Raw genomic sequence first — 288358 nt, 5'->3', positions numbered from 1 at the left:
GAAAGAAACTTTGTGTTCCCAACAAGCTAGGTGAAGGACGGCTTTCACACACAATATCTCTCAGAACTGAGCATGTGTAGAGACGTTCGTTCATCTAGCAAAAAGGGAACGGTTTGCAGGAGAAACTTTTACTCTGGATTCTCAGTCTTTTTCCTAGTGCCGGTTTGAAGTTCCTGCAGTTTTCACTGTAAAACCGAGTTGGAGCTAGTACCTCCCCATATATAAGTATGGAGTGAAGTTTGCAACTAAAAAGAAACTTTGTGTTCATAACAAGCTAGGTGAAGGACGGCTTTCACACACACTTAACTCTCAGAACTGAGCATGTGGAGAGACGTTCGTTCATCTATCACAAAGGGAACGGGTTGCAGGAGAAACATTTACTCTGGTTTCTCAGTCTGTTTCCTAGTGCCGGTTTGAAGTTCCTGCAGTTTTCACTGTAAAACCGAGTTGGAGCTCGTACCTCCCCATATATATGTATGGAGTGGAGTTTGCAAGTGAAAAGAAACTTTGTGTTCCCAACAAGCTAGGTGAAGGACGGCTTTCACACACACTTAACTCTCAGAACTGAGCATGTGGAGAGACGTTCGTTCATCTAGCACAAACGGAACTGTTTGCAGGAGAAACTTTTACTCTGGTTTCTCAGTATGTTTCCTAGTGCCGGATTGATTTTCCTGCACTTTTCACTGTAAAATCGAGTTGGAGTTCGAACCTCTCCATATAAATGAATGGAGTGGAGTTTGCTACTGAAAAGAAACATTGTTTTCCCAACAAGCTATGTGAAGGACGGCTTTCACACACACTTATCTCTCAAAACTGAGCATGTGGAGAGACGTTCGTTCATCTAGCACAAATGGAACTGGTTGCAGGAGAAACTTTTACTCTGGTTTCTCAGTATGTTTCCTAGTGCCGGTTTGAAGTTCCTGCAGTTTTCTCTGTAAAACCGATTTGGAGCTCGTTCCTCCCCATATATATATATGGATTGGAGTTTGCAACTGAAAAGAAACTTTGTGTTCCCAACAAGCTTAGTGAAGGAAGGCTTTCACACACAAATATCTCTCAGAATTGTGCATGTGGAGAGACTTTCGTTCATCTAGCACAAAGGGAACGGGTTGCAGGAGAAACTTTTACTCTGGTTTCTCAGTCTGTTTCCTAGTGCCGGTTTGAAGTTCCTGCAGTTTTCACTGTAAAACCGAGTTGGAGCTAGTACCTACCCATATATATGTAAGGAGTGGAGTTTGCAACTAAAAAGAAACTTTGTGTTCATAACAAGATAGGTGAAGGACGGCTTTCAAACACACTTATCTCTCAGAACTGAGCATGTGTAGAGACGTTCGTTCATCTAGCACAAAGGGAACGGGTTGCAGGAGAAACTTTTACTGTGGTTTCTCAGTCTGTTTCCTAGTGCCGGTTTGAAGTTCCTGCACTTTTCACTGTAAAACCGAGTTGAAGCTAGTACCTCCCCATATATATGTATGGAGTGGAGTTTGCAACTAAAAAGAAACTTTGTGTTCATAACAATCTAGGTGAAGGACGGCTTTCATACACACTTATCTCTCATAACTGAGCATGTGGAGAGACGTTCGTACATCTAGCACAATAAGAACGGGTTGCAGGGAAACTATTACTCTGGTTTCTCAGGCTGTTTCCTAGTGCCGGTTTGATGTTCCTGCTGTTTTCACTGTAAAACCGTGTTGGAGCTCGTACCTCCCCATATTTATGTATGGAGTGGAGTTTGCAAGTGAAAAGAAAGTTTGTGTTCCCAACAAGCTAGGTGAAGGACAGCTTTCACGCACACATATCTCTCAGAATTGAGCATGTGGAGAGACGTTCGTTCATCTAGCACAAACGGAACTGTTTGCAGGAGAAACTTTTACTCTGGTTTCTCAGTATGTTTCCTAGTGCCGGATTGAAGTTCTTGCACTTTTCACTGTAAAACCTAGTTGGAGTTCGAACTTCCCCATATAAATGTATGGAGTGGATTTTGCTACAGAAAAGAAACATTGTGTTCCCAACAAGCTAGGTGAAGGAAGGCTTTCACACACACTTATCTCTCAAAACTGAGCATGTGGAGAGACGTTCGTTCATCTAGCACAAAGGGAACGTGTTACAGGAGAAACTTTTACTCTGGTTTCACAGTATGTTTCTTAGTGCAGGTTTGAAGTTCCTAGAGTTTTCACTGTAAAACAGATTTGGAGCTCGTACAACCCCATATATATGTATGGAGTGGACTTTGCAACTGAAAAGAAAATTTGTGTTCCCAACAAGCTAGTTGAAGGACGGCTTTCACACACACTTATCTCTCAGAACTGAAAATGTGGAGAGACGTTCGTTCATATAGCACAAAGGGAATGGGTTGCAGGAGAAAATTTTACTCTGGTTTCTCAGTCTGTTTCCTAGTGCTGTTTTGATGTTACTGCAGTTTTCACTGTAAAACCGAGTTGGAGCTCGTACCTCCCCATATATATTTATGGAGTGGAAATTGCAACTGAAAAGAAACTTTGTGTTCCCAACAAGCTAGGTGAAGGAAGGCTTTCACACACACTTATCTCTCAGAACTGCGCATGTGGAGAGACGATCGTTCATCTAGCACAAAGGGAACGGGTTTCAGGAGAAACTTTTACTCTGGTTTCTCATTCTGTTTCCTAGTGCCGGTTTGAAGTTCCTGCACTTTTCACTGTAAAACCGAGTTGGAGCTAGTACCTCCCCATATATATGTATGGAGAGGAGTTTGCAAGTGAAAAGAAACTTTGTGTTCCCAACAAGCTAGGTGAAGTACGGCTTTCACACACACTTATCTCTCAGAAATGAGCATGTGGAGAAACGTTCATTTATCTAGCACAAAGGGAAGTGGTTGAAGGAGAAACTTTTACTCTGTTTTCTCAGTCTGTTTCCTAGTGCCGGTTTGAAGTTCCTGCAGTTTTCACTGTAAAACCATGTTCGAGCTCATTCCTCCCCATATATATGTATGGATTGGAGTTTGCAACTGAAAACAAACTTTGTGTTCCCAAGAAGCTAGGTGAACGACGGCTTTCACACACAATCATCTCTCAGAACTTAGCATGTGGAGAAACGATCGTTCATCTAGCACAACGGGAACGAGTTTCAGGAGAAACTTTTACTTTGGTTTCTCAGTCTGTTTCCTAGTGCCGGTTTGAAGTTCCTGCCGTTTTCACTGTAAAACAGAGTTGGAGCTCGTACTTCCCCATATATATGAATGGAGTGGAATTTGCAACTGAAAAGAAACTTTGTGTTCCCAACAAGCTAGGTGAAGGACGGCTTTCACACACACTAATCTCTCAGAACTCAGCATGTAGAGAGACGTTCGTTCATCTAGCACAAATGGAACTGGTTGAAGGAGAAACTTTTACTTTGGTTTCTCAGTCTGTTCCCTAGTGCCGGTAAGAATTTAATGCAGTTTTCACTGTAAAACCGAGTTGGAGCTCATACCTACCCATATATATGTATGGAGTGGAGTTTGCAACTGAAAAGAAACTTTGTGTTCCCAACAAGCTAGGTGAAGGACGGCTTTCACACACACATATCACTCAGAACTGAGCATGTGGAGACACGTTCGTTCATCTAGCACAAAGGGAAATGGTTGCAGGAGAAACTTTTAATCTGGTATCTCAGTCTGTTTCCTAGTGCCGGTTTGAAGTTCCTGCAGTTTTCAGTGTAAAAGAGTGTTGGAGCTCGTACCTCCCCATATATATATATGGAGTGGATTTTGCAACTGAAAAGAAACTTTGTGTTCCCAACAAGCTAGGTGAAGGAAGGCTTTAACACACACTTATCACTCAGAACTGAGCATGTGGATAGACGTTCGTTCATCTAGCACAAAGGGAACGGGTTGCAGGAGAAACTTTTACTCTGGTTTCTCAGTCTGTTTCCTAGAGCAGGTTTGAAGTTCCTGCAGTTTTCACTGTAAAACAGAGGTGGAGCTCGTACAACCCCATATATATGTATGGAGTGGACTTGGCAACTGAAAAGAAAATTTGTGTTCTAAACAAGCTAGGTGAAGCGTGGCTTTCACACACACTTATCTCTCAGAACTGAAAATGTGGAGAGACGTTCGTTCATCTAGCACAAAGGGAACGGGTTGCAGGGAAACTTTTACTCTGGTTTCTCAGTCTGTTTCCTAGTGCCGTTTTGATGTTACTGCAGTTTTCACTGTAAAACCGAGTTGGAGCTCGTACCTCCCCATATATATTTATGGATTGGAAATTGCAACTGAAAAGAAACTTTGTGTTCCCAACAAGCTAGGTGAAGGAAGGCTTTCACACACACTTATCTCTCAGAAATGCGCATGTGGAGAGACTTTCGCTCATCTAGCACAAAGGGAACGGGTTACAGGAGGAACTTTTACTCTGGTTTCTCAGTCTGTTTCCTAGTGCCGGTTTGAAATTCCTGCAGTTTTCACTGTAAAACCGAGTTGTAGCTCGTACCTCCCCATATATATGAATGGAGTGGAGTTTGCAACTGAAAAGAAACTTTGTGTTCCCAACAAGCTAGGTGAAGGAAGGCTTTCACACACACTTATCTCTCAGAACTGAGCATGTGGAGAAACGATCGTTCATTTAGCACAATGGGAACGGGTTTCAAGAGAAACTTTTACTTTGGTTTCTCAGTCTGTTTTATAGTGCCGGATTGAAGTTCCTGCAGTTTTCACGGTAAAACAGAGTTGGAGCTCGTACTTCCCCATATATATGAATGGAGTGGAATTTGCAACTGAAAAGAAACTTTGTGTTCCCAACAAGCTAGGTGAAGGACGGCTTTCACACACACTAATCTCTCACAACTCAGCATGTAGAGAGACGTTCGTTCATCTAGCACAAATGGAACTGGTTGAAGGAGAAACTTTTACTTTGGTTTCTCAGTCTGTTCACTAGTGCCGGTTAGAAGTTAATGCAGTTTTCACTGTAAAACCGAGTTGGAGCTCATACCTCCCCATATATATGTATGGAGTGGAGTTTGCAACTGAAAAGAAACTTTGTGTTCCCATCAAGCTAGGTGAAGGACAGCTTTCACACACACATATCACTCAGAACTGAGCATGTGGAGACACGTTCGTTCATCTAGCACAAAGGGAACGGGTTGCAGGAGAAATTTTACTCTGGTATCTCAGTCTGTTTCCTAGTGCCTGTTTGAATTTCCTGCAGTTTTCACTGTAAAACCATGTTCGAGCTCGTTTCTCCCCATATATATGTATGGATTGGAGTTTGCAACTGAAAAGAAACTTTGTGTTCCCAACAAGCTAGGTGAAGGACGGCTTTCACACACACTAATCTCTCAGAACTGAGCATGTGGAGAGACGTTCGTTCATCTAGCACAAAGGGAACGGTTTGCAGGAGAAACTTTAACTCTGCTTTCTCAGTCTGTTTCTTAATGCCGGTTTGAAGTTCCTGCAGTTTTCACTGTAAAACCGAGTTGGAGCTAGTACCTCCCCATATATATGTATGGAGGGGATTTTGCAACTGAAAAGAAACTTTGTGTTCATAACAAGCTAGGTGAAGGACGGCTTTCACACACACTTATCTCTCAGAACTGAGCATGTGGAGAGACGTTCGTTCATCTAGCACAAAGGGAACGCGTTGCAGGGGAAACATTTACTCTGGTTTCTCAGTCTGTTTCCTAGTGCCGGTTTGAAGTTCCTCCAGTTTTCACTGTAAAACCGAGTTGGAGTTCGTACCTCCCCATATAAATGTATGGAGTGGGGTATGCTACTTAAAAGAAACTTTGTGTTCCCAACAAACTATGTGAAGAACGGCTTTCACACACACATATCTCTCAAAACTAAGCATGTGGAGAGACGTTCGTTCATCTAGCACAAATGAAACTGGTTGCAGGAGAATCTTTTACTCTGGTTTCTCAGTATGTTTCCTAGTGCCAGTTTGAAGTTCCTGCAGTTTTCACTGTAAAACCGAGTTGGAGCTCGTACCTACCCATATATATGAATGGAGTGGAGTTTGCAACTGAAAAGAAAATTTCTGTTCCCAACAACTAATTGAAGGACAGCTTTCACACACACTTATCTCTCAGAAATGAGCATGTGGAGAGACGTTCGTTCATCTAGCACAAAAGGAACGGGTTGCAGGGGAAACTTTACTCTGGTATCTCAGTCTGTTTCCTACTGCCGGTTTAAAGTTCCTGCAGTATTCAGTGTAGAACAGAGTTGGAGCTCGTACCTCCCCATTTATAAGTATGGAGTGGAGTTTGCAAGTGAAAAGAATCTTTGTGTTCCCAACAAGCTATGTGAAGGAAGGCTTTAACACACATTTATCTCTCAGAACTGAGCATGTGGATAGACGTTCGTTCATCTAGGAAAAAGTGAACGGGTTGCAGGAGAAACTTTTACTCTGGTTTCTCAGTCTGTTTCCTAGTGCCGGTATGAAGTTCCTGCAGTTTTCACTGTAAAACCGTGTTGGAGCTCGTACCTCCCCATATATATGTATGGAGTGGAGTTTGCAACTGAAAAGAAACTTTGTGTTCATAACAAGCTAGGTGAAGGACGGCTTTCACACACACTTATCTCTCAGAACTGAGCATGTGGAGAGACGTTCGTTCATCTAGCACAAAGTGAACGCGTTGCAGGGGAAACATTTACTGTGGTTTCTCAGTCTGTTTCCTAGTGCCGGTTTGAAGTTCCTCCAGTTTTCACTGTAAAACCGAGTTGGAGTTCGTACCTCCCCATATAAATGTATGGAGTGGGGTATGCTACTTAAAAGAAACTTTGTGTTCCCAACAAACTATGTGAAGAACGGCTTTCACACACACATATCTCTCAAAACTAAGCATGTGGAGAGACGTTCGTTCATCTAGCACAAATGAAACTGGTTGCAGGAGAATCTTTTACTCTGGTTTCTCAGTATGTTTCCTAGTGCCAGTTTGAAGTTCCTGCAGTTTTCACTGTAAAACCGAGTTGGAGCTCGTACCTACCCATATATATGAATGGAGTGGAGTTTGCAACTGAAAAGAAAATTTCTGTTCCCAACAACTAGGTGAAGGACAGCTTTCACACACACTTATCTCTCAGAAATGAGCATGTGGAGAGACGTTCGTTCATCTAGCACAAAAGGAACGGGTTGCAGGGGAAACTTTACTCTGGTATCTCAGTCTGTTTCCTACTGCCGGTTTAAAGTTCCTGCAGTATTCAGTGTAGAACAGAGTTGGAGCTCGTACCTCCCCATTTATAAGTATGGAGTGGAGTTTGCAAGTGAAAAGAATCTTTGTGTTCCCAACAAGCTATGTGAAGGAAGGCTTTAACACACATTTATCTCTCAGAACTGAGCATGTGGATAGACGTTCGTTCATCTAGGAAAAAGTGAACGGGTTGCAGGAGAAACTTTTACTCTGGTTTCTCAGTCTGTTTCCTAGTGCCGGTATGAAGTTCCTGCAGTTTTCACTGTAAAACCGTGTTGGAGCTCGTACCTCCCCATATATATGTATGGAGTGGAGTTTGCTACTGAAAAGAAACTTTGTGTTCATAACAAGCTAGGTGAAGGACGGCTTTCACACACACTTATCTCTTAGAACTGAGCATGTGGAGAGACGTTCGTTCATCTAGCACAAAGGGAACGGGTTGCAGGGGAAACTTTTACTCTGGTTTCTCAGTCTGTTTCCTAGTGCCGGTTTGAAGTTCCTCCAGTTTTCACTGTAAAACCGAGTTAGTGCTAGTACCTCCCCATATATATGTAAGGAGTGGAGTTGGCAACTGAAAAGAAACATTGTGTTCCCAAGAGCTTGGTGAAGGACGGCATTCACACACACATAGCTCTAAGAACAGATCATAATGAGAGACGTTCGTTTATCTAGCACAAAGGGAACGGGTTGCATGGGAAACATTTACTCTGGTTTCTCAGTCTGTTTCCTACTACCTGTTGGATGTTCCTGCAGTTTTCACTGTAAACCCGAGTTGGAGCTCGTACCTCCCCATATATATGTATGGAGTGGAGTTTGCAACTGAAAAGAATCTTTGTGTTCCCAACAAGCTAGTTGAAGGACGGCTTTCACACAAACTTATTTCTCAGAACAGAGCATGTGGAGAGACGTTCGTTCATCTAGCACAAAGGGAACGGATTGCAGGGGAAACTATTACTCTGGTTTCTCAGTCTGTTTCCTAGTGCCGGTTTGAAGTTCCTCCAGTTTTCACTGTAAAACCGAGTTGGAGTTCGTACCTCCCCATATAAATGTATGGAGTGGGGTTTGCTACTTAAAAGAAACTTTGTGTTCCCAACAAACTATGTGAAGAACGGCTTTCACACACACATATCTCTCAAAACTAAGCATGTGGAGAGACGTTCGTTCATCTAGCACAAATGAAACTGCTTGCAGGAGAATCTTTTACTCTGGTTTCTCAGTATGTTTCCTAGTGCCGGTTTGAAGTTCCTGCAGTTTTCACTGTAAAACCGAGTTGGAGCTCGTACCTACCCATATATATGAATGGAGTGGAGTTTGCAACTGAAAAGAAAATTTCTGTTCCCAACAACTAGGTGAAGGACAGCTTTCACACACACTTATCTCTCAGAAATGAGCATGTGGAGAGACGTTCGTTCATCTAGCACAAAAGGAACGGGTTGCAGGGGAAACTTTACTCTGGTATCTCAGTCTGTTTCCTACTGCCGGTTTAAAGTTCCTGCAGTATTCAGTGTAGAACAGAGTTGGAGCTCGTACCTCCCCATTTATAAGTATGGAGTGGAGTTTGCAAGTGAAAAGAATCTTTGTGTTCCCAACAAGCTATGTGAAGGAAGGCTTTAACACACATTTATCTCTCAGAACTGAGCATGTGGATAGACGTTCGTTCATCTAGGAAAAAGTGAACGGGTTGCAGGAGAAATTTTACTCTGGTTTCTCAGTCTGTTTCCTAGTGCCGGTATGAAGTTCCTGCAGTTTTCACTGTAAAACCGTGTTGGAGCTCGTACCTCCCCATATATAGGTATGGAGTGGAGTTTGCTACTGAAAAGAGACTTTGTGTTCCCAACAAGCTAGGTGAAGAACGGCTTTCACACACACTAATCTCTCAGAATTTAGCATGTGGAGAGACGTTCGTTCATCTAGCACAAAGGGAACGGGTTTCAGGAGAAACTTTTACTCTGGTTTCTCAGTCTGTTTCCTAGTGCCGGTTTGAAGTTCCTGCAGTTTTCACTGTAAAACCGAGTTGGAGCTCGTACCTCCCCATATATATGTATGGAGTGGATTTTGCAACTGAAAAGAAACTTTGTGTTCATAACAAGCTAGGTGAAGGACGGCTTTCACACACACTTATCTCTCAGAACTGAGCATGTGGAGAGACGTTCGTTCATCTAGCACAAAGGGAACGGGTTGCAGGGGAAACTTTTACTCTGGTTTCTCAGTCTGTTTCCTAGTGCCGGTTTGAAGTTCCTCCAGTTTTCACTGTAAAACCGAGTTAGTGCTAGTACCTCCCCATATATATGTAAGGAGTGGAGTTGGCAACTGAAAAGAAACTTTGTGTTCCCAAGAGTTTGGTGAAGGATGGCATTCACACACACATATCTCTAAGAACAGATCATAATGAGAGACGTTCGTTTATCTAGCACAAAGGGAACGGGTTGCAGGGGAAACATGTACTCTGGTTTCTCAGTCTGTTCCCTAGTGCCGGTTTGAAGTTAATGCAGTTTTCACTGTAAAACCGAGTTGGAGCTCATACCTCCCCATATATATGTATGGAGTGGAGTTTGCAACTGAAAAGAAACTTTGTGTTCCCAACAAGCTAGGTGAAGGACGGCTTTCACACACACATATCACTCAGAACTTAGCATGTGGAGACACGTTCGTTCATCTAGCACAAAGGGAACGGGTTTCAGGAGAAACTTTTACTCTGGTTTCTCAGTCTGTTTCCTAGTGCCGGTTTGAAGTTCCTGCAGTTTTCACTGTAAAACCGAGTTGGAGCTCGTACCTCCCCATATATATGTATGGAGTGGATTTTGCAACTGAAAAGAAACTTTGTGTTCATAACAAGCTAGGTGAAGGACGGCTTTCACACACACTTATCTCTCAGAACTGAGCATGTGGAGAGACGTTCGTTCATCTAGCACAAAGGGAACGGGTTGCAGGGGAAACTTTTACTCTGGTTTCTCAGTCTGTTTCCTAGTGCCGGTTTGAAGTTCCTCCAGTTTTCACTGTAAAACCGAGTTAGTGCTAGTACCTCCCCATATATATGTAAGGAGTAGAGTTGGCAACTGAAAAGAAACTTTGTGTTCCCAAGAGCTTGGTGAAGGACGGCATTCACACACACATATCTCTAAGAACAGATCATAATGAGAGACGTTCGTTTATCTAGCACAAATGGAACGGGTTGCAGGGGAAACATTTACTCTGGTTTCTCAGTCTGTTCCCTAGTGCCGGTTTGAAGTTAATGCAGTTTTCACTGTAAAACCGAGTTGGAGCTCATACCTCCCCATATATATGTATGGAGTGGAGTTTGCAACTGAAAAGAAACTTTGTGTTCCCAACAAGCTAGGTGAAGGACGGCTTTCACACACACATATCACTCAGAACTTAGCATGTGGAGACACGTTCGTTCATCTAGAACAAAGGGAACGGGTTGCAGGAGAAACTTTTACTCTGTTATCTCAGTCTGTTTCCTAGTACCGGTTTGAAGTTCCTGCAGTTTTCAGTGTAAAAGAGTGTTGGAGCTCGTACCTCCCCATATATATGTATGGAGTGGAGTTTGCAACTGAAAAGAAACCTTGTGTTCCCAACAAGCTAGGTGAAGGAAGGCTTTAACACACACTTATCACTCAGAACTGAGCATGTGGATAGACGTTCGTTCATCTAGCACAAAGGGAACGGGTTGCAGGAGAAACTTTTACTGTGGTTTCTCAGTCTGTTTCCTAGTGCCGGTTTGAAGTTCCTGCAGTTTTCACTGTAAAACCGAGTTGGAGCCTGTACCTCCCCATATATATGTATGGAGTGTAGTTTGCAAGTGAAAAGAAATTTTGTGTTCCCAACAAGCTAGGTGAAGTACGGCTTTCACACACACTTATCTCTCAGAACTGAGCATGTGGAGAAACGTTCGTTCATCTAGCACAAAGGGAACTTTTGAAGGAGAAAATTTTACTCTGGTTTCTCAGACTGTTTCCTACTGCCGGTTTGTAGTTCCTGCAGATTTCACTGTAAAACCGAGTTGGAGCTTGTACCTCCCCATATATATGTATGGATTGGAGTTTTCAACTGAAAAGAAACTTAGTTTTCCCAACAAGCTCGGTGAAGGACGGCTTTCACACACACATATCTCTCAGAACTGAGCATGTGGAGAGACGTTCGTTCATCTAGCACAAAGGGAATGGGTTGCAGGAGAAACAATTACTCTGGTATCTCAGTCTGTTTACTACTGCCGGTTTGAAGTTCCTGCAGTTTTTAGTGTAGAACAGAGTTGGAGCTCGGACCTCCCCATTTATATGTATGGAGTGGAGTTTGTAAGTGAAAAGAAACTTTGTGTTCCCAACAAGCTATGTGAAGGAAGGCTCTAACACACACATATCTCTCAGAACTGAGCATGTGGATAGACGTTCGTTCATCTAGCAAAAAGCGAACGGGTTGCAGGAGAAACTTTTACTCTGGTTTCTCAGTCTGTTTCCTAGTGCCGGTTTGAAGATCCTGCAGTTTTCACTGTAAAAACGAGTTGCAGCTAGTACCTCCCCATATATATGTATGGAGAGGAGTTGACAAGTGAAAAGAAACTTTGTGTTCCCAACAAGCTAGGTGAAGTACGGCTTTCACACACACTAATCTCTCAGAAATGAGCATGTGGAGAAACGTTTGTTCATCTAGCACAAAGGGAACTGGTTGAAGGAGAAACTTTTACTCTGTTTTCTTAGTCTGTTTCCTAGTGCCGGTTTGAAGTTCCTGCAGTTTTCACTGTAAAACCATGTACGAGCTCGTTTCTCCCCATATATATGTATGGATTGGAGTTTGCAACTGAAAAGAAACTTTGTGTTCCCAACAAGCTAGGTGAAGGACGGCTTTCACACACACTAATCTCTCAGAACTGAGCATGTGGAGAGACGTTCGTTCATCTAGCACAAAGGGAACGGTTTGCAGGAGAAACTTTAACTCTGCTTTCTCAGTCTGTTTCCTAATGCCGGTTTGAAGTTCCTGCAGTTTTCACTGTAAAACCGAGTTGGAGCTAGTACCTCCCCATATATATGTATGGAGTGGATTTTGCAACTGAAAAGAAACTTTGTGTTCATAACAAGCTAGGTGAAGGACGGCTTTCACACACACTTATCTCTCAGAACTGAGCATGTGGAGAGACGTTCGTTCATCTAGCACAAAGTGAACGGGTTGCAGGGGAAACATTTACTCTGGTTTCTCAGTCTGTTTCCTAGTGCCGGTTTGAAGTTCCTCCAGTTTTCACTGTAAAACCGAGTTGGAGTTCGTACCTCCCCATATAAATGTATGGAGTGGGGTTTGCTACTTAAAAGAAACTTTGTGTTCCCAACAAACTATGTGAAGAACGGCTTTCACACACACTTATCTCTCAAAACTAAGCATGTGGAGAGACGATCGTTCATCTAGCACAAATGGAACTGGTTGCAGGAGAATCTTTTACTCTGGTTTCTCAGTATGTTTCCTAGTGCCGGTTTGAAGTTCCTGCAGTTTTCACTGTAAAACCGAGTTGGAGCTCGTACCACCCCATATATATGTATGGAGTGGATTTTGCAACTGAAAAGAAACTTTGTGTTCATAACAAGCTAGGTGAAGGACGGCTTTCACACACACTTATCTCTCAGAACTGAGCATGTGGAGAGACGTTCGTTCATCTAGCACAAAGGGAACGGGTTGCAGGGGAAACTTTTACTCTGGTTTCTCAGTCTGTTTCCTAGTGCCGGTTAGAAGTTCCTCCAGTTTTCACTGTAAAACCGAGTTAGTGCCAGTACCTCCCCATATATATGTAAGGAGTGGAGTTGGCAACTGAAAAGAAACTTTGTGTTCCCAAGAGCTTGGTGAAGGACGGCATTCACACACACATATCTCTAAGAACAGATCATAATGAGAGACGTTCTTTTATCTAGCACAAAGGGAACGGGTTGCAGGGGAAACATTTACTCTGGTTTCTCAGTCTGTTTCCTACTGCCTGTTGGATGTTCCTGCAGTTTTCACTGTAAACCCGAGTTGGAGCTCGTACCTCCCCATATATATGTATGGAGTGGAGTTTGCAACTGAAAAGAATCTTTGTGTTCCCAACAAGCTAGTTGAAGGACGGCTTTCACACAAACTTATTTCTCAGAACAGAGCATGTGGAAAGACTTTCGTTCATCTAGCACAAAGGGAACGGATTGCAGGGGAAACTATTACTCTGGTTTCTCAGTATGTTTCCTAGTGCCGGTTTGAAGTTCCTCCAGTTTTCACTGTAAAACCGAGTTGGAGTTCGTACCTCCCCATATAAATGTATGGAGTGGGGTTTGCTACTTAAAAGAAACTTTGTGTTCCCAACAAACTATGTGAAGAACGGCTTTCACACACACATATCTCTCAAAACTAAGCATGTGGAGAGACGTTCGTTCATCTAGCACAAATGAAACTGGTTGCAGGAGAATCTTTTACTCTGGTTTCTCAGTATGTTTCCTAGTGCCGGTTTGAAGTTCCTGCAGTTTTCACTGTAAAACCGAGTTGGAGCTCGTACCTACCCATATATATGAATGGAGTGGAGTTTGCAACTGAAAAGAAAATTTCTGTTCCTAACAACTAGGTGAAGGACAGCTTTCACACACACTTATCTCTCAGAAATGAGCATGTGGAGAGACGTTCGTTCATCTAGCACAAAAGGAACGGGTTGCAGGGGAAACTTTACTCTGGTATCTCAGTCTGTTTCCTACTGCCGGTTTAAAGTTCCTGCAGTATTCAGTGTAGAACAGAGTTGGAGCTCGTACCTCCCCATTTATAAGTATGGAGTGGAGTTTGCAAGTGAAAAGAATCTTTGTGTTCCCAACAAGCTATGTGAAGGAAGGCTTTAACACACATTTATCTCTCAGAACTGAGCATGTGGATAGACGTTCGTTCATCTAGGAAAAAGTGAACGGGTTGCAGGAGAAACTTTTACTCTGGTTTCTCAGTCTGTTTCCTAGTGCCGGTATGAAGTTCCTGCAGTTTTCACTGTAAAACCGTGTTGGAGCTCGTACCTCCCCATATATATGTATGGAGTGGAGTTTGCAACTGAAAAGAGACTTTGTGTTCCCAACAAGCTAGGTGAAGGACGGCTTTCACACACACTAATCTCTCAGAATTTAGCATGTGGAGAGACGTTCGTTCATCTAGCACAAAGGGAACGGGTTTCAGGAGAAACTTTTACTCTGGTTTCTCAGTCTGTTTCCTAGTGCCGGTTTGAAGTTCCTGCAGTTTTCACTGTAAAACCGAGTTGGAGCTCGTACTTCCCCATATATATGAATGGAGTGGAGTTTGCAACTGAAAATAAACTTTGTGTTCCCAACAAGCTAGGTGAAGGACGGCTTTCACACACACATATCACTAAGAAGTTAGCATGTGGAGACACGTTCGTTCATCTAGAACAAAGGGAACGGGTTGCAGGAGAAACTTATACTCTGTTATCTCAGTCTGTTTCCTAGTGCCGGTTTGAAGTTCCTGCAGTTTTCAGTGTAAAAGAGTGTTGGAGCTCGTACCTCCCCATATATATGTATGGAGTGGAGTTTGCAACTGAAAAGAAACTTTGTGTTCCCAACAAGCTAGGTGAAGGAAGGCTTTAACACAAACTTATCACTCAGAACTGAGCATGTGGATAGACGTTCGTTCATCTAGCACAAATGGAACGGGTTGCAGGAGAAACTTTTACTGTGGTTTCTCAGTCTGTTTCCTAGTGCCGGTTTGAAGTTCCTGCAGTTTTCACTGTAAAACCGAGTTGGAGCCTGTACCTCCCCATATATATGTATGGAGTGTAGTTTGCAAGTGAAAAGAAATTTTGTGTTCCCAACAAGCTAGGTGAAGTACGGCTTTCACACACACTTATCTCTCAGAACTGAGCATGTGGAGAAACGTTCGTTCATCTAGCACAAAGGGAACTGTTTGAAGGAGAAAATTTTACTCTGGTTTCTCAGACTGTTTCCTACTGCCGGTTTGTTGTTCCTGCAGATTTCACTAGAAAAACCGAGTTGGAGCTTGTACCTCCCCATATATATGTATGGATTGGAGTTTTCAACTGAAAAGAAACTTAGTTTTCCCAACAAGCTGGGTGAAGGACGGCTTTCACACACACATATCTCTCAGAACTGAGCATGTGGAGAGACGTTCGTTCATCTAGCACAAAGGGAATGGGTTGCAGGAGAAACAATTACTCTGGTATCTCAGTCTGTTTACTACTGCCGGTTTGAAGTTCCTGCAGTTTTTAGTGTAGAACAGAGTTGGAGCTCGGACCTCCCCATTTATATGTATGGAGTGGAGTTTGTAAGTGAAAAGAAACTTTGTGTTCCCAACAAGCTATGTGAAGGAAGGCTCTAACACACACATATCTCTCAGAACTGAGCATGTGGATAGACGTTCGTTCATCTAGCAAAAAGCGAACGGGTTGCAGGAGAAACTTTTACTCTGGTTTCTCAGTCGGTTTCCTAGTGTCGGTTTGAAGATCCTGCAGATTTCACTGTAAAAACGAGTTGCAGCTAGTACCTCCCCATATATATGTATGGAGAGGAGTTGGCAAGTGAAAAGAAACTTTGTGTTCCCAACAAGCTAGGTGAAGTATGGCTTTCACACACACTTATCTCTCAGAAATGAGCATGTGGAGAAACTTTCGTTCATCTAGCACAAAGGGAACTGGTTGAAGGAGAAACTTTTACTCTGTTTTCTCAGTCTGTATCCTAGTGCCGGTTTGAAGTTCCTGCAGTTTTCACTGTAAAACCATGTTCGAGCTCGTTCCTCCCCATATATATGTATGGATTGGAGTTTGCAACTGAAAAGAATCTTTGTGTTCCCAACAAGCTAGGTTAAGGACGGCTTTCACACACACTTAACTCTCAGAACTGAGCATGTGGAGAGACGTTCGTTCATCTAGCACAAAGGGAACGGTTTGCAGGAGAAACTTTAACTCTGCTTTCTCAGTCTGTTTCCTAGTGCCGGTTTGAAGTTCCTGCAGTTTTCACTGTAAAACCTAGTTGGAGCTAGTACCTCCCCATATATATGTATGGAGTGGATTTTGCAACTGAAAAGAAACTTTGTGTTCATAACAAGCTAGGTGAAGGACGGCTTTCACACACACTTATCTCTCAGAACTGAGCATGTGGAGAGACGTTCGTTCATCTAGCACAAAGGGAACGGGTTGCAGGGGAAACTTTTACTCTGGTTTCTCAGTCTGTTTCCTAGTGCCGGTTTGAAGTTCCTCCAGTTTTCACTGTAAAACCGAGTTGGAGCTCGTACCTCCCCATATATATGTGTGGAGTGGAGTTTGCAACTGAAAAGAAGTTTTGTGTTCAGAACAAGCTAGGTGAAGGATGGCTTTCACACTCACTTATCTCTCAGAACTGAGCATGTGGAGAGACGTTCATTCATCTAGCACAAAGGGAACAGTTTGCAGGAGAAACTTTTACTCTGGTTTCTCAGTCTGTTTCCTAGTGCCGGTTTGAAGTTCCTGCAGTTTACACTGTAAAACCGAGTTGGAGCTCGTACCTCCCCATATATATGTATGGAGTGGAGTTTGTAAATGAAAAGAAAATTTCTGTTCCCAACAAGCTAGGTGAAGGACAGCTTTCACACACACTTATCTCTCAGAAATGAGCATGTGGAGAGACGTTCGTTCATCTAGCACAAAAAGAACTGGTTGAAGGAGAAACTATTACTCTGTTTCCTCAGTCTGTTTCCTAGTGCCGGTTTGAAGTTCCTGCATTTTTCACCATTAAACCATGTTTGAGCTCGTTCCTCCCCATATATATATATGGACTGGAGTTTGCAACTGAAAAGAAACTTTGGGTTCCCAACAAGCTAGATGAAGTACGGCTTTCCCACACAATTATCTCTCAGAATTTAGCATGTGGAGAGACGTTCGTTCATCTAGCACAAAGGGAACAGTTTGCAGGAGAAACTTTTACTCTGGTTTCTCAGTCTGTTTCCTAGTGCCGGTTTGAAGTTCCGGCAGTTTTCACTGTAAAACCGAGTTGGAGCTAGTGCCTCCCCATATATATGTATGGAGTGGAGTTTGCAACTGAAAAGAAACTTTGTTTTCATAACAAGCTAGGTGAAGGACGGCTTCCACACGCACTTATCTCTCAGAACTGAGCATGTGGAGAGACGTTCGTTCATCTAGCACAAAAGGAACGGGTTGCAGGGGAAACTTTTACTCTGGTTTCTCAGTCTGTTTCCTAGTGCCGGTTTGAAGATCCTGCAGTTTTCACTGTAAAACCGAGTTGGAGCTCGTACCTCCCCATATATATGTATGGATTGGAGTTTGCAACTGAAAAGAAATTTTGTGTTCCCAACAAGCTAGGTGAAGGACGGCTTTCATACACACTTATCTCTCAGAACTGAGCATGTGGAGAGACGTTCATTCATCTAGCACAAAGGAACGGGTTGCAGGAGAAACTTTAACAATGGTTTCTCAGTTTGTTTCCTAGTGCCGGTTTGAAGTTCCTGCAGTTTTCACTGTAAAACCGAGTTGGAGCTCGTACCTACCCATATATATGTATGGATTGGAGTTTGCAACTGAAAAGAAACTTTCTGTTCCCAACAAGCTAGGTGAAGGACGGCTTTCACACACACTTATCTTTCAGAAGTGAGCATGTGGAGAGACGTTCGTTTATCTAGCAAAAAGGGAACGGGTGGCAGGGGAAACTATTACTCTGGTTTCTCAGTCTGTTTCCTAGTGCCGGTTTGAAGTTCCTGCAATTTTCACTGTAAAACCGAGTTGGAGCTAGTACCTCCCCATATATATGTAAGGAGTGGAGTTTGCAACTGAAAAGAAACTTTGTTTTCCCAACAAGCTAGATGAAGAACGGCATTCACACACACATATCTCTCAGAACTGATCATAATGAGAGACGTTCGTTTATCTAGCACAAAGGGAACGGGTTGCAGGAGAAACATTTACTCTGGTTTCTCAGTCTGTTTCCTAGTGCCTGTTTGATGTTCCTGCAGTTTTCACTGTAAACCCGAGTTGGAGCTCGTACCTCCCCATATATAAGTATGGAGTGGAGTTTGCAACTGAAAAGAAACTTTGTGTTCCCAACAAGCTATGTGAATGACGGCTTTCACAAACAATAATCTCTCAGAAATAAGCATGTACAGTGACGTTCATTCATCTAGCACAAATGGAACGGGTTGCAGGAGAACCTTTTACTGTGGTATCTCAGTCTGTTTCCTAGTGCCGGTTTGAAGTTCCTGCAGTTTACACTGTAAAACAGATTTGGAGCTCGTACCTCCCCATATATATGTATGGATTGTAGTTTCCAAGTGAAAACAATCTTTGTGTTCCCAACAAGTTAGTTGAAGGACGGCTTTCACACAAACTTATTTCTCAGAACAGAGCATGTGGAGAGACGTTCGTTCATCTAGCACAAAGGGAACGGGTTGCAGAGGAAACTATTACTCTGGTTTCTCAGTCTGTTTCCTAGTGCCGGTTTGAAGTTCCTCCAGTTTTCACTGTAAAACCGAGTTGGAGTTCGTACCTCCCCATATAAATGTATGGAGTGGAGTTTGCTACTTAAAAGGAATTTTGTGTTCCCAACAAGCTACGTGAAGAACGGCTTTCACACACACTTATCTCTCAAAACTGAACATGTGGAGAAACGTTCGTTCATCTAGCACAAATGGAACTGGTTGCAGGAGAAACTTTTACTCTGGTTTCTCAGTATGTTTCCTAGTGCCGATTTGAAGTTCCTGCATTTTTCACTGTAAAACCGAGTTGGAGCTCGTACCTCCCCATATATATGTATGGAGTGGAGTTTGCAAGTGAAAAGAAACTTTCTGTTCCCAACAAGCTAGGTGAATGTCAGATTTCACACACACTTATCTCTCAGAAATGAGCATGTGGATAGACGTTCGTTCATCTAGCAAAAAGGGAACGGGTTGCAGGAGAAACTTTTACTCTGGTTTCTCAATCTGTTTCCTAGTGCAGGTTTGAAGTTCCTGCAATTTTCACTGTAAAACCGAGTTGGAGCTAGTACCTCCCAATATATATGTATGGAGTGGAGTTTGCAACTGAAAGGAAACTTTGTTTTCATAACAAGCTAGGTGAAGGACGGCTTTCACACACACTTATCTCTCAGAAATGAGCATGTGGAGAGACGTACTTTCATCTAGCACAAATGGAACGTGTTGCAGGGGAAACTTTTACTCTGGTTTCTCAGTGTGTTTCCTAGTGCCGGTTTGAAGTTCCTGCAGTTTTCTCTGTAAAACCGAGTTGGAGCTCGTACCTCCCCATTTATATGTATGCAGTGGAGTTTGGAATTGAAAAGAAACTTTGTGTTCCCAACAAGCTATATGAAGGAAGGCTCTAACACACACTTATGTCTCCGAACTGAGCATGTGGAGAGACGTTCATTCATCTAGCACAAAGGGAACGGTTTGCAGGAGAAACTTTAACTCTGCTTTCTCAGTCTGTTTCCATGTGCCGGTTTGAAGTTCCTGCAGTTTTCTCTGTAAAACCGAGTTGGAGCTAGTACCTCCCCATATATATGTATGGAGTGGGGTTTGCAACTGAAAAGAAACTTTGTGTTCATAACAAGCTAGGTGAAGGACGGCTTTCACACACACTTATCTCTCAGAACTGAGCATGTGGAGAGACGTTCGTTCATCTAGCACAAAGGGAACGGGTTGCAGGGGAAACTTTTACTCTGGTTTCTCAGTCTGTTTCCTAGTGCCGGTTTGAAGTTCCTCCAGTTTTCACTGTAAAACCGAGTTGGAGCTCGTACCTCCCCATATATGTGTAAGGATTGGAGTTGGCAACTGAAAAGAAACTTTGTGTTCCTAACAAGCTAGGTGAACGACTGCATTCACACACACATATCTCTCAGAACTGATCATAATGAGAGACGTTGTTTTATCTAGCACAAAGGGAACGGGTTGCAGGGGAAACATTTACTCTGGTTTCTCAGTCTGTTTCCTAGTGCCTGTTTGATGTTCCTGCAGTTTTCACTGTAAACCCGAGTTGGAGCTCATACCTCCCCATATATATGTATGGAGTGGTGTGTGCAACTGAAAAGAAACTTTGTGTTCATAACAAGCTAAGTGAAGGACGGCTTTCACACAAACTTATTTCTCAGAACAGAGCATGTGGAGAGACGTTCGTTCATCTAGCACAAAGGGAACGGGTTGCAGGAGAAACTTTTACTCTGGTTTCTCAGTATGTTTCCTAGTGCCGGTTTGAACTTCCTGCAGTTTTCACTGTAAAACCGTGTTGGAGCTCGTACCTACCCATATATATGTATGGATTGGAGTTTGCTACTGAAAAGAAACTTTCTGTTCCCAACAAGCTAGGTGAAGGACGGCTTTCACACACACTTATCTTTCAGAAGTGAGCATGTGGAGAGACGTTCGTTTATCTAGCAAAAAGGGAACGGGTGGCACGGGAAACTATTACTCTGTTTTCTCAGTCTGTTTCCTAGTGCCGGTTTGAGGTTCCTGCAGTTTTCACTGTAAAACCGAGTTGGAGCTTGTACCTCCCCATATATATGTAAGGAGTGGAGTTTGCAACTGAAAAGAAACTTTGTTTTCCCAACAAGCTAGGTGAAGAACGGCATTCACACACACATATCTCTCAGAACTGATCATAATGAGAGACGTTCGTTTATCTAGCACAAGGGGAACGGGTTGCAGGAGAAACATTTACTCTGGTTTCTCAGTCTGTTTCCTAGTGCCTGTTTAATGTTCCTGCAGTTTTCACTGTAAACCCGAGTTGGAGCTAGTACCTCCCCATATATAAGTATGGAGTGGAGTTTGCAACTGAAAAGAAACTTTGTGTTCCCAACAAGCTATGTGAATGACGGTTTCACACACAATAATCTCTCAGAAATAAGAATATAGAGAGACGTTCATTCATCTAGCACAAATGGAACGGGTTGCAGGAGAAACTTTTACTCTGGTATCTCAGTCTGCTTCCTAGTGCCGGATTGAAGTTCTTGCAGTTTACACTGTAAAACAGATTTGGAGTTCGTACCTCCCCATATATATGTATGGATTGGAGTTTCCAAGTGAAAACAATCCTTGTGTTCCCAACAAGCTACGTGAAAGATGGCTTTAACACACACTTATCTCTCAGAACTGAGCATGTGGAGAGACGTTCGTTCATCAAGCACAAAGGGAACGGGTTGCAGGGGAAACTATTACTCTGGTTTCTCAGTCTGTTTCCTAGTGCCGGTTTGATGTTCCTCCAGTTTTCACTGTAAAACCGAGTTGGAGCTAGTACCTCCTCATATATATTTAAGGATTGGGGTTGGCAACTGAAAAGAAACTTTGTGTTCCTAACAAGCTAGGTGAAGGACGGCATTCACACACACATATCTCTCAGAACTGATCATAATGAGAGACGTTCGTTTATCTAGCACAAAGGGAACGGGTTGCAGGGGAAACATTTACTCTGGTTTCTCACTCTGTTTCCTAGTGCCTGTTTGATGTTCCTGCAGTTTTCACTGTAAACCCGAGTTGGAGCTCATACCTCCCCATATATATGTATGGAGTGGAGTGTGCAACTGAAAAAAATCTTTGTGTTCCCAACAAGCTAGTTGAAGGACGGCTTTCACACAAACTTATTTCTCAGAACAGAGCATGTGGAGAGACGTTCGTTCATCTAGCACAAAGGGAACGGGTTGCATGAGAAACTTTTACTCTGGTTTCTCAGTATGTTTCCTAGTGCCGGTTTGAAGTTCCTCCAGTTTTCACTGTAAAACCGAGTTAGAGCTCGTACCTACCCATATATATGTATGGATTGGAGTTTGCAACTGAAAAGAAAATTTCTGTTCCCAACAAGCTAGTTGAAGGACGGCTTTCATACACACTTATCTTTCAGAACTGAGCATGTGGAGAGACGTTCGTTTATCTTCAAAAAGGGAACGGGTGGCAGGGGAAACTATTACTCTGGTTTCTCAGTCTGTTTCCTAGTGCCGGTTTGAAGTTCCTGCAGTTTTCACTGTAAAACCGAGTTGGAGCTAGTACCTCCCCATATATATGTAAGGAGTGGAGTTTGCAACTGAAAAGAAACTTTGTTTTCCCAACAAGCTAGGTGAAGTACGGCATTCACACACACATATCTCTCAGAACTGATCATAATGAGAGACGTTCGTTTATCTAGCACAAAGGGAACGGGTTGCAGGAGAAACATATACTCTGGTTTCTCAGTCTGTTTCCTAGTGCCTGTTTGATGTTCCTGCAGTTTTCACTGTAAACCCGAGTTGGAGCTCGTACCTCCCCATATATAATTATGGAGTGGAGTTTGCAACTGAAAAGAAACTTTGTGTTCCCAACAAGATATGTGAATGACGGTTTCACACACAATAATCTCTCAGAAATAAGCATGTAGAGAGACGTTCATTCATCTAGCACAAATGGAACGGGTTGCAGGAGAAACTTTTACTCTGGTATCTCAGTCTGTTTCCTAGTGCCGGTTTGAAGTTCCTGCAATTTACACTGTAAAACAGATTTGGAGCTCGTACCTCCCCATATATATGTATGGATTGGATTTTCCAAGTGAAAACAATCTTTGGGTTCCCAACAAGCTACGTGAAAGACGGCTTTAACACACACTTATCTCTCAGAACTGAGCATGTGGATAGACGTTCGTTCATCTAGCACAAAGGGAACGGGTTGCAGGGGAAACTATTACTCTGGTTTCTCAGTCTGTTTCCTAGTGCCGGTTTGAAGTTCCTCCAGTTTTCACTGTAAAACCGAGTTGGAGCTAGTACCTCCCCATATATATGTAAGGATTGGAGTTGGCAACTGAAAAGAAACTTTGTGTTCCTAACAAGCTAGGTGAAGGACGGCATTCACACACACATATCTCTCAGAACTGATCATAATGAGAGACGTTCGTAAATCTAGCACAAAGGGAAGGGGTGCAGGGAAAACATTTACTCTGGTTTCTCACTCTGTTTCCTAGTGCCTGTTTGATGTTCCTGCAGTTTTCACTGTAAACCCGTGTTGGAGCTCATACCTCCCCATATATATGTATGGAGTGGAGTGTGCAACTGAAAAGAATCTTTGTGTTCCCAACAAGCTAGTTGAAGGACGGCTTTCACACAAACTTATTTCTCAGAACAGAGCATGTGGAGAGACGTTCGTTCATCTTGCACAAAGGGAACGGGTTGCAGGGGAAACTATTACTCTGGTTTCCCAGTCTGTTTCCTAGTGCCGGTTTGAAGTTCCTCCAGTTTTCACTGTAAAACCGAGTTGGAGTTCGTACCTCCCCATATAAATGTATGGAGTGGAGTTTGCTACTTAAAAGGAATTTTGTGTTCCCAACAAGCTATGTGAAGAACGGCTTTCACACACACTTATCTCTCAAAACTGAGCATGTGGAGAAACGTTCGTTCATCTAGCAAAAATGGAACTGGTTGCAGGAGAAACTTTTACTCTGGTTTCTCAGTATGTTTCCTAGTGCCGATTTGAAGTTCCTGCAGTTTTCACTGTAAAACCGAGTTGGAGCACGTACCTCCCCATATATATGTATGGAGTGGAGTTTGCAAGTGAAAAGTATCTTTGTGATCACAACAAGCTATGTGAAGGAAGGCTTTAACACACATTTATCTCTCAGAACTGAGCATGTGGATAGACGTTCGTTCATCTAGCAAAAAGCGAACGGGTTGCAGGAGAAACTTTTACTCTGGTTTCTCAATCTGTTTCCTAGTGCCGGTTTGAAATTCCTGCAGTTTTCACTGTAAAACCGAGTTGGAGCTCGTACCTCCCCATTTATATGTATGGAGTGGAGTTTGCAAGTGAAAAGAAACTTTGTGTTCCAAACAAGCTATGTGAAGGAAGGCTCTAACACACACTTATGTCTCAGAACTCAGGATGTGGGGAGACGTTCGTTCATCTAGCACAAAGGGAACGGTTTGCAGGAGAAACTTTAACTCTGTTTTCTCAGTCTGTTTCCTTGTGCCGCTTTGAAGTTCCTGCAGTTTTCACTGTAAAACCGAGTTGGAGCTAGTACCTCCCCATATATATGTATGAAGTGGAGTTTGCAACTGAAAAGAAACTTTGTGTTCATAACAAGCTAGGTCTAGGACGGCTTTCACACACACTTATCTCTCAGAACTGAGCATGTGGAGAGACGTTCGTTCATCTAGCACAAAGGGAACGGGTTGCATGAGAAACTTTTACTCTGGTTTCTCAGTCTGTTTCCTAGTGCTGGTTTGATGTTCCTGCAGTTTACACTGTAAAACCGAGTTGGAGCTCGTACCTCCCCATATATATTTATGGAGTGGAGTTTGCAAGTGAAAATAAACTTTGTGTTCCGAACAAGCTAGGTGAAGGACGGCTTTCACACACACTTATCTCTCAGAACTGAGCATGTGGAGAGACGTTCGTTCATCTAGCACAAACGGTACTGTCTGCAGGAGAAACTTTTACTCTGGGTTCTAAGTATGTTTCCTAGTGTCGGATTGAAGTTCCTGCACTTTTCACTGTAAAACAGAGTTGGAGTTCGTACCTTCCCATATAAATTTATGGAGTGGAGTTTGCTACTTAAAAGAAACTATGTGTTCCCAACAAGCTATGTGAAGAACGGCTTTCACACACACTTATCTCTCAAAACTGAGCATGTGGAGAGACGTTCGTTCATCTAGCACAAATGGAACTCGTTGCAGGAGAAACTTTTACTCTGGTTTCTCAGTATGTTTCCTAGTGCCTGTTTGAAGTTCCTGCAGTTTTCAGTGTAAAACCGAGTTGGAGCTCGTACCTCCCGATATATATGTATGGAGTGGAGTTTGAAACTGAAAAGAAACTTTCTTTTCCCAACAAGCTAGTTGAAGGACGACTTTCACACACACTTACCTCTCAGAACTGAGCATGTGGAGAGACGTTCGTTCATCTAGCACAAAGGGAATGGGTTGCAGGGGAAACTATTACTCTGGTTTCTCAGTCTGTTTCCTAGTGCCGGTTTGAAGTTCCTCCAGTTTTCACTGTAAAACCGAGTTGGAGCTAGTACATCCCCATATATATGTAAGGAGTGGAGTTTGCAACTGAAAAGAAACTTTGTTTTCCCAACAAGCTATGTGAATGACGGTTTCACACACAATAATCTCTCAGAAATAAGCATGTAGAGAGACGTTCATTCATCTAGCACAAATGGAACGGGTTGCAGGAGAAACTTTTACTCTGGTATCTCAGTCTGTTTCCTAGTGCCGGTTTGAAGTTCCTGCAATTTACACTGTAAAACAGATTTGGAGCTCGTACCTCCCCATATATATGTATGGATTGGATTTTCCAAGTGAAAACAATCTTTGGGTTCCCAACAAGCTACGTGAAAGACGGCTTTAACACACACTTATCTCTCAGAACTGAGCATGTGGATAGACGTTCGTTCATCTAGCACAAAGGGAACGGGTTGCAGGGGAAACTATTACTCTGGTTTCTCAGTCTGTTTCCTAGTGCCGGTTTGAAGTTCCTCCAGTTTTCACTGTAAAACCGAGTTGGAGCTAGTACCTCCCCATATATATGTAAGGATTGGAGTTGGCAACTGAAAAGAAACTTTGTGTTCCTAACAAGCTAGGTGAAGGACGGCATTCACACACACATATCTCTCAGAACTGATCATAATGAGAGACGTTCGTAAATCTAGCACAAAGGGAACGGGATGCAGGGAAAACATTTACTCTGGTTTCTCACTCTGTTTCCTAGTGCCTGTTTGATGTTCCTGCAGTTTTCACTGTAAACCCGTGTTGGAGCTCATACCTCCCCATATATATGTATGGAGTGGAGTGTGCAACTGAAAAGAATCTTTGTGTTCCCAACAAGCTAGTTGAAGGACGGCTTTCACACAAACTTATTTCTCAGAACAGAGCATGTGGAGAGACGTTCGTTCATCTAGCACAAAGGGAAAGGGTTGCAGGGGAAACTATTACTCTGGTTTCCCAGTCTGTTTCCTAGTGCCGGTTTGAAGTTCCTCCAGTTTTCACTGTAAAACCGAGTTGGAGTTCGTACCTCCCCATATAAATGTATGGAGTGGAGTTTGCTACTTAAAAGGAATTTTGTGTTCCCAACAAGCTATGTGAAGAACGGCTTTCACACACACTTATCTCTCAAAACTGAGCATGTGGAGAAACGTTCGTTCATCTAGCAAAAATGGAACTGGTTGCAGGAGAAACTTTTACTCTGGTTTCTCAGTATGTTTCCTAGTGCCGATTTGAAGTTCCTGCAGTTTTCACTGTAAAACCGAGTTGGAGCACGTACCTCCCCATATATATGTATGGAGTGGAGTTTGCAAGTGAAAAGTATCTTTGTGATCACAACAAGCTATGTGAAGGAAGGCTTTAACACACATTTATCTCTCAGAACTGAGCATGTGGATAGACGTTCGTTCATCTAGCAAAAAGCGAACGGGTTGCAGGAGAAACTTTTACTCTGGTTTCTCAATCTGTTTCCTAGTGCCGGTTTGAAATTCCTGCAGTTTTCACTGTAAAACCGAGTTGGAGCTCGTACCTCCCCATTTATATGTATGGAGTGGAGTTTGCAAGTGAAAAGAAACTTTGTGTTCCAAACAAGCTATGTGAAGGAAGGCTCTAACACACACTTATGTCTCAGAACTCAGCATGTGGGGAGACGTTCGTTCATCTAGCACAAAGGGAACGGTTTGCAGGAGAAACTTTAACTCTGTTTTCTCAGTCTGTTTCCTTGTGCCGGTTTGAAGTTCCTGCAGTTTTCACTGTAAAACCGAGTTGGAGCTAGTACCTCCCCATATATATGTATGAAGTGGAGTTTGCAACTGAAAAGAAACTTTGTGTTCATAACAAGCTAGGTCTAGGACGGCTTTCACACACACTTATCTCTCAGAACTGAGCATGTGGAGAGACGTTCGTTCATCTAGCACAAAGGGAACGGGTTGCATGAGAAACTTTTACTCTGGTTTCTCAGTCTGTTTCCTAGTGCTGGTTTGATGTTCCTGCAGTTTACACTGTAAAACCGAGTTGGAGCTCGTACCTCCCCATATATATTTATGGAGTGGAGTTTGCAAGTGAAAATAAACTTTGTGTTCCGAACAAGCTAGGTGAAGGACGGCTTTCACACACACTTATCTCTCAGAACTGAGCATGTGGAGAGACGTTCGTTCATCTAGCACAAACGGTACTGTCTGCAGGAGAAACTTTTACTCTGGGTTCTAAGTATGTTTCCTAGTGTCGGATTGAAGTTCCTGCACTTTTCACTGTAAAACAAAGTTGGAGTTCGTACCTTCCCATATAAATTTATGGAGTGGAGTTTGCTACTTAAAAGAAACTTTGTGTTCCCAACAAGCTATGTGAAGAACGGCTTTCACACACACTTATCTCTCAAAACTGAGCATGTGGAGAGACGTTCGTTCATCTAGCACAAATGGAACTCGTTGCAGGAGAAACTTTTACTCTGGTTTCTCAGTATGTTTCCTAGTGCCTGTTTGAAGTTCCTGCAGTTTTTAGTGTAAAACCGAGTTGGAGCTCGTACCTCCCAATATATATGTATGGAGTGGAGTTTGCAACTGAAAAGAAACTTTCTTTTCCCAACAAGCTAGTTGAAGGACGACTTTCACACACACTTACCTCTCAGAACTGAGCATGTGGAGAGACGTTCGTTCATCTAGCACAAAGGGAATGGGTTGCAGGGGAAACTATTACTCTGGTTTCTCAGTCTGTTTCCTAGTGCCGGTTTGAAGTTCCTGCATTTTTCACTGTAAAACCGAGTTGGAGCTCGTACCTCCCCATATATATGTATGGAGTGGAGTTTGCAAGTGAAAAGAAACTTTCTGTTCCCAACAAGCTAGGTGAATGTCAGATTTCACACACACTTATCTCTCAGAAATGAGCATGTGGATAGACGTTCGTTCATCTAGCAAAAAGGGAACGGGTTGCAGGAGAAACTTTTACTCTGGTTTCTCAATCTGTTTCCTAGTGCAGGTTTGAAGTTCCTGCAATTTTCACTGTAAAACCGAGTTGGAGCTAGTACCTCCCAATATATATGTATGGAGTGGAGTTTGCAACTGAAAGGAAACTTTGTTTTCATAACAAGCTAGGTGAAGGACGGCTTTCACACACACTTATCTCTCAGAAATGAGCATGTGGAGAGACGTACTTTCATCTAGCACAAATGGAACGTGTTGCAGGGGAAACTTTTACTCTGGTTTCTCAGTGTGTTTCCTAGTGCCGGTTTGAAGTTCCTGCAGTTTTCTCTGTAAAACCGAGTTGGAGCTCGTACCTCCCCATTTATATGTATGCAGTGGAGTTTGGAATTGAAAAGAAACTTTGTGTTCCCAACAAGCTATATGAAGGAAGGCTCTAACACACACTTATGTCTCCGAACTGAGCATGTGGAGAGACGTTCATTCATCTAGCACAAAGGGAACGGTTTGCAGGAGAAACTTTAACTCTGCTTTCTCAGTCTGTTTCCTTGTGCCGGTTTGAAGTTCCTGCAGTTTTCTCTGTAAAACCGAGTTGGAGCTAGTACCTCCCCATATATATGTATGGAGTGGGGTTTGCAACTGAAAAGAAACTTTGTGTTCATAACAAGCTAGGTGAAGGACGGCTTTCACACACACTTATCTCTCAGAACTGAGCATGTGGAGAGACGTTCGTTCATCTAGCACAAAGGGAACGGGTTGCAGGGGAAACTTTTACTCTGGTTTCTCAGTCTGTTTCCTAGTGCCGGTTTGAAGTTCCTCCAGTTTTCACTGTAAAACCGAGTTGGAGCTCGTACCTCCCCATATATGTGTAAGGATTGGAGTTGGCAACTGAAAAGAAACTTTGTGTTCCTAACAAGCTAGGTGAAGGACTGCATTCACACACACATATCTCTCAGAACTGATCATAATGAGAGACGTTGTTTTATCTAGCACAAAGGGAACGGGTTGCAGGGGAAACATTTACTCTGGTTTCTCAGTCTGTTTCCTAGTGCCTGTTTGATGTTCCTGCAGTTTTCACTGTAAACCCGAGTTGGAGCTCATACCTCCCCATATATATGTATGGAGTGGTGTGTGCAACTGAAAAGAAACTTTGTGTTCATAACAAGCTAAGTGAAGGACGGCTTTCACACAAACTTATTTCTCAGAACAGAGCATGTGGAGAGACGTTCGTTCATCTAGCACAAAGGGAACGGGTTGCAGGAGAAACTTTTACTCTGGTTTCTCAGTATGTTTCCTAGTGCCGGTTTGAACTTCCTGCAGTTTTCACTGTAAAACCGTGTTGGAGCTCGTACCTACCCATATATATGTATGGATTGGAGTTTGCTACTGAAAAGAAACTTTCTGTTCCCAACAAGCTAGGTGAAGGACGGCTTTCACACACACTTATCTTTCAGAAGTGAGCATGTGGAGAGACGTTCGTTTATCTAGCAAAAAGGGAACGGGTGGCACGGGAAACTATTACTCTGTTTTCTCAGTCTGTTTCCTAGTGCCGGTTTGAGGTTCCTGCAGTTTTCACTGTAAAACCGAGTTGGAGCTTGTACCTCCCCATATATATGTAAGGAGTGGAGTTTGCAACTGAAAAGAAACTTTGTTTTCCCAACAAGCTAGGTGAAGAACGGCATTCACACACACATATCTCTCAGAACTGATCATAATGAGAGACGTTCGTTTATCTAGCACAAGGGGAACGGGTTGCAGGAGAAACATTTACTCTGGTTTCTCAGTCTGTTTCCTAGTGCCTGTTTAATGTTCCTGCAGTTTTCACTGTAAACCCGAGTTGGAGCTAGTACCTCCCCATATATAAGTATGGAGTGGAGTTTGCAACTGAAAAGAAACTTTGTGTTCCCAACAAGCTATGTGAATGACGGTTTCACACACAATAATCTCTCAGAAATAAGAATATAGAGAGACGTTCATTCATCTAGCACAAATGGAACGGGTTGCAGGAGAAACTTTTACTCTGGTATCTCAGTCTGCTTCCTAGTGCCGGATTGAAGTTCTTGCAGTTTACACTGTAAAACAGATTTGGAGTTCGTACCTCCCCATATATATGTATGGATTGGAGTTTCCAAGTGAAAACAATCCTTGTGTTCCCAACAAGCTACGTGAAAGATGGCTTTAACACACACTTATCTCTCAGAACTGAGCATGTGGAGAGACGTTCGTTCATCAAGCACAAAGGGAACGGGTTGCAGGGGAAACTATTACTCTGGTTTCTCAGTCTGTTTCCTAGTGCCGGTTTGATGTTCCTCCAGTTTTCACTGTAAAACCGAGTTGGAGCTAGTACCTCCTCATATATATTTAAGGATTGGGGTTGGCAACTGAAAAGAAACTTTGTGTTCCTAACAAGCTAGGTGAAGGACGGCATTCACACACACATATCTCTCAGAACTGATCATAATGAGAGACGTTCGTTTATCTAGCACAAAGGGAACGGGTTGCAGGGGAAACATTTACTCTGGTTTCTCACTCTGTTTCCTAGTGCCTGTTTGATGTTCCTGCAGTTTTCACTGTAAACCCGAGTTGGAGCTCATACCTCCCCATATATATGTATGGAGTGGAGTGTGCAACTGAAAAAAATCTTTGTGTTCCCAACAAGCTAGTTGAAGGACGGCTTTCACACAAACTTATTTCTCAGAACAGAGCATGTGGAGAGACGTTCGTTCATCTAGCACAAAGGGAACGGGTTGCATGAGAAACTTTTACTCTGGTTTCTCAGTATGTTTCCTAGTGCCGGTTTGAAGTTCCTCCAGTTTTCACTGTAAAACCGAGTTAGAGCTCGTACCTACCCATATATATGTATGGATTGGAGTTTGCAACTGAAAAGAAAATTTCTGTTCCCAACAAGCTAGTTGAAGGACGGCTTTCATACACACTTATCTTTCAGAACTGAGCATGTGGAGAGACGTTCGTTTATCTTCAAAAAGGGAACGGGTGGCAGGGGAAACTATTACTCTGGTTTCTCAGTCTGTTTCCTAGTGCCGGTTTGAAGTTCCTGCAGTTTTCACTGTAAAACCGAGTTGGAGCTAGTACCTCCCCATATATATGTAAGGAGTGGAGTTTGCAACTGAAAAGAAACTTTGTTTTCCCAACAAGCTAGGTGAAGTACGGCATTCACACACACATATCTCTCAGAACTGATCATAATGAGAGACGTTCGTTTATCTAGCACAAAGGGAACGGGTTGCAGGAGAAACATATACTCTGGTTTCTCAGTCTGTTTCCTAGTGCCTGTTTGATGTTCCTGCAGTTTTCACTGTAAACCCGAGTTGGAGCTCGTACCTCCCCATATATAATTATGGAGTGGAGTTTGCAACTGAAAAGAAACTTTGTGTTCCCAACAAGATATGTGAATGACGGTTTCACACACAATAATCTCTCAGAAATAAGCATGTAGAGAGACGTTCATTCATCTAGCACAAATGGAACGGGTTGCAGGAGAAACTTTTACTCTGGTATCTCAGTCTGTTTCCTAGTGCCGGTTTGAAGTTCCTGCAATTTACACTGTAAAACAGATTTGGAGCTCGTACCTCCCCATATATATGTATGGATTGGATTTTCCAAGTGAAAACAATCTTTGGGTTCCCAACAAGCTACGTGAAAGACGGCTTTAACACACACTTATCTCTCAGAACTGAGCATGTGGATAGACGTTCGTTCATCTAGCACAAAGGGAACGGGTTGCAGGGGAAACTATTACTCTGGTTTCTCAGTCTGTTTCCTAGTGCCGGTTTGAAGTTCCTCCAGTTTTCACTGTAAAACCGAGTTGGAGCTAGTACCTCCCCATATATATGTAAGGATTGGAGTTGGCAACTGAAAAGAAACTTTGTGTTCCTAACAAGCTAGGTGAAGGACGGCATTCACACACACATATCTCTCAGAACTGATCATAATGAGAGACGTTCGTAAATCTAGCACAAAGGGAAGGGGTGCAGGGAAAACATTTACTCTGGTTTCTCACTCTGTTTCCTAGTGCCTGTTTGATGTTCCTGCAGTTTTCACTGTAAACCCGTGTTGGAGCTCATACCTCCCCATATATATGTATGGAGTGGAGTGTGCAACTGAAAAGAATCTTTGTGTTCCCAACAAGCTAGTTGAAGGACGGCTTTCACACAAACTTATTTCTCAGAACAGAGCATGTGGAGAGACGTTCGTTCATCTTGCACAAAGGGAACGGGTTGCAGGGGAAACTATTACTCTGGTTTCCCAGTCTGTTTCCTAGTGCCGGTTTGAAGTTCCTCCAGTTTTCACTGTAAAACCGAGTTGGAGTTCGTACCTCCCCATATAAATGTATGGAGTGGAGTTTGCTACTTAAAAGGAATTTTGTGTTCCCAACAAGCTATGTGAAGAACGGCTTTCACACACACTTATCTCTCAAAACTGAGCATGTGGAGAAACGTTCGTTCATCTAGCAAAAATGGAACTGGTTGCAGGAGAAACTTTTACTCTGGTTTCTCAGTATGTTTCCTAGTGCCGATTTGAAGTTCCTGCAGTTTTCACTGTAAAACCGAGTTGGAGCACGTACCTCCCCATATATATGTATGGAGTGGAGTTTGCAAGTGAAAAGTATCTTTGTGATCACAACAAGCTATGTGAAGGAAGGCTTTAACACACATTTATCTCTCAGAACTGAGCATGTGGATAGACGTTCGTTCATCTAGCAAAAAGCGAACGGGTTGCAGGAGAAACTTTTACTCTGGTTTCTCAATCTGTTTCCTAGTGCCGGTTTGAAATTCCTGCAGTTTTCACTGTAAAACCGAGTTGGAGCTCGTACCTCCCCATTTATATGTATGGAGTGGAGTTTGCAAGTGAAAAGAAACTTTGTGTTCCAAACAAGCTATGTGAAGGAAGGCTCTAACACACACTTATGTCTCAGAACTCAGGATGTGGGGAGACGTTCGTTCATCTAGCACAAAGGGAACGGTTTGCAGGAGAAACTTTAACTCTGTTTTCTCAGTCTGTTTCCTTGTGCCGCTTTGAAGTTCCTGCAGTTTTCACTGTAAAACCGAGTTGGAGCTAGTACCTCCCCATATATATGTATGAAGTGGAGTTTGCAACTGAAAAGAAACTTTGTGTTCATAACAAGCTAGGTCTAGGACGGCTTTCACACACACTTATCTCTCAGAACTGAGCATGTGGAGAGACGTTCGTTCATCTAGCACAAAGGGAACGGGTTGCATGAGAAACTTTTACTCTGGTTTCTCAGTCTGTTTCCTAGTGCTGGTTTGATGTTCCTGCAGTTTACACTGTAAAACCGAGTTGGAGCTCGTACCTCCCCATATATATTTATGGAGTGGAGTTTGCAAGTGAAAATAAACTTTGTGTTCCGAACAAGCTAGGTGAAGGACGGCTTTCACACACACTTATCTCTCAGAACTGAGCATGTGGAGAGACGTTCGTTCATCTAGCACAAACGGTACTGTCTGCAGGAGAAACTTTTACTCTGGGTTCTAAGTATGTTTCCTAGTGTCGGATTGAAGTTCCTGCACTTTTCACTGTAAAACAGAGTTGGAGTTCGTACCTTCCCATATAAATTTATGGAGTGGAGTTTGCTACTTAAAAGAAACTATGTGTTCCCAACAAGCTATGTGAAGAACGGCTTTCACACACACTTATCTCTCAAAACTGAGCATGTGGAGAGACGTTCGTTCATCTAGCACAAATGGAACTCGTTGCAGGAGAAACTTTTACTCTGGTTTCTCAGTATGTTTCCTAGTGCCTGTTTGAAGTTCCTGCAGTTTTCAGTGTAAAACCGAGTTGGAGCTCGTACCTCCCGATATATATGTATGGAGTGGAGTTTGAAACTGAAAAGAAACTTTCTTTTCCCAACAAGCTAGTTGAAGGACGACTTTCACACACACTTACCTCTCAGAACTGAGCATGTGGAGAGACGTTCGTTCATCTAGCACAAAGGGAATGGGTTGCAGGGGAAACTATTACTCTGGTTTCTCAGTCTGTTTCCTAGTGCCGGTTTGAAGTTCCTCCAGTTTTCACTGTAAAACCGAGTTGGAGCTAGTACATCCCCATATATATGTAAGGAGTGGAGTTTGCAACTGAAAAGAAACTTTGTGTTCCCAACAAGCTATGTGAATGACGGTTTCACACACAATAATCTCTCAGAAATAAGCATGTAGAGAGACGTTCATTCATCTAGCACAAATGGAACGGGTTGCAGGAGAAACTTTTACTCTGGTATCTCAGTCTGTTTCCTAGTGCCGGTTTGAAGTTCCTGCAATTTACACTGTAAAACAGATTTGGAGCTCGTACCTCCCCATATATATGTATGGATTGGATTTTCCAAGTGAAAACAATCTTTGGGTTCCCAACAAGCTACGTGAAAGACGGCTTTAACACACACTTATCTCTCAGAACTGAGCATGTGGATAGACGTTCGTTCATCTAGCACAAAGGGAACGGGTTGCAGGGGAAACTATTACTCTGGTTTCTCAGTCTGTTTCCTAGTGCCGGTTTGAAGTTCCTCCAGTTTTCACTGTAAAACCGAGTTGGAGCTAGTACCTCCCCATATATATGTAAGGATTGGAGTTGGCAACTGAAAAGAAACTTTGTGTTCCTAACAAGCTAGGTGAAGGACGGCATTCACACACACATATCTCTCAGAACTGATCATAATGAGAGACGTTCGTAAATCTAGCACAAAGGGAACGGGATGCAGGGAAAACATTTACTCTGGTTTCTCACTCTGTTTCCTAGTGCCTGTTTGATGTTCCTGCAGTTTTCACTGTAAACCCGTGTTGGAGCTCATACCTCCCCATATATATGTATGGAGTGGAGTGTGCAACTGAAAAGAATCTTTGTGTTCCCAACAAGCTAGTTGAAGGACGGCTTTCACACAAACTTATTTCTCAGAACAGAGCATGTGGAGAGACGTTCGTTCATCTAGCACAAAGGGAAAGGGTTGCAGGGGAAACTATTACTCTGGTTTCCCAGTCTGTTTCCTAGTGCCGGTTTGAAGTTCCTCCAGTTTTCACTGTAAAACCGAGTTGGAGTTCGTACCTCCCCATATAAATGTATGGAGTGGAGTTTGCTACTTAAAAGGAATTTTGTGTTCCCAACAAGCTATGTGAAGAACGGCTTTCACACACACTTATCTCTCAAAACTGAGCATGTGGAGAAACGTTCGTTCATCTAGCAAAAATGGAACTGGTTGCAGGAGAAACTTTTACTCTGGTTTCTCAGTATGTTTCCTAGTGCCGATTTGAAGTTCCTGCAGTTTTCACTGTAAAACCGAGTTGGAGCACGTACCTCCCCATATATATGTATGGAGTGGAGTTTGCAAGTGAAAAGTATCTTTGTGATCACAACAAGCTATGTGAAGGAAGGCTTTAACACACATTTATCTCTCAGAACTGAGCATGTGGATAGACGTTCGTTCATCTAGCAAAAAGCGAACGGGTTGCAGGAGAAACTTTTACTCTGGTTTCTCAATCTGTTTCCTAGTGCCGGTTTGAAATTCCTGCAGTTTTCACTGTAAAACCGAGTTGGAGCTCGTACCTCCCCATTTATATGTATGGAGTGGAGTTTGCAAGTGAAAAGAAACTTTGTGTTCCAAACAAGCTATGTGAAGGAAGGCTCTAACACACACTTATGTCTCAGAACTCAGCATGTGGGGAGACGTTCGTTCATCTAGCACAAAGGGAACGGTTTGCAGGAGAAACTTTAACTCTGTTTTCTCAGTCTGTTTCCTTGTGCCGGTTTGAAGTTCCTGCAGTTTTCACTGTAAAACCGAGTTGGAGCTAGTACCTCCCCATATATATGTATGAAGTGGAGTTTGCAACTGAAAAGAAACTTTGTGTTCATAACAAGCTAGGTCTAGGACGGCTTTCACACACACTTATCTCTCAGAACTGAGCATGTGGAGAGACGTTCGTTCATCTAGCACAAAGGGAACGGGTTGCATGAGAAACTTTTACTCTGGTTTCTCAGTCTGTTTCCTAGTGCTGGTTTGATGTTCCTGCAGTTTACACTGTAAAACCGAGTTGGAGCTCGTACCTCCCCATATATATTTATGGAGTGGAGTTTGCAAGTGAAAATAAACTTTGTGTTCCGAACAAGCTAGGTGAAGGACGGCTTTCACACACACTTATCTCTCAGAACTGAGCATGTGGAGAGACGTTCGTTCATCTAGCACAAACGGTACTGTCTGCAGGAGAAACTTTTACTCTGGGTTCTAAGTATGTTTCCTAGTGTCGGATTGAAGTTCCTGCACTTTTCACTGTAAAACAAAGTTGGAGTTCGTACCTTCCCATATAAATTTATGGAGTGGAGTTTGCTACTTAAAAGAAACTTTGTGTTCCCAACAAGCTATGTGAAGAACGGCTTTCACACACACTTATCTCTCAAAACTGAGCATGTGGAGAGACGTTCGTTCATCTAGCACAAATGGAACTCGTTGCAGGAGAAACTTTTACTCTGGTTTCTCAGTATGTTTCCTAGTGCCTGTTTGAAGTTCCTGCAGTTTTTAGTGTAAAACCGAGTTGGAGCTCGTACCTCCCAATATATATGTATGGAGTGGAGTTTGCAACTGAAAAGAAACTTTCTTTTCCCAACAAGCTAGTTGAAGGACGACTTTCACACACACTTACCTCTCAGAACTGAGCATGTGGAGAGACGTTCGTTCATCTAGCACAAAGGGAATGGGTTGCAGGGGAAACTATTACTCTGGTTTCTCAGTCTGTTTCCTAGTGCCGGTTTGAAGTTCCTCCAGTTTTCACTGTAAAACCGAGTTGGAGCTAGTACATCCCCATATATATGTAAGGAGTGGAGTTTGCAACTGAAAAGAAACTTTGTGTTCCCAACTAGATTGGTGAAGGACGGCATTCACACACACATATCTCTCAGAACATATCATAATGAGAGACTTTCGTTTATCTAGCACAAAGGGAACGGGTTGCAGAAGAAACATTTACTCTGGTTTCTTAGACTGTTTCCTAGTGCCTGTTTGATGTTCCTGCAGTTTTCACTGTAAAACCGAGTTGGAGCTCGTACCTCCCCATATATATGTATGGAGTGGAGTTTGCACCTTAAAAGAAACTTTGTGTTCCCAACAAGCTAGTTGAAGGACGGCTTTCACACAAACTTATTTCTCAGAACAGAGCATGTGGAGAGACGTTCGTTCATCTAGCACAAAGGGAACGGGTTGAAGGGAAACTATTACTCTGGTTTCTCAGTCTGTTTCCTAGTGCCGGTTTGAAGTTCCTCCAGTTATCACTGTAAAACCGATTTGGGGTTCGTACCTCCCCATATAAATGTAAGGAGTGGAGTTTGCTACTTAAAAGAAACTTTGTGTTCCCAACAAGCTATGTGAAGAACGGCTTTCACACACACTTATCTCTCAAAACTGAGCATGTGGAGAGACGTTCGTTCATCTAGCACAAATGGAATTGGTTGCAGGAGAAACTTTTACTCTGGTTTCTCAGTATGTTTCCTAGTGCCGGTTTGAAGTTCCTGCAGTTTTCACTGTAAAACAGAGTTGGAGCTCGTACCTCCCCATATATATGTATGGAGTGAAGTTTGCAAGTGAAAAGAAAATTTCTGTTCCCAACAAGCTAGGTGAAGGACAGCTTTCACACACACTTATCTCTCAGAAATGAGCATGTGGAGAGACGTTCGTTCATCTAGCAAAAAGGGAACGGGTTGCAGGGGAAACTTTTACTCTGGAATCTCAGTCTGTTTCCTACTGCCGGTTTGAAGTTCCTGCAGTTTTCAGTGTAGAACAGAGTTGGAGCTCGTACCTCCCCATTTATATGTATGGAGTGGAGTTTGCAAGTGAAAAGAAACTTTGTGTTCCCAACAAGTTATATGAAGGAAGGCTTTAACACACATTTACCTCTCAGAACTGAGCATGTGGATAGACGTTCGTTCATCTAGCAAAAAGCGAACGGGTTGAAGGAGAAACTTTTAATCTGGTTTCTAAGTCAGTTTCCTAGTGCCGGTTTGAAGTTCCTGCAGTTTTCACTGTAAAACCGAGATGGAGCTAGTACCTCCCTATATATATGTATGGAGAGGAGTTTGCAAGTGAAAAGAAACTTTGTGTTCCCAACAAGCTATGTGAATGAAGGCTTTAACACACATTTATCTCTGAGAACTGAGCATGTGGATAGACGTTCGTTCATTTAGAAAAAGCGAACGTGTTGCAGAGAAACTTTTACTCTGGTTTCTCAGTCTGTTTCCTAGTGCCGGTTTGAAGTTCCTGCAGTTTTCACTGTAAAACCATGTTGGAGCTCGTTCCTCCCCATATATATATATGCATTGGAATTTGCAACTGAAAAGAAACTTTGTGTTCCCAACAAGCTAGATGAAGTACGGCTTTCACACACAATTATCTCTCAGAACTGAGCATGTGGAGAGACGTTCGTTCATCTAGCACAAAGGGAATGGTTAGCCGGGGAAACTTTTACTCTGGTTTCTCTGTCTGTTTTCTAGTGCCGGTTTGAAATTCCTGCAGTTTTCAATGTAAAACCGAGTTGGAGCTCGTACCTCCCCATATATATGTAAGGATTGGAGTTTGCAACTGAAAAGAAATTTTGTGTTCCCAACAAGCTAGGTGAAGGACGGCTTTCATACACACTTATCTCTCAGAACTGAGCATGTGGAGAGACGTTCATTCATCTAGCACAAAGGGAACGGTTTGCAGAAGAAACTTTTACAATGGTATCTCAGTCTGTTTCCTAGTGCCGGTTTGAAGTTCCTGCAGTTTTCACTGTTAAACCGAGTTGGAGCTCGTACCTCCCCATATATATTTATGGAGTGGTGTTTGCAAGTGAAAAGAAAATTTGCGTTCCCAACAATCTAGGTGAAGGACGGCTTTCACACACACTTAACTTTCAAAACTGAGCATGTGGAGAGACGTTCGTTCATCTAGCACAATTGGAACTGGTTGCCGGAGAAACTTTTACTCTGGTTTCTCAGTATGTTTCCTAGTGCCGGTTTGAAGTTCCTGCACTTTTCACTGTAAAACCGAGTTGGAGCTCGTACCTACCCATATATATGTATGGAGTGGGGTTTGCATCTGAAAAGAAACTTTCTGTTCCAAACAAGCTAGGTGAAGGACGGCTTTCACACACACTTATCTTTCAGAAGTGAGCATGTGGAGAGACGTTCGTTCATCTAGCAAAAAGGAACGGGTTGCAGGGGAAACTATTACTCCGGTTTCTCAGTCTGTTCCCTAGAGCCGGTTTGAAGTTCCTCCAGTTTTCACTGTAAAACCGAGTTGGAGCTAGTACCTCCCCATATATATGTAAGGAGTGGAATTTGCAACTGAAAAGAAACTTTGTGTTCCCAACAAGCTAGGTGAATAACGGCATTCACACACACATATCTCTCAGAACTGATCATAATGAGAGACGTTCGTTTATCTAGCACAAAGGGAACGGGTTGCAGGGGAAACATTTACTCTGGTTTCTCAGTCTGTTTCCTACTGCCTGTATGATGCTCCTGCAGTTTTCACAGTAAACCCGAGTTGGAGCTCTTACCTCCCCATATATATGTATGGAGTGGAGTGTGCAACTGAAAAGAACCTTTGTGTTCCCAACAAGCTTGTTGAAGGACGGCTTTCACACAAACTTATTTCTCAGAACAGAGCATGTGGAGAGACGTTCGTTCATCAAGCACAAAGGGAACGGGTTGCAGGGGAAACTATTACTCTGGTTTCTCAGTCTGTTTCCTAGTGCCGGTTTGAAGTTCCTCCAGTTTTCAGTGTAAAACCGAGTTGGAGTTCGTACCTCCCCATATAAATGTATGGAGTGGAGTTTGCTACTTAAAAGAAACTTTGTGTTCCCAACAAGCTATGTGAAGAACGGCTTTCACACACACTTATCTCTCAAAACTGAGCATGTGGAGAGACGTTCGTTCATCTAGCACAAATGGAACTGGTTGCAGGAGAAACTTTTACTCTGGTTTCTCAGTATGTTTCCTAGTGCCTGTATGATGTTCCTGCAGTTTTCACTGTAAACCCGAGTTGGAGCTCGTACCTCCCCATATATATGTATGGAGTGGGGTTAGCAAGTGAAAAGAAAATTTCTGTTCCCAACAAGCTAGGTGAAGGACAGCTTTCACACACACTTATCTCTCAGAAATGAGCATGTGGAGAGACGTTCGTTCATCTAGCAAAAAGGGAACGGGTTGCAGGGGAAACTTTTACTCTGGAATCTCAGTCTGTTTCCTACTGCCGGTTTGAAGTTCCTGCAGTTTTCAGTGTAGAACAGAGTTGGAGCTCGTACCTCCCCATTTATATGTATGTAGTGGAGTTTGCAAGTGAAAAGAAACTTTGTGTTCCCAACAAGTTATATGAAGGAAGGCTTTAACACACATTTATCTCTCAGAACTGAGCATGTGGATAGACGTTCGTTCATCTAGCAAAAAGCGAACGGGTTGAAGGAGAAACTTTTAATCTGGTTTCTAAGTCAGTTTCCTAGTGCAGGTTTGAAGTTCCTGCAGTTTTCACTGTAAAACCGAGATGGAGCTAGTACCTCCCTATATATATGTATGGAGAGGAGTTTGCAAGTGAAAAGAAACTTTGTGTTCCCAACAAGCTATGTGAATGAAGGCTTTAACACACATTTATCTCTGAGAACTGAGCATGTGGATAGACGTTCGTTCATTTAGAAAAAGCGAACGTGTTGCAGAGAAACTTTTACTCTGGTTTCTCAGTCTGTTTCCTAGTGCCGGTTTGAAGTTCCTGCAGTTTTCACTGTAAAACCATGTTGGAGCTCGTTCCTCCCCATATATATATATGGATTGGAATTTGCAACTGAAAAGAAACTTTGTGTTCCCAACAAGCTAGATGAAGTACGGCTTTCACACACAATTATCTCTCAGAACTGAGCATGTGGAGAGACGTTCGTTCATCTAGCACAAAGGGAATGGGTAGCCGGGGAAACTTTTACTCTGGTTTCTCTGTCTGTTTTCTAGTGCCGGTTTGAAATTCCTGCAGTTTTCAATGTAAAACCGAGTTGGAGCTCGTACCTCCCCATATATATGTAAGGATTGGAGTTTGCAACTGAAAAGAAATTTTGTGTTCCCAACAAGCTAGGTGAAGGACGGCTTTCATACACACTTATCTCTCAGAACTGAGCATGTGGAGAGACGTTCATTCATCTAGCACAAAGGGAACGGTTTGCAGAAGAAACTTTTACAATGGTATCTCAGTCTGTTTCCTAGTGCCGGTTTGAAGTTCCTGCAGTTTTCACTGTTAAACCGAGTTGGAGCTCGTACCTCCCCATATATATTTATGGAGTGGTGTTTGCAAGTGAAAAGAAAATTTGCGTTCCCAACAATCTAGGTGAAGGACGGCTTTCACACACACTTAACTTTCAAAACTGAGCATGTGGAGAGACGTTCGTTCATCTAGCACAATTGGAACTGGTTGCCGGAGAAACTTTTACTCTGGTTTCTCAGTATGTTTCCTAGTGCCGGTTTGAAGTTCCTGCACTTTTCACTGTAAAACCGAGTTGGAGCTCGTACCTACCCATATATATGTATGGAGTGGGGTTTGCATCTGAAAAGAAACTTTCTGTTCCAAACAAGCTAGGTGAAGGACGGCTTTCACACACACTTATCTTTCAGAAGTGAGCATGTGGAGAGACGTTCGTTCATCTAGCAAAAAGGAACGGGTTGCAGGGGAAACTATTACTCCGGTTTCTCAGTCTGTTCCCTAGAGCCGGTTTGAAGTTCCTCCAGTTTTCACTGTAAAACCGAGTTGGAGCTAGTACCTCCCCATATATATGTAAGGAGTGGAATTTGCAACTGAAAAGAAACTTTGTGTTCCCAACAAGCTAGGTGAATAACGGCATTCACACACACATATCTCTCAGAACTGATCATAATGAGAGACGTTCGTTTATCTAGCACAAAGGGAACGGGTTGCAGGGGAAACATTTACTCTGGTTTCTCAGTCTGTTTCCTACTGCCTGTATGATGCTCCTGCAGTTTTCACAGTAAACCCGAGTTGGAGCTCTTACCTCCCCATATATATGTATGGAGTGGAGTGTGCAACTGAAAAGAACCTTTGTGTTCCCAACAAGCTTGTTGAAGGACGGCTTTCACACAAACTTATTTCTCAGAACAGAGCATGTGGAGAGACGTTCGTTCATCAAGCACAAAGGGAACGGGTTGCAGGGGAAACTATTACTCTGGTTTCTCAGTCTGTTTCCTAGTGCCGGTTTGAAGTTCCTCCAGTTTTCAGTGTAAAACCGAGTTGGAGTTCGTACCTCCCCATATAAATGTATGGAGTGGAGTTTGCTACTTAAAAGAAACTTTGTGTTCCCAACAAGCTATGTGAAGAACGGCTTTCACACACACTTATCTCTCAAAACTGAGCATGTGGAGAGACGTTCGTTCATCTAGCACAAATGGAACTGGTTGCAGGAGAAACTTTTACTCTGGTTTCTCAGTATGTTTCCTAGTGCCTGTATGATGTTCCTGCAGTTTTCACTGTAAACCCGAGTTGGAGCTCGTACCTCCCCATATATATGTATGGAGTGGGGTTAGCAAGTGAAAAGAAAATTTCTGTTCCCAACAAGCTAGGTGAAGGACAGCTTTCACACACACTTATCTCTCAGAAATGAGCATGTGGAGAGACGCTCGTTCATCTAGCACAAATTGAACGGGTTGCAGGGGAAACTTTTACTCTGGTATCTCAGTCTGTTTCCTACTGCTGGTTTGAAGTTCCTGCAGTTTTCAGTGTAGAACAGATTTGGAGCTCGTAACTCCCCATTTATATGTATGGAGTGGAGTTTGCAAGTGAAAAGAAACTTTGAGTTCCCAACAAGCTATGTGAAGGAAGGCTTTAACCCACATTTATCTCTCAGAACTGAGCATGTGGATAGACGTTCGTTCATCTAGCAAAAAGCGAACGATTTGCAGGAGAAACTTTTACTCTGGTTTCTCAGTCTGTTTCCAAGTGCCGGTTTGAAGTTCCTGCAGTTTTCACTGTAAAACCATGTTCGAGCTCTTTCCTCCCCATATATATGTATGGATTGGAGTTTGCAACTGAAAAGAAACTTTCTGTTCCCAAAAAGCTAGACGAATTACGGCTTTCACACACAATTATCTCTCAGAATTGAGCATGTGGAGAAACGTTCGTTCATCTAGCACAAAGGGAACGGGTTGCAGGAGAAACTTTTACTCTTGTTTCTCAGTCTGGTTCCTAGTGCCGGTTTGAAGTTCCTGCAGTTTTCACTGTAAAACCGAGTTGGAGCTCGTACCTCCCCATATATATATATGGAGTGGTGTTTGCAAGTGAAAAGAAACTTTGCGTTCCCAAAAAGCTAGGTGAAGGACGGCTTTCACACACACTTAACTCTCAGAACTGAGCATGTGGTGAGACGTTCGTTCATCTAGCACAAACGGAACTGTTTGCAGGAGAAACTTTTACTCTGGTTTCTCAGTATGTTTCCTAGTATCGGATTGAAGTTCCTGCAGTTTTCACTGTAAAACCGAGTTGGAGTTCTTACCTCCCCATATAAATGTATGGAATGGGGTTTGCTACTTAAAAGAAACTTTGTGTTCCCAACAAGCTATGTGAAGAACGGCTTTCACACACACTTATCTCTCAAAACTGAGCATGTGGAGAGACGTTCGTTCATCTAGCACAAATGGAATTGATTGCAGGAGAAACTTTTACTCTGGTTTCTCAGTATGTTTCCTAGAGCCGGTTTGAAGTTCCTGCAGTTTTCACTGTAAAACCGAGTTGGAGCTCGTACCTCCCCATATATATGTATAGAGTGGAATTTGCAACTGAAAAGAAACTTTCTGTTCCCAACAAGCTAGGTGAAGGATGGCTTTCACACACACTTATCTCTCAGAAGTGAGCATGTGGAGAGACGTTCGTTCATCTAGCACAAAGGGAACGGGTTGCAGGGGAAACTATTACTCTGGTTTCTCATTCTGTTTCCTAGTGCCGATTTGAAGTTCCTCCAGTTTTCACTGTAAAAGCGAGTTGGAGCTAGTACCTCCCCATATATATGTAAGGAGTGGATTTTGCAACTGAAAAGAAACTTTGTGTTCCCAACAAGCTAGGTGAAGGACGGCATTCACACACACATATCTCTCAGAACTGATCATAATGAGAGACGTTCGTTTATCTAGCACAAAGAACGGGTTGCAGGGGAAACATTTACTCTGGTTTCTCAGTCTGTTTCCTAGTGCCTGTTTGATGTTCCTGCATTTTTCACTGTAAACCCGAGTTGGAGCTCTTACCTCCCCATATATATGTATGGAGTGGAGTTTGCAACTGAAAAGAAACTATGTGTTCCCAACAAGCTAGGTGAAGGACGGCTTTCACACACACATATCACTCAGAACTGACCATGTGGAGACACGTTCGTTCATCTAGCACAAAGGGAACGGGTTGCAGGGGAAACTTTTACTCTGGTATCTCAGTCTGTCCCCTAGTGCCGGTTTGAAGTTAATGCAGTTTTCACGGTAAAACCGATTTGGAGCTCGTACCTCCCCATATATATGTATGGAGAGGAGTTTGCAAGTGAAAAGAAACTTTGTGTTCTCAACAAGCTAGTTGAAGTACGGCTTTCACACACACTTATCTCTCAGAACTCAGCATGTGGAGAGACGTTCGTTCATCTAGCACAAAGGGAACTGGTTGAAGGAGAAACTTTTACTCTGTTTTCTCAGTCTGTTTCCTAGTGCCAGTTTGAAGTTCCTGCAGTTTTCAATGTAAAATCATGTTCGAGCTCGTTCCTCCCCATATATATGTATGGATTGGAGTTTGCAACTGAAAAGAAACTTTGTGTTCCCAACAAGCTAGATGAAGTACGGCTTTCACACACAATTATCTCTCAGAATTGAGCATGTGGAGAGACGTTCGTTCATCTAGCACAAAGGGAACGGATTGCAGGGGAAACTATTACTCTGGTTTCACAGTCTGTTTCCTAGTGCCGGTTTGAAGTTCCTCCAGTTTTCACTGTAAAACCGAGTTGGAGTTCGAACCTCCCCATATAAATGTATGGAGTGTAGTTTGCTACTTAAAAGAAACTTTGTGTTCCAAACAAGCTATGTGAAGACGGCTTTCACACACACTTATCTCTCAAAACTGAGCATGTGGAGAGACGTTCGTTCATCTAGCACAAATGGAACTGGTTGCAGGAGAAACTTTTATTCTGGTTTCTCAGTATGTTTCCTAGTGCCAGTTTGAAGTTCCTGCAGTTTTCACTGTAAAACCGAGTTGGAGCTTGTACCTCCCCATATATATGTATGGAGTGGAGTTTGCAACTGAAAATAAACTTTCTGTTCCCAACAAGCTAGGTGAAGGACAGCTTTCACACACACTTATCTCCCAGAAATGAGCATGTGGAGAGACGTTCGTTCATCTAGCACAAAGGGATCGGGTTGCAGGGGAAACTTTTACTCTGGTATCTCAGTATGTTTCCTAGTGCCAGTTTGAAGTTCCTGCAGTTTTCAATGTAAAACCATGTTCGAGCTCGTTCCTCCCCATATATATGTATGGATTGGAGTTTGCAACTGAAAAGAAACTTTGTGTTCCCAACAAGCTAGATGAAGTACGGATTTCACACACAATTATCTCTCAGAATTGAGCATGTGGAGAGACGTTCGTTCATCTAGCACAAAGGGAACGGTTTGCAGGAGAAACTTTTACTCTGGTTTCTAAGTCTGTTTCCTAGTGCCGGTTTGAAGTTCCTGCAGTTTTCACTGTAAAACCGAGTTGGAGCTAGTACCTACCCATATATATGTATGGAGTGGAATTTGCAACTGAAAAGAAATTTTGTGTTCCCAACAAGCTAGGTGAAGGACGGCTTTCACATACTCTTATCTCTCAGAACTGAGCATGTGGAGAGACGTTCATTCATCTAGCACAAAGGGAACGGGTTGCAGGAGAAACTTTTACTCTGGTTTCTCAGTCTGTTTCCTAGTGCCGGTTTGAAGTTCCTGCAGTTTTCACTGTAAAACCGAGTTGGAGCTCGTACCACCCGATATATATTTATGGAGTGAAGTTTGCAACTGAAAAGAAACTTTGCGTTCCCAACAAGCTAGGTGAAGGACGGCTTTCACACACACTTATCTCTCAGAACTGAGCATGTGGAGAGACGTTCGTTCATCTAGCAGAAACGGAACTGTTTGCAGGAGAAACTTTTACTCTGGTTTCTCAGTATGTTTCCTAGTATCGGATTGAAGTTCCTGCACTTTTCACTGTAAAACCGAGTTGGAGTTCTTACCTCCCCATATAAATGTATGGAGTGGAGTTTGCTACTTAAAAGAAACTTTGTGTTCCCAACAAGCTATGTGAAGAACGGCTTTCACACACACTTATCTCTCAAAACTGAGCATGTGGAGAGACGTTCATTCATCTAGCACAAAGGGAACGGGTTGCAGGGGAAACTTTTACTCTGGTATCTCAGTCTGTACCATACTGCAGGTTTGAAGTTCCTTCAGTTTTCAGTGTAGAACAGAGTTGGAGCTCGTACCTCCCCATTTATATGTATGGAGTGGAGTTTGCAAGTGAAAAGAAACTTTGTGTTCCCAACAAGCTATGTGAAGGAAGGCTTTAACACACATTTATCTCTCAGAACTGAGCATGTGGATAGACGTTCGTTCATCTAGCAAAAAGCTAACGGGTTGAAGGAGAAAATTTTACTCTGGTTTGTCAGTCTGTTTCCTAGTGCCGGTTTGAAGTTCCTGCAGTTTTCACTGTAAAACCGAGTTGGAGCTAGTACCTCCCCATATATATGTATGGAGAGGAGTTTGCAAGTGAAAAGAATCTTTGTGTTCTCAACAAGCTAGTTGAAGTACGGCTTTCACACACACTTATCTCTCAGAACTCAGCATGTGGAGAGACGTTCGTTCATCTAGCACAAAGGGAACTGGTTGAAGGAGAAACTTGTACTCTGTTTTCTCAGTCTGTTTCCTAGTGCCAGTTTGAAGTTCCTGCAGTTTTCAATGTAAAACCATGTTCGAGCTCGTTCCTCCCCATATATATGTATGGATTGGAGTTTGCAACTGAAAAGAAACTTTGTGTTCCCAACAAGCTAGATGAAGTACGGCTTTCACACACAATTATCTCTCAGAATTGAGCATGTGGAGAGACGTTCGTTCATCTAGCAGAAAGGGAAAGGTTTGCAGGAGAAACTTTTACTCTGGTTTCTCAGTCTGTTTCCTAGTGCTGGTTTGAAGTTCCTGCAGTTTTCACTGTGAAACCGAGTTGGAGCTAGTACCTCCCCATATATATGTATGGAGTGGTGTTTGCAACTGAAAAGAAACTTTCTGATCCCAACAAGGTAGGTGAAGGACAGCTTTCACACACACTTTCTCTCAGAAATGAGCATGTGGAGAGACGTTCGTTCATCTAGCACAAAGGGAACAGGTTGCAAGGGAAACTTTTACTCTGGTATCTCAGTCTGTTTCCTACTGCCGGTTTGAAGTTTCTGCAGTTTTCAGTGTAGAACAGAGTTGGAGCTCGTACCTCCCCATTTATATGTATGGAGTGGAGTTTGCAAGTGAAAAGAAACTTTGTGTTCCCAACAAGCTTTGTGAAGGAAGGCTTTAACACACATTTAACTCTCAGAACTGAGCATGTGGATAGATGTTCGTTCTTCTAGCAAAAAGCGAACGGGTTGCAGGAGAAACTTATACTCTGGTTTCTCAGTCTGTTTCCTAGTGCCGGTTTGAAGTTCCTGCAATTTTCACTGTAAAACCGAGTTGGAGCTAGTACCTTCCCATATATATGTATGGAGAGGAGTTTGCAAGTGAAAAGAAACTTTGTGTTCCCAACAAGCTAGGTGAAGTACGGCTTTCACACACACTTATCTCTCAGAAATGAGCATGTGGAGAAACGTTCGTTCATCTAGCACAAAGGGAACTGGTTGAAGGGAAACTTTTACTCTGTATTCTCAGTCTGTTTCCTAGTGCCGGTTTGAAGTTCCTGCAGTTTTCACTGTAAAACCATATACGAGCTCGTTCCTCCCCATATATATGTATGGATTGGAGTTTGCAACTGAAAAGAAACTTTCTGTTCCCAACAAGCTAGATGAAGTACAGATTTCACACACAATTATCCCTCAGAATTGAGCATGTGGAGAGACGTTCGTTCATCTAGCACAAAGGGAACGGTTTGCAGGAGAAACTTTTACTCTGGTTTCTAAGTCTGTTTCCTAGTGCCGGTTTGAAGTTCTTGCAGTTTTCACTGTAAAACCGAGTTGGAGCTTGTACCTACCCATATATATGTATGGAGTGGAATTTGCAACTGAAAAGAAATTTTGTGTTCCCAACAAGCTAGGTGAAGGACGGCTTTCACATACTCTTATCTCTCAGAACTGAGCATGTGGAGAGAGGTTCATTCATCTAGCACAAAGGGAACGGGTTGCAGGAGAAACTTTTACTCTGGTTTCTCAGTCTGTTTCCTAGTGCCGGTTTTAAGTTCCTGCAGTTTTCACTGTAAAACCGAGTTGGAGCTTGTACCACCCCATATATATTTATGGAGTGAAGTTTGCAACTGAAAAGAAACTTTGCGTTCCCAACAAGCTAGGTGAAGGACGGCTTTCACACACACTTAACTCTCAGAACTGAGCATGTGGAGAGACGTTCGTTCATCTAGCAGAAACGGAACTGTTTGCAGGAGAAACTTTTACTCTGGTTTCTCAGTATGTTTCCTAGTATCGGATTGAAGTTCCTGCACTTTTCACTGTAAAACCGAGTTGGAGTTCTTACCTCCCCATATAAATGTATGGAGTGGAGTTTGCTACTTAAAAGAAACTTTGTGTTCCCAACAAGCTATGTGAAGAACGGCTTTCACACACACTTATCTCTCAAATCTGAGCATGTGGAGAGACGTTCGTTCATCTAGCACAAATGGAACTGATTGCAGGAGAAACTTTTACTCTGGTTTCTCAGTATGTTTCCTAGTGCCGGTTTGAAGTTCCTGCAGTTTTCACTGTAAAACCGAGTTGGAGCTCGTACCTACCCATATATATGTATGGAGTGGAGTTTGCAACTGAAAAGAAAATTTCGGTTCCCAACAAGCTAGGTTAAGGACGGCTTTCACACACAATTATCTCTCAGAAGTGAGCATGTGGAGAGACTTTCGTTCATCTAGCACAAACGGAACGAGTTGCAGGGGAAACTATTACTCTGGTTTCTCAGTCTGTTTCCTATTGCCGGTTTGAAGTTCCTCCAGTTTTCACTGTAAAACCTAGTTGGAGCTAGTACCTCCCCATATATATGTAAGGAGTGGAGTTTGCAACTGAAGAGAAACTATGTGTTCCCAACAAGCTATTTGAAGGACGGCTTTCACGCACACTTATCTCTCAGAAATGAGCATGTTGAGAAACATTCGTTCATCTAGCTCAAAGGGAACTGGTTGAAGGAGAAGCTTTTACTCTGTTTTCTCAGTCTGTTTCCTAGTGCCGGTTTGAAGTTCCTGCAGTTTTCAATGTAAAACCATGTTCGAGCTCGTTCCTCCCCATATATATGTATGGATTGGAGTTTGCAACTGAAAAGAAACTTTGTGTTCCCAACAAGCTAGATGAAGTACGGCTTTCACACACAATTATCTCTCAGAATTGAGCATGTGGAGAGACGATCGTTCATCTAGCACAAAGGGAACTTGTTGAAGGAGAAACTTTTACTCTGTTTTCTCAGTCTGTTTCCTAGTGCCGGTTTGAAGTTCCAGCAGTTTTCACTGTAAAACCGAGTTGGAACTAGTACCTACCCATATATATTTATGGAGTGGAGTTTGCAACTGAAAAGAAACTTTGTGTTCATAACAAGCTAGGTGAAGGACGGCTTTCACACACACTTATCTCTCAGAAATGAGCATGTGGAGAGACGTTCATTCATCTAGCACAAAGGGAACGGGTTGCAGGAGAACCTTTTACAATGGTTTCTCAGTCTGTTTCCTAGTGCCGGTTTGAAGTTCCTGCAGTTTTCACTGTAAAACCGAGTTGGAGCTCGTACCTCCCAATATATATTTATGGAGTGGAGTTTGCAAGTGAAAAGAAACTTTGCGTTCCCAACAAGCTAGGTGAAGGACGGCTTTCACACACACTTAACTCTCAGAACTGATCACAATGAGAGACGTTCGTTTATCTAGCACAAAAGGAACGGGTTGCAGGAGAAACATTTATTCTGGTTTCTCAGTCTGTTTCCTAGTGCCTGTTTGATGTTCCTGCAGTTTTCACTGTATACCCGAGTTGGAGCTCGTACCTCCCCATATATATGTATGGAGTGGAGTTTGCAACTGAAAAGAAACTTTGTGTTCCAAACAAGCTATTTGAAGGACGGCTTTCACACAAACTTATTTCTCAGAATAGAGCATGTGGAGAGTCGTTCGTTCATCTAGCACAAAGGGAACGGGTTGCAGGGGAAACTATTACTCTGGTTTCTCAGTCTGTTTCCTAGTGCCGGTTTGAAGTTCCTCCAGTTTTCACTGTAAAACCGAGCTGGAGTTCGAACCTCCCCATATAAATGTATGGAGTGTAGTTTGCTTCTTAAAAGAAACTTTGTGTTCCCAACAAGCTATGTGAAGAACGGCTTTCACACACACTTATCTCTCAAAACTGAGCATGTGGAGAGATGTTCGTTCATCTAGCACAAATGGAACTTGTTGCAGGAGAAACTTTTACTCTGGTTTCTCAGTATGTTTCCTAGTGCCGGTTTGAAGTTCCTGCAGTTTTCACTGTAAAACCGAGTTGGAGCTTGTACCTCCCCATATATATGTATGGAGTGGAGTTTGCAACTGAAAAGAAACTTTCTGTTCCCAACAAGCTAGGTGAAGGACAGCATTCACACACACTTATCTCTCAGAAATGAGCATGTGGAGAGACGTTCGTTCATCTAGCACAAAGGGAACGGGTTGCAGGGTAAACTTTTACTCTGGTATCTCAGTCTGTACCCTACTGCCGGTTTGAAGTTCCTGCAGTTTTCAGTGTAGAACAGAGTTGGAGCTCGTACCTCCCCATTTATATGTATGGAGTGGAGTTTGCAAGTGAAAAGAAACTTTGTGTTCTCAACAAGCTAGTTGAAGTACGGCTTTCACACACACTTATCTCTCAGAACTCAGCATGTGGAAAGACGTTCGTTCATCTAGCACAAAGGGAACTGGTTGAAGGAGAAACTTTTACTCTGTTTTCTCAGTCTGTTTCCTAGTGCCAGTTTGAAGTTCCTGCAGTTTTCAATGTAAAACCATGTTCGAGCTCGTTCTTCCCCATATATATGTATGGATTGGAGTTTGCAACTGAAAAGAAACTTTGTGTTCCCAACAAGCTAGATGAAGTACGGCTTTCACACACAATTATCTCTCAGAATTGAGCATGTGGAGAGATGTTCGTTCATCTAGCACAAAGCGAACGGGTTGCTGGAGAAACTTATACTCTGGTTTCTCAGTCTGTTTCCTAGTGCCGGTTTGAAGTTCCTGCAATTTTCACTGTAAAACCGAGTTGGAGCTAGTACCTTCCCATATATATGTATGGAGAGGAGTTTGCAAGTGAAAAGAAACTTTGTGTTCCCAACAAGCTAGGTGAAGTACGGCTTTCACACACACTTATCTCTCAGAAATGAGCATGTGGAGAAACGTTAGTTCATCTAGCACAAAGGGAACTGGTTGAAGGAGAAACATTTACTCTGTATTCTCAGTCTGTTTCCTAGTGCCTGTTTGAAGTTCCTGCAGTTTTCACTGTAAAACCATGTACGAGCTCGTTCCTCCCCATATATATGTATGGATTGGAGTTTGCAACTGAAAAGAAACTTTGTGTTCCCAACAAGCTACATGAAGTACGGATTTCACACACAATTATCTCTTAGAATTGAGCATGTGGAGAGACGTTCGTTCATCTAGCACAAAGGGAACGGTTTGCAGGAGAAACTTTTACTCTGGTTTCTAAGTCTGTTTCCTAGTGCAGGTTTGAAGTTCCTGCAGTTTTCACTGTAAAACCGAGTTGGAGCTAGTACCACCCCATAAATATGTATGGAGTGGAATTTGCAACTGAAAAGAAATTTTGTGTTCCCAACAAGCTAGGTGAAGGACGGCTTTCACACACACTTATCTCTCAGAACTGAGCATGTGGAGAGACGTTCGTTCATCTAGCACAAATGGAACTGATTGCAGGAGAAACTTTTACTCTGGTTTCTCAGTATGTTTCCTAGTGCCGGTTTGAAGTTCCTGCAGTTTTCACTGTAAAACCGAGTTGGAGCTCGTACCTACCCATATATATGTATGGAGTGGAGTTTGCAACTGAAAAGAAACTTTCGGTTCCCAACAAGCTAGGTGAAGGACGGCTTTAACACACAATTATCTCTCAGAAGTGAGCATGTGGAGAGACTTTCGTTCATCTAGCACAAAGGGAACGAGTTGCAGGGGAAACTATTACTCTGGTTTCTCAGTCTGTTTCCTATTGCCGGTTTGAAGTTCCTCCAGTTTTCACTGTAAAACCGAGTTGGAGCTAGTACCTCCCCATATATATGTAAGGAGTGGAGTTTGCAACTGAAGAGAAACTATGTGTTCCCAACAAGCTAGGTGAAGGACGGCTTTCACACACACTTATCTCTCAGAAATGAGCATGTTGAGAAACATTCGTTCATCTAGCACAAAGGGAACTGGTTGAAGGAGAAACTTTTATTCTGTTTTCTCAGTCTGTTTCCTAGTGCCGGTTTGAAGTTCCTGCAGTTTTCAATGTAAAACCATGTTCGAGCTCGTTCCTCCCCATATATATGTATGGATTGGAGTTTGCAACTGAAAAGAAACTTTGTGTTCCCAACAAGCTAGATGAAGTACGGCTTTCACACACAATTATCTCTCAGAATTGAGCATGTGGAGAGACGTTCGTTCATCTAGCACAAAGGGAACTGGTTGAAGGAGAAATTTTTACTCTGTTTTCTCAGTCTGTTTCCTAGTGCCGGTTTGAAGTTCCAGCAGTTTTCACTGTAAAACCGAGTTGGAACTAGTACCTCCCCATATATATTTATGGAGTGGAGTTTGCAACTGAAAAGAAACTTTGTGTTCATAACAAGCTAGGTGAAGGACGGCTTTCACACACACTTATCTCTCAGAAATGAGCATGTTGAGAGACGTTCATTCATCTAGCACAAAGGGAACGGTTTGCAGGAGAAACTTTTACAATGGTTTCTCAGTCTGTTTCCTAGTGCCGGTTTGAAGTTCCTGCAATTTTCACTGTAAAACCGAGTTGGAGCTCGTACCTCCCAATATATATTTATGGAGTGGAGTTTGCAAGTGAAAAGAAACTTTGCGTTCCCAACAAGCTAGGTGAAGGACGGCTTTCACACACACTTAACTCTCAGAACTGATCATAATGAGAGACGTTCGTTTATCTAGCACAAAGGGAACGAGTTGCAGGAGAAACATTTACTCTGGTTTCTCAGTCTGTTTCCTAGTGCCTGTTTGATGTTCCTGCAGTTTACACTGTATACCCGAGTTGGTGCTCGTACCTCCCCATATATATGTATGGAGTGGAGTTTGCAACTGAAAAGAAACTTTGTGTTCCCAACAAGCTATTTGAAGGACGGCTTTCACACAAACTTATTTCTCAGAATAGAGCATGTGGAGAGACGTTCGTTCATCTAGCACAAAGGGAACGGGTTGCAGGGGAAAGTATTACTCTGGTTTCTCAGTCTGTTTCCTAGTGCCGGTTTGAAGTTCCTCCAGTTTTCACTGTAAAACCAAGTTGGAGTTCGTACCTCCCCATATAAATGTGTGGATTGGAGTTTGCTAATTAAAAGAAACTTTGTGTTCCCAACAAGCTATATGAAGAACGGCTTTCACACACACTTATCTCTCAAAACTGAGCATGTGGAGATACGTTCGTTCATCTAGCACAAATGGAACTTGTTGCAGGAGAAAATTTTACTCTGGTTTCTCAGTATGTTTCCTAGTGCCGGTTTGAAGTTCCTGCAGTTTTCACTGTAAAACCGAGTTGGAGCTCTTACCTCCCCATATATATGTATGGAGTGGAGTTTGCAACTGAAAACAAACTTTCTGTTCCCAACAAGCTAGGTTAAGGACAGCTTTCACACACACTTATCTCTCAGAAATGAGCATGTGGAGAGACGTTCGTTCATCTAGCACAAAGGGAACGGGATGCAGGGGAAAGTTTTACTCTGGTATCTCAGTCTGTTTCCTACTGCCGGTTTGAAGTTCCTGCAGTTTTCCGTGTAGAACAGATTTGGAGCTCGTACCTCCCCATTTATATGTATGGAGTGGAGATTGCAAGTGAAAAGAAACTTTGTGTTCCCAACAAGCTATGTGAAGGAAGGCTTTAACACACATTTATCTCTCAGAACTGAGCATGTGGAAAGAAGTTCGTTCATTTACAATAAGCGAACGGGTTGCAGGAGAAACTTTTACTCTGGTTTCTCAGTCTGTTTCCTAGTGCCGGTTTGAAGTTCCTGCAATTTTCACTGTAAAACCGAGTTGGAGCTAGTACCTTCCCATATATATGTATGGAGAGGAGTTTGCAAGTGAAAAGAAACTTTGTGTTCCCAACAAGCTAGGTGAAGTACGGCTTTCACACACACTTATCTCTCAGAAATGGGCATGTGGAGAAACGTTCGTTCATCTAGCACAAAGGAAACTGGTTGAAGGAGAAACTTTTACTCTGTTTTCTCAGTCTGTTTCCTAGTGCCGGTTTGAAGTTCCTGCAGTTTTCACTCTAAAACCATTTTCAAGCTCGTTCCTCCCCATATATATGTATGGATTGGAGTTTGCAACTGAAAAGAAACTTTGTGTTCCCAACAAGCTAGATGAAGTACGGATATCACACACAATTATCTCTCAGAATTGAGCATGTGGAGAGACGTTCGTTCATCTAGCACAAAGGGAACGGTTTGCAGGAGAAACTTTTACTCTGGTTTCTCAGTCTGTTTCCGAGTGCCGGTTTGAAGTTCCAGCAGTTTTCACTGTAAAACCGAGTTGCAGCTAGTACCTCCCCATATATATGTTTGGAGTGGAGTTTGCAAATGAAAAGAAACTTTGTGTTCATAACAAGCTAGGTGAAGGACGGCTTTCACACACACTTATCTCTCAGATCTGAGCATGTGGAGAGACGTTCGTTCATCTAGCACAAAGGGAACGGGTTGCAGGGGAAACTTTTTCTCTGGTTTCTCAGTCTGTTTCCTAGTGCCGGTTTGAAGTTCCTGCAGTTTTCACTGTAAAACCGAGTTGGAGCTCGTACCTCCTCATATATATGTATGGATTGGAGTTTGCAACTGAAAAGAAATTTTGTGTTCCCAACAAGCTAGGTGAAGTACGGCTTTCACACACAATTATCTCTCAGAACTGAGCATGTGGAGAGACGTTCATTCATCTAGCACAAAGGGAACGGGTTGCAGGAGAAACTTTTACTCTGGTTTCTCAGTCTGTTTCCTAGTGCCGGTTTGAAGTTCCTGCAGTTTTCACTGTAAAACAGAGTTGGAGCTCGTAACTCCCGATATGTATTTATGGAGTGGAGTTTGCAAGTGAAAAGAAACTTTGCGTTCCCAACAAGCTAGGTGAAGTACGGCTTTCACACACACTTAACTCTCAGAACTGAGCATGTGGAGAGACTTTCGTTCATCTAGCACAAACGGAACTGTTTGCAGAAGAAACTTTTACTCTGGTTTCTCAGTATGTTTCCTAGTATCGGATTGAAATTCCTGCACTTTTCAGTGTAAAACCGATTTGGAGTTCTTACCTCCCCATATAAATATATGGATTGGAGTTTGCTACTTAAAAGAAACTTTGTGTTCCCAAAAAGCTATGTGAAGATCGGCTTTCACACACACTTATCTCTCAAAACTGAGCATGTGGAGAGACGTTCGTTCATCTAGCACAAGTGTAACTGATTGCAGGAGAAACTTTTACTCTGGTTTCTCAGTATGTTTCCTAGTGCCGGTTTGAAGTTCCTGCAGGTTTCACTGTAAAACATAGTTGGAGCTCGTACTTCCCCATATATATATATGGAGTGGAGTTTGCAACTGAAAAGAATCTTTCGGTTCCCAAAAAGCTAGGTGAAGGACGGCTTTCACACACACTTATCTCTCAGAAGTGAGCATGTGGAGAGACGTTCGTTCATCTAGCACAAAGGGAACGGGTTGCAGGGGAAACTATTACTCTGGTTTCTCAGTCTGTTTACTAGTGCCGGTTTCAAGTTCCTCAAGTTTTCACTGTAAAACCGTGTTGGAGCTCATACCTACCAATATATATGTATGGAGTGGAGTTTGCAAGTGAAAAAAACTTTGTGATCCCAAGAAGCTAGGTTAAGGACGGCTTTCACACACACTTATCTCCCAAAACTGAGCATGTGGAGAGACGTTCGTTCATCTAGCACAAAGGGAACTGGTTGCAGGACAACCTTCTACTCAGGTTTCTCAGTCTGTTTCCTAGTGCCAGTTTGAAGTTCCTGCAATTTTCGCTGTAAAACCGATTTGGAGCTCGTACCTCCCCATATATATATATGGAGTGGAGTTTGCAAATGAAAAGAAACTTTGTGTTCCCAACAAGCTTGTTGAAGAATGGCTTTCATACACACTTATCTCTCAGAACTGAGCATGTGGAGAGACGTTCGTTCATCTAACACAAAGGGAACGGGTTGCAGGAGAAACTTCTACTCTGGTTTCTCAGTCTGTTTCTTAGTGCCGGTTTGAAGTTCCTGCAGTTTTCACTGTAAAATGGAGTTGGAGCTCGTACCTCCCCATATATATGCATGTAATGGAGTTTGCAATTGAAAAGATACGTAGTGTTCCACCAAGCTAGGTGAAAGCGGCTATAGCACACAATTATCTGTCAGAACTGAGCATGGGGATAGACGTTCGTTCATTTAACACAATGGGAACGGTTTGCAGGAGAAAATTTTACTCTGGTTTCTCAGTCTGTGTCCTAGTGCAGGTTTTAAGTTCCTGCAGTTTTCACTGTTAAAAGTATTTGTTGCTACTTCCACCCCATATATATGTATGGAGTGGGGTTTGCAACTGAAAGAAACTTTGTGTTCCCAGAAAGTTGGTGAAGGACGGCATTCACACACAGTTATCTCTCAGAACTGAGCATGTGGAGAGACTTTCGTTCATCCAGCACAAAGAGAACTGTTTGTAGTAGAAACTTTTATTCTGGTTTCTTAGTCTATATCCTAGTGCCGGTTTAAATTTCCTGCAGTTTTCACTGTAAAACCGAGTTGGAGCTATTACCTCCCATATATATATAAGGAGTTGATTTTATAATTAAAAAATCTGTGTGTTCCCAACAAGATAGTTGAAGGACGGCTTTCACACACACTTATCTCTCAGAACTGAGCATGTGGAGAGACTTTCGTTTATCCAGCACAGAAGGAATGGTTTGCAGGAGAAACTTTTTATCTTGTGTCTCAGTCTGTTTCCTAGTGCCGGTTTGAAGTTCCTGCAGTTTTCACTGTAAAACGGATTTGGGGCTTGTACCCCCCAATATATATGTATGCATTGGGGTATGCAACGGAAAATCATATTTTTCCCAACAAGCTACTTGATGGATGTCTTTCACACCCACTTATCTCTCAGATCTGAGCATTTGTAGAGACTTAGTTAATCTAGAACAAAAGGAACGAGTTGCAGGAGAAACTTTTACTCTGGTTTCTCAGTCTGTTTCCTAGTGCCGGTTTGAAGTTCCTGCATGTTTCACTGTAAACCAGATTTGGAGCAATTAACCCTCAATATATATGTATGAATTGGAGTATGCAACGGAAAATCATCTTTTTTCCCAACAAGCTTCTTCAAGAATGGATTTCACACACACTTGTATCTCAGAACTGAGCATGTGGAGAGACTTTCTTACTTCTAGCACAAATGGAACGGGTTGCCAGAGAAACATTAACTCTGCATTCTCAGTCTGTTTCCTAGTGCCGGTTTTAAATTCCTGCAGTTTTCACTGTTAACCAGAGTTCGAGCTAGTTAGTACCCATATATATGTATGGATTTTAATTTTTAACTAAAAATAAATTTTGTGTTCCCATAAAGGAAAGTGAAAGACGGCTTTCACACTCATTTATCTCTCAGAACTTAGCATGTTGAGAGACGATCTTTCATCTAGCACAAATGGAACGGTTTGAAGTAGGAACTGTTACTCTTGTTTCTCTGTCTGTTTCCTAGTACCGGTTTGATGTTTCTGCAGTTTTCACTGTAAAACAGATTTGGAGCTAGTACTTCCCCTTATATATTTATGGATTGGTGTTTGCAACTGAAAAGAAACTTTGTGTTCACAACAAGCTAGGTGAAGGACGGCTTTCACACATAATTATCTCTCAGAACTGAGCATGTTGAGCGACGTTCTTTCATCTAGCACAAATGGAACGGGTTGCAGGAGAAACTTTTACTCTGGTTTCTCAGTTTTTTCCGAGTGCCGGTCTGAATTTCCTGCAGTTTTCACTGTAAAACCGATTTAGTGCTAGTACCTCCCCATATATATGTGTGGAGTGGAGATTGCAACTGAAAAGTAACTTTGTGTTCCCAACAAGCTAGGTGAAGGACGGCTTTCACACAAACTTATCTCTCACAAGTGAGCATGTTGAGAGACTTTCGTTCATCTAGCACGAAACGGAACGGGTTGCAGGAGAAACTTTTACTCTGGTTTCTCAGTCTGTTTCCTAGTGCCGGTTTCAAGTTCCTGCACTTTTCACTGTAAAAGAGTGTTGGAGCTTGTACCTCCCCATATATATGTATGGAGTGGAATTTGCAACTGAAAAGAAACTTTGTGTTCCCAACAAGCTAGGTGAAGGACGGCTTTCACACACAATTATCTCTCAGATCTGAGCATGTGGAGAGACGTTCGTTCATCTAGCACAAAGGGAACGGGTTGCAGGAGGAACTTTTACTCTGGTTTCTCAGTCTGTTTCCTAGTCCTGGTTTGAAGGTCCTACATTTTTCATTGTAAAACCGAGTTGGACTTTGTACCTTCCCATAATTATGTATGGAATGGAGTTTGCAACTAAAAAAAAACTTTGTGTTCCCAACAGGCAAGGTGACGGACAGCTTTCACACACACTTATCTTTCACAACTGAGCATGTGGAGAGACGTTCGTTCATCTAGCACAAAGGGAACAGTTTGCAGGAGAAACTATTACACTGTTTCTCATTCTGTTTCCTAGTGCCGGTTTGAAGTCCCACAGTTTTCACTGTATTCCATATTTGTTGTTATTACCTCCCCATATATATGTATGCAATGGAGTTTGCAATTGAAATGATACGTAGTGTTCCCACGAAGCTTGGTGAACGCGGCTATAGCACACAATTATCTCTCAGAACTGAGCATGTGGAGTGACGTTCGTTCATTTAACACAAAGGGAACTGTTTGCAGGAAAAAATTTTACACTGGTTTCTCAGCCTGTGTCCTATTGCAGGTTTGAAGTTCCAGCAGTTTTCAATGTAAACAGGATTTGTTGCTACTACCTCCCCATATATATGTATGGAGTAGAGTTTGCAACTGAAAAGTAACTTTGTGTTCCCAACAAGCTATGTGAAGGACGGCTTTCACACAAACTTATCTCTCACAACTGAGCATGTTGAGAGACTTTCGTTCACCTAGCACAAACGGAACGGGTTGCAGGAGAAACTTTTACTCTGGTTTCTCAGTCTGTTTCCTAGTGCCAGTTTGAAGTTCCTGCACTTTTCACTCTAAAACAGTTTTGGAGCTAGTACCTCCCCATATATATGTATGGAATGGTGTTTGCAACTGAAAACAAACTATGTGTTCCCAACAAGCTAGATGAAAGACGCTTTTCTCGCACACTTATCTCTCAGAAAAGAGCATGTGCAGAGACGTTCGTTCATCTAGCACAAAGGGAACGGGTTGTAGGAGAAACTATTACTCTGGTTTCTCAGTCTGTTTCCTAGTGCCGTTTTGATGGTTCTGCATTTTTCACTATAAAACGGAGTTGGAGCTTGTACCAACCCATATATATGTATGGAGTGAAGTTTGCAACTGAAAAGAAACTTTGTGTTCATAACAAGCTAGGTGAAGGAGGGCTTTCACAAACAATTAACTCTCAGATCTGAGCACGTGGAGAGACGTTCGTTCATCTAGCACAAAGGGAACGGGTTGCAGGAGAAACTATTGCTCTTGATTGTCAGTATGTTTCGTAGTCCCGGTTTGAGGGACCTGCAGTTATCACTGTAAATCCGAGTTGGATCTAGTACTTCCCCATATATATGTATGAAATGGGTTGGCAACTGAAAAGAAACTTTGTGTTCCCAACAAACTAGGTGAAGAAAGGCTTTTACACACACTTATCCCTCACAAACGAGCATGTGGAGAGACTTTCTTTCAACTAGCACAAAGGGAACGGTTTGCAGGAGGAACTATTACTCTTTTTTCTCAGTCTGTGTCCTAGTGCAGGTTTGAAGTCCCTGCAGTTTTCACTGTAAACAGGATTTGTTGCTACTTCCACCCCATATATATGTATGGAGTGGAGTTTGCAATTGAAAAGAAATTTTGTGTTCCCAACTAGCTATGTGAAGTATGGCTTTCACACACAATTATCTCTCACAACTGAGCTTGTGGAGAGACATTCGTTCATCTAGCACAAAGAGAACGGATTGCAGGAGAAACTTTTAATCTGGATTCTCTGTCTGTTTCCTAGTGCCGGTATGAAGTTCCTGCAGTTTTAACTGTAAAACCGTTTTGGAGCTTGTACCTCCCCACATATATGTATTGAGTGGATTTTGCAACTGAAAAGAAACATAGTGTTCCCAACAAGCTATGTGAAGTACGGCTTTCACACACACTTATCTCTCAGATCTGAGCATGAGGAGAGACTTTCGTACATCTAGACAAAGGGAAGATTTTGCAGGAGAAACTATTACTCTGTTTCTCATTCTGTTTCCTAGTGCCGATTTGAAGTTCCACAGTTTTCACTGTATCCCATATTTGTTGTTATTACCTCCCCTTATATATGTATGGAATGGAGTTTGCAATTGAAAAGATACGTAGTGTTCAAACGAAGCTAGTTTAAAGTGGCTATAGCACACAATTATCTCTCAGAACTGAGCATGTGGAGAGACTTTCGTTCAACTAGCACTAAGGGAACGGTTTGCAGGAGAAAATTTTACTCTGGTTTCTCAGCCTGTGTCCTAGTGCAGGTTTGAAGTTCCTGCAGTTTTCACTGTAAACAGGATTTCTTGCTACTTCCTCTCCATATATATGTATGGAGTGGAGTTTGCAACTTAAAAGAAACTTTGTGTTCCCTACAAGCTAGGTGAAGGACGCCTTTCACACACACTTATCTCTCAGATCTGAGCATGTGGAGAGACGTTCGTTCATCTAGCACAAAGGGAACGGGTTGCATGGGAAACTTTTACTCTGGTTTCTCAGGCTGTTTCCAAGTCCAGGTTTCAAGGTCCTGCAGATTTCCCTGTAAACCTGAGTTGGAGCTAGTACTTCCCCATACATATGTATGGAATGGAGATTGCAATTGAAAAGAAACTTTGTGTTCCCAACTAGCTAGGTGAAGGATAGCTTTAACACAAACTTAACTCTCACACTGAGCATGTGGAAAGACGTTTGTTCATCTAGTAAAAAGGGAACGGGTTGCACGAAAAACTTTTACTATGGTTTCTCAGTTTTTTTTCCTAGTGCCGGTTTGAAGGTCCTGCATTTTTCATTGTAAAACCGAGTTGGAGCTAGTACCTCCCCATAATTATGTAAGGAATGGAGTTTGCAACTGAAAAAAAACTTTGTGTTCCCAACAAGAAAGTTGAGGGATGGCTTTCTCACACACATATCTCTCACAACTGAGCATGTGGAGAGACTTCCGTACATCTAGCACAAAAGGAACTGTTTGCAGGAGAAACTATTAATCTGTTTCTCAGTCTGTTTCCTAGTGCCGTTTTGAAATTCCACAGTTTTCACTGTATCCCATATTTTTTGTTATTACCTCCACAAATATATGTATGGAATGGAGTTTGCAATTTAAAAGATACGTAGTTTTCCCACGAAGCTAGGTTAAAGTGGCTATAGCACACGATTATCTCTCAGAACTGAGCATGTGGAGAGACGTTCGTTCATCTAGCACAAAGGGAAAGGGTTGCAGGAGAAACTTTTACTCTGGTTTCTCAGTCTGTTTCCTAGTCCCGGTTTGAAGGTCCAGGATTTTTCATTTTAAAACCGAGTTGTAACTAGTACCTCCCCATTTATATGTACAGAATGGAGTTTGCTACTGTAAAAAAATTTGTGTTCCCAACAAGCAAGGTGACGGTCGGCTTTCACACACACTTATCTCTCAAAACTGATCATGTGGAGCGACTTTCGTTCATCTAGCACAAAGGGAAGGTTTTGCAGGAGAAACTAATAATTTGTTTCTCATTCTGTTTCCTAGTGCCAGTTTGAAGTTCCTGCAGTTTTCACTGTATCCCATATTTGTTGTTATTACCTCCCCATATATATATATGTAATGGAGTTTGCAATTGAAAAGATACGTAGTGTTCCACGAAGCTCGGTGAAAGCGTCTATAGCAAACAATTGTCTCTCAGAACTGAGCATGTGGAGAGACGTTCGTTCATTTATCACAAAGGGAACGGTTTGCAGGAGAAAATTTTACTCTGGTTTCTCAGTCTGTGTCCTAGTGCAGGTTATATGTTCCTGCAGTTTTCACTGTAAACAGGATTTGTTGCTACTTCTTCCCCATATATATGTATGGAGTGGGGTTTGCAACTGAAAGAAACTTTGTGTTCCGAGAAATTTGGTGAAGGACGGGTTTCACACACAGTTATCTCTCAGAACTGAGCATGTGGAGAGACTTTCGTTCATACAGCACAAAGAGAACTGTTTGCAGGAGAAACTTTTACTCTGGTTTCTTAGTCTATATCCTAGTGCCGGTTTGAAGTTCCTGCAGTTTTCACTGTAAAACGGATTTGGAGCTAGTACCTCCCAATATATATATAAGGAGTTGATTTTATAATTAAAAAAACTGTGTGTTCCCAACAAGCTAGTTGAAGGACGGCTTTCGCACACACTTATCTCTCAGAACTGAGCATGTGGAGAGACTTTCATTTATCCAGCACAGAGAGAATTGTTTGCAGGAGAAACTTTTTATCCGGTGTCTCAGTCTGTTTCCTAGTGCCGGTTTAAAGTTCCTGCAGTTTTCACTGTAAAACGGATTTGGAGCTAGTACCTCCCAATATATATGTATGAATTGGAGTATGCAACGGAAAATCATCTTTTTTCAAAACAAGCTACTTGAAGGATGTCTTTCACACACACTTATTTCTCAGATCTGAGCATTTGGGGAGACTTCATTAATCTAGAACAAAAGGAACGAGTTGCAGGAGAAACTTTTACTCTGGTTTCTCAGTCTGTTTCCTAGTGCCGGTTTGAAGTTCCTGCAGTTTTCACTGTAAACCGGATTTGGGGTTATTACCTCTCAATATATATGTATGAATTGGAGTATGCAACGGAAAATCATCTTTTTTCCCAACAAGCTACTTGAAAAATGGCTTTCACACACACTTATCTCTCAGATCTGAGCATTTGGAGAGACTTTCGTTCATCTAGAACAAAAGGAACGAGATGAAGGAGAAACTTTTACTCTGGTTTCAAAGTCTGTTGCCTTGTTCCGGTTTGAAATCCCTGCAGTTTTCACTGTAAACCGGATTTGGAGATAGTACCTCCCCATATATATGTATGAATTGGTGTTTTCAACGGAAAAGCATCTTTTTTTCCCAACAAGGTACTTGAAGGACGGCTTTCACACACACTTGTATCTCAGAACTGAGCATGTGGAGAGAATTTTTACATCTAGCACAAATGGAACGGGTTGCTAGAGGAACATTAACTCTGCTTTCTCAGTCTGTTTCCTAGTGCCGGATTTAAATTCCTGCAGTTTTCACTGTAAACTCGAGTTCAAGCTACTTAGTACCCATATATATGTATGGATTGGAATTTTTAACTGAAAAGGAATTTTGTGTTCCCAAAAAGGAAGGTGAAAGACGGCATTTACACTAATTAATCTCTCAGAACTGAGCATGTTGAGAGACGATCATTCATCTAGCACAAATGGAACGGGTTGAAGGAGGAACTGTTACTCTGGTTTCTCAGTCTGTTTCCTAGTACCGGTTTGATGTTTCTGCAGTTTTAACTGTAAAACAGATTTGGAGCTAGTACTTCCCCATATATATTTATGGAGTGGTGTTTGCAACTGAAAAGTAATTTTGTGTTCCCAACAAGCTAGGTGAAGGACGGCTTTCACACATACTTATCTCTCAGAACAGAGCATGTTGAGCGACTTTCGTTCATCTAGCACAAATGGAACGGGTTGCAGGAGAAACTTTTACTCTGGTTTCTCAGTCTGTTTCCTAGTGCCGGTGTGAAGTTCCTGCAGTTTTCACTATAAAACCGAGTTGGAGCTAGTACCTACCCATATATATGTATGGATTGGAGTTTGCAACTGAAAAGAATCTTTGTGTTCCCAACAAGCTAGTTGAAGGACGGCTTTCACACACAATTACCTCTCAAATCAGAGCATGTGGAGAGACGTTCGTTCCTCTAGCACAAATGGAACGGGTTGCAGGAGAAACTTTTACTCTGGTTTCTCAGTATGTTTCCTAGTCCCGGTTTGAGTGTCCTGCAGTCTTCACTGTAAAACCGATTTAGAGCTAGTACCTCCCCATATATATGTATGGAGTGGAGTTTGCAACTGAAAAGAAACTTTGTGTTCCCAACAAGCTAGGTGAAGTACGGCTTTCACACACACTTATCTCTCACCACTGAGCATGTGGAGAGACGTTCGTTCTTCTATCACAAAGGGAACATTTTGCCGGAGAAACTATTACACTGTTTCTCAGTCTGTTTCCTAGTGCCGGTTTGAAGTTCCACTGTTTTCACTCTATCCCATATTTGTTGTTATTACCTCCTCATATATATGTATGGAATGGAGTTTGCAATTGAAATGATACGTAGTGTTCCCACGAAGCTTGGTGAAAGCGGCTATAGCACACAATTATCTCTCAGAACTGAGCATGTGGATTGACGTTCGTTCATTTAACACAAAGGGAACTGTTTGCAGGAGAAAATTTTACACTGGTTTCTCAGCCTGTGTCCTATTGCAGGTTTGAAGTTCCAGCAGGTTTCACTGTAAACAGGATTTGTTGCTACTACCTCCCCATATATATGTATGGTGTGGAGTTTGCAACTGAAAAGTAACTTTGTGTTCCCAACAAGCTAGGTGAAGGATGGCTTTCACATACACTTATCTCTCACAACTGAGCATGTTGAGAGACTTTCGTTCATCTAGCACAAAGGGAACGGGTTGCAGGAGAAACTATTAGTCTGGATTGTCAGTATGTTTCCTAGTCCCGTTTTGAGGGACCTGCAGTTTTCACTGTAAATCCGAGTTGGGGCTAGTACCTCCCGATATATATGTACGGATGGAGTTGGCAACTGAAAAGAAACTTTGTGTTCCCAAAATGCTAGGTGAAGAAGGGCATTTACACACATTTATCTCTCACAAACGAGCATGTGGAGAGACTTTCCTTCAACTAGCACAAAGGGAACGCTTTGCAGGAGAAACTATTACTCTGGTTTCTCAGCCTGTGTCCTAGTGCAGGTTTGAAGTTCCTGCAGTTTTCACTGTAAACAGGATTTGTTGCTACTTCCTCCCCATATATATATATGGAGTGGAGTTTGCAACTGAAAACAAATATTGTGTTCCCAACATGCTAGGTGAAGGACGGCTTTCACACACAATTATCTCTCAAAATGAGCATGTGGAGAGAATTTCGTTCATCTAGCACAAAGAGAACGGGTTGCAGGAGAAACTTTTACTCTCGGTTCTCAGTCTGTTTCCTAGTGCCGGTTTGAAATTCCTGCAGTTTTCACTGTAAAATCGAGTTGGAGCTAGTACCTCCCCATATATATGTATGGAGTGGAGTTTGCAACTGAAAAGTAAATTTGTGTTCCCACAAGCAAGGTGAAGGACGGCTTTCACACACACTTATCTCTCACAAATGAGCATGTTGAGAGACGTTCGTTCATCTAGCACAAACGGAACGGGTTGCAGGAGAAACTTTTACTCTGGTTTCTCAGTCTGTTTCCTAGTGCCGGTTTGATGTTTCTGCATTTTTCACTGTAAAACCGAGTTGGAGCTTGTACCTCCCCATATATATGTATGGAATCGAGTTTGCAACTGAAAAAAATCATTGTGTTCCCAACAAGCAATTTGACGGTCGGATTTCACACACACTTATCACTCACAATTGATCATGTGGAGCGACTTTCGTTCATCTAGCACAAAGGGAAGGGTTTGCAGGAGAAACTAATAGTTTGTTTCTCAATCTGTTTCCTAGTGCCGGTTTTAAGATCCTGCAGTTTTCACTGTATCCCATATTTGTTGTTATTTCCTCCCCATATATTTGTATATAATGGAGTTTGCAATTGAAAAGATACGTAGTGTTCCACGAAGCTAGGTGAAAGCGGCTATAGCACACAATTATCTCTCAGAAATGTGCATGTGGAGAGACGTTCGTTCATTTAACAAAAAGGGAACGGTTTGCAGGGGAAAATTTTACTCTGGTTTCTCAGTCTGTGTCCTAGTGCAGGTTTTAAGTCCCTGCAGTTTTCACTGTAAACAGGATTTGTTGCTACTGCCTTCCCATATATATGTATGGAGTGGGGTTTGCAACTGAAAGAAACTTTGTGTTCCCAGAAAGTTGGTGAAGGACGGCTTTCATACACAGTTATCTCTCAGAAATGAGCATGTGGAGAGACTTTCGTTCATCTAGCACAAAGAGAACGAGTTGCAGGAGAAACTTTTACTCTGGGTTCTCAGTCTGTTTCCTAGTGCCGGTTTGAAGTTCCTGCTGTTTTCACTGTAAAACCGAGTTGGAGTTAGTACCTCCCATATATATATAAGGAGTTGATTTTATAATTAAAAAAACTGTGTGTTCCCAACAAGCTAGTTGAAGGACGGCTTTCACACACACTTATCTCTCAGAACTGAGCATGTGGAGAGACTTTCGTTTATCCAGCACAGATAGAATGGTTTGCAGGAGATACTTTTATCTGGTTTCTCAGTCTGTTTCCTAGTGCCGGTTTGAAGTTCCTGCATTTTTCACTGTAAAACCGATTTGGAGCTTGTACCTCCCCATATATATGTATGGAGTGGAATTTGCAACTGAAAATAACTTTGTGTTCCCAACAAGCTAGTTGAATTACGGCTTTCACACACACTTATCTCTCAGATCTGAGCATGAGGAGAGACTTTCGTACATCTACCACAAAGGGAACTGTTTGCAGGGGAAAGTATTACTCTGTTTCTCAGTCTGTTTCCTAGTGCCGATTTGAAGTTCCACAGTTTTCACTGTATCCCATATTTGTTGTTATTACCTCCCCATATATATGTATGGAATGGAGTTTGCAATTGAAAAGATACGTAGTGTTCCCACGAAGCTAGGTTAAAGTGGCTATAGCACACAATTATCTCTCAGAACTGAGCATGTGGAGAGACGTTCGTTCATTTAACACAAAGGGAACGGTTTGCAGGAGAAAATTTTACTCTGGTTTCTCAGCCTGTGTCCTAGAGCAGGTTTGAAGTTCCTGCAGTTTTCACTGTAAACAGGATTTCTTGCTACTTCCTCCCCATATATTTGTATGGAGTGGAGTTTGCAACTTAAAAGAAACTTTGTGTTCCCTACAAGCTAAGTGAAGGACGCCTTTCACACACACTTACCTCTCAGATCTGAGCATGTGGAGAGACTTTCTTACATCTAGCACAAATGGAACGGGTTGCAAGAGAAACATTAACTCTGCTTTCTCAGTCTGTTTCCTAGTGTCGGTTTTAAATTCCTGCAGTTTTCATTGTAAACCCGAGTTCGAGCTAGTTAGTACACATATATATGTATGGATTGGAATTTTTAACTGAAAAGAAATTTTGTGTTCCCAAAAAGGCAGGTGAAAGACAGATTTCACACTCATTTATCTCTCAGAATTGAGCATGTTGAGACACGATCGTTTATCTAGCACAAATTGAACGGGTTGAAGGAGAAACTGTTACTCTGGTTTCTCTGTCTGTTTCCTAGTACCGGTTTGATGTTTCTGCAGTTTACACTGTAAAACAGATTTGGAGCTAGTACTTCCCCATATATATATATGGAGTGGTGTTTGCAACTGAAAAGAAACTTTGTGTTTACAACAAGCTAGGTGAAGTACGGCTTTCACACATACATATCTCTCAGAACTGAGCATGTTGAGTGACTTTCGTTCATCTGGCACAAAGGGAACGGGTTGCAGGAGAAACTTTTACTCTGGATTCTCAGTCTGTTTCCTAGTGCCGGTTTGAAGTTCCTGCAGTTTTCACTGTAAAACCGAGTTGGAGCTAGTACCTCCCCATATATATGTATGGATTGGAGTTTGCAACTGTAAAGAATCATTGTGTTCCCAACAAGCTAGGTGAAGGACGGCTTTCACACACAATTACCTCTCAAATCTGAACATGTGGAGAGACGTTCGTTCCTCTAGCACAAATGGAACGTGTTTTAGGAGAAACTTTTACTCTGGTTTCTCAGTATGTTTCCTAGTCCCTGTTTGAGTGTCCTGCAGTCTTCACTGTAAAACCGATTTAGAGCTAGTACCTCCCCATATATATGTATGGAGTGGAGTTTGCAACTGAAAAGAAACTGTGTTCCCAACAAGCTAGGTGAAGGACGGCTTTCACACACAATTACCTCTCAGATCTGAGCATGTGGAGAGACGTTCGTTCATTTAGCACAAAGGGAACGGGTTGCAGGGGAAACTTTTACTCTGGTTTCTCAGTCTGTTTCCTAGTCCCGGTTTGAAGGTCCTGCATTTTTCATTGTAAAACCGAGTTGGAGCTAGTACCTTCCCATAAATATGAATGAAATGGAGTTTGCAACTGAAAAAAAACTTTGTGTTCCCAACAAGCAAGGTGACGGACGGCTTTTACACACACTTATCTCTCACAACTGATCATGTTGAGTGACTTTCGTTCATCTAGCACAAAGGGAAGGGTTTGCAGGGAAACTAATAATTTGTTTCTCAATCTGTTTCCTAGTGCAGGTTTGAAGTTCCTGCAGTTTTCACTGTATCCCATATTTGTTGTTATTACCTCTCCATATATTTGTATGTAATGGAGTTTGCAATTGAAAAGATACGTAGTGTTCCACGAAGCTAGGTGAAAGCGGCTATAGCACACAATTATCTCTCAGAACTGGGCATGTGGAGAGACGTTCTTTCATTTAACACAAAGGGAACGGTTTGCAGGAGAAAATTTTACTCTGGTTTCTCAGTCTGTGTCCTAGTGCAGGTTTTAAGTTCCTGCAGTTTTCACTGTAAACAGGATTTGTTGCTACTTCCTCCCCATATATATGTATGGAGTGGGGTTTGCAACTGAATGAAACTTTGTGTTCCCAGAAAGTTGTTGAAGGACGGCTTTCACACACAGTTATCTCTCAGAAATGAGCATGTGGAGAGAATTTCGTTCATCTAGCACAAAGAGAACGGGTTGCAGGAGAAACTTTTACTGTGGGTTCTCAGTCTGTTTCCTAGTGCCGGTTTGAAGTTCCTGCAGATTTCAGTGTAAAACCGAGTTGGAGCTAGTACCTCCCATATATATATAAGGAGTTGATATTATAATTAAAAAAACTGTGTGTTCCCAACAAGCTAGTTGAAGGACGGCTTTCACACACACTTATCTCTCAGAACTGAGCATGTGGAGAGACTTTCGTTTATCCAGCACAGAGAGAATGGTTTGCAGGAGAAACTTTTTATCTGGTTTCTCAGTCAGATTCCTAGTGCCGGTTTGAAGTTCCTGCAGTTTTCACTGTAAAACGGATTTGGAGCTAGTACCTCCCACTATACATGTATGAATTGGAGTATGCAATGAAAAATCATTTTTTTCCTAAGAAGCTACATGAAGAATTTCTTTCACACACACTTATCCCTCAGATCTGGGCATTTGGGGAGACTTCGTTAATCTAGAACAAAAGGAACGAGTTGCAGGAGAAATTTTACTCTGGTTTCTCAGTCTGTTTCCTAGTGCCGGTTTTAAGTTCCTGCAGTTTTCACTGTAAACCGGATTTGGAGATAGTACCACCCCATATATATGTATGGATTGATGTTTTCAACGGAAAAGCATCTTTTTTTCCCAACAAGCTACTTGAAAGACGGCTTTCACACACACTTGTATCTCAGAACTGACCATGTGGAGAGAGTTCCTTACATCTAGCACAAATGGAACGGGTTGCAAGAGAAACAATAACTCTGCTTTCTCAGTCTTTTTCCTAGTGCCAGTTTGAAGTTCCTGTAGTTTTCACTGTAAAACCGAGTTTTAGCTTGTACCTCCCCATATATATTTATGTAGTGGAAATTGCAACTGAAAAGATACCTTGTGTTCCCAAAAAGCTAGGTGAAGTGCGGCTTTCACACACACTTATCTCTCACAACTGAGCATGTGGAGAGAAGTTCGTTCACCTGGCAAAAATGGAAAGGTTTGCAGGAGAAATTTTTACTCTGGTTTCTCAGTCTGTTTCCTGTTCCCGGTTTGAAGGTCCAGCATTTTTCATTTTAAAACCGAGTTGGAGTTAGTACCTCCCCATATATATGTATGGAATGTAGTTTGCAACTGAAAAAAATCATTGTGTTCCCAACAAGCAATTTGACGGTCGGATTTCACACACACTTATCACTCACAATTGATCATGTGGAGCGACTTTCGTTCATCTAGCACAAAGGGAAGGGTTTGCAGGAGAAACTAATAGTTTGTTTCTCAATCTGTTTCCTAGTGCCGGTTTTAAGATCCTGCAGTTTTCACTGTATCCCATATTTGTTGTTATTACCTCCCCATATATATGTATATAATGGAGTTTGCAATTGAAAAGATACGTAGTGTTCCACGAAGCTAGGTGAAAGCGGCTATAGCACACAATTATCTCTCAGAAATGTGCATGTGGAGAGACGTTCGTTCATTTAACAAAAAGGGAACGGTTTGCAGGGGAAAATTTTACTCTGGTTTCTCAGTCTGTGTCCTAGTGCAGGTTTTAAGTCCCTGCAGTTTTCACTGTAAACAGGATTTGTTGCTACTGCCTTCCCATATATATGTATGGAGTGGGGTTTGCAACTGAAATAAACTTTGTGTTCCCAGAAAGTTGGTGAAGGACGGCTTTCATACACAGTTATCTCTCAGAAATGAGCATGTGGAGAGACTTTCGTTCATCTAGCACAAAGAGAACGAGTTGCAGGAGAAACTTTTACTCTGGGTTCTCAGTCTGTTTCCTAGTGCCGGTTTGAAGTTCCTGCTGTTTTCACTGTAAAACCGAGTTGGAGTTAGTACCTCCCATATATATATAAGGAGTTGATTTTATAATTAAAAAAACTGTGTGTTCCCAACAAGCTAGTTGAAGGACGGCTTTCACACACACTTATCTCTCAGAACTGAGCATGTGGAGAGACTTTCGTTTATCCAGCACAGATAGAATGGTTTGCAGGAGATACTTTTATCTGGTTTCTCAGTCTGTTTCCTAGTGCCGGTTTGAAGTTCCTGCATTTTTCACTGTAAAACCGATTTGGAGCTTGTACCTCCCCATATATATGTATGGAGTGGAATTTGCAACTGAAAATAACTTTGTGTTCCCAACAAGCTAGTTGAATTACGGCTTTCACACACACTTATCTCTCAGATCTGAGCATGAGGAGAGACTTTCGTACATCTACCACAAAGGGAACTGTTTGCAGGGGAAAGTATTACTCTGTTTCTCAGTCTGTTTCCTAGTGCCGATTTGAAGTTCCACAGTTTTCACTGTATCCCATATTTGTTGTTATTACCTCCCCATATATATGTATGGAATGGAGTTTGCAATTGAAAAGATACGTAGTGTTCCCACGAAGCTAGGTTAAAGTGGCTATAGCACACAATTATCTCTCAGAACTGAGCATGTGGAGAGACGTTCGTTCATTTAACACAAAGGGAACGGTTTGCAGGAGAAAATTTTACTCTGGTTTCTCAGCCTGTGTCCTAGAGCAGGTTTGAAGTTCCTGCAGTTTTCACTGTAAACAGGATTTCTTGCTACTTCCTCCCCATATATTTGTATGGAGTGGAGTTTGCAACTTAAAAGAAACTTTGTGTTCCCTACAAGCTAGGTGAAGGACGCCTTTCACACACACTTACCTCTCAGATCTGAGCATGTGGAGAGACTTTCTTACATCTAGCACAAATGGAACGGTTTGCAAGAGAAACATTAACTCTGCTTTCTCAGTCTGTTTCCTAGTGTCGGTTTTAAATTAATGCAGTTTTCATTGTAAACCCGAGTTCGAGCTAGTTAGTACACATATATATGTATGGATTGGAATTTTTAACTGAAAAGAAATTTTGTGTTCCCAAAAAGGCAGGTGAAAGACAGATTTCACACTCATTTATCTCTCAGAATTGAGCATGTTGAGACACGATCGTTTATCTAGCACAAATTGAACGGGTTGAAGGAGAAACTGTTACTCTGGTTTCTCTGTCTGTTTCCTAGTACCGGTTTGATGTTTCTGCAGTTTACACTGTAAAACAGATTTGGAGCTAGTACTTCCCCATATATATATATGGAGTGGTGTTTGCAACTGAAAAGAAACTTTGTGTTTACAACAAGCTAGGTGAAGGATGGCTTTCACACATACATATCTCTCAGAACTGAGCATGTTGAGTGACTTTCGTTCATCTGGCACAAAGGGAACGGGTTGCAGGAGAAACTTTTACTCTGGATTCTCAGTCTGTTTCCTAGTGCCGGTTTGAAGTTCCTGCAGTTTTCACTGTAAAACCGAGTTGGAGCTAGTACCTCCCCATATATATGTATGGATTGGAGTTTGCAACTGTAAAGAATCATTGTGTTCCCAACAAGCTAGGTGAAGGACGGCTTTCACACACAATTACCTCTCAAATCTGAACATGTGGAGAGACGTTCGTTCCTCTAGCACAAATGGAACGTGTTTTAGGAGAAACTTTTACTCTGGTTTCTCAGTATGTTTCCTAGTCCCTGTTTGAGTGTCCTGCAGTCTTCACTGTAAAACCGATTTAGAGCTAGTACCTCCCCATATATATGTATGGAGTGGAGTTTGCAACTGAAAAGAAACTGTGTTCCCAACAAGCTAGGTGAAGGACGGCTTTCACACACAATTACCTCTCAGATCTGAGCATGTGGAGAGACGTTCGTTCATTTAGCACAAAGGGAACGGGTTGCAGGGGAAACTTTTACTCTGGTTTCTCAGTCTGTTTCCTAGTCCCGGTTTGAAGGTCCTGCATTTTTCATTGTAAAACCGAGTTGGAGCTAGTACCTTCCCATAAATATGAATGAAATGGAGTTTGCAACTGAAAAAAAACTTTGTGTTCCCAACAAGCAAGGTGACGGACGGCTTTTACACACACTTATCTCTCACAACTGATCATGTTGAGTGACTTTCGTTCATCTAGCACAAAGGGAAGGGTTTGCAGGGAAACTAATAATTTGTTTCTCAATCTGTTTCCTAGTGCAGGTTTGAAGTTCCTGCAGTTTTCACTGTATCCCATATTTGTTGTTATTACCTCTCCATATATTTGTATGTAATGGAGTTTGCAATTGAAAAGATACGTAGTGTTCCACGAAGCTAGGTGAAAGCGGCTATAGCACACAATTATCTCTCAGAACTGGGCATGTGGAGAGACGTTCTTTCATTTAACACAAAGGGAACGGTTTGCAGGAGAAAATTTTACTCTGGTTTCTCAGTCTGTGTCCTAGTGCAGGTTTTAAGTTCCTGCAGTTTTCACTGTAAACAGGTTTTGTTGCTACTTCCTCCCCATATATATGTATGGAGTGGGGATTGCAACTGAATGAAACTTTGTGTTCCCAGAAAGTTGTTGAAGGACGGCTTTCACACACAGTTATCTCTCAGAAATGAGCATGTGGAGAGAATTTCGTTCATCTAGCACAAAGAGAACGGGTTGCAGGAGAAACTTTTACTGTGGGTTCTCAGTCTGTTTCCTAGTGCCGGTTTGAAGTTCCTGCAGATTTCAGTGTAAAACCGAGTTGGAGCTAGTACCTCCCATATATATATATAAGGAGTTGATATTATAATTAAAAAAACTGTGTGTTCCCAACAAGCTAGTTGAAGGACGGCTTTCACACACACTTATCTCTCAGAACTGAGCATGTGGAGAGAATTTCGTTTATCCAGCACAGAGAGAATGGTTTGCAGGAGAAACTTTTTATCTGGTTTCTCAGTCAGATTCCTAGTGCCGGTTTGAAGTTCCTGCAGTTTTCACTGTAAAACGGATTTGGAGCTAGTACCTCCCACTATACATGTATGAATTGGAGTATGCAATGAAAAATCATTTTTTTCCTAAGAAGCTACATGAAGGATTTCTTTCACACACACTTATCCCTCAGATCTGAGCATTTGGGGAGACTTCGTTAATCTAGAACAAAAGGAACGAGTTGCAGGAGAAATTTTACTCTGGTTTCTCAGTCTGTTTCCTAGTGCCGGTTTTAAGTTCCTGCAGTTTTCACTGTAAACCGGATTTGGAGATAGTACCACCCCATATATATGTATGGATTGATGTTTTCAACGGAAAACCATCCTTTTTTCCCAACAAGCTACTTGAAAGACGGCTTTCACACACACTTGTATCTCAGAACTGACCATGTGGAGAGAGTTCCTTACATCTAGCACAAATGGAACGGGTTGCAAGAGAAACAATAACTCTGCTTTCTCAGTCTTTTTCCTAGTGCCAGTTTGAAGTTCCTGTAGTTTTCACTGTAAAACCGAGTTTTAGGTTGTACCTCCCCATATATATTTATGTAGTGGAAATTGCAACTGAAAAGATACCTTGTGTTCCCAAAAAGCTAGGTGAAGTGCGGCTTTCACACACACTTATCTCTCACAACTGAGCATGTGGAGAGAAGTTCGTTCACCTGGCACAAATGGAAAGGTTTGCAGGAGAAATTTTTACTCTGGTTTCTCAGTCTGTTTCCTGTTCCCGGTTTGAAAGTCCAGCATTTTTCATTTTAAAACCGAGTTGGAGCTAGTACCTCCCCATATATATGTATGGAATGTAGTTTGCAACTGAAAAAAAACTTTGTGTCCCCAACAAGCAAGGTGACGTTCGGCATTCACACACACTTATCTCTCACAACTGATCATGTGGAGCGACTTTCGTTCATCTACCACAAAGGGAAGGGTTTGCAGGAGAAACTAATAATTTGTTTCTCAATCTGTTTCCTAGTGCCGGTTTGAAGTTCCTGCAGTATTCACTGTATCCCATATTTGTTGTTATTACCTCCCCATATATATGTATGTAATGGAGTTTGCAATTGAAAAGATACGTAGTGTTCCACGAAGCTAGGTGAAGCGGCTATAGCACACAATTATCTCTCAGAACTGAGCATGTGGAGAGACGTTCGTTCATTTAACACAAAGGGAACTGTTTGCAGGAGAAAATTTTACTCTGGTTTCTCAGTCTGTGTCCTAGTGCAGGTATTAAGTTCCTTCAGTTTTCACTGTAACAGGATTTGTTGCTACTCCCTCCCCATATATATGTATGGAGTGGGGTTTGCAACTGAAATAAACTTTGTGTTCCCAGAAAGTTGGTGAAGGACGGCTTTCACACAGAATTATCTCTCAGAACTGAGCATGTGAAGCGACGTTCCTTCATCTAGATCAAAGGGATCGGGTTGCAGGAGAAACTTTTACTCTGGTTTCTCAGCCTGTGTCCTAGTGCAGGTTTGAAGTTCCTGCAGTTTTCACTGTACACAGGATTTCTTGCTACTTCCTCCCCATGTATGGGTATGGAGTGGAGTTTGCAACTTAAAAGAAACTTTGTGTTCCCAACAAGCTAGGTGAAGGACGGCTTCACACACACTTATCTCTCAGATCTGAGCATGTGGAGAGACGTTCGTTCATCTATCACAAAGGGAACGGGTTGCAGGAGAAACTTTTACTCTGGTTTCTCAGTCTGTTTCCAAGTCCCGGTTTCAAGGTCCTGCAGATTTCACTGTAAACCTGAGTTGGAGCTAGTACCTCCCCATACATATGTATAGAGTGGAGTTTGCAATTGAAAAGAAACTTTGTGTTCCCAACAAGCTAGGTGAAGTTCGGCTTTCACACACACTTATCTCTCAGAACTGAGCATGTGGAGAGACGTTCGTTCATCTAGCACAAATGGAACGGGTTGCAGGAGAAACTTTTACTCTGGTTTCTCAGTCTGTTTCCTAGTACCGGTATGAAGTTCCTGCAGTTTTCACTGTATAACCGAGTTGGAGCTAATACCTCCCCATATATATGTATGCAGTGGAGTTTGCAACTGAAAAGTAACTTTGTGTTCCCAACAAGCTAGGTGAAGGACGGCTTTCACACACACTTATCTCTCACAACTGAGCATGTTGAGAGACTTTCGTTCATCTAGCACAAACCGAATGGGTTGCAGGAGAAACTTTTCTCTGGTTTCTCAGTCTGTTTCCTAGTGCCGGTTTGAAGTTCCTGCACTTTTCACTGTAAAACAGAGTTGGAGCTATTACCTCCCCATATATATGTATGGAGTGGTGTTTGCAACTGAAAAGAAACTTTGTGTTCCCAACAAGCTAGTTGAAGGACGGCTTTCACACACACTTATCTCTCAGAACTGAGCATGTGGAGAGACTTTCGTTTATCCAGCACAGAGAGAATTGTTTGCAGGAGAAGCTTTTTATCTGGTTTCTCAGTCTGTTTACTAGTGCCGGTTTGAAGTTCCTGCAGTTTTCACTGTAAAACGGTTTTGGAGCAACTACCTCCAAATATATATGTAAGAATTGGTGTATGCAATGGAAAATCATCATTTTTCCCAACAAGCTACTTGAAGGATGTCTTTCACACACACTAATCTCTCAGATCTGAGCATTTGGAGAGACTTCATTAATCTAGAACAAAAGGAAAGATTTGCAGGAGGAACTTTTTCTCTGGTTTCTCAGTCTGTTTCCTAGTGCCTGTTTAAAGTTCCTGGAGTTTTCACTGTAAACTGGATTTGGAGATAGTACCTCCACATATATATGTATGAATTGGTGTTTTCAACGGAAAAGCATCTTTTTTTCCCAACAAGCTACTTGAAGACGGCTTTCACACACAATTGTATCTCAGAACTGAGCATGTGGAGAGACATTCTTACATCTAGCAAAAATGGAATGGGTTGCAAGAGAAACATTAACTCTGCTTTCTCAGTCTCTTTCCTAGTGCCAGTTTTAAATTCCTGCAGTTTTCACTGTAAACCCGAGTTCGAGCTAGTTAGTACACATATATATGTATGGATTGGAATTTTTAACTGAAAAGAAATTTTGTGTTCCCAAAAAGGAAGGTGAAAGACGGCTTTCACACTCATTTATCTCTCAGAACTGAGCATGTTGAGAGACGATCGTTCATCTAGCACAAATGGAACGGGTTGAAGGAGAAACTTTTACTCTGGTTTCTCAGTCTGTTTCCTAGTGCCGGTTTGAAGTTCCTGCATTTTTCACTGTAAAACTGAGTTGGAGTTAGTACCTCCCCATATATATGTATGGAATGGAGTTTGCAACTGAAAAGAATCTTTGTTTTCCCAACAAGCAAGGTGATGGACGGCTTTCACAAACAATTATCTCTCAGATCTGAGCATGTGGAGAGACATTCGTTCATCTAGCAAAAAGGGAACGGTTTGCAGGAAAATTTTTACTCTGGTTTCTCAGTCTGTTTCCTAGTCCCTGTTTGAAGGTCCTGCAGTTTTCACTGTAAAACCGAGTTGGAGCAAGTACCTCCCAATATATATGTATGGAGTGGAGTTTGCAACTGAAAAGAACCATTGTGTTCCCAACAAGCTATGTGAAGGACGGCTTTCACACACACTTATCTCTCACAACTGAGCATGTGGAGAGATGTTCGTTCATCTAGCACCAAGGGAACGGTTTGCAGGAGAAACTTTTACTCTGGTTTCACAGTCTGTTTCCTAGTGCCAGTTTGAAGTTCCACAGTTTTCGCTGTATCCCATATTTGTTGTTACTACCTCCCCATATATATGTATGGAATGGAATTTGCAATTGAAAAGATACGTAGTGTTCCCACGAAGCTAGGTTTAAGTGGCTATAGCACACAATTATCTCTCAGAACTGAGCATGTGGAGAGACGTTCATTCATTTAACACAAAGGGAACGGTTTGCAGGAGAAACATTTACTCTGGTTTCTCAGTCTGTTTCCTAGTGCCAGTTTGAAGTTCGTGTAGTTTTCACTGTAAAACCGAGTTGGAGCTTGTACATCCCCATATATATTTATGGAGTGGAATTTGCAACTGAAAAGCAACTTTGTGTTCCCAACAATCTTGGTGAAGTGCGGCTTTCACACACAATTATCTCTCACAACTGAGCATGTGGAGAGACGTTCGTTCACCTAGCACAAAGGGAACGGGTTGCAGGAGAAACTTTTACTCTGGTTTCTCAGTCTGTTTCCTATTCCCGTTTTGAAGGTCCAGCATTTTTCATTTTAAAACCGAGTTGGAGCTAGTACCTCCCCATATATATGTATGGAATGGAGTTTGAAACTGAAATAAACTTTGTGTCCCCAACAAGCAAGGTGACGTTCGGCTTTCACACACACTTATCTCTCACAACTGATCATGTGGAGCGACTTTCGTTCATCTAGCACAAAGGGAAGGGTTTGCAGGAGAAACTAATAATTTGTTTCTCAATCTGTTTCATAGTGCCGGTTTGAAGTTCCTGCAGTTTTCACTGTATCCCATATTTGTGGGTATTACCTCCCCATATATATGTATGTAATGGAGTTTGCAATTGAAAAGATAAGTAGTGTTCCACAAAGCTAGGTGAAAGCGGCTATAGCACACAATTATCTCTCAGAACTGAGCAAGTGGAGAGACGTTTATTCATTTAACACAAAGGGAACGGTTTGCAGGAGAAAATTTTACTCTGGTTTCTCAGTCTGTGTCCTAGTGCAGGTTTTAAGTTCCTGCAGTTTTCACTGTAAACAGGATTTGTTGCTACATCCTCCCAATATATATGTATGGAGTGGGGTTTGCAACTGAAAGAAACTTTGTGTTCCCAGAAAGTTGGTGAAGGACGGCTTTCACACAAGCTTATCTCTCAGAACTGAGCATGTGGAGCGATGTTCCTTCATCTAGAACAAAGGGATCGGGTTGCAGGAGAAACTTTTACTCTGGTTTCTAAGTCTGTTTACAAGTCCCGGTTTCAAGGTCCTGCAGATTTCACTGTAAAACCGAGTTGGAGCTAGTACCTCCCCATACATATGTATGGAGTGGAGTTTGCAATTGAAAAGAAACTTTGTGTTCCCAACAAGCAAGGTGACGGACGGCTTTCTCACACACTTATCTCTCACAACTGAGCATGTGGAGAGACTTTCGTACATCTAGCACAAAGGGATCTGCTTGCAGGAGAAACTATTACTCTGTTTCTCAGTCTGTTTCCGAGTGCCGTTTTGAAGTTCCACAATTTTCACTGTATCCCATATTTGTTGTTATTACCTCCCCATATATATGTATGGAATGGAGTTTGCAATTGAAAAGATACATAGTTTTGCCACGAAGCTAGGTTAAATTGGCTATAGCACACAATTATCTCTCAGAACTGAGCATGTGGAGAGACGTTTGTTCATTTAACACAAAGGGAACGGTTTGCAGGAGAAAATTTTACTCTGGTTTCTCAGCCTGTGTCCTAGTGCAGGTTTGAAGTTCCTGCAGTTTTCACTGTACACAGGATTTCTTGCTACTTCCTCCCCATGTATGGGTATGGAGTGGAGTTTGCAACTTAAAAGAAACTTTGTGTTCCCAACAAGCTAGGTGAAGGACGGCTTCACACACACTTATCTCTCAGATCTGAGCATGTGGAGAGACGTTCGTTCATCTATCACAAAGGGAACGGATTGCAGGAGAAACTTTTACTCTGGTTTCTCAGTCTGTTTCCAAGTCCCGGTTTCAAGGTCCTGCAGATTTCACTGTAAACCTGAGTTGGAGCTAGTACCTCCCCATACATATGTATAGAGTGGAGTTTGCAATTGAAAAGAAACTTTGTGTTCCCAACAAGCTAGGTGAAGTTCGGCTTTCACACACACTTATCTCTCAGAACTGAGCATGTGGAGAGACGTTCGTTCATCTAGCACAAATGGAACGGGTTGCAGGAGAAACTTTTACTCTGGTTTCTCAGTCTCTTTCCTAGTGTCGGTTTGATGTTCCTGCAGTTTTCACTGTAAAACTGATATGGAGATAGTACCGCCCCATATATATGTATGGAGTGGAGTTTGCAACTGAAAACAATCTTTGTGTTCCCAACCAGCTAGGTGTAGGACGGCTTTCACACACAGTTATATCTCAGAACTGAGCATGTGGAGAGACGTTTGTTCATCTAGCACAAAGGGAACGGGTTGCAGGAGAAATTTTATTCTGGTTTCTCAGTCTGTTTCCAAGTGCCAGTTTGAAGTTCCTGTAGTTTTCACTGTAAAACCGAGTTGGAGATTGTACCTACCCATATGTATGTATGGAGTGGAATTTGCAACTGAAAAGAAACTTTGTGTTCCCAACAAGCTAGGTGAAGGACGGCTTTCACACACAATTATCTCTCACAACTGAGCATGTGGAGAGACTTTCGTTGATCTAGCAAAAAGAGAACGGGTTGCAGGGGAAACTTTTACTCTGGGATCTCAGTCTGTTTCCTAGTACCGGTATGAAGTTCCTGCAGTTTTCACTGTATAACCGAGTTGGAGCTAGTACCTCCCCATATATATGTATGCAGTGGAGTTTGCAACTGAAAAGTAACTTTGTGTTCCCAACAAGCTAGGTGAAGGACGGCTTTCACACACACTTATCTCTCACAACTGAGCATGTTGAGAGACTTTCGTTCATCTAGCACAAACCGAATGGGTTGCAGGAGAAACTTTTCTCTGGTTTCTCAGTCTGTTTCCTAGTGCCGGTTTGAAGTTCCTGCACTTTTCACTGTAAAACACAGTTGGAGCTATTACCTCCCCATATATATGTATGGAGTGGTGTTTGCAACTGAAAAGAAACTTTGTGTTCCCAACAAGCTAGGTGAAGGACGGCTTTCACACACACTTATCTCTCAGAACTGAGCATGTGGAGAGACTTTCGTTTATCCAGCACAGAGAGAATTGTTTGCAGGAGAAACTATTTATCTGGTTTCTCAGTCTGTTTACTAGTGCCGGTTTGAAGTTCCTGCAGTTTTCACTGTAAAACGGATTTGGAGCAACTACCTCCAAATATATATGTAAGAATTGGTGTATGCAATGGAAAATCATCATTTTTCCCAACAAGCTACTTGAAGGATGTCTTTCACACACACTAATCTCTCAGATCTGAGCATTTGGAGAGACTTCATTAATCTAGAACAAAAGGAAAGATTTGCAGGGGGAACTTTTTCTCTGGTTTCTCAGTCTGTTTCCTAGTGCCGGTTTAAAGTTCCTGGAGTTTTCACTGTAAACTGGATTTGGAGATAGTACCTCCACATATATATGTATGAATTGGTGTTTTCAACGGAAAAGCATCTTTTTTTCCCAACAAGCTACTTGAAGGACGGCTTTCACACACAATTGTATCTCAGAACTGAGCATGTGGAGAGACATTCTTACATCTAGCAAAAATGGAATGGGTTGCAAGAGAAACATTAACTCTGCTTTCTCAGTCTCTTTCCTAGTGCCAGTTTTAAATTCCTGCAGTTTTCACTGTAAACCCGAGTTCGAGCTAGTTAGTACACATATATATGTATGGATTGGAATTTTTAACTGAAAAGAAATTTTGTGTTCCCAAAAAGGAAGGTGAAAGACGGCTTTCACACTCATTTATCTCTCAGAACTGAGCATGTTGAGAGACGATCGTTCATCTAGCACAAATGGAACGGGTTGAAGGAGAAACTTTTACTCTGGTTTCTCAGTCTGTTTCCTAGTGCCGGTTTGAAGTTCCTGCATTTTTCACTGTAAAACTGAGTTGGAGTTAGTACCTCCCCATATATATGTATGGAATGGAGTTTGCAACTGAAAAGAATCTTTGTTTTCCCAACAAGCAAGGTGATGGACGGCTTTCACAAACAATTATCTCTCAGATCTGAGCATGTGGAGAGACATTCGTTCATCTAGCAAAAAGGGAACGGTTTGCAGGAAAATTTTTACTCTGGTTTCTCAGTCTGTTTCCTAGTCCCTGTTTGAAGGTCCTGCAGTTTTCACTGTAAAACCGAGTTGGAGCAAGTACCTCCCAATATATATGTATGGAGTGGAGTTTGCAACTGAAAAGAACCATTGTGTTCCCAACAAGCTATGTGAAGGACGGCTTTCACACACACTTATCTCTCACAACTGAGCATGTGGAGAGATGTTCGTTCATCTAGCACCAAGGGAACGGTTTGCAGGAGAAACTTTTACTCTGGTTTCACAGTCTGTTTCCTAGTGCCAGTTTGAAGTTCCACAGTTTTCGCTGTATCCCATATTTGTTGTTACTACCTCCCCATATATATGTATGGAATGGAATTTGCAATTGAAAAGATACGTAGTGTTCCCACGAAGCTAGGTTTAAGTGGCTATAGCACACAATTATCTCTCAGAACTGAGCATGTGGAGAGACGTTCATTCATTTAACACAAAGGGAACGGTTTGCAGGAGAAACATTTACTCTGGTTTCTCAGTCTGTTTCCTAGTGCCAGTTTGAAGTTCGTGTAGTTTTCACTGTAAAACCGAGTTGGAGCTTGTACATCCCCATATATATTTATGGAGTGGAATTTGCAACTGAAAAGCAACTTTGTGTTCCCAACAATCTTGGTGAAGTGCGGCTTTCACACACAATTATCTCTCACAACTGAGCATGTGGAGAGACGTTCGTTCACCTAGCACAAAGGGAACGGGTTGCAGGAGAAACTTTTACTCTGGTTTCTCAGTCTGTTTCCTATTCCCGTTTTGAAGGTCCAGCATTTTTCATTTTAAAACCGAGTTGGAGCTAGTACCTCCCCATATATATGTATGGAATGGAGTTTGCAACTGAAATAAACTTTGTGTCCCCAACAAGCAAGGTGACGTTCGGCTTTCACACACACTTATCTCTCACAACTGATCATGTGGAGCGACTTTCGTTCATCTAGCACAAAGGGAAGGGTTTGCAGGAGAAACTAATAATTTGTTTCTCAATCTGTTTCATAGTGCCGGTTTGAAGTTCCTGCAGTTTTCACTGTATCCCATATTTGTGGGTATTACCTCCCCATATATATGTATGTAATGGAGTTTGCAATTGAAAAGATACGTAGTGTTCCACGAAGCTAGGTGAAAGCGGCTATAGCACACAATTATCTCTCAGAACTGAGCAAGTGGAGAGACGTTTATTCATTTAACACAAAGGGAACGGTTTGCAGGAGAAAATTTTACTCTGGTTTCTCAGTCTGTGTCCTAGTGCAGGTTTTAAGTTCCTGCAGTTTTCACTGTAAACAGGATTTGTTGCTACATCCTCCCAATATATATGTATGGAGTGGGGTTTGCAACTGAAAGAAACTTTGTGTTCCCAGAAAGTTGGTGAAGGACGGCTTTCACACAAACTTATCTCTCAGAACTGAGCATGTGGAGCGACGTTCCTTCATCTAGAACAAAGGTATCGGGTTGCAGGAGAAACTTTTACTCTGGTTTCTAAGTCTGTTTACAAGTGCCGGTTTAAATTTCCTGCAGTTTTCACTGTAAAACCGAGTTGGAGCTAGTACCTCCCCATACATATGTATGGAGTGGAGTTTGCAATTGAAAAGAAACTTTGTGTTCCCAACAAGCAAGGTGAAGGATGGCTTTCTCACACACTTATCTCTCACAACTGAGCATGAGGAGAGACTTTCGTACATCTAGCACAAAGGGATCTGCTTGCAGGAGAAACTATTACTCTGTTTCTCAGTCTGTTTCCGAGTGCCGTTTTGAAGTTCCACAATTTTCACTGTATCCCATATTTGTTGTTATTACCTCCCCATATATATGTATGGAATGGAGTTTGCAATTGAAAAGATACATAGTTTTGCCACGAAGCTAGGTTAAATTGGCTATAGCACACAATTATCTCTCAGAACTGAGCATGTGGAGAGACGTTTGTTCATTTAACACAAAGGGAACGGTTTGCAGGAGAAAATTTTACTCTGGTTTCTCAGCCTGTGTCCTAGTGCAGGTTTGAAGTTCCTGCAGTTTTCACTGTACACAGGATTTCTTGCTACTTCCTCCCCATGTATGGGTATGGAGTGGAGTTTGCAACTTAAAAGAAACTTTGTGTTCCCAACAAGCTAGGTGAAGGACGGCTTCACACACACTTATCTCTCAGATCTGAGCATGTGGAGAGACGTTCGTTCATCTAGCACAAAGGGAACGGTTTGCAGGAGAAACTTTTACTCTGGTTTCTCAGTCTGTTTCCAAGTCCCGGTTTCAAGGTCCTGCAGATTTCACTGTAAACCTGAGTTGGAGCTAGTACCTCCCCATACATATGTATAGAGTGGAGTTTGCAATTGAAAAGAAACTTTGTGTTCCCAACAAGCTAGGTGAAGTTCGGCTTTCACACACACTTATCTCTCAGAACTGAGCATGTGGAGAGACGTTCGTTCATCTAGCACAAATGGAACGGGTTGCAGGAGAAACTTTTACTCTGGTTTCTTAGTCTATATCCTAGTGCCGGTTTAAATTTCCTGCAGTTTTCACTGTAATACTGAGTTGGAGCTAGTACCTCCCATATATATATACGGAGTTGATTTATAATTAAAAAAACTGTGTGTTCCCAACAAGCTAGTTGAAGGACGGCTTTTACACACACTTATCTCTCAGAACTGAGCATGTGGAGAGAATTTCGTTTATCCAGCACAGAGAGAATGGTTTGCAGGAGAAACTTTTTATCTGGTTTCTCAGTCTGTTTCCTAGTGCCGGTTTGAATTTCCTGCAGTTTTCACTGTAAAACGGATTTGGAGATAGTACCTCCCAATATATATGTATGAATTGGTGTAGGCAACGGAAAATCAACTTTTTTCCCAACAAGCTACTTGAATGATGTCTTTCACACACACTTATCTCTCAAATCTGAGTATTAGGAGAGACTTCGTTAATCTAGAACAAAAGGAACGAGTTGCAGGAGAAACTTTTACTATGGTTTCTCAGTCTGTTTCCTAGTTCCGGTTTGAAGTTCCTGGAGTTTTCACTGTAAACCGGATTTGGAGCTATTACCTCTCAATATATATGTATGAATTGGAGTATGCAACGGAAAATCATCTTTTTTCCCAACATGCTACTTGAAGGATGGCTTTCACACACACTTATCACTCAGATCTGAGCATTTGGAGAGTCTTTCGTTCATCTAGAACAAAAGGAACGAGTTGCATGAGAAACTTTTACTCTGGTTTCTCAGTCTGTTTCCTAGTTCCGGGTTGAAGTTCCTGCAGTTTTCACTGTAAACAGGATTTGGAGATAGTACCTCCCCATATATATGTATGGATTGGTGTTTTAAATGGAAAAGCATCTTTTTTTCCCAACAAGCTACTTGAAGGACGGCTTTCACACACAATTGTATCTCAGAAGTGAGCATGTGGAGAGACTTTCTTACATCTAGCACAAATGGAACGGGTTGCAAGAGAAACATTAACTCTGCTTTCTCAGTCTGTTTCCTAGTGCCAGTTTTAATTCCTGCAGTTTTCACTGTAAACCCGATTTCAAGCTAGTTAGTACACATATATATGTATGGATTGGAATTTTTAAATGAAAAGAAATTTTGTGTTCCCAAAAAGGAAGGTGAAAGACAGCTTTCACAATCATTTATCTCTTAGAAATGAGCATGTTGAGAGACGATCGTTCATCTAGCACAAATGGAACGTGTTGAAGGAGAAACTTTTACTCTGGTTTCTCTGTCTGTTTCCTAGTACCGGTTTGATGTTTCTGCAGTTTTCACTGTAAAACAATTTGGAGCTAGTACTTCCCCATATATATTTATGGAGTGGAGTTTGCAACTGAAAAGAAACTTTGTGTTCACAACAAGCTAGTTGAAGGACGGCTTTCACACATAATTATCACTCAGAACTGAGCATGTTGAGCGATGTTCGTTCATCTAGCACAAAGGGAATGGGTTGTAGGAGAAATTTTACTCTGGTTTCTCAGTCTGTTTCCAAGTGCCGTATTTATTCTTCTGCATTTTTCACTGTAAAACCGAGTTGGAGCTTGTACCTCCCCATATATATGTATGGATTGGAATTTGCAACTGAAGAGAAACTTTGTGTTCCCAACAAGCTAGGTGAATTACGGCTTTCCCACACAATTATCTCTCAGATCTGAGCATGTGGAGAGACGTTCGTTCATCTAGCACAAAGGGAACGGGTTGCAGGAGAAACTTTTACTCTGGTTTATCAGTCTGTTTCCTAGTCCCGGTTTGAAGGTCCTGCATTTTTCATTGTAAAACCGATTTGGAGGTAGTACCTCCCCATATATATATAAGGAATGGAGTTAGCAACTGAAAAAAAACTTTATGTTCCCAACAAGAAAATTGAGGGACGGCTTTCTCACACACGTATCTCTCACATCTGAGCATGTGGAGAGACTTTCGTACATCTAGCACAAAGGGAACTGTTTGCAGTAGAAACTATTACTCTGTTTCTCAGTCTGTTTCCTAGTGCCGGTTTGATGTTCCTGCAGTTTTCACTGTAAAACGGATTTGGAGATAGTACCTCCCAATATATATGTATGAACTGGTGTTTTCAATGGAAAAGCATCTTTTTTCCCAACAAGCTACTTGAAGGACGGCTTTCACACACAATTGTGTCTCAGAGATGAGCATGTGGAGAGACATTCTTACATCTAGCCAAAATGGAATGGGTTGCAAGAGAAACATTAACTCTGCTTTCTCAGTCTGTTTCCTAGTGCCAGTTTAAATTCCTGCAGTTTTCACCGTTAACCCGAGTTCGAGCTAGTTAGTACACATATATATGTATGGATTGGAATTTTTAAATGAAAAGAAATTTTGTGTTCCCAAAAAGGAATGTGAAAGACGGCTTTCACACTCATTTATCTCTCAGAACTGAGCATGTTGAGAGACGATCGTTCATCTAGCAAAAATGGAACGGGTTGAAGGAGAAACTTTTACTCTGGTTTCTCAGTATGTTTCCTAGTCCCGGTTTGAGTGTCCTGCAGTTTTCACTGTAAAACTGATTTAGAGCTAGTACCTCCCCATATATATGTATGGAGTGGAGTTTGCAACTGAAAACAATCTTTGTGTTCCCAACAAGATAGGTGAAGTACGGCTTTCACACACACTTATCTCTCACAACTGAGCATGTGGAGAGACGTTCGTTCATCTAGCACAAAGGGAACGGTTTGCAGGGGAAACTTTTACTCTGGTTTCTCAGTCTGTTTCCTAGTGCCGGTTTGAAGATTCTGCAGTTTTCACTGTAAAACCGTGTTGGAGCTAGTACCTTCCCATATATATGTACTGAATGGAGTTTGCAACTGAAAAATAACTTTGTGTTCCCAACAAGCAAGGTGACGGACGGCTTTCACACACACTTATCTCTCACATCTGAGCATGTGGAGAGACTTTCGTTCATCTAGCACAAAGGGAACGGATTGCAGGAGAAACTATTACACTGTTTCTATGTCTGTTTCCTAGTGCCGATTTGAAGATCCACAGTTTTCACTGTATCCCATATTTTTTGTTATTACCTCCACATATATATGTATGGAATGGAGTTTGCAATTGAAATGATACGTAGTGTTCCCTCCAAGCTTGGTGAAAGTGGCTATAACACACAATTATCCCTCAGAACTGAGCATGTGGAGAGACGTTCGTTCATTTAACACATAGGGAACGGTTTGCAGGAGAAAATTTTAATCTGGTTATTTAGCCTGTGTCCTAGTGCAGGTTTGAAGTTCCTGCAGTTTTCACTGTAAACAGGATTTCTTGCTACTTCCTCCCCATATATATGTATGGAGTGGAGTTTGCAACTTAAAAGAAGCTTTGTGTTCCCAAAAAGCAGGGTGAAGGACGCCTTTCACACACACTTATCACTCAGAAATGAGCATGTGGAGAGACGGTCGTTCATCTAGCACAAAGGGAACTGATTGCAGGAGAAACTTTTACTCTGGTTTCTCAGTCTGTTTACTACTGCCAGTATGAAGTTCCTGCAGTTTTCACTGTAAAACCGAGTTGGAGATAGTACATCCCCATATATATGCATGGAGAGGAGTTTGCAACAGAAGAGAAACTTTGTGTTCCCAACAAGCAAGGTGAAGTTCGGCTTTAACACACACTTCTCTCTCACAATTGAGCATGTGGAGAGACGTTCGTTCATGTAGCACAAAGGGAACGGATTGCAGGGGAAATTTTTACTCTGGTTTCTCAGTCTGTTTCCTAGTGCCTGTTTGAAGTTCCTGCATTTTTCACTGTAAAAGAGAGTTGGAGTTTGTAACTACCCATATATATGTATGGAGTGTAGTTTGCAACTGAAAAGAATCTTTGTGTTCCCAGAAAGTTGGTGAAGGACGGCTTTCACACACAGTTATCTCTCAGAACTGAGCATGTGGAGAGACTTTCGTTCATCCAGCACAAAGAGAACGGTTTGCAGGAGAAACTTTTAGTTTGGTTTCTTAGTCTATATCCTAGTGCCGGTTTAAATTTCCTGCAGTTTTCACTGTAAAACTGAGTTGGAGCTAGTAACTCCCATATATATATAAGGAGTTGATTTTATAATTAAAAAAACTGTGTGTTCCTAACAAGCTAGTTGAAGGACGGCTTTCACACACACTTATCTCTCAGAACTGAGCATGTGGAGAGACTTTCGTTTATCCAGCACAGAGAGAATTGTTTGCAGGAGAAACTTTTTATCTGGTTTCTCAGTCTGTTTACTAGTGCCGGTTTGAAGTTCCTGCAGTTTTCACTGTAAAACGGATTTGGAGCAACTACCTCCAAATATATATGTAAGAATTGGTGTATGCAATGGAAAATCATCATTTTTCCCAACAAGCTACTTGAAGGATGTCTTTCACACACACTAATCTCTCAGATCTGAGCATTTGGAGAGACTTCATTAATCTAGAACAAAAGGAAAAATTTGCAGGGGGAACTTTTTCTCTGGTTTCTCAGTCTGTTTCCTAGTGCCGGTTTAAAGTTCCTGGAGTTTTCACTGTAAACTGGATTTGGAGATAGTACCTCCACATATATATGTGTGAATTGGTGTTTTAAACGGAAAAGCATCTTTTTTTCCCAACAAGCTACTTGAAGGACGGCTTTCACACACAATTGTATCTCAGAACTGAGCATGTGGAGAGACATTCTTACATCTAGCAAAAATGGAATGGGTTGCAAGAGAAACATTAACTCTGCTTTCTCAGTCTGTTTCCTAGTGCCAGTTTTAAATTCCTGTAGTTTTCACTGTAAACCCGAGTTCGAGCTAGTTAGTACACATATATATGTATGGATTGGAATTTTTAAATGAAAAGAAATTTTGTGTTCCCAAAAAGGAAGGTGAAAGACGGCTTTCACACTCATTTATCTCTCAGAACTGAGCATGTTGAGAGACGATGGTTCATCTAGCACAAATGGAACCGGTTGAAGGAGAAACTTTTACTCTGGTTTCTCAGTCTGTTTCCTAGTGCCGGTTTGAAGTTCCTGCATTTTTCACTGTAAAACTGAGTTGGAGTTAGTACCTCCCCATATATATGTATGGAATGGAGTTTGCAACTGAAAAGAATCTTTGTTTTCCCAACAAGCAAGGTGATGGACGGCTTTCACAAACAATTATCTCTCAGATCTGAGCATGTGGAGAGACATTCGTTCATCTAGCAAAAAGGGAACGGTTTGCAGGAAAATTTTTACTCTGGTTTCTCAGTCTGTTTCCTAGTCCCTGTTTGAAGGTCCTGCAGTTTTCACTGTAAAACCGAGTTGGAGCAAGTACCTCCCAATATATATGTATGGAGTGGAGTTTGCAACTGAAAAGAACCATTGTGTTCCCAACAAGCTATGTGAAGGACGGCTTTCACACACACTTATCTCTCACAACTGAGCATGTGGAGAGATGTTCGTTCATCTAGCACCAAGGGAACGGTTTGCAGGAGAAACTTTTACTCTGGTTTCACAGTCTGTTTCCTAGTGCCAGTTTGAAGTTCCACAGTTTTCGCTGTATCCCATATTTGTTGTTACTACCTCCCCATATATATGTATGGAATGGAATTTGCAATTGAAAAGATACGTAGTGTTCCCACGAAGCTAGGTTTAAGTGGCTATAGCACACAATTATCTCTCAGAACTGAGCATGTGGAGAGACGTTCATTCATTTAACACAAAGGGAACGGTTTGCAGGAGAAACATTTACTCTGGTTTCTCAGTCTGTTTCCTAGTGCCAGTTTGAAGTTCGTGTAGTTTTCACTGTAAAACCGAGTTGGAGTTTGTACATCCCCATATATATTTATGGAGTGGAATTTGCAACTGAAAAGCAACTTTGTGTTCCCAACAATCTTGGTGAAGTGCGGCTTTCACACACAATTATCTCTCACAACTGAGCATGTGGAGAGACGTTCGTTCACCTAGCACAAAGGGAACGGGTTGCAGGAGAAACTTTTACTCTGGTTTCTCAGTCTGTTTCCTATTCCCGTTTTGAAGGTACAGCATTTTTCATTTTAAAACCTAGTTGGAGCTAGTACCTCCCCATATATATGTATGGAATGGTGTTTGCAACTGAAATAAACTTTGTGTCCCCAACAAGCAAGGTGACGTTCGGCTTTCACACACACTTATCTCTCACAACTGATCATGTGGAGCGACTTTCGTTCATCTAGCACAAAGGGAAGGGTTTGCAGGAGAAACTAATAATTTGTTTCTCAATCTGTTTCATAGTGCCGGTTTGAAGTTCCACAATTTTCACTGTATCCCATATTTGTTGTTATTACCTCCCCATATATATGTATGGAATGGAGTTTGCAATTGAAAAGATACATAGTTTTGCCACGAAGCTAGGTTAAATTGGCTATAGCACACAATTATCTCTCAGAACTGAGCATGTGGAGAGACGTTTGTTCATTTAACACAAAGGGAACGGTTTGCAGGAGAAAATTTTACTCAGGTTTCTCAGCCTGTGTCCTAGTGCAGGTTTGAAGTTCCTGCAGTTTTCACTGTACACAGGATTTCTTGCTACTTCCTCCCCATGTATGGGTATGGAGTGGAGTTTGCAACTTAAAAGAAACTTTGTGTTCCCAACAAGCTAGGTGAAGGACGGCTTCACACACACTTATCTCTCAGATCTGAGCATGTGGAGAGACTTTCGTTCATCTAGCACAAAGGGAACGGGTTGCAGGAGAAACTTTTACTCTGGTTTCTCAGTCTGTTTCCAAGTCCCGGTTTCAAGGTCCTGCAGATTTCACTGTAAACCTGAGTTGGAGCTAGTACCTCCCCATACATATGTATAGATTGGAGTTTGCAATTGAAAAGAAACTTTGTGTTCCCAACAAGCTAGGTGAAGTTCGGCTTTCACACACACTTATCTCTCAGAACTGAGCATGTGGAGAGACTTTCGTTCATCTAGCACAAATGGAACGGGTTGCAGGAGAAACTTTTACTCTGGTTTCTTAGTCTATATCCTAGTGCCGGTTTAAATTTCCTGCAGTTTTCACTGTAATACTGAGTTGGAGCTAGTACCTCCCATATATATATACGGAGTTGGTTTATAATTAAAAAAACTGTGTGTTCCCAACAAGCTAGTTGAAGGACGGCTTTTACACACACTTATCTCTCAGAACTGAGCATGTGGAGAGAATTTCGTTTATCCAGCACAGAGAGAATGGTTTGCAGGAGAAACTTTTTATCTGGTTTCTCAGTCTGTTTCCTAGTGCCGGTTTGAATTTCCTGCAGTTTTCACTGTAAAACGGATTTGGAGATAGTACCTCCCAATATATATGTATGAATTGGTGTAGGCAACGGAAAATCAACTTTTTTCCCAACAAGCTACTTGAATGATGTCTTTCACACACACTTATCTCTCAAATCTGAGTATTAGGAGAGACTTCGTTAATCTAGAACAAAAGGAACGAGTTGCAGGAGAAACTTTTACTATGGTTTCTCAGTCTGTTTCCTAGTTCCGGTTTGAAGTTCCTGGAGTTTTCACTGTAAACCGGATTTGGAGCTATTACCTCTCAATATATATGTATGAATTGGAGTATGCAACGGAAAATCATCTTTTTTCCCAACATGCTACTTGAAGGATGGCTTTCACACACACTTATCACTCAGATCTGAGCATTTGGAGAGTCTTTCGTTCATCTAGAACAAAAGGAACGAGTTGCATGAGAAACTTTTACTCTGGTTTCTCAGTCTGTTTCCTAGTTCCGGGTTGAAGTTCCTGCAGTTTTCACTGTAAACAGGATTTGGAGATAGTACCTCCCCATATATATGTGTGGATTGGTGTTTTAAATGGAAAAGCATCTTTTTTTCCCAACAAGCTACTTGAAGGACGGCTTTCACACACAATTGTATCTCAGAAGTGAGCATGTGGAGAGACTTTCTTACATCTAGCACAAATGGAACGGGTTGCAAGAGAAACATTAACTCTGCTTTCTCAGTCTGTTTCCTAGTGCCAGTTTTAATTCCTGCAGTTTTCACTGTAAACCCGAGTTCGAGCTAGTTAGTACACATATATATGTATGGATTGGAATTTTTAACTGAAAAGAAATTTTGTGTTCCCAAAAAGGAAGGTGAAAGACGGCTTTCACACTCATTTATCTCTCAGAACTGAGCATGTTGAGAGACGATCGTTCATCTAGCACAAATGGAACGTGTTGAAGGAGAAACTTTTACTCTGGTTTCTCAGTCTGTTTCCTAGTGCCGGTTTGAAGTTCCTGCATTTTTCACTGTAAAACTGAGTTGGAGTTAGTACCTCCCCATATATATGTATGGAATGGAGTTTGCAACTGAAAAGAATCTTTGTTTTCCCAACAAGCAAGGTGATGGACGGCTTTCACAAACAATTATCTCTCAGATCTGAGCATGTGGAGAGACATTCGTTCATCTAGCAAAAAGGGAACGGTTTGCAGGAAAATTTTTACTCTGGTTTCTCAGTCTGTTTCCTAGTCCCTGTTTGAAGGTCCTGCAGTTTTCACTGTAAAACCGAGTTGGAGCAAGTACCTCCCAATATATATGTATGGAGTGGAGTTTGCAACTGAAAAGAACCATTGTGTTCCCAACAAGCTATGTGAAGGACGGCTTTCACACACACTTATCTCTCACAACTGAGCATGTGGAGAGATGTTCGTTCATCTAGCACAAAGGGAACGGTTTGCAGGAGAAACTTTTACTCTGGTTTCACAGTCTGTTTCCTAGTGCCAGTTTGAAGTTCCACAGTTTTCGCTGTATCCCATATTTGTTGTTACTACCTCCCCATATATATGTATGGAATGGAATTTGCAATTGAAAAGATACGTAGTGTTCCCACGAAGCTAGGTTTAAGTGGCTATAGCACACAATTATCTCTCAGAACTGAGCATGTGGAGAGACGTTCATTCATTTAACACAAAGGGAACGGTTTGCAGGAGAAACATTTACTCTGGTTTCTCAGTCTGTTTCCTAGTGCCAGTTTGAAGTTCGTGTAGTTTTCACTGTAAAACCGAGTTGGAGCTTGTACATCCCCATATATATTTATGGAGTGGAATTTGCAACTGAAAAGCAACTTTGTGTTCCCAACAATCTTGGTGAAGTGCGGCTTTCACACACAATTATCTCTCACAACTGAGCATGTGGAGAGACGTTCGTTCACCTAGCACAAAGGGAACGGGTTGCAGGAGAAACTTTTACTCTGGTTTCTCAGTCTGTTTCCTATTCCCGTTTTGAAGGTCCAGCATTTTTCATTTTAAAACCGAGTTGGAGCTAGTACCTCCCCATATATATGTATGGAATGGAGTTTGCAACTGAAATAAACTTTGTGTCCCCAACAAGCAAGGTGACGTTCGGCTTTCACACACACTTATCTCTCACAACTGATCATGTGGAGCGACTTTCGTTCATCTAGCACAAAGGGAAGGGTTTGCAGGAGAAACTAATAATTTGTTTCTCAATCTGTTTCATAGTGCCGGTTTGAAGTTCCTGCAGTTTTCACTGTATCCCATATTTGTGGGTATTACCTCCCCATATATATGTATGTAATGGAGTTTGCAATTGAAAAGATACGTAGTGTTCCACGAAGCTAGGTGAAAGCGGCTATAGCACACAATTATCTCTCAGAACTGAGCAAGTGGAGAGACGTTTATTCATTTAACACAAAGGGAACGGTTTGCAGGAGAAAATTTTACTCTGGTTTCTCAGTCTGTGTCCTAGTGCAGGTTTTAAGTTCCTGCAGTTTTCACTGTAAACAGGATTTGTTGCTACATCCTCCCAATATATATGTATGGAGTGGGGTTTGCAACTGAAAGAAACTTTGTGTTCCCAGAAAGTTGGTGAAGGACGGCTTTCACACAAACTTATCTCTCAGAACTGAGCATGTGGAGCGACGTTCCTTCATCTAGAACAAAGGTATCGGGTTGCAGGAGAAACTTTTACTCTGGTTTCTAAGTCTGTTTACAAGTGCCGGTTTAAATTTCCTGCAGTTTTCACTGTAAAACCGAGTTGGAGCTAGTACCTCCCCATACATATGTATGGAGTGGAGTTTGCAATTGAAAAGAAACTTTGTGTTCCCAACAAGCAAGGTGAAGGATGGCTTTCTCACACACTTATCTCTCACAACTGAGCATGTGGAGAGACTTTCGTACATCTAGCACAAAGGGATCTGCTTGCAGGAGAAACTATTACTCTGTTTCTCAGTCTGTTTCCGAGTGCCGTTTTGAAGTTCCACAATTTTCACTGTATCCCATATTTGTTGTTATTACCTCCCCATATATATGTATGGAATGGAGTTTGCAATTGAAAAGATACATAGTTTTGCCACGAAGCTAGGTTAAATTTGCTATAGCACACAATTATCTCTCAGAACTGAGCATGTGGAGAGACGTTCGTTCATCTAGCACAAATGGAACGGGTTGCAGGAGAAACTTTTACTCTGGTTTCTTAGTCTATATCCTAGTGCCGGTTTAAATTTCCTGCAGTTTTCACTGTAATACTGAGTTGGAGCTAGTACCTCCCATATATATATACGGAGTTGATTTATAATTAAAAAAACTGTGTGTTCCCAACAAGCTAGTTGAAGGACGGCTTTTACACACACTTATCTCTCAGAACTGAGCATGTGGAGAGAATTTCGTTTATCCAGCACAGAGAGAATGGTTTGCAGGAGAAACTTTTTATCTGGTTTCTCAGTCTGTTTCCTAGTGCCGGTTTGAAGTTCCTGCAGTTTTCACTGTAAAACGGATTTGGAGATAGTACCTCCCAATATATATGTATGAATTGGTGTAGGCAACGGAAAATCAACTTTTTTCCCAACAAGCTACTTGAATGATGTCTTTCACACACACTTATCTCTCAAATCTGAGTATTAGGAGAGACTTCGTTAATCTAGAACAAAAGGAACGAGTTGCAGGAGAAACTTTTACTATGGTTTCTCAGTCTGTTTCCTAGTTCCGGTTTGAAGTTCCTGGAGTTTTCACTGTAAACCGGATTTGGAGCTATTACCTCTCAATATATATGTATGAATTGGAGTATGCAACGGAAAATCATCTTTTTTCCCAACATGCTACTTGAAGGATGGCTTTCACACACACTTATCACTCAGATCTGAGCATTTGGAGAGTCTTTCGTTCATCTAGAACAAAAGGAACGAGTTGCATGAGAAACTTTTACTCTGGTTTCTCAGTCTGTTTCCTAGTTCCGGGTTGAAGTTCCTGCAGTTTTCACTGTAAACAGGATTTGGAGATAGTACCTCCCCATATATATGTATGGATTGGTGTTTTAAATGGAAAAGCATCTTTTTTTCCCAACAAGCTACTTGAAGGACGGCTTTCACACACAATTGTATCTCAGAAGTGAGCATGTGGAGAGACTTTCTTACATCTAGCACAAATGGAACGGGTTGCAAGAGAAACATTAACTCTGCTTTCTCAGTCTGTTTCCTAGTGCCAGTTTTAATTCCTGCAGTTTTCACTGTAAACCCGATTTCAAGCTAGTTAGTACATATATATATGTATGGATTGGAATTTTTAAATGAAAAGAAATTTTGTGTTCCCAAAAAGGAAGGTGAAAGACAGCTTTCACAATCATTTATCTCTTAGAAATGAGCATGTTGAGAGACGATCGTTCATCTAGCACAAATGGAACGTGTTGAAGGAGAAACTTTTACTCTGGTTTCTCTGTCTGTTTCCTAGTACCGGTTTGATGTTTCTGCAGTTTTCACTGTAAAACAATTTGGAGCTAGTACTTCCCCATATATATTTATGGAGTGGAGTTTGCAACTGAAAAGAAACTTTGTGTTCACAACAAGCTAGTTGAAGGACGGCTTTCACACATAATTATCACTCAGAACTGAGCATGTTGAGCGATGTTCGTTCATCTAGCACAAAGGGAATGGGTTGTAGGAGAAATTTTACTCTGGTTTCTCAGTCTGTTTCCAAGTGCCGTATTTATTCTTCTGCATTTTTCACTGTAAAACCGAGTTGGAGCTTGTACCTCCCCATATATATGTATGGATTGGAATTTGCAACTGAAGAGAAACTTTGTGTTCCCAACAAGCTAGGTGAATTACGGCTTTCCCACACAATTATCTCTCAGATCTGAGCATGTGGAGAGACGTTCGTTCATCTAGCACAAAGGGAACGGGTTGCAGGAGAAACTTTTACTCTGGTTTATCAGTCTGTTTCCTAGTCCCGGTTTGAAGGTCCTGCATTTTTCATTGTAAAACCGATTTGGAGGTAGTACCTCCCCATATATATATAAGGAATGGAGTTAGCAACTGAAAAAAAACTTTATGTTCCCAACAAGAAAATTGAGGGACGGCTTTCTCACACACGTATCTCTCACATCTGAGCATGTGGAGAGACTTTCGTACATCTAGCACAAAGGGAACTGTTTGCAGTAGAAACTATTACTCTGTTTCTCAGTCTGTTTCCTAGTGCCGGTTTGATGTTCCTGCAGTTTTCACTGTAAAACGGATTTGGAGATAGTACCTCCCAATATATATGTATGAACTGGTGTTTTCAATGGAAAAGCATCTTTTTTCCCAACAAGCTACTTGAAGGACGGCTTTCACACACAATTGTGTCTCAGAGATGAGCATGTGGAGAGACATTCTTACATCTAGCCAAAATGGAATGGGTTGCAAGAGAAACATTAACTCTGCTTTCTCAGTCTGTTTCCTAGTGCCAGTTTAAATTCCTGCAGTTTTCACCGTTAACCCGAGTTCGAGCTAGTTAGTACACATATATATGTATGGATTGGAATTTTTAAATGAAAAGAAATTTTGTGTTCCCAAAAAGGAATGTGAAAGACGGCTTTCACACTCATTTATCTCTCAGAACTGAGCATGTTGAGAGACGATCGTTCATCTAGCAAAAATGGAACGGGTTGAAGGAGAAACTTTTACTCTGGTTTCTCAGTATGTTTCCTAGTCCCGGTTTGAGTGTCCTGCAGTTTTCACTGTAAAACTGATTTAGAGCTAGTACCTCCCCATATATATGTATGGAGTGGAGTTTGCAACTGAAAACAATCTTTGTGTTCCCAACAAGATAGGTGAAGTACGGCTTTCACACACACTTATCTCTCACAACTGAGCATGTGGAGAGACGTTCGTTCATCTAGCACAAAGGGAACGGTTTGCAGGGGAAACTTTTACTCTGGTTTCTCAGTCTGTTTCCTAGTGCCGGTTTGAAGATTCTGCAGTTTTCACTGTAAAACCGTGTTGGAGCTAGTACCTTCCCATATATATGTACTGAATGGAGTTTGCAACTGAAAAATAACTTTGTGTTCCCAACAAGCAAGGTGACGGACGGCTTTCACACACACTTATCTCTCACATCTGAGCATGTGGAGAGACTTTCGTTCATCTAGCACAAAGGGAACGGATTGCAGGAGAAACTATTACACTGTTTCTATGTCTGTTTCCTAGTGCCGATTTGAAGATCCACAGTTTTCACTGTATCCCATATTTTTTGTTATTACCTCCACATATATATGTATGGAATGGAGTTTGCAATTGAAATGATACGTAGTGTTCCCTCCAAGCTTGGTGAAAGTGGCTATAACACACAATTATCCCTCAGAACTGAGCATGTGGAGAGACGTTCGTTCATTTAACACATAGGGAACGGTTTGCAGGAGAAAATTTTAATCTGGTTATTTAGCCTGTGTCCTAGTGCAGGTTTGAAGTTCCTGCAGTTTTCACTGTAAACAGGATTTCTTGCTACTTCCTCCCCATATATATGTATGGAGTGGAGTTTGCAACTTAAAAGAAGCTTTGTGTTCCCAAAAAGCAGGGTGAAGGACGCCTTTCACACACACTTATCACTCAGAAATGAGCATGTGGAGAGACGGTCGTTCATCTAGCACAAAGGGAACTGATTGCAGGAGAAACTTTTACTCTGGTTTCTCAGTCTGTTTACTACTGCCAGTATGAAGTTCCTGCAGTTTTCACTGTAAAACCGAGTTGGAGATAGTACATCCCCATATATATGCATGGAGAGGAGTTTGCAACAGAAGAGAAACTTTGTGTTCCCAACAAGCAAGGTGAAGTTCGGCTTTAACACACACTTCTCTCTCACAATTGAGCATGTGGAGAGACGTTCGTTCATGTAGCACAAAGGGAACGGATTGCAGGGGAAATTTTTACTCTGGTTTCTCAGTCTGTTTCCTAGTGCCTGTTTGAAGTTCCTGCATTTTTCACTGTAAAAGAGAGTTGGAGTTTGTAACTACCCATATATATGTATGGAGTGTAGTTTGCAACTGAAAAGAATCTTTGTGTTCCCAGAAAGTTGGTGAAGGACGGCTTTCACACACAGTTATCTCTCAGAACTGAGCATGTGGAGAGACTTTCGTTCATCCAGCACAAAGAGAACGGTTTGCAGGAGAAACTTTTGGTTTGGTTTCTTAGTCTATATCCTAGTGCCGGTTTAAATTTCCTGCAGTTTTCACTGTAAAACTGAGTTAGAGCTAGTAACTCCCATATATATATAAGGAGTTGATTTTATAATTAAAAAAACTGTGTGTTCCTAACAAGCTAGTTGAAGGACGGCTTTCACACACACTTATCTCTCAGAACTGAGCATGTGGAGAGACTTTCGTTTATCCAGCACAGAGAGAATTGTTTGCAGGAGAAACTTTTTATCTGGTTTCTCAGTCTGTTTACTAGTGCCGGTTTGAAGTTCCTGCAGTTTTCACTGTAAAACGGATTTGGAGCAACTACCTCCAAATATATATGTAAGAATTGGTGTATGCAATGGAAAATCATCATTTTTCCCAACAAGCTACTTGAAGGATGTCTTTCACACACACTAATCTCTCAGATCTGAGCATTTGGAGAGACTTCATTAATCTAGAACAAAAGGAAAAATTTGCAGGGGGAACTTTTTCTCTGGTTTCTCAGTCTGTTTCCTAGTGCCGGTTTAAAGTTCCTGGAGTTTTCACTGTAAACTGGATTTGGAGATAGTACCTCCACATATATATGTGTGAATTGGTGTTTTAAACGGAAAAGCATCTTTTTTTCCCAACAAGCTACTTGAAGGACGGCTTTCACACACAATTGTATCTCAGAACTGAGCATGTGGAGAGACATTCTTACATCTAGCAAAAATGGAATGGGTTGCAAGAGAAACATTAACTCTGCTTTCTCAGTCTGTTTCCTAGTGCCAGTTTTAAATTCCTGTAGTTTTCACTGTAAACCCGAGTTCGAGCTAGTTAGTACACATATATATGTATGGATTGGAATTTTTAAATGAAAAGAAATTTTGTGTTCCCAAAAAGGAAGGTGAAAGACGGCTTTCACACTCATTTATCTCTCAGAACTGAGCATGTTGAGAGACGATGGTTCATCTAGCACAAATGGAACCGGTTGAAGGAGAAACTTTTACTCTGGTTTCTCAGTCTGTTTCCTAGTGCCGGTTTGAAGTTCCTGCATTTTTCACTGTAAAACTGAGTTGGAGTTAGTACCTCCCCATATATATGTATGGAATGGAGTTTGCAACTGAAAAGAATCTTTGTTTTCCCAACAAGCAAGGTGATGGACGGCTTTCACAAACAATTATCTCTCAGATCTGAGCATGTGGAGAGACATTCGTTCATCTAGCAAAAAGGGAACGGTTTGCAGGAAAATTTTTACTCTGGTTTCTCAGTCTGTTTCCTAGTCCCTGTTTGAAGGTCCTGCAGTTTTCACTGTAAAACCGAGTTGGAGCAAGTACCTCCCAATATATATGTATGGAGTGGAGTTTGCAACTGAAAAGAACCATTGTGTTCCCAACAAGCTATGTGAAGGACGGCTTTCACACACACTTATCTCTCACAACTGAGCATGTGGAGAGATGTTCGTTCATCTAGCACCAAGGGAACGGTTTGCAGGAGAAACTTTTACTCTGGTTTCACAGTCTGTTTCCTAGTGCCAGTTTGAAGTTCCACAGTTTTCGCTGTATCCCATATTTGTTGTTACTACCTCCCCATATATATGTATGGAATGGAATTTGCAATTGAAAAGATACGTAGTGTTCCCACGAAGCTAGGTTTAAGTGGCTATAGCACACAATTATCTCTCAGAACTGAGCATGTGGAGAGACGTTCATTCATTTAACACAAAGGGAACGGTTTGCAGGAGAAACATTTACTCTGGTTTCTCAGTCTGTTTCCTAGTGCCAGTTTGAAGTTCGTGTAGTTTTCACTGTAAAACCGAGTTGGAGCTTGTACATCCCCATATATATTTATGGAGTGGAATTTGCAACTGAAAAGCAACTTTGTGTTCCCAACAATCTTGGTGAAGTGCGGCTTTCACACACAATTATCTCTCACAACTGAGCATGTGGAGAGACGTTCGTTCACCTAGCACAAAGGGAACGGGTTGCAGGAGAAACTTTTACTCTGGTTTCTCAGTCTGTTTCCTATTCCCGTTTTGAAGGTACAGCATTTTTCATTTTAAAACCTAGTTGGAGCTAGTACCTCCCCATATATATGTATGGAATGGTGTTTGCAACTGAAATAAACTTTGTGTCCCCAACAAGCAAGGTGACGTTCGGCTTTCACACACACTTATCTCTCACAACTGATCATGTGGAGCGACTTTCGTTCATCTAGCACAAAGGGAAGGGTTTGCAGGAGAAACTAATAATTTGTTTCTCAATCTGTTTCATAGTGCCGGTTTGAAGTTCCACAATTTTCACTGTATCCCATATTTGTTGTTATTACCTCCCCATATATATGTATGGAATGGAGTTTGCAATTGAAAAGATACATAGTTTTGCCACGAAGCTAGGTTAAATTGGCTATAGCACACAATTATCTCTCAGAACTGAGCATGTGGAGAGACGTTTGTTCATTTAACACAAAGGGAACGGTTTGCAGGAGAAAATTTTACTCAGGTTTCTCAGCCTGTGTCCTAGTGCAGGTTTGAAGTTCCTGCAGTTTTCACTGTACACAGGATTTCTTGCTACTTCCTCCCCATGTATGGGTATGGAGTGGAGTTTGCAACTTAAAAGAAACTTTGTGTTCCCAACAAGCTAGGTGAAGGACGGCTTCACACACACTTATCTCTCAGATCTGAGCATGTGGAGAGACTTTCGTTCATCTAGCACAAAGGGAACGGGTTGCAGGAGAAACTTTTACTCTGGTTTCTCAGTCTGTTTCCAAGTCCCGGTTTCAAGGTCCTGCAGATTTCACTGTAAACCTGAGTTGGAGCTAGTACCTCCCCATACATATGTATAGATTGGAGTTTGCAATTGAAAAGAAACTTTGTGTTCCCAACAAGCTAGGTGAAGTTCGGCTTTCACACACACTTATCTCTCAGAACTGAGCATGTGGAGAGACTTTCGTTCATCTAGCACAAATGGAACGGGTTGCAGGAGAAACTTTTACTCTGGTTTCTTAGTCTATATCCTAGTGCCGGTTTAAATTTCCTGCAGTTTTCACTGTAATACTGAGTTGGAGCTAGTACCTCCCATATATATATACGGAGTTGGTTTATAATTAAAAAAACTGTGTGTTCCCAACAAGCTAGTTGAAGGACGGCTTTTACACACACTTATCTCTCAGAACTGAGCATGTGGAGAGAATTTCGTTTATCCAGCACAGAGAGAATGGTTTGCAGGAGAAACTTTTTATCTGGTTTCTCAGTCTGTTTCCTAGTGCCGGTTTGAATTTCCTGCAGTTTTCACTGTAAAACGGATTTGGAGATAGTACCTCCCAATATATATGTATGAATTGGTGTAGGCAACGGAAAATCAACTTTTTTCCCAACAAGCTACTTGAATGATGTCTTTCACACACACTTATCTCTCAAATCTGAGTATTAGGAGAGACTTCGTTAATCTAGAACAAAAGGAACGAGTTGCAGGAGAAACTTTTACTATGGTTTCTCAGTCTGTTTCCTAGTTCCGGTTTGAAGTTCCTGGAGTTTTCACTGTAAACCGGATTTGGAGCTATTACCTCTCAATATATATGTATGAATTGGAGTATGCAACGGAAAATCATCTTTTTTCCCAACATGCTACTTGAAGGATGGCTTTCACACACACTTATCACTCAGATCTGAGCATTTGGAGAGTCTTTCGTTCATCTAGAACAAAAGGAACGAGTTGCATGAGAAACTTTTACTCTGGTTTCTCAGTCTGTTTCCTAGTTCCGGGTTGAAGTTCCTGCAGTTTTCACTGTAAACAGGATTTGGAGATAGTACCTCCCCATATATATGTATGGATTGGTGTTTTAAATGGAAAAGCATCTTTTTTTCCCAACAAGCTACTTGAAGGACGACTTTCACACACAATTGTATCTCAGAAGTGAGCATGTGGAGAGACTTTCTTACATCTAGCACAAATGGAACGGGTTGCAAGAGAAACATTAACTCTGCTTTCTCAGTCTGTTTCCTAGTGCCAGTTTTAATTCCTGCAGTTTTCACTGTAAACCCGATTTCAAGCTAGTTAGTACACATATATATGTATGGATTGGAATTTTTAAATGAAAAGAAATTTTGTGTTCCCAAAAAGGAAGGTGAAAGACAGCTTTCACAATCATTTATCTCTTAGAAATGAGCATGTTGAGAGACGATCGTTCATCTAGCACAAATGGAACGTGTTGAAGGAGAAACTTTTACTCTGGTTTCTCTGTCTGTTTCCTAGTACCGGTTTGATGTTTCTGCAGTTTTCACTGTAAAACAATTTGGAGCTAGTACTTCCCCATATATATTTATGGAGTGGAGTTTGCAACTGAAAAGAAACTTTGTGTTCACAACAAGCTAGTTGAAGGACGGCTTTCACACATAATTATCTCTCAGAACTGAGCATGTTGAGCGACGTTCGTTCATCTAGCACAAAGGGAATGGGTTGTAGGAGAAACTTTACTCTGGTTTCTCAGTCTGTTTCCAAGTGCCGTATTTATTCTTCTGCATTTTTCACTGTAAAACCGAGTTGGAGCTTGTACCTCCCCATATATATGTATGGAGTGGAATTTGCAACTGAAGAGAAACTTTGTGTTCCCAACAAGCTAGGTGAATTACGGCTTTCCCACACAATTATCTCTCAGATCTGAGCATGTGGAGAGACGTTCGTTCATCTAGCACAAAGGGAACGGGTTGCAGGAGAAACTTTTACTCTGGTTTATCAGTCTGTTTCCTAGTCCCGGTTTGAAGGTCCTGCATTTTTCATTGTAAAACCGATTTGGAGGTGGTACCTCCCCATATATATATAAGGAATGGAGTTAGCAACTGAAAAAAAACTTTATGTTCCCAACAAGAAAATTGAGGGACGGCTTTCTCACACACGTATCTCTCACATCTGAGCATGTGGAGAGACTTTCGTACATCTAGCACAAAGGGAACTGTTTGCAGTAGAAACTATTACTCTGTTTCTCAGTCTGTTTCCTAGTGCCGGTTTGATGTTCCTGCAGTTTTCACTGTAAAACGGATTTGGAGATAGTACCTCCCAATATATATGTATGAACTGGTGTTTTCAATGGAAAAGCATCTTTTTTCCCAACAAGCTACTTGAAGGACGGCTTTCACACACAATTGTATCTCAGAAATGAGCATGTGGAGAGACATTCTTACATCTAGCAAAAATGGAACGGGTTGCAAGAGAAACATTAACTCTGCTTTCTCAGTCTGTTTCCTAGTGCCAGTTTAAATTCCTGCAGTTTTCTCCGTAAACCCGAGTTCGAGCTAGTTAGTACACATATATATGTATGGATTGGAATTTTTAAATGAAAAGAAATTTTGTGTTCCCAAAAAGGAATGTGAAAGACGGCTTTCACACTCATTTATCTCTCAGAACTGAGCATGTTGAGAGACGATCGTTCATCTAGCAAAAACGGAACGGGTTGAAGGAGAAACTTTTACTCTGGTTTCTCAGTATGTTTCCTAGTCCCGGTTTGAGTGTCCTGCAGTTTTCACTGTAAAACTGATTTAGAGCTAGTACCTCCCCATATATATGTATGGAGTGGAGTTTGCAACTGAAAACAATCTTTGTGTTCCCAACAAGATAGGTGAAGTACGGCTTTCACACACACTTATCTCTCACAACTGAGCATGTGGAGAGACGTTCGTTCATCTAGCACGAAGGGAACGGTTTGCAGGGGAAACTTTTACTCTGGTTTCTCAGTCTGTTTCCTAGTGCCGGTTTGAAGATCCTGCAGTTTTCACTGTAAAACCGTGTTGGAGCTAGTACCTTCCCATATATATGTATGGAATGGAGTTTGCAACTGAAAAATAACTTTGTGTTCCCAACAAGCAAGGTGACGGACGGCTTTCACACACACTTATCTCTCACAAATGAGCATGTGGAGAGACTTTCGTTCATCTAGCACAAAGGGAACGGATTGCAGGAGAAACTATTACACTGTTTCTATGTCTGTTTCCTAGTGCCGATTTGAAGATCCACAGTTTTCACTGTATCCCATATTTGTTGTTATTACCTCCCCATATATATGTATGGAATGGAGTTTGCAATTGAAATGATACGTAGTGTTCCCTCCAAGCTTGGTGAAAGTGGCTATAACACACAATTATCCCTCAGAACTGAGCATGTGGAGAGACGTTCGTTCATTTAACACATAGGGAACGGTTTGCAGGAGAAAATTTTAATCTGGTTATATAGCCTGTGTCCTAGTGCAGGTTTGAAGTTCCTGCAGTTTTCACTGTAAACAGGATTTCTTGCTACTTCCTCCCCATATATATGTATGGAGTGGAGTTTGCAACTTAAAAGAAGCTTTGTGTTCCCAAAAAGCTAGGTGAAGGACGCCTTTCACACACACTTAACTATAGATCTGAGCATGTGGAGAGACGTTCGTTCATCTAGCACAAATGGAAACGGTTGCAGGAGAAACTATTACTCTGGTTTCTCAGTCTGTTTCCAAGTCCCGGTTTCAAAGTCCTGCAGATTTCAGTGTAAACCCAAGTTGGTGTTAGTACCTCCCCATACATATGTATGGAGTGGAGTTTGCAACAGAAAAGAATCTTTGTGTTCACAACCCGCTAGGTGAAGGACGGCTTTCACACACACTTATCTCTCAGAAATGAGCATGTGGAGAGACGGTCGTTCATCTAGCACAAAGGGAACTGATTGCAGGAGAAACTTTTACTCTGGTTTCTCAGTCTGTTTACTACTGCCAGTATGAAGTTCCTGCAGTTTTCACTGTAAAACCGAGTTGGAGATAGTACATCCCCATATATATGCATGGAGAGGAGTTTGCAACAGAAGAGAAACTTTGTGTTCCCAACAAGCAAGGTGAAGTTCGGCTTTCACACACACTTCTCTGTCACAATTGAACATGTGGAGAGACGTTCGTTCATGTAGCACAAAGGGAACGGATTGCAGGGGAAATTTTTACTCTGGTTTCTCAGTCTGTTTCCTAGTGCCTGTTTGAAGTTCCTGCATTTTTCACTGTAAAAGAGAGTTGGAGTTTGAAACTACCCATATATATGTATGGAGTGTAGTTTGCAACTGAAAAGAATCTTTGTGTTCCCAGAAAGTTGGTGAAGGACGGCTTTCACACACAGTTATCTCTCAGAACTGAGCATGTGGAGAGAATTTCGTTCATCCAGCACAAAGAGAACGGTTTGCAGGAGATACTTTTAGTTTGGTTTCTTAGTCTATATCCTAGTGCCGGTTTAAATTTCCTGCAGTTTTCACTGTAAAACTGAGTTGGAGCTAGTAACTCCCATATATATATAAGGAGTTGATTTTATAATTAAAAAAACTGTGTGTTCCTAACAAGCTAGTTGAAGGACGGCTTTCACACACACTTATCTCTCAGAACTGAGCATGTGGAGAGACTTTCGTTTATCCAGCACAGAGAGAATTGTTTGCAGGAGAAACTTTTTATCTGGTTTCTCAGTCTGTTTACTAGTGCCGGTTTGAAGTTCCTGCAGTTTTCACTGTAAAACGGATTTGGAGCAACTACCTCCAAATATATATGTAAGAATTGGTGTATGCAATGGAAAATCATCATTTTTCCCAACAAGCTACTTGAAGGATGTCTTTCACACACACTAATCTCTCAGATCTGAGCATTTGGAGAGACTTCATTAATCTAGAACAAAAGGAAAGATTTGCAGGGGGAACTTTTTCTCTGGTTTCTCAGTCTGTTTCCTAGTGCCGGTTTAAAGTTCCTGGAGTTTTCACTGTAAACTGGATTTGGAGATAGTACCTCCACATATATATGTGTGAATTGGTGTTTTAAACGGAAAAGCATCTTTTTTTCCCAACAAGCTACTTGAAGGACGGCTTTCACACACAATTGTATCTCAGAACTGAGCATGTGGAGAGACATTCTTACATCTAGCAAAAATGGAATGGGTTGCAAGAGAAACATTAACTCTGCTTTCTCAGTCTGTTTCCTAGTGCCAGTTTTAAATTCCTGCAGTTTTCACCGTAAACCCGAGTTCGAGCTAGTTAGTACACATATATATGTATGGATTGGAATTTTTAACTGAAAAGAAATTTTGTGTTCCCAAAAAGGAAGGTGAAAGACGGCTTTCACACTCATTTATCTCTCAGAACTGAGCATGTTGAGAGACGATCGTTCATCTAGCACAAATGGAACGGGTTGAAGGAGAAACTTTTACTCTGGTTTCTCAGTATGTTTCCAAGTCCCAGTTTGAGTGTCCTGAAGATTTCACTGTAAAACCTATTTAGAGCTAGTACCTCCCTATATATATGTATGGAGTGGAGTTTGAAACTGAAAACAATCTATGTGTTCCAAACAAGCTAGGTGAAGTACGGCTTTCACACTCACTTATCTCTCACAACTGAGCATGTGGAGAGACGTTCGTTCATCTAGCACAAATGGAACGGGTTAAAGGGGAAACTTTTACTCTGGTTTCTCAGTCTGTTTCCTAGTGCCGGTTTGAAGATCCTGCAGTTTTCACTGTAAAACCGAGTTGGAGCTTGTACCTCCCCATATATATGTATGGAGTGGAATTTGCAACTGAAAAGAAAGTTTGTGTTCCCAACAAGCTAGCTGAAGGAAGGCTTTCACACACACTTATCTCTCAGATCTCAGCATGTGGAGAGACGTTCGTTCATCTAGCACAAATGGAACGGGTTGCAGGAGAAACTTTTGTTCTGGGTTCTCAGTCTGTTTCCTAGTCCCTGTTTGAAGGTCCTGCATTTTTCTTTGTAAAACCTAGTTGGAGCTAGTATCTTCCCATAAATATGTATGGAATGGAGTTTGCAACTGAAAAAAAACTTTGTGTTCCCTACAAGCAAGTTGACGGACGGCTTTCACACACACTTATCTCTCACAACTGAACATGTGGAGAGACATTCGTTCATCTAGCACAAAGGGAACGGTTTGCAGGAGAAACTATTACACTGTTTCTAAGTCTGTTTCCTAGTGCCGGTTTGAAGTTCCACAGTTCTCACTGTATCCCATATTTGTTGTTATAACCTCCCCATATATATGTATGGAATGGAGTTTGCAATTGAAATGATACGTAGTGTTCCCTCGAAGCTTGGTGAAAGCGGCTATAGCACACAATTATCCCTCAGAACTGAGCATGTGGAGAGACGTTCGTTCATTTAACACAATGGGAACGGTTTGCAGGAGAAAATTTTACTCTGGTTTCTCAGCCTGTGTCCTACTGCAGGTTTGAAGTTCCTGCAGTTTTCACTGTAAACAGGATTTCTTGCTACTTCCTCCCCATATATATGTATGGAGTGGATTTTGCAACTTAAAAGAAACATTGTGTTCCCAACAAGCTAGGTGAAGGATGCCTTTCACAAACATTTATCTCTCAGATCTGAGCATGTGGAGAGACATTCGTTCATCTAGAACAAAGGGAACGGGTAGCAGCAGAAACTTTTACTCTGGTATCTCAGTCTGTTTCCAAGTCCCGGTTTCAAGGTTCTGCAGATTTCACTGTAAATCCGAGTTGGAGCTATTACCTCCCCATACATATGTATGGAGTGGAGTTTGCAATTGAAAAGAAACTTTGTGTTCCCAACAAGCTAGGTGAAGGATAGCTTTTACATACACTTAACTCTCACAACTGAGCATGTGGAAAGACGTTCGTTCATCTAGTACAAAGGGAACGGTTTGCAGGAGAATCTTTTACTCTGGTTTCTCAGTCTGTTTCCTAGTGCCGGTTTGAAGTTCCTGCAGTTTTCACTGTAAACCTGATATGGAGCTAGAACCTCCCCATATATATGTATGGAGTGGAGTTTGCAACTGAAAAAATCTTTGTGTTCCCAACCAGCTAGGTGTATGATGGCTTACACACACACATATCTCTCAGAAATGAGCATGTGGAGAAACGTTCGTTCATCTAGCATATAGGGAACGGGTTGCAGGAGAAACTTTTACTCTGGTTTCTCAGTATGTTTACTAGTGCCAGTATGAATTTCCTGCAGTTGTCACTGTAAAACCGAGTTGGAGATAGTACATCCCCATATATATGTATGGAGAGGAGTTTGCAACTGAAAAGAAGCTTTGTGTTCCCAACAAGATTGGTGAAGTTCGGCTTTCACACACACTTAACTCTCACAATTGAGCATTTGGAAGACGTTCGTTCATGTAGAAAAAAGGGAACGGTTTGCTGGGGAAACTTTTACTCTGGTTTCACAGGCTTTTTCCTAGTGCCGGTTTGAAGTTCCTGCATTTTTCACTGTAAAACAGAGTTTGAGTTAGTAACTCCCCATATATATGAATGGAGTATAGTTTGCAACTGAAAAGAATCTTTGTGTTCTCAACAAGCTAGGTGATGGACGGCTTTCACAATCAATTATCTCTCAGATCTGAGCATGTGGAGAGACATTCTTACATCTAGCAAAAATGGAACGGGTTGCAAGAGAAACATTAACTCTGCTTTCTCAGTCTGTTTCCTAGTGCCAGTTTTAAATTCCTGCAGTTTTCACCGTAAACCCGAGTTCGAGCTAGTTAGTACACATATATATGTATGGATTGGAATTTTTAAATGAAAAGAAATTTTGTGTTCCCAAAAAGGAAGGTGAAAGACGGCTTTCACACTCATTTATCTCTCAGAACTGAGCATGTTGAGACACGATCGTTCATCTAGCACAAATGGAACGGGTTGAAGGAGAATCTTTTACTCTGGTTTCTCAGTATGTTTACTAGTCCCGGTTTGAGTGTCCTGAAGTTTTCACTGTAAAACCGATTTAGAGCTAGTACCTACCCATATATATGTATGGAGTGGAGTTTGCAACTGAAAACAATCTTTGTGTTCCCAACAAGCTAGGTGAAGTACGGCTTTCACACACACTTATCTCTCACAACTGAGCATGTGGAGAGACGTTCGTTCATCTAGCACAAAGGGAACGGTTTGTAGGGGAAACTTTTACTCTGGTTTCTCAGTCTGTTTCCTAGTGCCGGTTTGAAGATCCAGCAGTTTTTACTGTAAAACCGAGTTGGAGCTAGTACCTTCCCATATATATGTATGGAATGGAGTTTGCAACTGAAAAATAACTTTGTGTTCCCAACAAGCAAGGTGACGGACGGCTTTCACACACACTTATCTCTCACAACTGAGCATGTGGAGAGACTTTCGTTCATCTAGCACAAAGGGAACGGATTGCAGGAGAAACTATTACACTGTTTCTATGTCTGTTTCCTAGTGCCGATTTGAAGATCCACAGTTTTCACTGTATCCCATATTTGTTGTTATTACCTCCCCATATATATGTATGGAATGGAGTTTGCAATTGAAATGATACGTAGTGTTCCCTCCAAGCTTGGTGAAAGCGGCTATAACACACAATTATCCCTAAGAACTGAGCATGTGGAGAGACTTTCGTTCATTTAACAAAAAGGGAACGGTTTGCAGGAGAAAATTTTACTCTGGTTTCCCAGCCTGTGTCCTATTGCAGGTTTGAAGTTCCTGCAGTTTTCACTATAAACAGGATTTGTTGCTACTACTTCCCCATATATATGTATGGAGTGGAGTTTGCAACTGAAATGTAACTTTGTGTTCCCAACAAGCTAGGTGAAGGACGGCTTTCACACACACTTATCTCTCACAACTGAGCATGTGGAGAGAATTTCGTTCATCTAGCACAAAGGGAACAGATTGCAGGAGAAACTTTTACTCTAGTTTCTCAGTCTGTTTTCTAGTGCCGGTTTGAAGATCCTGCAGTTTTCACTGTAAAACCGATTTGGAGCTACTACCTCCCCATATATACGTATGGAATGGAGTTTGCAACTGAAAAAAAATTTGTGTTCCCAACAATCAAGTTGACGGACGGCTTTCACACACAATTATCTCTCACAAAAGAACATGTGGAGAGACTTTCATTCAACTAGCAGAAAGGGAACGGTTTGAAGGAGAAACTATTACTCTGCTTTCTCAGCCTGTGTCCTAGTGCAGGTTTGAAGTTCCTGCAGTTTTCACTGAAATAGGATTTGTTGCTACTTCCTCCCCATATATATGTATGGAGTGGTGTTTGCAACTGAAATGAAACTTTGTGTTCCCAACATGCTAGATGAAGGACGGCTTTCACACACATTTATCTCTCAGAACTGAGCATGTAGAGAGACGTTCTTTCATCTAGCACAAAGGGAATGGGTTGCAGGAGAAACTTTTACTCTGGTTTCTCAGTCTGTTTCCTAGTGCCGTATTTATTCTTCTGCATTTTTCACTGTAAAACCGAGATGGAGCTTGTACCTCCCCATATATATATGTATGGAGTGGAATTTGCAACTGAAGAGAAACTTTGTGTTCCCAACAAGCTAGGTGAATTACGGCTTTCCCACACAATTATCTCTCTGATCTTAGCATGTGGAGAGGCGTTCGTTCATCTAGCACAAAGGGAACGGGTTGCAGGAGAAACTTTTACTCTGGTTTCTCAGTCTGTTTCCTAGTCCCGGTTTGAAGGTCCTGCATTTTTCATTGTAAAACCGAGTTGGAGCTAGTACCTCCCCATATATATGTAAGGAATGGAGTTTGCAACTGAAAAAAAACTTTGTGTTCCCAACAAGAAAATTGAGGGACGGCTTTCTCACACACTTATCTCTCACCACTGAGCATGTGGAGAGACTTTCTTACATCTAGCACAAAGGGAACTGTTTGCAGGAGAAACTATTACTCTGTTTCTCATTCTGTTTCCTAGTGCCGGTTTGATGTTCCTGCAGTTTTCACTGTAAAACGGATTTGGAGATAGTACCTCCCAATATATATGTATGAATTGGTGTTTTCAATGGAAAAGCATCTTTTTTCCCAACAAGCTACTTGAAGGACGGCTTTCACACACAATTGTATCTCAGAACTGAGCATGTGGAGAGACATTCTTACATCTAGCAAAAATGGAACGGGTTGCAAGAGAAACATTAACTCTGCTTTCTCAGTCTGTTTCCTAGTGCCAGTTTTAACTTCCTGCAGTTTTCACCGTAAACCCGAGTTCGAGCTAGTTAGTACACATACATATGTATGGATTGGAATTTTTAAATGAAAAGAAATTTTGTGTTCCCAAATAGGAAGGTGAAAGACGGCTTTCACACTCATTTATCTCTCAAAACTGAGCATGTTGAGAGACGATCGTTCATATAGCACAAATGGAACGGGTTGCAGGAGAAATTTTACTCCGGTTTCTCAGTCTGTTTCCTAGTCCCGGTTTGAAGGTCCAGCATTTTTCATTTTAAAACCGACTTGGAGCTAGTATCTCCCCATATATATGTATGGAATGGAGTTTGCAACTGAAAAAAAACTTTGTGATCCCAACAAGCATTGTGACGGTCGGCTTTCACACACACTTATCTCTCACAACTGATCATGTGGAGTGACTTTCGTTCATCGAGCACAAAGGGAAGGGTTTGCAGGAGAAACTAATAATTTGTTTCTCAATCTGTTTCCTTGTGCAGGTTTGAAGTTCCTGCAGTTTTCACTGTATCCCATATTTGTTGTTATTACCCCCCATATATATGTTTGTAATGGAGTTTGCAATTGAAAAGATACGTAGTGTTCCCTCGAAGCTAGGTTAAAGTGGCTATAGCACACAATTATCTCTCAGAACTGAGCATGTGGAGAGACGTTCGTTCATTTAACACAAAGGGAACGGTTTGCAGGAGAAAATTTTACCTTGGTTTCTCAGCCTGTGTCCTAGTGCAGGTTTGAAGTTCCTGCAGTTTTCACTGTAAACAGGATTTGTTGCTACTTCCAAACCATATATATGTATGGAGTGGAGTTTGCAACTGAAAACAATCATTGTATTCCCAACAAGATAGGTGAAGGACGGTTTTCACACACACTTATCTCTCACAACTGAGCATGTGGAGAGACGATCGTTCATCTAGCACAAAGGGAACGGGTTGCAGGAGAAACTTTTACTCTGGTTTTTCAGTCTGTTTCCTAGTGCCGGTTTTTTAATTCCTGCAGTTTTCACTGTAAAACCGAGTTGGAGCTAGTACCTCCCCATATATATGTATGGAGTGGTGTTTGCAACTGAAAAGAAACTTTGTATTCCCAACAATATAGATGAAGGACGGCTTTCACACACACTTATCTCTCAGAAATGAGCATGTAGAGAGACGTTCGTTCAACTAGCCCAACGGAATGGGTTGTAGGAGAAACTTTTACTCTGGTTTCTCAGTCTCTTTCCTAGTGCCGTTTTGATTGTTCTGCATTTTTCACTGTAAAACGGAGTTGGAGCTTATACCTCCCCCTATATATATATGGAGTGGAATTTGCAACTGAAAAGAAACTTTGTGTTCCCAACAAGCTAGGTGAATTACTGCTTTCACACACACTTATCCCTCAGAACTGAGCATGTGGGGAGACGTTCGTTCATCTAGCACAAAGGAACGGTTTGCAGGAGAAACTTTTACTCTGGTTTCTCAGTGTGTTTCCTAGTCCCGGTTTGAAGGTCCTGCATTTTTCATTGTAAAACCGAGTTGGAGATAGTACCTCCCCATATATATGGAAGGAATGGAGTTTGCAACTGAAAAAAAACTTTGTGTTCCCAACAAGAAAGTTGAGGGACGACTTTCTCAGACACTTATCTCTCACAACTGAGCATGTGGAGCGACTTTCGTTCATCTAGCACAAAGGGAAGTGTTTGCAGGAGAATCTAATAATTTGTTTCTCAATCTGTTTCCTAGTGCCGGTTTGAAGTTCCTGCAGTTTTCACTGTATCCCATATTTGTTGTTATTACCTCCACATATATATGTTTGTAATGGAGTTTGCAATTGAAAAGATACGTAGTGTTCCATGAAGCTAGGTGAAAGCGGCTATAGCACACAATTATCTCTCAGAACTGACCATGTGGAGAGACGTTCGTTCATTTAACACAAAGGGAACGGTTTGCAGGAGAAAATTTTACTCTGGTTTCTCAGTCTGTGTCCTAGTGCAGATTTTTAAGTTCCTGCAGTTTTCACTGTAAAGAGGATTTGTTGCTACTTCCTCCCCATATATATGTATGGAGTTGGGTTTGCAACTGAAAGAAACTTTGTGTTCCCAGAAAGTTTGTGAAAGACGGCTTTCACAAACAGTTATCTCTCTGAAATGAGCATGTGGAGACACTTTCGTTCATCCAGCACAAAGAGAATGGTTTGCAGGAGAAACTTTTACTCTGGTTTCTTAGTCTATATCTTAGTGCCGGTTTAAATTTCCTGCAGTTTTCACTGTAAAACCGAGTTGGAGCTAGTACCTCCCATATATATATAAGGAGTTGATTTTATAATTAAAAAAACTGTGTGTTCCCAACAAGCTAGTTGAAGGACGGATTTCACACACACTTATCTCTCAGAACTGAGCATGTGGAGAGACTATCGTTTATCCAGCACAGAGAGAATGGTTTGCAGGAGAAACTTTTTATCTGGTTTCTCAGTCTGTTTCCTAGTGCCGGTTTGAAATTCCTGCAGTTTTCACTGTAAAACGGATTTGGAGCTATTACCTCTTAATATATATGTATGAATTGGAGTATGCAACGGAAAATCATCATTTTTCCCAACAAGCTAATTGAAGGATGTCTTTCACACCCACTTTTCTCTCAGAACTGAGCATGTGGAGAGACTTTCGTTCATCTAGCACAATGGTATCTGGTTGCAGGGGAAACTTTTACTCTGGTTTCACAGTCAGTTTCCTAGTGCCGGTTTGAAGTTCCTGCTGTTTTCATTTTATACCAGATTTTTAGCTAGTACTTTCCCTTATATATGTATGGATTGGAGTTTAGAACAGAAAAGAATCTTTGTGTTCCCAACAATCTTGGTGAAGGACTGATTTCACACACAATTAACTCTCAGAAGTGAGCATGTGAAGAGACGTTCGTTCATCTAATTCAAAGGGATCGTGTTGCTGGAAGAAACTTTGACTCTGGTTTCTAAGTGTCTTCCCTAGTGCCAGTTTGAAATTCCTGCACTTTTCACTGTAATACCGACTTGGAGCTAATACATTCCCATATATTTTATGGGGTTGAGTTTGCAACTAAAAAGAATCTTTGTGTTCACAACAAGCTAGGTGAAGGAGGGCATTGACACACACTTATTTCTCATAAATGAGCATGTGGAGAGACGTTTGTTCACCTAGCACAAAGGGAACGGTTTGCAGAGAAACTTTTAATTTGCTTTCTCAGTCTGTTTCCTAGTGACGGTTTGAAGTTCCTGCAGTTTCACTTTAAACCACAGTAGGAGCTAGTACTTCCCCTTATATATTTATGAAGTGGAGTTTTCAACTGAAAAGGAACTTTTTGTTCCCAAAATGCTAGGTGATGTCCGGCTTTCACACACAATTATCTCTCAGAAATGAGCATTTGGAGAGACGTTCGTTCTTCTAGCACAAATGGAATTGGTTGCAGGGGAAATTTTTCTCTGGTTTCTCAGTATGTTTCCTATTGCCGGTTTGAAATTCCTGCAGTTTTCATTTTAAACCCGTTTTGGTTCAAATACCTCCCCATATATATGTATGGAGTGGAGATAGTAACTGAAAAGAATCATTCTTTCCCAAAAATCTAGGTGAAGGACGGCTTTCACACACACTTATCTGTCAGAACTGAGCATGTGGATAGACGTTCATTCATCTACCACAAAGGGAATGGGTTGCAGGAGAAACTTTTACTCTGGTTTCTCAGTCAGTTTCCTGTTGCCGGGTTGAATTTCCTGTGGTTTTCCCTTTATACCAGATTTGGAGCTAGTATTTCCCCTTATATATTATGGATTGGAGTTTACAACTGAAAAGAAACTTTGTGTTCCCAACAACCTAGGTGAAGGACGGCTTTCACACACAATTAACTCTTAGAAGTGAGCATGTGAAGAGACGTTCTTTCATCTAGCACAAAGGAAACGGAGTGCAGGAGAAAATTTTACTCTCTTTTCTCAGTCTGTTTCCTAGTGCCGGTTTGAAGTTCCTGCAGTATTCACTGTAAATCCGAGTTGGAGGTTGTACCTACCCATATATATGTATGGAGTGGAGTTTTCAACTAAAAAGAATCTTTGTGTTCCAACCAAGCTAGGTGAAGGATGGCTTTCACAAAAAATTATCTCTCAGACCTGAGCATGTGGAGAGACTTTCGTTCATCTAGTTCAAATGGAACGGTTTGCAGGAGTAACATTTACTCTGGTTTCTAAGTCTCTTCCCTAGTGCCAGTTTGAAATTCCTGCACTTTTAACTGTAATCCCAAGTTGGAGCTAGTATCTTCCCATATATATGTATGGATTGGAGCTTGCAACTGAAAAGAACTTTGTGTTCCCAAAAAGCAAGTTTAAGGATGGCTTTCACACACACTTTTCTCTCAGAACTGAGCATGGGGAGAGACTTTCGTTCATGCAGAACAAAGGGAACTGGTTGCAGGGGAAACTATTACTCTGGTTTCTCAGTCTGTTTCCTAGTGCCGGTTGAAGATCCTGCAGTTTTCACTGTAAAACCGAGTTGGAGCTAGTACCTCCCCATATATATGTATGGAGTGGTGTTTGCAACTTAAAAGAAACTTTGTGTTCCCAACAATCTAGATGAAGGACGGCTTTCACACACACTTATCTCTCAGAAATGAGCATGTAGAGAGACGTTCGTTCATCTAGCCCTACGGAATGGGTTGTAGGAGAAACTTTTACTCTGGTTTCTCAGTCTGTTTCCTATTCCCGGTTTGAAGGTCCTGCATTTTTCATTGTAAAACCGAGTTGGAGATAGTACCTCCCCATATATATGGAAGGAATGGAGTTTGCAACTGAAAAAAAACTTTGTGTTCCCAACAAGCTAGGTGAAGGACGGCTTTCACACACACTAATCTCTCAGAACTGAGCATGTGGAGAGACGTTCGTTTATTTAGCACAAAGAACGGGTTACAGGAAAAACTTTTACTTTGGTTTCTAAGACTGTTCCCTAATGCCGGTTTGAATTTCCTGCAGTTTTCACTGTAAAAACGAGTTGGAGCTAGTTCCCCCCCATATATATGTATGGAGTGGTGTTAGCAACTGAAAAGAAACTTTGTTTTCCCAACAAGCTATATGAAGTATGGTTTTCACACACACTTATCTCTCAGAACAGAGCATGTGGAGAGACTTTCAATCATCTAGCACAAAAGGAACTGATTGCAGGGGTATCTTTTACTCTAGTTTCTCAGTCTATTTTCTAATGCGGGTTTGAAATTCCTGCAGTTTTCATTGTAAACCGAGTTTGAGCAAGTACCCCCCTATATATATGTATGGAGTTGAGTTGGCAACTGAAAAGAATCTTTCTTTCCCAAAATGCTAGGTGAAGGACTGCTTTCACACACACTTATCTCTGAGAACTGAGCATGTGGAGAGACGTTCGTTCATCTAGCACAAATTGAAAGGGTTGCAGGAGAAACTTTTACTCTGGTTTCTCAGTCAGTTTCCTAGTGCCGGTTTGAAGTTCCTGCTGTTTTCACTTTATACCAGATTTTAGCCAGTACGTCCCCTTATATATGTATGGATTGGAGTTTACAAATGAAAAGAAACTTTCTGCTCCCAACAATCTAGGTGAAGGACGGCTTTCACACAGAATTAACTCTCAGAAGTGAGCATGTGAAGAGACGTTCGTTCATCTAGTTCAAAGGGATCGTGTTGCTGGAGAAAATTTGACTCTGCTTTCTAAGTCTCTTTCCTAGTGCCAGTTTGAATTTCCTGCACTTTTCACTGTAATACCGACTTGGAGCTAGTACATTCCCATATATTTTTATGGGGTTGAGTTTGCAACTAAAAAGAATCTTTGTGTTCACAACAAGCTAGGTGAAGGAGGGCTTTCACACACACTTATTTCTCATAACTGAGCATGTGGAGAGACGTTCGTTCATCTAGCACAATGGGAACGGGTTGCATAAAAAACTTTTACTCTGCTTTCTCAGTCTGTTTCCTAGTGACGGTTTGAAGTTCCTGCAGTTTTCACTTTAAGCCCGAGTAGGAGCTAGTACCTCCCCTTATATATTTATGAAGTGGAGTTTGCAACTGAAAAGGAAATTTTTGTTCCCAACATGCTAGGTGAAGGCCGGCTTTCACACACACTTATCTCTCAGAACTGAGCATGTGGAGAGACGTTCGTTCATCTAGCACATAGGAATTGGTTGCAGGGGAAATTTTTACTCTGGTTTCTCAGTATGATTCTTATTGCCGGTTTGAAATTCCTGCAGAATTCATTTTTAACCCGTGTTGGTGCAAGTACCTCCCCATATATATGTATGGAGTGGAGATAGTAACTGAAAAGAATCTTTCTTTCCCAAAAAGCTAGGTGAAGGACGGCTTTCACACACACTTATCTGTCAGAACTGAGCATGTGGAGAGACGTTCATTCATCTAGCACAAAGGGACGGGGTTGCAGGAGAAACTTTTACACTGGTTTCTCAGTCAGATTCCTGCAGACGGTTTGAAGTACCTGTGGTTTTCACTTTATACCAGATTTGGAGCTAGAACTTCCCCTTATATATTATGGATTGGAGTTTACAACTGAAAAGAAACTTTGTATTTCCAACAATCTAGGTGAACGACGGCTTTCACACACAATTAACTCTCAGAAGTGAGCATGTGAATAGTCGTTCGTTCATCTAGCACAAAAAGAACGGATTGCAGGAGAAACTTTTACTCTGGTTTCTCAGTCTGTTTCCTAGTGCCGGTTTGAAATTCCTTCTGTTTTCATTGTAAACCCGTGTTGGACCCAGTACCTCCCCATATATATGCATGGAGTTGAGTTTGCAAATGAAAAGAATCATTTTTTCCCAAAAACCTAGTTGAAGGATGGCTTTCACACACAATTAACTCTCAAAAGTGAGCATGTTAAGAGACTTTCGTTCATCTACCACAAAAGGAACGGTGTGCAGGGGAAAATTTTACTCTGTTTTCTCAGTCTGTTTCCTAGTGAAGTTTTGAATTTCCTGCAGTATTCACTGTAAATAATAGTTGGATCTAGTACCTCCCCATATACTTGTATGGAGTGGAGTTTGCAACTGAAAAGAACTTTGTGTTCCCAAAAAGCAAGTTTAAGGATGGCTTTCACACACACTTTTCTCTCAGAACTGAGCATGGGGAGAGACTTTCGTTCATGCAGAACAAAGGGAACTGGTTGCAGGGGAAACTTTTACTCTGTTTTCTCAGTCTGTTTCCTAGTGCCGGGTTGAAGTTCCTGCAGTTTTCAGTGTAAACACGTGTTGGAGCTAGTACCCCCCCCAAATATATGTATGGAGTGGGGTTTGCAACTGAAAAGAAACTTTGTTTTCCCTACAAGCTAGATGAAGTATGGTTTTCACACACAATTATCTCTCAGAACTGAGCTTGTGGAGAGAAATTCTTTCATCTAGCACGAAGGGAACTGGTTGCAGGGGAAACTATTTCTCTGGATTCTCAGTCTGTTCCCTAGTGCCGTTTGAAGATCCTGCAGTTTTCACTGTAGAAGCGAGTTGGAGCTAGTTACTCCCCATATATTTGTATTGAGTGGAGTTTGCAACTAAAAAGAATCTTTGTGTTCACAACAAGCTAGGTGAAGGACGGCTTTCAAACACACTTATCTCTCAGAACTGAGCATGTGGAGAGACGTTCGTTTATTTAGCACAAAGAACGGGTTACAGGAAAAACTTTTACTTTGGTTTCTAAGACTCTTCCCTAGTGCCGGTTTGAAGTTCCTGCAGATTTCACTGTAATCCAGAGTTGGAGCTTCTACATACCCATATATATGTATGGAGTGGAATTTGCAATTGAAAAGAAACTTTGTGTTCGCAACATATATATGTGAAAGACGGATTCACACACACGTACCTCTCACAAATGAGCATGTGGAGAGATGTTCGTTCATCTAGCACAAAGGGAACAGGTTGCAGGAGCAAATTTTTCTCTTTTTTTTCAGTCTGTTTCCAAGTTCCTGGTTGAAATACCTGCAGTTTTCACTGTAAACCAGAGTAGGTGCTTGTACCTCCCCTTATAAATGTATGAAGTGGAGTTTGCAACTGAAAAGGAACTTTGTGTTCTCAACAAGCTAGGTGAAGTACGGCTTTCACACACACTTATCTCTCAGAACTGAGCATGTGTTGAGACGTTCGTTCATCTAGCACAAAGGGAACTGGTTGCAGGGGAAACTATTACTCTGGCTTCTCAGTCTGTTTCCTAGTGCCGGTTTGAACTTCCTGCAGTTTTCACTGTAACTCCAAGTTGGGGATAGTAACTACCAATATATTTGTATGGAGTTTAGTTTACAACAAAAAACAATCTTTGTGTTCACAACAAGCTAGGTGAAGGACGGCTTTCACACACAATTATCTCTCAGAACTGAGCATGTGGAGAGACGTTCGTTCATGCAGCACAAAGGGATCCTGTTGCTGGAGAAAATTTGACTCTGGTTTCTCAGTCTTTTTCCTAGTGCCGGTTTGAAGTTCCTGCAGTTTTCACTTTAAACCCGAGTTGGAGCAAGTACCTCCACATTGTTATGCATGGAATGGAGTTTGCAACTGAAAAAAACTTTGTGTTCCTAACAGGCTACTTGAAGGACGGCTTTAACACACACTTGTCTCTCAGAATTGAGCATGTGTAGAGACGTCCTTTCATCTAGCACAAAGGGAACGTGTTGCTGGTGAAACTTTTACTCTGGTTTCTCAGTCTTTTTCCTAGTGCCGGGTTGAAGTTCCTGAAATTTTCACTGTAACCACGAATTGGAACTATTAACACCCCATATATTTTTAATGATTGGAATTTGCAACTAAAAAGAATCTTTGTGTTCAAAACAAGCTAGGTGAAGGACAGCTTTCACACACAGTTATCTCTCAGAATTGAGCATGGGGAGAGACGTTCGTTCATCTAGCACAAACGGAACGTGTTGCAGGAGAAACTTTTACTCTCCTTTCTCAGTCTGTTTCCTAGTGCCGGTTTGAAGTTCCTGCAGTTTTCACTGCAAACCCGAGTAGGAGCTAATACCTCCCCTTATATATGTATGAAGTGGAGTTTGCAACTGAAAAGGAACTGTGTTTTCCCAACAAGATAGGTGAAGGACGGCTTTCACACGCACTTATCTCTCAAAACTGAGCATGTGGAGCGACGTTCCTTCATCTAGAACAAAGGGATCGCGTTGCAGGAGAAACTTTTACTCTGGTTTCTAAGTCTGTTTCCAAGTGCCGGTTTGAATTTCCTGCAGTTTTCACTGTAAAAACGAGTTGGAGCTAGTTCCCCCCCTTATATATGTATGGAGTGGTGTTAACAACTGAAAAGAAACTTTGTTTTCCCAACAAGCTAGATGAAGTTTGGTTTTCACACACACTTATCTCTCAGAACAGAGCATGTGGAGAGATTTTCGTTCATCTAGCACAAAGGGAACTGTTTGCAGGGGTAACTTTTACTCTAGATTCTCAGTCTATTTTCTAGTGCCGGTTTGTAATTACTGCAGTTTTCATTGTAAACCGAGTTTGAGCAAGTACCTCCCTATATATATGTATGGAGTTGAGTTGGCAACTGAAAAGAATCTTTCTTTCCCAAAAAGCTAGGTGAAGGACTGCTTTCACTCACACTTACCTCTGAGAACTGAGCATGTGGAGAGACGTTCGTTCATCTAGCACAAATTGAAAGGGTTGCAGGAGAAACTTTTACTCTGGTTTCTCAGTCAGTTTCCTAGTGCCGGTTTGAAGTTCCTGCTGTTTTCACTTTATACCAGATTTTAGCTAGTACTTCCCCTTATATATGTATGGATTGGAGTTTACAAATGAAAAGAAACTTTCTGCTCCCAACAATCTAAGTGAAGGACGGCTTTCACACACAATTAACTCTCAGAAGTGAGCATGTGAAGAGACGTTCGTTCATCTAGTTCAAAGGGATCGTGTTGCTGGAGAAAATTTGACTCTGGTTTCTAAGTCTCTTTCCTAGTGCCAGTTTGAAATTCCTGCACTTTTCACTGTAATACCGACTTGGAGCTAGTACATTCCCATATATTTTTATGGGGTTGAGTTTGCAACTAAAAAGAATCTTTGTGTTCACAACAAGCTAGGTGAAGGAGGGCTTTCACACACACTTATTTCTCATAACTGAGCATGTGGAGAGACGTTTGTTCACCTAGCACAAAGGGAACGGTTTGCAGAGAAACTTTTAATTTGCTTTCTCAGTCTGTTTCCTAGTGACGGTTTGAAGTTCCTGCAGTTTCACTTTAAACCACAGTAGGAGCTAGTACTTCCCCTTATATATTTATGAAGTGGAGTTTTCAACTGAAAAGGAACTTTTTGTTCCCAAAATGCTAGGTGATGTCTGGCTTTCACACACAATTATCTCTCAGAAATGAGCATGTGGAGAGACGTTCGTTCTTCTAGCACAAATGGAATTGGTTGCAGGGGAAATTTTTCTCTGGTTTCTCAGTATGTTTCCTATTGCCGGTTTGAAATTCCTGCAGTTTTCATTTTAAACCCGTTTTGGTTCAAGTACCTCCCCATATATATATATGGAGTGGAGATAGTAACTGAAAAGTATCATTCTTTCCCAAAAATCTAGGTGAAGGACGGCTTTCACACATACTTATCTGTCAGAACTGAGCATGTGGATAGACGTTCATTCATCTAGCACAAAGGGAATGGGTTGCAGGAGAAACTTTTACACTGGTTTCTCAGTCAGTTTCCTGTTGCCGGGTTGAATTTCCTGTGGTTTTCCCTTTATACCAGATTTGGAGCTAGTATTTCCCCTTATATATTATGGATTGGAGTTTACAACTGAAAAGAAATTTTGTGTTCCCAACAACCTAGGTGAAGGACGGCTTTCACACACAATTAACTCTCAGAAGTGAGCATGTGAAGACACGTTCTTTCATCTAGCACAAAGGAAACGGAGTGCAGAAGAAAATTTTACTCTCTTTTCTCAGTCTGTTTCCTAGTGCCGGTTTGAAGTTCCTGCAGTATTCACTGTAAATCCGAGTTGGAGGTTGTACCTACCCATATATATGTATGGAGTGGAGTTTTCAACTAAAAAGAATCTTTGTGTTCCAACCAAGCTAGGTGAAAGATGGCTTTCACAAAAAATTATCTCTCAGAACTGAGCATGTGGAGAGACTTTCGTTCTTCTAGTTCAAATGGAACGGTTTGCAGGAGTAACATTTACTCTGGTTTCTAAGTCTCTTCCCTAGTGCCAGTTTGAAATTCCTGCACTTTTAACTGTAATCCCAAGTTGGAGCTAGTATCTTCCCATATATATGTATGGATTTGAGCTTGCAACTGAAAACAAATTTGTGTTCCCAAAAAGCAAGTTTAAGGATGGCTTTCACACACACTTTTCTCTCAGAACTGAGCATGTGGAGAGACGTTCGTTTATTTAGCACAAAGAACGGGTTACAGGAAAAACTTTTACTTTGGTTTCTAAGACTCTTCCCTAATGCCGGTTTGAATTTCCTGCAGTTTTCACTGTAAAAACGAGTTGGAGCTACTTCCCCCCCCATATATATGTATGGAGTGGTGTTAGCAACTGAAAAGAAACTTTGTTTTCCCAACAAGCTAGATGAAGTATGGTTTTCACACACACTTATCTATCAGAACAGAGCATGTGGAGAGACTTTCGATCATCTAGCACAAAGGGAACTGATTGCAGGTTTATCTTTTACTCTAGTTTCTCAGTCTATTTTCTAATGCGGGTTTGAAATTCCTGCAGTTTTCATTGTAAACCGAGTTTGAGCAAGTACCTCCCTATATATATGTATGGAGTTGAGTTGGCAACTGAAAAGAATCTTTCTTTCCCAAAATGCTAGGTGAAGGACTGCTTTCACACACACTTATCTCTGAGAACTGAGCATGTGGAGAGACGTTCGTTCATCTAGCACAAATTGAAAGGGTTGCAGGAGAAACTTTTACTCTGGTTTCTCAGTCAGTTTCCTAGTGCCGATTTGAAGTTCCTGCTGTTTTCACTTTATACCAGATTTTAGCTAGTACTTCCCCTTATATATGTATGGATTGGAGTTTACAAATGAAAAGAAACTTTCTGCTCCCAACAATCTAGGTGAAGGACGGCTTTCACACAGAATTAACTCTCAGAAGTGAGCATGTGAAGAGACGTTCGTTCATCTAGTTCAAAGGGATCGTGTTGCTGGAGAAAATTTGACTCTGGTTTCTAAGTCTCTTTCCTAGTGCCAGTTTGAAATTCCTGCAATTTTCACTGTAATACCGACTTGGAGCTAGTACATTCCCATATATTTTTATGGGGTTGAGTTTGCAACTAAAAAGAATCTTTGTGTTCACAACAAGCTAGGTGAAGGAGGGCTTTCACACACACTTATTTCTCATAACTGAGCATGTGGAGAGACGTTCGTTCATCTAGCACAATGGGAACGGGTTGCAGAAAAAACTTTTACTCTGCTTTCTCAGTCTGTTTCCTAGTGACGGTTTGAAGTTCCTGCAGTTTTCACTTTAAAACCGAGTAGGAGCTAGTACCTCCCCTTATATATTTATGAAGTGGAGTTTGCAACTGAAAAGGAACTTTTTGTTCCCAACATGCTAGGTTAAGGCCGGCTTTCACACACACTTATCTCTCAGAACTGAGCATGTGGAGAGACGTTCGTTCATCTAGCACATAGGAATTGGTTGCAGGGGAAATTTTTACTCTGGTTTCTCAGTATGATTCTTATTGCCGGTTTGAAATTCCTGCAGAATTCATTTTTAACCCGTGTTGGTGCAAGTACCTCCCCATATATATGTATGGAGTGGAGATAGTAACTGAAAAGAATCTTTCCCAAAAAGCTAGGTGAAGGAAGGCTTTCACACACACTTATTTGTCAGAACTGAGCATGTGGAGAGACGTTCATTCATCTAGCACAAAGGGACGGGGTTGCAGGAGAAACTTTTACACTGGTTTCTCAGTCAGATTCCTGCAGACGGTTTGAAGTACCTGTGGTTTTCACTTTATACCAGATTTGGAGCTAGAACTTCCCCTTATATATTATGGATTGGCGTTTACAACTGAAAAGTAACTTTGTATTTCCAACACTCTAGATGAACGACGGCTTTCACACACAATTAACTCTCAGAAGTGAGCATGTGAATAGTCGTTCGTTCATCTAGCACAAAAAGAACGGATTGCAGGAGAAACTTTTACTCTGGTTTCTCAGTCTGTTTCCTAGTGCCGGTTTGAAATTCCTTCAGTTTTCATTGTAAACCCGTGTTGGAGCCAGTACCTCCCCATATATATGCATGGAGTTGAGTTTGCAAATGAAAAGAATCATTTTTTCCCAAAAACCTAGTTGAAGGATGGCTTTCACACACAATTAACTCTCAAAAGTGAGCATGTTAAGAGACTTTCGTTCATCTACCACAAAAGGAACGGTGTGCAGGGGAAAATTTTACTCTGTTTTCTCAGTCTGTTTCCTAGTGAAGTTTTGAATTACCTGCAGTATTCACTGTAAATAATAGTTGGATCTAGTACCTCCCCATATACTTGTATGGAGTGGAGTTTGCAACTGAAAAGAACTTTGTGTTCCCAAAAAGCAAGTTTAAGGATGGCTTTCACACACACTTTTCTCTCAGAACTGAGCATGGGGAGAGACTTTCGTTCATGCAGAACAAAGGGAACTGGTTGCAGGGGAAACTTTTACTCTGTTTTCTCAGTCTGTTTCCTAGTGCCGGGTTGAAGTTCCTGCAGTTTTCAGTGTAAACCCGAGTTAGAGCTAGTACCCCCCCCAAATATATGTATGGAGTGGGGTTTGCAACTGAAAAGAAACTTTGTTTTCCCTACAAGCTAGATGAAGTATGGTTTTCACACACAATTATCTCTCAGAACTGAGCTTGTGGAGAGAATTTCTTTCATCTAGCACGAAGGGAACTGGTTGCAGGGGAAACTATTTCTCTGGTTTCTCAGTCTGTTTCCTAGTGCCGGTTTGAAATTCCTTCTGTTTTCATTGTAAACCCGTGTTGGACCCAGTACCTCCCCATATATATGCATGGAGTTGAGTTTGCAAATGAAAAGAATCATTTTTTCCCAAAAACCTAGTTGAAGGATGGCTTTCACACACAATTAACTCTCAAAAGTGAGCATGTTAAGAGACTTTCGTTCATCTACCACAAAAGGAACGGTGTGCAGGGGAAAATTTTACTCTGTTTTCTCAGTCTGTTTCCTAGTGAAGTTTTGAATTTCCTGCAGTATTCACTGTAAATAATAGTTGGATCTAGTACCTCCCCATATACTTGTATGGAGTGGAGTTTGCAACTGAAAAGAACTTTGTGTTCCCAAAAAGCAAGTTTAAGGATGGCTTTCACACACACTTTTCTCTCAGAACTGAGCATGGGGAGAGACTTTCGTTCATGCAGAACAAAGGGAACTGGTTGCAGGGGAAACTTTTACTCTGTTTTCTCAGTCTGTTTCCTAGTGCCGGGTTGAAGTTCCTGCAGTTTTCAGTGTAAACCCGAGTTGGAGCTAGTACCCCCCCAAATATATGTATGGAGTGGGGTTTGCAACTGAAAAGAATCTTTGTTTTCCCTACAAGCTAGATGAAGTATGGTTTTCACACACAATTATCTCTCAGAACTGAGCTTGTGGAGAGAATTTCTTTCATCTAGCATGAAGGGAACTGGTTGCAGGGGAAACTATTTCTCTGGTTTCTCAGTCTGTTTCCTAGTGCCGGTTGAAGATCCTGCAGTTTTCACTGTAGAAGCGAGTTGGAGCTAGTTACTCCCCATATATTTGTATTGAGTGGAGTTTGCAACTAAAAAGAATCTTTGTGTTCACATCAAGCTAGGTGAAGGACGGCTTTCAAACACACTTATCTCTAAGAACTGAGCATGTGGAGAGACGTTCGTTTATTTAGCACAAAGAACGGGTTACAGGAAAAACTTTTACTTTGGTTTCTAAGACTCTTCCCTAGTGCCGGTTTGAAGTTCCTGCAGATTTCACTGTAATCCTGAGTTGGAGCTACTACATACCCATATATATGTATGGAGTGGAATTTGCAATTGAAAAGAAACTTTGTGTTCGCATCATATATATGTGAAGGACGGATTCACACACACGTACCTCTCACAAATGAGCATGTGGAGAGATGTTCGTTCATCTAGCACAAAGGGAACAGGTTGCAGGAGCAAATTTTTCTCTTTTTTTTCAGTCTGTTTCCAAGTTCCTGGTTGAAATACCTGCAGTTTTCACTGTAAACCAGAGTAGGTGCTTGTACCTCCCCTTATAAATGTATGAAGTGGAGTTTGCAACTGAAAAGGAACTTTGTGTTCTCAACAAGCTAGGTGAAGTACGGCTTTCACACACACTTATCTCTCAGAACTGAGCATGTGTTGAGACGTTCGTTCATCTAGCACAAAGGGAACTGGTTGCAGGGGAAACTATTACTCTGGTTTCTCAGTCTGTTTCCTAGTGCCGGTTTGAACTTCCTGCAGTTTTCACTGTAACTCCAAGTTGGGGATAGTAACTACCAATATATTTGTATGGAGTTTAGTTTACAACTACAAACAATCTTTGTGTTCACAACAAGCTAGGTGAAGGACGGCTTTCACACACACTTATCTCTCAGAACTGAGCATGTGGAGAGACGTTCGTTCATCTAGCAAAAGGGATCCTGTTGCTGGAGAAAATTTGACTCTGGTTTCTCAGTCTTTTTCCTAGTGCCGGTTTGAAGTTCCTGCAGTTTTCACTTTAAACCCGAGTTGGAGCAAGTACCTCCACATTGTTATGCATGGAATGGAGTTTGCAACTGAAAAAAACTTTGTGTTCCTAACAGGCTACTTGAAGGACGGCTTTAACACACACTTGTCTCTCAGAATTGAGCATGTGTAGAGACGTCCTTTCATCTAGCACAAAGGGAACCTGTTGCTGGTGAAACTTTTACTCTGGTTTCTCAGTCTTTTTCCTAGTGCCGGGTTGAAGTTCCTGAAATTTTCACTGTAACCACGAATTGGAACTATTAACACCCCATATATTTTTAATGATTGGAATTTGCAACTAAAAAGAATCTTTGTGTTCAAAACAAGCTAGGTGAAGGACAGCTTTCACACACAGTTATCTCTCAGAATTGAGCATGGGGAGAGACGTTCGTTCATCTAGCACAAACGGAACGTGTTGCAGGAGAAACTTTTACTCTCCTTTCTCAGTCTGTTTCCTAGTGCCGGTTTGAAGTTCCTGCAGTTTTCACTGCAAACCCGAGTAGGAGCTAATACCTCCCCTTATATATGTATGAAGTGGAGTTTGCAACTGAAAAGTAACTGTGTTTTCCCAACAAGATAGGTGAAGGACGGCTTTCACACGCACTTATCTCTCAGAACTGAGCATGTGGAGCAACGTTCCTTCATCTAGAACAAAGGGATCGGGTTGCAGGAGAAACTTTTACTCTGGTTTCTAAGTCTGTTTCCAAGTGCCGGTTTGAATTTCCTGCAGTTTTCACTGTAAAAACGAGTTGGAGCTAGTTCCCCCCCATATATATGTATGGAGTGGTGCTAACAACTGAAAAGAAACTTTGTTTTCCCAACAAGCTAGATGAAGTTTGGTTTTCACACACACTTATCTCTCAGAACAGAGCATGTGGAGAGACTTTCGTTCATCTAGCACAAAGGGAACTGTTTGCAGGGGTAACTTTTACTCTAGATTCTCAGTCTATTTTCTAGTGCCGGTTTGTAATTCCTGCAGTTTTCATTGTAAACCGAGTTTGAGCAAGTACCTCCCTATATATATGTATGGAGTTGAGTTGGCAACTGAAAAGAATCTTTCTTTCCCAAAAAGCTAGGTGAAGGACTGCTTTCACTCACACTTATCTCTGAGAACTGAGCATGTGGAGAGACGTTCGTTCATCTAGCACAAATTGAAAGGGTTGCAGGAGAAACTTTTACTCTGGTTTCTCAGTCAGTTTCCTAGTGCCTGTTTGAAGTTCCTGCTGTTTTCACTTTATACCAGATTTTAGCTAGTACTTCCCCTTATATATGTATGGATTGGAGTTTACAAATGAAAAGAAACTTTCTGCTCCCAACAATCTAGGTGAAGGACGGCTTTCACACACAATTAACTCTCAGAAGTGAGCATGTGAAGAGACGTTCGTTCATCTAGTTCAAAGGGATCGTGTTGCTGGAGAAAATTTGACTCTGGTTTCTAAGTCTCTTTCCTAGTGCCAGTTTGAAATTCCTGCACTTTTCACTGTAATACCGACTTGGAGCTAGTACATTCCCATATATTTTTATGGGGTTGAGTTTGCAACTAAAAAGAATCTTTGTGTTCACAACAAGCTAGGTGAAGGAGGGCTTTCACACACACTTATTTCTCATAACTGAGCATGTGGAGATACGTTTGTTCACCTAGCACAAAGGGAACGGTTTGCAGAGAAACTTATAATTTGCTTTCTCAGTCTGTTTCCTAGTGACGGTTTAAAGTTCCTGCAGTTTCACTTTAAACCACAGTAGGAGCTAGTACTTCCCCTTATATATTTATGAAGTGGAGTTTTCAACTGAAAAGGAACTTTTTGTTCCCAAAATGCTAGGTGATGTCCGGCTTTCACACACAATTATCTCTCAGAAATGAGCATGTGGAGAGACGTTCGTTCTTCTAACACAAATGGAATTGGTTGCAGGGGAAATTTTTCTCTGGTTTCTCAGTATGTTTCCTATTGCCGGTTTGAAATTCCTGCAGTTTTCATTTTAAACCCGTTTTGGTTCAAGTACCTCCCCATATATATGTATGGAGTGGAGATAGTAACTGAAAAGAATCATTCTTTCCCAAAAATCTAGGTGAAGGACGGCTTTCACACACACTTATCTGTCAGAACTGAGCATGTGGATAGACGTTCATTCATCTAGCACAAAGGGAATGGGTTGCAGGAGAAACTTTTACACTGGCTTCTCAGTCAGTTTCCTGTTTTCGGGTTGAATTTCCTGTGGATTTCCCTTTATACCAGATTTGGAGCTAGTATTTCCCCTTATATATTATGGATTGGAGTTTACAACTGAAAAGAAACTTTGTGTTCCCAACAACCTAGGTGAAGGACGGCTTTCACACACAATTAACTCTCAGAAGTGAGCATGTGAAGAGACGTTCTTTCATCTAGCACAAACGAAACGGAGTGCAGGAGAAAATTTTACTCTCTTTTCTCAGTCTGTTTCCTAGTGCCGGTTTGAAGTTCCTGCAGTATTCACTGTAAATCCGAGTTGGAGGTTGTACCTACCCATATATATGTATGGAGTGGAGTTTTCAACTAAAAAGAATCTTTGTGTTCCAACCAAGCTAGGTGAAGGATGGCTTTCACAAAAAATTATCTCTCAGAACTGAGCATGTGGAGAGACTTTCGTTCTTCTAGTTCAAATGGAACGGTTTGCAGGAGTAACATTTACTCTGGTTTCTAAGTCTCTTCCCTAGTGCCAGTTTGAAATTCCTGCACTTTTAACTGTAATCCCAAGTTGGAGCTAGTATCTTCCCATATATATGTATGGATTGGAGCTTGCAACTGAAAACAACTTTGTGTTCCCAAAAAGCAAGTTTAAGGATGGCTTTCACACACACTTTTCTCTCAGAACTGAGCATGTGGAGAGACGTTCGTTTATTTAGCACAAAGAACGGGTTAAGGAAAAACTTTTACTTTGGTTTCTAAGACTCTTCCCTAATGCCGGTTTGAATTTCCTGCAGTTTTCAATGTAAAAACGAGTTGGAGCTTCTTCCCCCCCATATATATGTATGGAGTGGTGTTAGCAACTGAAAAGAAACTTTGTTTTCCCAACAAGCTAGATGAAGTATGGTTTTCACACACACTTATCTCTCAGAACAGAGCATGTGGAGAGACTTTCGATCATCTAGCACAAAGGGAACTGATTGCAGGGGTATCTTCTACTCTAGTTTCTCAGTCTATTTTCTAGTGCCGGTTAGAAATTCCTGCAGTTTTCATTGTAAACCGAGTTTGAGCAAGTACCTCCCTATATATATGTATGGAGTTGAGTTGGCAACTGAAAAGAATCTTTCTTTCACAAAATGCTAGGTGAAGGACTGCTTTCACACACACTTATCTCTGAGAACTGAGCATGTGGAGAGACGTTCGTTCATCTAGCACAAATTGAAAGGGTTGCAGGAGAAATTATACTCTGGTTTCTCAGTCAGTTTCCTAGTGCCGGTTTGAAGTTCCTGCTGTTTTCACTTTATACCAGATTTTAGCTAGTACTTCCCCTTATATATGTATGGATTGGAGTTTACAAATGAAAAGAAACTTTCTGCTCCCAACAATCTAGGTGAAGGACGGCTTTCACACACAATTAACTCTCAGAAGTGAGCATGTGAAGAGACGTTCGTTCATCTAGTTCAAAGGGATCGTGTTGCTGGAGAAAATTTGACTCTGGTTTCTAAGTCTCTTTCCTAGTGCCAGTTTGAATTTCCTGCACTTTTCACTGTAATACCGACTTGGAGCTAGTACATTCCCATATATTTTTATGGGGTTGAGTTTGCAACTAAAAAGAATCTTTGTGTTCACAACAAGCTAGGTGAAGGAGGGCTTTCACACACACTTATTTCTCATAACTGAGCATGTGGAGAGACGTTCGTTCATCTAGCACAATGGGAACGGGTTGCAGAAAAAACTTTTACTCTGCTTTCTCAGTCTGTTTCCTAGTGACGGTTTGAAGTTCCTGCAGTTTTCACTTTAAACCCGAGTAGGAGCTAGTACCTCCCCTTATATATTTATGAAGTGGAGTTTGCAACTGAAAAGGAACTTTTTGTTCCCAACATGCTAGGTGAAGGCCGGCTTTCACACACACTTATCTCTCAGAACTGAGCATGTGGAGAGACGTTCGTTCATTTAGCACATAGGAATTGGTTGCAGGGGAAATTTTTACTCTGGTTTCTCAGTATGATTCTTATTGCCGGTTTGAAATTCCTGCAGATTTCATTTTAAACCCGTGTTGGTGCAAGTACCTCCCCATATATATGTATGGAGTGGAGATAGTAACTGAAAAGAATCTTTCTTTCCCAAAAAGCTAGGTGAAGGACGGCTTTCACACACACTTATCTGTCAGAACTGAGCATGTGGAGAGACGTTCATTCATCTAGCACAAAGGGACGGGGTTGCAGGAGAAACTTTTACACTGGTTTCTCAGTCAGATTCCTGCAGACGGTTTGAAGTACCTGTGGTTTTCACTTTATACCAGATTTGGAGCTAGAACTTCCCCTTATATATTATGGATTGGAGTTTACAACTGAAAAGAAACTTTGTATTTCCAACACTCTAGATGAACGACGGCTTTCACACACAATTAACTCTCAGAAGTGAGCATGTGAATAGTCGTTCGTTCATCTAGCACAAAAAGAACGGATTGCAGGAGAAACTTTTACTCTGGTTTCTCAGTCTGTTTCCTAGTGCCGGTTTGAACTTCCTGCAGTTTTCACTGTAACTCCAAGTTGGGGATAGTAACTACCAATATATTTGTATGGAGTTTAGTTTACAACTACAAACAATCTTTGTGTTCACAACAAGCTAGGTGAAGGACGGCTTTCACACACACTTATCTCTCAGAACTGAGCATGTGGAGAGACGTTCGTTCATCTAGCACAAAGGGAACGGGTTGCAGGAGAAACTTTTACTCTGGTTTCTCAGTCTTTTTCCTAGTGCCGGTTTGAAGTTCCTGCAGTTTTCACTTTAAACCCGAGTTGGAGCAAGTACCTCCACATTGTTATGCATGGAATGGAGTTTGCAACTGAAAAAAACTTTGTGTTCCTAACAGGCTACTTGAAGGACGGCTTTAACACACACTTGTCTCTCAGAATTGAGCATGTGTAGAGACGTCCTTTCATCTAGCACAAAGGGAACCTGTTGCTGGTGAAACTTTTACTCTGGTTTCTCAGTCTTTTTCCTAGTGCCGGGTTGAAGTTCCTGAAATTTTCACTGTAACCACGAATTGGAGCTATTAACACCCCATATATTTTTAATGATTGGAATTTGCAACTAAAAAGAATCTTTGTGTTCAAAACAAGCTAGGTGAAGGACAGCTTTCACACACAGTTATCTCTCAGAATTGAGCATGGGGAGAGACGTTCGTTCATCTAGCACAAACGGAACGTGTTGCAGGAGAAACTTTTACTCTCCTTTCTCAGTCTGTTTCCTAGTGCCGGTTTGAAGTTCCTGCAGTTTTCACTGCAAACCCGAGTAGGAGCTAATACCTCCCCTTATATATGTATGAAGTGGAGTTTGCAACTGAAAAGGAACTGTGTTTTCCCAACAAGATAGTTGAAGGACGGCTTTCACACGCACTTATCTCTCAGAACTGAGCATGTGGAGCGATGTTCCTTCATCTAGAACAAAGGGATCGGGTTGCAGGAGAAACTTTTACTCTGGTTTCTAAGTCTGCTTCCAAGTGCCGGTTTGAATTTCCTGCAGTTTTCACTGTAAAAACGAGTTGGAGCTAGTTCCCCCCATATATATGTATGGAGTGGTGTTAACAACTGAAAAGAAACTTTGTTTTCCCAACAAGCTAGATGAAGTATGGTTTTCACACACACTTATCTCTCAGAACAGAGCATGTGGAGAGACTTTCGTTCATCTAGCACAAAGGGAACTGTTTGCAGGGGTAACTTTTACTCTAGATTCTCAGTCTATTTTCTAGTGCCGGTTTGTAATTCCTGCAGTTTTCATTGTAAACCGAGTTTGAGCAAGTACCTCCCTATATATATGTATGGAGTTGAGTTGGCAACTGAAAAGAATCTTTCTTTCCCAAAAAGCTAGGTGAAGGACTGCTTTCACTCACACTTATCTCTGAGAACTGAGCATGTGGAGAGACGTTCGTTCATCTAGCACAAATTGAAAGGGTTGCAGGAGAAACTTTTACTCTGGTTTCTCAGTCAGTTTCCTAGTGCCTGTTTGAAGTTCCTGCTGTTTTCACTTTATACCAGATTTTAGCTAGTACTTCCCCTTATATATGTATGGATTGGAGTTTACAAATGAAAAGAAACTTTCTGCTCCCAACAATCTAGGTGAAGGACGGCTTTCACACACAATTAACTCTCAGAAGTGAGCATGTGAAGAGACGTTCGTTCATCTAGTTCAAAGGGATCGTGTTGCTGGAGAAAATTTGACTCTGGTTTCTAAGTCTCTTTCCTAGTGCCAGTTTGAAATTCCTGCCATTTTCACTGTAATACCGACTTGGAGCTAGTACATTCCCATATATTTTTATGGGGTGGAGTTTGCAACTAAAAAGAATCTTTGTGTTCACAACAAGCTAGGTGAAGGAGGGCTTTCACACACACTTATTTCTCATAACTGAACATGTGGAGAGACGTTCGTTCATCTAGCACATAGGAATTGGTTGCAGGGGAAATTTTTACTCTGGTTTCTCAGTATGATTCTTATTGCCGGTTTGAAATTCCTGCAGATTTCATTTTATACCCGTGTTGGTGGAAGTACCTCCCCATATATATGTATGGAGTGGAGATAGTAACTGAAAAGAATCTTTCTTTCCCAAAAAGCTAGGTGAAGGACGGCTTTCACACACACTTATCTGTCAGAACTGAGCATGTGGAGAGACGTTCATTCATCTAGCACAAAGGGACGGGGTTGCAGGAGAAACTTTTACACTGGTTTCTCAGTCAGATTCCTGCAGACGGTTTGAAGTACCTGTGGTTTTCACTTTATACCAGATTTGGAGCTAGAACTTCTCCTTATATATTATGGATTGGAGTTTACAACTGAAAAGAAACTTTGTATTTCCAACAATCTAGGTGAACGACGGCATTCACAAACAATTAACTCTCAGAAGTGAGCATGTGAATAGTCGTTCGTTCATCTAGCACAAAAAGAACGGATTGCAGGAGAAACTTTTACTCTGGTTTCTCAGTCTGTTTCCTAGTGCCGGTTTGAAATTCCTTCAGTTTTCATTGTAAACCCGTGTTGGAGCCAGTACCTCCCCATATATATGCATGGAGTTGAGTTTGCAAATGAAAAGAATCATTTTTTCCCCAAAACCTAGTTGAAGGATGGCTTTCACACACAATTAACTCTCAAAAGTGAGCATGTTAAGAGACTTTCGTTCATCTACCACAAAAGGAACGGTGTGCAGGGGAAAATTTTACTCTGTTTTCTCAGTCTGTTTCCTAGTGAAGTTTTGAATTTCCTGCAGTATTCACTGTAAATAATATTTGGAGCTAGTACCTCCCCATATACTTGTATGGAGTGGAGTTTGCAACTGAAAAGAACTTTGTGTTCCCAAAAAGCAAGTTTAAGGATGGCTTTCACACACACTTTTCTCTCAGAACAGAGCATGGGGAGAGACTTTCGTTCATGAAGAACAAAGGGAACTGGTTGCAGGGGAAACTTTTACTCTGTTTTCTCAGTCTGTTTCCTAGTGCCGGGTTGAAGTTCCTGCAGTTTTCAGTGTAAACCCGAGTTGGAGCTAGTACCCCCCCAAATATATGTATGGAGTGGGGTTTGCAACTGAAAAGAAACTTTGTTTTCCCTACAAGCTAGATGAAGTAGGGTTTTCACACACACTTATCTCTCAGTACTGAGCTTGTGGAGAGAATTTCTTTCATCTAGCATGAAGGGAACTGGTTGCAGGGGAAACTATTTCTCTGGTTTCTCAGTCTGTTTCCTAGTGCCGGTTGAAGATCCTGCAGTTTTCACTGTAGAAGCGAGTTGGAGCAAGTAACTCCCCATATATTTGTATTGAGTGGATTTTGCAACTAAAAAGAATCTTTGTGTTCACAACAAGCTAGGTGAAGGACGGCTTTCAAACACACTTATCACTCAGAACTGAGCATGTGGAGAGACGTTCGTTTATTTAGCACAAAGAACGGGTTACAGGAAAAACTTTTACTTTGGTTTCTAAGACTCTTCCCTAGTGCCGGTTTGAAGTTCCTGCAGATTTCACTGTAATCCTGAGTTGGAGCTACTACATACCCATATATATGTATGGAGTGGAATTTGCAATTGAAAAGAAACTTTGTGTTCGCAACATATATATGTGAAGGACGGATTCACACACACGTACCTCTCACAAATGAGCATGTGGAGAGATGTTCGTTCATCTAGCACAAAGGGAACAGGTTGCAGGAGCAAATTTTTCTCTTTTTTTTCAGTCTGTTTCCAAGTTCCGGGTTGAAATACCTGCAGTTTTCACTGTAAACCAGAGTAGGTGCTTGTACCTCCCCTTATAAATGTATGAAGTGGAGTTTGCAACTGAAAAGGAACTTTGTGTTCTCAACAAGCTAGGTGAAGGACGGCTTTCACACACACTTATCTCTCAGAACTGAGCATGTGTTGAGACGTTCGTTCATCTAGCACAAAGGGAACTGGTTGCAGGGGAAACTATTACTCTGGTTTCTCAGTCTGTTTCCTAGTGCCGGTTTGAACTTCCTGCAGTTTTCACTGTAACTCCAAGTTGGGGATAGTAACTACCAATATATTTGTATGGAGTTTAGTTTACAACTACAAACAATCTTTGTGTTCACAACAAGCTAGGTGAAGGACGGCTTTCACACACACTTATCTCTCAGAACTGAGCATGTGGAGAGACGTTCGTTCATCTAGCACAAACTGAACGGGTTGCAGGAGAAACTTTTACTCTGGTTTCTCAGTCTTTTTCCTAGTGCCGGTTTGAAGTTCCTGCAGTTTACACTTTAAACCCGAGTTGGAGCAAGTACCTCCACATTGTTATGCATGGAATGGAGTTTGCAACTGAAAAAAACTTTGTGTTCCTAACAGGCTACTTGAAGGACGGCTTTAACACACACTTGTCTCTCAGAATTGAGCATGTGTAGAGACGTCCTTTCATCTAGCACAAAGGGAACCTGTTGCTGGTGAAACTTTTACTCTGGTTTCTCAGTCTTTTTCCTAGTGCCGGGTTGAAGTTCCTGAAATTTTCACTGTAACCACGAATTGGAGCTATTAACACCCCATATATTTTTAATGATTGGAATTTGCAACTAAAAAGAATCTTTGTGTTCAAAACAAGCTAGGTGAAGGACAGCTTTCACACACAGTTATCTCTCAGAATTGAGCATGGGGAGAGACGTTCGTTCATCTAGCACAAACGGAACGTGTTGCAGGAGAAACTTTTACTCTCCTTTCTCAGTCTGTTTCCTAGTGCCGGTTTGAAGTTCCTGCAGTTTTCACTGCAAACCCGAGTAGGAGCTAATACCTCCCCTTATATATGTATGAAGTGGAGTTTGCAACTGAAAAGGAACTGTGTTTTCCCAACAAGATAGGTGAAGGACGGCTTTCACACGCACTTATCTCTCAGAACTGAGCATGTGGAGCGACGTTCCTTCATCTAGTACAAAGGGATCGGGTTGCAGGAGAAACTTTTACTCTGGTTTCTAAGTCTGTTTCCAAGTGCCGGTTTGAATTTCCTGCAGTTTTCACTGTAAAAACGAGTTGGAGCTAGTTCCCCCCATATATATGTATGGAGTGGTGTTAACAACTGAAAAGAAACTTTGTTTTCCCAACAAGCTAGATGAAGTATGGTTTTCACACACACTTATCTCTCAGGACAGAGCATGTGGAGAGACTTTCGTTCATCTAGCACAAAGGGAACTGATTGCAGGGGTAACTTTTACTCTAGATTCTCAGTCTATTTTCTAGTGCCGGTTTGAAATTCCTGCAGTTCTCATTGTAAACCGAGTTTGAGCAAGTACCTCCCTATATATATGTATGGAGTTGAGTTGGCAACTGAAAAGAATCTTTCTTTCCCAAAAAGCTAGGTGAAGGACTGCTTTCACTCACACTTATATCTGAGAACTGAGCATGTGGAGAGACTTTCGTTCATCTAGCACAAATTGAAAGGGTTGCAGGAGAAACTTTTACTCTGGTTTCTCAGTCAGTTTAATAGTGCCTGTTTGAAGTTCCTGCTGTTTTCACTTTATACCAGATTTTAGCTAGTACTTCCCCTTATATATGTATGGATTGGAGTTTACAAATGAAAAGAAACTTTCTGCTCCCAACAATCTAGGTGAAGGACGGCTTTCACACACAATTAACTCTCAGAAGTGAGCATGTGAAGAGACGTTCGTTCATCTAGTTCAAAGGGATCGTGTTGCTGGAGAAAATTTGACTCTGGTTTCTAAGTCTCTTTCCTAGTGCCAGTTTGAAATTCCTGCACTTTTCACTGTAATACCGACTTGGAACTAGTACATTCCCATATATTTTTATGGGGTTGAGTTTGCAACTAAAAAGAATCTTTGTGTTCACAACAAGCTAGTTGAAGGAGGGCTTTCACACACACTTATTTCTCATAACTGAGTATGTGGAGAGTGTTCGTTCATCTAGCAAAATGGGAACGGGTTGCAGAAGAAACTTTTACTCTGCTTTCTCAGTCTGTTTCCTAGTGACGGTTTGAAGTTCCTGCAGTTTTCACTTTAAACCCGAGTAGGAGCTAGTACCTCCCCTTATATATTTATGAAGTGGTGTTTGCAACTGAAAAGGAACTTTTTGTTCCCAACATGCTAGGTGAAGGCCGGCTTTCACACACACTTATCTCTCAGAACTGAGCATGTGGAGAGACGTTCGTTCATCTAGCACATAGGAATTGGTTGCAGGGGAAATTTTTACTCTGGTTTCTCAGTATGATTCTTATTGCCGGTTTGAAATTCCTGCAGATTTCATTTTAAACCCGTGTTGGTGCAAATACCTCCCCATATATATGTATGGAGTGGAGATAGTAACTGAAAAGAATCTTTCTTTCCCAAAAAGCTAGGTGAAGGACGGCTTTCACACACACTTATCTGTCAGAACTGAGCATGTGGAGAGACGTTCATTCATCTAGCACAAAGGGACGGGGTTGCAGGAGAAACTTTTACACTGGTTTCTCAGTCAGATTCCTGCAGACGGTTTGAAGTACCTGTGGTTTTCACTTTATACCAGATTTGGAGCTAGAACTTCCCCTTATATATTATGGATTGGAGTTTACAACTGAAAAGAAACTTTGTATTTCCAACACTCTAGATGAACGACGGCTTTCACACACAATTAACTCTCAGAAGTGAGCATGTGAATAGTCGTTCGTTCATCTAGCACAAAAAGAACGGATTGCAGGAGAAACTTTTACTCTGGTTTCTCAGTCTGTTTCCTAGTGCCGGTTTGAAATTCCTTCAGTTTTCATTGTAAACCCGTGTTGGAGCAAGTACCTCCCCATATTTATGCATGGAGTTGAGTTTGCAAATGAAAAGAATCATTTTTTCCCAAAAACCTAGTTGAAGGATGGCTTTCACACACAATTAACTCTCAAAAGTGAGCATGTGAAGAGACTTTCGTTCATCTACCACAAAAGGAACGGTGTGCAGGAGAAAATTTTACTCTGTTTTCTCAGTCTGTTTCCTAGTGAAGTTTTGAATTTCCTGCAGTATTCACTGTAAATAATAGTTGGAGCTTGTACCTCCCCATATGTTTGTATGGAGTGGAGTTTGCAACTGAAAAGAATCTTTGTGTTCCCAACAAGCTAGCTGAAGGACGCCTTTCACACACACTTTTCTCTCAGAACTGTGCATGTGGAGAGAAGTTCATTCATCTAGTTCAATGGGAACGGGTTGCAGGAGAAACTTTTACTCTGGTTTCTAAGTCTCTTTCCTAGTGCCAGTTTGAAATTCCTGCATTTTTCACTGTAATCTCGAGTTGGAGCTAGTACCTACCCATATATATCTATGAAGTGGAATTTGCAACTGAAAAGAACTTTGTGTTCCCAAAAACCTAGTTGAAGGACGGCCTTCACACACAATTATCTCTCAGAACTGAGCATTTGGAGAGAGGTTCGTTCATCTAGCACAAAGTGAACTGGTTGCAGGGGAAACTTTTTCTGTGGTTTCTCATTCTGTTTCCTAGTACGGTTGGAGGTTTCTGCAGTTTTCACTGTAGAAGCGAGTTGGAGCTAGTATCTCCCCATATATATGTATGGAGTAGAGTTTCCAACTGAAAAGAAATTTTGTGTTCCCATCAAGCTAAGTGAAGTACGGCTTTCACACACACTTATATCTCAGAACTGAGCATGTGGAGAAACGTTCGTTCATCTAGCACAAAGGGAAAGTTTTTCAAGATAAACTATTTCTCTGGTTTCTCAGATTGTTTCCTAGTGCCGGTTTGAAGTTCCTTCAGTTTTCATTGTAAACCCGTGTTGGAGCCAGTACCACCCCATATTTATGTGTGGAGTTGAGTTTGCAAATAAAAAGAATCTTTTTTCCCAAAAAGCTAGTTGAAGGGCGGATTTCACATACAATTAACTCTCAAAAGAGAGCATGTGAAGAGACTTTCGTTCATCTACCACAAAAGGAACGGAGTGCAGGAGAAAATTTTACTCTGTTTTCTCAGTCTGTTTCCTAGTGTAGTTTTGAATTTCCTGCAGTATTCACTGTAAATAATAGTTGGAGCTTGTACCTCCCCATATGTTTGTATGGAGTGGAGTTTGCAACTGAAAAGAATATTTGTGTTCCCAACAAGCTAGGTGAAGGATGCCTTTCACACACACTTTTCTCTCAGAAGAGTGCATGTGGAGAGAAGTTCATTCATCTAGTTCAAAGGGAACGGGTTGCTGGAGAAAACTTGACCCTGGTTTCTAAGTCTCTTTCCTAGTGCCAGCTTGAAATTCCTACACTTTTCACTGTAATACAGATTTGGAGCTAGTACATTCCCATATATTTTTATGGGGTGGAGTTTGCAACTAAAAAGAATCTTTGTGTTCACAACAAGCTAGGTGAAGGAGGGCTTTCACACACACTTATTTCTCAGAACTGAGCATGTGGAGAGACGTTCGTTCATCTAGCACAAATGGAACGGGTTGCAGGAGAAACTTTTACACTGGTTTTTCAGTCAGTTTCCTGTAGCCGGTATGAAGTACCTGTGGTTTTCACTTTATAACAGATTTGGAGCTAGTACTTCCCCTTATATATTATGGATTGGAGTTTACAACTGAAAAAAAACTTTGTATTCCCAACAATCTAGGTGAAGGACGACTTACACACACACTTATTTCTCAGAACTGAGCATGTCGAGAGACGTTCGTTCATCTAGCACAAAGAGAACGGGTTGCAGGAGAAACTTTTACTCTGGTTTCTCAGTCTTTTTCCAAGTGCCGGTTTGAAGTTCCTGCAGTTTTCACTGTAAAACCGTGTTGGAGCTACTACACCCCCATATGTATGTATGGAGTGGAGTTTGCAAATGAAAAGAAACTTTGTTTTCCCAACAAGCTAGATGAATTTTGGTTTTCACACACACTTATCTCTCAGAACTGAGCATGTGGAGAGACGTTTTTCATTCAGCACAATGGGATCTCGTTGGAGGGGAAACTTTTACTCTTGTCTCTCAGTCTGTTTCCTAGTGCCGGTTTGAATTTCCTGCAGTATTCACTGTAACCCCGAGTTCTAGATATTAACACCCCATATATTTTTATGGAGTGGAGTTTGCAATGAAAAGGAATCTTTGTGTTCACAACAAGCTAGTTGAAGGACGGCTTTCACACACACTTATATCTCAGAACTGAGCATGTGGAGCGAAGTTCGTCCATCTAGCACAATGGGAAAGGGTTGCAGGAGAAACATTTACTCTTGTCTCAGTCTGTTTCCTAGTGCCGGTTTGAAGTTCCTGCAGTTTTCACTGTAACCCCGAGTTTGAGCTATTAACACCCCATATATTTTTAATGATTGGAATTTGCAACTAAAAACAATCTTTGTGTTCACAACAAGCTAGGTGAAGGACAGCTTTCACACACAATTATCTTTCAGAACTGAGCATGTGTAGAGACGTTCGTTCATCTACCACAAAGGGAATGGATTGCAGGGGAAACTTTTACTCTGCTTTCTCTGTCTGATTCCTAGTGCCGGTTTGAAGTTCCTGCAGTTTTCACTGCAAACCCGAGTAGGAGCTAGTACCTCCCCTTATAATGTATGAACTGGAGTTTGCAACTGAATAGGAACTGTGTTTTCCCATCAAGATAGGTGAAGGACGGCTTTCACACACACTTATCTCTCAGAACAGAGCATGTGGAGAGACTTTCGTTCATCTAGCAAAAAGGGAACTGATTGCAGGTGTAACTTTTACTATAGTTTCTCAGTCTATTTTCTAGTGCCGGTTTGAAATTTCTGCAGTTTTCATTGTAAACCGTGTTTGAGCAGGTACCTCCCTATATATATGTATGGAGTTGAGTTGGCAACTGAAAATAATCTATCTTTCCCAAAAAGCTAGGTGAAGGACTGCTTTCACACACACTTATCTCTGAGAACTGAGCATGTGGAGAGACGTTCGTTCATCTAGCACAAAAGGAACGGTTTGCAGGAGAAACTTTACTCTGGTTTCTCAGTCAGTTTCCAAGTGCCGGTTTGAAGTTCCTCCTTTTTTCACTTTATACCAGATTTTTAGCTAATACTTCCCCTTATATATGTATGGATTGGAGTTTACAAATGAAAAGAAACTTTCTGCTCCCAACAATCTAGGTGAAGGACGGCTTTCACACACAATTAACTCTCAGAAGTGAGCATGTGAAGAGACGTTCGTTCATCTAGTTCAAAGGGATCGTGTTGCTGGAGAAAATTTGACTCTGGTTTCTAAGTCTCTTTCCTAGTGCCAGTTTGAAATTCCTGCACTTTTCACTGTAATACCGACTTGGAGCTAGTACATTCCCATATATTTTTATGGGGTTGAGTTTGCAACTAAAAAGAATCTTTGTGTTCACAACAAGCTAGTTGAAGGAGGGCTTTCACACACACTTATTTCTCATAACTGAGTATGTGGAGAGACGTTCGTTCATCTAGCAAAATGGGAACGGGTTGCAGAAGAAACTTTTACTCTGCTTTCTCAGTCTGTTTCCTAGTGACGGTTTGAAGTTCCTGCAGTTTTCACTTTAAACCCGAGTAGGAGCTAGTACCTCCCCTTATATATTTATGAAGTGGTGTTTGCAACTGAAAAGGAACTTTTTGTTCCCAACATGCTAGGTGAAGGCCGGCTTTCACACACACTTATCTCTCAGAACTGAGCATGTGGAGAGACGTTCGTTCATCTAGCACATAGGAATTGGTTGCAGGGGAAATTTTTACTCTGGTTTCTCAGTATGATTCTTATTGCCGGTTTGAAATTCCTGCAGATTTCATTTTAAACCCGTGTTGGTGCAAATACCTCCCCATATATATGTATGGAGTGGAGATAGTAACTGAAAAGAATCTTTCTTTCCCAAAAAGCTAGGTGAAGGACGGCTTTCACACACACTTATCTGTCAGAACTGAGCATGTGGAGAGACGTTCATTCATCTAGCACAAAGGGACGGGGTTGCAGGAGAAACTTTTACACTGGTTTCTCAGTCAGATTCCTGCAGACGGTTTGAAGTACCTGTGGTTTTCACTTTATACCAGATTTGGAGCTAGAACTTCCCCTTATATATTATGGATTGGAGTTTACAACTGAAAAGAAACTTTGTATTTCCAACACTCTAGATGAACGACGGCTTTCACACACAATTAACTCTCAGAAGTGAGCATGTGAATAGTCGTTCGTTCATCTAGCACAAAAAGAACGGATTGCAGGAGAAACTTTTACTCTGGTTTCTCAGTCTGTTTCCTAGTGCCGGTTTGAAATTCCTTCAGTTTTCATTGTAAACCCGTGTTGGAGCAAGTACCTACCCATATTTATGCATGGAGTTGAGTTTGCAAATGAAAAGAATCATTTTTTCCCAAAAACCTAGTTGAAGGATGGCTTTCACACACAATTAACTCTCAAAAGTGAGCATGTGAAGAGACTTTCGTTCATCTACCACAAAAGGAACGGTGTGCAGGAGAAAATTTTACTCTGTTTTCTCAGTCTGTTTCCTAGTGAAGTTTTGAATTTCCTGCAGTATTCACTGTAAATAATAGTTGGAGCTTGTACCTCCCCATATGTTTGTATGGAGTGGAGTTTGCAACTGAAAAGAATCTTTGTGTTCCCAACAAGCTAGCTGAAGGACGCCTTTCACACACACTTTTCTCTCAGAACTGTGCATGTGGAGAGAAGTTCATTCATCTAGTTCAATGGGAACGGGTTGCAGGAGAAACTTTTACTCTGGTTTCTAAGTCTCTTTCCTAGTGCCAGTTTGAAATTCCTGCATTTTTCACTGTAATCTCGAGTTGGAGCTAGTACCTACCCATATATATCTATGAAGTGGAATTTGCAACTGAAAAGAACTTTGTGTTCCCAAAAACCTAGTTGAAGGACGGCCTTCACACACAATTATCTCTCAGAACTGAGCATTTGGAGAGAGGTTCGTTCATCTAGCACAAAGTGAACTGGTTGCAGGGGAAACTTTTTCTGTGGTTTCTCATTCTGTTTCCTAGTACGGTTGGAGGTTTCTGCAGTTTTCACTGTAGAAGCGAGTTGGAGCTAGTATCTCCCCATATATATGTATGGAGTAGAGTTTCCAACTGAAAAGAAATTTTGTGTTCCCATCAAGCTAAGTGAAGTACGGCTTTCACACACACTTATATCTCAGAACTGAGCATGTGGAGAAACGTTCGTTCATCTAGCACAAAGGGAAAGTTTTTCAAGATAAACTATTTCTCTGGTTTATCAGATTGTTTCCTAGTGCCGGTTTGAAGTTCCTTCAGTTTTCATTGTAAACCCGTGTTGGAGCCAGTACCACCCCATATTTATGTGTGGAGTTGAGTTTGCAAATAAAAAGAATCTTTTTTCCCAAAAAGCTAGTTGAAGGACGGATTTCACATACAATTAACTCTCAAAAGAGAGCATGTGAAGAGACTTTCGTTCATCTACCACAAAAGGAACGGAGTGCAGGAGAAAATTTTACTCTGTTTTCTCAGTCTGTTTCCTAGTGTAGTTTTGAATTTCCTGCAGTATTCACTGTAAATAATAGTTGGAGCTTGTACCTCCCCATATGTTTGTATGGAGTGGAGTTTGCAACTGAAAAGAATATTTGTGTTCCCAACAAGCTAGGTGAAGGATGCCTTTCACACACACTTTTCTCTCAGAAGAGTGCATGTGGAGAGAAGTTCATTCATCTAGTTCAAAGGGAACGGGTTGCTGGAGAAAACTTGACCCTGGTTTCTAAGTCTCTTTCCTAGTGCCAGCTTGAAATTCCTACACTTTTCACTGTAATACAGATTTGGAGCTAGTACATTCCCATATATTTTTATGGGGTGGAGTTTGCAACTAAAAAGAATCTTTGTGTTCACAACAAGCTAGGTGAAGGAGGGCTTTCACACACACTTATTTCTCAGAACTGAGCATGTGGAGAGACGTTCGTTCATCTAGCACAAATGGAACGGGTTGAAGGAGAAACTTTTACACTGGTTTTTCAGTCAGTTTCCTGTAGCCGGTATGAAGTACCTGTGGTTTTCACTTTATAACAGATTTGGAGCTAGTACTTCCCCTTATATATTATGGATTGGAGTTTACAACTGAAAAAAAACTTTGTATTCCCAACAATCTAGGTGAAGGACGACTTACACACACACTTATTTCTCAGAACTGAGCATGTCGAGAGACGTTCGTTCATCTAGCACAAAGAGAACGGGTTGCAGGAGAAACTTTTACTCTGGTTTCTCAGTCTTTTTCCAAGTGCCGGTTTGAAGTTCCTGCAGTTTTCACTGTAAAACCGTGTTGGAGCTACTACACCCCCATATGTATGTATGGAGTGGAGTTTGCAAATGAAAAGAAACTTTGTTTTCCCAACAAGCTAGATGAATTTTGGTTTTCACACACACTTATCTCTCAGAACTGAGCATGTGGAGAGACGTTTTTCATTCAGCACAATGGGATCTCGTTGGAGGGGAAACTTTTACTCTTGTCTCTCAGTCTGTTTCCTAGTGCCGGTTTGAATTTCCTGCAGTATTCACTGTAACCCCGAGTTCTAGATATTAACACCCCATATATTTTTATGGAGTGGAGTTTGCAATGAAAAGGAATCTTTGTGTTCACAACAAGCTAGTTGAAGGACGGCTTTCACACACACTTATATCTCAGAACTGAGCATGTGGAGCGAAGTTCGTCCATCTAGCACAATGGGAAAGGGTTGCAGGAGAAACATTTACTCTTGTCTCAGTCTGTTTCCTAGTGCCGGTTTGAAGTTCCTGCAGTTTTCACTGTAACCCCGAGTTTGAGCTATTAACACCCCATATATTTTTAATGATTGGAATTTGCAACTAAAAACAATCTTTGTGTTCACAACAAGCTAGGTGAAGGACAGCTTTCACACACAATTATCTTTCAGAACTGAGCATGTGTAGAGACGTTCGTTCATCTACCACAAAGGGAATGGATTGCAGGGGAAACTTTTACTCTGCTTTCTCTGTCTGATTCCTAGTGCCGGTTTGAAGTTCCTGCAGTTTTCACTGCAAACCCGAGTAGGAGCTAGTACCTCCCCTTATAATGTATGAACTGGAGTTTGCAACTGAATAGGAACTGTGTTTTCCCATCAAGATAGGTGAAGGACGGCTTTCACACACACTTATCTCTCAGAACAGAGCATGTGGAGAGACTTTCGTTCATCTAGCAAAAAGGGAACTGATTGCAGGTGTAACTTTTACTATAGTTTCTCAGTCTATTTTCTAGTGCCGGTTTGAAATTTCTGCAGTTTTCATTGTAAACCGTGTTTGAGCAGGTACCTCCCTATATATATGTATGGAGTTGAGTTGGCAACTGAAAATAATCTATCTTTCCCAAAAAGCTAGGTGAAGGACTGCTTTCACACACACTTATCTCTGAGAACTGAGCATGTGGAGAGACGTTCGTTCATCTAGCACAAAAGGAACGGTTTGCAGGAGAAACTTTACTCTGGTTTCTCAGTCAGTTTCCAAGTGCCGGTTTGAAGTTCCTCCTTTTTTCACTTTATACCAGATTTTTAGCTAATACTTCCCCTTATATATGTATGGATTGGAGTTTACAAATGAAAAGAAACTTTCTGCTCCCAACAATCTAGGTGAAGGACGGCTTTCACACACAATTAACTCTCAGAAGTGAGCATGTGAAGAGACGTTCGTTCATCTAGTTCAAAGGGATCGTGTTGCTGGAGAAAATTTGACTCTGGTTTCTAAGTCTCTTTCCTAGTGCCAGTTTGAAATTCCTGCACTTTTCACTGTAATACCGACTTGGAGCTAGTACATTCCCATATATTTTTATGGGGTTGAGTTTGCAACTAAAAAGAATCTTTGTGTTCACAACAAGCTAGTTGAAGGAGGGCTTTCACACACACTTATTTCTCATAACTGAGTATGTGGAGAGACGTTCGTTCATCTAGCAAAATGGGAACGGGTTGCAGAAGAAACTTTTACTCTGCTTTCTCAGTCTGTTTCCTAGTGACGGTTTGAAGTTCCTGCAGTTTTCACTTTAAACCCGAGTAGGAGCTAGTACCTCCCCTTATATATTTATGAAGTGGTGTTTGCAACTGAAAAGGAACTTTTTGTTCCCAACATGCTAGGTGAAGGCCGGCTTTCACACACACTTATCTCTCAGAACTGAGCATGTGGAGAGACGTTCGTTCATCTAGCACATAGGAATTGGTTGCAGGGGAAATTTTTACTCTGGTTTCTCAGTATGATTCTTATTGCCGGTTTGAAATTCCTGCAGATTTCATTTTAAACCCGTGTTGGTGCAAATACCTCCCCATATATATGTATGGAGTGGAGATAGTAACTGAAAAGAATCTTTCTTTCCCAAAAAGCTAGGTGAAGGACGGCTTTCACACACACTTATCTGTCAGAACTGAGCATGTGGAGAGACGTTCATTCATCTAGCACAAAGGGACGGGGTTGCAGGAGAAACTTTTACACTGGTTTCTCAGTCAGATTCCTGCAGACGGTTTGAAGTACCTGTGGTTTTCACTTTATACCAGATTTGGAGCTAGAACTTCCCCTTATATATTATGGATTGGAGTTTACAACTGAAAAGAAACTTTGTATTTCCAACACTCTAGATGAACGACGGCTTTCACACACAATTAACTCTCAGAAGTGAGCATGTGAATAGTCGTTCGTTCATCTAGCACAAAAAGAACGGATTGCAGGAGAAACTTTTACTCTGGTTCTCAGTCTGTTTCCTAGTGCCGGTTTGAAATTCCTTCAGTTTTCATTGTAAACCCGTGTTGGAGCCAGTACCTATCCATATTTATGCATGGAGTTGAGTTTGCAAATGAAAAGAATCATTTTTTCACAAAAACCTAGTTGAAGGATGGCTTTCACACACAATTAACTCTCAAAAGTGAGCATGTGAAGAGACTTTCGTTCATCTACCACAAAAGGAACGGTGTGCAGGAGAAAATTTTACTCTGTTTTCTCAGTCTGTTTCCTAGTGAAGTTTTGAATTTCCTGCAGTATTCACTGTAAATAATAGTTGGAGCTTGTACCTCCCCATATATTTGTATGGAGTGGAGTTTGCAACTGAAAAGAATCTTTGTGTTCCCAACAAGCTAGCTGAAGGACGCCTTTCACACACACTTTTCTCTCAGAACTGTGCATGTGGAGAGAAGTTCATTCATCTAGTTCAAAGGGAACGGGTTGCAGGAGAAACTTTTACTCTGGTTTCTAAGTCTCTTTCCTAGTGCCAGTTTGAAATTCCTGCATTTTTCACTGTAATCTCGAGTTGGAGCTAGTACCTACCCATATATATCTATGCAGTGGAATTTGCAACTGAAAAGAACTTTGTGTTCCCAAAAACCTAGTTGAAGGACGGCCTTCACACACAATTATCTCTCAGAACTGAGCATTTGGAGAGAGGTTCGTTCATCTAGCACAAAGTGAACTGGTTGCAGGGGAAACTTTTTCTGTGGTTTCTCATTCTGTTTCCTAGTACGGTTGGAGGTTTCTGCAGTTTTCACTGTAGAAGCGAGTTGGAGCTAGTATCTCCCCATATATATGTATGGAGTAGAGTTTCCAACTGAAAAGAAATTTTGTGTTCCCATCAAGCTAAGTGAAGTACGGCTTTCACACACACTTATATCTCAGAACTGAGCATGTGGAGAAACGTTCGTTCATCTAGCACAAAGGGAAAGTTTTTCAAGATAAACTATTTCTCTGGTTTCTCAGATTGTTTCCTAGTGCCGGTTTGAAGTTCCTTCAGTTTTCATTGTAAACCCGTGTTGGAGCCAGTACCACCCCATATTTATGTGTGGAGTTGAGTTTGCAAATAAAAAGAATCTTTTTTCCCAAAAAGCTAGTTGAAGGGCGGATTTCACATACAATTAACTCTCAAAAGAGAGCATGTGAAGAGACTTTCGTTCATCTACCACAAAAGGAACGGAGTGCAGGAGAAAATTTTACTCTGTTTTCTCAGTCTGTTTCCTAGTGTAGTTTTGAATTTCCTGCAGTATTCACTGTAAATAATAGTTGGAGCTTGTACCTCCCCATATGTTTGTATGGAGTGGAGTTTGCAACTGAAAAGAATATTTGTGTTCCCAACAAGCTAGGTGAAGGATGCCTTTCACACACACTTTTCTCTCAGAAGAGTGCATGTGGAGAGAAGTTCATTCATCTAGTTCAAAGGGAACGGGTTGCTGGAGAAAACTTGACCCTGGTTTCTAAGTCTCTTTCCTAGTGCCAGCTTGAAATTCCTACACTTTTCACTGTAATACAGATTTGGAGCTAGTACATTCCCATATATTTTTATGGGGTGGAGTTTGCAACTAAAAAGAATCTTTGTGTTCACAACAAGCTAGGTGAAGGAGGGCTTTCACACACACTTATTTCTCAGAACTGAGCATGTGGAGAGACGTTCGTTCATCTAGCACAAATGGAACGGGTTGCAGGAGAAACTTTTACACTGGTTTTTCAGTCAGTTTCCTGTAGCCGGTATGAAGTACCTGTGGTTTTCACTTTATAACAGATTTGGAGCTAGTACTTCCCCTTATATATTATGGATTGGAGTTTACAACTGAAAAAAAACTTTGTATTCCCAACAATCTAGGTGAAGGACGACTTACACACACACTTATTTCTCAGAACTGAGCATGTCGAGAGACGTTCGTTCATCTAGCACAAAGAGAACGGTTTGCAGGAGAAACTTTTACTCTGGTTTCTCAGTCTTTTTCCAAGTGCCGGTTTGAAGTTCCTGCAGTTTTCACTGTAAAACCGTGTTGGAGCTACTACACCCCCATATATATGTATGGAGTGGAGTTTGCAAATGAAAAGAAACTTTGTTTTCCCAACAAGCTAGATGAATTTTGGTTTTCACACACACTTATCTCTCAGAACTGAGCATGTGGAGAGACGTTTTTCATTCAGCACAATGGGATCTCGTTGGAGGGGAAACTTTTACTCTTGTCTCTCAGTCTGTTTCCTAGTGCCGGTTTGAATTTCCTGCAGTATTCACTGTAACCCCGAGTTCTAGATATTAACACCCCATATATTTCTATGGAGTGGAGTTTGCAATGAAAAGGAATCTTTGTGTTCACAACAAGCTAGTTGAAGGACGGCTTTCACAAACACTTATATCTCAGAACTGAGCATGTGGAGCGAAGTTCGTCCATCTAGCACAATGGGAAAGGGTTGCAGGAGAAACATTTACTCTTGTCTCAGTCTGTTTCCTAGTGCCGGTTTGAAGTTCCTGCAGTTTTCACTGTAACCCCGAGTTTGAGCTATTAACACCCCATATATTTTTAATGATTGGAATTTGCAACTAAAAACAATCTTTGTGTTCACAACAAGCTAGGTGAAGGACAGCTTTCACACACAATTATCTTTCAGAACTGAGCATGTGTAGAGACGTTCGTTCATCTACCACAAAGGGAACGGATTGCAGGGGAAACTTTTACTCTGCTTTCTCTGTCTGATTCCTAGTGCCGGTTTGAAGTTCCTGCAGTTTTCACTGCAAACCCGAGTAGGAGCTAGTACCTCCCCTTATAATGTATGAACTGGAGTTTGCAACTGAATAGGAACTGTGTTTTCCCATCAAGATAGGTGAAGGACGGCTTTCACACACACTTATCTCTCAGAACAGAGCATGTGGAGAGACTTTCGTTCATCTAGCACAAAGGGAACTGATTGCAGGTGTAACTTTTACTATAGTTTCTCAGTCTATTTTCTAGTGCCGGTTTGAAATTTCTGCAGTTTTCATTGTAAACCGTGTTTGAGCAGGTACCTCCCTATATATATGTATGGAGTTGAGTTGGCAACTGAAAATAATCTATCTTTCCCAAAAAGCTAGGTGAAGGACTGCTTTCACACACACTTATCTCTGAGAACTGAGCATGTGGAGAGACGTTCGTTCATCTAGCACAAAAGGAACGGTTTGCAGGAGAAACTTTACTCTGGTTTCTCAGTCAGTTTCCAAGTGCCGGTTTGAAGTTCCTCCTTTTTTCACTTTATACCAGATTTTTAGCTAATACTTCCCCTTATATATGTATGGATTGGAGTTTACAAATGAAAAGAAACTTTCTGCTCCCAACAATCTAGGTGAAGGACGGCTTTCACACACAATTAACTCTCAGAAGTGAGCATGTGAAGAGACGTTCGTTCATCTAGTTCAAAGGGATCGTGTTGCTGGAGAAAATTTGACTCTGGTTTCTAAGTCTCTTTCCTAGTGCCAGTTTGAAATTCCTGCACTTTTCACTGTAATACCGACTTGGAGCTAGTACATTCCCATATATTTTTATGGGGTGGAGTTTGCAACTAAAAAGAATCTTTGTGTTCACAACAAGCTAGTTGAAGGAGGGCTTTCACACACACTTATTTCTCATAACTGAGTATGTGGAGAGACGTTCGTTCATCTAGCAAAATGGGAACGGGTTGCAGAAGAAACTTTTACTCTGCTTTCTCAGTCTGTTTCCTAGTGACGGTTTGAAGTTCCTGCAGTTTTCACTTTAAACCCGAGTAGGAGCTAGTACCTCCCCTTATATATTTATGAAGTGGTGTTTGCAACTGAAAAGGAACTTTTTGTTCCCAACATGCTAGGTGAAGGCCGGCTTTCACACACACTTATCTCTCAGAACTGAGCATGTGGAGAGACGTTCGTTCATCTAGCACATAGGAATTGGTTGCAGGGGAAATTTTTACTCTGGTTTCTCAGTATGATTCTTATTGCCGGTTTGAAATTCCTGCAGATTTCATTTTAAACCCGTGTTGGTGCAAATACCTCCCCATATATATGTATGGAGTGGAGATAGTAACTGAAAAGAATCTTTCTTTCCCAAAAAGCTAGGTGAAGGACGGCTTTCACACACACTTATCTGTCAGAACTGAGCATGTGGAGAGACGTTCATTCATCTAGCACAAAGGGACGGGGTTGCAGGAGAAACTTTTACACTGGTTTCTCAGTCAGATTCCTGCAGACGGTTTGAAGTACCTGTGGTTTTCACTTTATACCAGATTTGGAGCTAGAACTTCCCCTTATATATTATGGATTGGAGTTTACAACTGAAAAGAAACTTTGTATTTCCAACACTCTAGATGAACGACGGCTTTCACACACAATTAACTCTCAGAAGTGAGCATGTGAATAGTCGTTCGTTCATCTAGCACAAAAAGAACGGATTGCAGGAGAAACTTTTACTCTGGTTCTCAGTCTGTTTCCTAGTGCCGGTTTGAAATTCCTTCAGTTTTCATTGTAAACCCGTGTTGGAGCCAGTACCTATCCATATTTATGCATGGAGTTGAGTTTGCAAATGAAAAGAATCATTTTTTCACAAAAACCTAGTTGAAGGATGGCTTTCACACACAATTAACTCTCAAAAGTGAGCATGTGAAGAGACTTTCGTTCATCTACCACAAAAGGAACGGTGTGCAGGAGAAAATTTTACTCTGTTTTCTCAGTCTGTTTCCTAGTGAAGTTTTGAATTTCCTGCAGTATTCACTGTAAATAATAGTTGGAGCTTGTACCTCCCCATATATTTGTATGGAGTGGAGTTTGCAACTGAAAAGAATCTTTGTGTTCCCAACAAGCTAGCTGAAGGACGCCTTTCACACACACTTTTCTCTCAGAACTGTGCATGTGGAGAGAAGTTCATTCATCTAGTTCAAAGGGAACGGGTTGCAGGAGAAACTTTTACTCTGGTTTCTAAGTCTCTTTCCTAGTGCCAGTTTGAAATTCCTGCATTTTTCACTGTAATCTCGAGTTGGAGCTAGTACCTACCCATATATATCTATGCAGTGGAATTTGCAACTGAAAAGAACTTTGTGTTCCCAAAAACCTAGTTGAAGGACGGCCTTCACACACAATTATCTCTCAGAACTGAGCATTTGGAGAGAGGTTCGTTCATCTAGCACAAAGTGAACTGGTTGCAGGGGAAACTTTTTCTGTGGTTTCTCATTCTGTTTCCTAGTACGGTTGGAGGTTTCTGCAGTTTTCACTGTAGAAGCGAGTTGGAGCTAGTATCTCCCCATATATATGTATGGAGTAGAGTTTCCAACTGAAAAGAAATTTTGTGTTCCCATCAAGCTAAGTGAAGTACGGCTTTCACACACACTTATATCTCAGAACTGAGCATGTGGAGAAACGTTCGTTCATCTAGCACAAAGGGAAAGTTTTTCAAGATAAACTATTTCTCTGGTTTCTCAGATTGTTTCCTAGTGCCGGTTTGAAGTTCCTTCAGTTTTCATTGTAAACCCGTGTTGGAGCCAGTACCACCCCATATTTATGTGTGGAGTTGAGTTTGCAAATAAAAAGAATCTTTTTTCCCAAAAAGCTAGTTGAAGGACGGATTTCACATACAATTAACTCTCAAAAGAGAGCATGTGAAGAGACTTTCGTTCATCTACCACAAAAGGAACGGAGTGCAGGAGAAAATTTTACTCTGTTTTCTCAGTCTGTTTCCTAGTGTAGTTTTGAATTTCCTGCAGTATTCACTGTAAATAATAGTTGGAGCTTGTACCTCCCCATATGTTTGTATGGAGTGGAGTTTGCAACTGAAAAGAATATTTGTGTTCCCAACAAGCTAGGTGAAGGATGCCTTTCACACACACTTTTCTCTCAGAAGAGTGCATGTGGAGAGAAGTTCATTCATCTAGTTCAAAGGGAACGGGTTGCTGGAGAAAACTTGACCCTGGTTTCTAAGTCTCTTTCCTAGTGCCAGCTTGAAATTCCAACACTTTTCACTGTAATACAGATTTGGAGCTAGTACATTCCCATATATTTTTATGGGGTGGAGTTTGCAACTAAAAAGAATCTTTGTGTTCACAACAAGCTAGGTGAAGGAGGGCTTTCACACACACTTATTTCTCAGAACTGAGCATGTGGAGAGACGTTCGTTCATCTAGCACAAATGGAACGGGTTGCAGGAGAAACTTTTACACTGGTTTTTCAGTCAGTTTCCTGTAGCCGGTATGAAGTACCTGTGGTTTTCACTTTATAACAGATTTGGAGCTAGTACTTCCCCTTATATATTATGGATTGGAGTTTACAACTGAAAAAAAACTTTGTATTCCCAACAATCTAGGTGAAGGACGACTTACACACACACTTATTTCTCAGAACTGAGCATGTCGAGAGACGTTCGTTCATCTAGCACAAAGAGAACGGTTTGCAGGAGAAACTTTTACTCTGGTTTCTCAGTCTTTTTCCAAGTGCCGGTTTGAAGTTCCTGCAGTTTTCACTGTAAAACCGTGTTGGAGCTACTACACCCCCATATATATGTATGGAGTGGAGTTTGCAAATGAAAAGAAACTTTGTTTTCCCAACAAGCTAGATGAATTTTGGTTTTCACACACACTTATCTCTCAGAACTGAGCATGTGGAGAGACGTTTTTCATTCAGCACAATGGGATCTCGTTGGAGGGGAAACTTTTACTCTTGTCTCTCAGTCTGTTTCCTAGTGCCGGTTTGAATTTCCTGCAGTATTCACTGTAACCCCGTGTTCTAGATATTAACACCCCATATATTTTTATGGAGTGGAGTTTGCAATGAAAAGGAATCTTTGTGTTCACAACAAGCTAGTTGAAGGACGGCTTTCACAAACACTTATATCTCAGAACTGAGCATGTGGAGCGAAGTTCGTCCATCTAGCACAATGGGAAAGGGTTGCAGGAGAAACATTTACTCTTGTCTCAGTCTGTTTCCTAGTGCCGGTTTGAAGTTCCTGCAGTTTTCACTGTAACCCCGAGTTTGAGCTATTAACACCCCATATATTTTTAATGATTGGAATTTGCAACTAAAAACAATCTTTGTGTTCACAACAAGCTAGGTGAAGGACAGCTTTCACACACAATTATCTTTCAGAACTGAGCATGTGTAGAGACGTTCGTTCATCTACCACAAAGGGAACGGATTGCAGGGGAAACTTTTAGTCTGCTTTCTCTGTCTGATTCCTAGTGCCGGTTTGAAGTTCCTGCAGTTTTCACTGCAAACCCGAGTAGGAGCTAGTACCTCCCCTTATAATGTATGAACTGGAGTTTGCAACTGAATAGGAACTGTGTTTTCCCATCAAGATAGGTGAAGGACGGCTTTCACACACACTTATCTCTCAGAACAGAGCATGTGGAGAGACTTTCGTTCATCTAGCACAAAGGGAACTGATTGCAGGTGTAACTTTTACTATAGTTTCTCAGTCTATTTTCTAGTGCCGGTTTGAAATTTCTGCAGTTTTCATTGTAAACCGTGTTTGAGCAGGTACCTCCCTATATATATGTATGGAATTGAGTTGGCAACTGAAAAGAATCTATCTTTCCCAAAAAGCTAGGTGAAGGACTGCTTTCACACACACTTATCTCTGAGAACTGAGCATGTGGAGAGACGTTCGTTCATCTAGCACAAAAGGAACGGTTTGCAGGAGAAACTTTACTCTGGTTTCTCAGTCAGTTTCCAAGTGCCGGTTTGAAGTTCCTCCTTTTTTCACTTTATACCAGATTTTTAGCTAATACTTCCCCTTATATATGTATGGATTGGAGTTTACAAATGAAAAGAAACTTTCTGCTCCCAACAATCTAGGTGAAGGACGGCTTTCACACACAATTAACTATCAGAAGTGAGCATGTGAAGAGACGTTCGTTCATCTAGTTCAAAGGGATCGTGTTGCTGGAGAAAATTTGACTCTGGTTTCTAAGTCTCTTTCCTAGTGCCAGTTTGAAATTCCTGCACTTTTCACTGTAATAACGACTTGGAGCTAGTACATTCCCATATATTTTTATGGGGTGGAGTTTGCAACTAAAAAGAATCTTTGTGTTCACAACAAGCTAGGTGAAGGAGGGCTTTCACACACACTTATCTCTCAGAACTGAGCATGTGGAGAGACGTTCGTTCATCTAGCACATAGGAATTGGTTGCAGAAGAAACTTTTACTCTGCTTTCTCAGTCTGTTTCCTAGTGACGGTTTGAAGTTCCTGCAGTTTTCACTTTAAACCCGAGTAGGAGCTAGTACCTCCCCTTATATATTTAAGAAGTGGAGTTTGCAAATGAAAAGGAACTTTTTGTTCCCAACAAGCTAGGTGAAGGACGGCTTTCACACACACTTATCTCTCAGAACTGAGCATGTGGAGAGACGTTCGTTCATCTAGCACATAGGAATTGGTTGCAGGGGAAATTTTTACTCTGGTTTCTCAGTATGATTCCTATTGCCGGTTTGAAATTCCTGCAGATTTCATTTTAAATCCGTGTTAGTGCTAGTACCTCCCCATATATATGTATGGAGTGGAGATAGTAACTGAAAAGAATCTTTCTTTCCCAAAAAGCTAGGTGAAGTACGGCTTTCACACACACTTATCTGTCAGAACTGAGCATGTGGAGAGACGTTCATTCATCTAGCACAAAGGGACGGGGTTGCAGGAGAAACTTTTACACTGGTTTCTCAGTCAGATTCCTGCAGACGGTTTGAAGTACCTGTGGTTTTCACTTTATACCAGATTTGGAGCTAGAACTTCCCCTTATATATTATGGATTGGAGTTTACAACTGAAAAGAAACTTTGTATTTCCAACAATGTAGGTGAACGACGGCTTTCACACACAATTAACTCTCAGAAGTGAGCATGTGAATAGTCGTTCGTTCATCTAGCACAAAAGGAACGGATTGCAGGAGAAACATTTACACTGGTTTATAAGTCTCTTTCCTAGTGCCAGTTTGAAATTCCTGAATTTTTCACTGTAATCCCGAGTTGGAGCTAGTACCTACCCATATATATGTATGGAGTGGAATTTGCAACTGAAAAGAATCTTTGTGTTCCCAACAAGCTAGCTGAAGGACGCCTTTCACACACACTTTTCTCTCAGAACTGAGCATGTGTTGAGACGTTCGTTCATCTAGCACAAAGGGAACTGGTTGCAGGGGAAACTATTACTCTGGTTTCTCAGTCTGTTTCCTAGTGCCTGTTTGAACTTCCTGCAGTTTTCACTGTAACTCCAAGTTGGGGATAGTAACTACCAATATATTTGTACGGAGTTTAGTTTACAACAAAAAACAATCTTTGTGTTCACAACAAGCTAGGTGAAGGACGGCTTTCACACACAATTATCTCTCAAAACTGAGCATGTGGAGAGACTTTCGTTCATCTAGCACAAAGGGATCGGGTTGCAGGAGAAACTTTTACTCTGGTTTCTCAGTCTTTTTCCTAGTGCTGGTTTGAAGTTCCTGCAGTTTTCACTTTAAACCCGAGTTGGAGCAAGTACCTCCACATTGTTATGCATGGAATGGAGTTTGCAACTGAAAAAAACTTTGTGTTCCTAATAGGCTACTTGAAGGACGGCTTTAACACACACTTGTCTCTCAGAATTGGGCATGTGTAGATACGTCCTTTCATCTAGCACAAAGGGAACGTGTTGCTGGAGAAACTTTTACTCTGGTTTCTCAGTCTTTTTCCTAGTGCCGGGTTGAAGTTCCTGAAATTTTCACTGTAACCCCGAATTGGAGCTATTAACACCCCATATATTTTTAATGATTGGAATTTGCAACTAAAAAGAATCTTTGTGTTCAAAACAAGCTAGGTGAAGGACAGCTTTCACACACAGTTATCTCTCAGAATTGAGCATGGGGAGAGACGTTCGTTCATCTAGCACAAACGGATCATGTTGCAGGAGAAACTTTTACTCTCCTTTCTCAGTCTGTTTCCTAGTGCCGGTTTGAAGTTCCTGCAGTTTTCACTGCAAACCCGAGTAGGAGCTAATACCTCCCCTTATATATGTATGAAGTGGAGTTTGCAACTGAAAAGGAACTGTGTTTTCCCAACAAGATAGGTGAAGGACGGCTTTCACACGCACTTATCTCTCAGAACTGAGCATGTGGAGAGACGTTCGTTCATCTAGCACATAGGAATTGGTTGCAGGGGAAATTTTTACTCTGGTTTCTCAGTATGATTCCTATTGCCGGTTTGAAATTCCTGCAGATTTCATTTTAAATCCGTGTTAGTGCTAGTACCTCCCCATATATATGTATGGAGTGGAGATAGTAACTGAAAAGAATCTTTCTTTCCCAAAAAGCTAGGTGAAGTACGGCTTTCACACACACTTATCTGTCAGAACTGAGCATGTGGAGAGACGTTCATTCATCTAGCACAAAGGGACGGGGTTGCAGGAGAAACTTTTACACTGGTTTCTCAGTCAGATTCCTGCAGACGGTTTGAAGTACCTGTGGTTTTCACTTTATACCAGATTTGGAGCTAGAACTTCCCCTTATATATTATGGATTGGAGTTTACAACTGAAAAGAAACTTTGTATTTCCAACAATGTAGGTGAACGACGGCTTTCACACACAATTAACTCTCAGAAGTGAGCATGTGAATAGTCGTTCGTTCATCTAGCACAAAAGGAACGGATTGCAGGAGAAACATTTACACTGGTTTATAAGTCTCTTTCCTAGTGCCAGTTTGAAATTCCTGAATTTTTCACTGTAATCCCGAGTTGGAGCTAGTACCTACCCATATATATGTATGGAGTGGAATTTGCAACTGAAAAGAATCTTTGTGTTCCCAACAAGCTAGCTGAAGGACGCCTTTCACACACACTTTTCTCTCAGAACTGAGCATGTGTTGAGACGTTCGTTCATCTAGCACAAAGGGAACTGGTTGCAGGGGAAACTATTACTCTGGTTTCTCAGTCTGTTTCCTAGTGCCTGTTTGAACTTCCTGCAGTTTTCACTGTAACTCCAAGTTGGGGATAGTAACTACCAATATATTTGTACGGAGTTTAGTTTACAACAAAAAACAATCTTTGTGTTCACAACAAGCTAGGTGAAGGACGGCTTTCACACACAATTATCTCTCAAAACTGAGCATGTGGAGAGACTTTCGTTCATCTAGCACAAAGGGATCGGGTTGCAGGAGAAACTTTTACTCTGGTTTCTCAGTCTTTTTCCTAGTGCTGGTTTGAAGTTCCTGCAGTTTTCACTTTAAACCCGAGTTGGAGCAAGTACCTCCACATTGTTATGCATGGAATGGAGTTTGCAACTGAAAAAAACTTTGTGTTCCTAATAGGCTACTTGAAGGACGGCTTTAACACACACTTGTCTCTCAGAATTGGGCATGTGTAGATACGTCCTTTCATCTAGCACAAAGGGAACGTGTTGCTGGAGAAACTTTTACTCTGGTTTCTCAGTCTTTTTCCTAGTGCCGGGTTGAAGTTCCTGAAATTTTCACTGTAACCCCGAATTGGAGCTATTAACACCCCATATATTTTTAATGATTGGAATTTGCAACTAAAAAGAATCTTTGTGTTCAAAACAAGCTAGGTGAAGGACAGCTTTCACACACAGTTATCTCTCAGAATTGAGCATGGGGAGAGACGTTCGTTCATCTAGCACAAACGGATCATGTTGCAGGAGAAACTTTTACTCTCCTTTCTCAGTCTGTTTCCTAGTGCCGGTTTGAAGTTCCTGCAGTTTTCACTGCAAACCCGAGTAGGAGCTAATACCTCCCCTTATATATGTATGAAGTGGAGTTTGCAACTGAAAAGGAACTGTGTTTTCCCAACAAGATAGGTGAAGGACGGCTTTCACACGCACTTATCTCTCAGAACTGAGCATGTGGAGCGACGTTCCTTCATCTAGAACAAAGGGATCGGGTTGCAGGAGAAACTTTTACTCTGGTTTCTAAGTCTGTTTCCAAGTGCCGGTTTGAATTTCCTGCAGTTTTCACTGTAAAAACGAGTTGGAGCTGGTTCCCCCCCATATATATGTATGGAGTGGTGTTAACAACTGAAAAGAAACTTTGTTTTCCCAACAAGCTACATGAAGTATGGTTTTCACACACACTTATCTCTCAGAACAGAGCATGTGGAGAGACTTTCGTTCATCTAGCACAAAGGGAACTGATTGCAGGGGTAACTTTTACTCTAGATTCTCAGTCTATTTTCTAGTGCCGGTTTGAAATTCCTGCAGTTTTCATTGTAAACCGAGTTTGAGCAAGTACCTCCCTATATATATGTATGGAGTTGAGTTGGCAACTGAAAAGAATCTTTCTTTCCCAAAATGCTAGGTGAAGGACTGCTTTCACACACACTTATCTCTGAGAACTGAGCATGTGGAGAGACGTTCGTTCATCTAGCACAAATTGAAAGGGTTGCAGGAGATACTTTTACTCTGGTTTCTCAGTCAGTTTCCTAGTACCTGTTTGAAGTTCCTGCAGTTTTCACTTTATACCAGATTTTACCTAGTACTTCCCCTTATATATGTATGGATTGGAGTTTACAAATGAAAAGAAACTTTCTGCTCCCAACAATCTAGGTGAAGGACGGCTTTCACACACAATTAACTCTCAGAAGTGAGCATGTGAAGAGACGTTCGTTCATCTAGTTCAAAGGGATCGTGTTGCTGGAGAAAATTTGACTCTGGTTTCTAAGTCTCTTTCCTAGTGCCAGTTTGAAATTCCTGCACTTTTCACTGTAATACCGACTTGGAGCTAGTACATTCCCATATATTTTTATGGGGTGGAGTTTGCAACTAAAAAGAATCTTTGTGTTCACAACAAGCTAGGTAAAGGAGGGCTTTCACACACACTTATTTCTCATAACTGAGCATGTGGAGAGACGTTCGTTCATCTAGCACAATGGGAACGGGTTGCAGAAGAAACTTTTACTCTGCTTTCTCAGTTTGTTTCCTAGTGACGGTTTGAAGTTCCTGCAGTTTTCACTTTAAACCCGAGTAGGAGCTAGTACTTCCCCTTATATATTTATGAAGTGGAGTTTGCAACTGAAAAGGAACTTTTTGTTCCCAACATGCTAGGTGAAGGCCGGCTTTCACACACACTTATCTCTCAGAACTGAGCATGTGGAGAGACGTTCGTTCATCTAGCACATAGGAATTGGTTGCAGGGGAAATTTTTACTCTGGTTTCTCAGTAAGATTCTTATTGCCGGTTTGAAATTCCTGCAGATTTCATTTTAAACCCGTGTTGGTGCAAGTACCTCCCCATATATATGTATGGAGTGGAGATAGTAACTGAAAAGAATCTTTCTTTCCCAAAAATCTAGGTGAAGGACGGCTTTCACACACACTTATCTGTCAGAACTGAGCATGTGGAGAGACGTTCATTCATCTAGCACAAAGGGACGGGGTTGCAGGAGAAACTTTTACACTGGTTTCTCAGTCAGATTCCTGCAGACGGTTTGAAGTACCTGTGGTTTTCACTTTATACCAGATTTGGAGCTAGAACTTCCCCTTATATATTATGGATTGGAGTTTACAACTGAAAAGAAACTTTGTATTTCCAACACTCTAGATGAACGACGGCTTTCACACACAATTAACTCTCAGAAGTGAGCATGTGAATAGTCGTTCGTTCATCTAGCACAAAAAGAACGGATTGCAGGAGAAACTTTTACTCTGGTTCTCAGTCTGTTTCCTAGTGCCGGTTTGAAATTCCTTCAGTTTTCATTGTAAACCCGTGTTGGAGCCAGTACCTATCCATATTTATGCATGGAGTTGAGTTTGCAAATGAAAAGAATCATTTTTTCACAAAAACCTAGTTGAAGGATGGCTTTCACACACAATTAACTCTCAAAAGTGAGCATGTGAAGAGACTTTCGTTCATCTACCACAAAAGGAACGGTGTGCAGGAGAAAATTTTACTCTGTTTTCTCAGTCTGTTTCCTAGTGAAGTTTTGAATTTCCTGCAGTATTCACTGTAAATAATAGTTGGAGCTAGTACCTCCCCATATATTTGAATGGAGTGGAGTTTGCAACTGAAAAGAATCTTTGTGTTCCCAACAAGCTAGCTGAAGGACGCCTTTCACACACACTTTTCTCTCAGAACTGTGCATGTGGAGAGAAGTTCATTCATCTAGTTCAAAGGGAACGAGTTGCAGGAGAAACTTTTACTCTGGTTTCTAAGTCTCTTTCCTAGTGCCAGTTTGAAATTCCTGCATTTTTCACTGTAATCCCGAGTTGGAGCTAGTACCTACCCATATATATGTATGGAGTGGAATTTGCAACTTAAAAAAAACTTTGTGTTCCCAAAAACCTAGTTGAAGGACGGCCTTCACACACAATTATCTCTCAGAACTGAGCATTTGGAGAGAGGTTCGTTCATCTAGCACAAATTGAACTGGTTGCAGGGGAAACTTTTTCTGTGGTTTCTCATTCTGTTTCCTAGTACGGTTGGAGGTTTCTGCAGTTTTCACTGTAGAAGCGAGTTGGAGCTAGTATCTCCCCATATATATGTATGGAGTAGAGTTTCCAACTGAAAAGAAATTTTGTGTTCCCATCAAGCTAAGTGAAGTACGGCTTTCACACACACTTATATCTCAGAACTGAGCATGTGGAGAAACGTTCGTTCGTCTAGCACAAAGGGAAAGTTTTTCAAGATAAACTATTACTCTGGTTTCTCAGATTGTTTCCTAGTGCCGGTTTGAAGTTCCTTCAGTTTTCATTGTAAACCCGTGTTGGAGCCAGTACCACCCCATATTTATGTGTGGAGTTGAGTTTGCAAATAAAAAGAATCTTTTTTCCCAAAAAGCTAGTTGAAGGACGGATGTCACATACAATTAACTCTCAAAAGAGAGCATGTGAAGAGACTTTCGTTCATCTACCACAAAAGGAACGGAGTGCAGGAGAAAATTTTACTCTGTTTTCTCAGTCTGTTTCCTAGTGTAGTTTTGAATTTCCTGCAGTATTCACTGTAAATAATAGTTGGAGCTTGTACCTCCCCATATGTTTGTATGGAGTGGAGTTTGCAACTGAAAAGAATATTTGTGTTCCCAACAAGCTAGGTGAAGGATGCCTTTCACACACACTTTTCTCTCAGAAGAGTGCATGTGGAGAGAAGTTCATTCATCTAGTTCAAAGGGAACGGGTTGCTGGAGAAAACTTGACCCTGGTTTCTAAGTCTCTTTCCTAGTGCCAGTTTGAAATTCCTGCACTTTTCACTGTAATACAGATTTGGAGCTAGTACATTCCCATATATTTTTATGGGGTGGAGTTTGCAACTAAAAAGAATCTTTGTGTTCACAACAAGCTAGGTGAAGGAGGGCTTTCACACACACTTATTTCTCAGAACTGAGCATGTGGAGAGACGTTCGTTCATCTAGCACAAATGGAACGGGTTGCAGGAGAAACTTTTACACTGGTTTTTCAGTCAGTTTCCTGTAGCCGGTATGAAGTACCTGTGGTTTTCACTTTATAACAGATTTGGAGCTAGTACTTCCCCTTATATATTATGGATTGGAGTTTACAACTGAAAAAAAACTTTGTATTCCCAACAATCTAGGTGAAGGACGACTTACACACACACTTATTTCTCAGAACTGAGCATGTCGAGAGACGTTCGTTCATCTAGCACAAAGAGAACGGGTTGCAGGAGAAACTTTTACTCTGGTTTCTCAGTTTTTTTCCAAGTGCCAGTTTGAAGTTCCTGCAGTTTTCACTGTAAAACCGTGTTGGAGCTACTACACCCCCATATATATGTATGGAGTGGAGTTTGCAAATGAAAAGAAACTTTGTTTTCCCAACAAGCTAGATGAATTTTGGTTTTCACACACACTTATCTCTGAGAACTGAGCATGCGGAGAGACGTTTTTCATCCAGAACAATGGGATCTCGTTGGAGGGGAAACTTTTACTCTTGTCTCTCAGTCTGTTTCCTAGTGCCGGTTTGAATTTCCTGCAGTATTCACTGTAACCCCGAGTTCTAGATATTAACACCCCATATATTTTTATGGAGTGGAGTTTGCAACTAAAAAGAATCTTTGTGTTCACAACAATCTAGGTGAAGGACAGCTTTCACACACGATTATCTTTCAGAACTGAGCATGTGGAGCGAAGTTCGTCCATCTAGCACAATGGGAAAGGGTTGCAGGAGAAACATTTACTCTTGTCTCAGTCTGTTTCCTAGTGCCGGTTTGAAGTTCCTGCAGTTTTCACTGTAACCCCGAGTTTGAGCTTATAACACCCCATATATTTTTAATGATTGGAATTTGCAACTAAAAAGAATCTTTGTGTTCACAACAAGCTAGGTGAAGGACAGCTTTCACACACAATTATCTTTCAGAACTGAGCATGTGTAGAGACGTTCATTCATCTAGCAGAAAGGGAACGGATTGCAGGGGAAACTTTTACTCTGCTTTCTCTGTCTGATTCCTAGTGCCGGTTTGAAGTTCCTGCAGTTTTCACTGCAAACCCGAGTAGGAGCTAGTACCTCCCCTTATAATGTATGAAGTGGAGTTTGCAACTGAATAGGAACTGTGTTTTCCCATCAAGATAGGTGAAGGACGGCTTTCACACACACTTATCTCTCAGAACTGAGCATGTGGAGCGACGTTCCTTCATCTACTACAAAGGGATCTGGTTGCAGGAGAAACTTTTACTCTGGTTTCCAAGTCTGTTTCCAAGTGCCGGTTTGAATTTCCTGCAGTTTTCACTGTAAAAACGAGTTGGAGCTAGTTCCCCCCCATATATATGTATGGAGTGGTGTTAGCAACTGAAAAGAAACTTTGTTTTCCCAACAAGCTAGATGAAGTATGGTTTTCACACACACTTATCTCTCAGAACAGAGCATGTGGAGAGACTTTCGTTCATCTAGCACAAAGGGAACTGATTGCAGGGGTAACTTTTACTCTAGATTCTCAGTCTATTTTCTAGTGCCGGTTTGAAATTCCTGCAGTTTTCATTCTAAACCGAGTTTGAGCAAGTACCTCCCTATATATATGTATGGAGTTGAGTTGGCAACTGAAAAGAATCTTTCTTTCCCAAAAAGCTAGGTGAAGGACTGCTTTCACACACACTTATCTCTGAGAACTAAGCATGTGGAGAGACGCTCGTTCATCTAGCACAAATTGAAAGCGTTGCAGGAGAAACTTTTACTCTGGTTTCTCAGTCAGTTTCCTAGTGCCTGTTTGAAGTTCATGCAGTTTTCACTTTATACCAGATTTTAGCTAGTACTTCCCCTTATATATGTATGGATTGGAGTTTACAAATGAAAAGAAACTTTCTGCTCCCAACAATCTAGGTGAAGGACGGCTTTCACACACAATTAACTCTCAGAAGTGAGCATGTGAAGAGACGTTCGTTCATCTAGTTCAAAGGGATCGTGTTGCTGGAGAAAATTTGACTCTGGTTTCTAAGTCTCTTTCCTAGTGCCAGTTTGAAATTCCTGCACTTTTCACTGTAATACCGACTTGGAGCTAGTACATTCCCATATATTTTTATGGGGTGGAGTTTGCAACTAAAAAGAATCTTTGTGTTCACAACAAGCTAGGTGAAGGAGGGCTTTCACACACACTTATTTCTCATAACTGAGCATGTGGAGAGACGTTCGTTCATCTAGCACAATGGGAACGGGTTGCAGAAGAAACTTTTACTCTGCTTTCTCAGTCTGTTTCCTAGTGACGGTTTGAAGTTCCTGCAGTTTTCACTTTAAACCCGAGTAGGAGCTAGTACTTCCCCTTATATATTTATGAAGTGGAGTTTGCAACTGAAAAGGAACTTTTTGTTCCCAACATGCTAGGTGAAGGCCGGCTTTCACACACACTTATCTCTCAGAACTGAGCATGTGGAGAGACGTTCGTTCATCTAGCACATAGGAATTGGTTGCAGGGGAAATTTTTACTCTGGTTTCTCAGTAAGATTCTTATTGCCGGTTTGAAATTCCTGCAGATTTCATTTTAAACCCGTGTTGGTGCAAGTACCTCCCCATATATATGTATGGAGTGGAGATATTAACTGAAAAGAATCTTTCTTTCCCAAAAAGCTAGGTGAAGGACGGCTTTCACACACACTTATCTGTCAGAACTGAGCATGTGGAGAGACGTTCATTCATCTAGCACAAAGGGACGGGGTTGCAGGAGAAACTTTTACACTGGTTTCTCAGTCAGATTCCTGCAGACGGTTTGAAGTACCTGTGGTTTTCACTTTATACCAGATTTGGAGCTAGAACTTCCCCTTATATATTATGGATTGGAGTTTACAACTGAAAAGAAACTTTGTATTTCCAACACTCTAGATGAACGACGGCTTTCACACACAATTAACTCTCAGAAGTGAGCATGTGAATAGTCGTTCGTTCATCTAGCACAAAAAGAACGGATTGCAGGAGAAACTTTTACTCTGGTTTCTCAGTCTGTTTCCTAGTGCCGGTTTGAAATTCCTTCAGTTTTCATTGTAAACCCGTGTTGGAGCCAGTACCTCCCCATATTTATGCATGGAGTTGAGTTTGCAAATGAAAAGAATCATTTTTTCCCAAAAACCTACTTGAAGGATGGCTTTCACACACAATTAACTCTCAAAAGTGAACATGTGAAGAGACTTTCGTTCATCTACGACAAAGGGAACGGTGTGCAGGAGAAAATTTTACTCTGTTTTCTCACTATTTCCTAGTGAAGTTTTGAATTTCCTGCAGTATTCACTGTAAATAATAGTTGGAGCTAGTACCTCCCCATATATTTGTATGGAGTGGAGTTTGCAACTGAAAAGAATCTTTGTGTTCCCAACAAGCTAGCTGAAGGACGCCTTTCACACACACTTTTCTCTCAGAACTGTGCATGTGGAGAGAAGTTCATTCATCTAGTTCAAAGGGAACGGGTTGCAGGAGAAACTTTTACTCTGGTTTCTAAGTCTCTTTCCTAGTGCCAGTTTGAAATTCCTGCATTTTTCACTGTAATCCCGAGTTGGAGCTAGTACCTACCCATATATATGTATGGAGTGGAATTTGCAACTGAAAAGAAGTTTGTGTTCCCAAAAACCTAGTTGAAGGACGGCCTTCACACACAATTATCTCTCAGAACTGAGCATTTGGAGAGAGGTTCGTTCATCTAGCACAAAGTGAACTGGTTGCAGGGGAAACTTTTTCTGTGGTTTCTCATTCTGTTTCCTAGTACGGTTGGAGGTTTCTGCAGTTTTCACTGTATAAGCGAGTTGGAGCTAGTATCTCCCCATATATATGTATGGAGTAGAGTTTCCAACTGAAAAGAAATTTTGTGTTCCCATCAAGCTAAGTGAAGTACGGCTTTCACACACACTTATATCTCAAAACAGAGCATGTGGAGAAACGTTCGTTCATCTAGCACAAAGGGAAAGTTTTTCAAGATAAACTATTACTCTGGTTTCTCAGATTGTTTCCTAGTGCTGGTTTGAAGTTCCTTCAGTTTTCATTGTAAACCCGTGTTGGAGCCAGTACCACCCCATGTTTATGTGTGGAGTTGAGTTTGCAAATAAAAAGAATCTTTTTTCCCAAAAAGCTAGTTGAAGGACGGATTTCACATACAATTAACTCTCAAAAGAGAGCATGTGAAGAGACTTTCGTTCATCTACCACAAAAGGAACGGAGTGCAGGAGAAAATTTTACTCTGTTTTCTCAGTCTGTTTCCTAGTGTAGTTTTGAATTTCCTGCAGTATTCACTGTAAATAATAGTTGGAGCTTGTACCTCCCCATATGTTTGTATGGAGTGGAGTTTGCAACTGAAAAGAATATTTGTGTTCCCAACAAGCTAGGTGAAGGATGCCTTTCACACACACTTTTCTCTCAGAAGAGTGCATGTGGAGAGAAGTTCATTCATCTAGTTCAAAGGGAACGGGTTGCTGGAGAAAACTTGGCCCTGGTTTCTATGTCTCTTTCCTAGTGCCAGTTTGAAATTCCTGCACTTTTCACTGTAATACAGATTTGGAGCTAGTACATTCCCATATATTTTTATGGGGTGGAGTTTGCAACTAAAAAGAATCTTTGTGTTCACAACAAGCTAGGTGAAGGAGGGCTTTCACACACACTTATTTCTCAGAACTGAGCATGTGGAGAGACGTTCGTTCATCTAGCACAAATGGAACGGGTTGAAGGAGAAACTTTTACACTGGTTTTTCAGTCAGTTTCCTGTAGCCGGTATGAAGTACCTGTGGTTTTCACTTTATAACAGATTTGGAGCTAGTACTTCCCCTTATATATTATGGATTGGAGTTTACAACTGAAAAAAAACTTTGTATTCCCAACAATCTAGGTGAAGGACGACTTACACACACACTTATTTCTCAGAACTGAGCATGTCGAGAGACGTTCGTTCATCTAGCACAAAGAGAACGGGTTGCAGGAGAAACTTTTACTCTGGTTTCTCAGTTTTTTTCCAAGTGCCAGTTTGAAGTTCCTGCAGTTTTCACTGTAAAACCGTGTTGGAGCTACTACACCCCCATATATATGTATGGAGTGGAGTTTGCAAATGAAAAGAAACTTTGTTTTCCCAACAAGCTAGATGAATTTTGGTTTTCAAACACACTTATCTCTGAGAACTGAGCATGCGGAGAGACGTTTTTCATTCAGAACAATGGGATCTCGTTGGAGGGGAAACTTTTACTCTTGTCTCTTAGTCTGTTTCCTAGTGCCGGTTTGAATTTCCTGCAGTATTCACTGTAACCCCGAGTTCTAGATATTAACACCCCATATATTTTTATGGAGTGGAGTTTGCAACTAAAAAGAATCTTTGTGTTCACAACAAGCTAGGTGAAGGAAAGCTTTCACACACGATTATCTTTCAGAACTGAGCATGTGGAGCGAAGTTCGTCCATCTAGCACAATGGGAAAGGGTTGCAGGAGAAACATTTACTCTTGTCTCAGTCTGTTTCCTAGTGCCGGTTTGAAGTTCCTGCAGTTTTCACTGTAACCCCGAGTTTGAGCTATTAACACCCCATATATTTTTAATGATTGGAATTTGCAACTAAAAAGAATCTTTGTGTTCACAACAAGCTAGGTGAAGGACAGCTTTCACACACAATTATCTTTCAGAACTGAGCATGTGTAGAGACGTTCGTTCATCTAGCAGAAAGGGAACGGATTGCAGGGGAAACTTTTACTCTGCTTTCTCTGTCTGATTCCTAGTGCCGGTTTGAAGTTCCTGCAGTTTTCACTGCAAACCCGAGTAGGAGCTAGTACCTCCCCTTATAATGTATGAAGTGGAGTTTGCAACTGAATAGGAACTGTGTTTTCCCATCAAGATAGGTGAAGGACGGCTTTCACACACACTTATCTCTCAGAACTGAGCATGTGGAGCGACGTTCCTTCATCTACTACAAAGGGATCTGGTTGCAGGAGAAACTTTTACTCTGGTTTCCAAGTCTGTTTCCAAGTGCCGGTTTGAATTTCCTGCAGTTTTCACTGTAAAAACGAGTTGGAGCTAGTTCCCCCCCATATATATGTATGGAGTGGTGTTAGCAACTGAAAAGAAACTTTGTTTTCCCAACAAGCTAGATGAAGTATGGTTTTCACACACACTTATCTCTCTGAACAGAGCATGTGGAGAGACTTTCGTTCATCTAGCACAAAGGGAACTGATTGCAGGGGTAACTTTTACTCTAGATTCTCAGTCTATTTTCTAGTGCCGGTTTGAAATTCCTGCAGTTTTCATTGTAAACCGAGTTTGAGCAAGTACCTCCCTATATATATGTATGGAGTTGAGTTGGCAACTGAAAAGAATCTTTCTTTCCCAAAAAGCTAGGTGAAGGACTGCTTTCACACACACTTATCTCTGAGAACTAAGCATGTGGAGAGACGTTCGTTCATCTAGCACAAATTGAAAGGGTTGCAGGAGAAACTTTTACTCTGGTTTCTCAGTCAGTTTCCTAGTGCCGGTTTGAAGTTCCTGCAGTTTTCACTTTATACCAGATTTTAGCTAGTACTTCCCCTTATATATGTATGGATTGGAGTTTACAAATGAAAAGAAACTTTCTGCTCCCAACAATCTAGGTGAAGGACGGCTTTCACACACAATTAACTCTCAGAAGTGAGCATGTGAAGAGACGTTCGTTCATCTAGTTCAAAGGGATCGTGTTGCTGGAGAAAATTTGACTCTGGTTTCTAAGTCTCTTTCCTAGTGCCAGTTTGAAATTCCTGCACTTTTCACTGTAATACCGACTTGGAGCTAGTACATTCCCATATATTTTTATGGGGTGGAGTTTGCAACTAAAAAGAATCTTTGTGTTCACAACAAGCTAGGTGAAGGAGGGCTTTCACACACACTTATTTCTCATAACTGAGCATGTGGAGAGACGTTCGTTCATCTAGCACAATGGGAAAGGGTTGCAGAAGAAACTTTTATTCTGCTTTCTCAGTCTGTTTCCTAGTGACGGTTTGAAGTTCCTGCAGTTTTCACTTTAAACCCGAGTAGGAGCTAGTACTTCCCCTTATATATTTATGAAGTGGAGTTTGCAACTGAAAAGGAACTTTTTGTTCCCAACATGCTAGGTGAAGGCCGGCTTTCACACACACTTATCTCTCAGAACTGAGCATGTGGAGAGACGTTCGTTCATCTAGCACATAGGAATTGGTTGCAGGGGAAATTTTTACTCTGGTTTCTCAGTATGATTCTTATTGCCGGTTTGAAATTCCTGCAGATTTCATTTTAAACCCGTGTTGGTGCAAATACCTCCCCATATATATGTATGGAGTGGAGATAGTAACTGAAAAGAATCTTTCTTTCCCAAAAAGCTAGGTGAAGGACGGCTTTCACACACACTTATCTGTCAGAACTGAGCATGTGGAGAGACGTTCATTCATCTAGCACAAAGGGACGGGGTTGCAGGAGAAACTTTTACACTGGTTTCTCAGTCAGATTCCTGCAGACGGTTTGAAGTACCTGTGGTTTTCACTTTATACCAGATTTGGAGCTAGAACTTCCCCTTATATATTATGGATTGGAGTTTACAACTGAAAAGAAACTTTGTATTTCCAACACTCTAGATGAACGACGGCTTTCACACACAATTAACTCTCAGAAGTGAGCATGTGAATAGTCGTTCGTTCATCTAGCACAAAAAGAACGGATTGCAGGAGAAACTTTTACTCTGGTTTCTCAGTCTGTTTCCTAGTGCCGGTTTGAAATTCCTTCAGTTTTCATTGTAAACCCGTGTTGGAGCCAGTACCTCCCCATATTTATGCATGGAGTTGAGTTTGCAAATGAAAAGAATCATTTTTTCCCAAAAACCTAGTTGAAGGATGGCTTTCACACACAATTAACTCTCAAAAGTGAACATGTGAAGAGACTTTCGTTCATCTACCACAAAAGGAACGGTGTGCAGGAGAAAATTTTACTCTGTTTTCTCACTGTTTCCTAGTGAAGTTTTGAATTTCCTGCAGTATTCACTGTAAATAATAGTTGGAGCTAGTACCTCCCCATATATTTGTATGGAGTGGAGTTTGCAACTGAAAAGAATCTTTGTGTTCCCAACAAGCTAGCTGAAGGACGCCTTTCACACACACTTTTCTCTCAGAACTGTGCATGTGGAGAGAAGTTCATTCATCTAGTTCAAAGGGAACGGGTTGCAGGAGAAACTTTTACTCTGGTTTCCAAGTCTGTTTCCAAGTGCCGGTTTGAATTTCCTGCAGTTTTCACTGCAAACCCGAGTAGGAGCTAGTACCTCCCCTTATAATGTATGAAGTGGAGTTTGCAACTGAATAGGAACTGTGTTTTCCCATCAAGATAGGTGAAGGACGGCTTTCACACACACTTATCTCTCAGAACTGAGCATGTGGAGCGACGTTCCTTCATCTACTACAAAGGGATCTGGTTGCAGGAGAAACTTTTACTCTGGTTTCCAAGTCTGTTTCCAAGTGCCGGTTTGAATTTCCTGCAGTTTTCACTGTAAAAACGAGTTGGAGCTAGTTCCCCCCCATATATATGTATGGAGTGGTGTTAGCAACTGAAAAGAAACTTTGTTTTCCCAACAAGCTAGATGAAGTATGGTTTTCACACACACTTATCTCTCTGAACAGAGCATGTGGAGAGACTTTCGTTCATCTAGCACAAAGGGAACTGATTGCAGGGGTAACTTTTACTCTAGATTCTCAGTCTATTTTCTAGTGCCGGTTTGAAATTCCTGCAGTTTTCACTTTAAACCCGAGTAGGAGCTAGTACTTCCCCTTATATATTTATGAAGTGGAGTTTGCAACTGAAAAGGAACTTTTTGTTCCCAACATGCTAGGTGAAGGCCGGCTTTCACACACACTTATCTCTCAGAACTGAGCATGTGGAGAGACGTTCGTTCATCTAGCACAAATTGAAAGGGTTGCAGGAGAAACTTTTACTCTGGTTTCTCAGTCAGTTTCCTAGTGCCGGTTTGAAGTTCCTGCAGTTTTCACTTTATACCAGATTTTAGCTAGTACTTCCCCTTATATATGTATGGATTGGAGTTTACAAATGAAAAGAAACTTTCTGCTCCCAACAATCTAGGTGAAGGACGGCTTTCACACACAATTAACTCTCAGAAGTGAGCATGTGAAGAGACGTTCGTTCATCTAGTTCAAAGGGATCGTGTTGCTGGAGAAAATTTGACTCTGGTTTCTAAGTCTCTTTCCTAGTGCCAGTTTGAAATTCCTGCACTTTTCACTGTAATACCGACTTGGAGCTAGTACATTCCCATATATTTTTATGGGGTGGAGTTTGCAACTAAAAAGAATCTTTGTGTTCACAACAAGCTAGGTGAAGGAGGGCTTTCACACACACTTATTTCTCATAACTGAGCATGTGGAGAGACGTTCGTTCATCTAGCACAATGGGAACGGGTTGCAGAAGAAACTTTTATTCTGCTTTCTCAGTCTGTTTCCTAGTGACGGTTTGAAGTTCCTGCAGTTTTCACTTTAAACCCGAGTAGGAGCTAGTACTTCCCCTTATATATTTATGAAGTGGAGTTTGCAACTGAAAAGGAACTTTTTGTTCCCAACATGCTAGGTGAAGGCCGGCTTTCACACACACTTATCTCTCAGAACTGAGCATTTGGAGAGACGTTCGTTCATCTAGCACATAGGAATTGGTTGCAGGGGAAATTTTTACTCTGGTTTCTCAGTATGATTCTTATTGCCGGTTTGAAATTCCTGCAGATTTCATTTTAAACCCGTGTTGGTGCAAATACCTCCCCATATATATGTATGGAGTGGAGATAGTAACTGAAAAGAATCTTTCTTTCCCAAAAAGCTAGGTGAAGGACGGCTTTCACACACACTTATCTGTCAGAACTGAGCATGTGGAGAGACGTTCATTCATCTAGCACAAAGGGACGGGGTTGCAGGAGAAACTTTTACACTGGTTTCTCAGTCAGATTCCTGCAGACGGTTTGAAGTACCTGTGGTTTTCACTTTATACCAGATTTGGAGCTAGAACTTCCCCTTATATATTATGGATTGGAGTTTACAACTGAAAAGAAACTTTGTATTTCCAACACTCTAGATGAACGACGGCTTTCACACACAATTAACTCTCAGAAGTGAGCATGTGAATAGTCGTTCGTTCATCTAGCACAAAAAGAACGGATTGCAGGAGAAACTTTTACTCTGGTTTCTCAGTCTGTTTCCTAGTGCCGGTTTGAAATTCCTTCAGTTTTCATTGTAAACCCGTGTTGGAGCCAGTACCTCCCCATATTTATGCATGGAGTTGAGTTTGCAAATGAAAAGAATCATTTTTTCCCAAAAACCTAGTTGAAGGATGGCTTTCACACACAATTAACTCTCAAAAGTGAACATGTGAAGAGACTTTCGTTCATCTACCACAAAAGGAACGGTGTGCAGGAGAAAATTTTACTCTGTTTTCTCACTGTTTCCTAGTGAAGTTTTGAATTTCCTGCAGTATTCACTGTAAATAATAGTTGGAGCTAGTACCTCCCCACATATTTGTATGGAGTGGAGTTTGCAACTGAAAAGAATATTTGTGTTCCCAACAAGCTAGCTGAAGGACGCCTTTCACACACACTTTTCTCTCAGAACTGTGCATGTGGAGAGAAGTTCATTCATCTAGTTCAAAGGGAACGGGTTGCAGGAGAAACTTTTACTCTGGTTTCCAAGTCTGTTTCCAAGTGCCGGTTTGAATTTCCTGCAGTTTTCACTGCAAACCCGAGTAGGAGCTAGTACCTCCCCTTATAATGTATGAAGTGGAGTTTGCAACTGAATAGGAACTGTGTTTTCCCATCAAGATAGGTGAAGGACGGCTTTCACACACACTTATCTCTCAGAACTGAGCATGTGGAGCGACGTTCCTTCATCTACTACAAAGGGATCTGGTTGCAGGAGAAACTTTTACTCTGGTTTCCAAGTCTGTTTCCAAGTGCCGGTTTGAATTTCCTGCAGTTTTCACTGTAAAAACGAGTTGGAGCTAGTTCCCCCCCATATATATGTATGGAGTGGTGTTAGCAACTGAAAAGAAACTTTGTTTTCCCAACAAGCTAGATGAAGTATGGTTTTCACACACACTTATCTCTCTGAACAGAGCATGTGGAGAGACTTTCGTTCATCTAGCACAAAGGGAACTGATTGCAGGGGTAACTTTTACTCTAGATTCTCAGTCTATTTTCTAGTGCCGGTTTGAAATTCCTGCAGTTTTCATTGTAAACCGAGTTTGAGCAAGTACCTCCCTATATATATGTATGGAGTTGAGTTGGCAACTGAAAAGAATCTTTCTTTCCCAAAAAGCTAGGTGAAGGACTGCTTTCACACACACTTATCTCTGAGAACTAAGCATGTGGAGAGACGTTCGTTCATCTAGCACAAATTGAAAGGGTTGCAGGAGAAACTTTTACTCTGGTTTCTCAGTCAGTTTCCTAGTGCCGGTTTGAAGTTCCTGCAGTTTTCACTTTATACCAGATTTTAGCTAGTACTTCCCCTTATATATGTATGGATTGGAGTTTACAAATGAAAAGAAACTTTCTGCTCCCAACAATCTAGGTGAAGGACGGCTTTCACACACAATTAACTCTCAGAAGTGAGCATGTGAAGAGACGTTCGTTCATCTAGTTCAAAGGGATCGTGTTGCTGGAGAAAATTTGACTCTGGTTTCTAAGTCTCTTTCCTAGTGCCAGTTTGAAATTCCTGCACTTTTCACTGTAATACCGACTTGGAGCTAGTACATTCCCATATATTTTTATGGGGTGGAGTTTGCAACTAAAAAGAATCTTTGTGTTCACAACAAGCTAGGTGAAGGAGGGCTTTCACACACACTTATTTCTCATAACTGAGCATGTGGAGAGACGTTCGTTCATCTAGCACAATGGGAACGGGTTGCAGAAGAAACTTTTATTCTGCTTTCTCAGTCTGTTTCCTAGTGACGGTTTGAAGTTCCTGCAGTTTTCACTTTAAACCCGAGTAGGAGCTAGTACTTCCCCTTATATATTTATGAAGTGGAGTTTGCAACTGAAAAGGAACTTTTTGTTCCCAACATGCTAGGTGAAGGCCGGCTTTCACACACACTTATCTCTCAGAACTGAGCATGTGGAGAGACGTTCGTTCATCTAGCACATAGGAATTGGTTGCAGGGGAAATTTTTACTCTGGTTTCTCAGTATGATTCTTATTGCCGGTTTGAAATTCCTGCAGATTTCATTTTAAACCCGTGTTGGTGCAAATACCTCCCCATATATATGTATGGAGTGGAGATAGTAACTGAAAAGAATCTTTCTTTCCCAAAAAGCTAGGTGAAGGACGGCTTTCACACACACTTATCTGTCAGAACTGAGCATGTGGAGAGACGTTCATTCATCTAGCACAAAGGGACGGGGTTGCAGGAGAAACTTTTACACTGGTTTCTCAGTCAGATTCCTGCAGACGGTTTGAAGTACCTGTGGTTTTCACTTTATACCAGATTTGGAGCTAGAACTTCCCCTTATATATTATGGATTGGAGTTTACAACTGAAAAGAAACTTTGTATTTCCAACACTCTAGATGAACGACTGCTTTCACACACAATTAACTCTCAGAAGTGAGCATGTGAATAGTCGTTCGTTCATCTAGCACAAAAAGAACGGATTGCAACAGAAACTTTTACTCTGGTTTCTCAGTCTGTTTCCTAGTGCCGGTTTGAAATTCCTTCAGTTTTCATTGTAAACCCGTGTTGGAGCCAGTACCTCCCCATATTTATGCATGGAGTTGAGTTTGCAAATGAAAAGAATCATTTTTTCCCAAAAACCTAGTTGAAGGATGGCTTTCACACACAATTAACTCTCAAAAGTGAACATGTGAAGAGACTTTCGTTCATCTACCACAAAAGGAACGGTGTGCAGGAGAAAATTTTACTCTGTTTTCTCACTGTTTCCTAGTGAAGTTTTGAATTTCCTGCAGTATTCACTGTAAATAATAGTTGGAGCTAGTACCTCCCCATATATTTGTATGGAGTGGAGTTTGCAACTGAAAAGAATCTTTGTGTTCCCAACAAGCTAGCTGAAGGACGCCTTTCACACACACTTTTCTCTCAGAACTGTGCATGTGGAGAGAAGTTCATTCATCTAGTTCAAAGGGAACGGGTTGCAGGAGAAACTTTTACTCTGGTTTCTAAGTCTCTTTCCTAGTTCCAGTTTGAAATTCCTGCATTTTTCACTGTAATCCCGAGTTGGAGCTAGTACCTACCCATATATAAGTATGGAGTGGAATTTGCAACTGAAAAGAACTTTGTGTTCCCAAAAACCTAGTTGAAGGACGGCCTTCACACACAATTATCTCTCAGAACTGAGCATTTGGAGAGAGGTTCGTTCATCTAGCACAAAGTGAACTGGTTGCAGGGGAAACTTTTTCTGTGGTTTCTCATTCTGTTTCCTAGTACGGTTGGAGGTTTCTGCAGTTTTCACTGTAGAAGCGAGTTGGAGCTAGTATCTCCCCATATATATGTATGGAGTAGAGTTTCCAACTGAAAAGAAATTTTGTGTTCCCATCAAGCTAAGTGAAGTACGGCTTTCACACACACTTATATCTCAGAACTGAGCATGTGGAGAAACGTTCGTTCATCTAGCACAAAGGGAAAGTTTTTCAAGATAAACTATTACTCTGGTTTCTCAGATTGTTTCCTAGTGCCGGTTTGAAGTTCCTTCAGTTTTCATTGTAAACCCGTGTTGGAGCCAGTACCACCCCATATTTATGTGTGGAGTTGAGTTTGCAAATAAAAAGAATCTTTTTTCCCAAAAAGCTAGTTGAAGGACGGATTTCACATACAATTAACTCTCAAAAGAGAGCATGTGAAGAGACTTTCGTTCATCTACCACAAAAGGAACGGAGTGCAGGAGAAAATTTTACTCTGTTTTCTCAGTCTGTTTCCTAGTGTAGTTTTGAATTTCCTGCAGTATTCACTGTAAATAATAGTTGGAGCTTGTACCTCCCCATATGTTTGTATGGAGTGGAGTTTGCAACTGAAAGGAATATTTGTGTTCCCAACAAGCTAGGTGAAGGATGCCTTTCACACACACTTTTCTCTCAGAAGAGTGCATGTGGAGAGAATTTCGTTCATCTAGTTCAAAGGGAACGGGTTGCTGGAGAAAACTTGGCCCTGGTTTCTAAGTCTCTTTCCTAGTGCCAGTTTGAAATTCCTGCACTTTTCACTGTAATACAGATTTGGAGCTAGTACATTCCCATATATTTTTATGGGGTGGAGTTTGCAACTAAAAAGAATCTTTGTGTTCACAACAAGCTAGGTGAAGGAGGGCTTTCACACACACTTATTTCTCAGAACTGAGCATGTGGAGAGACGTTCGTTCATCTAGCACAAATGGAACGGGTTGAAGGAGAAACTTTTACACTGGTTTTTCAGTCAGTTTCCTGTAGCCGGTATGAAGTACCTGTGGTTTTCACTTTATAACAGATTTGGAGCTAGTACTTCCCCTTATATATTATGGATTGGAGTTTACAACTGAAAAAAAACTTTGTATTCCCAACAATCTAGGTGAAGGACGACTTACACACACACTTATTTCTCAGAACTGAGCATGTCGAGAGACGTTCGTTCATCTAGCACAAAGAGAACGGGTTGAAGGAGAAACTTTTACTCTGGTTTCTCAGTCTTTTTCCAAGTGCCGGTTTGAAGTTCCTGCAGCTTTCACTGTAAAACCGTGTTGGAGCTACTACACCCCCATATATATGTATGGAGTGGAGTTTGCAAATGAAAAGAAACTTTGTTTTCCCAACAAGCTAGATGAATTTTGGTTTTCACACACACTTATCTCTGAGAACTGAGCATGCGGAGAGACGTTTTTCATCCAGAACAATGGGATCTCGTTGGAGGGGAAACTTTTACTCTTGTCTCTCAGTCTGTTTCCTAGTTCCGGTTTTAAATTCCTGCAGTATTCACTGTAACCCCGAGTTCTAGATATTAACACCCCATATATTTTTTTGGAGTGGAGTTTGCAACTAAAAAGAATCTTTGTGTTCACAACAAGCTAGGTGAAGGAGGGCTTTCACACACACTTATTTCTCATAACTGAGTATGTGGAGAGACGTTCGTTCATCTAGCAAAATGGGAACGGGTTGCAGAAGAAACTTTTACTCTGCTTTCTCAGTCTGTTTCCTAGTGACGGTTTGAAGTTCCTGCAGTTTTCACTTTAAACCCGAGTAGGAGCTAGTACCTCCCCTTATATATTTATGAAGTGGAGTTTGCAACTGAAAAGGAACTTTTTGTTCCCAACATGCTAGGTGAAGGCCGGCTTTCACACACACTTATCTCTCAGAACTGAGCATGTGGAGAGACGTTCGTTCATCTAGCACATAGGAATTGGTTGCAGGGGAAATTTTTACTCTGGTTTCTCAGTATGATTCTTATTGCCGGTTTGAAATTCCTGCAGATTTCATTTTAAACCCGTGTTGGTGCAAATACCTCCCCATATATATGTATGGAGTGGAGATAGTAACTGAAAAGAATCTTTCTTTCCCAAAAAGCTAGGTGAAGGACGGCTTTCACACACACTTATCTGTCAGAACTGAGCATGTGGAGAGACGTTCATTCATCTAGCACAAAGGGACGGGGTTGCAGGAGAAACTTTTACACTGGTTTCTCAGTCAGATTCCTGCAGACGGTTTGAAGTACCTGTGGTTTTCACTTTATACCAGATTTGGAGCTAGAACTTCCCCTTATATATTATGGATTGGAGTTTACAACTGAAAAGAAACTTTGTATTTCCAACACTCTAGATGAACGACGGCTTTCACACACAATTAACTCTCAGAAGTGAGCATGTGAATAGTCGTTCGTTCATCTAGCACAAAAAGAACGGATTGCAGGAGAAACTTTTACTCTGGTTTCTCAGTCTGTTTCCTAGTGCCGGTTTGAAATTCCTTCAGTTTTCATTGTAAACCCGTGTTGGAGCCAGTACCTATCCATATTTATGCATGGAGTTGAGTTTGCAAATGAAAAGAATCATTTTTTCCCAAAAACCTAGTTGAAGGATGGCTTTCACACACAATTAACTCTAAAAAGTGAACATGTGAAGAGACTTTCGTTCATCTACCACAAAAGGAACGGTGTGCAGGAGAAAATTTTACTCTGTTTTCTCACTATTTCCTAGTGAAGTTTTGAATTTCCTGCAGTATTCACTGTAAATAATAGTTGGAGCTAGTACCTCCCCATATATTTGTATGGAGTGGAGTTTGCAACTGAAAAGAATCTTTGTGTTCCCAACAAGCTAGCTGAAGGACGCCTTTCACACACACTTTTCTCTCAGAACTGTGCATGTGGAGAGAAGTTCATTCATCTAGTTCAAAGGGAACGGGTTGCAGGAGAAACTTTTACTCTGGTTTCTAAGTCTCTTTCCTAGTGCCAGTTTGAAATTCCTGCATTTTTCACTGTAATCCCGAGTTGGAGCTAGTACCTACCCATATATAAGTATGGAGTGGAATTTGCAACTGAAAAGAACTTTGTGTTCCCAAAAACCTAGTTGAAGGACGGCCTTCACACACAATTATCTCTCAGAACTGAGCATTTGGAGAGAGGTTCGTTCATCTAGCACAAAGTGAACTGGTTGCAGGGGAAACTTTTTCTGTGGTTTCTCATTCTGTTTCCTAGTACGGTTGGAGGTTTCTGCAGTTTTCACTGTAGAAGCGAGTTGGAGCTAGTATCTCCCCATATATATGTATGGAGTAGAGTTTCCAACTGAAAAGAAATTTTGTGTTCCCATCAAGCTAAGTGAAGTACGGCTTTCACACACACTTATATCTCAGAACTGAGCATGTGGAGAAACGTTCGTTCATCTAGCACAAAGGGAAAGTTTTTCAAGATAAACTATTACTCTGGTTTCTCAGATTGTTTCCTAGTGCCGGTTTGAAGTTCCTTCAGTTTTCATTGTAAACCCGTGTTGGAGCCAGTACCACCCCATATTTATGTGTGGAGTTGAGTTTGCAAATAAAAAGAATCTTTTTTCCCAAAAAGCTAGTTGAAGGACGGATTTCACATACAATTAACTCTCAAAAGAGAGCATGTGAAGAGACTTTCGTTCATCTACCACAAAAGGAACGGAGTGCAGGAGAAAATTTTACTCTGTTTTCTCAGTCTGTTTCCTAGTGTAGTTTTGAATTTCCTGCAGTATTCACTGTAAATAATAGTTGGAGCTTGTACCTCCCCATATGTTTGTATGGAGTGGAGTTTGCAACTGAAAGGAATATTTGTGTTCCCAACAAGCTAGGTGAAGGATGCCTTTCACACACACTTTTCTCTCAGAAGAGTGCATGTGGAGAGAATTTCGTTCATCTAGTTCAAAGGGAACGGGTTGCTGGAGAAAACTTGGCCCTGGTTTCTAAGTCTCTTTCCTAGTGCCAGTTTGAAATTCCTGCACTTTTCACTGTAATACAGATTTGGAGCTAGTACATTCCCATATATTTTTATGGGGTGGAGTTTGCAACTAAAAAGAATCTTTGTGTTCACAACAAGCTAGGTGAAGGAGGGCTTTCACACACACTTATTTCTCATAACTGAGCATGTGGAGAGACGTTCGTTCATCTAGCACAAATGGAACGGGTTGAAGGAGAAACTTTTACACTGGTTTTTCAGTCAGTTTCCTGTAGCCGGTATGAAGTACCTGTGGTTTTCACTTTATAACAGATTTGGAGCTAGTACTTCCCCTTATATATTATGGATTGGAGTTTACAACTGAAAAAAAACTTTGTATTCCCAACAATCTAGGTGAAGGACGACTTACACACACACTTATTTCTCAGAACTGAGCATGTCGAGAGACGTTCGTTCATCTAGCACAAAGAGAACGGGTTGAAGGAGAAACTTTTACTCTGGTTTCTCAGTCTTTTTCCAAGTGCCGGTTTGAAGTTCCTGCAGCTTTCACTGTAAAACCGTGTTGGAGCTACTACACCCCCATATATATGTATGGAGTGGAGTTTGCAAATGAAAAGAAACTTTGTTTTCCCAACAAGCTAGATGAATTTTGGTTTTCACACACACTTATCTCTGAGAACTGAGCATGCGGAGAGACGTTTTTCATCCAGAACAATGGGATCTCGTTGGAGGGGAAACTTTTACTCTTGTCTCTCAGTCTGTTTCCTAGTTCCGGTTTTAAATTCCTGCAGTATTCACTGTAACCCCGAGTTCTAGATATTAACACCCCATATATTTTTTTGGAGTGGAGTTTGCAACTAAAAAGAATCTTTGTGTTCACAACAAGCTAGGTGAAGGAGGGCTTTCACACACACTTATTTCTCATAACTGAGTATGTGGAGAGACGTTCGTTCATCTAGCAAAATGGGAACGGGTTGCAGAAGAAACTTTTACTCTGCTTTCTCAGTCTGTTTCCTAGTGACGGTTTGAAGTTCCTGCAGTTTTCACTTTAAACCCGAGTAGGAGCTAGTACCTCCCCTTATATATTTATGAAGTGGAGTTTGCAACTGAAAAGGAACTTTTTGTTCCCAACATGCTAGGTGAAGGCCGGCTTTCACACACACTTATCTCTCAGAACTGAGCATGTGGAGAGACGTTCGTTCATCTAGCACATAGGAATTGGTTGCAGGGGAAATTTTTACTCTGGTTTCTCAGTATGATTCTTATTGCCGGTTTGAAATTCCTGCAGATTTCATTTTAAACCCGTGTTGGTGCAAATACCTCCCCATATATATGTATGGAGTGGAGATAGTAACTGAAAAGAATCTTTCTTTCCCAAAAAGCTAGGTGAAGGACGGCTTTCACACACACTTATCTGTCAGAACTGAGCATGTGGAGAGACGTTCATTCATCTAGCACAAAGGGACGGGGTTGCAGGAGAAACTTTTACACTGGTTTCTCAGTCAGATTCCTGCAGACGGTTTGAAGTACCTGTGGTTTTCACTTTATACCAGATTTGGAGCTAGAACTTCCCCTTATATATTATGGATTGGAGTTTACAACTGAAAAGAAACTTTGTATTTCCAACACTCTAGATGAACGACGGCTTTCACACACAATTAACTCTCAGAAGTGAGCATGTGAATAGTCGTTCGTTCATCTAGCACAAAAAGAACGGATTGCAGGAGAAACTTTTACTCTGGTTTCTCAGTCTGTTTCCTAGTGCCGGTTTGAAATTCCTTCAGTTTTCATTGTAAACCCGTGTTGGAGCCAGTACCTCCCCATATTTATGCATGGAGTTGAGTTTGCAAATGAAAAGAATCATTTTTTCCCAAAAACCTAGTTGAAGGATGGCTTTCACACACAATTAACTCTCAAAAGTGAACATGTGAAGAGACTTTCGTTCATCTACCACAAAAGGAACGGTGTGCAGGAGAAAATTTTACTCTGTTTTCTCACTGTTTCCTAGTGAAGTTTTGAATTTCCTGCAGTATTCACTGTAAATAATAGTTGGAGCTAGTACCTCCCCATATATTTGTATGGAGTGGAGTTTGCAACTGAAAAGAATCTTTGTGTTCCCAACAAGCTAGCTGAAGGACGCCTTTCACACACACTTTTCTCTCAGAACTGTGCATGTGGAGAGAAGTTCATTCATCTAGTTCAAAGGGAACGGGTTGCAGGAGAAACTTTTACTCTGGTTTCTAAGTCTCTTTCCTAGTTCCAGTTTGAAATTCCTGCATTTTTCACTGTAATCCCGAGTTGGAGCTAGTACCTACCCATATATAAGTATGGAGTGGAATTTGCAACTGAAAAGAACTTTGTGTTCCCAAAAACCTAGTTGAAGGACGGCCTTCACACACAATTATCTCTCAGAACTGAGCATTTGGAGAGAGGTTCGTTCATCTAGCACAAAGTGAACTGGTTGCAGGGGAAACTTTTTCTGTGGTTTCTCATTCTGTTTCCTAGTACGGTTGGAGGTTTCTGCAGTTTTCACTGTAGAAGCGAGTTGGAGCTAGTATCTCCCCATATATATGTATGGAGTAGAGTTTCCAACTGAAAAGAAATTTTGTGTTCCCATCAAGCTAAGTGAAGTACGGCTTTCACACACACTTATATCTCAGAACTGAGCATGTGGAGAAACGTTCGTTCATCTAGCACAAAGGGAAAGTTTTTCAAGATAAACTATTACTCTGGTTTCTCAGATTGTTTCCTAGTGCCGGTTTGAAGTTCCTTCAGTTTTCATTGTAAACCCGTGTTGGAGCCAGTACCACCCCATATTTATGTGTGGAGTTGAGTTTGCAAATAAAAAGAATCTTTTTTCCCAAAAAGCTAGTTGAAGGACGGATTTCACATACAATTAACTCTCAAAAGAGAGCATGTGAAGAGACTTTCGTTCATCTACCACAAAAGGAACGGAGTGCAGGAGAAAATTTTACTCTGTTTTCTCAGTCTGTTTCCTAGTGTAGTTTTGAATTTCCTGCAGTATTCACTGTAAATAATAGTTGGAGCTTGTACCTCCCCATATGTTTGTATGGAGTGGAGTTTGCAACTGAAAAGAATATTTGTGTTCCCAACAAGCTAGGTGAAGGATGCCTTTCACACACACTTTTCTCTCAGAAGAGTGCATGTGGAGAGAAGTTCGTTCATCTAGTTCAAAGGGAACGGGTTGCTGGAGAAAACTTGACCCTGGTTTCTAAGTCTCTTTCCTAGTGCCAGTTTGAAATTCCTGCACTTTTCACTGTAATACAGATTTGGAGCTAGTACATTCCCATATATTTTTATGGGGTGGAGTTTGCAACTAAAAAGAATCTTTGTGTTCACAACAAGCTAGGTGAAGGAGGGCTTTCACACACACTTATTTCTCAGAACTGAGCATGTGGAGAGACGTTCGTTCATCTAGCACAAATGGAACGGGTTGAAGGAGAAACTTTTACACTGGTTTTTCAGTCAGTTTCCTGTAGCCGGTATGAAGTACCTGTGGTTTTCACTTTATAACAGATTTGGAGCTAGTACTTCCCCTTATATATTATGGATTGGAGTTTACAACTGAAAAAAAACTTTGTATTCCCAACAATCTAGGTGAAGGACGACTTACACACACACTTATTTCTCAGAACTGAGCATGTCGAGAGACGTTCGTTCATCTAGCACAAAGAGAACGGGTTGAAGGAGAAACTTTTACTCTGGTTTCTCAGTTTTTTTCCAAGTGCCGGTTTGAAGTTCCTGCAGTTTTCACTGTAAAACCGTGTTGGAGCTACTACACCCCCATATATATGTATGGAGTGGAGTTTGCAAATGAAAAGAAACTTTGTTTTCCCAACAAGCTAGATGAATTTTGGTTTTCACACACACTTATCTCTGAGAACTGAGCATGCGGAGAGACGTTTTTCATCCAGAACAATGGGATCTCGTTGGAGGGGAAACTTTTACTCTTGTCTCTCAGTCTGTTTCCTAGTGCCGGTTTTAAATTCCTGCAGTATTCACTGTAACCCCGAGTTCTAGATATTAACACCCCATATATTTTTTTGGAGTGGAGTTTGCAACTAAAAAGAATCTTTGTGTTCACAACAAGCTAGGTGAAGCACAGCTTTCACACACAATTATCTTTCAGAACTGAGCATGTGGAGCGAAGTTCGTCCATCTAGCACAATGGGAAAGGGTTGCAGGAGAAACATTTACTCTTGTCTCAGTCTGTTTCCTAGTGCCGGTTTGAAGTTCCTGCAGTTTTCACTGTAACCCCGAGTTTGAGCTATTAACACCCCATATATTTTTAATGATTGGAATTTGCAACTAAAAAGAATCTTTGTGTTCACAACAAGCTAGGTGAAGGACAGCTTTCACACACAATTATCTTTCAGAACTGAGCATGTGTAGAGACGTTCGTTCATCTAGCACAAAGGGAACGGATTGCAGGGGAAACTATTACTCTGCTTTCTCTGTCTGTTTCCTAGCGCCGGTTTGAAGTTCCTGCAGTTTTCACTGCAAACCCGAGTAGGAGCTAGTACCTCCCCTTATAATGTATGAAGTGGAGTTTGCAACTGAAAAAGAACTGTGTTTTCCCAACAAGATAGGTGAAGGACGGCTTTCACACACACTTATCTCTCAGAACTGAGCATGTGGAGCGACGTTCCTTCATCTAGTGCAAAGGGAACGGGTTGCAGGAGAAACTTTTACTCTGGTTTCCAAGTCTGTTTCCAAGTGCCGGTTTGAATTTCCTGCAGTTTTCACTGTAAAAACGAGTTAGAGCTTGTTCCCCCCCATATATATGTACGGAGTGGTGTTAGCAACTGAAAAGAAACTTTGTTTTCCCAACAAGCTAGATGAAGTATGGTTTTCAAACACACTTATCTCTCAGAACAGAGCATGTGGAGAGACTTTCGTTCATCTAGCACAAAGGGAACTGATTGCAGGGGTAACTTTTACTCTAGTTTCTCAGTCTATTTTCTAGTGCCGGTTTGAAATTCCTGCAGTTTTCATTGTAAACCGTGTTTGAGCAAGTACCTCCCTATATATATGTATGGAGTTTAGTTGGCAACTGAAAAGAATCTTTCTTTCCCAAAAAGCTAGGTGAAGGACTGCTTTCACACACACTTATCTCTGAGAACTGAGCATGTGGAGAGACGTTCATTCATCTAGCACAAAAGGAACGGTTTGCATGAGAAACTTTTACTCTGGTTTCTCAGTCAGTTTCCAAGTGCCGGTTTGAAGTTCCTGGTATTTTCACTTTATACCAGATTTTTGCTAATACTTCCCCTTATATATCTATGGATTGGAGTTTACAAATGAAAAGAAACTTTCTGCTCCCAACAATCTAGGTTAAGGAAGGCTTTCACGCAAATTAACTCTCAGAAGTGAGCATGTGAAGAGACGTTCGTTCATCTAGTTCAAAGGGATCTTGTTGGTGGAGAAAATTTGACTCTGGTTTCTAAGTCTCTTTCCTAGTGCCAGTTTGAAATTCCTGCACTTTTCACTGTAATACCGACTTGGAACTAGTACATTCCCATATATTTTTATGGGGTGGAGTTTGCAACTAAAAAGAATCTTTGTGTTCACAACAAGCTAGGTGAAGGAGGGCTTTCACACACACTTATTTCTCATAACTGAGCATGTGGAGAGACGTTCGTTCATCTAGCACAATGGGAACGGGTTGCAGAAGAAACTTTTACTCTGCTTTCTCAGTCTGTTTCCTAGTGACGGTTTGAAGTTCCTGCAGTTTTCACTTTAAACCCGAGTAGGAGCTAGTACCTCCCCTTATATATTTATGAAGTGGAGTTTGCAACTGAATAGGAACATTTTGTTCCCAACATGCTAGGTGAAGACCGGCTTTCACACACACTTATCTCTCAGAACTGAGCATGTGGAGAGACGTTCGTTCATCTAGCACATAGGAATTGGTTGCAGGGAAATTTTTACTCTGGTTTCTCAATATGATTCCTATTGCCGGTTTGAAATTCCTGCAGATTTCATTTTAAATCCGTGTTAGTGCAAGTACCTCCCCATATATATGTAGGCAGTGGAGATAGTAACTGAAAAGAATCTTTCTTTCCCAAAAAGCTAGGTGAAGGACGGCTTTCACACACACTTATCTGTCAGAACTGAGCATGTGGAGAGACGTTCATTCATCTAGCACAAAGGGACGGGGTTGCAGGGGAAACTTTTACACTGGTTTCTCAGTCAGATTCCTGCAGACGGTTTGAAGTACCTGTGGTTTTCACTTTATACCAGATTTGGAGCTAGTACTTCCCCTTATATATTATGGATTGGAGTTTACAACTGAAAAGAAACTTTGTATTTCCAACAATCTAGGAGAACGACGGCTTCCACACACAATTTTCTCTCAGAAGTGAGCATGTGAAGAGTCGTTCTTTCATCTAGCACAAAAGGAACGGATTGCAGGAGAAACTTTTACTCTGGTTTCTCAGTCTGTTTCTTAGTGCCGGTTTGAAATTCCTTCAGTTTTCATTGTAAACCCGCTTTGGAGCCAGTACCTCCCCATATTTATGCATGAAGTTGAGTTTGCAAATGAAAAGAATCATTTTTTCCCAAAAACCTAGTTGAAGGATGGCTTTCACACACAATTAACTCTCAAAAGTGAGCATGTGAAGAGACTTTCGTTCATCTACCAAAAAAGGAACAGAGTGCAGGAGAAAATTTTACTCTGTTTTCTCAGTCTGTTTCCTAGTGAAGTTTTGAAATTCCTGCAGTATTCACTGTAAATAATAGTTGGAGCTTGCACCTCCCCATATATTTGTATGGAGTGGAGTTTGCAACTGAAAAGAATCTTTGTGTTCCCAACAAGCAACTGAAGGACGTCTTTCACATACACTTATTTCTCAGAACTGAGCATGTCGAGAGACGTTCGTTCATCTAGCACAAAGAGAACGGGTTGAAGGAGAAACTTTTACTCTGGTTTCTCAGTCTTTTTCCAAGTGCCGGTTTGAAGTTCCTGCAGTTTTCACTGTAAAACCGTGTTGGAGCTACTACACTCCCATATATATGTATGGTGTGGAGTTTGCAAATGAAAAGAAACTTTGTTTTCCCAACAAGCTAGATGAATTTTGGTTTTCACACACACTTATCTCTCAGAACTGAGCGTGCGGAGAGACGTTCTTTCATCCAGCACAATGGGATCTCGTTGGAGGGGATACTTTTACTCTTGTCTCTCAGTCTGTTTCCTAGTGCCGGTTTGAATTTCCTGCAGTATTCACTGTAACCCCGAGTTCTAGATATTAACACCCCATATATTTTTATGGAGTGGAGTTTGCAATGAAAAAGAATCTTTGTGTTCACAACAAGCTAGGTGAAGGACGGCTTTCACACACACTTATCTCTCAGAACTGAGCATGTGGAGCGAAGTTCGTCCATCTAGCACAAAGGGAAAGGGTTGCAGGAGAAACATTTACTCTTGTCTCAGTCTCTTTCCTAGTGCTGGTTTGAAGTTCCTGCAGTTTTCACTTTAACCCCGAGTTGGAGCTACTAACACCGCATATATTTTAATGATTGGAATTTGCAACTAAAAAGAATCTTTGTGTTCACAACAAGCTAGGTGAAGGACAGCTTTCACTCACAATTATCTTTCAGAACTGAGCATGTGTAGAGACGTTCGTTCATCTAGCACAAAAAGAACGGATTGCAGGGGAAACTATTACTCTGCTTTCTCTGTCTGTTTCCTAGTGCCGGTTTGAAGTTCCTGCAGTTTTCACTGCAAACCCGAGTAGGAGCTAGTACCTCCCCTTATAATGTATGAAGTGGAGTTTGCAACTGAAAAAGAACTGTTTTCCCAACAAGATAGGTGAAGGACGGCTTTCACACACACTTATCTCTCAGAACTGAGCATGTGGAGAGACGTTCCTTCATCTAGTACAAAGGGATCGGGTTGCAGGAGAAACTTTTACTCTGGTTTCCAAGTCTGTTTCCAAGTGCCGGTTTGAATTTCCTGCAGTTTTCACTGTAAAAACGAGTTGGAGCTAATTCCCCCCCCATATATATGTATGGAGTGTTGTTAGCAACTGAAAAGAAACTTTGTTTTCCCAACAAGCTAGATGAAGTATGGTTTTCACACACACTTATCTCTCAGAACAGAGCATGTGGAGAGACTTTCGTTCATCTAGCACAAAGGGAACTGATTGCAGGGGTAACTTTTACTCTAGTTTCTCAGTCTATTTTCTAGTGCCGGTTTGAAATTCCTGCAGGTTTCATTGTAAACCGTGTTTGAGCATGTACCTCCCTATATATATGTATGGAGTTTAGTTGGCAACTGAAAAGAATCTTTCTTTCCCAAAAAGCTAGGTGAAGGACTGCTTTCACACACACTTATCTCTGAGAACTGAGCATGTGGAGAGACGTTCATTCATCTAGCACAAAAGGAACGGTTTGCATGAGAAACTTTTACTCTGGTTTCTCAGTCAGTTTCCAAGTGCCGGTTTGAAGTTCCTGGTATTTTCACTTTATACCAGATTTTTGCTAATACTTCCCCTTATATATGTATGGATTGGAGTTTACAAATGAAAAGAAACTTTCTGCTCCCAACAATCTAGGTGAAGGAAGGCTTTCACACACAATTAACTCTCAGAAGTGAGCATGTGAAGAGACGTTCGTTCATCTAGTTCAAAGGGATCTTGTTGGTGGAGAAAATTTGACTCTGGTTTCTAAGTCTCTTTCCTAGTGCCAGTTTGAAATTCCTGCACTTTTCACTGTAATACCGACTTGGAACTAGTACATTCCCATATATTTTTATGGGGTGGAGTTTGCAACTAAAAAGAATCTTTGTGTTCACAACAAGCTAGGTGAAGGAGGGCTTTCACACACACTTATTTCTCATAACTGAGCATGTGGAGAGACGTTCGTTCATCTAGCACAATGGGAACGGGTTGCAGAAGAAACTATTACTCTGCTTTCTCAGTCTGTTTCCTAGTGACGGTTTGAAGTTCCTGCAGTTTTCACTTTAAACCCGAGTAGGAGCTAATACCTCCCCATATATATTTATGAAGTGGAGTTTGCAACTGAATAGGAACTTTTTGTTCCCAACATGCTAGGTGAAGGCCGGCTTTCACACACACTTATCTCTCAGAACTGAGCATGTGGAGAGACGTTCGTTCATCTAGCACATAGGAATTGGTTGCAGGGGATATTTTTACTCTGGTTTCTCAATATGATTCCTATTGCCGGTTTGAAATTCCTGCAGATTTCATTTTAAATCCATGTTAGTGCAAGTACCTCCCCATATATATGTAGGGAGTGGAGATAGTAACTGAAAAGAATCTTTCTTTCCCAAAAAGCTAGGTGAAGGACGGCTTTCACACACACTTATCTGTCAGAACTGAGTATGTGGAGAGACGTTCATTCATCTAGCACAAAGGGACGGGGTTGCAGGGGAAACTTTTACACTGGTTTCTCAGTCAGATTCCTGCAGACGGTTTGAAGTACCTGTGGTTTTCACTTTATACCAGATTTGGAGCTAGTACTTCCCCTTATATATTATGGATTGGAGTTTACAACTGAAAAGAAACTTTGTATTTCCAACAATCTAGGAGAACGACGGCTTCCACACACAATTTTCTCTCAGAAGTGAGCATGTGAAGAGTCGTTCTTTCATCTAGCACAAAAGGAACAGATTGCAGGAGAAACTTTTACTCTGGTTTCTCAGTCTGTTTCTTAGTGCCGGTTTGAAATTCCTTCAGTTTTCATTGTAAACCCGCTTTGGAGCCAGGACCTCCCCATATTTATGCATGAAGTTGAGTTTGCAAATGAAAAGAATCATTTTTTCCCAAAAAACTAGTTGAAGGATGGCTTTCACACACAATTAACTCTCAAAAGTGAGCATGTGAAGAAACTTTCGTTCATCTACCAAAAAAGGAACAGAGTGCAGGAGAAAATTTTACTCTGTTTTCTCAGTCTGTTTCCTAGTGAAGTTTTGAATTTCCTGCAGTATTCACTGTAAATAATAGTTGGAGCTTGTATCTCCCCATATATTTGTATGGAGTGGAGTTTGCAACTGAAAAGAATCTTTGTGTTCCCAACAAGCTAGCTGAAGAACGCCTTTCACACACACTTTTCTCTCAGAACTGTGCATGTGGAGAGAAGTTCATTCATCTAGTTCAAAGGGAACAGGTTGCAGGAGAAACTTTTACTCTGGTTTTTAAGTCTCTTTCCTAGTTCCAGTTTGAAATTCCTGCATTTTTCACTGTAATCCTGAGTTGGAGCTTGTACCTACCCATATATATGTATGGAGTGGAATTTGCAACTGAAAAGAACTTTGTGTTCCCAAAAACCTAGTTGAAGGACGGCCTTCACACACAATTATCTCTCAGAACTGAGCATTTGGAGAGAGGTTCGTTCATCTAGCACAAAGTGAACTGGTTGAAGGGGAAACTTTTTCTGTGGTTTCTCATTCTGTTTCCTAGTACGGTTGGAGGTTTCTGCAGTTTTCACTGTAGAAGCGAGTTGGAGCTAGTATCTCCCCATATATATGTATGGAGTAGAGTTTCCAACTGAAAAGAAATTTTGTGTTCCCATCAAGCTAAGTGAAGTACGGCTTTCACACACACTTATATCTCAGAACTGAGCATGTGGAGAAACGTTCGTTCATCTAGCACAAAGGGAAAGATTTTCAAGATAAACTATTACTCTGGTTTCTCAGATTGTTTCCTAGTGCCGGTTTGAAGTTCCTTCAGTTTTCATTGTAAACCCGTGTTGGAGCCAGTACCACCCCATATTTATGTGTGGAGTTGAGTTTGCAAATAAAAAGAATCTTTTTTCCCAAAAAGCTAGTTGAAGGACGGATTTCACATACAATTAACTCTCAAAAGTGAGCATGTGAAGAGACTTTCGTTCATCTACCACAAAAGGAACGGAGTGCAGGAGAAAATTTCACTCTGTTTTCTCAGTCTGTTTCCTAGTGTAGTTTTGAATTTCCTGCAGTATTCACTGTAAATAATAGTTGGAGCTTGTACCTCCCCATATGTTTGTATGGAGTGGAGTTTGCAACTGAAAAGAATATTTGTGTTCCCAACATGCTAGGTGAAGGATGCCTTTCACACACAATTTTCTCTCTGAAGAGTGCATGTGGAGAGAAGTTCGTTCATCTAGTTCAAAGGGAACGGGTTGCTGGATAAAACTTGACTCTGGTTTCTAAGTCTCTTTCCTAGTGCCAGTTTGAAATTCCTGCACTTTTCACTGTAATAAAGAATTGGAGCTAGTACATTCCCATATATTTTTATGGGGTGGAGTTTGCATCTAAAAAGAATCTTTGTGTTCACAACAAGCTAGGTGAAGGAGGGCTTTCACACACACTTATTTCTCAGAACTGAGCATGTGGAGAGACGTTCGTTCATCTAGCACAAATGGAACGGGTTGCAGGAGAAACTTTTACACTGGTTTTTCAGTCAGTTTCCTGTAGCCGGTATGAAGTACCTGTGGTTTTCACTTTATAACAGATTTGGAGCTAGTACTTCCCCTTATATATAATGGATTGGAGTTTACAACTGAAAAAAAACTTTGTATTCCCAACAGTCTAGGAGAAGGACGTCTTTCACACACACTTATTTCTCAGAACTGAGCATGTGGAGAGACGTTCGTTCATCTAGCACAAAGAGAACGGGTTGCAGGAGAAACTTTTACTCTGGTTTCTCAGTCTTTTTCCAAGTGCCGGTTTGAAGTTCCTGTAGTTTTCACTGTAAAACCGTGTTGGAGCTTCTACACCCCCATATATATGTATGGAGTGGAGTTTGCAAATGAAAAGAAACTTTGTTTTCCCAACAAGCTAGATGAAGTATGGTTTTCACACACACTTATCTCTCAGAATTGAGCATGCGGAGAGACGTTTTTTCATCCAGCACAATGGGATCTCTTTGGAGGGGAAACTTTTACTCTTGTCTCTCAGTCTGTTTCCTAGTGCCGGTTTGAATTTCCTACAATTTTCACTGTAACCCCGAGTTCTAGATATTAACACCCCATATATTTTTATGGAGTGGAGTTTGCAATGAAAAATAATCTTTGTGTTCACAACAAGCTAGGTGAAGGACGGCTTTCACACACACTTATCTCTCAGAACTGTGTATGTGGAGCGAAGTTCGTTCATCTAGCACAAAGGGAAAGGGTTGCAGGAGAAACATTTACTCTTGTCTCTCAGTCTGTTTCCTAGTGCCGGTTTAAAGTTCCTGCAGTTTTCACTGTAACCCCGAGTTGGAGCTATTAACACCCCACATATTTTTAATGATTGGAATTTGCAACTAAAAAGAATCTTTGTGTTCACAACAAGCTAGGTGAAGGACAGCTTTCACACACAATTATCTCTCAGAACTGAGCATGTGTAGAGACGTTCGTTGATCTAGCACAAAGGGAACGAATGGCAGGGGAAACTTTTACTCTGCTTTCTCTGTCTGTTTCCTAGTGCCGGTTTGAAGTTCCTGCAGTTTTCACTGTAAACCCCAGTAGGAGCTAGTACCTCCCCTTATAATATATGATGTGGAGTTTGCAACTGAAAAAGAACTGTGTTTTCCCAACAAGATAGGTGAAGGACGGCTTTCACACACACTTATCTCCCAGAACTGAGCATGTGGAGAGACTTTCGTTCATCTAGCACAAAGGGAACTGATTGCAGGGGTAACTTTTACTCTAGTTTCTCAGTCTATTTTCTAGTGCCGGTTTGAAATTCCTGCAGTTTTCATTGTAAACCGTGTTTGAGCAATACCTCCCTATATATATGTATGGAGTTGAGTTGGCAACTGAAAAGAATCATTCTTTCCCAAAAGGCGAGGTGAAGGTCTGCTTTCACACACACTTATCTCTGAGAACTGAGCATGTGGAGAGACGTTCGTTCATCTAGCACAAAAGGAACGGTTTGCAGGAGAAACTTTTACTCTGGTTTCTCAGTTAGTTTCCTAGTGCCGGTTTGAAGTTCCTGCTGTTTTCACTTTATACCAGATGTTTTGCTAGTACTTCCCCTTATATATGTATGGATTGGAGTTACAAATGAAAAGAAACTTTCTGCTCCCAACAATCTAGGTGAAGGACGGCTTTCACACACAATTAACTCTCAGAAGTGAGCATGTGAAGAGACGTTCGTTCATCTACTTCAAAGGGATCGTGTTGGAGGAGAAAATTTGACTCTGGTTTCTAAGTCTCTTTCCTAGTGCCAGTTTGAAATTCCTGCACTTTTCACTGTAATACCGACTTGGAGCTAGTACATTCCCATATATTTTTATGGGGTGGAGTTTGCAACTAAAAAGAATCTTTGTGTTCACAACAATCTAGGTGAACGACGGCTTTCACACACAATTAACTCTCAGAAGTGAGCATGTGAAGAGACTTTCTTTCATCTACCACAAAAGGAACGGAGTGCAGGAGAAAATTTTACTCTGTTTCTCAGTCTGTTTCCTAGTGTAGTTTTGAATTTCCTGCAGTTTTCTCTGTAAAACCGTGTTGGAGCTAGTACCCCCCCATATATATGTATGGAGAGGAGTATGCAACTGAAAAGGAACTTTGTGTTCCCAACAAACTAGGTGAAGGATGGCTTTCACAAACAATTATCTCTCAGAACTGAGCATGTGGAGAGACGTTCGTTCATCTAGTTCAAAGGGAACGGGTTGCAGGAGAAACTTTTACTGTGGTTTCTAAGTCTCTTTCCTAGTGCCAGTTTGAAATTCCTGCAGTTTTCACTGTAATCCCGAGTTGGAGCTAGTACTTTCCCATATATATGTATGGATTGGAGTTTGCAACTGTAAAGAACTTTCTGTTCCCAAAAAGCTAGTTGAAGTACGGCTTTCACATACAATTATCTCTCAGAACTCTGCATGTGGAGAGACTTTCGTTCATCTACCACAAAGGGAACTGGTTGCAGGGGAAACGTTTTCTCTGATTTCTCAGCCTGTTTCCTAGTGCCGGGTTGAAGTTCCTGCAGTTTTCACTGTAAACCCGAGTTGGAGCTAGTGCCTCGCCATATATATGTATGGAGTGGGGTTTTCAACTGAAAAGAGTCTTTGTTTTCCTTCAAGGTAGATGAAGTATGGTTTTCACACACACTTATCTCTCAGATCTGAGCATGTGGAGAGACGTTTGTTCATCTTGCAGAAAGGGAACTGGTTGCCTGGGAAACTATTACTCTTGTTTCTCAGTCTGTTTCCTAGTGCCGGTTGAAGTTCCTGCAGTTTTCACTGTAACCCCGAGTTGGAGCTAGTAACTCACCATATATTTGTATGGAGAGGAGTTTGCAAATAAAAAGAATCTTTGTGTTCACAACAAGCTAGGTGAAGGACGGTTTTCAAACAAAATTGTCCTTCAGAACTGAGCATCTGGAGAGACGTTCGTTCATTTAGCCCAAAGAACGGGTTACAGGAAAAACTTATACTCTGGTTTCTAAGACTCTTACCTAGTGCCGGTTAGAAGTTCCTGTAGATTTCACTGTAATCCTGAGTTGGAACTACTACATACCCATATATATGTATGGATTGGAAATTGCAACTGAAAAGAAACATTGTGTTCCCAACATATAGGTTAAGGACGCATTCACACACACTTACCTCTCAGAACTCAGCATGTGGAGAGATGTTCGTTCATCTAGCACAAAGGGAACGGGTTGCAGGAGAAACTTTTTCTCTGGTTTTTCAGTCTCTTTCCTACTTCCGGTTTGAAATTCCTGCAGTTTTCATTGTAAACACGAGTGGGTGCTTGTACCTCCCCTTATAAATGTTTGAAGTGGAGTTTGCAACTGAAAAGGAACTTTGTTTTACCTACAACCTAGGAGAACTAAGGCTTTCACACACACTTATCTCTCAGAACTGAGCATGTGGAGCGAATTTAGTTCATCTATCACAAAGGGAACGGGTTGCAGGTGAAACTAATACTCTTGTTTCTCAGACAGTTTCCTAGTGCCGGTTTGAATTTCCTGCGGTTTTCACTTTATACCAGAATTGGAGCTAGTACTTTCCCTTATATATTTATGGAGTGGAGATTACAACTGAAAAGAAACTTTGTGTTCCCAAAAATCTAGGTGAAGGACGGCTTTCACACACTATTAACTCTCAGATGTGAGCATTTGTACAGACGTTCGTTCATCTACAACAAAGGGAATGGATTGCAGGAGAAACTATTACTCTGAATTTTCAGTCTGTTTCCTAGTGCCTGTTTGAAGTTCCTGAAGTATTCACTGTAAATCCGAGTTGGAGCTTTTACCACCCATATATTTGTATAGAGTGGAGTTTGCAACTGAAAAGGAACTTTGTGTTCCCATCAAGCTAGGTGAAGGACGGCTTTCACATATATTATCTCTCAGAACTGATCATGTGGAGAGACGTTCGTTCATCTACTTCAAAGAGAACGGGTTGCGGGTGAAACTTTTATTCTGGTTTCTTAGATTCTTTCCTAGTGCCAGTTTGAAGTTCCTGCACTTTTCACTGTAATACCGGGTTGGAGCTAATACATACCCATATATATTTATGGAGTGGAATTTGCAACTGAAAAGAAATTTGTGTTCCAAAAAAGCTAGTTGAAGGACGGCTTTCACACACAATTATCTCTCAGAACTGAGCATGTGGAGAGACGTTCGTTCATCTAGAAAAAGGAGAATGGGTTGCAGGTGAAACTTTTACTCTGTTATCTCAGTCTGTTTCCTAGTGCCGTTTGGAAGTTCCCCAGTTTTCACTGTAACACCGAGTTGGAGCTGGTAACTCCCACTTATATATATGGAGTTCAGTTTGTTACTGAACAGAATCTTTGTGTTCACAAGTAAGCTAGGTGAAAGACGGTTTTCACACACACTTATCCCTGAGAACTGAGCATGTGGAGAGACGTTCGTTCATCTAGCACAATGGGAACTGTTTGAAAGAGAAACTTTTACTCTGTTTTCTCAGTCTGTTTCCTAGTGCAGGTTTGAAGGTCCTGCAGTTTCCACTGAAAACACAATTTGTAGTTAGTACCTACCCATATATATGTATGTACTGGAGTTTGCAACTGAAAAGAAAATTTGTATTCCCAACAAGCTAGGTGAACTGCAGCTTTCACACACATTTTTCTATCACAACTGAGCATGTGGAGCGAATTTCGTTCATCTATCACAAAGGAAGGTGTTGCAGGATAAATTAATACTCTGGTATCTCATTCTGTTTCCTAGTGCCGGTTTGAAATTCCTGCGGTTTTCATTTTATACCAAAGTTGGAACTAGTACTTCCCCTTATATATGTATGGAATGTAGTTTACAACTGTAAAGAATCTTTGTGTTCCGAACAATATAGTAGAAGGACGGCTTTCACACACACATATCTCTCAGAACTGAGCATGTGGAGAGACGTTCATTCATCTATCACAATGGGAACGGGTGGCAGGAGAAACATATATTCTGGTTTTTCAGTCTTTTTCCTAGTGCCAGTTTGAAGTTCCTGCAGTTTTCACTTATAACCAAGTTGCAGCTATTACCTCCCAATGTATAAGTTTGGAGTGGAATTTGCTACTGAAAAGGATCTTTGTGTTCTAAACAAGCAAGGTGCAGGACGGCATTTACACACACTTATCTCCCAGAACTGAGCATGTGGGTAGAATTTCTTTCATCTAGCACAAAGGGAACGGGTTGCAGGGGTACGTTTACTGTGGTTTCTCAGTCTGTTTCCTTGTGCCAGTTTGAAGTTCCTGCAGTTTTCACTGTATAACCGAGTTGGAGATATTACCTACCCATGTATAAGCTTGGAGTGGAGTTTGCAACTGAAAGAAACTGTGTTTTCCCAACTGGATAGGTGAAGAATGGCTTTCACTCACACTTATCTTTCAGAACTGAGCATGTGGATAGACGTTCGTTCACCTAGCACAAGGGGAACGGGTTGCAGGATTACATTTACTGTGGTTTCTCAGTCTGTTTCCTAGTGCCGGTTTGAAGTTCCAGCAGTTTTCTCTGTAAACCCGAGTTGGAGCTAGTTACTCCCCATTTATATGTATGGAGTGTAGTTTGTAACTGAAAGAAACTTTGTGATCCCAACATCCTAGGTGAAGGACGGCTTCACACACACTTATCTCTCAGAACTGAGCATGTGGAGAGACGTTCGTTCATCTAGTTGAAATGGAATGTGCTGCAGGGTAAATTTTAATCTGATTTCTCAGTCTGTATGTTAGATCCGGTTTGAAGTTCCTGCATTTTTCACTCTAAAACAGATTTGGAGATATTAACTCCCCATATAGATGTATGGAGTGGGGTTTGCAACTGAAAATAATCTTTGTGTTCTCAACAAGCTATGTGAAGGACGGCATTCACACACATTTATCTCTCAGAACTGAGCATGTGGAGAGAAGTTCGTTCATCTCGCACAAAGGGAACGGGTTGCAGGGGAAAATTTTATTCTGGTTTCTCAGTCGGTATCCCAGTGCCGGTATGATGTTCCTGCAGTTTTCACTGTAAACCCGAGTTGGAGCTAGTATCTACCAATATATATGTATGGAGTGGAATTTCAAATGAAAAGAAACTTTGATTTCCCAACAAGCTAGGTTAAGGACGGCTTCACACACAATTATATGTCAGAACTGAGCATGTGGAGAGACGTTCGTTCATCTAGCACAAAGGGAAACGGTTGAAGGAGAAACTGTTACTCTATATTCTCAGTCTGTTTCCTAGTGCCTGTTTTAAGTTCCTGCAGTTTTCACTGTAAAACCGAGTTGGTGCTAGTACCTAACATATATATGTATGGAGTGGAGTTTGCAACTGAAAACAAACTGTGTTTTCCCAACAACCTAGATGAAGTACGGCTTTCACACACACTTATCTCTCAGAACAGAGCGTGTGGATAGACATTCGTTCATCTAGCACAAAGGGAACGGGATGCAGGGTTACTTTTACTGTGGTTTCTCAGTCTGTTTCCTAGTTACAGTTTGAAGTTCCTGCAGTCTTCACTCTTAACCCGAGTTGGAGCTAGTATCTACCCATATATATGTATGGAGTGGAGTTTGCAACTGAAAAGAAACTTTTAGTTTCCAACAAGCTAGGTGAAGTAAGGCATTCACACACATTTATCTCTCAGAACTGAGTATTTGGAGAGACTTTCGTTCATCTAGCACAAAGGGAACGGGTTGCAGGTGTACTTTTACTCTGGTTTCTCAGTATGTTTCCTATTGCCGGTTTGAAATTCCTGCAGATTTCATTTTAAACCCGTGTTGGTTCAAGTACCTCCCCTTATATATGTATGGAGTGGAGATAGTAACTGAAAAGAATCTTTCTTTCCCAAAAAGCTAGGTGAAGGACGGCTTTCACACACTCTTTTCTGTCAGAACTCAGCATGTGGAGAGACGTTCATTCATCTAGCACAAAGTGAACGGGTTGCAGTAGAAACTTTTACACTGGTTTCTCAGTCAGTTTCCTGTAGCCGGTTTGAAGTACCTGTGGTTTTCACTTTATAGCAGATTTGGAGCTAGTACTTCCCCTTATATGTTATGGATTGGACTTTACAATTGAAAAGAAACTTTGTATTCCCAGCAATCTAGGTGAAAGACGCCTTTCATACACAATTAACTCTCAGAAGTGAGCATGTGAAGAGACGTTCATTCATCTAGCACAAAGGGAATGGCTTGCAGGAAAAACTTTTACTCTGGTTTCTCAGTCTGTTTCCTAGTGCCGATTTGAATTTCCTGCCGTTTTCACTGTAAACCCGAGTTGGAGCTATTACCCACCCATATATATGTATGGAGTGTATTTAGCAACTGAAAAGAAACTTTGTTTTCCCAAAAAGCTAGATGAAGTATGGTTTTCACACACAATTATCTCTCAGAACTTAGCATGTGGAGAGACGTTTGTTCATCTAGCACAATGGGATCTGATTGGAGGGGAATCTTTTCTCTTCTTCTCAGTCTGTTTCCTAGTGCAGGTTTGAAATTCCTGAAGTTTTCACTGTTACCCCGTGTTGGAGCTATTAACACCCCATATATTTTTGTGGATTAGAATTTGCAACTAAAAAGAATCTTTGTGTTCACAACAAGCTAGGTGAAAGAGAGCTTTCACACACAAATATCTCTCAGAACTGATAATGTGGAGAGACGTTCGTTCATCCAGCACAAAGGGAACATGTTGCAGGAGAAACTTTTACTCTGCTTTCTCAGTCTGTTTCCTAGTGCCGGTTTGAAGTTCCTGCAGATTTCACTGTAAACCCCAGTAGGAGTTATTACCTCCGCTTATATATGTATGAAGTGTAGTTTGCAACTGAAAAGGAACTGTGTTTTCCCAACAAGATAGGTGAAGGACGGCTTTCACACACACTTATCTCAGAACTGAGCATGTCGAGCGACGTTCCTTCATCTAGCACAAAGGTATCGCGTTGCAGGAGAAACTATTCCTCTGGTTTCTAAGTCTGTTTCCTAGTGCCGGTTTGAATTTCCTGCAGTTTTCACTGTAAAACCGAGTTGGAGCTAGAACCCCCCAATATATACGTATGGAGTGGTGTTTGCGAATGGAAAGAAACTTTGTTTTCCCAACAAGCTAGATGAAGTTCGGCTTTCACACACACTTATCTCTCAGAACTGAGCGTGTGGATATACTTTCGTTCATCTAGCACAAAGGGAACGGGATGCAGGCGTACTTTTACTGTGGTTCCTCAGTCTGTTTCCTAGTTACAGTTTGAAGTTCCTGCAGTCTTCACTCTAAACCCGAGTTGGAGCTAGTATCTATCCATATATATGTATGGAGTGGAGTTTGCAACTGAAAAGAAACTTTTATTTTCCAACAAGCTAGGTGAAGTTAGGCATTCACACACATTTAACTCTCAGAACTGAGTATTTAGAGAGACTTTCGTTCATTTAGCACAAAGGGAACGGGTTGCAGGTGTACTTTTAATCTTGTTTCTCAGAATGTTTCCTATTGCCGGTTTGAAATTCCTGCAGATTTCATTTTAAACCCGTGTTGGTTCAAGTACCTCCCCATATATATGTATGGAGTGGAGACAGTAACTGAAAAGAATCTTTCTTTCCCAAAAAGCTAGGTGAAGGACGGCTTTCACACACACTTATCTCTCAGAACTGAGCATGTGGAGAGACTTTCGTTTATCCAGCACAGAGAGAATGGTTTGCAGGAGAAACTTTTTATCTGGTTTCTCAGACTGTTTCCTAGTGCCGGTTTGAAGTTCCTGCAGTTTTCACTGTAAAACGGATTTGGAGCTAGTACCTCCCAATATATAAGTATGAATTGGTGTATGCAACGGAAAATCATCTTTTTTCCCAAAAAGCTACTTGAAGTATGTCTTTCACACACACTTATCTCTCAGATCTGAGCATTTGGAGAGATTTCGTTAATCTAGAACAAAAGGAACGAGTTGCAGGAGAAACTTCTACTGTGGTTTCTCAGTCTGTTTCCTAGTGCCGGTTTGAAGTTCCTGGAGTTTTCACTGTAAACTGGATTTGGAGCTATTACCTCTCAATATATATGTATGAATTGGAGTATGCAACGGAAAATCATCTTTTTTCCCAACAAGCTACTTGAAGAATGGCTTTCACACACACTTTTCTCTCAGATCTGAGCATTTGGAGAGACTTTCGTTCATCTAGAAGAAAAGGAACGAGTTGCAGGAGAAAATTTTACTCTGGTTTCCCAGTCTGTTTCCTAGTTCCGGGTTGAAGTTCCTGCAGTTTTCAATTAAACCGGATTTGGAGATAGTACCTCCCATATATATGTATGGATTGGTGTTTTCAACGGAAAAGCATCTTTTTTTCCCAACAAGCAACTTGAAGGACGGCTTTCACACACAATTGTATCTCAGAACTGAGCATGTGGAGAGACTTTCTTACATCTAGAACAAATGGAACGGGTTGCAAGAGAAACATTAATTTTGCTTTCTCAGTCTGTTTCCTAGTGCCAGTTTTAAATTCCTGCAGTTTTCACCGTAAACCCGAGTTCGAGCTAGTTAGTACACATATATATGTATGGATTGGAATTTTTAACTGAAAAGAAATTTTGTGTTCCCAAAAAGGAAGGTGAAAGAAGGCTTTCACAATCATTTATCTCTCAGAAATGAGCATGTTGAGAGACGATCATTCATCTAGCACAAATGGAACTTGTTGAAGGAGAAACTTTTACTCTGGTTCCTCAGTCTGATTCCTAGTGCCGGTTTGAAGATCCTGCAGTTTTCACTGTAAAACCGAGTTGGAGCTTGTACCTCCCCATATATATGTATGGAGTGGAATTTACAACTGAAAAGAAACTTTGTGTTCCCAACAAGCTAGGTGAAGGACGGCTTTCACACACAATTATCTCTCAGATCTGAGCATGTGGAGAGACGTTCGTTCATCTAGCACAAAGGGAACGGGTTGCAGGAGAAACTTTTACTCTGGTTTCCCAGTCTGTCTCCTAGTCCCGGTTTGAAGGTCCTGCATTTTTCATTGTAAAACCGAGTTGGAGCCAGTACATTCCCATAAATATGTATGGAATGGAGTTTGCAACTGAAAAAAAACTTTGTGTTCCCAACAAGCATGGTGACGGACGGCTTTCACACACACTTATCTCTCACAACTGAGCATGTGGAGAGACTTTCGTTCATCTAGCACAAAGGAAACGGTTTGCAGGAGAAAGTATTACACTGTTTCTCAGTCTGTTACCTAGTGCCGGTTTGAAGTTCCACAGTTTTCACTGTATCCCATATTTTTTGTTATTACCTTCCCATATATATGTATGTAATGGAGTTTGCAATTGAAATGATACGTAGTGTTCCCACGAAGCTTGGTGAAAGCGGCTATAGCACACAATTATCTCTCAGAACTGAGCATGTGGAGAGATGTTCGTTCATTTAACACAAAGGAAACCGTTTGCAGGAGAAAATTTTACTCTGGTTTCTCAGCCTGTGTCCTATTGCAGGATTGAAGTTACTGCAGTTTTCACTGTAAACAGGATTTGTTGCTACTACCTCCCCATATATAGTTATGGAGTGGAGATTGCTACTGAAATGTAACTTTGTGTTCCCAACAAGCTAGGTGAAATACGGCTTTCACACACACTTATCTCTCACAACTGAGCATGTTGAGAGACTTTCGTTCATCTAGCAAAAAGGGAACGGGTTGCAGGAGAAACTATTACTCTGGTTTCTCAGTCTGTTTCCTAGTGCCGGTTTGAAGTTCCTGCAGTTTTCACTGTAAAAAAAAATTGGAGCTAGTACCTCCCCATATATATGTATGGAGTGGTGTTTGCAACTGAAAAGAAACTTTGTGTTCCCAACAAGCTAGGTGAAGGACGGGTTTCACACACACTTATCTCTCAGAAATGAGCATGTGGAGAGACGTTCGTTCATCTAGCACAAAGTGAATGGGCTGCAGGGGAAACTATTACTCTGGATTGTCAGTATGTTTCCTAGTCCCAGTTTGAGGGACCTGCATTTTTCACTGTAAAACCCTGTTGGAGCTAGTACCTCCCCATATATATGTATGGATGGAGTTTCCAACTGAAAAGAAACTTTGTGTTCCCAACAAGCAAGGTGAAGTACTGCTTTTACACACACTTATCTCTCACAACTGACCATGTGGAGAGAATTTCGTTCATCTAGCACAAAGGGAATGGATTGCAGGAGAAACTTTTACTCTGGTTTCTCAGTCTGTTTTCTAGTGCCGGTTTGAAGATCCTGCAGTTTTCACTGTAAAACCGAGTTGGAGCTTGTACCTCCCCATATATATGTATGGAATGGAGTTTGCAACTGAAAAAAAACTTTGTGTTCCCAACAAGCAAGTTGACGGACGGCTTTCACACATACTTATCTCTCACAAACGAGCATGTGGAGAGACTTTCGTTCACCTAGCACAAAGGGAACGGTTTGCAGAAGAAACTATTACTCTGCTTTCTCAGCCTGTGTCATAGTGCAGGTTTGAAGTTCCTGCAGTTTTCACTGTAAATACGATTTGTTGCTACTTCCTCCCCATATATATGTATGGAGTGCAGTTTGCAACTGAATACAATCTTTGTGTTCCCAACAAGATAGGTGAAGGACGGCTTTCACACACACTTATCTCTCAGAACTGAGCATGTGGAGAGACGTTCGTTCATCTAGCACAAAAGGAAAGGGTTGCAGGAGAAATTTTTACTCTGGTTTCTCAGTCTGTTTCCTAGTGCCGGTTTGAAGTTCCTGCAGTTTTCACTGTAAACCGGATTTGGAGATAGAACCTCCCCATATATATGTATGGATTGGTGTTTTCAACAGAAAAGAATCTTTTTTTCCCAACAAGCTACTTGAAGGACGGCTTTCACAAACACTTGTATCTCAGAACTGAGCATTTGGAGAGACTATCTTACATATAGCAAAAATGGAACGGGTTGCAAGAGAAACATTAACTCTGCTTTCTCAGTCTGTTTCCTAGTGCCCGTTTTAAATTCCTGCAGGTTTCACTGTAAACCCGAGTTCGAGCTAGTTAGTACACATATATATGTATGGATTGGAATTTTTAACTGAAAAGAAATTTTGTGTTCCCAAAAAGGAAGGTGAAAGCCGGCTATCACACTCATTTATCTCTCAGAACTGAGCATTTTGACAGACGATCGTTCATCTAGCACAAATGGAACGTGTTGAAGGAGAAACTGTTACTCTGGTTTCTCTGTCTGTTTCCTAGTACCGGTTTCATGTTTCTGCAGTTTTCACTGTAAAACAGATTTGGAGCTTGTACTTCCCCATATATATTTATGGAGTGGTGTTTGCAACTGAAAAGAAACTTTGTGTTCACAACAAGCTAGGTGAAGGACGGCTTTCACACATACTTATCTCTCAGACTGAGCATGTAGTTCGACGTTCGTTCATTTAGCACAAAGGGAACGGGATGCAGGAGAAACTTTTACTCTGGTTTCTCAGTCTGTTTCCTAGTGCCGGTTGAATTTCCTGCAGTTTTCACTGTAAAAAAGGGTTGGAGCTAGTACCTACCCATATATATATATGGAGTGGATTTTGCAACTGCAAAGATTCTTTGTGTTCACAACAAGATAGGTGTAGTACGGCTTTCAGACACAATTACCTCTCAAATCTGAGCATGTGGAGAGACGTTCGTTCCTCTAGCACAAAGGGAACGGGTGGCAGGAGAAACTTTTACTCTGGTTTCTCAGTATGTTTCCTAGTCCCGGTTTGAGTGTCCTGCAGTTTTCACTGTAAAACCGATTTAGAGCTAGTAGCCACCCATATATATGTATGGAGTGGAATTTGCAACTGAAAAGAAACTTTGTGTTCCCAACAAGCTAGGTGAAGGACGGCTTTCACATACACTTATCTCTCAGATCTGAGCATGTGGAGAGACGTTCCTTCATCTAGCACAAAGGGAACGGGTTGCAGGAGAAACTTTTACTCTGGTTTCTCAGTCTGTTTTCCAGTGCCGGTTTGAAGATCCTGCAGTTTTCACTGTAAAACCGAGTTGGAACTAGTACCTTCCAATAAATATGTATGGAATGGAGTTTGCAACTGAAAAAAAACTTTGTGTTCCCAACAAGCAAAGTGACGGACGGCTTTCACACACACTTATCTCTCACAACTGAGCATGTGGAGAGACTTACGTTCATCTAGCACAAAGGGAACGGTTTGCAGGAGAAACGATTACACTGTTTCTAAGTCTGTTTCCTAGTTCCGGTTTGAAGTTCCACAGTTTTCACTGTATCCCATATTTGTTGTTATTACCTCCCCATATATATGTATGGAATGGAGTTTGCAATTGAAATGATACGTAGTGTTCCCTCGAGGCTTGGTGAAAGCTGCTATAGCACACAATTATCCCTCAGAACTGAGCATGTGGAGAGACGTTCGTTCATTTAACAGAAAGGGAACGGTTTGCAGGGGAAAATTTTACTCTGGTTTCTCAGCCTGTGTCCTATAGCAGGTTTGAAGTTCCTGCAGTTTTCACTGTAAACAGGATTTGTTGCTACTACTTCCCCATATATATGTATGGAGTGGTGTTAGCAACTGAAAAGTAACTTTGTGTTCCCAACAAGCTAGGTGAACGACGGCTTTCACACACACATATCTTTCACAACTGAGCATGTTGAGAGACTTTCGTTCACCTAGCACAAACGGAACGGGTTGCTGGAGAAACTTTTACTCTGGTTTCTCAGTCTGTTTCCTAGTGCCGGTTTGAAGTTCCTGCAGTTTTCACTGTAAAACAGAGTTGGAGCTAGTACCTCCCCATATGTATGTATGGAGTGGTGTTTACAACTGAAAAGAAACTTTGTGTTCCCAACAAGCTAGGTGAAGGACGGGTTTCACACACACTTATCTCTCAGAAATGAGAATGTGGAGAGACGTTCGTTCATCTAACACAAAGGGAACGGGTTGTAGGAGAAACTTTTACTCTGCTTTCTCAGTATGTTTCCTTGAGCCGTTTTGATGGTTCTGCATTTTTCACTGTAAAACCGAGTTAGAGCTTGTACCAACCCATATATATGTATGGGGTGAAGTTTGCAACTGAAAAGAAACTTTGTGTTCCCAACAAGCTTGGTGAAGGACAGCTTTCACACACAACTACCTCTGAGATCTGAGCACGTGGAGAGACGTTCGTTCATCTAGCACAAAGTGAACGGCCTGCAGGTGAAACTATTACTCTGGATTGTCAGTGTGTTTCCTAGTCCCGGTTTGAGGGACCTGCATTTTTCACTGTAAAACCGAGTTGGAGCTTGTATCTCCCCATATATATGTATGGATGGAGTTTGCAACTGAAAAGAAACTTTGTGTTCCCTACAAGCTAGGTGAAATACGGCTTTTACCCACACTTATCTCTCATAACTGAGCTTGTGGAGAGACTTTCGTTCATCTAGCACAAAGGGAACAGTTTGCAGGAGAAACTTTTACTCTGGTTTCTCAGTCTGTTTTCTAGTGCCGGTTTGAAGATCCTGCAGTTTTCACTGTAAAACCGAGTTGGAGCTTGTACCTCCCCATATATATGTATGGAATGGATTTTGCAACTGAAAAAAAATTTGTGTTCCCAACAAGCAAGTTGACGGACGGCTTTCACACACACTTATCTCTCAGATCTGAGCATGTGGAGAGACTTTCGTTCAACTAGAACAAAGGGAACGGTTTGCAGGGGAAACTATTACTCTGGTTTCTCAGCCTGTGTCCTGGTGCAGGTTTGAAGTTCCTGAGTTTTCACTGTAAACAGGATTTGTTGCTACTTCCTCTCCATATATATGTATGGAGTGGAGTTTGCAACTGAAAACAATCTTTGTGTTCCCAACAAGCTAGGTGAAGGACGCCTTTCACACACACATTTCTCTCAGATCTGAGCATGTGGAGAGACGTTCGTTCATCTAGCAAAATGGGAACAGGTTGCATCAGAAACTTTTACTCTGGTTTCTCAGTCTGTTCCCAAGTCCCGGTTTCACGGTCCTGCAGATTTCACTGTAAATCCGGGTTGGAGCTAGTACCACCCCATACATATGTATGGAGTGGAGTTTGCAATTGAAAAGAAACTTTGTGTTCCCAACAAGCTAGGTGAAGGATACCTTTAACATACACTTAACTCTAACAACTGAGCATGTGGAAATACGTTCGTTCATCTAGTACAAAGGGAACGGGTTGCAGGAGAAACTTTTACTCTGGTTTCTCATTCTGTTTCCTAGTGCCGGTTTGAAGTTCCTGCAGTTTTCTCTGTAAATCTGATATGGAGCTAGAACCTCCCCATATATATGTATGGAGAGGAGTTTGCAACTGAAAACAAACTTTGTGTTCCCAACAAGATAAGGGAAGTTCAGCTTTCACACACACTTATCTCTCACAATTGAGCATGTGGAGAGACGTTCGTTCATGTAGAACAAAGGGAACGGTATGCAGGGGAACCTTTTACTCTGGTTTCTCATTCTGTTTCCTAGTCCCGGTTGAAGGTCCTGCAGTTTTCACTGTAAAACCGAGTTGGAGCTAGTACCTCCCCATATATATGTATGGAATGGAGTTTGCAACTGAAAAGAAACTTTGTGTTCCCAACAAGTTATGTGAAGGACGGCTTTCACGGACACATATCTCTCAGAGCTGAGCATGTGGAGAGACGTTCATTCATCTAGCACAAAGGGAACGGGTTGCAGGAGAAACTTTTACTCTGGTTTCTCAGTCTGTTTCCTAGTCCCGGTTTGAAGGTCCAGCATTTTTCATTTTAAAACCGAGTTGGAGCTAGTACCTCCCCATATATATGTATGGAATGGAGTTTGCAACTGAAAATAAACTTTGTGTTCCCAACAAGCAAGGTGACGGTCGGCTTTCACACACACTTATCTCTCACAACTGATCATGTGGAGCGATTTTCGTTCATCTAGCACAAAAGGAAGGGTTTGCAGGAGAAACTAATAATTTGTTTCTCAATCTGTTTCCTAGTGCCGGTTTGAAGTTCCTGCAGTTTTCACTGTATCCCATATTTGTTGTTATTACCTCCCCATATATATGTATGGAATGGAGTTTGCAATTGAAAAGATACGTAGTGTTCCCACGAAGCTAGGTAAAAGTGGCTATAGCACACAATTATCTCTCAGAACTGAGCATGTGGAGAGACGTTCGTTCATTTAACACAAGTGGAACGGTTTGCAGGAGAAAATTTTACTCTGGTTTCTCAGCCTGTGTCCTAGTGCAGGTTTGAAGTTCCTGCAGTTTTCACTGTAAATCTGATATGGAGCTAGAACCTCCCCATATATATGTATGGAGTGGAGTTTGCAACTGCAAACAATCTTTGTGTTCCCAACCAGCTAGGTGTATTACGGCATTCACACACACTTATCTCTCAGAACTGAGCATGTGGAGAGACGTTCGTTCATCTAGCACAAAGGGAATGGGTTGCAGGAGAAACTTTTACTCTGGTTTCTTAGTCTGTTTTCTAGTGCGTGTATGAAGTTCCTGCCGTTTTCACTGTAAAACCGAGTTGAAGATAGTACATCCCCATATATATGTATGGAGAGGAGTTTGCAACTGAAAAGAATCTTTGTGTTCCCAACAAGCTAGGTGAAGGACGGCTTTCACACACAATTATCTCTCAGAGCTGAGCATGTGGAGAGACGTTAGTTCATCTAGCAAAAAGAGAACGGGTTGCAGGAGAAACTTTTACTCTGGTTTCTCAGTCTGTTTCCTAGTCCCGGTTGAAGGTCCAGCATTATTCATTTTAAAACCGAGTTGGAGCTAGTACCTCCCCATATATATGTATGGAATGGAGTTTGCAACTGAATAGAAACTTTGTGTTCCCAACAAGCAAGTTGACGGTCGGCTTTCACACACACTTATCTCTCACAACTGATCATGTGGAGCGACTTTCGTTCATCTAGCACAAAGGGAATGGATTGCAGGAGAAACTAATAATTTGTTTCTCAGTCTGTTTCCTAGTGCCGGTTTGAAGTTCCTGCAGTTTTCATTTTATACCAGATTTTTAGCTAGTACTTTCCCTTATATATGTATGGATTGGAGCTTAGAACTGAAAAGGAACTTTGTGTTCCCAACAATCTTGGTGAAGGACTGCTTCACACACAATTAACTCTCAGAAATGAGCATGTGAAGAGACGTTCGTTCATCTAGTTCAAAGGGATCGTGTTGCTGGAAGAAAATTTGACTCTGGTTTCTAAGTCTCTTTCCTAGTGCCAGTTTGAAATTCCTGCACTTTTCACTGTAATACCGAGTTGGAGCTAATACATTCCCATATATTTTATGGGGTGGAGTTTGCAACTAAAAAGAATCTTTGTGTTCACAAGCTAGGTGAAGGAGGGCATTGACACACACTTATTTCTCATACCTGAGCATGTGGAGAGACGTTCGTTCACCTAGCACAAAAGGAACGGTCTCCAGGAGAAACTTTAAATGTGCTTTCTAAGTCTGTTTCCTAGTGCCGGTTTGAAGTTCCTGCAGTTTCACTTTAAAACACAGTAGGAGCTAGTACTTCCCCTTATATATTTATGAAGTGGATTTTGCAACTGAAAAGGAACTTTTTGTTCCCAAAATGCTAGGTGATGTCCGGCTTTCACACACAATTATCTCTCAGAAATGAGCATGTGGAGAGACGTTCGTTCTTCTAGCACAAATGGAATTGGTTGCAGGGGAAATTTTTCTCTGGTTTCTCAGTATGTTTCCTATTGATGGTTTGAAATTACTGCAGTTTTCATTTTAAACCCGTGTTGGTGCAAGTACCTCCCCATATATATGTATGGAGTGGAGATAGTAACTGAAAAGAATCATTCTTTCCCAAAAATCTAGGTGAAGGACGGCTTTCACACACACTTATCTGTCAGAACTGAGCATGTGGATAGACGTTCATTCATCTAGCACAAAGGGAATGGGTTGCAGGAGTAACTTTTACACTGGTTTCTCAGTCACTTTCCTGTTGCCGGTATGATGTTCCTGTGGTTTTCCCTTTATACCAGATTTGGAGCTAGTATTTCCCCTTATATATTATGGATTGGAGTTTACAACTGAAAAGAAACTTTGTGTTCCCAACAACCTAGGTGAAGGACGGCTTTCACACACAATTAACTCTCAGAAGTAAGCATGTGAAGACACGATCTTTCATCTAGCACAAAGGAAACGGAGTACAGGAGAAAATTTTACTCTCTTTTCTCAGTCTGTTTCCTAGTGCCGGTTTGAAGTTCCTGCATTATTCACTGTATATCCGAGTTGGAGCTTGTACCTACCCATATATATGTATGGAGTGGAGGTTTAAACTAAAAAGAATCTTTGTGTTCCAAACAAGCTAGGTGAAGGATGGCTTTCACAAAAAATTATCTCTCAGAACTGAGCATGTGGAGAGACTTTCGTTCATCTAGTTCAAATGGAACGGGTTGCAGGAGTAACATTTACTCTGGTTTCTAAGTCTCTTCCCTAGTGCCAGTTTGAAATTCCTGCACTTTTAAATGAAATCCCAATTTGGAGCTAGTATCTTCCCATATATATGTATGGAGTGGTGTTAGCAACTGAAAAGAAACTTTGTTTTCCCAACAAGCTAGATGAAGTATGGTTTTCACACACACTTATCTCTCAGAACAGAGCATGTGGAGAGACTTTCGTTCATCTAGCACAAAGGGAAATGATTGCAGGGGTAACTTTTACTCTAGTTTCTCAGTCTATTTTCTAGTGCCGGTTTGAAATTCCTGCAGTTTTCATTGTAAACCGTGTTTGAGCAAGTACCTCCCTATATATATGTATGGAGTTGAGTTGGCAACTGAAAAGAATCTTTCTTTCCCAAAAAGCTAGGTGAAGGTCTGCTTTCACACACACTTATCTCTGAGAACTGAGCATGTGGAGAGACGTTCGTTCATCTAGCACAAAATGAACGGGTTGCAGGAGAAACTTTTACTTTGGTTTCTCAGTCAGTTTCCTAGTGTCGGTTTGAAGTTCCTGCTGTTTTCAATTTATACCAGATTTTAGCTTGTACTTCCCCTTATATATGTATGGATTGGAGTTTACAAATGAAAAGAAACTTTCTGCTCCCAACAATCTAGGTGAAGGACGGCTTTCACACACACTTATCTCTCAGAACTGAGCATGTGGAGGGACGTTCGTTCATCTAGCACAAAGGGAACGGGTTGCAGGAGAAACATTTACTCTGGTTTCTCAGTCTGTTTCCTAGTGCCGGTTTGAAGTTCCTGCAGTTTTCACTGTAAAACCGAGTTGAAGCTAGTGCATCCATATATATATGTATAGATTGGTGTTTGCAACTGAAAAGAAACTTTGTGTTCCCAAAGCTAGTTGAAGGACGGCATTCACACACACTTATCTGTAAGAACTGAGCATGTGGAGAGACGTTTGTTCATCTAGCACAAAATGAACGGGTTGCAGGGAAACTTTTACTGTGGTTTCTCTTTCTGTTTCCTAGTACGGTTGGAGGTTTCTACAGTTTTCACTGTAGAAGCGAGTTGGAGCTAGTATCTCCCCATATATATTTGTATGGAGTAGAGTTTCCAACTGAAAAGAAATTTTCTGTTCCCAACAAGCTAAGTGAAGTACGGCTTTCACACTCAATTATCTCTCAGAACTGAGCATGTGGAGAGACTTTCATTCATCTAGCACAAAGGGAACGGGTTGCAGGAGAAGCTTTTACAATGACTTCTCAGTCAGTTTCCTGTTGCCGGTTTGAAGTACCTGTGATTTTCAATTTATACCAGATTTGGAGCTAGTACTTCACCTTATATATTGTAGATTGGAGTTTCCAACTGAATAGAAACTTTGTATTCATAACAATCTAGGTGAAGGACGGCTTTCACACACAAATAACTCTCAGAATTGAGCATGTGAAGAGACGTTCTTTCATCTAGCACAAAGGGAACGGATTGCAGGAGAAACAATTACTCTGTTTTCTCAGTCTGTTTCCTAGTGCCTGTTTGAAGTTCCTGAAGTATTCACTGTAAATCCGAGTTGGAGCTTTTACCACCACATATATTTGTATAGAGTGTAGTTTGCAACTGAAAAGGAACTTTGTGTACCAAACAAGGTAGGTGAAGGATGGCTGTCACAAACAATTATCTCTCAGAACTGAGCATGTGGAGAGACTTTCGTTCATCTAGCACAAAGGGAAAGTGTTGCAGGGGAATCTTACTCTGTTATCTCAGTCTGTTTTCTAGTGCAGGTTTGAAGTTCCTACAGTTTTCACTGTAAACACGAGTTGGAGCTAGTACCCCCCCATATATATGTATGGAGTGGAGTTTGCAACTGAAAAGAACCTTTGTTTTCCCAACAAGCTAGATGAAGTATGATTTTCACACACACTTATCTCTCAGAACTGAGCATGTGGAGAGACGTTCGTACATCTAGCGAAATGGGATCTGGTTGCAGGGGAAACATTTACTCTTGTCTCTCAGTCTGTTTCCTAGTGCCGGTTTGAAGTTCCTGCATTTTTCACTGTAAATCCGGGTTGAAGCTATTACATCCAAATATATATGTATGCATTGGTGTTTGCAACTGAAAAGAAACTTTGTGTTCCCAACAAGCTAGGTGAAGGGCGGCTTTCACACACATTTATCTGTAAGAACTGAGCATGTGGAGAGACGTTCGTTCATCTAGCACAAAGGGAAAAATTTTTCAAGATAAACTATTATTATGGTTTGTCAGATTGTTTCCTAGTGCCGGGTTGCAGTTCCTTCAGTTTTAATTGTAAACCCGTGTTGGAGCCAGAACCTCCTCATATTTTTGTATGGAGTGGAGATAGTAACTGAAAATAATCATTCTTTCACAAAATGCAAGATGAAGGACGGCTTTCACACACACTTATCTGTCAGACCTGAGCATGTGGAGAGACTTTCATTCATCCAACACAAAGGGAACGGGTTGCAGGAGAAACTTTTACACTGATTTCTCAGTCAGTTTCCTGTTGCCAGTTTGAAGTACCTGTGGTTTTCACTTTATACCAGATTTGGAGCTAGTACTTCCCCTTATATATTATGGATTGTAGTTTACAACTGAAAAGAAACTTTGTATTCCCAACAATCTAGGTGAAGGACAGCTTTCACACACAATTATCTCTCAGAACTGAGCATGTGGAGACATGTTCGTTCATCTAGCACAAATGGAACGGGTTGCAGGATAAACTTTTACTCTGGTTTCTAAGATCCTTTCCTAGTTCCGGTTTGAAATTCCTGCAGATTTCACTGTAATCCTGAGTTGGAGCTACTACATACCCAATTATATGTATGGAGTGGAGTTTGCAACTGAAAAGAAACTTTGTGTTCCCAACATATAGGTGAAGGACAGATTCACACACACTTACTTCTCAGAATTGAGCATTTGGAGAGATGTTCGTTCATCTAGCACAAAGGGAACTGTTTGAAGGAGAAACTATTTGTCTGGTTTCTAAGTCAGTTTCCTAGTGCCGGTTTGAAGGTCCTACATTTTTCTCTGTAAACCCGAGTTGGAGCTAGTACCTCCCCATACATATGTATGGATTGGAGTTTGCAACTGAAAAGAAACTTTGTGTTCCCAACAAGCTAGGTGAAGGACGGCTTTCACACACACTTATCTCTCAGAACTGAGCATGTGGAGAGACGGTCGATCATTTAGCAGAAATGGAACGGATTGCAAGGGTAACATCTATTCTGGTTTCTCAGTCTGTTTCCTAGTACCTGTTTGAAGTTCCTGAAGTATTCACTGTAAATACGAGTTGGAGCTTTTACCCCCCCATATATTTGTATAGAGTGGAGTTTGCAACTGAAAAGGAACTTTCTGTACCCATCAAGCTACGTGAAGGATGGCTTTCACACATATTATATCTCAGAACCGATCATGTGGAGAGACGTTCGTTCATCTGCTTCAAAGGGAACGGGTTGCAGGTGAAACTTTTACTCTGGTTTCTTAGTCTCTTTCCTAGTGCCAGTTTGAAGTTCCTGCACTTTTCAATGTAATACCGAGTTGGAGCTAATACATACCCATATATATTTATGGAGTGGAATTTGCAACTGAAAAGAAATTTGTGTTCCAAAAAAGCTAGTTGAAGGACGGCTTTCACACACAATTATCTCTCAGAACTGAGCATGTGGAGAGACGTTCGTTCATCTAGATAAAGGGGAACAGGTTGCAGGTCAAACTTTTACTCCATTATCTCAGTCTGTTTCCTAGTGCCGTTTGGAAGTTCCCCAGTTTTAACTGTAACACCGAGTTGGAGCTAGTAACTCCCACATATATATATGGATTTGAGTTTGTTACTGAAAAGAATCTTTGTGTTCACAACTAAGCTAGGTGAAAGACGGTTTTCACACACACATATCCCTGAGAACTGAGCATGTGGAGAGACGTTCGTTCATCTAGCACAAAGGGAACGGTTTGAAGGAGAATCTTTTACTCTGGTTTCTCAATCTGTTTCTTAGTGCAGGTTTGAAGGTCCTGCAGTTTTCACTGAAAACACAATTTGGTGTTAGTACCTACCCATAAATATGTATGGATTGGAGTTTGCAACTGAAAAGAAACTTTGTGTTCCCAACAAGCTAGGTGAACTGCGGCTTTCACACACACTTTTCTCCCAGAACTGAGCATGTGGAGCGAATTTAGTTCATCTATCACAAAGGAACGTGTTGCAGGATAAACTAATACTCAGGTATCTCAGTCTGTTTCCTAGTGCAGGTTTGAAGTTCCTGCGGTTTTCATTTTATACCAGAGTTGGAACTAGTACTTCCCCTTATATATGCATGGAGTGTAGTTTACAACGGAAAAGAATCTTTGTTTTCCGAACAAGCTAGTTGAAGGACGGCTTTCACACACACTTATCTCACAGAACTGAGCATGTGGAGAGACGTTCATTCATCTATCACAATGGGAACGGGTGGAAGGGGAAACATATACTCTGGTTTCTCAGTCTTTTTCCTAGTGCCGGTTTGAAGTTCTTGCAGTTTTCACTTATAACTGAGTTGGAGCTATTACCTCCCCATGTATAAATTTGGAGTGGAGTTTGCAACTGAAAAAACTGTGTTTTCCCAACAAGCTAGGTGAAGAATGGCTTTCACACACACTTATCTTTCAGAAATGAGCATGTGGATACACTTTCGTTCATCTAGCACAAAGGGAACGTGTTGCAGGTTTACTTTTACTGTGGTTTCTCAGTCTGTTTCCTAGTGCAGGTTTGAAGTTCCTACAGTTTCCTCTGTAAACCCGAGTTGGAGCAATTAACTCCCCATATATATGTATGGATTGTAGTTTGCAACTGAAAGAAATTTTGTTATCCCAAAAAGCTAGGTGAAGTACGGCTTTCACACACACTTATCTCTCAGAACTGAGCATGTGAAGAGACGTTCCATCATCTAGTTCAAAGGGAATGGACTGCAGGGGAAACTTTTATTCTGCTTTCTCAGTCTGTATCTTAGTGCCGGATTGAAGTTCCTGCATTTTTCACTTTAAAACAGATTTGGAGATATTACCTCCCCATATATATGTATGGAGTGGGGTTAGCAACTGAAAATAATCTTTGTGTTCTCAACAAGCTAAGTGAAGGACGATACTCACACACACTTATCTCTCAGAACTGAGCATGTGGATAGACGTTCGTTCATCTAGTTCAAAGGGAACCGGTTGCAGGAGAAACATTTACTCTTTTTTCTCAGTCTGTTTCCTAGTGCCGGTTTTAAGTTGCTGCAGTTTTTACTGTAAAACCGAGTTGGTGCAGGTACCTAACATATGTATGTATGGAGTGGAGTTTACATCTGAAAACAAACTGTGTTTTCCCAACAAGCTAGGTGAAGTACGGCATTCACACACACTTATCTCTCAGAACTGAGCGTGTGGATAGACATTCGTTCATCTGGCACAAAGGGAAAGGGATGCAGGAATAATTTTACTGTGGTTTCTCACTCTGTTTCCTAGTTCCGGTTTGAAGTTCCTGCAGTCTTCACTTTAAACCCGAGTTGGAGCTAGTATCTACCCATATATATGTATGGAGTGGAGTTTGCAACTGAAAAGAAACTTTGTGTTCCCAACAAGCTAGGTGAAGTTCGGCATTCACACACATTTATCTCTCAGAACTGAGTATTTGGAGAGACTTTCGTTCATCTAGCACAAAGGGAACGGATTGCAGGTGTAGTTTTACTCTGGTTTCTCAGTCTGTTTCCTAGTGCCAGTTTGAATTTCCTGCAATTTTCACTGTAAACCTATTTGGAGCTCGTACTTCCCCATATATATATATGAAGTGAAGTTTGCATCTGGAAAGAAACTTTGTGTTCCCAAACAAGCTAGGTGAATGACGGCTTTCACACACACTTATCTCTCAGAAATGAGCATGTGGAGAGACGTTCGTTCAACTAGCACAAAGTGAACGGGTTGCAGGAGAAACTTTTACTCTGCATCCTCAGTCTGTTTACTAGTGCCTGTTTGAAGTTTCTGCAGTTGTCACTGTATATCCGATTTGTAGCTAATACTTCCCCATATATATGTACGGATTGGAGTTTGCAACTGAAAAGAAAATCTGTGTTACAAAAAAGCTACGTGAAGGACAGCTTTCAAACACACTTATATCTGAGAACTGAGCATGTGGAGAGACGTTCGTTCATCTAGCACAAAGGGAACTGGTTGCAGGGGAAACTCTTACACTGGTTTTTCAGTCTGTTTCCTTGTGCCGGTTTGAAGTTCCTGCAGTTTTCACTGTATACACGATTTGGTGCTAGACATCCCCATATACATGTATGGAGTGGAGTTTGCAAGTGAAAAGTAACTTTGTGTTCCAACAAGTTATGTGATGGACGGCTTTCACACACAAATATCACTCAGGACTGAGCATGTGGAGAGACGTTCTTTCATCTAGCACAAAGGGAACGGGTTTCAGGGGAAACTTTTACATTGGTTCCTCAGTCTCTTTCCTAGTGCCGTTTTGAAGTTCCTGCAGTTTTCCCACTAAAACCGAGGTCGAGCTATTACTTTCCATTATATATATATGCAGTGTTGTTTGCAATGAAAGGAAACTTTGTGTTCCCATCAAGCTAGGTGAAGGATGGCATTCACACACACTTATCTCTCAGAACTGAGCATGTGGAGAGACGTTCGTTCATCTAGCACAAAGGGAACGGGTTGCAGGAGAAACTTTTACTCTGGTTTCTCAGTCTGTTTCCTAGTGCCGGTTTGAAGTTCCTGCAGTTTTCACTGTAAAGCCGAGTTGGAGCTAGTAACTCCCCAAATATATGTAAGGAGTGTAGTTAGCAACTGAAAGAAACTTAGTTTTCCCAACAAGCTAAGTAAAGGACGGCATTCTCACACACTTATCTCTCAGAACTGAGCATGTGGAGAGACGTACGTTCATCTCGCAAAAAGGGAACGGGTTGCAGGGGAAAGTTTTATTCTTGTTTCTCAGTCTGTATCCTAGTGCCGGTTTGATGTTCCTGCAGTTTTCAGTGTAAACCCGTGTTGGAGCTAGTATCTACCCATATATATATATGGAGTGGAGTTTCAACTGAAAAGAAACTTTGATTTCCCTACAAGCTAGGTGAAGGACGGCTTCACACACAATTGTATGTCAGAAATTAGCATGTGGAAAGACGTTCGTTCATCTAGCACAAAGGGAACCGGTTGCAGGAGAAACTTTTACTCTGGTTTCTCACTCTGTTTCCTAGTGCCGGATTTAATTTCCTGCAGTTTTCACTGTAAAAACGAGTTGGTGCTAGTACCTAACATATATATTTATGGACTGGAGTTTGCAACTGAAAACAAACTGTGTTTTCCCAACAAGCTAGGTGAAGTACGGCTTTCACACACACGTATCTCTCAGAAGTGAGCGTGTGGATAGACTTTCGTTCATCTAGCACAAAGGGAACGGGATGCCGGAGTACTTTTACTGTGGTTTCTCAGTCTGTTTCCTAGTTCCAGTTTGAAGTTCCTGCAGTCTTCACTTTAAACCCGAGTTGGAGCTAGTATCTACCCATAAATATGTATGGAGTGGAGTTTGCAACTGAAAAGAAACTTTTGGTTTCCAACAAGCAAGGTGAAGGACGGCATTCACACACATTTATCTCTAAGAACTGAGTATTTGGAGAGACTTTCGTTCATCTAGCACAAAGGGAAAGGGTTGCAAGTGTAATTTTACTCTGGTTTCTCAGTCTGTTTCCTAGTGCCAGTTTGAATTTCCTGCAGTTTTCACTGTTAACCGATTGGAGCTAGTACTTCCCCATATATATATATGGAGTGAAGATTGCATCTGAAAAGAAACTTTGTGTTCCCAAACAAGCTATGTGATATACGGCTTTCACACACACATATCTCTCAGGACTGAGCATGTGGAGAGACATTCGTTCATGTAGCACAAAGGGAACATGTTGCAGGGGAAACTTTTACTTTGGGTCCTCAGTATCTTTCATAGTGCCTGTTAAAAGTTCCTGCAGTTTTCACTCTAAAACCGAGGTCAAGCTTTTTCTTTCTATTATATATATATGCAGTGTAGTTTGCAATGAAAAGAAACTGTGTTCCGAAAAAGTAGGTGAAAGACGGCTTTCACACAGACTTATCTCTCAAAAGTGAGCATGTGGAGAGACGTTCGTTCATCTAGCACAAAGGGAAAATTTTTCAAGATAAACTATTACTCTGGTTTCTCAGATTGTTTCCTAGTGCTGGTTTGAAGTTTCTGCATTTTTCATTGTAAACCCGTTTTGGTGCAAGTACCTCCCCATATATATGTATGGAGATGAGTTGGCAACTGAAAAGAATCATTTTTTCCCAAAAAGCTTGTTGAAGTACGGCTTTCACACACACTTATCTCTCAGAACTGAGTATGTGGAGAGACGTTATTTCATCTAGCACACTAGGGACGGGTTGCAGGAGAAACTTTTACTCTGCTTTCTCAGTCTGTTTCCTAGTGCCGGTTTGAAGTTCCTGCAGTTTAAACTGTAAACCCGAGTTGGAGCTAGTACCGCCCCATATATAAGTATGGAGTGGAGTTTGCAACTGAAAAGAACCTTTTTTTTCCCAACAAGCTAGATGAAGTATGGTTTTCACACACACTTACAACCTCAGACCTGAACATGTGGTGAGACGTTTGTTCATCTAGCAGAAAGGGAACGGGTTGCAGGAAAAACTTTTTCTTTTGTTTCTAAGACTCTTTCTTAGTGCCGGTTTGAAGTTCCTGCAGATTTCACTGTAATCCTGAGTTGGTACTACTACCTACCCATATATATGTAGGGATGGGGTTTGCCACTGAAAAGAACTTTGTGTTCCCAACAAGCTAGGTGAAGAACGGCTTACACACACACTTATATCTCGGAACTGAGCATGTAGAGAGACATTCGTTCATCTAGCAAAAAGGAAACGGGTGGCAGGGAAACTTTTATTCTGGTATCTCATTCTGTTTCTTAGTGCCGTTTGGAAGTTCCTGCATTTTTCAATATAACACCGAGTTGGAGCTAGTAACTCTAATTTATATGTATGGAGTTGAATTTGAAACTTAAAAGAATCTTTGTTTTCCCAACAAGCTAGGTAAAAGACGGTTTTCACTCACACTTATCTCTGAGAACTGAGCTTGTAGAGTGACGTTCGTTCATCTAGCACAAAGGAAAGTTTTGAAGGAGAAACTTTTACTCTGGTTTCTCAGTCTGTTTCCTAGTGCCGGTATGAAGGTCCTTCATTTTTCAATTTATACCAGAGTTGGAGCTAGTACTTCCACTTTTATATGTAGGGAGTGGAGTTTACAACTGAAAAGAAAATTTGTGTTCCCAACAATCTAGGTGAAGAACGGCTTTCACACACAATTATCTCTCAGATATGAGCATGTGAACAGACGTTCGTTCATCTAGCACAAAGGGAACTGGGGGCAGGGGAAATATTTACTTTGGTTTCTAAGTCTGTTTCTTAGTGCCGGATTGAAGTTCCTGCAGTTTTCACTCTAAATCCGAGTTGGAGCTATTACCTCCCCATATATATGTATGAAGTGGAGTTTGCATATGAAAATAATCTTTGTGTTCTCAACAAGCTAAGTGAAGGACGGCATTCACACACACATATCTCTCAGAACTGAGCATGAGGAGAGACGTTCGTTCATCTAGCACAAAGGGAACAGGTTGCAGGTGTACTTTTACTGTGGATTCTCAGTCTGTTTCCTAGTGCCGGTATGAAGTTCCTGCAGTTTTCACTGTAAACCCGATTTGGTGCTAGTACTCCCCATATATATGTATGGAGTGGAGTTTGCAACTGAAAAGAAACTTTGACTTCCCAACAAGCTAGGTGAAGGAAGGCTTCACACACAATTATATGTCAGAACTGAGCATGAAGGGAACAAGTTGCAGAAGAAACTCTTACTCTTTTTTCTCAGTCTATTTCCTAGTGCCGGTTTTAAGTTCCTGCAATTTTCACTGAAAAACCGTGTTGGTGCTAGTACCTAACATATATATGTATGGAGTGGAGTTTGCAACTGAAAACAAACTGTGTTTTCCCAACAAGCTACGTGAATTACGGCTTTCACACACACTTATCTCTCAGAACTGAGCATGTGAATAAACATTCGTTCATCTAGCACAAAGGGAACGGGTTGCAGGAGAAATTTTTACTCTGGATTCTCAGTCTGTTTCCTAGTTCTGGTAAGATGTTCCTGCAGTTTTCACTGTAAAACCGAGTTGGAGCTGGTATCACCCCATATATATTAAAGGAGTGGAGTTTGGAGCTGAAAAGAATCTTTGTGTTCATAACAGGCTAGGTAAAGGACGGCTTTAACATACAATTGTTTCTCAGAATTCAGTATGTGTAGAGACGTTCTTTCATCTAGCACAAAGGGAACTGGCTGCAGGTGAAACATTTACTCTGGATTCTCAGTCTTTTTCCTAGTGCCGGTTTGAAGTTCCTGCAGTTTTCACTGAATATTAGGGTTGGAGCTAGTACCTCACCATATATAAGTATGCAGTGGAGTTTGCAACTGAAAAGAAACATTGTATTCCCAACAAGCTAGGTGAAGTACGGCATTCACACACACTATTCTCTCAGAACTGAGCATGTGGAGAGACGTTCGTTCATCTAGCAAAAATGGAACGGGATGAAGTAGAAACTTTTACTCTGGTTTCTCAGTCTGTTTCCAAGTGCCGGTTTAAAGTTCCTGAAGTTTTCACTGTAAAAACGAGTTCGAGCTAGTAACCCCACATAAATATGTATGGAGGGGAGTTTGCAACTGAAAAGAATCTTTGTTTTCCCAACAAGGTAGGTGAAGAACGGCTTCCACACACACTATTCTCTCAGAACTCAGCATGTGCATAGACGTTCGTACATCTAGCACAAATGGAAAGGGATGAAGAGAAACTTTTACTCTGGTTTCTCAGTCTGTTTCCTAGTGCCGGTTTGAATTTCCTGCACTTTTCACCCTAAATTCGAGGTGGAGCTTGAGCCTCCCCATATATATGTATGGAGTTTAGTTTGCAACTTAAAAGAATCATTGTCTTCCCAACAAGCTAGGTGAAGGACGGCTTTCACACACAATTTTCTCTCAGAACTGAGCATGTGGATAGACGTTCCTTCATCTAGCAGAAACGGAACCGTTTGCAGGAAAACTTTTACTCTGGTTTCTTAGTCCTTTTCATAGTGTCGGTTTGAATTTCTGGTAGTTTTCATAGTAAAACTCTGTTGAGTTAGTACTTCCCCATGTATATGTATGGAGTGGTGTTTGCTTCTGAAAAAAAACTTTGTGTTCCCAACAAGCTAAGTACAGGACGGCATTCAACCACACTTATCTCTGAGAACTGAGCATGTGGAGAGACATTCGTTCATCTAACACAAAGGGAACGGTTTGCAGGAGAAACTTTTATTCTGGGTTCTAAGTGTGTTTCCTAGTGCTGGTTAGAAATTCCTGCAAATTTCACTGTAAACACGAGTTGAAGCTCGTACCTTCCCATATATATGTATGGACTGGTGTGTGCAATGAAAAGATTCTTTGTGTTCTCAACAAGCTAACTGCAGGACGGCATTCACACACACATTTATCTCAGAACTGAGCATGTGGAGAGACATTCGTTCATCTAGCACAGAAGGAACTGTTGCAGGAGAAATTTTTACTCTGGTATCTCTGAGTGTTTCCTACAGCCGGTTTCAAGTTACTGCAGTTTTCCCTGTAAAACCGAGTTGGAGCTAGTACCACCCATATATATGTATGGAGTTTAGTGAGCAACTGAAAAGAATCTTTGTGTTCCCAACAAGCTAGGTGAAGGGCGGCTTTCACACACACTTATCTCTCACAACTGAGCATGTTGAGAGACTTTCGTTCATCTAGCACAAATGGAAGAGTTTGCAGGGGAAACTTTTACTCTGGTTTCTCAGTCAGTTTCCTAGTGCCGATTTGAAGATCTGCAGTTTTCACTGTAAATTCGAGTTAGGTCTATTACCTACCCATATAAATGTATGGAGTGGAGTTTGCAACTTAAAAGAATCTTTGTGTTCCCAACAAGCTAGTTGAAGTACGGCATTCAAATGAACTTATCTCTCAGAACTGAAAATGTGGAGAGTCGTTCGTTCATCTAGCACAAAGGGAAAGGGTTGCAGGAGAAACATTTACTCTGGTTTCTCAGTCTGTTTCCTAGTGACGGTTTGAAGTTCCTGCAGTTTTTACTGTAAACCAGATTTGGAGCTAGTACCTCCCCATATATATTTATGGAGTGGAGTTTGCAACTGAAAAGAAACTTTGTGTTCCCAACAAGCTAGGTGAAGGACGGCTATCAAACACAATTATCTCTCAGAACTGAGCATGTGAAGAGACTTTCGTTCATCTAGCACAAAGGAACGGGATGAAGGAGAATCTTTTACTCTTATTTAAGTCTGTATTCTAGTGCTGGTTTGATGTTCCGGCATTTTTCACTGTTAAACCGAGTTTCAGCTAGTATCTCCCCATATATATTTATGGAGTGGAGTTGGCATCTGAAAACAAACTATGTTTTCCCAACAAGCTATGTGAAGGACGGCTTTCACACACACTTATCTCTCAAAACTGAGCATGTGGAGAGACGTTCGTTCATCTAGCACAAAGTGAACGGGTTGCAGGTGAAATTTTACTCTGGGTTCTCAGTCTGTTTCCTAGTGCAGGTTTGATGTTCCTGCAGTTTTCACTATAAACAAGATTTGCAGCTAGTATCTCCCCTTATAAATATATGGAATGGAGTTTGCAACTGAAAAGAATCTATGTGTTCCCAACAAGCTAGTTGAAGGAAGGCTTTCACACACACTTATCTCTCAGAACTGAGCATGTGGAGAGACTTTCGCTCATGAAGCACAAAGTGAACGGTTTGCAGGAGAAAATTTTACTCTGGTTTCTCAGTGTCTTTCCTATTGCCGAGTTGAAGTACCTGCAGTTTTCACTCTAAAATATATTTGGAGCTAGTACCTCCCCATAAATGTGTATGGAATGGGGTTTGCAACTGTAAAGAATCTTCATGTTCCCAACAAGCTTGTTGAAAGACGGCTTTCACACACAATTAACTCTCAGAACTGAGCATGTGAATAAACATTCGTTCATCTAGCACAAAGGGAACGGGTTGCAGGAGAAATTTTTACTCTGGATTCTCAGTCTGTTTCCTAGTTCTGGTAAGATGTTCCTGCAGTTTTCACTGTAAAACCGAGTTGGAGCTGGTATCACCCCATATATATTAAAGGAGTGGAGTTTGGAGCTGAAAAGAATCTTTGTGTTCATAACAGGCTAGGTAAAGGACGGCTTTAACATACAATTGTTTCTCAGAATTCAGTATGTGTAGAGACGTTCTTTCATCTAGCACAAAGGGAACTGGCTGCAGGTGAAACATTTACTCTGGATTCTCAGTCTTTTTCCTAGTGCCGGTTTGAAGTTCCTGCAGTTTTCACTGAATATTAGGGTTGGAGCTAGTACCTCACCATATATAAGTATGCAGTGGAGTTTGCAACTGAAAAGAAACATTGTATTCCCAACAAGCTAGGTGAAGTACGGCATTCACACACACTATTCTCTCAGAACTGAGCATGTGGAGAGACGTTCGTTCATCTAGCAAAAATGGAACGGGATGAAGTAGAAACTTTTACTCTGGTTTCTCAGTCTGTTTCCAAGTGCCGGTTTAAAGTTCCTGAAGTTTTCACTGTAAAAACGAGTTCGAGCTAGTAACCCCACATAAATATGTATGGAGGGGAGTTTGCAACTGAAAAGAATCTTTGTTTTCCCAACAAGGTAGGTGAAGAACGGCTTCCACACACACTATTCTCTCAGAACTCAGCATGTGCATAGACGTTCGTACATCTAGCACAAATGGAAAGGGATGAAGAGAAACTTTTACTCTGGTTTCTCAGTCTGTTTCCTAGTGCCGGTTTGAATTTCCTGCACTTTTCACCCTAAATTCGAGGTGGAGCTTGAGCCTCCCCATATATATGTATGGAGTTTAGTTTGCAACTTAAAAGAATCATTGTCTTCCCAACAAGCTAGGTGAAGGACGGCTTTCACACACAATTTTCTCTCAGAACTGAGCATGTGGATAGACGTTCCTTCATCTAGCAGAAACGGAACCGTTTGCAGGAAAACTTTTACTCTGGTTTCTTAGTCCTTTTCATAGTGTCGGTTTGAATTTCTGGTAGTTTTCATAGTAAAACTCTGTTGAGTTAGTACTTCCCCATGTATATGTATGGAGTGGTGTTTGCTTCTGAAAAAAAACTTTGTGTTCCCAACAAGCTAAGTACAGGACGGCATTCAACCACACTTATCTCTGAGAACTGAGCATGTGGAGAGACATTCGTTCATCTAACACAAAGGGAACGGTTTGCAGGAGAAACTTTTATTCTGGGTTCTAAGTGTGTTTCCTAGTGCTGGTTAGAAATTCCTGCAAATTTCACTGTAAACACGAGTTGAAGCTCGTACCTTCCCATATATATGTATGGACTGGTGTGTGCAATGAAAAGATTCTTTGTGTTCTCAACAAGCTAACTGCAGGACGGCATTCACACACACATTTATCTCAGAACTGAGCATGTGGAGAGACATTCGTTCATCTAGCACAGAAGGAACTGTTGCAGGAGAAATTTTTACTCTGGTATCTCTGAGTGTTTCCTACAGCCGGTTTCAAGTTACTGCAGTTTTCCCTGTAAAACCGAGTTGGAGCTAGTACCACCCATATATATGTATGGAGTTTAGTGAGCAACTGAAAAGAATCTTTGTGTTCCCAACAAGCTAGGTGAAGGGCGGCTTTCACACACACTTATCTCTCACAACTGAGCATGTTGAGAGACTTTCGTTCATCTAGCACAAATGGAAGAGTTTGCAGGGGAAACTTTTACTCTGGTTTCTCAGTCAGTTTCCTAGTGCCGATTTGAAGATCTGCAGTTTTCACTGTAAATTCGAGTTAGGTCTATTACCTACCCATATAAATGTATGGAGTGGAGTTTGCAACTTAAAAGAATCTTTGTGTTCCCAACAAGCTAGTTGAAGTACGGCATTCAAATGAACTTATCTCTCAGAACTGAAAATGTGGAGAGTCGTTCGTTCATCTAGCACAAAGGGAAAGGGTTGCAGGAGAAACATTTACTCTGGTTTCTCAGTCTGTTTCCTAGTGACGGTTTGAAGTTCCTGCAGTTTTTACTGTAAACCAGATTTGGAGCTAGTACCTCCCCATATATATTTATGGAGTGGAGTTTGCAACTGAAAAGAAACTTTGTGTTCCCAACAAGCTAGGTGAAGGACGGCTATCAAACACAATTATCTCTCAGAACTGAGCATGTGAAGAGACTTTCGTTCATCTAGCACAAAGGAACGGGATGAAGGAGAATCTTTTACTCTTATTTAAGTCTGTATTCTAGTGCTGGTTTGATGTTCCGGCATTTTTCACTGTTAAACCGAGTTTCAGCTAGTATCTCCCCATATATATTTATGGAGTGGAGTTGGCATCTGAAAACAAACTATGTTTTCCCAACAAGCTATGTGAAGGACGGCTTTCACACACACTTATCTCTCAAAACTGAGCATGTGGAGAGACGTTCGTTCATCTAGCACAAAGTGAACGGGTTGCAGGTGAAATTTTACTCTGGGTTCTCAGTCTGTTTCCTAGTGCAGGTTTGATGTTCCTGCAGTTTTCACTATAAACAAGATTTGCAGCTAGTATCTCCCCTTATAAATATATGGAATGGAGTTTGCAACTGAAAAGAATCTATGTGTTCCCAACAAGCTAGTTGAAGGAAGGCTTTCACACACACTTATCTCTCAGAACTGAGCATGTGGAGAGACTTTCGCTCATGAAGCACAAAGTGAACGGTTTGCAGGAGAAAATTTTACTCTGGTTTCTCAGTGTCTTTCCTATTGCCGAGTTGAAGTACCTGCAGTTTTCACTCTAAAATATATTTGGAGCTAGTACCTCCCCATAAATGTGTATGGAATGGGGTTTGCAACTGTAAAGAATCTTCATGTTCCCAACAAGCTTGTTGAAAGACGGCTTTCACACACAATTAACTCTCAGAACTGAGCATGTGGAGAGAAGTTCGTTCAACTAGCCAAAGGGAAAGGGCTGCAGGAGTAACCTTAACTCTGGTTTTTCAGTCTGTTTCCCAGTGCTGGGTTGAATTTCCTACAGATTTTACTGTAAACGCGTTTTGGAGCTTGTACGTCCCCATATATATGTATGGTTTGGAGTTTGCAACTGAAAAGAATCTTTGTGTTCCCAACAATCTAAGTGAATTTGGCTTTCACACACACTTATCTCTCATAACTGAGCAGGTGGAGAGACGTTCATTCATCTAGCACAAATGGAACAGGTTGCAGGAGAAAATTTTACTCTGGTTTCTCAGTCTGTTTCCTAGTGACGGTTGATGTTTGTGCACTTTTCACTGTATAAGGAATTTGGAGCTAGTACCTCCCCATATATATGTATGTATTGGAGTTTGCAACAGAAAAGAAACTTTGTGTTCCCTTCAGGCTAGGCGAAGGACGGCTTTTACACACAGTTATCTCTCAGAACTGAGCATGTGGAGAGAAGTTCGTTCATCTAGAACAAAGGGAACGTGTTGCAGGAGAAACTTTTACTCTGGTTTCTAAGTCTGTTTCCTAGTGCCGGTTTGAAGTTCCTGAATTTTCACTGTAAAACCGTGTTGGAGTTGGTACCTCCCATATATATGTATGGATTAGAGTTTGCAACTGAAAAGAAACTTTGTGTTCCCAAGAAGCTAGGAGATGTACGGCTTTCACACACACTTATATCTCAGAACTGAGCTTGTTGAGAGACGTTCGTTCATATTGCACAATGGGAACGTGTTGCAAGGGAAACTTTTACTCGGCTTTCTCGGTGTGTTTCCAAATGCCGGTTGGAATTTCCTGCAGTTTTCACTGTAAACCAGAGTTTGAGCTGTTACCTTCCCATATATATGTATGGAGTGGAGCTTGCAATTGAAAAGAATGTTTTTCTTCCCAACAATCTACTTGAAGGACGGCTTTCAAACACACTTATCTCTCAGAACTGAGCATGTGGAGAGAAGTTCGTTCATCTAGCACAAATGGAAATGGTTGCAGGAGAAAGCTTTAATCTGGTTTCTCAGTCTGGTTCCTAGTGACGGTTTGAAGTTACTGCAGTTTTTACTGTAACAAGAGTTGGAGCTAGTACCTCCCCAGATATATGTATGGATTGGAGTTTGCAACTGAAAAGAAACTTTGTGTTCCCAACAAGCTAGCTGAAGGACGGCTATCAAACACAATTATCTCTCAGATCTGAGCATGTGGAGAGACGTTCGTTCATCTAGCACAAAGGGAAAGGGATGCAGGAGAAACTTTTACTCTCGTTTCTCAGTCTGTTTCCTAGTGCCGGTTTGAAGTTCCTGCAGATTTCACTGTAATATCGACTTGGAGCTTGTACCTCCCCATATAAATATATGCAGTGGAGATTGCAACTGAAAAGAAACTTTGTGTTCCCAACAAGCTAGGTGAAGTACGGTTTCACACACACTTATCTCTCATACCAGTGCATTTGGAGAGACGTTCGTTCATCTAGCACAAATGGAACGGTTTGCAATGAGAAAATTTTACTCTGCTTTCTCAGTTTGTTTCCTAGTGCTGGTTTGAAGTTCTGCAGTTTTCACTGTAAAACCGAGTTGGAGCTAGTACCTCCCCATATAAATGTATGGAGTGGAGTTTGCAACTTAAAAGAATCTTTGTGTTCCCAACAAGCTAGGTGAAGTACGGCATTCACACACACTTATCTCTCAGAACTGAACATGTGGTGAGGCTTTCGTTCATCTAGCACAAAGGGAAATGGTTGCAGGAGAAACATTTTCTCTGGTTTCTCAGTCAGATTCCTAGTGATTGTTTGAAGTTCCTGCTGTTTTTACTGTAAACCAGAGTTGGAGCTAGTACCTCCCCATATATATGTATGGAGTGGAGATGGCAATTGAAAACAAACTTTGTGTTCCCAACAAGCTACATGGAGGACGGCTTTCACACACATTTACCTCTCAGAATTGAGCATGTGGAGAGAATTTCGTTCATCTAGCACAAAGGGAACGGCTTTTAGGAGAAACTTTTACTCTTGTTTCTCAGTTTGTTCCCTAGTGCCGGTTTGAAGATCCTGCATTTTTCACAGTAAAACCGAGTTGGAGCTAGTACCTCCCCATTTATATATATGGAGTGTAGGTTGCATCTGAAAAGAATCTTTGTGTTCGCAACAAGCGAGTTAAAGGACGGTTTTAACACACACTTATCTCTCAGAACTGAGCATGTGGAGAGACCTTCTTTCATCTAGCACAAAAGGGACGGTTTGCAGGAGGAACTTTTACTCTTGTTTCTCATTATGTTCCCTAGTGCCGGTTTGAAGATCCTGCATTTTTCACAGTAAACCAGATTTGAAGCTAGTACCTCCCCATATACATGTATGGAGTGGAGATGGCAATTGAAAATAAACTTTGTGTTCCCAACAAGCTACATGAAGGACGGCTTTTACACACACTTATCTCTCAGAACTGAGCATGTTGAGAGACGTTCGTTCATCTAGCACAATGGGAAAGTGTTGCTGGGAAACTTTTACTCTCCTTTCTCAGTGTGTTTCCAAATGCCGGTTTGAAATTCCTGCAGTTTTCAGTGTAAAACATAGTTGGAGATAGTTCCTCCCCATATATATGTGTGGATTAGAATTTGCAACTGAAAAGAATCTTTGTGTTCCCAACAAGCTAGTTGAAGTGACGCTTTCAAACACACTTATCTCTCAGAACTGAAAATGTGGTGAGTCGTTCGTTCATTTAGCACAAAGGAAAAGGTTTGCAGGAGAAACATTTACTCTGGTTTCTCAGTCTGTTTCCTAGAGACGGTTTGAAGTTCCTGCAGTTTTTACTGCAAACCAGATTTGGAGCTAGTACCTCCCCATATATATGTATGAATTGGAGATGGCAATTCTAAAGAAACTTTGTGTTCCCAATAAGGTATGTGAAGGATGGCTTTCACACACATTTATCTCTCAGAACTGAGCATGTGGAGAGACGTTTGTTCATCTAGCACAAAGGGAACGGGATGCAGGAGAAACTTTTACTCTGGTTTCACAGTCTGTTTCCTAGTGCCGGTTTGAAGTTCCTGCAGATTTCACTGTAATATCGACTTGGAGCTTGTACCTCCCCATATAAATATATGGAGTGGAGTTTGGACCTGAAAAGAAACTTTGTGTTCCCAACAAGCTAGATGAAGGACGGCTTCACACACACTTATCACTCATACCAGAGCATGTGGAGAGACGTTCGTTCATCCAGCACAAATGGAACAGTTTGCATGAGAAAATTTTACTATGCTTTCTCAGTGTGTTTCCTAGTGCCGGATTGAAGTTCTGCAGTTTTCACTGTAAATTAGAGTTAGATCTATTTCCTCCCCATATAAATGTATGGAGTGGAGTTTTCAACTTAAAAGAATCTTTGTGTTCCCAACAAGCTAGGTGAATTACGGCATTCACACACAATTATCTCTCAGAACTGAACATGTGGTGAGTCGTTCGTTCATCTAGCAAAAAGGGAAATGGTTGCAGGAGAAACATATTCTCTGGTTTCTCAGTCTGTTTCCTAGTGACGGTTTGAAGTTCCTGAAGTTTTTACTGTAAACCAGAGTTGGAGCTATTACCTCCCCATTTATATGTATGGAGTGCAGATGGCAATTGAAAAGAAACTTTGTGTTCCCAACAAGCTACATGAAGGACGGCTTTCACACACACTTACCTCTCAGAACTGAGCATGTGGAGAGAATTTCGTTCAGCTAGCACAAAGGGAACGGGTTGCAGGAGAAACTTTTACTCTTGTTTCTCAGTCTGTTTCCTTGTGCCGGTTTGAAGATCCTGCATTTTTCACAGTAAAACCGAGTTGGAGCTAGTATTCCCCATATAAATATATGGAGTGTAGGTTGCAACTGAAAAGAATGTTTGTGTTCCCAAAAAGTGAGTTGAAGGACGGCTTTAACACACACTTATGTCTCAGAACTGAGCATATGGAGAGACGTTCTTTCATCTAGCACAATAGGAACGGGTTGCAGGGGGAACTTTTACTCTGGTTTCTCAGTCTATTTCCTAGTGCCAGTTTGAAGTTCCTGCAGTTTTCACAGAAAAACCGTGTTGGAGTTGGTACCTCCCTTATATACGTTTGGAATGGAGATGGCAATTGAAAATAAACCTTGTGTTCCCAACAAGCTACATGAAGGACGGCTTTACACACGCTTATCTCTCAGAAATGAGCATGTTGAGAGATGTTCGTTCATCTAGCACAATGGGAAAGTGTTGCTGGAGAAACTTTTACTCTCCTTTCTCAGTGTGTTTCCAAATGCCGATTTGAAGTTCCTGCAGTTTTCACTGTAAACCATAGTTGGAGATAGTTCCTCCCCATATATATGCGCGGATTAGAGTTTGCAACTGAAAAGAATCTTTGTGTTCCCAACAAGCTACATGAAGGACGGCTTTTACACACACTTATCTCTCAGAAATGAGCATGTTGAGAGACGTTCGTTCATCTAGCACAATGGGAAAGTGTTGCTGGAGAAACTTTTACTCTCCTTTCTCAGTGTGTTTCCAAATGCCGGTTTGAAGTTCCTGCAGTTTTCACTGTAAACCATAGTTGGAGATAGTTCCTCCCCATATATTTGCGCGGATTAGAGTTTGCAACTGAAAAGAATCTTTGTGTTCCCAACAAGCTAGTTGAAGTGCCGCTTTCACACACACATATCTCTCAGAACTGAACATGTGGTGAGTCGTTCGTTCATCTAGCACAAAGGAAAAAGTTTGCAGGAGAAACATTTACTCTGGTTTCTCAGTCTGTTTCCTAGTGACGGTTTGAAGTTCCTGCAGTTTTTACTGCAAACCAGATTTGGAGGTAGAACATCCCCATATATATGTATGGATTGGAGATGGCAATTGAAAAGTAACTTTGTGTTCCCAGCAAGGTATGTGAAGTTCGGCTTTCACACACACATATTACTCTGAACTGAGCATGTGGAGAGACGTTCGTTCATCTAGAAGAATAGGAACGGGTTGCAGGAGAAACTTTTACTTTGGATTCTCAGTCTGTTTCCTAGTTCCAGTAAGATGTTCCTGCAGTTTTCACTGTAAAACCGAGTTGGAGCTGGTATCTCCCCATATATATTTAAGGAGTGGAGTTTGGAACTGAAAAGAATCTTTGTGTTCCTAACAGGCTAGGTGAAGGATGGCTTTAACACACACATGTCTCTCAGAATTGAGTATGTGTAGAGACGTTCTTTCATCTAGCACAAAGGGAACTGTTTGAAGGTGCAACATTTACTCTGGATTCTCAGTCTTTTTCCTAGTGCCGGTTTGAAGTTCCTTCAGTTTTCACTGAATAATAGTGTTGGAGCTAGTACCTCACCATATATAAGTAGCAGTGGAGTTTGCAACTGAAAAGAAACATTGTATTCCCAACAAGCTTGGTGAAGTACGGCATTCACACACACTTATCTCTCAGAACTGAGCATGTGGAGAGACGTTCGATCATCTAGCACAAAGGAACGTGTTGCAGGAGAAATATTTACTCTGGTTTCTCAGTCTGTTTCATAGTGCCGGTTTGAAGTTCCTGTAGTTTTCACTTTAATCCAGAGTTGGAGCTCGTACCTACCCATATATATTTATGGAGTGGAATTTGCAACTGAAAGGAAACTTTGTGTTCCCAACAAGCTAGGTGAAGGCGATTTTCACACACACTTATCTCTCAGAACTGAGCATGTGAAGAGACGTTCATTCATCTAGCACAAAGGGAAAGGATTGCAGATGAAACTTTTACACTAATTTCTCAGTATGTTTCCTAGTGCGGGTTTGAAGTTCCTGCAGTTTTCACTGCAAACTGGATTTGGAGCTGGTATCTCCCCATAAATATGTAAGGATTGTAGATTGCATCTGAAAAGAAACTTTGTGTTCCCAATAAGATAGGTGAAGTACGGCATTCACACACACTTATCTCTCAAAACAGAGCATGTGGAGAGATATTCGTTAATCTAGCAAAAAGGGAACGAATTGCAGGAGAAACTTTACTCTTGTTTCTCAGTCTCTTTCCTAGTGTCGTTTTGAAGTACCTGCAGTTTTCACTCTAAACTCGAGGTGGAGCTTGAACCTCCCCATATATATGTATGAAGTTTAATTTGCAACTGAAAAGAATCATTGTCTTCCCAACAAGCTAGGTGAAGGACGGCTTTCACACACACTTTTCTCTCAGAACTGAGCATGTGGATAGACGTTCCTTCATTTAGCAGAAACGGAACCGTTTGCAGGAAAACTTGTACTCTGGTTTCTCAGTCCTTTTCATAGTGTATGTTTGAATTTATGGTAGTTTTCATAGTAAAACTCTGTTGAGCTAGTACTTCCCCATGTATATGTATGGAGTGGTTTTTGCTTCTGAAAAGAAACTTTGTGTTCCCAACAAGCTAAGTACAGGACGGCATTCAACCACACTTATCTCTGAGAACTGAGCATGTGGAGAGACATTCGTTCATCTAACACAAAGGGAACGGTTTGCAGGAGAAACTTTTATTCTGGGTTCTAAGTGTGTTTCCTAGTGCTGGTTAGAAATTCCTGCAAATTTCACTGTAAACAAGAGTTGGAGCTCGTACCTCCCCATATATATGTATGGACTGGTGTGTGCAATGAAAAGATTCTTTGTGTTCTCAACAAGCTAACTGCAGGACGGCATTCACACACACATTTATCTCAGAACTGAGCATGTGGAGAGAGATTCGTTCATCTAGCACAGAAGGAACTGTTGCAGGAGAAATTTTTACTCTGGTATCTCTGAGTGTTTCCTACAGCTGGTTTGAAGTTACTGCAGTTTTCCCTGTAAAACCGAGTTGGAGCTAGTACCACCCATATATATGTATGGATTTTAGTGAGCAACTGAAAAGAATATTTGTGTTCCCAACAAGCTAGGTGAAGGGCGGCTTTCACACACACTTATCTCTCACAACTGAGCATGTTGAGAGACTTTCGTTCATCTAGCACAAATGGAAGAGTTTGCAGGGGAAACTTTTACTCTGGTTTCTCAGTCAGTTTCCTAGTGCCGATTTGAAGATCTGCAGTTTTCACTGTAAATTCGAGTTAGGTCTATTACCTACCCATATAAATGTATGGAGTGGAGTTTGCAACTTAAAAGAATCTTTGTGTTCCCAACAAGCTAGTTGAAGTACGGCATTCAAATGAACTTATCTCTCAGAACTGAAAATGTGGAGAGTCGTTCGTTCATCTAGCACAAAGGGAAAGGGTTGCAGGAGAAACATTTACTCTGGTTTCTCAGTCTGTTTCCTAGTGACGGTTTGAAGTTCCTGCAGTTTTTACTGTAAACCAGATTTGGAGCTAGTACCTCCCCATATATATTTATGGAGTGGAGTTTGCAACTGAAAAGAAACTTTGTGTTCCCAACAAGCTAGGTGAAGGACGGCTATCAAACACAATTATCTCTCAGAACTGAGCATGTGAAGAGACTTTCGTTCATCTAGCACAAAGGAACGGGATGAAGGAGAATCTTTTACTCTTATTTAAGTCTGTATTCTAGTGCTGGTTTGATGTTCCGGCATTTTTCACTGTTAAACCGAGTTTCAGCTAGTATCTCCCCATATATATTTATGGAGTGGAGTTGGCATCTGAAAACAAACTATGTTTTCCCAACAAGCTATGTGAAGGACGGCTTTCACACACACTTATCTCTCAAAACTGAGCATGTGGAGAGACGTTCGTTCATCTAGCACAAAGTGAACGGGTTGCAGGTGAAATTTTACTCTGGGTTCTCAGTCTGTTTCCTAGTGCAGGTTTGATGTTCCTGCAGTTTTCACTATAAACAAGATTTGCAGCTAGTATCTCCCCTTATAAATATATGGAATGGAGTTTGCAACTGAAAAGAATCTATGTGTTCCCAACAAGCTAGTTGAAGGAAGGCTTTCACACACACTTATCTCTCAGAACTGAGCATGTGGAGAGACTTTCGCTCATGAAGCACAAAGTGAACGGTTTGCAGGAGAAAATTTTACTCTGGTTTCTCAGTGTCTTTCCTATTGCCGAGTTGAAGTACCTGCAGTTTTCACTCTAAAATATATTTGGAGCTAGTACCTCCCCATAAATGTGTATGGAATGGGGTTTGCAACTGTAAAGAATCTTCATGTTCCCAACAAGCTTGTTGAAAGACGGCTTTCACACACAATTAACTCTCAGAACTGAGCATGTGGAGAGAAGTTCGTTCAACTAGCCAAAGGGAAAGGGCTGCAGGAGTAACCTTAACTCTGGTTTTTCAGTCTGTTTCCCAGTGCTGGGTTGAATTTCCTACAGATTTTACTGTAAACGCGTTTTGGAGCTTGTACGTCCCCATATATATGTATGGTTTGGAGTTTGCAACTGAAAAGAATCTTTGTGTTCCCAACAATCTAAGTGAATTTGGCTTTCACACACACTTATCTCTCATAACTGAGCAGGTGGAGAGACGTTCATTCATCTAGCACAAATGGAACAGGTTGCAGGAGAAAATTTTACTCTGGTTTCTCAGTCTGTTTCCTAGTGACGGTTGATGTTTGTGCACTTTTCACTGTATAAGGAATTTGGAGCTAGTACCTCCCCATATATATGTATGTATTGGAGTTTGCAACAGAAAAGAAACTTTGTGTTCCCTTCAGGCTAGGCGAAGGACGGCTTTTACACACAGTTATCTCTCAGAACTGAGCATGTGGAGAGAAGTTCGTTCATCTAGAACAAAGGGAACGTGTTGCAGGAGAAACTTTTACTCTGGTTTCTAAGTCTGTTTCCTAGTGCCGGTTTGAAGTTCCTGAATTTTCACTGTAAAACCGTGTTGGAGTTGGTACCTCCCATATATATGTATGGATTAGAGTTTGCAACTGAAAAGAAACTTTGTGTTCCCAAGAAGCTAGGAGATGTACGGCTTTCACACACACTTATATCTCAGAACTGAGCTTGTTGAGAGACGTTCGTTCATATTGCACAATGGGAACGTGTTGCAAGGGAAACTTTTACTCGGCTTTCTCGGTGTGTTTCCAAATGCCGGTTGGAATTTCCTGCAGTTTTCACTGTAAACCAGAGTTTGAGCTGTTACCTTCCCATATATATGTATGGAGTGGAGCTTGCAATTGAAAAGAATGTTTTTCTTCCCAACAATCTACTTGAAGGACGGCTTTCAAACACACTTATCTCTCAGAACTGAGCATGTGGAGAGAAGTTCGTTCATCTAGCACAAATGGAAATGGTTGCAGGAGAAAGCTTTAATCTGGTTTCTCAGTCTGGTTCCTAGTGACGGTTTGAAGTTACTGCAGTTTTTACTGTAACAAGAGTTGGAGCTAGTACCTCCCCAGATATATGTATGGATTGGAGTTTGCAACTGAAAAGAAACTTTGTGTTCCCAACAAGCTAGCTGAAGGACGGCTATCAAACACAATTATCTCTCAGATCTGAGCATGTGGAGAGACGTTCGTTCATCTAGCACAAAGGGAAAGGGATGCAGGAGAAACTTTTACTCTCGTTTCTCAGTCTGTTTCCTAGTGCCGGTTTGAAGTTCCTGCAGATTTCACTGTAATATCGACTTGGAGCTTGTACCTCCCCATATAAATATATGCAGTGGAGATTGCAACTGAAAAGAAACTTTGTGTTCCCAACAAGCTAGGTGAAGTACGGTTTCACACACACTTATCTCTCATACCAGTGCATTTGGAGAGACGTTCGTTCATCTAGCACAAATGGAACGGTTTGCAATGAGAAAATTTTACTCTGCTTTCTCAGTTTGTTTCCTAGTGCTGGTTTGAAGTTCTGCAGTTTTCACTGTAAAACCGAGTTGGAGCTAGTACCTCCCCATATAAATGTATGGAGTGGAGTTTGCAACTTAAAAGAATCTTTGTGTTCCCAACAAGCTAGGTGAAGTACGGCATTCACACACACTTATCTCTCAGAACTGAACATGTGGTGAGGCTTTCGTTCATCTAGCACAAAGGGAAATGGTTGCAGGAGAAACATTTTCTCTGGTTTCTCAGTCAGATTCCTAGTGATTGTTTGAAGTTCCTGCTGTTTTTACTGTAAACCAGAGTTGGAGCTAGTACCTCCCCATATATATGTATGGAGTGGAGATGGCAATTGAAAACAAACTTTGTGTTCCCAACAAGCTACATGGAGGACGGCTTTCACACACATTTACCTCTCAGAATTGAGCATGTGGAGAGAATTTCGTTCATCTAGCACAAAGGGAACGGCTTTTAGGAGAAACTTTTACTCTTGTTTCTCAGTTTGTTCCCTAGTGCCGGTTTGAAGATCCTGCATTTTTCACAGTAAAACCGAGTTGGAGCTAGTACCTCCCCATTTATATATATGGAGTGTAGGTTGCATCTGAAAAGAATCTTTGTGTTCGCAACAAGCGAGTTAAAGGACGGTTTTAACACACACTTATCTCTCAGAACTGAGCATGTGGAGAGACCTTCTTTCATCTAGCACAAAAGGGACGGTTTGCAGGAGGAACTTTTACTCTTGTTTCTCATTATGTTCCCTAGTGCCGGTTTGAAGATCCTGCATTTTTCACAGTAAACCAGATTTGAAGCTAGTACCTCCCCATATACATGTATGGAGTGGAGATGGCAATTGAAAATAAACTTTGTGTTCCCAACAAGCTACATGAAGGACGGCTTTTACACACACTTATCTCTCAGAACTGAGCATGTTGAGAGACGTTCGTTCATCTAGCACAATGGGAAAGTGTTGCTGGGAAACTTTTACTCTCCTTTCTCAGTGTGTTTCCAAATGCCGGTTTGAAATTCCTGCAGTTTTCAGTGTAAAACATAGTTGGAGATAGTTCCTCCCCATATATATGTGTGGATTAGAATTTGCAACTGAAAAGAATCTTTGTGTTCCCAACAAGCTAGTTGAAGTGACGCTTTCAAACACACTTATCTCTCAGAACTGAAAATGTGGTGAGTCGTTCGTTCATTTAGCACAAAGGAAAAGGTTTGCAGGAGAAACATTTACTCTGGTTTCTCAGTCTGTTTCCTAGAGACGGTTTGAAGTTCCTGCAGTTTTTACTGCAAACCAGATTTGGAGCTAGTACCTCCCCATATATATGTATGAATTGGAGATGGCAATTCTAAAGAAACTTTGTGTTCCCAATAAGGTATGTGAAGGATGGCTTTCACACACATTTATCTCTCAGAACTGAGCATGTGGAGAGACGTTTGTTCATCTAGCACAAAGGGAACGGGATGCAGGAGAAACTTTTACTCTGGTTTCACAGTCTGTTTCCTAGTGCCGGTTTGAAGTTCCTGCAGATTTCACTGTAATATCGACTTGGAGCTTGTACCTCCCCATATAAATATATGGAGTGGAGTTTGGACCTGAAAAGAAACTTTGTGTTCCCAACAAGCTAGATGAAGGACGGCTTCACACACACTTATCACTCATACCAGAGCATGTGGAGAGACGTTCGTTCATCCAGCACAAATGGAACAGTTTGCATGAGAAAATTTTACTATGCTTTCTCAGTGTGTTTCCTAGTGCCGGATTGAAGTTCTGCAGTTTTCACTGTAAATTAGAGTTAGATCTATTTCCTCCCCATATAAATGTATGGAGTGGAGTTTTCAACTTAAAAGAATCTTTGTGTTCCCAACAAGCTAGGTGAATTACGGCATTCACACACAATTATCTCTCAGAACTGAACATGTGGTGAGTCGTTCGTTCATCTAGCAAAAAGGGAAATGGTTGCAGGAGAAACATATTCTCTGGTTTCTCAGTCTGTTTCCTAGTGACGGTTTGAAGTTCCTGAAGTTTTTACTGTAAACCAGAGTTGGAGCTATTACCTCCCCATTTATATGTATGGAGTGCAGATGGCAATTGAAAAGAAACTTTGTGTTCCCAACAAGCTACATGAAGGACGGCTTTCACACACACTTACCTCTCAGAACTGAGCATGTGGAGAGAATTTCGTTCAGCTAGCACAAAGGGAACGGGTTGCAGGAGAAACTTTTACTCTTGTTTCTCAGTCTGTTTCCTTGTGCCGGTTTGAAGATCCTGCATTTTTCACAGTAAAACCGAGTTGGAGCTAGTATTCCCCATATAAATATATGGAGTGTAGGTTGCAACTGAAAAGAATGTTTGTGTTCCCAAAAAGTGAGTTGAAGGACGGCTTTAACACACACTTATGTCTCAGAACTGAGCATATGGAGAGACGTTCTTTCATCTAGCACAATAGGAACGGGTTGCAGGGGGAACTTTTACTCTGGTTTCTCAGTCTATTTCCTAGTGCCAGTTTGAAGTTCCTGCAGTTTTCACAGAAAAACCGTGTTGGAGTTGGTACCTCCCTTATATACGTTTGGAATGGAGATGGCAATTGAAAATAAACCTTGTGTTCCCAACAAGCTACATGAAGGACGGCTTTACACACGCTTATCTCTCAGAAATGAGCATGTTGAGAGATGTTCGTTCATCTAGCACAATGGGAAAGTGTTGCTGGAGAAACTTTTACTCTCCTTTCTCAGTGTGTTTCCAAATGCCGATTTGAAGTTCCTGCAGTTTTCACTGTAAACCATAGTTGGAGATAGTTCCTCCCCATATATATGCGCGGATTAGAGTTTGCAACTGAAAAGAATCTTTGTGTTCCCAACAAGCTACATGAAGGACGGCTTTTACACACACTTATCTCTCAGAAATGAGCATGTTGAGAGACGTTCGTTCATCTAGCACAATGGGAAAGTGTTGCTGGAGAAACTTTTACTCTCCTTTCTCAGTGTGTTTCCAAATGCCGGTTTGAAGTTCCTGCAGTTTTCACTGTAAACCATAGTTGGAGATAGTTCCTCCCCATATATTTGCGCGGATTAGAGTTTGCAACTGAAAAGAATCTTTGTGTTCCCAACAAGCTAGTTGAAGTGCCGCTTTCACACACACATATCTCTCAGAACTGAACATGTGGTGAGTCGTTCGTTCATCTAGCACAAAGGAAAAAGTTTGCAGGAGAAACATTTACTCTGGTTTCTCAGTCTGTTTCCTAGTGACGGTTTGAAGTTCCTGCAGTTTTTACTGCAAACCAGATTTGGAGGTAGAACATCCCCATATATATGTATGGATTGGAGATGGCAATTGAAAAGTAACTTTGTGTTCCCAGCAAGGTATGTGAAGTTCGGCTTTCACACACACATATTACTCTGAACTGAGCATGTGGAGAGACGTTCGTTCATCTAGAAGAATAGGAACGGGTTGCAGGAGAAACTTTTACTTTGGATTCTCAGTCTGTTTCCTAGTTCCAGTAAGATGTTCCTGCAGTTTTCACTGTAAAACCGAGTTGGAGCTGGTATCTCCCCATATATATTTAAGGAGTGGAGTTTGGAACTGAAAAGAATCTTTGTGTTCCTAACAGGCTAGGTGAAGGATGGCTTTAACACACACATGTCTCTCAGAATTGAGTATGTGTAGAGACGTTCTTTCATCTAGCACAAAGGGAACTGTTTGAAGGTGCAACATTTACTCTGGATTCTCAGTCTTTTTCCTAGTGCCGGTTTGAAGTTCCTTCAGTTTTCACTGAATAATAGTGTTGGAGCTAGTACCTCACCATATATAAGTAGCAGTGGAGTTTGCAACTGAAAAGAAACATTGTATTCCCAACAAGCTTGGTGAAGTACGGCATTCACACACACTTATCTCTCAGAACTGAGCATGTGGAGAGACGTTCGATCATCTAGCACAAAGGAACGTGTTGCAGGAGAAATATTTACTCTGGTTTCTCAGTCTGTTTCATAGTGCCGGTTTGAAGTTCCTGTAGTTTTCACTTTAATCCAGAGTTGGAGCTCGTACCTACCCATATATATTTATGGAGTGGAATTTGCAACTGAAAGGAAACTTTGTGTTCCCAACAAGCTAGGTGAAGGCGATTTTCACACACACTTATCTCTCAGAACTGAGCATGTGAAGAGACGTTCATTCATCTAGCACAAAGGGAAAGGATTGCAGATGAAACTTTTACACTAATTTCTCAGTATGTTTCCTAGTGCGGGTTTGAAGTTCCTGCAGTTTTCACTGCAAACTGGATTTGGAGCTGGTATCTCCCCATAAATATGTAAGGATTGTAGATTGCATCTGAAAAGAAACTTTGTGTTCCCAATAAGATAGGTGAAGTACGGCATTCACACACACTTATCTCTCAAAACAGAGCATGTGGAGAGATATTCGTTAATCTAGCAAAAAGGGAACGAATTGCAGGAGAAACTTTACTCTTGTTTCTCAGTCTCTTTCCTAGTGTCGTTTTGAAGTACCTGCAGTTTTCACTCTAAACTCGAGGTGGAGCTTGAACCTCCCCATATATATGTATGAAGTTTAATTTGCAACTGAAAAGAATCATTGTCTTCCCAACAAGCTAGGTGAAGGACGGCTTTCACACACACTTTTCTCTCAGAACTGAGCATGTGGATAGACGTTCCTTCATTTAGCAGAAACGGAACCGTTTGCAGGAAAACTTGTACTCTGGTTTCTCAGTCCTTTTCATAGTGTATGTTTGAATTTATGGTAGTTTTCATAGTAAAACTCTGTTGAGCTAGTACTTCCCCATGTATATGTATGGAGTGGTTTTTGCTTCTGAAAAGAAACTTTGTGTTCCCAACAAGCTAAGTACAGGACGGCATTCAACCACACTTATCTCTGAGAACTGAGCATGTGGAGAGACATTCGTTCATCTAACACAAAGGGAACGGTTTGCAGGAGAAACTTTTATTCTGGGTTCTAAGTGTGTTTCCTAGTGCTGGTTAGAAATTCCTGCAAATTTCACTGTAAACAAGAGTTGGAGCTCGTACCTCCCCATATATATGTATGGACTGGTGTGTGCAATGAAAAGATTCTTTGTGTTCTCAACAAGCTAACTGCAGGACGGCATTCACACACACATTTATCTCAGAACTGAGCATGTGGAGAGAGATTCGTTCATCTAGCACAGAAGGAACTGTTGCAGGAGAAATTTTTACTCTGGTATCTCTGAGTGTTTCCTACAGCTGGTTTGAAGTTACTGCAGTTTTCCCTGTAAAACCGAGTTGGAGCTAGTACCACCCATATATATGTATGGATTTTAGTGAGCAACTGAAAAGAATCTTTGGGTTCCCAACAAGCTAGGTGAAGGGCGGCTTTCACACACATTTATCTCTCACAACTGAGCATGTTGAGAGACTTTCGTTCATCAAGCACAAAGGGAACTGTTTAAGGAGAAACTTTTACTCTGGGTTCTCAGTCTGTTTCCTAGTGCCGGTTTGAATTTCCGGCATATTTCACTGTTAAACCGAGTTGAAGCTTGTACCTCCCCATATATAATTATGGAGTGGGGATTGCAACTGAAAAGTAACTTTCTTTTCCCAACAAGCTAGGTGAAGGACGGCTTTCACACACACTTGTCTCTCAGAATTGAGCATGTGTAGAGACGTTCTTTCATCTAGCACAATGGGAAAGTGTTGCAGGAGAAACTTTTACTCTGTTTTCTCAGTCAGTTTCCTAGTGCCGATATGAAATTCTGCAGTTTTCACTGTAAATTCGAATTAGGTCTATTATATACCCATATAAATGTATGGAGTGGAGTTTGCAACTTAAAAGAATCTTTGTGTTCCCAACAAGCTAGTTGAAGTACGGCATTCAAACGAACTTATCTCTCAGAACTGAGCATGTGGAGAGACGTTCGTTCATCTAGCACAAAGGGAAAGGGTTGCAGGAGAAACATTTACTCTGGTTTCTCAGTCTGTTTCCTAGTGACGGTTTGAAGTTCCTGCAGTTTTTACTGTAAACCAGAGTTGGAGCTAGTACCTCCCCATATATATTTATGGAGTGGAATTTGCAACTGAAAAGAAAATTTTTGTTCCCAACAAGCTAGGTGAAGGACGGCTATCAAACACAATTATCTCTCAGAACTGAGCATGTGAAGAGACTTTCACTCATCTAGCACAAAGGAACGGGTTGAAGGAGAATCTTTTACTCTTATTTAAGTCTGTATTCTAGTGCTGGTTTGATGTTCCGGCATTTTTCACTGTTAAACCGAGTTTCAGCTAGTACCTCCCCATATATATTTATGGAGTGGAGTTGGCATCTGAAAACAAACTATGTTTTCCCAACAAGCTATGTGAAGGACGGCTTTCACACACAATTATCTCTCAGAACTGAGCATGTGGAGAGACGTTCGTTCATCTAGCACAAAGTGAACGGGTTGCAGGAGAAACTTTTACTCTGGTTTCTCAGTCTGTTTCCTAGTGCCGGTTTGAAGTTCCTGCAGTTTTCACTGTAAACAAGATTTGCAGCTAGTATCTCCCCGTATAAATATATGGAATGGAGTTTGCAACTGAAAAGAATCTATGTGTTCCCAACAAGCTAGTTGAAGGAAGGCTTTCACACACACTTATCTCTCAGAACTGAGCATGTGGAGAGACTTTCGCTCATGAAGCACAAAGTGAACGGTTTGCAGGAGAAAATTTTACTCTGGTTTCTCAGTCTCTTTCCTAGTGCCGGGTTAAGTACCTGCAGTTTTCACTCTAAAATATATTTGGAGCTGGTACCTCCCCATAAATGTGTATGGAATGCGGTTTGCAACTGTAAAGAATCTTCATGTTCCCAACAATGTTGTTGAAGGACGGTATTCACACACAATTTACTTTCAGAACTGAGCATGTGGAGAGAAGTTCGTTCAACTAGCACAAAGGGAAAGGGCTGCAGGAGTAACTTTTACTCTGATTTTTCAGTCTGTTTCCCTGTGCTGGGTTGAATTTCCTACAGATTTTACTGTAAACGCGTTTTGGAGCTTGTACGTACCCATATATATGTATGGTTTGGAGTTTGCAACTGAAAAGAATCTTTGTGTTCCCAACAATCTAAGTGAATTTGGCTTTCACACACACTTATCTCTCAGAACTGAGCATGTGGAGAGACGTTCGTTCATCTAGCACAAAGGGAACGGGTTGCAGGAGAAACTTTTACTCTGGTTTCTCAGTCTGTTTCCTAGTGCCGGTTTGAAGTTCCTGCAGTTTTCACTGTAAAGCCGAGTTGGAGCTAGTAACTCCCCAAATATATGTAAGGAGTGTAGTTAGCAACTGAAAGAAACTTAGATTTCCCAACAAGCTAAGTAAAGGACGGCATTCTCACACACTTATCTCTCAGAACTGAGCATGTGGAGAGACGTACGTTCATCTCGCAAAAAGGGAACGGGTTGCAGGGGAAAGTTTTATTCTTGTTTCTCAGTCTGTATCTTAGTGCCGGTTTGATGTTCCTGCAGTTTTCAGTGTAAACCCGTGTTGGAGCTAGTATCTACCCATATATATATATGGAGTGGAGTTTCAACTGAAAAGAAACTTTGATTTCCCTACAAGCTAGGTGAAGGACGGCTTCACACACAATTGTATGTCAGAAATTAGCATGTGGAAAGACGTTCGTTCATCTAGCACAAAGGGAACCGGTTGCAGGAGAAACTTTTACTCTGGTTTCTCACTCTGTTTCCTAGTGCGGATTTAATTTCCTGCAGTTTTCACTGTAAAAACGAGTTGGTGCTAGTACCTAACATATATATTTATGGACTGGAGTTTGCAACTGAAAACAAACTGTGTTTTCCCAACAAGCTAGGTGAAGTACGGCTTTCACACACACGTATCTCTCAGAAGTGAGCGTGTGGATAGACTTTCGTTCATCTAGCACAAAGGGAACGGGATGCCGGAGTACTTTTACTGTGGTTTCTCAGTCTGTTTCCTAGTTCCAGTTTGAAGTTCCTGCAGTCTTCACTTTAAACCCGAGTTGGAGCTAGTATCTACCCATAAATATGTATGGAGTGGAGTTTGCAACTGAAAAGAAACTTTTGGTTTCCAACAAGCAAGGTGAAGGACGGCATTCACACACATTTATCTCTAAGAACTGAGTATTTGGAGAGACTTTCGTTCATCTAGCACAAAGGGAAAGGGTTGCAAGTGTAATTTTACTCTGGTTTCTCAGTCTGTTTCCTAGTGCCAGTTTGAATTTCCTGCAGTTTTCACTGTTAACCGATTTGGAGCTAGTACTTCCCCATATATATATATGGAGTGAAGATTGCATCTGAAAAGAAACTTTGTGTTCCCAAACAAGCTATGTGATATACGGCTTTCACACACACATATCTCTCAGGACTGAGCATGTGGAGAGACATTCGTTCATGTAGCACAAAGGGAACATGTTGCAGGGGAAACTTTTACTTTGGGTCCTCAGTATCTTTCATAGTGCCTGTTAAAAGTTCCTGCAGTTTTCACTCTAAAACCGAGGTCAAGCTTTTTCTTTCTATTATATATATATGCAGTGTAGTTTGCAATGAAAAGAAACTGTGTTCCGAAAAAGTAGGTGAAAGACGGCTTTCACACAGACTTATCTCTCAAAAGTGAGCATGTGGAGAGACGTTCGTTCATCTAGCACAAAGGGAAAATTTTTCAAGATAAACTATTACTCTGGTTTCTCAGATTGTTTCCTAGTGCTGGTTTGAAGTTTCTGCATTTTTCATTGTAAACCCGTTTTGGTGCAAGTACCTCCCCATATATATGTATGGAGATGAGTTGGCAACTGAAAAGAATCATTTTTTCCCAAAAAGCTTGTTGAAGTACGGCTTTCACACACACTTATCTCTCAGAACTGAGTATGTGGAGAGACGTTATTTCATCTAGCACACTAGGGACGGGTTGCAGGAGAAACTTTTACTCTGCTTTCTCAGTCTGTTTCCTAGTGCCGGTTTGAAGTTCCTGCAGTTTAAACTGTAAACCCGAGTTGGAGCTAGTACCGCCCCATATATAAGTATGGAGTGGAGTTTGCAACTGAAAAGAACCTTTTTTTTCCCAACAAGCTAGATGAAGTATGGTTTTCACACACACTTACAACCTCAGACCTGAACATGTGGTGAGACGTTTGTTCATCTAGCAGAAAGGGAACGGGTTGCAGGAAAAACTTTTTCTTTTGTTTCTAAGACTCTTTCTTAGTGCCGGTTTGAAGTTCCTGCAGATTTCATTGTAATCCTGAGTTGGTACTACTACCTACCCATATATATGTAGGGATGGGGTTTGCCACTGAAAAGAACTTTGTGTTCCCAACAAGCTAGGTGAAGAACGGCTTACACACACACTTATATCTCGGAACTGAGCATGTAGAGAGACATTCGTTCATCTAGCAAAAAGGAAACGGGTGGCAGGGAAACTTTTATTCTGGTATCTCATTCTGTTTCTTAGTGCCGTTTGGAAGTTCCTGCATTTTTCAATATAACACCGAGTTGGAGCTAGTAACTCTAATTTATATGTATGGAGTTGAATTTGAAACTTAAAAGAATCTTTGTTTTCCCAACAAGCTAGGTAAAAGACGGTTTTCACTCACACTTATCTCTGAGAACTGAGCTTGTAGAGTGACGTTCGTTCATCTAGCACAAAGGAAAGTTTTGAAGGAGAAACTTTTACTCTGGTTTCTCAGTCTGTTTCCTAGTGCCGGTATGAAGGTCCTTCATTTTTCAATTTATACCAGAGTTGGAGCTAGTACTTCCACTTTTATATGTAGGGAGTGGAGTTTACAACTGAAAAGAAAATTTGTGTTCCCAACAATCTAGGTGAAGAACGGCTTTCACACACAATTATCTCTCAGATATGAGCATGTGAACAGACGTTCGTTCATCTAGCACAAAGGGAACTGGGGGCAGGGGAAATATTTACTTTGGTTTCTAAGTCTGTTTCTTAGTGCCGGATTGAAGTTCCTGCAGTTTTCACTCTAAATCCGAGTTGGAGCTATTACCTCCCCATATATATGTATGAAGTGGAGTTTGCATATGAAAATAATCTTTGTGTTCTCAACAAGCTAAGTGAAGGACGGCATTCACACACACATATCTCTCAGAACTGAGCATGAGGAGAGACGTTCGTTCATCTAGCACAAAGGGAACAGGTTGCAGGTGTACTTTTACTGTGGATTCTCAGTCTGTTTCCTAGTGCCGGTATGAAGTTCCTGCAGTTTTCACTGTAAACCCGATTTGGTGCTAGTACTCCCCATATATATGTATGGAGTGGAGTTTGCAACTGAAAAGAAACTTTGACTTCCCAACAAGCTAGGTGAAGGAAGGCTTCACACACAATTATATGTCAGAACTGAGCATGAAGGGAACAAGTTGCAGAAGAAACTCTTACTCTTTTTTCTCAGTCTATTTCCTAGTGCCGGTTTTAAGTTCCTGCAATTTTCACTGAAAAACCGTGTTGGTGCTAGTACCTAACATATATATGTATGGAGTGGAGTTTGCAACTGAAAACAAACTGTGTTTTCCCAACAAGCTACGTGAATTACGGCTTTCACACACACTTATCTCTCAGAACTGAGCATGTGAATAAACATTCGTTCATCTAGCACAAAGGGAACGGGTTGCAGGAGAAATTTTTACTCTGGATTCTCAGTCTGTTTCCTAGTTCTGGTAAGATGTTCCTGCAGTTTTCACTGTAAAACCGAGTTGGAGCTGGTATCACCCCATATATATTAAAGGAGTGGAGTTTGGAGCTGAAAAGAATCTTTGTGTTCATAACAGGCTAGGTAAAGGACGGCTTTAACATACAATTGTTTCTCAGAATTCAGTATGTGTAGAGACGTTCTTTCATCTAGCACAAAGGGAACTGGCTGCAGGTGAAACATTTACTCTGGATTCTCAGTCTTTTTCCTAGTGCCGGTTTGAAGTTCCTGCAGTTTTCACTGAATATTAGGGTTGGAGCTAGTACCTCACCATATATAAGTATGCAGTGGAGTTTGCAACTGAAAAGAAACATTGTATTCCCAACAAGCTAGGTGAAGTACGGCATTCACACACACTATTCTCTCAGAACTGAGCATGTGGAGAGACGTTCGTTCATCTAGCAAAAATGGAACGGGATGAAGTAGAAACTTTTACTCTGGTTTCTCAGTCTGTTTCCAAGTGCCGGTTTAAAGTTCCTGAAGTTTTCACTGTAAAAACGAGTTCGAGCTAGTAACCCCACATAAATATGTATGGAGGGGAGTTTGCAACTGAAAAGAATCTTTGTTTTCCCAACAAGGTAGGTGAAGAACGGCTTCCACACACACTATTCTCTCAGAACTCAGCATGTGCATAGACGTTCGTACATCTAGCACAAATGGAAAAGGATGAAGAGAAACTTTTACTCTGGTTTCTCAGTCTGTTTCCTAGTGCCGGTTTGAATTTCCTGCACTTTTCACCCTAAATTCGAGGTGGAGCTTGAGCCTCCCCATATATATGTATGGAGTTTAGTTTGCAACTTAAAAGAATCATTGTCTTCCCAACAAGCTAGGTGAAGGACGGCTTTCACACACAATTTTCTCTCAGAACTGAGCATGTGGATAGACGTTCCTTCATCTAGCAGAAACGGAACCGTTTGCAGGAAAACTTTTACTCTGGTTTCTTAGTCCTTTTCATAGTGTCGGTTTGAATTTCTGGTAGTTTTCATAGTAAAACTCTGTTGAGTTAGTACTTCCCCATGTATATGTATGGAGTGGTGTTTGCTTCTGAAAAAAAACTTTGTGTTCCCAACAAGCTAAGTACAGGACGGCATTCAACCACACTTATCTCTGAGAACTGAGCATGTGGAGAGACATTCGTTCATCTAACACAAAGGGAACGGTTTGCAGGAGAAACTTTTATTCTGGGTTCTAAGTGTGTTTCCTAGTGCTGGTTAGAAATTCCTGCAAATTTCACTGTAAACACGAGTTGAAGCTCGTACCTTCCCATATATATGTATGGACTGGTGTGTGCAATGAAAAGATTCTTTGTGTTCTCAACAAGCTAACTGCAGGACGGCATTCACACACACATTTATCTCAGAACTGAGCATGTGGAGAGACATTCGTTCATCTAGCACAGAAGGAACTGTTGCAGGAGAAATTTTTACTCTGGTATCTCTGAGTGTTTCCTACAGCCGGTTTCAAGTTACTGCAGTTTTCCCTGTAAAACCGAGTTGGAGCTAGTACCACCCATATATATGTATGGAGTTTAGTGAGCAACTGAAAAGAATCTTTGTGTTCCCAACAAGCTAGGTGAAGGGCGGCTTTCACACACACTTATCTCTCACAACTGAGCATGTTGAGAGACTTTCGTTCATCTAGCACAAATGGAAGAGTTTGCAGGGGAAACTTTTACTCTGGTTTCTCAGTCAGTTTCCTAGTGCCGATTTGAAGATCTGCAGTTTTCACTGTAAATTCGAGTTAGGTCTATTACCTACCCATATAAATGTATGGAGTGGAGTTTGCAACTTAAAAGAATCTTTGTGTTCCCAACAAGCTAGTTGAAGTACGGCATTCAAATGAACTTATCTCTCAGAACTGAAAATGTGGAGAGTCGTTCGTTCATCTAGCACAAAGGGAAAGGGTTGCAGGAGAAACATTTACTCTGGTTTCTCAGTCTGTTTCCTAGTGACGGTTTGAAGTTCCTGCAGTTTTTACTGTAAACCAGATTTGGAGCTAGTACCTCCCCATATATATTTATGGAGTGGAGTTTGCAACTGAAAAGAAACTTTGTGTTCCCAACAAGCTAGGTGAAGGACGGCTATCAAACACAATTATCTCTCAGAACTGAGCATGTGAAGAGACTTTCGTTCATCTAGCACAAAGGAACGGGATGAAGGAGAAACTTTTACTCTTATTTAATTCTGTATTCTAGTGCTGGTTTGATGTTCTGGCATTTTTCACTGTTAAACCGAGTTTCAGCTAGTATCTCCCCATATATATTTATGGAGTGGAGTTGGCATCTGAAAACAAACTATGTTTTCCCAACAAGCTAGGTGAAGGACGGCTTTCACACACACTTATCTCTCAAAACTGAGCATGTGGAGAGACGTTCGTTCATCTAGCACAAAGTGAATGGGTTGCAGGAGAAATTTTACTCTGGGTTCTCAGTCTGTTTCCTAGTGCAGGTTTGATGTTCCTGCAGTTTTCACTATAAACAAGATTTGCAGCTAGTATCTCCCCTTATAAATATATGGAATGGAGTTTGCAACTGAAAAGAATCTATGTGTTCCCAACAAGCTAGTTGAAGGAAGGCTTTCACACACACTTATCTCTCAGAACTGAGCATGTGGAGAGACTTTCGCTCATGAAGCACAAAGTGAACGGTTTGCAGGAGAAAATTTTACTCTGGTTTCTCAGTGTCTTTCCTATTGCCGAGTTGAAGTACCTGCAGTTTTCACTCTAAAATATATTTGGAGCTAGTACCTCCCCATAAATGTGTATGGAATGGGGTTTGCAACTGTAAAGAATCTTCATGTTCCCAACAAGCTTGTTGAAAGACGGCTTTCACACACAATTAACTCTCAGAACTGAGCATGTGGAGAGAAGTTCGTTCAACTAGCCAAAGGGAAAGGGCTGCATGAGTAACCTTAACTCTGGTTTTTCAGTCTGTTTCCCAGTGCTGGGTTGAATTTCCTACAGATTTTACTGTAAACGCGTTTTGGAGCTTGTACGTCCCCATATATATGTATGGTTTGGAGTTTGCAACTGAAAAGAATCTTTGTGTTCCCAACAATCTAAGTGAATTTGGCTTTCACACACACTTATCTCTCATAACTGAGCAGGTGGAGAGACGTTCATTCATCTAGCACAAATGGAACAGGTTGCAGGAGAAAATTTTACTCTGGTTTCTCAGTCTGTTTCCTAGTGACGGTTGATGTTTGTGCACTTTTCACTGTATAAGGAATTTGGAGCTAGTACCTCCCCATATATATGTATGTATTGGAGTTTGCAACAGAAAAGAAACTTTGTGTTCCCTTCAGGCTAGGCGAAGGACGGCTTTTACACACAGTTATCTCTCAGAACTGAGCATGTGGAGAGAAGTTCGTTCATCTAGAACAAAGGGAACGTGTTGCAGGAGAAACTTTTACTCTGGTTTCTAAGTCTGTTTCCTAGTGCCGGTTTGAAGTTCCTGAATTTTCACTGTAAAACCGTGTTGGAGTTGGTACCTCCCATATATATGTATGGATTAGAGTTTGCAACTGAAAAGAAACTTTGTGTTCCCAAGAAGCTAGGAGATGTACGGCTTTCACACACACTTATATCTCAGAACTGAGCTTGTTGAGAGACGTTCGTTCATATTGCACAATGGGAACGTGTTGCAAGGGAAACTTTTACTCGGCTTTCTCGGTGTGTTTCCAAATGCCGGTTGGAATTTCCTGCAGTTTTCACTGTAAACCAGAGTTTGAGCTGTTACCTTCCCATATATATGTATGGAGTGGAGCTTGCAATTGAAAAGAATGTTTTTCTTCCCAACAATCTACTTGAAGGACGGCTTTCAAACACACTTATCTCTCAGAACTGAGCATGTGGAGAGAAGTTCGTTCATCTAGCACAAATGGAAATGGTTGCAGGAGAAAGCTTTAATCTGGTTTCTCAGTCTGGTTCCTAGTGACGGTTTGAAGTTACTGCAGTTTTTACTGTAACAAGAGTTGGAGCTAGTACCTCCCCAGATATATGTATGGATTGGAGTTTGCAACTGAAAAGAAACTTTGTGTTCCCAACAAGCTAGCTGAAGGACGGCTATCAAACACAATTATCTCTCAGATCTGAGCATGTGGAGAGACGTTCGTTCATCTAGCACAAAGGGAAAGGGATGCAGGAGAAACTTTTACTCTCGTTTCTCAGTCTGTTTCCTAGTGCCGGTTTGAAGTTCCTGCAGATTTCACTGTAATATCGACTTGGAGCTTGTACCTCCCCATATAAATATATGCAGTGGAGATTGCAACTGAAAAGAAACTTTGTGTTCCCAACAAGCTAGGTGAAGTACGGTTTCACACACACTTATCTCTCATACCAGTGCATTTGGAGAGACGTTCGTTCATCTAGCACAAATGGAACGGTTTGCAATGAGAAAATTTTACTCTGCTTTCTCAGTTTGTTTCCTAGTGCTGGTTTGAAGTTCTGCAGTTTTCACTGTAAAACCGAGTTGGAGCTAGTACCTCCCCATATAAATGTATGGAGTGGAGTTTGCAACTTAAAAGAATCTTTGTGTTCCCAACAAGCTAGGTGAAGTACGGCATTCACACACACTTATCTCTCAGAACTGAACATGTGGTGAGGCTTTCGTTCATCTAGCACAAAGGGAAATGGTTGCAGGAGAAACATTTTCTCTGGTTTCTCAGTCAGATTCCTAGTGATTGTTTGAAGTTCCTGCTGTTTTTACTGTAAACCAGAGTTGGAGCTAGTACCTCCCCATATATATGTATGGAGTGGAGATGGCAATTGAAAACAAACTTTGTGTTCCCAACAAGCTACATGGAGGACGGCTTTCACACACATTTACCTCTCAGAACTGAGCATGTGGAGAGAATTTCGTTCATCTAGCACAAAGGGAACGGCTTTTAGGAGAAACTTTTACTCTTGTTTCTCAGTTTGTTCCCTAGTGCCGGTTTGAAGATCCTGCATTTTTCACAGTAAAACCGAGTTGGAGCTAGTACCTCCCCATTTATATATATGGAGTGTAGGTTGCATCTGAAAAGAATCTTTGTGTTCGCAACAAGCGAGTTAAAGGACGGTTTTAACACACACTTATCTCTCAGAACTGAGCATGTGGAGAGACCTTCTTTCATCTAGCACAAAAGGGACGGTTTGCAGGAGGAACTTTTACTCGTGTTTCTCAGTATGTTCCCTAGTGCCAGTTTGAAGATCCTGCATTTTTCACAGTAAACCAGATTTGAAGCTAGTACCTCCCCATATACATGTATGGAGTGGAGATGGCAATTGAAAATAAACTTTGTGTCCCAACAAGCTACATGAAGGACGGCTTTTACACACACTTATCTCTCAGAACTGAGCATGTTGAGAGACGTTCGTTCATCTAGCACAATGGGAAAGTGTTGCTGGGAAACTTTTACTCTCCTTTCTCAGTGTGTTTCCAAATGCCGGTTTGAAATTCCTGCAGTTTTCAGTGTAAAACATAGTTGGAGATAGTTCCTCCCCATATATATGTGTGGATTAGAATTTGCAACTGAAAAGAATCTTTGTGTTCCCAACAAGCTAGTTGAAGTGACGCTTTCAAACACACTTATCTCTCAGAACTGAAAATGTGGTGAGTCGTTCGTTCATTTAGCACAAAGGAAAAGGTTTGCAGGAGAAACATTTACTCTGGTTTCTCAGTCTGTTTCCTAGAGACGGTTTGAAGTTCCTGCAGTTTTTACTGCAAACCAGATTTGGAGCTAGTACCTCCCCATATATATGTATGAATTGGAGATGGCAATTCTAAAGAAACTTTGTGTTCCCAATAAGGTATGTGAAGGATGGCTTTCACACACATTTATCTCTCAGAACTGAGCATGTGGAGAGACGTTTGTTCATCTAGCACAAAGGGAACGGGATGCAGGAGAAACTTTTACTCTGGTTTCACAGTCTGTTTCCTAGTGCCGGTTTGAAGTTCCTGCAGATTTCACTGTAATATCGACTTGGAGCTTGTACCTCCCCATATAAATATATGGAGTGGAGTTTGGACCTGAAAAGAAACTTTGTGTTCCCAACAAGCTAGATGAAGGACGGCTTCACACACACTTATCACTCATACCAGAGCATGTGGAGAGACGTTCGTTCATCCAGCACAAATGGAACAGTTTGCATGAGAAAATTTTACTATGCTTTCTCAGTGTGTTTCCTAGTGCCGGATTGAAGTTCTGCAGTTTTCACTGTAAATTAGAGTTAGATCTATTTCCTCCCCATATAAATGTATGGAGTGGAGTTTTCAACTTAAAAGAATCTTTGTGTTCCCAACAAGCTAGGTGAATTACGGCATTCACACACAATTATCTCTCAGAACTGAACATGTGGTGAGTCGTTCGTTCATCTAGCAAAAAGGGAAATGGTTGCAGGAGAAACATATTCTCTGGTTTCTCAGTCTGTTTCCTAGTGACGGTTTGAAGTTCCTGAAGTTTTTACTGTAAACCAGAGTTGGAGCTATTACCTCCCCATTTATATGTATGGAGTGCAGATGGCAATTGAAAAGAAACTTTGTGTTCCCAACAAGCTACATGAAGGACGGCTTTCACACACACTTACCTCTCAGAACTGAGCATGTGGAGAGAATTTCGTTCAGCTAGCACAAAGGGAACGGGTTGCAGGAGAAACTTTTACTCTTGTTTCTCAGTCTGTTTCCTTGTGCCGGTTTGAAGATCCTGCATTTTTCACAGTAAAACCGAGTTGGAGCTAGTATTCCCCATATAAATATATGGAGTGTAGGTTGCAACTGAAAAGAATGTTTGTGTTCCCAAAAAGTGAGTTGAAGGACGGCTTTAACACACACTTATGTCTCAGAACTGAGCATATGGAGAGACGTTCTTTCATCTAGCACAATAGGAACGGGTTGCAGGGGGAACTTTTACTCTGGTTTCTCAGTCTATTTCCTAGTGCCGGTTTGAAGTTCCTGCAGTTTTCACAGAAAAACCGTGTTGGTGTTGGTACCTCCCTTATATACGTTTGGAATGGAGATGGCAATTGAAAATAAACCTTGTGTTCCCAACAAGCTACATGAAGGACGGCTTTTACACACACTTATCTCTCAGAAATGAGCATGTTGAGAGACGTTCGTTCATCTAGCACAATGGGAAAGTGTTGCTGGAGAAACTTTTACTCTCCTTTCTCAGTGTGTTTCCAAATGCCGGTTTGAAGTTCCTGCAGTTTTCACTGTAAACCATAGTTGGAGATAGTTCCTCCCCATATATATGCGTGGATTAGAGTTTGCAACTGAAAAGAATCTTTGTGTTCCCAACAAGCTAGTTGAAGTGCCGCTTTCACACACACATATCTCTCAGAACTGAACATGTGGTGAGTCGTTCGTTCATCTAGCACAAAGAAAAAAGTTTACAGGAGAAACATTTACTCTGGTTTCTCAGTCTGTTTCCTAGTGACGGTTTGAAGTTCCTGCAGTTTTTACTGCAAACCAGATTTGGAGGTAGAACATCCCCATATATATGTATGGATTGGAGATGGCAATTGAAAAGTAACTTTGTGTTCCCAGCAAGGTATGTGAAGTTCGGCTTTCACACACACATATTACTCTGAACTGAGCATGTGGAGAGACGTTCGTTCATCTAGAAGAATAGGAACGGGTTGCAGGAGAAACTTTTACTTTGGATTCTCAGTCTGTTTCCTAGTTCCAGTAAGATGTTCCTGCAGTTTTCACTGTAAAACCGAGTTGGAGCTGGTATCTCCCCATATATATTTAAGGAGTGGAGTTTGGAACTGAAAAGAATCTTTGTGTTCCTAACAGGCTAGGTGAAGGATGGCTTTAACACACACATGTCTCTCAGAATTGAGTATGTGTAGAGACGTTCTTTCATCTAGCACAAAGGGAACTGTTTGAAGGTGCAACATTTACTCTGGATTCTCAGTCTTTTTCCTAGTGCCGGTTTGAAGTTCCTTCAGTTTTCACTGAATAATAGTGTTGGAGCTAGTACCTCACCATATATAAGTAGCAGTGGAGTTTGCAACTGAAAAGAAACATTGTATTCCCAACAAGCTTGGTGAAGTACGGCATTCACACACACTTATCTCTCAGAACTGAGCATGTGGAGAGACGTTCGATCATCTAGCACAAAGGAACGTGTTGCAGGAGAAATATTTACTCTGGTTTCTCAGTCTGTTTCATAGTGCCGGTTTGAAGTTCCTGTAGTTTTCACTTTAATCCAGAGTTGGAGCTCGTACCTACCCATATATATTTATGGAGTGGAATTTGCAACTGAAAGGAAACTTTGTGTTCCCAACAAGCTAGGTGAAGGCGATTTTCACACACACTTATCTCTCAGAACTGAGCATGTGAAGAGACATTCATTCATCTAGCACAAAGGGAAAGGATTGCAGATGAAACTTTTACACTAATTTCTCAGTATGTTTCCTAGTGCGGGTTTGAAGTTCCTGCAGTTTTCACTGCAAACTGGATTTGGAGCTGGTATCTCCCCATAAATATGTAAGGATTGTAGATTGCATCTGAAAAGAAACTTTGTGTTCCCAATAAGATAGGTGAAGTACGGCATTCACACACACTTATCTCTCAAAACAGAGCATGTGGAGAGATATTCGTTAATCTAGCAAAAAGGGAACGAATTGCAGGAGAAACTTTACTCTTGTTTCTCAGTCTCTTTCCTAGTGTCGTTTTGAAGTACCTGCAGTTTTCACTCTAAACTCGAGGTGGAGCTTGAACCTCCCCATATATATGTATGAAGTTTAATTTGCAACTGAAAAGAATCATTGTCTTCCCAACAAGCTAGGTGAAGGACGGCTTTCACACACACTTTTCTCTCAGAACTGAGCATGTGGATAGACGTTCCTTCATTTAGCAGAAACGGAACCGTTTGCAGGAAAACTTGTACTCTGGTTTCTCAGTCCTTTTCATAGTGTATGTTTGAATTTATGGTAGTTTTCATAGTAAAACTCTGTTGAGCTAGTACTTCCCCATGTATATGTATGGAGTGGTTTTTGCTTCTGAAAAGAAACTTTGTGTTCCCAACAAGCTAAGTACAGGACGGCATTCAACCACACTTATCTCTGAGAACTGAGCATGTGGAGAGACATTCGTTCATCTAACACAAAGGGAACGGTTTGCAGGAGAAACTTTTATTCTGGGTTCTAAGTGTGTTTCCTAGTGCTGGTTAGAAATTCCTGCAAATTTCACTGTAAACAAGAGTTGGAGCTCGTACCTCCCCATATATATGTATGGACTGGTGTGTGCAATGAAAAGATTCTTTGTGTTCTCAACAAGCTAACTGCAGGACGGCATTCACACACACATTTATCTCAGAACTGAGCATGTGGAGAGAGATTCGTTCATCTAGCACAGAAGGAACTGTTGCAGGAGAAATTTTTACTCTGGTATCTCTGAGTGTTTCCTACAGCTGGTTTGAAGTTACTGCAGTTTTCCCTGTAAAACCGAGTTGGAGCTAGTACCACCCATATATATGTATGGATTTTAGTGAGCAACTGAAAAGAATCTTTGGGTTCCCAACAAGCTAGGTGAAGGGCGGCTTTCACACACATTTATCTCTCACAACTGAGCATGTTGAGAGACTTTCGTTCATCAAGCACAAAGGGAACTGTTTAAGGAGAAACTTTTACTCTGGGTTCTCAGTCTGTTTCCTAGTGACGGTTTGAAGTTCCTGCAGTTTTTACTGTAAACCAGAGTTGGAGCTAGTACCTCCCCATATATATTTATGGAGTGGAATTTGCAACTGAAAAGAAAATTTTTGTTCCCAACAAGCTAGGTGAAGGATGGCTATCAAACACAATTATCTCTCAGAACTGAGCATGTGAAGAGACTTTCACTCATCTAGCACAAAGGAACGGGTTGAAGGAGAATCTTTTACTCTTATTTAAGTCTGTATTCTAGTGCTGGTTTGATGTTCCGGCATTTTTCACTGTTAAACCGAGTTTCAGCTAGTACCTCCCCATATATATTTATGGAGTGGAGTTGGCATCTGAAAACAAACTATGTTTTCCCAACAAGCTAGGTGAAGGACGGCTTTCACACACAATTATCTCTCAGAACTGAGCATGTGGAGAGACGTTCGTTCATCTAGCACAAAGTGAACGGGTTGCAGGAGAAACTTTTACTCTGGTTTCTCAGTCTGTTTCCTAGTGCCGGTTTGAAGTTCCTGCAGTTTTCCCTGTAAACAAGATTTGCAGCTAGTATCTCCCCGTATAAATATATGGAATGAAGTTTGCAACTGAAAAGAATCTATGTGTTCCCAACAAGCTAGTTGAAGGAAGGCTTTCACACACACTTATCTCTCAGAACTGAGCATGTGGAGAGACTTTCGCTCATGAAGCACAAAGTGAACGGTTTGCAGGAGAAAATTTTACTCTGGTTTCTCAGTCTCTTTCCTAGTGCCGGGTTGAAGTACCTGCAGTTTTCACTCTAAAATATATTTGGAGATGGTACCTCCCCATAAATGTGTATGGAATGCGGTTTGCAACTGTAAAGAATCTTCATGTTCCCAACAATGTTGTTGAAGGACGGTATTCACACACAATTTACTTTCAGAACTGAGCATGTGGAGAGAAGTTCGTTCAACTAGCACAAAGGGAAAGGGCTGCAGGAGTAACTTTTACTCTGATTTTTCAGTCGGTTTCCCTGTGCTGGGTTGAATTTCCTACAGATTTTACTGTAAACGCGTTTTGGAGCTTGTACGTACCCATATATATGTATGGTTTGGAGTTTGCAACTGAAAAGAATCTTTGTGTTCCCAACAATCTAAGTGAATTTGGCTTTCACACACACTTATCTCTCATAACTGAGCAGGTGGAGAGACGTTCATTCATCTAGCACAAATGGAACGGGTTGCAGGAGAAAATTTTACTTTGGTTTCTCAGTCTGTTTCCTAGTGACGGTTGATGTTTGTGCACTTTTCACTGTATAACGAATTTGAGCTAGTACCTCCCCATATATATGTATGTATTGGAGTTTGCAACAGAAAAGAAACTTTGTATTCCCTTCAGGCTAGGCGAAGGACGGCTTTTACACACAGTTATCTCTCAGAACTGAGCATGTGGAGAGACGTTCGTTCATCTAGCACAAAGGGAACATGTTGCACGAGAAACTTTTACTTTGGTTTCTAAGTCTGTTTCCTAGTGCCGGTTTGAAGTTCCTGCAGTTTTCACTGTAAAACCGTGTTGGAGTTTGTACCTCCCATATATATGTATGGATTAGAGTTTGCAACTGAAAAGAAACTTTGTGTTCCCAAGAAGCTAGGAGACGTAAGGCTTTCACACACAATTATCTCTGAGAACTGAGCTTGTTGAGAGACATTCGTTCATCTTGCACAATGGGAACCTGTTGCAAGGGAAACTTTTACTCTGCTTTCTAGGTGTGTTTCCAAATGCCGGTTGGAATTTCCTGCAATTTTCACTGTAAGCCAGAGTTTGAGCTGTTACCTTCCCATATATATGTATGGAGTGGAGCTTGCAATTGAAAAGAATGTTTTTCTTCCCAACAATCTACTTGAAGAACGGCTTTCACACACACTTATCTCTCAGAACTGAGCATGTGAATAGAAGTTCGTTCATCTAGCACAAAAGGAAATGGTTGCAGGAGAAAGCTTTAATCTGGTTTCTCAGTCTGGTTCCTAGTGATGGTTTGAAGTTCCTGCAGGTTTTACTATAACAAGAGGTCGAACTAGTACCTCCCCAGATATATGTATAGAATGGAGTTTGCAACTGAAAAGAAACTTTGTGTTCCCAACAAGCAAGCTGAAGGACGGCTTTCACACACATTTACCTCTCAGAACTGAGCATGTGGAGAGAATTTCGTTCATCTAGCACAAAGGGAACGGATTTTAGGAGAAACTTTTACTCTTGTTTCTCAGTTTGTTCCCTAGTGCCAGTTTGAAGATCCTGCATTTTTCACAGTAAAACCGAGTTGGGGCTAGTACCTCCCCATATATATATATGGAGTGTAGTTTGCAAATGAAAAGAATCTTAGTGTTCTCAACAAGCGAGTTGAAGGACGGCTTTAACACACACTTATGTCTCAGAACTGAGCATGTGGAGAGACGTTCTTTCATCTAGCACAAAAAGAACGGGTTGCAGGAGGAACTATTACTCTGGTTTCTCAGTCTATTTCCTAGTGCCGGTATGAAGTTCCTGCAGTTTTCTCTGTAAAACCGTGTTGAAGTTGGTACCTCCCTTATATATGTATGGAGTGGAGATGTCAATTGAAAATAAACTTTGTGTTCCCAACAAGCTACATGAAGGACGACATTTACACACAGTTATCTCTCAGAAATGAGCATGTTGAGAGACGTTCATTCATCGAGCACAATGGGAAAGTGTTGCTGGAGAAACTTTTACTCTCCTTTCTCAGTGTGTTTCCAAATGCCGGTTTGAAGTTCCTGCAGTTTTCACTGTAAACCATAGTTGGAGATAGTTCCTCCCCATATATATGTGCGGATTAGAGTTTGCAACTGAAAAGAATCTTTGTGTTCCCAACAAGCTAGTTGAAGTGCCGCTTTCACACACACTTATCTCTCAGAACTGAACATGTGGTGAGTCATTCGTTCATCTAGCACAAAGGAAAAGGTTTGCAGGAGAAACATTTACTCTGGTTTCTCAGTCTGTTTCCTAGTGACGGTTTGAAGTTCCTGCAGTTTTTACTGCAAACCAGATTTGGAGCTAGAACTTCCCCATATATATGTATGGAGTGGAGATGGCAATTGAAAACAAACTTTGTTTTCCCAACAAGGTATGTGAAGTTAGGCTTTCACACACACATATCACTCTGAACTGAGCATGTGGAGAGACGTTCGTTCATCTAGCAGAAAAGGAACCGGTTGCAGGAGAACCTTTTACTCTGGTTTCTCAGTCTGTTTCCTAGTTCCAGTAAGATGTTCCTGCAGTTTTCACTGTAAAACCGAGTTGGAGCTTGTATCTTCCCATATATATTTAAGGAGTGGAGTTTGGAACTGAAAAGAATCTTTGTGTTCATAACAGGCTATGTGAAGGACGGCTTTAACACACACTTTTCTCTCAGAATTGAGTATGTGTAGAGACGTTCTTTCATCTAGCACAAAGGGAACTGTTTGAAGGTGCAACATTTACTCTGGATTCTCAGTCTTTTTCCTAGTGCCGGTTTGAAGTTCCTGCAGTTTTCACTGAATAACCGGGTTGGAGCTAGTACCTCACCATATATAAGTATGCATTGGAGTTTGCAACTGAAAAGAAACATTGTATTCCCAACAAGCTTGGTGAAGTACGGCATTCACACACACTTATCTCTCAGAACTGAGCATGTGGAGAGACGTTCGATCATCTAGCACAAAGGAACGTGTTGCAGGAGAAACATTTACTCTGGTTCCTCAGTTTGTTTCATAGTGCCGGTTTGAACTTCCTGTAGTTTTCACTTTAATCCAGAGTTGGAGCTCGTACCTACTCATATATATTTATGGAGTGGAATTTGCAACTGAAAGGAAACTTTGTGATCCCAACAAGCTAGGTGAAGGCGGATTTCACACACACTTATCTCTCAGAACTGAGCATGTGGAGAGACGTTCGTTCATCTAGCACAAAGGGAAAGGATTGCAGATGAAACTTTTACACTAATTTCTCAGTATGTTTCCTAGTGCGGGTTTGAAGTTCCTGCAGTTTTCACTGCAAACTGGATTTGGAGCTGCTACCTCAACATAAATATGTAAGGATTGTATATTGCATCTGAAAAGAAACTTTGTGTTCCCAATAAGATAGGTGAAGTACGGCATTCACACACACTTATCTCTCAAAACAAAGCACGTGGAGAGATATTCGTTAATCTAGCAAAAAGGGAACGAATTGCAGGAGAAACTTTACTCTTGTTTCTCAGTCTCTTTCCTAGTGTCGTTTTGAAGTACCTGCAATTTTCACTGTAAATCTGATTTGGAGCTAGTACCACACAATATATAAGTATGCAGTGAAGTTTGAAACTGAAAAGAAACATTGTATTCCCAACAAGCTAGGTGAAGTACGGCATTCACACACACTATTCTCTCAGAATTGAGCATGTGGAGAGACGTTCATTCATCTAGCAAAAATGGAACGGGATGAAGTAGAAACATTTACTCTGGTTTCTCATTCTGTTTCCAAGTGCCGGTTTAAAGTTTCTGAAGTTTTCACTGTAAAAACGAGTTGGAGCTAGTAACTCCAGATATATATGTATGGATGGGAGTTTGCAACTGAAAAGCATCTTTGTTTTCCCAACAAGCTAGGTGAAGTACGGCTTCCACACACACTATTCTCTCAGAACTGAGCATGTGGATAGACGTTCATTCATCTAGCACACAGTTAACTGGTTGCTGGAGAAACCTTTTCTCTGGTTCCTCAGTCTGTTTCCTAGTGCCGGCATTAAGTTCCTGCACTTTTCACTGTAAACCCGAGTTGTAGCTAGTACCTCCCCATATATATGATTGAAGCAGGGTTTGCATCTGAAAGAAAATTGTGTTCCCAACAAGCTTTGTGGAGTATGGCTTTCACACACACTTATCTCTCAGAACTGAGCATGTGGAGAGACGTTCGTTCATCTAGCACACAGTTAACGGGTTGCTGGAGAAACTTTTACTCTGGTTCCTCAGTCTGTTTCCTAGTGCCGGCATTAAGTACCTGCACTTTTCACTGTAAATCCGAGTTGGAGATTTACCTCCCCATATATATGTATGGACAGGAGATTGCACTGAAAATAATCTTTGTGTTCTTAACAAGCTAAGTGAAGGACGGCATTAACACACACTTATCTCTCACAACTGAGCATGTGAAGAGACATTCGTGCATCTCACACAAAGGGAACGGGTTGCAGCAGAAACTTTTTCTCTGGTTTCTCAGTCTGTTTCCTTGTGCCGGTTTGAATTCCCTGCAGTTTTCACTGTAAAGCAGATTTGGAGCTAGTAATTCCCCATATATATTTATGGAGTGGATTTTGCATCTGAAAAGAAACTTTGTGTTCCCAAACAAGCTAGGTGAAGGACGGATTTCACACACACTAATCTCTCAGAACTGAGCATTTGGAGAATAGTTCGTTCACCTAACACAAAGGGAACAGTTTGCAGGAGAAACTTTTACTCTTTTTTCTCAGTCTGTTTCCTAGTGCCGGTTTGAACTACCTGCAGATTTCACTGTAAACCCGAGTTGGAGCTAGTACCTCCCCATATATATGTATGGTTTAGAGTTAGCAACTGAAAAGTAATTTTGTGTTCCCAAAAAGTTAGGTGAAGGACGGCTTTCACACACTCTTATCTCTCAGAACTGAGCATGTGGAGAGACGTTCGTTCACCTAGCACAAAGGGAAAGTTTTTCAAGATAAACTATTAGTCTGGTATCTCAGACTATTTCCTAGGGCCAATTTGAAGTTCCTGCAGTTTTCATTGTAAACACTTTTTGGAGCAAGTACGTCCCCATATATATATGTATGGAGTGGAGTTTGTCAATGAAAAGAATCTTATTTTCCCAAAAAGCTAGTTGAAGTACGGCTTTCACACACACATCTCTCAGAACTGAGCATGTGGAGAGACGATCTTTCATCTAGCACAAATGGAACGGGTTGCAGGACAAACTATTTCTCTGGTATCTCAGACAGTTTCCTAGTGCCGGTTTGAAGTTCCTGCGGTTTTCACATTATAACAGAGTTGGAGCTAGTACTTCCCCTTATATATGTATGGAGTGGAGTTTGCAACTGAAAAGAAGTTTTGTGTTACCAAAAAGCTAGGGAAAGCGGCTTTCACACACACTTATCTCTCAGAATTGAGCATGTGGAGAGACGTTCGTTCATCTATCATAAAAGGAACGAGTTGGAGAGAAACTTTTACTCTGCTTTCTCAGTCTCTTTCCTAATTCCGGTATGAAGTTCCTGCAGTTTTCAATGTAAATCCGAGTTGGAGCAAGTACCTCCTCATATATATGTATGCAGAGGAGTTTGCCACTGAAAAGAAACTTTGTATTCCCAAGAAGCTAGGTGAAGTTCGGCTTTCACACACACATATCACTCTGAACTGAGCATGTGGAGAGACGTTCATTCATCTAGCAGAAAGGGAACGGGTTGCACTAGAAAAATTTACTCTGGTTTCTCAGTCTGTTTCCTAGTTCCGGTAAGATGTTGCTGCAGTTTTCACTGTAAAACCGAGTTGGAGCTGGTATCTCCCCAAATATATTAAAGGAGTGGAGTTAGGAACTGAAAAGAATCTTTGTGTTCATAACAGGATAGGTGAAGGAAGGCTTTAACACACACTTCTCTCTCAGAATTGAGTATGTGTAGAGACGTTCTTTCATCTATCACAAAGGAACGTGTGGAAGGAGAAACTAATACTCTGTTATCTCAGTCTGTTTCCTAGTGCCGGTTTGAATTTCCTGCGTTTTTCACTTTATACCAGAGTTGGAGCTAGTACTTCCCCTTATATATGTATGGTTTGGAGTTAACAAATGAAAAGAAACTTTGTGTTCCCAACAATCTAGGTGAAGATCGGCTTTCACACACAATTATCTCTCAGAACTGATCATGAGAAAAGACGTTCGTTCGTCTACCACAAAGGGAACGGATTGCAGGAGAAACATTTACTCTGTTTTCTCAGTCTGTTTCCTAGTTCCGGTTTGAAGTTCCTGCAGAATTCACTGTAAATCAGAGTTGGAGCTAGTACCTCCCCATATATATGTAAGGAGTGGAGTTTGCAACTAAAAAGAAACTTTGTTTTCCCAACAAGGTAGGTGAAGTACGTCTTAAACACACACTATTCTCTCAGAACTGAGCATGTGGATAGACGTTCGTTCATCTAGCACAAATGGAAAGGGATGAAGAGAAACTTTTACTCTGGTTTCTCAGTCTGTTTCCTAGTGCTGGTTTTAAGTTCCTCCAGTTTTCACTGTAAACCCGAGTTGGAGCTAGTACCTCCCCATAAATATGTATGAAGTAGAGATTGCATCTGAAAGAAAATTGTGTTTCCAACAAGCTTTGTGGAGTATGCCTTTCACACACACTTATCTCTCATAACTTAGCATGTGCAGAGACGTTCGCTTATCTAGCACAAAGTGAAAGAGTTGCAGGAGAAACATTTACTCTGTTTTCTCAGGCTTTTTCCTAGTGCCGGTTTTAAGTTCCTGCTGTTTTCACTGTAAACCCGACTTGGAGCTAGTACCTCCCAATATATATTTATGGAAAGGAGTATGCATTTGATAAGATTCTTTGTGTTCCCTATAAGATAGGTGAAGGACGGCTTTCACACACACTTATCTCTCAGAACTGAGCATGTGGAGAGACGTTCGTTCATCTAGCACAAAGGGAACGGGTTGCAGGGAAACTTTTACCCTGGTTTCTGTCTGTATCCTAGTGCCGGTTTGAAGTTCCTGCAGTTTAATCTCTAAACCACAGTAGGAGCTTGTACCTGCCCATATATATGTATGAAGTGGAGCTTGCAACTGAAAAGAATCTATGTGTTCCCAACAAGCTAGTAGAAGTACGGCTTTCACACGCACATATCTCTCAGAACTGAGCATGTGGAGAGACGTTCGTTCATCTAGCACCAAGGGAACGGGTTGAAGGAGAAACTTTTACTCTTTTTTCTCACTGTGTTTCCTAGTGCCGGTTTTAAGTTCCTACAGTTTTCACTGTAAACCTGAGTTGGTGCTAGTACCTCCCTTATATATGTATGCAGTGGAGTTTGCAACTGAAAAGAAACTGTGTTTTCCCAACAAGCTAGTTGAAGTAAGGCTTTCACACACACTTATCTATCAGAACTGAGCATGTGGAGAGACGTTCATTCATCTAGCAAAAATGGAACGGGAAGAAGTAGAAACATTTACTCTGGTTTCTCATTCTGTTTCCAAGTGCCGGTTTAAAGTTTCTGAAGTTTTCACTGTAAAAACGAGTTGGAGCTTTTAACTTCACATATATATGTATGGATGGGAGTTTGCAACTGAAAAGCATCTTTGTTTTCCCAACAAGCTAGGTGAAGTACGGCTTCCACACACACTATTCTCTCAGAACTGAGCATGTGGATTGACGTTCGTTCATCTAGCACACAGTTAACGGGTTGCTGGAGAAACATTTACTCTGGTTCCTCAGTCTGTTTCCTAGTGTCGGCATTAAGTTCCTGCACTTTTCACTGTAAACCCGAGTTGTAGCTAGTACCTCCCCATATATATGTTTGAAGTAGGGTATGCATCTGAAAGAAAATTGTGTTCCCAACAAGCTTTGTGCAGTATGGCTTTGACACACACTTATCTCTCAGAACTTAGCATGTGCAGAGACTTTCATTTATCTAGCACAAAGGGAAATGGTTGCAGGAGAAACATTTACTCTGTTTTTTCAGGCTGTTTCCTAGTGCCGGTTTGAAGTTCCTGCAGTTTTCACTGTAAACCCGACTTGGAGCTAGTACCCCCCAATATATATTTATGGAAAGGTGTATGCATTTGAATAGAAACTTTTTGTTCCCTATAAGATAGGTGAAGGACGGCTTTCAAACACACTTATCTCTCAGAACTGAGCATGTGGAGAGACGTTCGTTTATCTAGCACACAGTTAACGGGTTGCTGGAGAAAATTTTACTCTGGTTCCTCAGTCTGTTTCCTAGTGCCGGCATTAAGTTCCTGCACTTTTCACTGTAAACCCGAGTTGGAGATTTACCTCCCCATATATATGTATGGACAGGAGATTGCACTGAAAAGAATCTTTGTGATCTTAACAAGCTAAGTGAAGGACGGCTTTCACACACACTTATCTCTCTAACTGAGCATGTGGAGAGACGTTCGTTCATCTAGCACAAAGGGAACTGGTGGCAGGGGAAACTTTTACTCTGGTTTCTCAGTCTGTTTCCTAGTGCCGGATTGAAGTTCCTGCTGTTTTCACTCTAACCCAGATTTGGAACTAGTAAATCCCCATATATTTGTATGGAGTGGAGTTTGCAACTAAACAGAATCTTTGTTGTCACAACAAGCTCGGTGAAGGACGGCTTTCACACACAATTATCTCTCAGAACTGAGCATGTGGAGAGACGTTCATTCATCTAGCACAAACGGAACGGTTTGAAGGAGAATCTTTTACTCTGGTTTCTCAGTCTGTTTCCTAGTGCCTTTTGGAAGATCCTGCAGTTTTCACTGTAAACACGAGTTGGAGCTTGTACCTCCCCATATATATGTATGGATTGGAGTTTGCAATTGAAAAGGAACATTGTGTTCCCAACAAGCTAGGTGAACTAAGGCATTCACACACACTTATCTCTCAGATCTGAGCATGTGGAGCGAATTTCGTTCATCTATCACAAAGGAACGTGTTGAAGGAGAAACTAATACTCTGTTATCTCAGTCTGTTTCCTAGTGCCGGTTTGAAATTCCTGCGTTTTTCACTTTATACCAGTGTTGGAGCTAGTACTTCCCCTTATATATGTCTGATTTGGAGTTAACAAATGAAAAGAAACTTTGTGATCCCAAAAATCTTGGTGAAGATCGGCTTTCACACACAATTATCTCTCAGAAGTGATCATGAAAAAAGACGTTCGTTCGTCTACCACAAAGGGAACGGATTGCAGGAGAAACTTTTACTCTGTTTTCTCAGTCTGTTTCCTAGTTCCGGTTTGAAGTTCCAGCAGTATTCACTGTAAATCAGAGTTGGAGCTAGTACCTCCCCATATATATGTAAGGAGTGGAGTTTGCAACTAAAAAGAAACTTTGTTTTCCCAACAAGGTAGGTGAAGTACGTCTTAAACACACACTATTCTCTCAGAACTGAGCATGTGGATAGACGTTCGTTCATCTAGCACAAATGGAAAGGGATGAAGAGAAACTTTTACTCTGGTTTCTCAGTCTGTTTCCTAGTGCCGGTTTTAAGTTCCTGCAGTTTTCACTGTAAACCCGAATTGGAGCTAGTACCTCCCCATAAATATGTATGAAGTAGAGATTGCATCTGAAAGAAAATTGTGTTCCCAACAAGCTTTGTGGAGTATGCCTTTCACACACACTTATCTCTCATAACTTAGCATGTGCAGAGACGTTCGCTTATCTAGCACAAAGGGAAAGAGTTGCAGGAGAAACATTTACTCTGTTTTCTCAGGTTTTTTCCTAGTGCCGGTTTTAAGTTCCTGCAGTTTTCACTGTAAACCCGACTTGGAGCTAGTACCTTCCAATATATATTTATGGAAAGGTGTATGCATTTGAAAAGAATCTTTGTGTTCCCTATAAGATAGGTGAAGGACGGCTTTCACATACACTTATATCTCAGAACTGAGCATGTGGAGAGACGTTCGTTCATCTAGCACAAATGGAACTGGTGGCAGGGGAAAATTTTACTCTCGTTTCTCAGTCTGTTTCCTAGTGCCGTTTGAAAGATCCTGCAGTTTTCACTGTAAACCCGAGTTGGAGCTAGTACCTCCCCATATATATGTATGGATTGGAGTTTGCAACTGAAAAGAAACTTTGTGTTCCCAACAAGCTAGGTGAACTAAGGCTTTCACACACTTATCTCTCAGATCACAGCATGTGGAGCGAATTTCGTTCATCTATCACAAAGGAACGTGTTGAAGGAGAAACTAATACTCTGTTATCTCAGTCTGTTTCCTAGTGCCGGTTTGAAGTTCCTGCGTTTTTCACTTTATACCAGAGTTGGAGCTAGTACTTCCCCTTATATATGTATGTTTTGGAGTTAACAAATGAAAAGAAACTTTGTGTTCCCAACAATCTAGGTGAAGTTCGGCATTCACACACAATTATCTCTCAGAAGTGATCATGAGAAAAGACGTTCGTTTGTCTAACACAAAGGGAACGGATTGCAGGAGAAACTTTTACTCTGTTTTCTAAGTCTGTTTCCTAGTTCCTGTTTGAAGTTCCTGCAGTATTCACTGTAAATCAGAGTTGGAGCTAGTACCTCCCCATATATTTGTATAGAGTGGAGTTTGCAACTGAAAAGAACTTTGTGTTCCCAAATAGCTAGTTGAAGGATGGCTTTCACACACAATTATCTCTAAGAACTGAGCATATGGAGAGATGTTCGTTCATTTAGCACAAAGGGAAATGGTTGAGGAGAAAATTTTACTCTGGTTTCTCAGACTGTTTCCTAGTGCTGGTTTGAAGTTTCTGCAGTTTTCACTAAAAACACGAGTTGGAACTAGTACCTCCCCATATATATGTATGAACTGTGGTTACCAACTGAAAAGAATCTTTGTTTTCTCAACAAGCTAAGTGCAGGGCGGATTTCACACACACTTATCTCTCAGAACTTAGCATGTGGAGCGACGTTCTTTCATGTAGCACAAAGGGAACGGGTGCATGGAAACTTTTACCCTGGTTTCTGTCTGTATCCTAGTGCCGGTTTGAAGTTCCTGCAGTTTAATCTCTAAACCACAGTAGGAGCTTGTACCTGCCCATATATATGTATGAAGTGGAGCTTGCAACTGAAAAGAATCTATGTGTTCCCAACAAGCTAGTAGAAGTACGGCTTTCACACGCACATATCTCTCAGAACTTAGCATGTGGAGAGACGTTCGTTCATCTAGCACAAAGGGAACGGGTTGAAGGAGAAACTATTACTCTTTTTTCTCAGTGTGTTTCCTAGTGCCGGTTTTAAGTTCCTACAGTTTTCACTGTAAACCTGAGTTGGTGCTAGTACCTCCCTTATATATGTATGCAGTGGAGTTTGCAACTGAAAAGAAACTGTGTTTTCCCAACAAGCTAGTTGAAGTAAGGCTTTCACACACACTTATCTATCAGAACTGAGCATGTGGAGAGACGTTCATTCATCTAGCAAAAATGGAACGGGAAGAAGTAGAAACAATTACCTTGGTTTCTCATTCTGTTTCCAAGTGCCGGTTTAAAGTTTCTGAAGTTTTCACTGTAAAAACGAGTTGGAGCTAGTAACTCCACATATATATGTATGGATGGGTGTTTGCAACTGAAAAGCATCTTAGTTTTCCCAACAAGCTAGGTGAAGTACGGCTTCCACACACACTATTCTCTCAGAACTGAGCATGTGGATAGACGTTCGTTCATCTAGCACACAGTTAACGGGTTGCTGGAGAAACATTTACTCTGGTTCCTCAGTCTGTTTCCTAGTGCAGGCATTAAGTTCCTGCACTTTTCACTGTAAACCCGACTTGGAGCTAGTACCTCCCAATATATATTTATGGATAGGAGTATGCATTTGAAAAGAAACTTTGTGTTCCCTATAAGATAGGTGAAGGACGGCTTTCACACACACCTATCTCTCAGAAATGAGCATGTGGAGAGACGTTCGTTCATCTAGCACAAAGGGAACTGGTGGCAGGGGAAACTTTTACTCTGGTTTCTCAGTCTGTTTCCTAGTGCCGGTTTGAAGTTCCTGCAGTTTTCACTGAAACCCAGATTTGGAACTAGTACCTCCCAATATATATTTATGGATAGGAGTATGCATTTGAAAAGAAACTTTGTGTTCCCTATAAGATAGGTGAAGGACGGCTTTCACACACACTTACCTCTCAGAACTGAGCATGTGGAGAGACGTTCGTTCATCTAGCACAAACGGAATGGTTTGAAGGAGAATCTTTTACTCTGGTTTCTCAGTCTGTTTCCTAGTGCCGTTTGGAAGATCCTGCATTTTTCACTGTAAACCAGAGTTGGAGCTAGTACCTCCCCATATATATGTATGGATTGGAGTTTGCAATTGAAAAGGAACATTGTGTTCCCAACAAGCTAGGTGAACTAAGGCATTCACACACACTTATCTCTCAGATCTGAGCATGTGGAGCGAATTTCGTTCATCTATCACAAAGGAACGTGTTGAAGGAGAAACTAATACTCTGTTATCTCAGTCTGTTTCCTAGTGCCGGTTTGAAATTCCTGCGTTTTTCACTTTATACCAGTGTTGGAGCTAGTACTTCCCCTTATATATGTCTGATTTGGAGTTAACAAATGAAAAGAAACTTTGTGATCCCAAAAATCTTGGTGAAGATCGGCTTTCACACACAATTATCTCTCAGAAGTGATCATGAAAAAAGACGTTCGTTCATCTACCACAAAGGGAACGGATTGCAGGAGAAACTTTTACTCTGTTTTCTCAGTCTGTTTCCTAGTTCCGGTTTGAAGTTCCAGCAGTATTCACTGTAAATCAGAGTTGGAGCTAGTACCTCCCCATATATATGTAAGGAGTGGAGTTTGCAACTAAAAAGAAACTTTGTTTTCCCAACAAGGTAGGTGAAGTACGTCTTAAACACACACTATTCTCTCAGAACTGAGCATGTGGATAGACGTTCGTTCATCTAGCACAAATGGAAAGGGATGAAGAGAAACTTTTACTCTGGTTTCTCAGTCTGTTTCCTAGTGCCGGTTTTAAGTTCCTGCAGTTTTCACTGTAAACCCGAATTGGAGCTAGTACCTCCCCATAAATATGTATGAAGTAGAGATTGCATCTGAAAGAAAATTGTGTTCCCAACAAGCTTTGTGGAGTATGCCTTTCACACACACTTATCTCTCATAACTTAGCATGTGCAGAGACGTTCGCTTATCTAGCACAAAGGGAAAGAGTTGCAGGAGAAACATTTACTCTGTTTTCTCAGGTTTTTTCCTAGTGCCGGTTTTAAGTTCCTGCAGTTTTCACTGTAAACCCGACTTGGAGCTAGTACCTTCCAATATATATTTATGGAAAGGTGTATGCATTTGAAAAGAATCTTTGTGTTCCCTATAAGATAGGTGAAGGACGGCTTTCACATACACTTATATCTCAGAACTGAGCATGTGGAGAGACGTTCGTTCATCTAGCACAAATGGAACTGGTGGCAGGGGAAAATTTTACTCTCGTTTCTCAGTCTGTTTCCTAGTGCCGTTTGAAAGATCCTGCAGTTTTCACTGTAAACCCGAGTTGGAGCTAGTACCTCCCCATATATATGTATGGATTGGAGTTTGCAACTGAAAAGAAACTTTGTGTTCCCAACAAGCTAGGTGAACTAAGGCTTTCACACACTTATCTCTCAGATCACAGCATGTGGAGCGAATTTCGTTCATCTATCACAAAGGAACGTGTTGAAGGAGAAACTAATACTCTGTTATCTCAGTCTGTTTCCTAGTGCCGGTTTGAAGTTCCTGCGTTTTTCACTTTATACCAGAGTTGGAGCTAGTACTTCCCCTTATATATGTATGTTTTGGAGTTAACAAATGAAAAGAAACTTTGTGTTCCCAACAATCTAGGTGAAGTTCGGCATTCACACACAATTATCTCTCAGAAGTGATCATGAGAAAAGACGTTCGTTTGTCTAACACAAAGGGAACGGATTGCAGGAGAAACTTTTACTCTGTTTTCTCAGTCTGTTTCCTAGTTCCGGTATGAAGTTCCTGCAGTAATCACTGTAAATCAGAGTTGGAGCTAGTATCTCCCCATATATATGTAAGGATTGGAGTTGGCAACTAAAAAGAAACTTTGTTTTCAAAACAAGGTAGGTGAAGTACGTCTTACACACACACTATTCTCTCAGAACTGAGCATGTGGATAGACGTTCGTTCATCTAGCACAAATGGAAAGGGATGAAGAGAAACTTTTACTCTTGTTTCTCAGTCTGTTTCCTAGTGCCGGTTTTAAGTTCCTGCAGTTTTCACTGTAAACCCGAGTTGGAGCTAGTACCTCCCCATATATATGTATGAAGTAGAGATTGCATCTGAAAGAAAATTGTGTTCCCAACAAGCTTTGTGAAGTATGGCTTTCACACACACTTATCTCTCAGAACTTAGCATGTGCAGAGACGTTCGTTTATCTAGCACAAATGGAAAGAGTTGCAGGAGAAACATTTACTCTGTTTTCTCAGGCTTTTTCCTAGTGCCGGTTTTAAGTTCCTGCAGTTTTCACTGTAAACCCGAATTGGAGCTAGTACCTCCCAATATATATTTATGGAAAGGAGTAAGCATTTTAAAAGAAAATTTGTGTTCCCTATAAGATATGTGAAGGACGGCTTTCACACACACTTATCTCTCTAACTGAGCATGTGGAGAGACGTTCGTTCGTCTACCACAAAGGGAACGGATTGCAGGAGAAACTTTTACTCTGTTTTCTCAGTCTGTTTCCTAGTTCCGGTTTGAAGTTCCAGCAGTATTCACTGTAAATCAGAGTTGGAGCTAGTACCTCCCCATATATATGTATGAAGTAGAGATTGCATCTGAAAGAAAATTGTGTTCCCAACAAGCTTTGTGAAGTATGGCTTTCACACACACTTATCTCTCAGAACTTAGCATGTGCAGAGACGTTCGTTTATCTAGCACAAATGGAAAGAGTTGCAGGAGAAACATTTACTCTGTTTTCTCAGGCTTTTTCCTAGTGCCGGTTTTAAGTTCCTGCAGTTTTCACTGTAAACCCGAATTGGAGCTAGTACCTCCCAATATATATTTATGGAAAGGAGTAAGCATTTGAAAAGAAACTTTGTGTTCCCTATAAGATATGTGAAGGACGGCTTTCACACACACTTATCTCTCTAACTGAGCATGTGGAGAGACGTTCGTTCATCTAGCACAAAGGGAACTGGTGGCAGGGGAAACTTTTACTCTGGTTTCTCAGTCTGTTTCCTAGTGCCGGATTGAAGTTCCTGCTGTTTTCACTCTAACCCAGATTTGGAACTAGTAACTCCCCATATATTTGTATGGAGTGGGGTTTGCAACTAAAAAGAATCTTTGTTGTTACAACAAGATAGGTGAAGGACGGCTTTCACACACAATTATCTCTCAGAACTGAGCATGTGGAGAGACGTTCATTCATCTAGCACAAACGGAACGGTTTGAAGGAGAATCTTTTACTCTGGTTTCTCAGTCTGTTTCCTAGTGCCTTTTGGAAGATCCTGCAGTTTTCACTGTAAACACGAGTTGGAGCTTGTACCTCCCCATATATATGTATGGATTGGAGTTTGCAATTGAAAAGGAACATTGTGTTCCCAACAAGCTAGGTGAACTAAGGCATTCACACACACTTATCTCTCAGATCTGAGCATGTGGAGCGAATTTCGTTCATCTATCACAAAGGAACGTGTTGAAGGAGAAACTAATACTCTGTTATCTCAGTCTGTTTCCTAGTTCCGGTTTGAAATTCCTGCGTTTTTCACTTTATACCAGTGTTGGAGCTAGTACTTCCCCTTATATATGTCTGATTTGGAGTTAACAAATGAAAAGAAACTTTGTGATCCCAAAAATCTTGGTGAAGATCGGCTTTCACACACAATTATCTCTCAGAAGTGATCATGAAAAAAGACGTTCGTTCGTCTACCACAAAGGGAACGGATTGCAGGAGAAACTTTTACTCTGTTTTCTCAGTCTGTTTCCTAGTTCCGGTTTGAAGTTCCAGCAGTATTCACTGTAAATCAGAGTTGGAGCTAGTACCTCCCCATATATATGTAAGGAGTGGAGTTTGCAACTAAAAAGAAACTTTGTTTTCCCAACAAGGTAGGTGAAGTACGTCTTAAACACACACTATTCTCTCAGAACTGAGCATGTGGATAGACGTTCGTTCATCTAGCACAAATGGAAAGGGATGAAGAGAAACTTTTACTCTGGTTTCTCAGTCTGTTTCCTAGTGCCGGTTTTAAGTTCCTGCAGTTTTCACTGTAAACCCGAATTGGAGCTAGTACCTCCCCATAAATATGTATGAAGTAGAGATTGCATCTGAAAGAAAATTGTGTTCCCAACAAGCTTTGTGGAGTATGCCTTTCACACACACTTATCTCTCATAACTTAGCATGTGCAGAGACGTTCGCTTATCTAGCACAAAGGGAAAGAGTTGCAGGAGAAACATTTACTCTGTTTTCTCAGGTTTTTTCCTAGTGCCGGTTTTAAGTTCCTGCAGTTTTCACTGTAAACCCGACTTGGAGCTAGTACCTTCCAATATATATTTATGGAAAGGTGTATGCATTTGAAAAGAATCTTTGTGTTCCCTATAAGATAGGTGAAGGACGGCTTTCACATACACTTATATCTCAGAACTGAGCATGTGGAGAGACGTTCGTTCATCTAGCACAAATGGAACTGGTGGCAGGGGAAAATTTTACTCTCGTTTCTCAGTCTGTTTCCTAGTGCCGTTTGAAAGATCCTGCAGTTTTCACTGTAAACCCGAGTTGGAGCTAGTACCTCCCCATATATATGTATGGATTGGAGTTTGCAACTGAAAAGAAACTTTGTGTTCCCAACAAGCTAGGTGAACTAAGGCTTTCACACACTTATCTCTCAGATCACAGCATGTGGAGCGAATTTCGTTCATCTATCACAAAGGAACGTGTTGAAGGAGAAACTAATACTCTGTTATCTCAGTCTGTTTCCTAGTGCCGGTTTGAAGTTCCTGCGTTTTTCACTTTATACCAGAGTTGGAGCTAGTACTTCCCCTTATATATGTATGTTTTGGAGTTAACAAATGAAAAGAAACTTTGTGTTCCCAACAATCTAGGTGAAGTTCGGCATTCACACACAATTATCTCTCAGAAGTGATCATGAGAAAAGACGTTCGTTTGTCTAACACAAAGGGAACGGATTGCAGGAGAAACTTTTACTCTGTTTTCTAAGTCTGTTTCCTAGTTCCTGTTTGAAGTTCCTGCAGTATTCACTGTAAATCAGAGTTGGAGCTAGTACCTCCCCATATATTTGTATAGAGTGGAGTTTGCAACTGAAAAGAACTTTGTGTTCCCAAATAGCTAGTTGAAGGATGGCTTTCACACACAATTATCTCTAAGAACTGAGCATATGGAGAGATGTTCGTTCATTTAGCACAAAGGGAAATGGTTGAGGAGAAAATTTTACTCTGGTTTCTCAGACTGTTTCCTAGTGCTGGTTTGAAGTTTCTGCAGTTTTCACTAAAAACACGAGTTGGAACTAGTACCTCCCCATATATATGTATGAACTGTGGTTACCAACTGAAAAGAATCTTTGTTTTCTCAACAAGCTAAGTGCAGGGCGGATTTCACACACACTTATCTCTCAGAACTTAGCATGTGGAGCGACGTTCTTTCATGTAGCACAAAGGGAACGGGTGCATGGAAACTTTTACCCTGGTTTCTGTCTGTATCCTAGTGCCGGTTTGAAGTTCCTGCAGTTTAATCTCTAAACCACAGTAGGAGCTTGTACCTGCCCATATATATGTATGAAGTGGAGCTTGCAACTGAAAAGAATCTATGTGTTCCCAACAAGCTAGTAGAAGTACGGCTTTCACACGCACATATCTCTCAGAACTTAGCATGTGGAGAGACGTTCGTTCATCTAGCACAAAGGGAACGGGTTGAAGGAGAAACTATTACTCTTTTTTCTCAGTGTGTTTCCTAGTGCCGGTTTTAAGTTCCTACAGTTTTCACTGTAAACCTGAGTTGGTGCTAGTACCTCCCTTATATATGTATGCAGTGGAGTTTGCAACTGAAAAGAAACTGTGTTTTCCCAACAAGCTAGTTGAAGTAAGGCTTTCACACACACTTATCTATCAGAACTGAGCATGTGGAGAGACGTTCATTCATCTAGCAAAAATGGAACGGGAAGAAGTAGAAACAATTACCTTGGTTTCTCATTCTGTTTCCAAGTGCCGGTTTAAAGTTTCTGAAGTTTTCACTGTAAAAACGAGTTGGAGCTAGTAACTCCACATATATATGTATGGATGGGTGTTTGCAACTGAAAAGCATCTTAGTTTTCCCAACAAGCTAGGTGAAGTACGGCTTCCACACACACTATTCTCTCAGAACTGAGCATGTGGATAGACGTTCGTTCATCTAGCACACAGTTAACGGGTTGCTGGAGAAACATTTACTCTGGTTCCTCAGTCTGTTTCCTAGTGCAGGCATTAAGTTCCTGCACTTTTCACTGTAAACCCGACTTGGAGCTAGTACCTCCCAATATATATTTATGGATAGGAGTATGCATTTGAAAAGAAACTTTGTGTTCCCTATAAGATAGGTGAAGGACGGCTTTCACACACACCTATCTCTCAGAAATGAGCATGTGGAGAGACGTTCGTTCATCTAGCACAAAGGGAACTGGTGGCAGGGGAAACTTTTACTCTGGTTTCTCAGTCTGTTTCCTAGTGCCGGTTTGAAGTTCCTGCAGTTTTCACTGAAACCCAGATTTGGAACTAGTACCTCCCAATATATATTTATGGATAGGAGTATGCATTTGAAAAGAAACTTTGTGTTCCCTATAAGATAGGTGAAGGACGGCTTTCACACACACTTACCTCTCAGAACTGAGCATGTGGAGAGACGTTCGTTCATCTAGCACAAACGGAATGGTTTGAAGGAGAATCTTTTACTCTGGTTTCTCAGTCTGTTTCCTAGTGCCGTTTGGAAGATCCTGCATTTTTCACTGTAAACCAGAGTTGGAGCTAGTACCTCCCCATATATATGTATGGATTGGAGTTTGCAATTGAAAAGGAACATTGTGTTCCCAACAAGCTAGGTGAACTAAGGCATTCACACACACTTATCTCTCAGATCTGAGCATGTGGAGCGAATTTCGTTCATCTATCACAAAGGAACGTGTTGAAGGAGAAACTAATACTCTGTTATCTCAGTCTGTTTCCTAGTGCCGGTTTGAAATTCCTGCGTTTTTCACTTTATACCAGTGTTGGAGCTAGTACTTCCCCTTATATATGTCTGATTTGGAGTTAACAAATGAAAAGAAACTTTGTGATCCCAAAAATCTTGGTGAAGATCGGCTTTCACACACAATTATCTCTCAGAAGTGATCATGAAAAAAGACGTTCGTTCATCTACCACAAAGGGAACGGATTGCAGGAGAAACTTTTACTCTGTTTTCTCAGTCTGTTTCCTAGTTCCGGTTTGAAGTTCCAGCAGTATTCACTGTAAATCAGAGTTGGAGCTAGTACCTCCCCATATATATGTAAGGAGTGGAGTTTGCAACTAAAAAGAAACTTTGTTTTCCCAACAAGGTAGGTGAAGTACGTCTTAAACACACACTATTCTCTCAGAACTGAGCATGTGGATAGACGTTCGTTCATCTAGCACAAATGGAAAGGGATGAAGAGAAACTTTTACTCTGGTTTCTCAGTCTGTTTCCTAGTGCCGGTTTTAAGTTCCTGCAGTTTTCACTGTAAACCCGAATTGGAGCTAGTACCTCCCCATAAATATGTATGAAGTAGAGATTGCATCTGAAAGAAAATTGTGTTCCCAACAAGCTTTGTGGAGTATGCCTTTCACACACACTTATCTCTCATAACTTAGCATGTGCAGAGACGTTCGCTTATCTAGCACAAAGGGAAAGAGTTGCAGGAGAAACATTTACTCTGTTTTCTCAGGTTTTTTCCTAGTGCCGGTTTTAAGTTCCTGCAGTTTTCACTGTAAACCCGACTTGGAGCTAGTACCTTCCAATATATATTTATGGAAAGGTGTATGCATTTGAAAAGAATCTTTGTGTTCCCTATAAGATAGGTGAAGGACGGCTTTCACATACACTTATATCTCAGAACTGAGCATGTGGAGAGACGTTCGTTCATCTAGCACAAATGGAACTGGTGGCAGGGGAAAATTTTACTCTCGTTTCTCAGTCTGTTTCCTAGTGCCGTTTGAAAGATCCTGCAGTTTTCACTGTAAACCCGAGTTGGAGCTAGTACCTCCCCATATATATGTATGGATTGGAGTTTGCAACTGAAAAGAAACTTTGTGTTCCCAACAAGCTAGGTGAACTAAGGCTTTCACACACTTATCTCTCAGATCACAGCATGTGGAGCGAATTTCGTTCATCTATCACAAAGGAACGTGTTGAAGGAGAAACTAATACTCTGTTATCTCAGTCTGTTTCCTAGTGCCGGTTTGAAGTTCCTGCGTTTTTCACTTTATACCAGAGTTGGAGCTAGTACTTCCCCTTATATATGTATGTTTTGGAGTTAACAAATGAAAAGAAACTTTGTGTTCCCAACAATCTAGGTGAAGTTCGGCATTCACACACAATTATCTCTCAGAAGTGATCATGAGAAAAGACGTTCGTTTGTCTAACACAAAGGGAACGGATTGCAGGAGAAACTTTTACTCTGTTTTCTCAGTCTGTTTCCTAGTTCCGGTATGAAGTTCCTGCAGTAATCACTGTAAATCAGAGTTGGAGCTAGTATCTCCCCATATATATGTAAGGATTGGAGTTGGCAACTAAAAAGAAACTTTGTTTTCAAAACAAGGTAGGTGAAGTACGTCTTACACACACACTATTCTCTCAGAACTGAGCATGTGGATAGACGTTCGTTCATCTAGCACAAATGGAAAGGGATGAAGAGAAACTTTTACTCTTGTTTCTCAGTCTGTTTCCTAGTGCCGGTTTTAAGTTCCTGCAGTTTTCACTGTAAACCCGAGTTGGAGCTAGTACCTCCCCATATATATGTATGAAGTAGAGATTGCATCTGAAAGAAAATTGTGTTCCCAACAAGCTTTGTGAAGTATGGCTTTCACACACACTTATCTCTCAGAACTTAGCATGTGCAGAGACGTTCGTTTATCTAGCACAAATGGAAAGAGTTGCAGGAGAAACATTTACTCTGTTTTCTCAGGCTTTTTCCTAGTGCCGGTTTTAAGTTCCTGCAGTTTTCACTGTAAACCCGAATTGGAGCTAGTACCTCCCAATATATATTTATGGAAAGGAGTAAGCATTTTAAAAGAAAATTTGTGTTCCCTATAAGATATGTGAAGGACGGCTTTCACACACACTTATCTCTCTAACTGAGCATGTGGAGAGACGTTCGTTCGTCTACCACAAAGGGAACGGATTGCAGGAGAAACTTTTACTCTGTTTTCTCAGTCTGTTTCCTAGTTCCGGTTTGAAGTTCCAGCAGTATTCACTGTAAATCAGAGTTGGAGCTAGTACCTCCCCATATATATGTATGAAGTAGAGATTGCATCTGAAAGAAAATTGTGTTCCCAACAAGCTTTGTGAAGTATGGCTTTCACACACACTTATCTCTCAGAACTTAGCATGTGCAGAGACGTTCGTTTATCTAGCACAAATGGAAAGAGTTGCAGGAGAAACATTTACTCTGTTTTCTCAGGCTTTTTCCTAGTGCCGGTTTTAAGTTCCTGCAGTTTTCACTGTAAACCCGAATTGGAGCTAGTACCTCCCAATATATATTTATGGAAAGGAGTAAGCATTTGAAAAGAAACTTTGTGTTCCCTATAAGATATGTGAAGGACGGCTTTCACACACACTTATCTCTCTAACTGAGCATGTGGAGAGACGTTCGTTCATCTAGCACAAAGGGAACTGGTGGCAGGGGAAACTTTTACTCTGGTTTCTCAGTCTGTTTCCTAGTGCCGGATTGAAGTTCCTGCTGTTTTCACTCTAACCCAGATTTGGAACTAGTAACTCCCCATATATTTGTATGGAGTGGGGTTTGCAACTAAAAAGAATCTTTGTTGTTACAACAAGATAGGTGAAGGACGGCTTTCACACACAATTATCTCTCAGAACTGAGCATGTGGAGAGACGTTCATTCATCTAGCACAAACGGAACGGTTTGAAGGAGAATCTTTTACTCTGGTTTCTCAGTCTGTTTCCTAGTGCCTTTTGGAAGATCCTGCAGTTTTCACTGTAAACACGAGTTGGAGCTTGTACCTCCCCATATATATGTATGGATTGGAGTTTGCAATTGAAAAGGAACATTGTGTTCCCAACAAGCTAGGTGAACTAAGGCATTCACACACACTTATCTCTCAGATCTGAGCATGTGGAGCGAATTTCGTTCATCTATCACAAAGGAACGTGTTGAAGGAGAAACTAATACTCTGTTATCTCAGTCTGTTTCCTAGTGCCGGTTTGAAATTCCTGCGTTTTTCACTTTATACCAGTGTTGGAGCTAGTACTTCCCCTTATATATGTCTGATTTGGAGTTAACAAATGAAAAGAAACTTTGTGATCCCAAAAATCTTGGTGAAGATCGGCTTTCACACACAATTATCTCTCAGAAGTGATCATGAAAAAAGACGTTCGTTCGTCTACCACAAAGGGAACGGATTGCAGGAGAAACTTTTACTCTGTTTTCTCAGTCTGTTTCCTAGTTCCGGTTTGAAGTTCCAGCAGTATTCACTGTAAATCAGAGTTGGAGCTAGTACCTCCCCATATATATGTAAGGAGTGGAGTTTGCAACTAAAAAGAAACTTTGTTTTCCCAACAAGGTAGGTGAAGTACGTCTTAAACACACACTATTCTCTCAGAACTGAGCATGTGGATAGACGTTCGTTCATCTAGCACAAATGGAAAGGGATGAAGAGAAACTTTTACTCTGGTTTCTCAGTCTGTTTCCTAGTGCCGGTTTTAAGTTCCTGCAGTTTTCACTGTAAACCCGAATTGGAGCTAGTACCTCCCCATAAATATGTATGAAGTAGAGATTGCATCTGAAAGAAAATTGTGTTCCCAACAAGCTTTGTGGAGTATGCCTTTCACACACACTTATCTCTCATAACTTAGCATGTGCAGAGACGTTCGCTTATCTAGCACAAAGGGAAAGAGTTGCAGGAGAAACATTTACTCTGTTTTCTCAGGTTTTTTCCTAGTGCCGGTTTTAAGTTCCTGCAGTTTTCACTGTAAACCCGACTTGGAGCTAGTACCTTCCAATATATATTTATGGAAAGGTGTATGCATTTGAAAAGAATCTTTGTGTTCCCTATAAGATAGGTGAAGGACGGCTTTCACATACACTTATATCTCAGAACTGAGCATGTGGAGAGACGTTCGTTCATCTAGCACAAATGGAACTGGTGGCAGGGGAAAATTTTACTCTCGTTTCTCAGTCTGTTTCCTAGTGCCGTTTGAAAGATCCTGCAGTTTTCACTGTAAACCCGAGTTGGAGCTAGTACCTCCCCATATATATGTATGGATTGGAGTTTGCAACTGAAAAGAAACTTTGTGTTCCCAACAAGCTAGGTGAACTAAGGCTTTCACACACTTATCTCTCAGATCACAGCATGTGGAGCGAATTTCGTTCATCTATCACAAAGGAACGTGTTGAAGGAGAAACTAATACTCTGTTATCTCAGTCTGTTTCCTAGTGCCGGTTTGAAGTTCCTGCGTTTTTCACTTTATACCAGAGTTGGAGCTAGTACTTCCCCTTATATATGTATGTTTTGGAGTTAACAAATGAAAAGAAACTTTGTGTTCCCAACAATCTAGGTGAAGTTCGGCATTCACACACAATTATCTCTCAGAAGTGATCATGAGAAAAGACGTTCGTTTGTCTAACACAAAGGGAACGGATTGCAGGAGAAACTTTTACTCTGTTTTCTAAGTCTGTTTCCTAGTTCCTGTTTGAAGTTCCTGCAGTATTCACTGTAAATCAGAGTTGGAGCTAGTACCTCCCCATATATTTGTATAGAGTGGAGTTTGCAACTGAAAAGAACTTTGTGTTCCCAAATAGCTAGTTGAAGGATGGCTTTCACACACAATTATCTCTAAGAACTGAGCATATGGAGAGATGTTCGTTCATTTAGCACAAAGGGAAATGGTTGAGGAGAAAATTTTACTCTGGTTTCTCAGACTGTTTCCTAGTGCTGGTTTGAAGTTTCTGCAGTTTTCACTAAAAACACGAGTTGGAACTAGTACCTCCCCATATATATGTATGAACTGTGGTTACCAACTGAAAAGAATCTTTGTTTTCTCAACAAGCTAAGTGCAGGGCGGATTTCACACACACTTATCTCTCAGAACTTAGCATGTGGAGCGACGTTCTTTCATGTAGCACAAAGGGAACGGGTGCATGGAAACTTTTACCCTGGTTTCTGTCTGTATCCTAGTGCCGGTTTGAAGTTCCTGCAGTTTAATCTCTAAACCACAGTAGGAGCTTGTACCTGCCCATATATATGTATGAAGTGGAGCTTGCAACTGAAAAGAATCTATGTGTTCCCAACAAGCTAGTAGAAGTACGGCTTTCACACGCACATATCTCTCAGAACTTAGCATGTGGAGAGACGTTCGTTCATCTAGCACAAAGGGAACGGGTTGAAGGAGAAACTATTACTCTTTTTTCTCAGTGTGTTTCCTAGTGCCGGTTTTAAGTTCCTACAGTTTTCACTGTAAACCTGAGTTGGTGCTAGTACCTCCCTTATATATGTATGCAGTGGAGTTTGCAACTGAAAAGAAACTGTGTTTTCCCAACAAGCTAGTTGAAGTAAGGCTTTCACACACACTTATCTATCAGAACTGAGCATGTGGAGAGACGTTCATTCATCTAGCAAAAATGGAACGGGAAGAAGTAGAAACAATTACCTTGGTTTCTCATTCTGTTTCCAAGTGCCGGTTTAAAGTTTCTGAAGTTTTCACTGTAAAAACGAGTTGGAGCTAGTAACTCCACATATATATGTATGGATGGGTGTTTGCAACTGAAAAGCATCTTAGTTTTCCCAACAAGCTAGGTGAAGTACGGCTTCCACACACACTATTCTCTCAGAACTGAGCATGTGGATAGACGTTCGTTCATCTAGCACACAGTTAACGGGTTGCTGGAGAAACATTTACTCTGGTTCCTCAGTCTGTTTCCTAGTGCAGGCATTAAGTTCCTGCACTTTTCACTGTAAACCCGACTTGGAGCTAGTACCTCCCAATATATATTTATGGATAGGAGTATGCATTTGAAAAGAAACTTTGTGTTCCCTATAAGATAGGTGAAGGACGGCTTTCACACACACCTATCTCTCAGAAATGAGCATGTGGAGAGACGTTCGTTCATCTAGCACAAAGGGAACTGGTGGCAGGGGAAACTTTTACTCTGGTTTCTCAGTCTGTTTCCTAGTGCCGGTTTGAAGTTCCTGCAGTTTTCACTGAAACCCAGATTTGGAACTAGTACCTCCCAATATATATTTATGGATAGGAGTATGCATTTGAAAAGAAACTTTGTGTTCCCTATAAGATAGGTGAAGGACGGCTTTCACACACACTTACCTCTCAGAACTGAGCATGTGGAGAGACGTTCGTTCATCTAGCACAAACGGAATGGTTTGAAGGAGAATCTTTTACTCTGGTTTCTCAGTCTGTTTCCTAGTGCCGTTTGGAAGATCCTGCATTTTTCACTGTAAACCAGAGTTGGAGCTAGTACCTCCCCATATATATGTATGGATTGGAGTTTGCAATTGAAAAGGAACATTGTGTTCCCAACAAGCTAGGTGAACTAAGGCATTCACACACACTTATCTCTCAGATCTGAGCATGTGGAGCGAATTTCGTTCATCTATCACAAAGGAACGTGTTGAAGGAGAAACTAATACTCTGTTATCTCAGTCTGTTTCCTAGTGCCGGTTTGAAATTCCTGCGTTTTTCACTTTATACCAGTGTTGGAGCTAGTACTTCCCCTTATATATGTCTGATTTGGAGTTAACAAATGAAAAGAAACTTTGTGATCCCAAAAATCTTGGTGAAGATCGGCTTTCACACACAATTATCTCTCAGAAGTGATCATGAAAAAAGACGTTCGTTCGTCTACCACAAAGGGAACGGATTGCAGGAGAAACTTTTACTCTGTTTTCTCAGTCTGTTTCCTAGTTCCGGTTTGAAGTTCCAGCAGTATTCACTGTAAATCAGAGTTGGAGCTAGTACCTCCCCATATATATGTAAGGAGTGGAGTTTGCAACTAAAAAGAAACTTTGTTTTCCCAACAAGGTAGGTGAAGTACGTCTTAAACACACACTATTCTCTCAGAACTGAGCATGTGGATAGACGTTCGTTCATCTAGCACAAATGGAAAGGGATGAAGAGAAACTTTTACTCTGGTTTCTCAGTCTGTTTCCTAGTGCCGGTTTTAAGTTCCTGCAGTTTTCACTGTAAACCCGAATTGGAGCTAGTACCTCCCCATAAATATGTATGAAGTAGAGATTGCATCTGAAAGAAAATTGTGTTCCCAACAAGCTTTGTGGAGTATGCCTTTCACACACACTTATCTCTCATAACTTAGCATGTGCAGAGACGTTCGCTTATCTAGCACAAAGGGAAAGAGTTGCAGGAGAAACATTTACTCTGTTTTCTCAGGTTTTTTCCTAGTGCCGGTTTTAAGTTCCTGCAGTTTTCACTGTAAACCCGACTTGGAGCTAGTACCTTCCAATATATATTTATGGAAAGGTGTATGCATTTGAAAAGAATCTTTGTGTTCCCTATAAGATAGGTGAAGGACGGCTTTCACATACACTTATATCTCAGAACTGAGCATGTGGAGAGACGTTCGTTCATCTAGCACAAATGGAACTGGTGGCAGGGGAAAATTTTACTCTCGTTTCTCAGTCTGTTTCCTAGTGCCGTTTGAAAGATCCTGCAGTTTTCACTGTAAACCCGAGTTGGAGCTAGTACCTCCCCATATATATGTATGGATTGGAGTTTGCAACTGAAAAGAAACTTTGTGTTCCCAACAAGCTAGGTGAACTAAGGCTTTCACACACTTATCTCTCAGATCACAGCATGTGGAGCGAATTTCGTTCATCTATCACAAAGGAACGTGTTGAAGGAGAAACTAATACTCTGTTATCTCAGTCTGTTTCCTAGTGCCGGTTTGAAGTTCCTGCGTTTTTCACTTTATACCAGAGTTGGAGCTAGTACTTCCCCTTATATATGTATGTTTTGGAGTTAACAAATGAAAAGAAACTTTGTGTTCCCAACAATCTAGGTGAAGTTCGGCATTCACACACAATTATCTCTCAGAAGTGATCATGAGAAAAGACGTTCGTTTGTCTAACACAAAGGGAACGGATTGCAGGAGAAACTTTTACTCTGTTTTCTAAGTCTGTTTCCTAGTTCCTGTTTGAAGTTCCTGCAGTATTCACTGTAAATCAGAGTTGGAGCTAGTACCTCCCCATATATTTGTATAGAGTGGAGTTTGCAACTGAAAAGAACTTTGTGTTCCCAAATAGCTAGTTGAAGGATGGCTTTCACACACAATTATCTCTAAGAACTGAGCATATGGAGAGATGTTCGTTCATTTAGCACAAAGGGAAATGGTTGAGGAGAAAATTTTACTCTGGTTTCTCAGACTGTTTCCTAGTGCTGGTTTGAAGTTTCTGCAGTTTTCACTAAAAACACGAGTTGGAACTAGTACCTCCCCATATATATGTATGAACTGTGGTTACCAACTGAAAAGAATCTTTGTTTTCTCAACAAGCTAAGTGCAGGGCGGATTTCACACACACTTATCTCTCAGAACTTAGCATGTGGAGCGACGTTCTTTCATGTAGCACAAAGGGAACGGGTGCATGGAAACTTTTACCCTGGTTTCTGTCTGTATCCTAGTGCCGGTTTGAAGTTCCTGCAGTTTAATCTCTAAACCACAGTAGGAGCTTGTACCTGCCCATATATATGTATGAAGTGGAGCTTGCAACTGAAAAGAATCTATGTGTTCCCAACAAGCTAGTAGAAGTACGGCTTTCACACGCACATATCTCTCAGAACTTAGCATGTGGAGAGACGTTCGTTCATCTAGCACAAAGGGAACGGGTTGAAGGAGAAACTATTACTCTTTTTTCTCAGTGTGTTTCCTAGTGCCGGTTTTAAGTTCCTACAGTTTTCACTGTAAACCTGAGTTGGTGCTAGTACCTCCCTTATATATGTATGCAGTGGAGTTTGCAACTGAAAAGAAACTGTGTTTTCCCAACAAGCTAGTTGAAGTAAGGCTTTCACACACACTTATCTATCAGAACTGAGCATGTGGAGAGACGTTCATTCATCTAGCAAAAATGGAACGGGAAGAAGTAGAAACAATTACCTTGGTTTCTCATTCTGTTTCCAAGTGCCGGTTTAAAGTTTCTGAAGTTTTCACTGTAAAAACGAGTTGGAGCTAGTAACTCCACATATATATGTATGGATGGGTGTTTGCAACTGAAAAGCATCTTAGTTTTCCCAACAAGCTAGGTGAAGTACGGCTTCCACACACACTATTCTCTCAGAACTGAGCATGTGGATAGACGTTCGTTCATCTAGCACACAGTTAACGGGTTGCTGGAGAAACATTTACTCTGGTTCCTCAGTCTGTTTCCTAGTGCAGGCATTAAGTTCCTGCACTTTTCACTGTAAACCCGACTTGGAGCTAGTACCTCCCAATATATATTTATGGATAGGAGTATGCATTTGAAAAGAAACTTTGTGTTCCCTATAAGATAGGTGAAGGACGGCTTTCACACACACCTATCTCTCAGAAATGAGCATGTGGAGAGACGTTCGTTCATCTAGCACAAAGGGAACTGGTGGCAGGGGAAACTTTTACTCTGGTTTCTCAGTCTGTTTCCTAGTGCCGGTTTGAAGTTCCTGCAGTTTTCACTGAAACCCAGATTTGGAACTAGTACCTCCCAATATATATTTATGGATAGGAGTATGCATTTGAAAAGAAACTTTGTGTTCCCTATAAGATAGGTGAAGGACGGCTTTCACACACACTTACCTCTCAGAACTGAGCATGTGGAGAGACGTTCGTTCATCTAGCACAAACGGAATGGTTTGAAGGAGAATCTTTTACTCTGGTTTCTCAGTCTGTTTCCTAGTGCCGTTTGGAAGATCCTGCATTTTTCACTGTAAACCAGAGTTGGAGCTAGTACCTCCCCATATATATGTATGGATTGGAGTTTGCAATTGAAAAGGAACTTTATGTTCCCAACAAGCTAGGTGAACTAAGGCATTCACACACACTTATCTCTCAGATCTGAGCATGTGGAGCGAATTTCGTTCATCTATCACAAAGGAACGTGTTGAAGGAGAAACTAATACTCTGTTATCTCAGTCTGTTTCCTAGTGCCGGTTTGAAATTCCTGCGTTTTTCACTTTATACCAGTGTTGGAGCTAGTACTTCCCCTTATATATGTCTGATTTGGAGTTAACAAATGAAAAGAAACTTTGTGATCCCAAAAATCTTGGTGAAGATCGGCTTTCACACACAATTATCTCTCAGAAGTGATCATGAAAAAAGACGTTCGTTCGTCTACCACAAAGGGAACGGATTGCAGGAGAAACTTTTACTCTGTTTTCTCAGTCTGTTTCCTAGTTCCGGTTTGAAGTTCCAGCAGTATTCACTGTAAATCAGAGTTGGAGCTAGTACCTCCCCATATATATGTAAGGAGTGGAGTTTGCAACTAAAAAGAAACTTTGTTTTCCCAACAAGGTAGGTGAAGTACGTCTTAAACACACACTATTCTCTCAGAACTAAGCATGTGGATAGACGTTCGTTCATCTAGCACAAATGGAAAGGGATGAAGAGAAACTTTTACTCTGGTTTCTCAGTCTGTTTCCTAGTGCCGGTTTTAAGTTCCTGCAGTTTTCACTGTAAACCCGAATTGGAGCTAGTACCTCCCCATAAATATGTATGAAGTAGAGATTGCATCTGAAAGAAAATTGTGTTCCCAACAAGCTTTGTGGAGTATGCCTTTCACACACACTTATCTCTCATAACTTAGCATGTGCAGAGACGTTCGCTTATCTAGCACAAAGGGAAAGAGTTGCAGGAGAAACATTTACTCTGTTTTCTCAGGTTTTTTCCTAGTGCCGGTTTTAAGTTCCTGCAGTTTTCACTGTAAACCCGACTTGGAGCTAGTACCTTCCAATATATATTTATGGAAAGGTGTATGCATTTGAAAAGAATCTTTGTGTTCCCTATAAGATAGGTGAAGGACGGCTTTCACATACACTTATATCTCAGAACTGAGCATGTGGAGAGACGTTCGTTCATCTAGCACAAATGGAACTGGTGGCAGGGGAAAATTTTACTCTCGTTTCTCAGTCTGTTTCCTAGTGCCGTTTGAAAGATCCTGCAGTTTTCACTGTAAACCCGAGTTGGAGCTAGTACCTCCCCATATATATGTATGGATTGGAGTTTGCAACTGAAAAGAAACTTTGTGTTCCCAACAAGCTAGGTGAACTAAGGCTTTCACACACTTATCTCTCAGATCACAGCATGTGGAGCGAATTTCGTTCATCTATCACAAAGGAACGTGTTGAAGGAGAAACTAATACTCTGTTATCTCAGTCTGTTTCCTAGTGCCGGTTTGAAGTTCCTGCGTTTTTCACTTTATACCAGAGTTGGAGCTAGTACTTCCCCTTATATATGTATGTTTTGGAGTTAACAAATGAAAAGAAACTTTGTGTTCCCAACAATCTAGGTGAAGTTCGGCATTCACACACAATTATCTCTCAGAAGTGATCATGAGAAAAGACGTTCGTTTGTCTAACACAAAGGGAACGGATTGCAGGAGAAACTTTTACTCTGTTTTCTCAGTCTGTTTCCTAGTTCCGGTATGAAGTTCCTGCAGTAATCACTGTAAATCAGAGTTGGAGCTAGTATCTCCCCATATATATGTAAGGATTGGAGTTGGCAACTAAAAAGAAACTTTGTTTTCCCAACAAGGTAGGTGAAGTACGTCTTACACACACACTATTCTCTCAGAACTGAGCATGTGGATAGACGTTCGTTCATCTAGCACAAATGGAAAGGGATGAAGAGAAACTTTTACTCTTGTTTCTCAGTCTGTTTCCTAGTGCCGGTTTTAAGTTCCTGCAGTTTTCACTGTAAACCCGAGTTGGAGCTAGTACCTCCCCATATATATGTATGAAGTAGAGATTGCATCTGAAAGAAAATTGTGTTCCCAACAAGCTTTGTGAAGTATGGCTTTCACACACACTTATCTCTCAGAACTTAGCA

Source organism: Camelus bactrianus, chromosome 10 (genome assembly GCF_048773025.1).
Source record: "Camelus bactrianus isolate YW-2024 breed Bactrian camel chromosome 10, ASM4877302v1, whole genome shotgun sequence".
Lineage (NCBI taxonomy): Eukaryota > Metazoa > Chordata > Mammalia > Artiodactyla > Camelidae > Camelus > Camelus bactrianus.
This window is presented reverse-complemented; position numbering follows the sequence as displayed.